The sequence below is a fragment of the Hemitrygon akajei genome, chromosome 5 (assembly GCF_048418815.1).
Source record: "Hemitrygon akajei chromosome 5, sHemAka1.3, whole genome shotgun sequence".
Classification (NCBI taxonomy): Eukaryota; Metazoa; Chordata; class Chondrichthyes; order Myliobatiformes; family Dasyatidae; genus Hemitrygon; species Hemitrygon akajei.
In genome coordinates, this window is record NC_133128.1 from 91,263,258 (window position 1) to 91,533,017 (window position 269,760).

At 43.0% G+C, this 269,760-nt stretch overlaps 4 protein-coding genes across 8 annotated transcripts; 2 read left to right on the top strand and 2 right to left on the bottom strand.

Moving 5' to 3' along the window:
* Positions 1–28,478: 28,478 nt before the first annotated feature.
* rgcc (regulator of cell cycle) lies at positions 28,479–33,042 on the bottom strand. 2 transcript variants are annotated; one of them, XM_073046018.1, is made up of 5 exons: positions 32,906–33,042; positions 32,101–32,271; positions 31,090–31,167; positions 30,011–30,073; positions 28,479–29,185 (listed from the first exon to the last, which is right to left on the bottom strand). In XM_073046018.1, exons 1-5 carry the CDS (start codon positions 32,937–32,939, stop codon positions 29,178–29,180), a joined length of 354 nt encoding a protein of 117 aa, XP_072902119.1. In that variant the 5' UTR covers positions 32,940–33,042; the 3' UTR covers positions 28,479–29,177. The 2 variants fall into 2 exon arrangements, with proteins under 2 accessions (XP_072902119.1, XP_072902120.1); XM_073046019.1 differs by lacking the exon at positions 31,090–31,167.
* A 46,253-nt stretch (positions 33,043–79,295) lies between these two features.
* On the top strand, positions 79,296–105,897 carry prdx4 (peroxiredoxin 4). The gene is made up of 7 exons (XM_073046024.1): positions 79,296–79,518; positions 92,241–92,358; positions 93,343–93,459; positions 97,326–97,448; positions 101,044–101,174; positions 101,322–101,356; positions 105,786–105,897. Exons 1-7 carry the CDS (start codon positions 79,314–79,316, stop codon positions 105,834–105,836), a joined length of 780 nt encoding a protein of 259 aa, XP_072902125.1. The 5' UTR covers positions 79,296–79,313; the 3' UTR covers positions 105,837–105,897.
* LOC140727973 (acyl-coenzyme A thioesterase 9, mitochondrial-like) lies at positions 105,894–186,268 on the bottom strand. Of its 4 annotated transcripts, none has more exons than XM_073046021.1 (17): positions 186,151–186,268; positions 178,413–178,513; positions 177,067–177,093; positions 165,864–165,909; positions 161,582–161,752; positions 161,449–161,486; positions 157,183–157,263; positions 152,573–152,676; positions 150,819–150,892; positions 148,083–148,150; positions 138,656–138,767; positions 128,409–128,499; positions 117,069–117,154; positions 115,988–116,075; positions 114,317–114,467; positions 107,821–107,906; positions 105,894–105,986 (listed from the first exon to the last, which is right to left on the bottom strand). In XM_073046021.1, the coding sequence occupies exons 1-16, from the start codon at positions 186,165–186,167 to the stop codon at positions 107,845–107,847; spliced, it is 1,317 nt and encodes a 438-aa protein (XP_072902122.1). In that variant the 5' UTR covers positions 186,168–186,268; the 3' UTR covers positions 105,894–105,986; positions 107,821–107,844. The 4 variants fall into 4 exon arrangements, with proteins under 4 accessions (XP_072902122.1, XP_072902123.1, XP_072902121.1 ...); XM_073046022.1 differs by adding an exon at positions 182,814–182,996 and having other exon boundaries at positions 105,894–107,906; positions 186,151–186,250; XM_073046020.1 differs by having other exon boundaries at positions 105,894–107,906.
* A 16,757-nt stretch (positions 186,269–203,025) lies between these two features.
* On the top strand, positions 203,026–235,222 carry LOC140727975 (diamine acetyltransferase 1-like). The gene is made up of 6 exons (XM_073046025.1): positions 203,026–203,259; positions 209,419–209,470; positions 209,564–209,647; positions 214,250–214,351; positions 215,053–215,093; positions 234,657–235,222. The coding sequence occupies exons 1-6, from the start codon at positions 203,194–203,196 to the stop codon at positions 234,825–234,827; spliced, it is 516 nt and encodes a 171-aa protein (XP_072902126.1). The 5' UTR covers positions 203,026–203,193; the 3' UTR covers positions 234,828–235,222.
* The last annotated feature ends 34,538 nt before the right edge of the window (positions 235,223–269,760 follow it).

The window sequence follows — 269,760 nt, forward strand, 5'->3', positions numbered from 1 at the left end:
TTCCCTCTCCGCCACTGGCTCACCTTCACTTTCTCCATTACTGACCCTCTCCAGCACTGAGCCACGACTCCCTCCCATTCACTCGCCACCATTCACCCCAACACTGGCCTACCACTACCTCCAAATGCCCATGCTTAAGGGTCCCAGATCTGAAACGTCACCTGTTTCTTGCTCAACGGATGCTGCCTGTCCTGCTGAGTATTTTACATCAATTGTGTAAACGGAGTTAGGTTTTCTGCCCATAAATAGGTAGAACAAACTGAGGGATATCTGGACCTGCTTACAACTGTTTTGTAGGAGCTTTGTTTTCAGTCATACTTCTAGAGTGGAAGTCTGGCCAATGGATTTTTATCCACTGTTGACATTATATCTACCAGAGAGTCTGTTTCAAGGCAAGGAAGCGATGTATTCAGCACTGTATTGATACTGTTCCTACAGCATGTGAGGAGAGGTTAGTCCTTGATGGGATCATGCTTTCTATCCTCCTAATCAGGATTTAGCCTGCCTTGGTAACATCTTGGAGAACCTCTGAAGGTGAATCCTTCTGCACTTGAAGCAGGTGCTTCTCGTGAGATGGAGCACTTGCACAGTGATACCTTGTCAATATAATAATCAGAATCAGGTTTGTTATCACTGGCATGTGTCATGAAATTTATTAACTTAGCAGCAGTTGAATGCAATACATAATATAGAAAATAATAATAATAAATAAATTACAGTATACATATATTGAATACATTTAAAATTGTGTAAAAAACAGAAATAAACATATATTTAAAAAGTGAGATAGTGTCCAAGGGTTCAATGTCCATTTAGGAATCAAATGGCAGAGGGAAAAAGCTGTTCCTGAATCACTGAGGAAGCTGGTGCCAGTTGACTAGTCATTATCATCTTGTGCTTTACAAAGTCTTGCAGAGTTCATAAATTTGGTGTCACGTTATGAGTTGAACAGCCAGTAGTACCTCTGCCTCACCATTTTAGTGACCTATGCTCAATCCTGAACTCAAGTGCTGTCTGTGCAGAGTCTGCAAGCTCTTCCTGTGACTACATAGGTTTTCTCTGGGTGCTCTGGTTTCCTCCCTCATCCCAAAGGTTAGGTGGATATTCTAAACTGCCCAAGGTGGGTGCCAGGAGAATAGTGGGGAGATTGGAAGGAGAAGTGAGAGGTAGAATAGGAGAGTGTAGACTCCTGATGTTGGGGTGATCTTTGTCCAACAGCGGCCACGTAGGTTGAACAGTTTCTCTTTAGTTCTGCAAATCTGTGGACTATGTGAGAAACGATCATGGTTTTCAGGACACCATGAAGCAGACATCAAATAGAAACAAATGTTATTGGGAAGCCAAGTTTGAAAAGAGTGTTCCAGACCCTTGCTGGAGCCAAAGGCAGAAAGAGCATGAGTATGTGTTGGTGCTAAATTCCTCCTGGAGCTGCTAGATAGTGAAGAACAAGTCCAGGTGTACAAGATGCACTCTGCAATTCAGGGAACTGCTCTTTACTGGTATTTCATTATTATCCTCACCTACTGAAATACAGTGAAAAGCTGCTGCTTTGTGTGTCATCTAGGCAAATCATTCCATGCATAAGTCATTGAGGTAGTAAAAAGAAAACAAAATGCAGAATATTGTGTTATAGTCACAGAGAAAGCACAGTACAAGTAGGCTGAAGCTGTGAGGGCCCGATAGACTGGGAGATGCAGAGTTCATCTTTTAGTGTTTGAGAAGTCTGTTCAAGAGTCTAATAACAGAATAGAAGTTGTCCTTGAGCCTGCTCACAAGTTTTTGTATATTCTATTCAGCGGGAGGGGGAGAAGATCTCTCTTCTAGCGTGACTAGTGTGGGAGGGGACTTCGATTGTGCTGGCGTCTTTCCACTGGAGGGGGCATTTGGCCATGCCTATCACTTAGTCAGACAGTCTGGAGAGCCCTCTGTATTTATCACAAGCCACTGGAGGGGGCATTTGGCCATGCCTATCACTCAGTCAGACAGTCTGGAGAGCCCTCTGTATTTATCACAAGCCACTGGAGGGGGCATTTGGCCATGCCTATCACTCAGTCAGACAGTCTGGAGAGCCCTCTGTATTTATCACAAGCCACTGGAGGGGGCATTTGGCCATGCCTATCACTCAGTCAGACAGTCTGGAGAGCCCTCTGTATTTATCACAAGCCACTGGAGGGGGCATTTGGCCATGCCTATCACTCAGTCAGACAGTCTGGAGAGCCCTCTGTATTTATCACAAGCCACTGGAGGGGGCATTTGGCCATGCCTATCACTCAGTCAGACAGTCTGGAGAGCCCTCTGTATTTATCACAAGCCAAATCTTCTCTGTTCTTGAAAGATGTTACTAATAATGGCATCTCAAAGTAATCAAGTGTAGTCAGCCATTCTCTGATATCAAAGTCAAGTTTATTGTCATTTGCACAAGTGCATGCCTCCACAAGTGCAGCAGCACCACAGGCATATAGCACTAGAGACATAACATTTGCAAGAAAAACATACCGGTACATTAAATATAAATTATACAAGAATGAACACAATTAGAGCAAAAAATTTTAAAAGTGCAAAAAGTCCCAACAAGCTACACCTCCACTCTCATCTCATTGATTGGAGTCCAAACAGCTTTTGTAGAAGGCATCACCCCAAAGGTTCACGTACTTTTTCCAACAAATACATGTAATGTTGGATCATTTTTCTCAATAAATAAATGATCAAGTATAATGTTTTTATGTTATTTATTTAATTGGGTCCTCTTTATCTAGTTTTAGAACCTGTGTAAAGATCTGATCCCATGTTAGGTCATATTTATGCAGAAATAGAGAAAATTCTCCAAGGTTCACAAGCTTTCTAGCACCACTGGAGATTATTGGTCACATTCGACATTGTGTCCTCATTTAAGCTGGAAAGGCCTGTTACCAACTAAATTTAAAAACAACTCCTTTTTAGAATAACATAAGAACTTGCATTAAAGTGTAAAATGCCACAGGACAATTCAGAGCAGTGTTGAAATGGGAGATTTCACAAAGGTGACCAAGAGTGGTTGGAGAGGTAGATCTTAATGTATGTTTTAAAAGAGAGGAGTGAGATTGTCAGAGTATCTGAGGCAGCTGAATGCATGGATGCCAATGATTGTCACATGTATCAAGACGTACTGAAAATACTTTGTTTGCATGACATCCACACAGATCATCCCAAAGCCAAGTGTATGAATGTAGCTCAAAGGGGAAAGCAAAAACTGAAGTTCTAGCTGCAGAGCAAGTGCAATGTAGGTAGACAAATAAGGTGAAAGAGCCATGACATGGTTCTTTGACAGATCGAGAGTTCATCTTTAGCGTACAAGAAGTCAGTTCAAGAGTCCGATAACAATGGGGTAGAAGTTGTCCATGAGCTTGTTGGTACATGTTTTCAAACTTTGGTATCTTCTGCCTGATGGAAGTGGGGGAGAAGACAATATCCAGACTGGGGAGGGGTCTTGGATGATTTTCAGCCAGTGGGAATTGTAGATAGTCAATGGACCCTATCTAGGAATGAAATGTAGATTGCTTCTCAAGATGGACAGAGCTGTGTCCCCAGCTCTCTAAAATTTCTTGTGGTCTTGTGTAGAGCAATTGCCAAACCAAGGTGTATTTCATCTAGATAGGATGCTTTCTATGGTGCACTTGTAAAATTTGGGAAGAATTAATAGGGACATGCTGAGTTTTTTTCAGCTTTTCAGGAAGTTGAGGCACAGAAGTGAAGGTGTAACCTCTGGAAATTCAAAGGTGATTCTTATGGGCTAGATGTTATTTTATTTGGCCGTTGATCAGAGAAAATCAGGGAGACTTATGAGGAAGAGAGAATTTGTATTTGTATGGTGCCTTAAATGACCTCTTGACTTTTCAAGGCACTTTGCATCCAGTGAAAAGTTTGTAACATAGTAACTGTAGTTTGATGCTGCTTCTGCACAATTGCGTGTTCCTATCTTGGAGCTCACCGATCAGCCATGTTTCACCACGTCCAGCCTGAAGTTGGGCGCCTTCGGGGCCTGCATGACCCTGTGGACATGAATTCTCACCGCTGTTGTGTACTGAAGCATAGTGGGAGCCAGAACATCGAAGACAGCAAGAAAGGATGTTGGAGAGCTCTGCACTCGGTGATCAATTTGTTGATTCTCGAGTTAGGAAACTCGAAATGAAAAAGCAACTCTTCAGACTTACTGTAGCATCAAAACAGTGACTGTTGTCTCCTGTGTCACTGTGGAAAGAGCAATATCTGTCTCTTCCTTGTCAGTGAGAGAGAGAGAGAGAGAGAGAGAGAGCGCCTGTGGAATGTCAAAATGTCAGAGTGAACAGTTAGTTTTTTTTGATAGACTGTAGATAGGACTTTGGTGGCTTTGCATGTGGGTGGTGGGATTGCTGATGTTCTGCTGGAATAAGTGTGGGGAGGGTTGATTCTGCTTGTGTGTGGGAGGGGGCAGGGACTTTGGGGTTTTTAATGTTTTTTCTATCATTCATTCTTAGGTGTTTTTCTTGTTTCGAGGATGTCTGCAGAGAGTACAAATTTCAGGTTGTATATTGTATGAATTCTCTGATATTAAATGGAACTATTGAACTATGTAGAGGAACACAGTAGCTAGTGGGAGCCTCATAAATGAAGTAATCAAACAGAGTATTTATTTTAATGGATCTCAGTTGAGAGATTACATAGATTGTTCCTTTCTCACTCTATTTTGTTTTAGCTAATGCCATAGAATCCACCTATCTGAGCAGAGTTTGACCATTTATCCCAGGCATAGCAAACCTCTTTACTACAATGGAACATCAGTGTTTCCTTCCTAGGAATGTGGAAGTGCACAGCACTGAGCGTGCACTTTCGTGCTGTAATGTGGGCAGGGTATTAATTTCCACTCAGATGTTGCCGTGTATTCTGTTTCCAATTAGCTATTTATCCAAGTGATGCATGGCCAACATCTCTTGACTCACTAACAAGTTGGCTGGTGTCTGATGATCCGGGATGTCACTGATACACTTGTAAACAAGTTATGATCCATGCACAGGGAGAAATAATTGTGGTATGTAGAAAGTAAGTTGTTGTGGTGCACAGAACTGAGCTGGGGAAACTTAAACCAACATGTGCACTTTGCCTATCTCCCAACAACAGCAATTCAAATAGTGAATTCGAGACATTTAGATGGGTAAATTGGTTGATTTTCATCACATAAGGTCATAGAGTTATAGAGCACGACAGCACAGAAATAGGCCCTTTGGCCCATCTAGACTGTTCCAACCTGTTATTCTGCCTAATCCCATCAACCCCCTGCTGGACTGTATCCCTTCACACTCATCTCATGCATGTACTTTTTCAAATTTCTCCTAAATGTTACATCAAACCCACATCCCAACACTTCAGCTGGCAGCTCATTCCACACTCACACCACCCTCTAAATTTAAAAAAAAGATCCTCCTCAGCTTCTTCTTAAATATTTCACCTTTTAGCTTTAACCTTTGCCCTCTAGTTTGAGTCTCACTAAAACTCAGAGGAAAAAGCCTGCTGGTATTTACCCTATCTGTCAAATCTCCCCTAATTCTGCTATAAAGTCCTAACCAATTCAACCTTTCTCTATATATCTCAGGTCCTCAAGTCCCAGCAACATCCTTGTTAATTTTTTATGCATTCTTTCAATCTCATTGATCTTTTCATTAGGTAGGTGGCCAATACTACAAAGTATGTCTCACCAACATCTTATACAACTTCAAAATAACATTCCAACTCCCGTACTCCAAAAGCTCTCTTTAAACCCTTTCCGCCTGTGGAGCCATTCTACACCTCAGTACCCTGCTGTTCACTGTGTATGTCCTACCCTGGTTTGTGCGACACCTCACATTCGTCTGCATTAAATTCTGTCTGCTAATATTCAGCACATTTTTCCAGCTGGCACAGATCCCACTGCCAAATTTGATAGCCTTCACTGTCCACTAGGCCCCCAGTCTTGGTGTCATCTGCAAATTTGCTGACCTAGTTTACTACATTATCATCATGATTGTTGATATAGGAAACAAACAACAATAGACCTTTCAGTCAGAGAGGTAATCAACTACTACCACTTTCTGGACTCTCCCACAAAGCCAATTTCGAATCCAGTCTATACCCTGTTGACTGCAATACTGAAAAACTTTGTTTTGTGTGCCATCTATACAGGTTATTTCATCAAACTAGTGTGCTGAGCTTGAACAGGGGAAAAGTGATAACAGAATGCAGAATAAAGTGTTGCAGTTACAGAGAAAGTGCAGTGCAGGCAGACACCAAGGTACAAGACCGTGAGAAGGTAGATTACAAGGTTAAGCATCATCTTATTATATTAGGCATCCATTTAATAATTTTACAACATACTAGGGAGCTATTCAATAGTCTTATAGCTTGAATGGATAGGAAAGGTTCAGAGGGTTGCAGGATGAAATGGGATGAGCTAAGGAAGGCATCTTGGTCAGTATCGATGATTTGGGCAGAAGGGCCTGTTTCTATACTACATTCCTCTATGACTCAACTGGGAGAAGAGATTCTGCTGTTTTAGAGTCTTTTAAAATCATTTCCGGTTTTCATTAAAAACAAGAGAAAATCTGCAGATGCTGGAAATCCAAGCAACACACACAAAGTGCTGGAGGAACTCAGCAGGCCAGGCAGCATCTATGGAAAAGAGTAAACAGTTGACGTCTCGGCCCGAAACATCGATTGTTTACTCTTTTCCATAGATGCTGCCTGGCCTGCTGAGTTCCTCCAGCATTTTGTGTTTGTTGCTTAGTTTTTATTGTGCTGTTTAACTGCATGTATTGTGATTAATTTTAAAAGGGCCAGTGATGGCCATGTGGGTTGTATCTAGTTCTGATACAATACTTTGTTAATGGTTATGGGCTTTATTGGGTCATGAGTTTGCTGTCTTTCTACAGTAAACAGAAACACATAATTATGTTGTTTGAGTCTCAGCAGGGCAGCTGTGGGTTATCATTCAGGGCTACCAAGGCACTGAGTTTTCCCACACTACCAATCATGTGTCACTAATGTAAACACACAATAAAAGGCAAAGGCATTGGGTCTTTTCAACACCAACACGAGTCAGTGACTGATGAAAATTAGCTTCTCACACTCATTGTTGAGAAGGGCAGCAATGCATTGCTGGTTATGTCACACTGTGCAGGAAAGAAAGCATTAACATTTGAATATCCTGATAAACAGGTTTTCCAGAGTGCCCCAAAAAATGACCCCACCGTGGCAAGTCCAGAATCCCAGACCCCCTCTCCTTTCTCCTCCTCTGCCGTAATAGGCAGTAAGCAGCAACAGCATCAGGGATTCTTGTGATCACAGAGTGCTATTGATGGAGAACTTTGTCCCAAGGCTTCACTTGGAACTTGGTATGAGTTACGTGGACAACCAAAAGATGAAAGGTGAGACAAGAGCCTCTCAAAGGATGAGGCGGACTGGAAAAGTGGTGAGGTTATGGAGGGAATTTTTAAGTGTGTCTAATAGTGACATTCAAAGGTGAAGTCGAGTTTATTGTCATATGCCCAATACATGTATGCACAGGTGCAATGAAAAGCTTACTTGAAGCAGCATCATAGCACACAGCATTGGAGAACAACATTCACAAGGAAAAGAACTTAAACATAAATGATACACACTTTTTTTACAAGAAATAACACAATTAAAACAAGAAAAAGGTCCACTTTAGTGCAAAGTGATCAAAGTGACTATACCCAAGTGGTTAGGGTTGTGTCAGTTGGTTTAAGAACCAAGTGATTGAACCAATAGGTATTTGAGGGGCAACTGAAAGGAACAGCGAGCTGTGAGGTGAGGTGGTCTGGAAGATATTACAGAAGTGGCAAGGCGAAGTTGCAAAGAAATGAATATAATGTGCTTTAATGTAAGGACCCTAAATTCTCCTCCAGACCTGGACGTGGACTTTTGGACTCTGCAGAACAGTACCTCCCCTAAACTTGCCTTTAGGCACCTTAAAGTTGTGTCCTCTCGTTGCCACCCTGGGAAATGAGAAGCACTGGCTCTCCGCTCTATCGTCTTAAACACCTCTATCACGTCACCTTTCATCCTCCTTTGTTCCAAAGAGAAAAACCCTAACTTGTTCAACCTATTCTCATTAGACGTTCTCTCCAGACCAGGCAGTATATCATACACCTTCGTAACAACCCAATCAACTTGCACGGCAGCTGTTAAGGACCTATGGGTGTGGAGCCTCCAAGATCACTCCTTGTCCGCCACACTGTTAAAACTCCTGCCATTAGCAGTGTATTCTGTCTTCAAGTACAACATTCCAAAGCGAATCTATTTAGAACACTTTTCCAATTGAACTCCATCTGTCACTTCTCACGCCAGCACTGTGTCCTATCATTGAAACCTGTGTCCTATCACAAACCTGTGTCCACTGTGTCCTATCATTGAAACCTGTGTCCTATCACAAACCTGTGAAACCTGTGTCCACTGTGTCCTATCATTGAAACCTTTGACAACCTTCTGCTCAACCACAACACTGTCAACCTTCATGACATCTGCAAGTTTATTAACCCACCCTTCCACTTCCTCATGCAAGTTATTTATAAAAATCACAAAGAGCAGGGGTCCCAGAACAGATCCCCACAGAACGCCACCAGTCAGGCACCTCCAGACAAAAATAATGTGAACAATTTGTAGTCATAGAGCCTTACAGCGGCGAAACAGGTCCTTTGGCTGACTGATCCACACATACACAGAAATATCCCTCAGATCTTGCAACTCACCTACACGCTGTGCGTGACTTACTGTAGCCAATTAATCTACCAAGTTCTGAGAGTCAGCCAGTCTTGTTTGTTTTACTTGTCCTAGTTATCTGAAGGTCACTAGTTCGAGCCTTGGCTGGGGCTGCGTGTTGTGTCCTTGAGCAAGGCACTTAACCACACATTGCTCTGCGATGACACTGGTGCCAAGCTGTATGGGTCCTAATGCCCTTCCCTTGGACAACATTGGTGGTATGGAGAGGGGAGACTTGCAGCTTGGGCAACTGCCGGTCTTCCATAAAAAAAAACCTTGCCCAGGCTTGCACCCTGGAAACTTTTCAAGGTGCAAATCCATGGTCTATCGAGACTAACAGAGGCCTACACACACACTTGTCCTAGTGCATTAGATTCATGTAACAAGAAATACGCTCTTCAGCCCATTGTGTCCATGTTGACCACTAATTTCCTATCTACATTAATCCCATCTCTCACCAGCTAGTCTACAACCTTCCACACCTCACCAACTCAGATGCTCATCCAAATCAGATTCAGATTTAACATCACCGGCATATGTCGTGAAAATTGTTGTCTTTGCGGCAGCAGTCCAATGCAATACATAATAAAAAAAATAAACCGTGAATTACAGAAAATATATAGATTAAATAGTAAAATAAGTAGTGCAAAAATAGAAATAAAAAAGTAATGAGGTAGTGTTCATGGGTTCAATGTCCATTCAGAAATCGGATGGCAGAGGGGAAGAAGCAGTTCCTCAATCACTGAGTGTGTGCCTTCAGGCTTCTGTACCTTCTTCACGATGGTAGCAATGAGAAGAGAGCATGAAATGGGTGATGGGGGCTCTTAATGATGGATGCCGCCTTTTTGATTGTCCTGGATATCATAGAGGCTCGTGCCCATGATGGAGCTGCAGTAGCAACCCCACACCCCCCATACCAGACTGTGTATAATTCCCTAGTTAAGATTTCTACCGTTATGCTGTGAGGCATTTTATTTTAGCATTTTTCTGTAAAGGCAGTGTGCCCTGCCAATAAGAGTGTTTTGGCTTCGGCTAAAGATAAGGAGCCATGTTGTTCAACTTAGGAATGTTGTGTCAGCCAGTGAGGATTGTGGGATATGAGAGAAGGTTCTAGAGAGTTGTGTGGGAAGAGATTTCTGAAGGACAATAGTCTGGTTTGTGGGTCTTTTGGTGGGAGGTGTGGGGAGAAGAGCACCAGGGAAGACGCCTGGAGGATCCCCTCCGAAGGGGAGACCCTATTTCAAGGAGTGCTTCGTGAGGTGGAGGATCCCCTCCGAAGGGGAGACCCTATTTCAAGGAGTACTTCGTGAGGTGGAGGATTCCAAGAAGGGTAGCTCTACCTGTGGTTGGTGATGAGAAATCAGCGCTGTGAGTAAAGTGATACACCCAGCTACTGCAGAAACGAGCTCCAATGTTTATGTGCACATTTAGACTGGTTTCATTGTAACGGGCCTTTTGACCGTTCTTTCTCTTTTCCTGTTAATCGTTTGAGAAAGTTGAAAATTGGTAAATGTATTTTCTTTATAATTTTATGCTGGTGTATGATCTCTCATTTCTGGGCTACCAATGACTGTACATGGGCAGTGTTTACACAGCATTCACTCAAATCGAAGTTCCTGTAATTGGTACATTCTGATGTTCCTGTTTGGTTGAAGCCCCAAATCATACCGACCCTAGACATATTTTGCTTATGGAAGGTGACCTTCTCACCACAGGTGTCACATGGCAGTTAGCAGAGTTGGCTGCCCAGCCGTTGGTGCATGAGCTCCAGCAAGAGGGTTGCATGGATACTTCCTGAATATTGTGAGGGTCTCTGCCTTTACAACCTCCTCAGGCAGAGTAATCCAGTTACCAGCCTCTCAAATATTGTCTAAATCCCCTTAGCACATAACCATGTTCTTTAGCTTTTGACACCTCTATTCTCATGCCTAGCTTATCCAAATTGATGCCAGTCATCAGGTGCACAGTTACGCTGGTCATATGAGAATCCATTGAATCTTTCTCCCCACATTCACATCAACTCTCCCCAGTTTCTACCACTCTAATATCTACATAATAATCATTAGGGAGAGTCACCTGGTCTGTGTCTGTCTGTCTGTCTCTCCCTCTCTCTCTCTTCCTCTCCCCCCTCTCCCCCTCTCTCCCCTACCCTCTCTCTCCTCCCCTCTCCCTTTACCCTCTCTACCCCCTCCCCTCCTCCCCCTTCTCTCTCTCTCAAGCTGTTCACTGCCCTGTTTCCACTTGTGTCATTCTGTGACCTTCAACCAATTCATACCATGTCTTCCCCTGGATATTTGTATAGAGGCAAAGAGCACAGAAACAGGCCCTTCAGGCCACCAAGTCAATGCCAGCCATCAAGTTCACAGTTCCACTGGTCATACGATTAACTCTCCCCACATTCTACTACTTATCTACATAATAGCAGCAACTTACAATTAACTATCCAACCCGTCATCATGGGATGGGAGAAAACTGGAGCATCTGGTGGAAAATGCACAGGGAGAACATGCAAACTCCACAGAAACAGCACCCAATTCTGGGATCGAACCTGGGTCGGAGGAGCTGTGAAGCAGCAGCCATACCACACAGGAATATTTATGCATGTGGTTGTTCAGTCCTTCCTAATGTAGACCAAACACACATGTGACAGGAATCCTCGGGAAAGGCAATGGTAAGACTTGTTCAATTCAATGAATATGGCCCTTTCACAGAATAATCCCCTTCAGAACAAGGAAGCTGCCAGACTTCCGATGTTAATAAATCTCATTTCTGGACATACATTTTAACTATTCCTCCGTTAATTTTAAATCTCCCTTCCTCATCAGAAGCCCTCTACCCTCTGCAATAAACAAAATCGATTTTTCTGGCATTTGTGACTCAGGTCAGTTTAATTCTCCAGTACAATCAAAGCAGAGGATTTCCAGTCTGTCGGGGAAATGAGGTGCTGTGATTGTTAAAAAGAGACATGGCTGCTTACTACCAGAGCTGAATTATTTTCCGTTTTTATTTTTGGTTCAGTCGGAAGTATTTGCTGGATTTTTATTGCTATTTGGCAAGAGATCCACAAACTTTCCATGTCTTTCAATCCCTGTACAGGCAAAACGTTGAGAATTTTCGAACAGCACTGAGACGTGAAATTTTATACTTTGTACAATTTCACAGCATTATCACTTCCTTCATTCTTAATGTAAACAGGATACTTGGAGCCACACTACCAAACAGCTCTGCCTTTCATCACGGGTAACGGTTGTGTGTGTTTCACCATTCCTGCAATGCACCGTCAATAACCCTCACAAACCTTTGCCAAATTCTTGCAGTGAAGCTGGAGTTCTCATCAAACAGATGATTTGTTTGCTTCACTTAGGTCCCTGTTTGTACCATTGCCTGAACACCTTTTCATTTTAGTTACGCAGAACTGAAACTTTTCTAATACAAAAGCTTAGAGTGGGTCTTACATCTGAAGTCCAATTGACAGTAATCAAACAAATAACAATTCTGCTGACTTTACAGACTAGCTCAGACTACTCCTCAAATGTTAATCTGCTTCACTTGCACAACTAGTAGAGCCACTGCGTCACCCAACTCTGACTTCGGGTGCTGTCTGCGTGGAGCTTACACGTTCTCCCTGTGGCCTGTGGGTTCCCCAGATTCTTCATCATCCCGAAGGTGTCGGTGAATTGGCCCTGATGTGTAGGTCAGTGGGTCGGTGCTAGATTCTAGGGGGAGTTGATGGGAAAAAAGTGGAAAAGTGGGATAAGTGTAGGATTAATGTAAATGGGTGCCAGATGGTTGACGTAGACTCAATAGTCTAGCCTAGTCAAGTCGCTTTATTGTCATTTCAACTATAACTGCTGGTACAGGTCACAGTAAAAACGAGAACGTTTTTCAGGACCATGGTGCTACCTGAAACACCACAAAACTACACTAGACTTCAGACCTACACAGGACTACATAAAGTGCACAAAACAGTGCAAGACAGTACAATAATTAATAAACAAGACAATAGGCACGGTAAAGGGCAAATAGGCAGAAAGATCTATTTCCATGTTGATTCTCTTTGATTGTCAAATATCCATAAAATTCATATAATCCTGCAGACCTTTGGTTTTTCACCCCATTTCCACAGGCTTTTACTCTTCTGACTTTCCTAAAGCCACCAACTAGCACACACTCAGTTCAAGGGCAAGTAGGGATGGACAATAAATGCTGATGTTACCAGTGGAGCCAACGTCCCACAAAAGCATAACAACAGTAGTGCTTATTCATGATTTGAAAGTGAGGTTTCAAAGCGAAGTTTAGTATTGACCACCGTGCAGACTTTTAAAAGCAAAATGTGAACTCTCCATGGTGGTCACGTATTGTCAGTTTCCTTGGTAACAAGGATGCTTTCTTATTATTTATTATTTAAAATTAAAACAAAATTCAAAAGCTTTGGGAATCTATGGGTAACCAAAACCAAAGCCAGATCATGAGCATTTGAAGTAATAATCATCTTTCCAATTATTACTGCAGAACACAGGAATTGACAATGCAAATAAATATCAGCTGGAGAATATTTTCCCAGAGCATTTCATGGAAACATATGGTCAAGGCATTGGAGGGAGGAAAGATGTGAAAATAAGAATAAAGGGGAGAGGCAGGAAGAAGAGAGAGTGAGCGAAAGAGGGATGGAATGGAAAGCAGAGGGAGCAATACAAGAAAACACGAGAGCCAGTGGATAGATGGAAGAGAGAATGAAGAGCAGAAAGGCTGGAAGGAAGAAGGGAGAAAAGCAAACAGATAAAATTAGCAAAAGAAACAAAACATCTTTGATGAAAGGGGTAACATCCCATTGCTAACTGTCAAGGATATAATGACTTCTTTATTCAAGAGCAAATGGATAAGCTGATTCACACACGAGTGGACAGTGGAGTATTACACCAGAACAAAAGAAGAATCCTGCAGCAATGTGTGAGTTTCAGGTGAGTGATTGACAGCTTCAGAGGCCGGAGTTGTCAGTAACGTTACACTCAAAGGCAGTCTCTTAAGAGATAATAATGCTCAGACAATAATTCTCGTAGCTATAAGCTGGCTCTGACCTGCACTAGCAAGGGCCTGGCCCTGGAGCTGGCAAACACAGCCAGTTGCACAGGCTGGTTAAAATTGTGCAGGAGGTGATGTGAGGAAGCAAAATTCAATCCATAACCAATGTTTCTCATAATGGAATAGCTGAATTTCACCTCACCTCTGTTCAGCAACAAATTATAACACCTTTAACATTGTACAACCATCCAATAATCACTGAAGCATTATCAAAGAAAATTTGACTGCAAAACCCAGGAAGATATCTTCAGACAGGTGACCAGAAGCAGTCGGAATTTTTTTAGGAGTTAGTTTAAATGAGAAGTGATAACGATGAGAGATTAAGGAGGGGATTAGAGAATTTAGGACCACTGCATCCGAACTGACAGCTCAGGAGCTGGGGGTGCACAATGTGGTTGCAAGAATTGTAAATGTATAAAGAACTCAGGATGGGGGGGTGGTTATAGGACTGGAAGAGATAAACCAACAAAAGAACTGTCAGGATTAGAGGAAATATTTCAGTAATACCTCAAATCATCCTTTCAGTAATAACAGCTCCTGACCATAGTGTCTGTGTTAAAAACAATTGTTTGCCCTGGTGATGTGATAATGCAGCTTGGAGATTTGACACAAGCCCTTGAGCCAGGGGTAAGGACTAATTAGCAGGGATAAATGAGAATAAGGTGAGACAAGATAATTGTAGGGAGAGAATTGGATAGAGAGAAAAAAGCTATGAAGGATAATGTTGGGCGAGCTTTCCTTCTCGAACTCTGAAAGGTAATTTAACTCAATGACAAGAGAGGATGTAAACCTGAATTGCATCACTTTAGAATAAGTCTTAAGCTAACAGCTGTCATTCTCACAGGAAGACAAGGGGTAATACACTCTGATTAAGCTGTGATCTATACAGTAATACCTTGTTGAAAAACCACTGTGTATGCAAAGTGCTATAGGCCTACTGAAACAAAAACCACAGCATTTTAAAAGTTTATTTTCCCAAACAGTTAATCTGATTGACCATTCTAGTTAGCCACCCATCCCCCTCCCCCTCCCCACCTCTATCTATTACACCTGAAACTGCACTACACTGTAAACACTTCAAACCACGTTTTATAATGCTGTTTACATTGTAAATACATGTTGCCGTTTATCTGTGTACATTTTATTCCATATCAGTACTTTAACCTCTAACTTTATTTTTATATAATTCTTTATTCTTTATTTGTTGAGTGTTATTTTTTGTTGCACGTTGTACCAACACACCACAACAAATCCCTAATACATCTGGCAAATAAGGTTGTGACTTGAGTAGTTCAGACACGGAGGATAGAACGGTGTAACCAAGGAACAGACCCTTCAGACCACAATGTCTACACCAAACACTCTGCAAAATTAAACAAGTTATCTTACACATGAATATGGTGCACATCTCTCCACATGTTCATCTGCCTATCTAAGAGCCTCATCATATCTGCTTCTACTTCTACCCTTGTCAGCACTACCACCCTGTGCAAAAACATCTCTGTTAAACTCACTTTAAATGCGTGAGGTGTAATATACTCTGATTAAGCTGTGATCAATATCGCCGGCATATGTTGTGCAAAAAATAGGAAATAAAATGTAGTGAGGTAGTATTTGTGGATTCAATGTCTGTTCAGAAATTGGATGGCAGAGGGGAAGAAGCTGTTCCTGAATCGCTGAGTGTGTGCCTTCAGATTTCTGTACCTCCTTCCTGATGGTAGCAATGAGAAGGGGGCATGTCCTGGGTGCTGGGGGTCCTTAATGATTTGACATTTCTACCCTTAGAAATAGATCCTGACTGTCTGAAGACATTGTGGGTTGAAGGGTTTGTTCCTGTGCTATAGCTGTGTTGTTAAAGTAGGGCAAGAAGCAGGGTCCAAATGGACAAAGGTCCTCGCATTGACTTGTAGAAAGGAATCTGGATGAGTATGGAAAGCATGAAGAATCGGGCTGCATTTAATATCAGAGAATGTATACAATATACAACCTGAAACTCTTACTCCTCGCAGACATCCTCAAAACAGAAGAAAAAGCCTCCCGAAGAATGAATGACAGAAAAAAAGAACCCCAAAACCCCTTGCCCCTCCCGCACACAAGCAGCATCAACCCTCCCCCTCCCCCAAATATTCTAGCTTAAAGCTTCAGCATTCCCACCACCCACCATGCAAACAACAGCAAAGCTTCCAAAGAGAGACCATGGTCTACAGTCCATCACAAATTCTCTGTTCACTCCAACATTTCAACATCCCACAGGCTCGCTCTCTCACTAACAACCAAGAGACAGGTATCATTCCTTCTGCAGCAAGAGGGGAGAGAAGGGTCACAATTTCAATGTTACAGTCCATCTGAAGTATTGTTTTTTTATTTCGAGTTCTCCGACTCGAGAATCAGCAAATGGATCACAGAATGCAGAGCCCTCCAACAACCACTCTCGCTGTCTTCGATGTTCCAGCTCCCGCTACGCTTCAGCTGACTAAATAGCTTTCTTCGTCTAGTCTGCCAGGGCTGGGATTCCTGAGCAACACACAGAATTATTAGAAACTCTGCACATAAGAAGGGAAATGGATAGTTTCAGGTCGGGTATTTCCCTCCATCGATGAGTTCCTCCAGCATCTTGTGTGTGGTGCTTCCACACGAATGTCCAGTTCTGAGGAGATCTCAGAGCAGACATTACCACGAGGGTTTAAGCTGAATATCTTTGTAGAGGAGAAATCTTTCAGCAAGATTAAAAAAATCGCGCCAATGTTTTTCTATTTAATAAGACCCTATCTCCTATCTAGCAAGGGTATCTGGTTTACATTGCTAGACAGTTGTGGTTCCACTTTATATACACTCACACACACACACATACTCATTCATACACACACACACACACACACACACACACACACACACACACACACACACACACACACACACACACACACACACACACACACACACACACACACACACACACACACACACACACACACACACACACACACACACCTGTCAATCTGCACCATCTCAGTCTCATCTTACCAGTAACTCTAGCAGGTTGTCTCTAAGAAACTGATTTAAGTATATTGTATAAATAAGTATTGCATAAGTCACCAGTTAGGACACCGTCTCCTCTATTAAGTATTTGTCCTCTGTGACTGGTGTATTTGCAGTGCCACTGGTCTCCACCAAGTCTCAGCTCATATGATCTCACGTTATAAGACGATAAGACATAAGATCAGAATTAGGTCATGTGCCCCATCGAGTCTGCTCCACCATCTCATCATGGCTGATTTGTTATTATCCCTCTCAACCCCTTTTTCCCCATAACCTTTTACACCCTGACTAAACAAGAACCTATCAACCTCTGCCTTAAATGCACCCAATGATTTGACCTCCACAGCACTGTGGCAATGAATTCCACAAATTTACCACCCTCTGGCTAAAGAATTTCCTCCTCATTTCCTTTCTAAATAGATGTCTCTCTATTCTGAGGCTGTGCCCTGTGGTCCAGGACTCCCCCACCACAGCAAACATCATCTCCATATTCACTCTGTCTAGGTCTTTCAACATTTGATAGGTTTGAATGAGGAAACACTCAATCTCCTAAATTCCAGTGAGTACGGGCCTAGTGCCATCAATTGCTCCTCATACAATAATCCAGAATCATTCTTGTGAACTTCCTCTGTACTCACTCCAATGTCAGCATATCCCTTCTTAAAATACGATCCCAAAACTGCTCACAATACTCCGAGAGAGGTCTCATCAGTGTCTTATAAAGCCTAAGCATTACATCTTTGTTTTTATATTCTAGTCACCCCAAAATGAATGCTAACACTGCATATGCCTTCCTCACCACCAACTGAACTTTCAAACTAACCTTTAGGGAATTGTGCACGAGGACTCCCAAATCCCTTTGCACCTTGGATTTATGAATTTTCTCCCCATTTAGAAAATAGTCTAGACTTTTATTCCTTCTACCAATGTGCATGACCATACACTTCCCAACACTATATTCCATTTACCATTTCTTTGCCCATACTCCTAATTTGTCTTAAGTCCTTCTTAATCTGTTTTAAGAAACAATGTCTTAAGTATTGTTTCCTCAACACTACCTGCCCCTCCACCTATCTTCATATCATCCACAAACTTGGCCTCAAAGCCATCAATTCCATCATCCAAATCATTGACATACAATGTCAATGTCAAAACACGGACCCCTGTGGAACACCACTAGTCACGGGCAATCAACCAGAAAAGGCTCTCTTTACTCCCACTCTTTGCCTCCAGCCAATCAGCCAATGCTCTACCCACACTGGTATCTTACCTCGTTAACCATATAACAATCACAGCACGGAAACAGGCCATTCCGGCCCTCCTAGTCCGTGCCGAACTCTTAATCTCACCTAGTCCCACCTCCCCGCACTCAGCCCATAACCCTCCACTCCTTTCCTGTCCATATACCTATCCAATTTTACCTTAAATGACACAACTGAACTGGCCTCTACTACTTCTACAGGAAGCTCATTCCACACAGCTATCACTCTCTGAGTAAAGAAATACCCCCTCGTGTTTCCCTTAAACTTTTGCCCCCTAACTCTCAAATCATGTCCTCTCATTTGAATCTCCCCTACTCTCAATGGAAACAGCCTATTCACGTCAACTCTATCTATCCCTCTCAACATTTTAAATACCTCGATCAAATCCCCCCTCAACCTTCTACGCTCCAATGAATAGAGACCTAACTTGTTCAACCTTTCTCTGTAACTTAAGTGCTGAAACCCAGGTAACAGTCTAGTAAATCGTCTCTGCACTCTCTCTAATTTATTGATATCTTTCCTATAATTCGGTGACCAGAACTGTACACAATATTCCAAATTTGGCCTTACCAATGCCTTGTACAATTTTAACATTACATCCCAACTTCTGTACTCAATGCTCTGATTTATAAAGGCCAGCGTTCCAAAAGCCTTCTTCACTACCCTATCTACATGAGACTCCACCTTCAGGGAACTATGCACTGTTATTCCTAGATCTCTCTGTTCCACTGCATTCCTCAATGCCCTACCATTTACCCTGTATGTTCTATTTGGATTATTCCTGCCAAAATGTAGAACCTCACACTTCTCAGCATTAAACTCCATCTGCCAACGTTCAGCCCATTCTTCTAACTGGCATAAATCTCCCTGCAAGCTTTGAAAACCCACCTCATTATCCACAACACCTCCTACCTTAGTATCATCAGCATACTTACTAATCCAATTTACCACCCCATCATCCAGATCATTTATGTATATTACAAACAACATTGGGCCCAAAGCAGATCCCTGAGGCACCCCGCTAGTCACCGGCCTCCATCCCGATAAACAATTATCCACCACTACTCTCTGGCATCTCCCATCTAGCCACTGTTGAATCCATTTTATTACTCCAGCATTAACACCTAATGACTGAACCTTCTTAACTAACCTTCCATGTGGAACTTTGTCAAAGGCCTTGCTGAAGTCCATATAGACTACATCCACTGCCTTACCCTCGTCAACATTCCTCGTAACTACTTCAAAAAATTCAATAAGGTTTGTCAAACATGACCTTACATGCACAAATCCATGCTGGCTACTCCTAATCAGATCCTGTCTATCCAGATAATTATAAATACTATCTCTAAGAATACTTTCCATTAATTTACCCACCACTGATGTCAAACTGACAGGTCTATAATTGCCAGGCTTACTTCTAGAACCCTTTTTAAACAATGGAACCACATGAGCAATACGCCAATCCTCCGGCACAATCCCCGTTTCTAATGACATCTGAAAGATCTCCGTCAGAGCTCCTACTATCTCTACACAAACTTCCCCAAGGTCCTGGGGAATATCCTGTCAGGACCCGGAGATTTATCCACTTTTAAATTTCTTAAAAGTGCCAGTACTTCCACCTCTTTAATTGTCATAGGTTCCATAACTTCCTTACTTGTTTCCCACACCTTACACCATTCAATATCCTTCTCCTTAGTGAATACCGAAGAGAAGAAATCGTTCAAAATCTCTCCCATCTCCCTCGGCTCCACACATAGCTGACCACCCGGATTCTCTAAGGGACCAATTTTATCCCTCACTATCCTCTTGCTTTTAATACAACTGTAGAAGCCTTTCGGATTTACTTCCACCTTATTTGCCAAACCAAACTCGTATCTTCTTTTGGCTTTTCTAATCTCTTTCTTAAGATTCCTTTTACATTCTTTATATTCCTCGAGCAATTCCTTTACTCCATGCTGCCTATATCTATTGTAGACATCCCTCTTTTTTCGAACCAAGTTTCTAATATCCCTTGAAAACCATGGCGCTTTCAAACCTTTAACCTTTCCTTTCAACCGAACAGGAACATAAAGATTCTGTACTCTCATAATTTCACCCTTAAATGACCTCCATTTTTCTATTACATCCTTCCCATAAAACAACTTGACCCAATCCACTTTCTCTAAATCCCTGCACATCTCCTCAAAGTTAGCCTTTCTCCAATCACAAATCTCAACTCTAGGTCCAGTCCTGTCCTTCTCCATAATTATATTGAAGCTAATGCTATTGTGATCACTGGACCCGAAGTGCTCCCTAACACATACATCTGTCAGCTGACCTATCACATTCCCTAACAGGAGATCCAACACTGCCCCATCTCTAGTTGGTACTTCTATGTATTGTTGCAAAAAACTATCCTGCACACATTTCACAAACTCTAAACCATCCAGCCCTTTTACAGAATGAGCTTCCCAATCTATGTGTGGAAAATTAAAATCTCCCACAATCACCACCTTGTGTTTACTACAAATATCTGCTATCTCCTTACACATTTGCTCTTCCAACTCATGCTTCCCATTAGGTGGCCTATAATACACTCCTATCAGTGTTACTACACCTTTCCCATTCCTCAATTCCACCCAAATAGCCTCCCTAGAGGAGCTCTCTAATCTATCCTTCCAAAGCACCGCCATAAGATTTTCTCAGACAAGCAATGCAACACCTCCTTCTCTGGCCCCTCCTACTCTATCACACCAGGAATCCAGGAATATTTAGTAGCCAATCACACCCTTCCTGCAACCATGTTTCACTAATAGCTACAACATCATAATTCCAGGTATCAATCCACGCTTTAAGCTCATCCACCTTTCTTACAATGCTCCTAGCATTAAAATAGATACATTTAAGATACTCTCCACCTCCTCCTCCCTTTTCATCCCTAGCAATGCATTCAAATTTATTATCCTTTTCTTTCTTCTCCCCTACATCTTCGGGCTAAGCGCATCCCTTCTCCATCACCTGCCTTTCCTCCCTCACACACTGTCTACTTACTAGCTCTACTGGTGAACTAACCTCCTCTCCCATAGTTTCCTCAAATTGATTTCCGCCCCCCCATCTTACTAGTTTAAAGTCTGCCCTATAGCCCTAGCAAACCTCCCCGCTAGGATATTGGTCCCCCCAGGATTCAAGTGTAACCCGTCCTTCTTGAACAGGCCACGCCTGCCCCAGAAGAGGTCCCAATGATCCAGAAACTTGAATCCCTGCCCCCTGCTCCAATCCCTCAGCCACGCATTCATCCTCCACCTAATTCCATTCCTACTCTCACTGTCGCGTGGCACAGGCAGTAATCCCGAGATTACTACCTTTGCGGTCCTTCTTCTTAACTGCCTTCCTAACTCCCTATACTCTCGTTTCAGGACCTCTTCCCCTTTCCTGCCTATGTCATTGGTACCTACATGTACCACGACCTCTGGCTCCTCACCCTCCCACTTCAGGATATCTTGGACGCGATCAGAAACGTCCCGGACCCTGGCACCAGGGAGGCAAACTACCATCCAGGACTCCCAATCACCTCCACAGAACCGCCTGTCTGAACCCCTGACTATCGAGTCCCCTATTACTATGGTCCTCTTTCTTCTATCCCTACCCTTCTGAGCTACAGGGCCGCCCTCTGTGCCGGAGGCCCGGCCACTGTCACTTCCTCCAGGTAGGCTGTCCCCCCCAACAGTACTTAAACATGAGTACTTATTGTCAAGGGGTACAGCCACTGGGGTACTCTCTAGTACTTGCCTCTTCCCCTTCCTGACCGTGACCCACCTATCTGCCTCCCGTGGCCCCGGAGTGACCACCTGCCTGTAACTCCTCTCTATCACCTCCTCACTCTCCCTGACCAGGCGAAGGTCATCGAGCTGCAGCTCCAGTTCCCTAACTCGGTCCCTCAGGAGCTGCAGTTTGACGCACCCGGCGCAGATGTGGACGTCCGGGAGGCTCGGAGACTCCAGGATCTCCCACCTCCGACACTGAGAACAACAAGCTGCCCTCACACTCATACTTCCCGAATAACTGAAAATAACAAGAACTAAAAGATAAGCCTACTGTGCCCTCTTCCGCCTAAGCCCTCTGAGCCCAAGCCCTACACTCTGCTCCCGGCTCACTCCGCTGTCCGCAAACGAAGCTGCCCGCTGCTTAAGGCTGCGTTCTTTTTATATCTTCCCTCCTTCCCAGGCCTCCTTCACGCTCCTGCGCAGTCCCGCCTCTCAGAACTCCGATCTGAGAAGCAATTTGAAAATGGCCGCCGCCGCACTTCTTCTCAAAGCCTCGCTGTCCTCTTCCAAAATAAGCAGCCTCATGGGCAGCTCCTTGTCAAAGACCTTCTGAAAACCCAAGTACAAACATCCATCGATTCTCCTTTGTCTATCCTGCTTGTTATTTCTTCAAAGAATTCCAACAGATTTGTTAGGCAAGATTTTCCCTGAAGGAAACCATGCTGACTTTCACCTATTTTATCACGTGCTTCCAAGTACCCCGAAACCACATCCTAAACAATCGACTCCAGCATTTTCCCGACCATTGAGGTCAGACTAACTGGCCTATAGTTTCCTTTCTTTTGCCTCCCTCCCTTCTTGAAGAGTCAAATGACATTTGCAATTTTCCATTCATCTGGAACCATGCCATACTTTATTAATTCTTGAAAGATTGCTACTAATGCCTCCACAATTTCTCCAGCTACCTCTGTCAGAACCTTGGGGTGTGGTCCATCTGGTCAGGTGACTTATCTACCTTCAGACCTTTCAGCTTCCCAAGCCCTTTTTTCCTAGTAATAGCAACTGCCCCCGGCACTCTTGAACTTCCGACATACTGCTAGTGTCTTCCACAGTGAAGACTGATGCAAAATACTTATTCAGATCATCTGTCATTTCCTTGTCCCATTACTATCTCTCCAGCGTCATTTTCCAGTGGTTTAATATCTACACTCACCTCTCTTTAACTCTTTATACAGCTGAAAAAACCTCTGGTATTCTGCTTGATATTCTTGGCTAGTTTACCTTCATATTTAATCTTTTCCCCCCTTATGCCTTTTTAGCTGCCTCCTGTTGGTTTTTAAAAGCTTGCCAATCCTCTAACTTCCCACTAATTTTTGCTCTATTACATGCCCTCTCTTTTGCTTTAAGTTTGCTTTGACTTCCCTTGTCAGCCACAGTGCATCATCCTTCCTTTAGAATACTTCTTCTTCAGGATGTAACTATCCTGCGTCTTTCAAATTGCTCCCAGATAGTCCAGCTCTTGCTGCTCTGCTGTCAACCCTGCTTGTGTCCCCTTCCAATCAATTTGGCCAGTTCCTCTCTCGTGCCTTTGTAATCCCTTTTATTCCACTGTAATTCTGATATATCTGGCTTTAGCTTCTTCCTCCCAAACTGCCGAGTGAATTCTTTCATATTATGATCACTGTCTTCTGAGGGTTCATTTACCTCAAGCTCCCAATCAGATCCACTTCATTACACAACACCCAATCTAGAATAACTAATCCCTAGTGGGCTCTACCACAAGCTGTTCTAAAAATCCATCTTGTAGGCACTCCCTTGGGATCCAGCACCAACATGATTTTCCGGTCTACCTGCATATTGAACATCCCATGACTTTTGACATGCCTTTTCTCCCATTGTAACTTGAAGCCCACATCCTGGCTACTGTTTGGATGCCCGTATCTAACTCCCGTCAAGGTCTTTTTACCCTTGCAGTTCCTTAACTCTATCCACAAGGATTCTACATCTTTCAATCCTATGTCTCTTCTTTTTAAGGATTTGATTTTATTTTTTTACCAATAGAACCACACCACCCCCCTCTGCCTATCTGCCTGTCCTTTTGATACAATGCATATCCTTGGATGTTAAGCTCCCAACTGTAATCTTCTTTGAGCCACGACTCAGTGATGCTCCACAACATCATACCTGGCAATCTCTAACTATGCTACAGGATCATGTACCCTATCCCGTATATTGCATATATTCAGATATAACACCCTCAGTGCTATATTCGTCACCCTTTTTGATTTTGTTCCCCTTTTATACTGCAACTCACCCCATTGCAAATTTTCCCTATCATCTACTTGTCCTTCCTGACAGTCCCACTACACACCGCCTCTGCCAGAAAACCAACAGCTCCTTCACTTCAGTTCCCATTCCCCTGCCTGAATAGTTTAAACTCTCCCCAACAGCTCCAGCTAACCTGCCCACAGGGATATCAGTCCCCCTTGGGTTCAGGGGTAACCCATTCCTTTTCTACAGGTCATAACTTCCTCAGAAGAGATCCCAATGATCCAGAAATCTGAACCCCTGCGCCCTGCACCAGTTCCTCATCTGCCAAATCATTCCCCTCTTACCCTCACTGGCATTCCAGCAACATAATCAGTTACGGTGCCAGTTTAGAACTGCCATGGCAGTTTTACCATGGCTTCAGGGGGTTTTCAGATGTATCAATCCCAATTAAAAGGACAAGGAAACATTGGCCTCTGAACAAACTTCAGAAAACTAACTTAACGTGGTTTGGAAACAAATAATTGTTCTCATGACTGTACCATGACTCATCAAAAATAATCCAGGGAAATACAGCATCAGCGTTGACAATTTAAGGTTCCTGCACTTAAAAGTTGTGGAACTCCCTCCCCCCCATTCTTGCTCTCCCCAGACTCCACCTCATTTCTGCTTGAAACCCAAGTCTTTAAGCACATCTCCCAGATTCTCATCTCCATCTCCCTTCTGCCATTAACCTCTCCCATAATGCCTAATATATGAGGAGCAGTTGATGTCTCTGGACCTGTATGCCATGGATTTCTGGATACTGAAAGGCCTGGATAGAATGGACGTGGAGAGGATATTTCAATTAGCAGGAGGCCTAGGATCCAAGGGGAAGGCCTCAAAATAAAGGGACATCCCTTTAGGAGTGAGTTGATTAAGGATTTCTTCAGCCAGAGGGTGAGGAATCTGCGGAACTTGTTGCGACAGAGGGCTTTAGAGCCCAAGTCATTGTATCTATTTATGGCAGAGATTGATATGCTTTTGATTGGTTAGGGGATTACAGGGAGAAGGCAGAAGGGCAGAGTTGAAAAACGATCTGCCATATTCGAATGAAGCAGGTTTGATGGGCTGAATGACCTATATCTGCCCACACGTCTTATAGTCTTATGTCAATGGTTTCCATTTTCACCCATTTTACTTAACAGATTCCAGCACTGGAAACCCCTTATGTTTCTGCTTATCTCATTACATCAGTTTCTCAACTTTCACACTTCCCTCTTCCCCACCCACATCTCGCTCCACCTGCCTGTCATCTTGGTTTTACCTATTTATCTGCCTCCGTCTATCATTTACACTTTCAACTCCACACCCTCCTATTCCCTACCTGCCCACTTCCTGCTTAATATTAATCACCTCAGACTCCTGTCTTATCAGAATCAGGTTTATTATCACCGGCATGTGTTGTGAAATTTGTTAACTTAGCAGCAGCAGTTCAATGCATTTCATAATAGAGAAGAAAATAATAATAATAATAATAATAATAAATCAGTCAATTATAGTATATGTATATTGAATAGATTAAAAAATTGTGCAAAAAAGCAGAAATAATATATATTTTTTAAAAGTGAGGTAGTGTTCACGTGTTCAATGTCCATTTAGGAATCAGATGACAGAGGGAAAGAAGCTGTTCCTGAATCGCTGAGTGTGTGCCTTCAGGCTTCTGTACCCCCTACCTGATGGTAACAGTGAGAAAAGGGCATGCCCTGGGTGCTGGGGTAACTTAATAATAGATGCTGCCTTTCTGAGACACCACTCCTTGAAAATGTCCTGGGTACTTTGTAGGCTAGTGCCCAAGACATAGAAACATAGAAAATGTACAGCACAATATAGGCCCTTCGGCCCACAATACTATGTCGAACATGTACTTACTTCAGAAGGTACCTAGGGTTACCTATAGCCCTCTGTTTTTCTAAGCTCTATGTACCTATCCAGGAGTCTCTTAAAAGACCCTATCGTATCCAACTCCACCACTGTCGCCGGCAGCCCATTCCACGCACTCACCACTCTCTGCGTAAAAAACTTACCCCTGACATCTCCTCTGTACCTACTTCCAAACACCTTAACATCTTGGCCATTTCCCCTCTCAGGATTTTGTCTCAAAGGTTGGCAATTCTGAAATACTGCTTAGCCCGAGGTTCCTCCAGCAGATTTTGCACTGCTCCGAATTCCAGCACCTCAGTCTCTGTGTCTCTCCTTCGCCATGCTGTCTAAACTGGCTCAGTAGTGGGCTCCCTCGGCTAACATTCCTATTGAGTACTTTGGTTACATAAACTCAACAAACTGCATTTAAATGCTATCGTTAATAATGAAACTTGTTCAACATTGTTTTGAAACTAAAACCTAGAGTCATAGTTAGAAAATGTTAGCTATTTTACCTCAGAGCTTTGCTTAAGCAACAGGTTTTTAAAATACAATTTCAACTTTGATTACTGAGGGTTAATTCAAAACAATCCCTTCAAATACTGTATCTCACATTCTCAAAAGGACCAATAAGAGATAAGAAATCACTTTTAGTGTTATCTCACTTTCCTAGTAGGAATCCACTGTTAAGAGAATGAATACCCTGGCCAACAAACAAGGTAGAAACTGTTTTCCCACACCTCCAACTGGTTTCAGTGCTTCAAAATTAGGAAGTAGAATCCTTGCTATGCCAAACCCTCCAGTATCCAAAGCTTTGCTGATGAAAATGATGAAAAATAGCTCATGAAGCAGGCTACCCCAGCAGCCATAATCCAATTGAGTGCAGTCGCTTAGGAAGTGCAGCAAGCTTCTGCAAACACCAAAAAGTCCAGGTAGCAACAAGCAAGCTGCTAGAGGAGCTCAGCGGGTTCAGTACCATCTGTAGCAGGAAAAGAATTGTCAACATTGTAGTTTGAAACCCTCCATTAGGACCAACAGATCTGATGCAGAGTTTCAACCAATAATTTGGAAATTCTTTCTCAGCTCCCTCATGCTGCTCGTGCCACCCTTCCAGCAGATTGTCCGTTGCCCCAAATTCCAACACTTGAGAACACTACCTCATTACTCTTTTTGTGCATGACTTATTTTGTAACTTACAGTAATTTTATATCTTTGCACTGCACCACTGCCATAAAAATTTCACATTTTATGCAATTTGGACATATTGGTTGAGAGATAACAAAAGTTTATACACAAAGTACACTGCAGATGCTGGGGTCAAAGCACATGCACAACACGCTGGAGGAACTCAGCAGGTTGGGCAGCATCCGTGGAAACAATCAACATTTCGGACCAAAACCCTTCATCAGGAAATTTATACACATTGTTTATAAAACATCGTTGTCCAAGATAGTAACCTGAGCTTTTATGGTCAACAGAAGGGACAGACGTATTTCAGTTAAAAAGGCAGACTCCATATCATGTTTGGAGTGCTAATCAACGTTTATCAGTTCAAACAATATTAGAGCATTTCATTTGTGATACTTATTTTCAAGGGCAGTTAAAAGAAAAATAATTCAGTTGTGATTGAAAGATAGATGACAAACAAAGTCATGAGTCTGGCCCTGTTTCAAAAGACTAGGTACAAACTGTGGCTGGTAGGCTAGTTCATGTGAGTGTTTGTTTTTGAGTCGATGTTGTATTGCCCAAGGTGAAGGTAGCAAGTGTATGTCAGTCCATCTGACAGATGCACCAGGTCAATTAAGACATTAGGAAAGGACCTTCTGCTCTCAGTGAAAGCAGGTTGGCGAGTACCTGCAGGTTTGTCTCCAAATCATAAATCCCAATTTAGAAATACAAAATTGTTTTCTTTTGTTGTGACTGGATCTGAAAACCCAGAACTGCCTTCCCAAAATGACTGTGGCAATACCTCCATCAAAAGGGGACGCAAACGTTTGAGGCACAGATTGTCACTACTAGAGCAACAGCTGACAAGGAAGCCCACATCCTGTAAATGAATAATGTAGTACCATAGAAAATCTGCATTGGGGCCTAGGTGTTCATTTCTTATTTAAATGTTGACTTGGAGGATAAATTCAAATGCTAGTCTGAAAGACCTGAATGTTATGTGGGGTTCTAAGTTTGGCATAAAAGTTAGAAATATGCTTACCAGTGCATTTAAGGAAACATGGCAGCAACATCCCATGTTACATCAAGTATGTTGGAATTTAAAAATAGTTTTAAGGAAGCTGTTATTCAATCTTTATTTGTTACACAAGGCAGGCACAGTTCTGCCTGTTTGGAATGCTAATAACTGGCAGGAAAATTTTAGCTTTCGATCTCAAATATTGAAAATAAGTCAGGCAGCAACACTTGATAGCATTCATAAATTGGAACTCATTCCAAAAGTAATTATTTAATATTCAGTACAGGAAAAAGGTAACAGATGAAGTCTTGTAAAAAGTTTCATTTTGCAGTACCATGCGTTAAACTAGTTTAACCAAGCAAAATTTACTCCAATGTTTTAATTTACAAAATATTTCAATATGAAATGATTATTAGTAATAAAAATGATTGAAGACCCAATGGGAAGAATGTGCAGATCGTTTCTAAATGGAGGCCTTGTACTTTGCCTCCTCTCCCAAGACAGATTGGCCACAAGGCAGCCAGCACCATTGTGACCTAAAATCATAGAAATAAGGCCAAGAGAATCACTGAAATGGAAACATTTCTGTTTCAACTGGCCTCATTTAATCCCTTCCCAATTACCTTTTCCTCAAATCCTCTGAAACAGCACAGCACTATTTCAAGTCCAAAAATCAACCATCTCCACCCAAACCTCATTATACAAATACATACTTTACTTGTTTTATACGAATCTGATCTAACTACCGTAGATTTTTAAGAACAGCACAATTATATCTAGAGTCTTGAGATGCATTAACTGTTGCAAGAGCTGGCAACTATTTCAAGGTGCAAACATCATTGAGAAATGTTGGTAGATTGAACATGTTTTTCTTGCTGATGTTTTTCAAGTGTTCAAACGAGGCCCAGGACCAAGCTCATCATTTCCCCGTCACATGCCTGTGAAACATCCAACACAACACAATTAGATTTATTTACCAATATTTAGTGATAACATGATCAGCCTATTCAAGCACCTTCAAGCTGTTTCTATACCATTCCATTAGCTGATGAATACTGTTCGCATACTTTGTTTTCAAAGATGACTATCTTGCCCTGCCCACTCATGCGCAATGGCTTAACGACATTATGGCCTGCTTGGACCTCGAAAAAATTCATTATTCAGTTCTCAATTCGGATTTAAAGTTCCATAAGATCTGGGGGCCTTTTATCGAGTACTTTCATAACCTTCCTCTTGACTAGGGTTTTTTTTTTCTTTTCGGTCCCTTGCTTTCAGCTCCTTTTTTTTTCTGGTAGTAGGCATTATTATCCTCTGTTGCTAAGTGTATTCACAGTCTGGGAGTTTGACTGTCCGGACTTATACTCTCTATATTGTGTGGTGGTTGGTCTGGAATTGTTGTTTTTTTCTTGTGTTGTGGGGTTTGGGGAGGACACTAAGCTCACTTGTCTTTAATTTAGGTGCTTTTTTGTTAAATTCTCTTCCTTTGTAGCATATTGTTATTGTATGCGTAATCTTGCACTGTATTAATGCCCCCCACTGGGATTTGGGGTTTTTAATTTTGTAAAATGTTTTGAAAAACTAATAAAAAAATTAAAAAAAAAGATAACTATCTTTCCATTTGGCAGTCTGATTGGGAAGTGTGGTAAAGAATTATGTGATTTGGGTTAACAAAACTACATACTGCTTTATATTGTCAGCATACAAGCTGGAAAATGTTGCAGCAAGTGTTGAGAAATGTTCCAAGTACAAGGGATAATACTCACTTTCTAATGTTCTGTTCAAATCTGCAATGTAGTCTTCCAGTTCCTTTGTATCTCCAAGTTTTGCTGTTATGAAAAAGAGCCAGTTTTAGCTTAATTGCTCATCTCCCATTTATAAAAATGTGGAACTGTGAGCACCTATTTATTGTATTATAGAATAACCATTTTAAATATTGGTATATTTTACAGGTATTCTCCACCAACACCTATCCACTTGTCATAACGAAATCATTCAAGTTCCACAATGGACTTGAGTATGGAGTTAACTGGCATCTGAAGTAGTTTGAAGTATCTACACACCATAAATCCATGTACATCAATGAATCAGTATCATGTTGATGGCTCAGAGGTACCTGCACCTGTACTGCATCTTTTGTAGCCCCCAAAGCAGTTCTGGGACAAGACACCAACTGCAAACAGCTTTGCAGGGTCAGAGAATTACTGCACTACACTTTGTGCAAGGGTCCGCTCCCTCAACATCTCCCACCCATATAGCTCTTCTCCACATGGCATTTTCTGAGAGAAGATTTGGAGAACCTGCTGCTCTTGGAGACAGCTGGAACCAAGAACAAGTGACCTTCAGTGGTGAAAGCCAGTTCAAACTCCACACCAAGCCCCACAATCTAATCCTGCTTGGACTTTGAACAAAATTAAAAATAACTTGCAGGTAAGGTCGTGGGGGTGGGGGTGGGAAATACAGCAATCTCACCATTTATACCCACACGGGACACTTCCATTGTGTGAGAGACGCCCCAGTCACTCAGCAAGAGACAAGATTAATTAAAAAGAGTGGAATGACATTTTAATGACTGTGTACAGCAAATACATTAAATATAGCTGCAAGGTATTTTCCCACTATCTGATAATCCCAAGTTCAGTGATATACTATGTACAATGTTAATTTATTATCTGCTGCTGAAAGCCAATGTTATGGCATCTGTACCCTGGTATTATGACAACAAACTTGAACTATTGCATTTTTCCTGGCATGTACAGGCAACAGGCAAAACTCAAACTGCTAAAAGAGGATCAAGCTCTCTGATTAGGGTTAATCAGTCAGGAAACAAGTCAAAGCAAAATACCTCTGGAACAGGGAACGGTAGGACTCTTGAGCTGCTCGTCACTGAAGGCGAAACTGTTTCTCTGAAGTGAACCTGGACCTGTCAGTTTAAAAGAAAAGCAACTACTGTACTGCGCTGGAACCACGGGGGCATGTGTGCAGCATGTGTGCGGAGGGCAGGCAGGACTCACTCTGCCACATTAGTGGCTCGAACTTAGACAATCAATAAAAGGCTCATATTTCACTTCGAACACAAGTTCGCCCAGCGTGTAGTGTAACCAGCTGATAACGAGACAGAAAGGAAGCTGATAATTTTAGCCAACGGAGCAAAAGTTAAGGATATTAATAGAGCATGGAACCTGGGCTCCTTGGCTCTATGAGATTAGACCAACCATCAGTCAGCAAAGTTTCCAGGCACCAGCTCGCTAAGGCAGTGTGAGGACTGTACTGTTCTTTGCAGCAAGGTCGGTCTTTGGTAAACTTAGTGTCCAAACTAGAAAAGTTACATGGGGAGAACTGCTTTCCCAGGAGGGGTGCAGAGGAGAAAGGGCGGACTCGGCTCATTTCGGATGTACAATGCAGGATCGAGTAACTAAACTTCGGAATATCGCATGAAATGTCCTTCAGAAGCAACGGTGAGGACAAATCCCAAGATAATTGAAGAAACAATAGGTTCTTGCAAGGGAACAGGATATAGACGTTACAGGATTTGTCTGGGTCGACCCACTCCTGAATAACTTTGCATTACCACATTTATCGTCTGAGCTGGGGCGCCTCGGACTTCGAAGTTCAATTCTCGCGCCTTTAGTAAAGAGTTTGTACGTTTCCCCGTAACTGCGTGGGTTTCCTCCCACAATCCAAAGATGGGCCAGTCGGTAGGTTAATTGGACATTGTAAATTGTCCTGTTAAATGGGCGTGTTGCCGGGCTCGTTGGGATGGAAGGGCCCGGTCCGTATTGTGACTCAAAATAAAATAAACTGTGCACGTTTAACAGGGGCAGGTGTCGGTATGGTTGAAGTTTTGAATACTCACTGCCCGAATCATTCACACCAGAGTCGCTGACGCTTGCGCTGCTGCGCCTTTTCATACACCTCAGGTGCTCCTCATACCGAAAGTGTCTCTTGCTGAGCGGGGAAGCGAAGTCTTCGATCACCGCATCAAATTCACACAGCACGGCGCTCAGATCTTCGACCTCGGTCGGCGCTGAAACACATTGGCTATTGGTTTTAATCTGCCCCCGCTACAGACGCGCGGCTTGGAGAATGAGCACTTAATTCAGGATACCGAGAACCGACAATACAGCAAGCCCGAAGTAACCGCAAAACTTGCTGCAGATGCTCGATAGCAAGGAAGAATCCGTCAGTACAACTGATCGACTAGGGGCTGTGTGGATTTTCTTCAAAGGAACTACAAGTTTTAGTTTAAAATAAAGTTCAGTCTGAACAGTAACAGTTAGGACGGTATGTAAATACCAAACTAGTGTCTACAGGTGCTGCATCGGGAGCAACGAATCTGGGAACTCTGAGTCAAGCAGTATGGGGAGGGGGGAGAGAACTGCCATCGTTTCGGTCAGACCCAAAATGGCGACACCCCCCCCCCAAAAAAAAAACACCCGTTGCTGCTCGACCCACCAGGTTCCTTGGATAATAATTCATATCGGATCACCCTGCTTCACCATTAAGAAAACACATCCTTTCCAACAAGCATTCGCCCACCTTTGCATCTATTCCCAGTGCAACCTGACTTGTTTCAGAAGAACATTACTAGAGTCTACTCCCCTGTCCTCCCACCTACTCCGCGCTCTGGTGAACGGAGCAACTCCCGCCCCAATGCTTACAGCTCTCTGCCCTTCTGCCGTTGTGCGACTTCATTCCGGAGGCTCTCCAAACAGCTGAAGCTCTGCAGCGTGGCGGCCGCCTCGGTCCCTTTTATAGCGCGGCGTCCGCCTGCTAACCTACGTCAGTCGGGGGATGCTCTTTCCCTGTAACGTCACGGGGTTTCCTATCGCTGCGGGTGGCACCGCTCGCCCATATGCGGCTGCTGAGGGTGGGGGCAGGGAAAACCGGCATCTGATTACCTCCTGAGTGGGTGCCACGCCAACATTGCCCACCTGAGAAATGAGGGGATCTGTCATTTCCTGTTACAAGTTTGATAACTCGTAGACGCGAGAGACGGCAGAACAAACTATCTACAGGAGGGTCGTGCAGCATCAGTCTGGGATGTGGGGGTGGGGGTGAAGGGAGAGAAAGATTTATTGGGAAATCGACAAACCCCCTGCCCCCACCACAGATGCTGAGTTTATTCAGCAGATTCCATCTTTAAAATAATGGCTGCTGGAAAACTGTTAGAAACAAACTTAGTAAGTTTTGAACGATTGTTCAAACTAAATATATGCACTACGGTTGCCAATTGATTCAATAAGAAATTCAGATTAGTTTATTGTTTTCTACATCAAGGTGGAATAAGATTCCCTGTTGGTAATCATTGTACATGGTCTTAATAAATCCAACCACGAACGCAAGATAGCAGCATGTGTAAACTGGAGTATTGCAGAAAGACATACCAAAGGGACATACATCCAAGAACGGTAGTTAAAATTCTGAGAACTCGACAGCGCCATCCGGAAGGGAACATGAGAAGAGGTGACTGGTTCAGAAGTTGGATGGCAGTGTGGAAAAAAGTGGATCCTTAAGTCTGGGCTTTCAAACTCATCTATCTTCTCTCAGAAGGCAGAATAGAGAAAAGGGAATGGGCGCTCGGTAGGTGTTGTTGACAATTAACCCTTCTGAAGTAACGCACTGCGAGGATGACCTGGAAGGACGGAAGCGTTGAGCCCGTGCTGGAACGGGCAGTGTTTACCACTCAGTCCAGACCACAGCGCTTGCCTTACCAGCCGCGACACTGTCTAGCGTACATCTGTAAAAGCTGAGAAAATCCTTGTGGATAAACGGAATCTTCTCAGATGCCCATCAAAGTACACACACTACGCTAACGCAATAATCGCGTGAGTGTCATAGGTTGCTGGTGATATGGATGTCTAGTTACCTGAAGCTGTCGACCATCTCAATGGCAACTCCCTACTGATGAGCAGAGTGTGGTATTCACACCGACACCTGCACCCCAGGAGTGGCAAGCCTTTCTGAGACTGCGTGCCCAAACTGGCAATCGTTTCATGAAATAAAACCTCCAGCGTTACACAGTAATTTTGAGCAGCGATGATCATTGATTAATACATTAGTAACAGTAATTATGGACATTTTTACGGAAGAAGGATGATTCTGTTTTATTAATAGATATATAACAAAGACAGATTAAAATAAATGAAGCATTTTAGAAAAACTATTCAAAAATAAAACTTGAATAATAATCTTTTTAAAAGACAACTGAAAGTAATTTCCAGAGAGTATTGTATTACAGTATCCTATTCTGACTTGCAAGGGAGAAAAAATAGTGCAGGCTCTTACAATGGTTTTCCAGTCTTCAATGACTATAGGCATTTGGGCACGAAAATTATTAAAGAAAAAAAATCTGAGGACAGCTTTGATAGGACAGCGGAGTTCTATATATCAAGAACAGTCAGCATGGATTTATTAAGGGAAAGTTCTGTCTGACATATAATCACCCTCTTTAAAGCAGCATTGTGGTTCTGCTGTCTGTAAGGGTTTGTACGTCCTCCCCATGACCACAGGACTTTCTTCCAGCTTCTCAGCTTTCCTTGCACGTTCCAAAGATGTCCGGGTAATCACTAGGGCTCGAAGGGCCGAATGGTCTACTTCTGCACCTATTGTCTATAAATGGTGGCCGTGCTATATCGGCGCCGGAAGCACGGCGACATTTGCGGGCGGCTCCCAGTACAATTCTCGAAACTGTGTTGGTCACTGTTGCGAATGACATATTTCACTTTATGTTTCGATTGGTTGCTGTATTTGTGACAAATAAAGCTAATATTTCGTTTTGGGCTTCACAGTGGCATAGGTGTTAGCGTAACGCCATTACAGCTGCAGCGACTCGGGTTCAGTTCTCGCTGCTGTCTGTGAGGAGTTTCGACGTTCCCCCCAGGTTTGTTCTGAGTGCTCCGGCTTCCTCCCACATCCCACAGGCATACGTGTTAGTGCGTTAATTGATCGCATGTGTGCGATTGCGTGGCGCAGGATCGTGGACCAGAGGATCTGTTATCGTGCTGTACCTCCAAATTAAAAAATAAATACAATTAACAAAATAAGTAACGGCTGCTCTGAACAAGATGCCATTTTAAACTAATTATCTTTTGTCTGGACATTGCCTGCACGTTCATGTGTCAATCTAACAGTCTGATAAAGGCCACTGTGGCATCTGCTTCCAGGCTCCTATCCAGCAGCCCATCTACCACTCTGTAAAATATTTGCCCTGCTTATCCCCTTTAAACTTCCTCCATCTCACCTTAGATACATATCCTCCAGAATTTGGCATTTCTACCCTGAGAAAAAGATTCTAACCATCTTCTCTATCCTTGCCTCTCATTCTCATTGTCTCCCTTGAACCTCCAAAGCTCCAGAGAACATAAGTTTATCCAGCCTCTCCTTATGGCTCCTCCTTTCCATTCCAGTCGGCATCCTGATAAACCTCATCTCAGAGTTCAAAGCAATTTCTTAAAACACGCCACCACTTACAACTCTGAGATTCTTTTTCCTGCGGGCAAATCTAGAGAACAGTAACTGTAAACAGGATCGCTGAACAACAAACTGCGCAAATGCAAATATAAATAAATAGCAATAAATAACAAGAGCATGAAATAACAGGATAACGAGTCCCTAAAGTGAGACCATGGATTGTGGGAACACCAGAAATAGAATGAGTATGTTTATCCCCTTTTGTTCAAGAACCTGAGGATATAACTATTCTTGAACACGGTGGTGCGAATCCTGAGGCACTTGCACCTTCTACCTGATGGCAGCAGTGAGAAAGGACCATGGTCTGGGTAGTGACGGTCTTTGATGACGATGCTGCTTTTCTACGGCAAGTTTTCATGTAGATGTGCTCAATGGTTGGGAGGGCTTTACCCATGATGTACTGAGCTGAATCCACTACCTTTTGTAGGATTTTCCATTCAAAGGTATTGGTGTTCCCATAACAGGCTGGAATGCAGCCAGTCAGCACACTTTCCACCACACGTATAAAGAAGTTTGCCAAGGTTTTTGATGACATGCCAAATCTCCACAGACTCCTAAGGAAGTAAAGGCACTGTCGTGCTTTCTTTGCAAATGTATTTACCTGATGGTCCAGGACAGGTCCTCTGAGATAGTGACACCCAGGAATTTAAAGTTATTGACCCTCTCCAGCTCTGAATTCTCCGATGAGTACTGGCTTATGGAACTCTGGTTCCCCCTCCTGAAGTCTACAACCAGTCCCTTGGTCTTATCGACATTGAGTGAGAGATTGTTATTACACCACTCAGCCAAATTTTCAATCTCCCTCCTGAATGCTGATTCATCGCTATCTTTGATACGGCCCACATCAGCAAACTTGTATGTGGCATTGGAGCTGTACTTAGCCACACAGTCATAGGTGCAAAGCTAGCACAGCAGAGGGCTAAGCACACAGCCCTGTGGTGCTCCTGTGCTGATGGAGAATGGGGAAGTGATGTTTTTGCCGATCCCAACTGACTGGGGTCCTGCAAGTGAGGAAATCCAGGATCAACTGCACAAGGGGATATTGAGACGCAGGGCTTGCAAGTTTACTGATTAGTTTTGAAGGGATGATGGTCTATTAAAATGGCGCCAGCATACACCAGTGACTCTTTACGCTGCAGCTCTTCTGCAAACAGCACAGTGCTGATTGTGGAGGATGCTTCACCAGAGAGTGCAGGTGAGAGCTGGTTTTAGGGTACATTCAATCAGAGTATGTCATTATCAACCTCTGATTTGAAGGTTATATATATTCCATCTAGGGAATCCAATTGTACATGTGCCCTATCAAGTCCTAAGAATCTGTGTATGTTTCAATGAGATCTCATTTTGTATGTTTGTATGTTGCAATAAGAGTACACCGTTTAATTACTTATCATGCTACAAATCTTTCATATCCCAAGGCAATATAGTTAATTTTCATTGCACTCCTTCAATTACAAGCATAACCTTCATTAGATAGAGCAACTGGACTGGTATAATATTCCAGATGCAGTCCAGCAGAATTCTACATAAATGGGTCAAAATGTATCCACTGGCTAATACTTACCATTTATCTTCTTAGGAAGCTAGACTGGCAAAGTGAAGGTAACTGATGCACCATCAATAACTCTTGGAGACGTGAGGCGAGAGATAGGCTTTAATTAGCTGGAAGAGAGAGCACTATCAGCAGCAAGAGACCATCACACAACATCCTGGAGACTGAGGGAGGAGCAGTGCCTCCAATCACCTTTATACAGGGGTCTGTGGTAGGAGCTGTCAGCAGGGGGGGGCGTGTCCAGACAGGTATATGTAGTTCACCACAGTAACTGACAGGCTCCAGGTGCCCAGGCTGAGGCACAAACTCACATTGTGATATTTCAACTCCCCACCCTTCTTACACCCTCAGTTTTCATGCACCATTTTGGAGAAGATGAGGGGCTTCACTGCCCGAGTTCTCCTGTTTTCAATGAAGAACTGGCATAAAGTGTTGTGTTTTGTTCCTCTAGACACTAATCGAAAGAAAAACATAGGAGCCTGGGATTTAGTTTATTTAGTTTTTATTTTGGTGAGGCACTCACATATGATATGCTGCTGTAATGACATATGCTATTCACATACTCTTACATATAACCCATTGCGAAGTATGTAAACAAACAATATATTCACAATATTAGTCAAATGTCACTGGAATATTTAATACACTACATAAAGAGCATTGCATGAACCATTTCCTGAGAAGGTTGTTAATTAAATTCATGGCCTTCCAGACAGTAACCTAAAGATTTCCGTGTTTCATTTCTACATGGAATGAGAACAGCTGAAGGGAATGCTCCTCACGTTTTGACTACCCTGGTGGAAAGTGACTGGGTAGATAAGTCTACTCCTGACCCTGGCTGCAGTGCACACTTCACAGGACCTGAAGCCTTGACGTTCTTCTGCAACTTTGTTCCTGTGGTGGGATTAAGCTTGAGTGTTGGCACAGCCATTGGACACAGGAGGAACAGGACTGCCCAGATGATCAAGTTTATATTTAAAAGGTGTAGTTTATAGTTTATAGATTACCCAATTTAAAGAACAGGGTACATGATACCTTTAAAGCCATCAGTCAATAACCACTATATTTAACATTATCTTCTCTTTGGACATTTAATTTCTCGTCTTCCATTCTCTTAGAGAACTTCTCTCTAGCTTTTCCCCTTTCCTTCCAATTACCATTTCCGTCCTTCTCTGCCTACTTAAAACTATTACAGCTCTAGCTCTAACTTTTAAAAATTATCAACTTTTTGAATAAACTGATTCTGTTTATCTCTCCATAAGCAGGTTATCTCATGTTACCAGGAGTTAAGTTGAGTTTATTCTCACATGCACACTACTGTGAGGAACTGATACAATGAAAATCCAGCTTGCAGCACTATTAGGGGCGTGTAGCTTCAGAAAACAAACAAAGCATAAATATCCAAGTCAGTGACAGGGAAAAACTGGACTTTAGTGCAAAAGAAAACCCACAAGCAGTGGTCTGTAGTGTTCCTTTCCTGAGATAAGCCTAAGGTTGTGCAGTTTGGTTCAGGAACTTGATGGTTGAAGGAAAGTAGTTGTTCCTGACCTGATGGATTTCATGCTTCAGCACTTTATTCACAAAGTGAACTTATACAGCAACATGTTTCAGAACAAAAAAAAGGATTTGCCATGTTAGATTTTGTAATGAATAATGAATCAAATTTAGTTGCCAGCCCAATATTCATCTAATATTGGTTTAGGAAGAGCAGGAAAGTTGAATCAAGACTAAACTCCAGATAACTCTAACGTTACTGAATGGTGAAGCAGGCCCAAGCTGCTACATGGTTTTCTTCTGACCCCTTTGCCTTAGCTCTTATGGACTGGCTAGCCTTTCTCTAGTTCTAATCACCTCTGGAACATTGAATTCAGAGTTGATCAAAAATAGAAGTGCATCAATCAATCCATCATTAACTACTCAGCTTTGGCTATTAAAGCCCCAAACTTTAATTCTCTTGCCAACCTCCCCACTATCATTCCTCCTTTAAGATACTCCTTAAAATTGGTCTTTTTTTTGTTCATCTTCTTAATATGTAGGTTTTAAGTTATTTAATTGCAATCCTGTGAAGCATTTTTTGATTTACCACACTGCTGTGTTTGAAGTACTGAGGATATTTCGCCTGATGGGTGAGTCTAGAACTAAAGACAAAACCTCAGCATAGGAGTCAGCTGTTTGATATTGAAATGAGGAGCAACTTCAAGATATGTTGTGAATCTTTGACATCTCTGAGCATCATTGATGCTGGGCCACACAGTATTTTTAAAAGGCTGATCCTGACAAAATTTTAAGAATGTGCAGAATCATTGGGAGTGGCAGCAAAGAGGACTTGATCAGCATAATCTTACTGAATGGAAGGGAGAGATAAATGTTCTTATTTTTCAAAAGAAAAGTCAAGAAACGGTTACCAAGTTCAAAAGAATTTGTCTTTCATGAAATGAGACAGAATTACTCCAGGGAAAACCAAGTAAATTTGTTCATGAGTAAAATGATAGTTCAAGACAAAATACATAAAGAATTTATAATCCTCATGGAAAGAACCATTGATTCCCATCAGATAAAGAGCAGCACAAAACAGAAGGAAAAGATGTAAAAAAAAGCAGAACTTAGTACAGTTGCTGACCTGAAGAGATAAGAGTAACAAATAATGAGAAAACATGCTAAAGGCTTCAGTTAAGGGTTACAAATGAAACTTGCAAAATGTTAAAATAAAGATCAAAAATGTTTTTGTAAAAAAAGTTGGTCAAAACTAACATGCAACCATTGAAAACTGATAACAAAACTGCAAATGAAGATAAGGAAACCGTTGACATGGTGAATGATTACATCTGTACTTACAGTAAAGCTTGGCAGATATCTGTGTCAACCAACGGACTGGAGAGTTCAAGGACATCTTCAACCTTTCACTGCTGCAGTCTGAGGTTCCTACTTGCAGCAAAAGGGCAGCAATCATACCTATGCCCAAGAAGAGCAGGGTGAGTTGCCTCAGTGACTATTAACTGTAGCACTCACATCTACTATGATGAAATGTTTGAAGAAGCTGGAAATGTTTAGAATTGATTCCTGTCTGACCATGAACCCTGAGCCACTGCAATTTGCATAATGCCACAAGAAGTCTACAACAGACACAATCTCACTGAATCTCCATTCTGGTTTGGAGAACTTAAACAACAGCAAAACAAACTTCAGATTTCTGTTCATCAATTATAGCTCAATATCATTATTGATCTATATTTTTGATCATTCCTATATTATTGATATTGGTGTTGATCACCAAGCTTCTAAATCTGGACTTCTACACTTCCCACTGCAACTGGATCTTTGATTCCTCCGTTTGGAGACCACATTAGTTCCACGTTGACATTCAACGCAGGCATACCTCAAGAATGCATGCTTAGCCCACTGCTCTACTCTACATTCATGACTGTGTAGCTAAGCACAGTTTAATGCCATCCATTAAATGATGATGGTGAGGACAATATGAGTGAGGTTGATGTTCTGGAGCATGTTGATATTAAGGGAGAGGAGGTGCTGGAGTTGTTAAAATACATTAGGACGGATAAGTCCCCAGGGCCTGATGGAATATTCCCCAGGCTGCTCCACGAGATGAGGGAAGAGATTGCTGAGCCTCTGGGTAGGACCTTTATGTCCTCGTTGTCCATGGGAATGGTACCGGAGGATTGGAGGGAGGCGAATGTTGTCCCCTTGTTCAAAAAAGGTAGTAGGGATAGTCCGGGTAATTATAGACTAGTGAGCCTTACGTCTGCGGTGGGAAAGCTGTTGGAAAAGATTCTTAGAAATAGAATCTATTGGCATTTAGAGAATCATGGTCTGATCAGGGACAGTCAGCATGGCTTTTTGAAGGGTAGATCGTGTCTAACAAGCCTGATAGAGTTCTTTGAGAAGGTGACCAGGCATATAGATGAGGGTAGTGCAGTGGATGTGATCTACATGGATTTTAGTAAGGCATCTGACAAGGAACCACACGGTAGGATTATTCAGAAAGTCAGAAGGCATGGGATCCAGGGAAGTTTGGCCAGCTGGATTCAGAATTGGCTTGCTTGCAGAAAGCAGAGGGTCGTGGTGGAGGGAGTACATTCGGATTGGAGAGTTGTGACTAGTGGTGTCCCACAAGGATCGGTTCTACTTTTTGTGATTTTTATTAACGACCTGGATGTGGGGGTGGAAGGGTGGGTTGGCAAGTTTGCAGATGACACAAAGGTTGGTGGTGTTGTGGATAGTGTAGAGGATTGTCGAAGATTGCAGAGGGACATTGATAGGATGCAGAAGTGGGCTGAGAAGTGACAGATGGAGTTCAACCCAGAGAAGTGTGAGGTGCTACACTTTGGAAGGACAAACTCTAAGGCAGAGTACAAAGTAAATGGCAGGATACTTGGAAGTGTGGAGGAACAGAGGGATCTGGAGGTACATGTCCACAGATCCCTGAAAGTTGCCTCACAGGTGGATAGGGTAGTTAAGAAAGCTTATGGAGTTTTAGCTTTCATAAGTCGAGGGATAGAGTTTAAGAGTCATGGGGTAATGATGCAGCTCTATAAAACTCTGGTTAGGCCACACTTGGAGTACTGTGTCCAGTTCTGGTCACCTCACTATAGAAAGAATGTGGAAACGTTGGAAAGGGTACAGAGGAGATTTACCAGGATGCTACCTGGTTTAGAGAGTATGGATTATGATCAGAGATTAAGGGAGCTAGGGCTTTACTCTTTGGAGAGAAGGAGGATGAAAGGAGACATGATAGAGGTATAAAAGATATTAAGAGGAATAGATAGAGTGGACAGCCAGCGCCTCTTCCCCAGGGCACCACTACTCAATACAAGAGGACATGGCTTTAAGGTAGGGGTGGAAAGTTCAAGGGGGATATTAGGGGAAGATTTTTTATTCAGAGAGTGGTTGGTGCGTGGAATGCACTGCCTGAGTCAGTGTTGGAGGCAGATACACTAGTGAAATTTAAGAGACTACTAGACAGGTAAATGGAGGAACTTAAGATGGAGGGTTATATGGGAGGCACAACATTGTGGGCCAAAGGACTTGTACTGTGCTGTATTGTTCTATGTTCTATAAACTTGCAGATGGCACCACTGTTGTTGGTGAAATTTCAGATGGTGACGAGGTGGCGTACAAAAGTGAGATATATTGACCAGTTGAGCAGTGTTGAAACAGCAACTTTTCACTCAACTTTAGTAAGACCAAGGAAGTGATTGTGGGCTTCAGGAAGGGGAATTTGGAAGAACACATGCCAGTCCTTATTGAGTAGTCAGCTGTGGAAAGGGCGAGCAGCTTTTAAGTTTCTGGGTGTCAGCATTTTGGAGGATCTATCCTGGCCAAACACATTGATGCAATCATGAAGGCACCACTCCTTTAGGAGTTTGAGGAGATTTGTTACACTGTAGCGATGTGCTACACGCAGCGCTGAAATAACGACACGGAGTGGGTAAACTGCAGTTTAAAAAAGATTTTATTTGAACTTCGTGGCCTCGCTTTGAAGCCTCCCTGATCCCGCCCTCCCAGGGCGTGGCTACTTCAGGGGGCATGTATTCACAGTCCTGTCCTGCGCGCGGATGCTGTAGGGGGCACGTATTCACAGTCCTGTCCCGCGCGCGGATGCTGTAGGGGGCACGTATTCACAGTCCTGTCCCGCGCGCGGATGCTGTAGGGGGCACGTATTCAAAGTCCCGCGTGGGCTTTTCCCTTTGTTGGTGAAGCAGACCTGGCGCCCTTTTGGGACTGGCCTTTATGCCGGTGATGCACCATCAATAACTCACGCTGAGACTTAGGAAGCGAGATATTGGCTTTTATTGACTGGAAGAATAAACAGCACTACACCCTGGGGAAAATGAGGGAGAGCAGCAGGCCACAGTCGCCTTTATACAGGGGTCTGTGGGAGGAGCCACAGGAGCAGTCAGCAGGGTCTGTGGGAGGAGCCACAGGAGCAGTCAGACAGGTATATCTAGTTCACCACAGCCGGCGCGCTGGCTATTTGTGAGCTGGTTCGAGTGCGCTAGGAAGTGGGTCGCCACATAACCCCCCCCCCCAGAACCGGTGATACACCCCCCAATGTCCGCAGTCTGGATCAGCCTCTGTTTGGGAGGTCTGCCTCTGCGCCGCGGTGCCGGAAACTCGACCGGCTGCGCCAAGTCCACATGGGCCGGTTTGAGTCGGTCCACCGTGAAAACCTCCTCTTTCCCCCCAATGTCCAGCACGAACGTGGACCCGTTGTTCCTGAGCACCGTAAACGGCCCCTCGTAGGGCCGTTGCAGCGGTGGGCGATGCCCGCCCCGTCGTACAAACACAAACTTACAGTTCTGTAGGTCTTTGGGTACGCAGGTCGGGTTCTGCCCATGCTGCGAAGTGGGTATGGGAGCCAGGTTGCCGAGCCTCTCGCGTAGTCTGCCCAGGACTGCTGTGGGTTCTTCCTCGTGCCCCCTTGGGGCTGGTATGAACTCCCCGGGGACGACCAGGGGTGCACCATACACCAACTTGGCCGACGAGGTGTGCAGATAGTCTTTGGGCGCCGTGCGGATGCCGAGTAGGACCCAGGGAAGCTCGTCCGCCCAGTTAGCTCCTCGCAGGCGGGCCATGAGAGCCGAATTCAGGTGATGGTGGAAACGCTCCACCAGTCCGTTCGACTGTGGGTGGTAGGCAGTTGTGTGGTGCAGCTGAGTCCCCAACAGGCTGGCCATAGCTGACCACAGGCCAGAGGTGAACTGGGCGCCTCTGTCGGAGGTATTGTGGGCTGGTACACCAAAGCGAGACACCCAGCTGGCAATCAGTGCCCGGGCGCAAGATTCGGAGGTGGTGTCGGTCAGCGGGATCGCCTCTGGCCATCTTCTGAACCGGTCCATGATATCAGGAGGTGCCGCGCTCCTCGTGACACTGGCAGGGGGCCCACGATATCCACATGAATGTGGTCGAAATGCCAGTGGGTGGGGTGGAACTGCTGCGGCAGAGCTTTGGTGTACTGCTGCACCTTGGCACCTAGGCAGTGCATGCACGTTCTGGCCCATTCACTGACCTGCTTGCGGAGTCCGTGCCAAATGAACCAGTTGGCTACCAGCCGGACAGTTGTCCTGATGGAGGGGTGCGCTAAGTTGTGAATGGAGTTGAAAACGCGCCGCTGCCAGGTTGCCGGGACGACGGGACGGGGTTGGCCGGTGGTGACGTCACAGAGTAGGGTCCTCTCACCTGGGCCTATGGGGAGGTCATGGAGCTGCAAACCGGAGACTGCAGTTCTGTAACTAGGGATCTCCTTGTCTGCCTGCTGCGCCTCCGCCAGCGCCTCAAAGTCTACCCCTTGGGAAGGGGCATGAATGGTAGGGCGAGAGAGAGCGTCCGCCATGACATTGTCCTTACCCGAGACGTGCCGGACGTCCGTCGTGTGTTCAGAGATGTAGGACAGATGTCGCTGCTGGTGGGACGACCAGGGATCGGACACCTTTGTGAATGTAAAGGTAAGCGGTTTGTGGTCCGTGAACGCGGTGAAGGGCCTACCTTCTAAGAAGTATCTGAAATGCCGGATTGCCAGGTATAGCGCCAACAGTTCCCAGTCAAAAGCACTGTATTTGAGCTCAGGTGGTCGTAGGTGTTTGCTGAAAAACGCCAGGGGTTGCCAGCGCCCCTCGATGAGTTGTTCCAGCACCCCACCGACTGCCGTGTTAGATGCGTCCACTGTGAGGGCGGTAGGGACGTCCGTTCTGGGGTTTACTAGCATCACGGTGTTTGTCAAGGCTTCTTTCGTTTTAATGAAAGCGGTGGCAGACTCCTCATCCCAGGTAATGTACTTGCCCTTACCCGACATCAGGGCAAACAGGAGGCGCATGATTCGGGCAGCTGAAGGGAGGAAGCGGTGGTAGAAATTTACCATACCCACGAATTCCTGAAGGCCTTTGATTGTGGTGGGTCGGGGAAAATGGCGGACCACGTCTACCTTAGCGGGCAGAGGGGTTGCCCCGTCTGTAGTGATCCTGTGGCCCAGGAAGTCGATGGAGTCGAGCCCAAACTGGCATTTGGCCGGGTTGATTGTCAGGCCGTATTCACTCAGTCGGATGTAGAGTTGACGGAGGTGGGACAGATGCTCCTGACGACTGCTGCTGGCTATGAGGATGTCATCCAAATAGATGAATGCGAAGTCCAGGTCGCGTCCCACCGCGTCCATTAACCGCTGAAATGTCTGTGCGGCATTCTTCAGGCCGAACGGCATGCGGAGGAACTCGAAAAGGCCGAACGGGGTGATGAGTGCCGTTTTGGGGACGTCGTCCGGATGCATTGGGATTTGATGGTATCCCCGGACGAGGTCCACCTTGGAGAAGATCCGTGCGCCGTGCCTGGGCATGGCTGCCATGAACTGCGGTGCCAGAACTGATGGGAAATCCGCCAGGACTCTGGTGTAGTCGTTGTCGGACAGCGTGATGGAGTCTAGGTGTGGGGCCGGAAACTGGGCTTCACCCAGGGAGAACGTTTGAAAGGTCTCGGCGTGGACCAGTCTCTGCCTCGGTAGGTCGACCGGCTGGAGCAGAACTGTAGCCGCATCATACGGGTGCTGTAGGTCCTTACTGTGCTGCCGTTCGTGGCCCTCAGGGTGGGACCCGGTGCCCCGTTGCGGGTGTCGTAACTCGTCAGAGGTAAGACGCTGATCTCTGCTCCGATGTCGACCAAAAAACGGCGTCCCGACTGCTTGTCCCAGACATACAGGAGGCTATCCCGACGGCCAGCCGCCGTAGCCATCAGCGGCGGCTGGCCCTGGCGTTTCCCGGGAACTTGCAGGGCGGGCGACAGCGGCGGGCTTCTGCGCCCCACCGCTGGTGGTAGAAGCACCATTGTTCATTGGTCTCCTCACCCCTGCCTCTGGGGTTAGCGGGCTCTGTGGCCGGGCCTGGTCTGGTTTGCTGCCAGGAGCGTGGCCTGGTGATCTGTGCGACGGACACCCCACTCTCCTTCTTGGCTTTGCACAGCATGTCTGCCCGGGCCGCCACCTTCCGAGGGTCGCTGAAATCCGTGTCGGACAGCAGCAGGCGTATGTCCTCGGGCAGCTGCTCCAGGAATGCCTACTCAAACATGAGGCAGGGCTTGTGTCCTCCGGCCAGAGACAACATCTCATTCATCAAAGCCAACGGTGGTCTGTCTCCCAAACCATCCAGGTGCAGTAAGCGGGCAGCTGGCTCGCGCTGTGAGAGTCCGAAAGTCCTTATGAGCAGGGCTTTGAATTCCGTGTATTTGCCGTCCTCCAGGGGTGACTGTATGAACCCCTCAACCTGGGTGGCTGTCTCCTGGTCGAGGGAGCTCACCACGTAGTAGTAACATGTGGCATCCGAGGTTATCTGCCGAATGTGGAATTGGGCTTCTGCTTGCTGGAACCATTGGTGAGGTCGCAGCGTCCAGAAGCTTGGCAGTTTCAATGAAACCGCATGAACAGATGCGGCGTCGGTCATCTTCAGCCCAAATATCGTTTGGGCCGTCGGGGTCACCAATTGTAGCGGTGTGCTACACGCAGCGCTAAAATAACGACATGGAGTCGGTAAACTGCAGTTAAAAAAAGATTTTATTCGAACTTCGTGGCCTCGCTTTAAAGCCTCCCTGATCCCACCCTCCCTGGGCGCGGATGCTGTAGGGGGCACGTATTCACAGTCCCGCGTGGGCTTTTCCCTTTGTTGGTGAAGCAGACCTGGCGCCCTTTTGGGACTGGCCTTTGTGCCGGCGCGCTGGCTATTTGTGAGCCGGTTCGAGTGCGCTAGGAAGTGGGTCGTCACAACATTACCAAAAACTCTTGCAAATTTCTATAAATATACAGTGGAGAGCATATGCATTGGTTGCATCACAGCCTGGTGTCGAGACTCCAATGGACAAAAATCAGAAGGGACTGCAGAGGGTTGTGGACTCAGCCATCTCCATCCCAGGTACAATCCTCTCCACCAAAGATATCTTCAAGAGGTGCCACCTCAAGAAGGTGGCATCCATCATTAAGGAATTACTCCATTGGGTCATGCCCTCTTGTTACTATCAGGGAGGAAGCACAGGAAGGAGCCTGAAGACCCAGAATCAGAAATTCAGAAACTGCTTCTTCCCCTCTGAGTGGTCCATGAACACTGCCTCTTTGATGTATTTGCACTATTTTTAAATACAATTATTTTATGTCTTTGCCCTAGACTGTTGGCATAGAACAACAAATTTCATGTCATACAAGATACCAATCCCAAACCTGATTGCGATTCTGATATAGGTGCACAGGTAGTTAAAAAAACATTTGGCATGCTTGTCTTCAGTTTGTGGTGTTCAGTGTAAGAGCTGGGAAGTCCTGGTGCAGCTATATTGGTTGGACCATACTTGTAGTACTGCGTACAGTTCCAATCACCGCACTACAGAACGTGGTAGCATGAAAGAGATTCACCAGGATGTTGCCAGACATACAGGGCTTTGGTTACATGAGACTGGGCAGGTTAGGTTTGTTCTCACCAGAACATCAGTGGCCAAGGAGTAACCTTACAGAAGATGACAAGATTGAGGGACATTGGGTAGATAGGCACACAGTCCCCTTCCAAGAGTAGGGGTGTCTACAAGTGGAGGACACAAGTTAAGGTGAGGAGGGATGAAATTTATAGGAGATCTAAGGGGCACTTATCATAGCCCCAAAGCTGCCAGACATCAGGAAAAACATGTGATTAAGTGTTCTAGTGTTGGATGACATGGGATCTAGGGTTCACGTTTAGTATTATGGCCAATTATTGTAACAATCTTCAGATGGGTGGACACAGGTGCAGAGTAAACTCAGGACTAGATGGCATAAATTAATGATGAAAATTTATTTAGAGAATAACACAAGGAATAATCAATCTAAGAGCTCAGTTACTCAGGCCTTGAGCACACAGAACAGTAATTCACACAGAACTCAAATCCAGTACTTAGCTGAGAGCTGGTCCAGAATAATCTTAAATAGAACACCAGAATCAAGTTTATTATCGCTGACATGTATCATGAAATTTGTTGGCTTTGTGGCAGCAGTACAATGCAATACATGAGAGAAAAAGCGTGAATTGAACTATATTAAATTAAATAAGTTTTGCAAAAATAGAAATAACTATGAGGTAGTGTTCACAGGTTCAATGTCCATTCAGAAATCAGATGGCAGAGGGAAGAATCTGTTCTGAATCATTGAGCGTGTACCTTCATACTTCTGTACTTCCTTCCTGGCTGTAGCAATGAGAACAATGCATGAGCTGGGTGACGGGGTCCTAAATGATGGACACCTTTGAGGTCTCACTCCTTGAAAATGTCCTGGGTGTGACAGAGTCCAGTGTTTATGATGGAGCTGACTAAGTTCACTTACTTCAATCCTGTGCAGTAGCCGCCTCCCAGCCAGTCCCCCAATACCAGGGATGCTCTCCCTGGTACATTGTGGAAATGTGAGTGTTTTTGAAAATCTTTTCAAACCTCTAATGAAATATAGCCACTGTCACGCCTTCTTTGTAGCTACATCAATATATTGGATCCTCAGACATATCAGCACCCAAGAATTTGAAATTGCTCCCCTTTCCACTTCTGATCCCTGAGAGGACTGGTGTGTGTTCCCTTGTCTTACCCTTTTTGAGTCCACAATCAGTTCTTTGGTCTTACTATGTCCAGTGCAAGTCTGTTGCTACCACACTACTCAACTAGGTGATATATCGCACTCCTACACACCCTCCTGTCACCATCTGAAATTCTGCCAACAGTTGTGGTATCATCAGCAAACTTAAAGATGGCATTTGAGCTACACCTGGCCACACAGTCATGGGTGTAGAGAGGGTAGAGCAGGGGTCTAAGCACACACCCTTGAGGTGTGCCAGTGTTGTTTGTCGGCGAGTGGAAGTGGTTAGGAGGTAGAGGATTCAGCTGCAGAGGGAGGTACAGAGGCCAAAGTTCTGGAGTTTTTTTGATCCAAACTGTAGGAATGACAGTGTTAAATGTTGATTATAGTTAATAAACAGCATTCTGATATGGGTATTTATTTTGTCCAGGTGAACTGAGGCCTCGTGCGAGGCAATGAGATCACACCTGCTGTAGGCCTATTGTGGCAATTAGTGCATTGCAGTGGGTCCTTGCTGAGATAGGAGTTAATTCTAGCCCTAAGCAAACTTTCAAAGCACTTCACCACTGTAGATGCAAGTGTGACTAGTTGATAGTCATTATAGTTGAATGTTAACACAAAATATAGGAAACCCGTGTGGGTCAAAATTAAAAACTAATCACTTAAGAATGAGAAGCACAAGGAAACAGTATTCACATAGTGAGCATCATAAAAAATGACAGCTTAATGATAGTAGTCATTAAACTCTAAAGCAGCACACAAAATGCTGGAGGAACTTGTCAGGCAGCATCTATGGAAAAGAATAAACAGTCAATTTTTTAAAAAAAAATTTAATTGAATTTTCAAATAGGTTACAGAAAGAAAAAAAATTATCAACCCTTCCCCCCTCCCCCCTAACATATCCCTATAGAAAAAAAAAGAGAAGAAAAAAGAAAGAAAGAAAGAAAGAAAGAATGCCTGGATATCGGAAGATCCCCACATGCTCCATGGAGTTCATAATAGCTTTAATATGTATATATTTATTTCTTTCCCCAGATAACCAATAATTTTATCTTTGGAGCACCTATATATTTAATCCTATTTTTTGTAAATAAGGGTGCCAAATTTTCAGAAATATTTCATATTTTTCTCTTAAATTATGTTATTTTTTCAAGTGGAATGCAGCTAAAAATTTCATTCTTCCAACGGTCAATACTTAAATATGAATCCAATTTCCAAGTAACTGCAATAGCCTTTTTAGCTACTGCCAATGCAATTTTTATGAATTCTTTCTGATATTTATTCAGTTTGGATTTCGATTTTATCCCTTCAATATCGCCTAGTAAAAATAATGTTGGATTATGTGGAAGTTGTATTCCAATAATTTGTTCCAGTATAACTCTTAAATTTGTCCAAAAAGGTTGAATTTTAAAACAAGATCAAGTAGAGTGTAAAAAAGTACCAATTTCTTGATTACATCAAAAACATTGATCAAATAAATTTGAGTATAATCTATTTATTTTTTGTGGTGTAATATATATTTGATGTAAAAAGTTATATTGTACTAATCTTAGTCGAACACTTATTGTATTTGTCATACTGTCAAGACATAATCTTGACCAACTTGTTTCATCAATTTTAATATTCAAATCAGTTTCCCATTTTTGTCTTGACTTATGAATTCCTTGTTTAATTGCCTGTTTTTGAATAAACAGTCAATGTTGAGCCAAGACCCTTCTTCAGGGCTGGTCTTGGCCTGAAACATTGACTGTTACTCTTTCCCCATGGATGCTGCCTGACCTGCTGAGTTCCTGCAACGTTTTGTGTGTGATGCTTTGGATTGCCAGCATCTGCAGACTTTCCTCGGGTTTATGGTTAAGCAACTCAAATGACATTAAGGTGTATCAAGACCTGCTGCTCCCTGGCATGCACCCCCACCCCCCACCCAGCAGGTCCGAAGGGTTCATAACAGCCCCACCCCAGAGTAGGCACCTGGCAGCCCAGGGTGATCAGGATACCTGATGTGAAAGTCCATGATTAATTGAGGGTCCAGAATGTTCTGAGGGGGATCCCAGCATCTTTACTCCAGCAATAGCCCTCTCAGTTTACGAAATACTGTCATGTAGTCACCTAGAACACTAGGATACTACAGCACAGTACAGGCCCTTCAGCCCTCAATGTTGTGCTGACCCATATATTCCTTTAAAAAAAAGTACTAAACCCACACACGGTACCCCATAACCCTCTATTTTTCTTTCATCCATGTGCCTGTCCAAGAAGCTCTTAAATACCTCTAATGTTTTAGCCTCCACCACCATCCCTGGAAAGTCATTCCAGGCACCCACGACCCTCTGTGTAAAAAAAACTTACCCCTGATGTCTCCCCTAAGCTTCCCTCCCTTAATTTTGTACATATGCCTTCTGATGTTTGCTATTGGTGCCCTAGGAATCAGGTACTGACTATCCACCCCATCTATGCCTCTCATAATCTTGTAGACTTCTATCAAGTCCCCTCTCATTCTTCTACACTCCAAAGAGAAAAGTCCCAGCTCTGCTAACCTTGCCTCATAAGACTTGTTTTCCAATCCAGGCAACATCCTGGTAAATCTCCTCTGCACCCTCTCCATAGCTTCCACATCCTTCCTATAATGAGGTGACCGGAACTGAACACATTATTCTAAGTGTGGTCTCACCAGAGATTTGTAGAGTTGCAACATGACCTCTCTACTCTTGAACTCAATCCCCCTATTAATGAAGCCTAGCATCCCATAGACCTTATTAACTACCCTATCAACCTGTGCAGCGACCTTGAGGGATGTATGGATTTGAAACCCAAGGTCCCTCTGTTCATCCACACTCTTAAGTAACCGACCATTAACCCTGTACTCAGCCTTCTGGTTTGTCCTTCCAAAATGCATCACCTCACACTTGTTCGGATTGAACTCCATCTGCCACTTTTTTGGCCAACTCTGCATCCTGTCTATATCCTCTTGTAACCTTTGACAACCTACAGCTCCATCCACATCCAGCCCTGGGGTCCTATCAATCTTGGTGTTTTTAAGAAGATCCAGCACTTCTTCTTCCTCCTTTAATCGCCACATTGTCCAGCACACAGTCCTGCTCTATTTCGACCTCACCCTGATCAAGGTCCTTTTCACTTGTGAATATTGAAGAAAAGTATTCATTTAGGACCTCTCCAACCTCCTCCACTTCCAGGCACATGTTGCCTTCTTTATCCTTTAGCGGCCCCACCTTCATTCTTGTCATCCTTCTGTTCTTCACATACACATAGAACGCCTTGGGGTTCTCTTTAATCCTACATGCCAAGGCCTTTTCATGCCCCCTTTGAGCTCTCCTAGGTCCTTTCTTAAGCATCTTCCTGGCTACCCTATATTTCTCATGAGCCCCTCTTGCTTCCTGCTTCTTATATCTAACATATGCTTCCTTCTTCCTCTTGACGAGTTGCTTCACATGTTTCATCAGTCACGGCTCCCTTTTCCTACCATTTTTTCCTTGTCTCAGTGGGACAAACCCATCTTGAACTCAGCATGTGGTCCCCAAACTTTCTCCACATTACTTCTGTGCTTTCACCGTTGAACATCTGTTTCCAATTTACTCTCGCTAGTTCCTGCCTCATTCCTTCATAGTTAGCCCTTCCCCAGTTAAGCACTTTCCCATTTTGCCTGCTTTTATCCTTTTCCATAGCTATGCTGAAGTTAAGGGAGTTGTGATCACTCTCACCAAAATGTTCCCCCACCAAGAGGTCTGCCACCTGACCAGGTTCGGTTCATTACCCAGAACTAGATCCAGTGTAGCCTCTCCTCTCGTCAGCCAGTCCACATACTGTGTCAGGAATCCTTCTTGAACACACCTAACAAATTCATCCCCATCTTTCCCCTTGCAGTCAGGAGGTGCCATTCAATATGAGGGAAATTGAAATCACCCATAACTACAACCCTGGATTTCCTGCACCATTCTAAAATCTGCCTGCTTATCTGCTCCTCGGTGTCCCGAGGGCTATTTGGGGGCCTATAGACTAGTCCCAGCACAGTGATTGATCCCTTCCTATTTCTGATTCCACCCAGACCAACTCAGTGGACACTCTCTCTGCAGCATCCTCCCTTTCAGTAGCCGTGATACTATCCCTGACCAGTAATGATACTCCCCCCCCCCCCCTTCTACCTCTCATCCTATTCCTTTTAAAACACCTGAACCCTGATACCTGCATCAACCAATCCTGCCCTTCCTCCAGCCAAGTTTCAGTAACGGCCACAACATCGTAGTTCCACGTACTGATCCATGCTCTAAGTTCCTCCCCTTTATTCCTAATACTCCTAGCACTGAAATAGACACATTTCAACCCCTCTAACTGGCTACATTTATGTTTTGTCCCCTGCCTGTCCTTCCTCACCAACTCAGAACACATAGCATCATGCCCTTGTCCTTCTACCCTAATCTCTGCACTCACATTCTGATTCCCACCCCCCGCCAAACTAGTTTAAACCATCCCCAACAGCTCTAGCAAACCTGCCCGTCAGGATATTGGTCCCTTTCCAGTTGCTTTATATCTCACTCTATTTTTTCATACATCTTTATTGTTTTCCTTTATAGCAGGTTGTGTAAAAACTGTTGCCTGTCGACAAAATAAAGAGGAGGAGGAGCCTTGGGAGTAGGGGGCCAAAGGACTGAAAAATACAGGCGTGAGGTGAGAGACAAAAGATGGGATGGATGCACAAGATGCCGAATAATTGTAAGCAATATGCCACGCCATTGCTTTTTTGGAGAACCTTTAAAGGGCTGATGTATTTGGAAGTCAATTTTGAGGTTCCACCCAGGTGAAAAGCTAAACCTGTTGGTCTAGACAGAACAAAGGACCTGCTTGCCTTTGACAGTTGGTCTTTTGCTGCTGATGTTGAAAGTTGGTCATTAAAGTTGATCTTGCCTTAGATCTTAACCAATTTAAGAGCAGCAGGGATACCCACTCCAGGAATAACAGTAGACTAGCTAAACTGACATTAGGGAAAAGGACATCCCAATGGACAGAAAAATGTTAGAGTGCGAATTTTGCCCAAATAAGATGTAGTCATATTCCTGAGACCAGACATCTTGGGATCTCTCCAAATCCTGATTCATTGCTTGCCCATTAGTTTGCAAGTGAAACCCTGAGTATCAATTAACAGTTGTCCTAATAAAACCAGAGACCCTCCAGAACTTGGACCATGGCCTGAGACAAATCACAGGAGAAGTAGTGAATCTGGAAGACATTTTGCAAGATCAGCTTGGCTGTTGCCTTTGTGTGGGTAGTTTGGGCAGAGATGCAAGTGACAGGCCTTTGAGAACCAGCCCACAACCTTAATGACAGCATTACCTCAGGACTGAGGAAGACCAGGGATAAATTTCATTGAAATACGTGACCAGAACCGAGTGGGAACAGGTAGGGGCTATAAAAGCCTTTGGGGGCAGTGCACAGTTCTGTATTCTGGGCACACGCATTTCATACCAACACATTGTCTTCGACATCTCTGGTCATGCCTGGCCACCAGAACCACCTCTTTATAAAGTCCAGAGTACACAAAATTCCCAGGTGACCAACCATGTGGGAAGCCCATCCTCAATTCCACACCTTAGTGCAGACCACCTCAGGGTGGAAAATAAGACCGGGTAGCCCATTGCCAGCCTCATGGTATTCCTGAGCCCTCCACATCAGGGAATCTACCCCCATCTAATGGGAGTCACCAGCCTTGAACTGGGGAGAATGGCCTCCAGGACTTCCTTATCTGGCATTTCAAACTACACAGAAAGAGCATCTGGTTTCTGATTCTCTGAACCAGATTTGTATGTAACAATAAAATTGAATCCATTGAAAAATAATTACCAGCATGCCAGCTGAGAGTTTGATCTCTTGGCATCCTGAATCCAAGCTTGATTCTTCTGACTGGTTCAAGCACAAAAAAAAACAAAAGGTGTTTCACTCCCTCCAGCCAATGCCTCCATTCTCCAAGTACCAACTTGACAGCAAGCAATATCATTTCATCTCGGCAGCAGAGAGACATCTGGAGAAGGCACGTGGGTGTAGCTTCTGGTCTGAGATGGTTCATTGAGGCTCCAACCTCTGCTACAAAAGATTCGAGTCAGGGGAAACAAGTACAGATGCCACAGTAGATATGTTCAAGATTAAATATACCCAGTAGATCTTTTAGTGAGGTTGGTAACTGGAGCTGCAATTGCACTGAAATTGCAAATGAAGCACGAATAGAAATCGGAGAATGTCAGCTGTTTGACTGATGCAGGTTATGGCCAATTTCGTACAGCTTGGGTCTTCTCAGGGTCCGACTGCAAATTCTCATTGGGAATTGAGATGTGAAATTTTCTCCAAGTTTAACAAAAAGTTGGTTCTCTCGTAGGCATTGAAGAACACTCAGTACATGGTGAACATGTTCCTGAAAAGACAGAAAAAAAAATCATCCAAATAAATGAAAACAAAGGGGTTAAGCACCTCCTGGAGTGCACCATTGATTAAGTTCTGAAAGACTGCTGGAGTATTAACTAAACTGAATGGCATCACCAGATACTCATATCTGATGGTCACATTAAAGCAGTCTTCCTTTCATCTCCCTCAGATCCTCAGGTTGTAGGCATTCCATTGGTCTTGTTTAAGTACAGGCTGTGCTCCTTGTAACAACTCTATAACCATGGAGGAAGTGGGTAGCAGTTCATAATTGTAATTCTATTTAGACCTCTGGAATCACAGTGTCAGTCCACCATCCTTCTCGGATACAAAGAACCCTGCTCTGGGAGGCCAAGTGGATGGTTGGATAAACCCAGATATCAAAGCTTCCTTAATCTAATTCTCCAAAGCTTGCCTCCCAGGAGCAGACAAGACAAAGCCTTCCCAGGAGAGGACATGTTCCAGGTAGTAAGTTGATGGTGCAGTCATTCCTCTGAGGGAGAAGCATAGAGACTCTCCTCTTCATGAGCATCTCCAACAAATCCAATTACTCTGAAGGCACCCTAGACACTTCCGCTGAGTTAAAGTCCAGTCTTCAGGAGTCAGGAAGCAACTCACAGATGACATTGTTTACAGCAAGCCTCTCAAAACCTCTGGGAAGGCCCTTTACATGGCACAGGATCGACCAACCCTGAATGGTGCCAGAAGACCAGTTAATCCAAGGGTCAAGATGTAACCATGGATAACCAAGGATTAGGAGAGTGTCTAGAGAAGGAACAAGAAAACCAATCATCTCCTTGTGCCTTCCAATAGTCAAATAGAGATCAATGGAAAGAAAGATTTGTCCAGGTTCCAGCAGCCTACCATTCAGGGCCATAGCAGAGTTAGGCTGATTGAGATGCACCTCGGGAATTTAGATTTTCTCTGCCAGTCTTATGTCCAAAATATTCCTGGCAGAACCAGAGTCTACCAAGACTTTCACAGAACATTGATGTCTCCCCCAAGATAATAGACATGGTAAAACCATTCTGGGACTAGATAAAACAGAAGAGCTTAGAGATCGTTACAGTTCTCCTCTCCTGACAACTCAGGGCAGGTGACTCAGAAGTGGCCAGCCCTACCACGATATAAGCAATACCTCTGCCTCATTCATGTCCCTCGCTCCACTGAGGAGAGCCGGTCTTCCAAGTGAGATCACAAGATATAGGAGCAAAATTAAGCCATTTGGCCCATCACATCTGCTCCAACATTTCATGACTGATCCAACTTTCCCCTCAGCCCCAATCTCCTGCCTTCTCCCTGTATCTCTTCATGCCTTGACCACTCAAGAATCCATTGTTATGATACCAGCCCCCTCCTTTGTGAGAATTGCAAGAGCCCTAGTGAAAGGGGGTCAATGACCCGAGAGAGAGAGCAAGAGAGAGAGAGAGACAGGCTGAATGGACACAGGAAATGGAAAGACAGCGACGTGCTGGATACCGCATTCCACTGGGACAAAAGCTGGCGACTGTGGCATTGTTCTCAGGAGACACCTGGGAACTGCAGACGTGCCAACTCGCAGGGACATTGTAAAGCCCTCGGGCAAAGTGGGCTGGTTGAGAGAGAGATTGCATCACCTGCAACCTGATTGACACCTGAGATCCCGTGAGGCAGTATAAAGAAGGGTCTGAAAGAGGACGACCCTCAGACGCACCAAGGAGACACCAAGAAGCACGATAACGCTTCCCGTGGGAACGGGAAGCCATTTTGAAATAAGCCACGTGCGTTAAATTCCGAATGCGGGGTTTGTGGCTAGAACCAACGGAAGATCGCTTTTAACTAACAACGGGGAAGATCGCTCCCCTGATTCCATGGATGCTTTGGGCAAGTTTTTCCGTTTATCTCTCTCTCTCTCCAACACGTGAAACCAAAAGGGAAAAGCCTGCAGACTTCAGAGTGACTCTTTATATTTCCAATTGGACTCAGTATTATACCCTAGACAACGAAAGAGCTTATTTCTGAGTGATTATTAATGTACCTGCGTTTTAGATTGAGTATTGACGCATGTTATCTGAATGTTTGTATTAACCTTAATTTTTGTGCCCCTTTATTAATAAAACTTTTGAAAATAGTACCATTGGACTTCAACTGACATATCTATCTTTGCTGGTAAGTGAAACCAGTTACTGGTTTCATAACACCATCAACTTCTGCCCTAAATATTTATAAAGACTTAGCTTCCACAGCTACAACAAATTCCACAGATTCACAACTCTCCGGCTAAAAAAAATCTTCCTTATTTCCATCCTAAAAGGCCACTCCTCTATTCCGAGGCTAGGTTCTCTGGCCTTAGACTCTCCCACGGGGGGAAACATCCTCTCTAATATACATTTTCTTTCCTTTCTGAGTGAAACCTCGACGATATAAAGCCACTCGCTGACTATGCCCACTCCAACTATGACTGCTGTACTTGACCCTACCTTCCTTTAAGTTGCTCTCGCTAATCACTCTCAAACGCCGATTGGCCGTTGGTCAAGGGTCTGTAACGCTGCCTTTTACCCCCGGGCAGTGGCCTGTTTGAAGTACCCTCCTCTCTAAATTTCTGATGTCCAGATTGGCCGCTGGTTAAACTTGCATGGGTTCTTCCGGAGAAGACTGCGGGGATCTGCCTTGGTCATCTGATTGAGGAGCCGGGGTCGACATTGGGCAGTGCTGGTTCCCACCCCCCCAGGTGAACTCGCCACGTTTCTCCCTTCTTTCAGAAATACTTGTCGATTGCTATGGCCGTGTCCTCAACTTTCTCCAAATCCTCCATATGGTCCCCAAGAACGACTTCAAACTGATCATTCAGTCTCTGGCGAAACAACAGCTCGTTGCTCCACCCACTTTCTACCGCCAGGACATGAGAATGAAGTCAGCCGCTCTCCCAGGCGCAGCTGGAGGAGTCTGCTGGATGCCTCCGAGCCCCAGCGGGATGAAAAAATACCCTCATCATTCATAGAAATAAATTTCTATCACTACACAATGGAGTGTCCTTCTCCCACAAAGCCGTTGCCTATGGAAGGGCTCTCTCTGCCCGAGAGGAGGGGAAGTATATAGGCCATTTTACTCCAGTCCCAAGGGAACATTTCAGGTTGTAATCAGACATCGATTTAAAACCCGTGATCAGTCTCATTCCAGGGCCGGCGGGTTTATTGACTCTCCACGATAGTTCTTGAAACACACAGCAGGACTCACAGGTGACTGCGCGAAATGAGAGTTTATTCCCCGAGGACCGAGAGTGCAGTTCACCAGGATCCTCCTGCAGAAACTACTCATACCGCCTAACGGTCTGTCCTTAGCAGGCCAATGCCATGCGAAGCGGATCAATCTCTGCGGGTCCCTGACTGGCTGTCCTGTCGTACCGATCTTCGGAGTCAGCAGTAGAAATTAAAGACGGAGAATGATACAAGAAATAATCAAGGTAAAAGCTCATTTACTCGGGACTTGAGTACTCAGCGCGGGTCAGAATAAACTTAAATAGAACAGGAAACCCGTGCGGACGAAATCAAAAACTAATCACTTAAGAACGAGAAGCACAAGGAAAACATACTCACATAACGAGCGTCACGGAAAACGCAGCGACAGCTTATTGATAAAAGCAGTCATAAACAACTCTAATAGATAAATGATTTTCAGGTGTCGAGACCAGCCGCTGGGTGGCGCCCCTCGCTGGTCCGAAGGGTTCGTGACATTTATACCAATGGTAAAAATGCTATGAAAATGAGCTTTTTGTAGCAGCAGCAGCACCACCACCACAGTTCAAAGGGACACCATACAACAGAACACAGTGAGCATGCCAATTGTATACAAAATTGGTTTGGTTCGAGGAGACAGACAGTAACAGTGGACGGTTCGTCAGACTGGGAACCTGTGACTAGTGGTGTGCTAAGGACATTGGTACTGTTGTCAGGGGCGTATCTACGGAAAATAGCGCCTACGGCAAGCACTGAAATTGTGCTCCTGTCCAAACGTCTGACAGCCATCTTTTAAATAACTTTACCATAAATAGTAGCTCAAAAATACAAGTCAAGCTCGTTAATTTTTAATTAACTAATTATGGCACTACATGAAAATTATAACTGCACCTTCCTTGCTTTCATTGATGCAACTTGGTCTATGATGTGATCAAAGTCAGTTTTTTTTTCAGTTTCTTCTCTTTCTACACTCAACAGAGCAAGATCACAGAGTCTTGACCCATGGAGGCTCTCAAATACGAAAGTATTAGTTTAAACTTGCTGAATGATCTCTCACAGCTGGCGATGGAAACTGCGATGGTTAGCATTATCTGAATAGTAATGCGAAGATTGGGGAAAATGCTCTCATCTCCATACTGAACAATAAATTCAAGAAGCTCTTCAAGTCTTGATATTTTCATGATGACCCGCCTTGATAGCAACATTCTGCAATCCAGAATTTCTTCATTTAGCTGCTGTCCAACAACATCAGAGCTGTACAATTCGCCCAAATTTTAGCACTTTTTAGGTCGTTACTGTCGGCGCCTTAGCAGTCCCCTCGACATCGAGAAGGAACCCAAACTTGGCGTCAGTGTCGTGCAAACGAGCGAACCTTTCGTCCATTTCTCTGTGAAGACCGTCGAGTGTTCCCTTCATGACTCTTTCCATTTCCTCCTCAATGTGAACCCAGCGTCTCTCGAGTTCTCATCGGCCATTCGTTTCTTTCGTTTCTGACATCTTTCAACTTCAATATTCCATTCTTGACAGAGACTGATTCCTTCTTCGAGTGACTCACTTCTCTTTCGTCTAAAAAAGATCTCGGCGGGCTTCCGAATCCAGGGCAGCATCGTGGAAGTTCATGCTAGGATTCTGCAGCCTCTTCTGAATACGGTCAATGTGAATGAGTACTTTGTTCCAAAATCCTATCAAAATCAGAAAATCGTAACTCAGCATGTGGTTGTACAGCTGCCTTGCGTCACTTCTTGTTTCACTGGTCTCGTTTTCATTGTCTATCATGTCCTGGAGAACTTGAAGTATCTCCTCAAGGTACTTGTTGACGGGCTTCACTGCTTCTGTCCTTGCACTCCACCTGGTTTCAGACTCCGACTTCACAACCACAGGCACGACGTTTTTGAGTTTTTCCCAGCGCTGTGTTGAACGAGAGAAAAACATGTAGAGAGCTTCGACAGTTCCAAAAAACGTGACCATCACTGTATCCTGCTTGGCTGCATGTACACCCACCAAGCTGAGTGGGTGATTGTCACAATTCACAAACACTGCCAGGTTGTTTTTCTCACTTATCCTTTGATGAACACCACTTCTGTGTCCAGCCATCACACCAGCGTTGTCATAGCACTGTGACCGACAACCTTGTAGCTCCACTTCGTCCTTCTCTAGCTGTTTCAAGATGTCTTCAACCAAGCTCTCAGCATCCTTCTGGCTTACCTGGATAAAACCAAGGAAGGACTCTCTAACACGGACTGTTTTTCTCTCAAAATCAACTTCCACATACCTCACTACTTCTGACATCTGCTCATGGTGTGCCTGATCAGGAGTCGAGTCGAACATGAGACCATAGTACTTGGCTTTACGAATGCTTCTCAGTAACCTCTGGTGAACAGTGGATGCCATCACGTGGATGAATTCGTTCTGGACACCCGGTGAAAGATGAGACGTGGATCCAAGATGACTTTCCACATGAGTGAGGTGTTCTTTTATTGCAGGGTCAAAGATGGCCAGTAGTTTCAGTAAGCCAAGGAAATTTCCCACATTGGAGTCATTATCTAGCTGAAGTGACTCCCTGTGTACTCTCAAAGCCAGGTTCTGAGTCGCAAGGTATTTTCTGCAGTGAAGGATTCTCATGCCACTTCTGCTTTTCCTTCTCAATCTATGACTGAAATACTGTGTTAGTAACTCCTGTTTCCAGCTAAATTTCTTTCCATTTCTTTCCACTGTGTGAAGCATTCCCGATGATTCTTGGCATTTTCATGAACACTAATCCTTTCAGATGCTTTCTACTGGTTGAATCCACTTTCCTGCTCCAATGAGGATTGATGGTCTGATCGGGAATAGAGAAGACAACAGATACAAAATGCAGACTTTTTAGAAGGGGAATAGACCAGCCATGAGCGAGTCACTTCCTCACCACAACCATTTCCCAATTTCCTCTTGAACCAAGTTTTGTTCATTGAGCGGTTATTTGTTGGTAGGAAAGGCCCCTCGCTGTTCTGGAAATACTTTGATCCCAGCTTTATTATTTCTGTTTTCAATGCATCAGGCAGAATTGCTTTTCCAGTATCCTTGTCGAACTTTAGAAGTCCAATGTCATGCTGTTCAATCATTTCTGGTATGACAGTTCGAGGCTCTCTGACATCATCCAGTTCACTAGGTTCAGTGTTGTCAGGTTCAATCTCATCAGGTAAAATCTCGTCAATAAACTCAACATCACCACCACCACCACCATCATCTTCCCCTCCTGTCATGTCCACGTTCTCTGGGGCAGCCTCACTCTTAATCTCGTCATTCTCGGATTTATCTGACTTGACTTCCTCCTCGGCTTGTGACGCATTTCTACTTGATCCACCTTCGCATTCTAACAAACTTGTAGCAGGTGCAGGCAACTCCATGGAACATGTCGAACTACTTGTTCCGGGCTCCGTGGAACGTGTCGAACTCCTTGTTCCGGGCTCCGTGGAACGTGTCGAACTCCTTGTTCCGGGCTCCGTGGAACGTGTCGAACTCCTTGTTCCGGGCTCCGTGGAACGTGTCGAACTCCTTGTTCCGGGCTCCGTGGAACGTGTCGAACTCCTTGTTCCGGGCTCCGTGGAACGTGTCGAACTCCTTGTTCCGGGCTCCGTGGAACCTGTCGAACTCCTTGTTCCGGGCTCCGTGGAACCTGTCGAACTCCTTGTTCCGGGCTCCGTGGAACCTGTCGAACTCCTTGTTCCGGGCTCCGTGGAACCTGTCGAACTCCTTGTTCCGGGCTCCGTGGAACCTGTCGAACTCCTTGTTCCGGGCTCCGTGGAACCTGTCGAACTCCTTGTTCCGGGCTCCGTGGAACCTGTCGAACTCCTTGTTCCGGGCTCCGTGGAACCTGTCGAACTCCTTGTTCCGGGCTCCGTGGAACCTGTCGAACTACTTGTTCCGGGCTCCGTGGAACCTGTCGAACTACTTGTTCCGGGCTCCGTGGAACGTGTCGAACTCCTTGTTCCGGGCTTTTCCAAGAATGGCATGAAGAACTTGCTCGACTTCTTAGCTTCCTCCGCCTCCAACTTTTGTCTCTTTCGTCCTTCAGCTCCACTTTTCTTCTTCTTCATGAAGAAGCGTTTCATGGTCTTCTTACACAATGCTCTAAAATAAAGCCATCCTAGTGCTTCTCACCCATGATAATCAAAGACAGATCATACATCTGAGGAAAATTCTTTTTTCACTACCCAATGATGGCTTGTCTGACTTTAATAGAAACTGCTCGGTGGCGCCCCCTCCCTTCAAGTGGCGCCCAGAGCACGTGCCATACCTGACGTGCCTTAGATATGCCACTGACTGTTGTATGTCAATTATATTAATGATTTGGATGGGAATGTTGTTAATATGGTAAGAGACGAAGGGTCTCGGCCCGAAACGTCGACAGTGCTTCTCCCTATAGATGCTGTCTGGCCTGCTGTGTCCCACCAGCATTTTGTGTGTGTAATATGGTAAGTTTGTGGATAACTCCGAGACTAGTAGTGCAGTGAACGGTGAAGAAGGTTACCTAAAATTACAACAGGATCTAGATGAAGTTGGGAAATGGACGAAGGAATAGCAGGTGGAATTTAACTCAGATAAATGGCAGGTGTTAAATTTTGGTCAGTTAAAGCAGGGCAGGATTTACGCAGTGTATGATAGGGCTCTCAAGAGTGTTGTTGAACAGCAAAAACCTAGAAAGTCATATCACAAACAAGAGAAAATCTGCAGATTCTGGAAATCCAAGCAACACACACAAAATGCTGGAGGAACTCAGCAGGCCAGGCAGCATCTATGGAAAAGAGTACAGCTGACGTTTTGGGTCGAGTCTCAGCCCAAAACATTGGCCATAGGTGCTGCCTGGCCTGCTGAGTTCCTCCAGCATTTTGTACGTGTTGCTGGAAAGTCATATATAGCTCTGTGACACAGATAAAGAGGGTGGCAAAGTAGGTGCTTGGCACACTTGCCTTCAGTGTCCAGGTTACTGAGTGTAGGTGTTGCAATTGTGCAAGTTGTTGCTGAAACCAAAATGGCAGTATTGTGTACAATTCTGGTCACCCAGAGCAAGGAAAGATGTCATTAAGATGGAAAGGATGCAAAATGTATGCTTCATGATCAACTCCTCGTGGTGTACTACTGTGTCGGTGATGTGTCAATATTGCTCGCAAGACCTGGAATACCTTGCTATTAAGTGCCGGCCATTTTACCCGCTGTGGGAGATTTTGGTTGTGGTGTACATTCCACCTCAGGCCAGTGTGAAACAGGCTCGAGATGATCTGAGCGATGTAATCAACAGGCAGGATACAGCACATCCTGATGCCTTCCCCGTCATTTTGGGGAATTTTAACCAGGTCAGTTTGAAAAAGTCACCAAATAATTAGCATCAACAAATCACCTGTAATACCAGAGGAAACAACAAACTGAACCACAGTTACACCACCTTCAAGAGTGCCCACCGTGCTGTTCCACACCCACACTTCAGAAAGTTTGATCACCTGGCTGTACTTCTACTCCCTGAGTATAGGCAGAGACTGAAGACTGCAGCACCAGCAGTGATGACCAAGAAGGTTTGGACAAGGGAAGCACAGGAGTGCTTACAGGACTGCTTTGAATCAGTGGACTGGACTGTATTCAGGGATTCATCTTCAAGTGTGGATGGGTATGCCTCAGTTGTCACTGACTGCATTAAAATCTGTGTGGATGAGTATGTGCCTACAAGAACTTGCACTATACATTCCCAAACCAAACCAAGAGGTTTGTCGTCTGCTGAGGGCTTCAATCTGTGGCATTTAAGTCTGATGACCCAGACCCAGGGTTAGGGTGGGTTAGGGTCCATATAAGAAACCCAGGACTTGCAGAGAACTATTTCAAGAACCAAGAAACAATTCCGAGAGAGGTCGGAGGTGACATCGGATGCATGTCAACATTACTTCTGACAAAGTGAAACCCAACATTGTGAATGGCAGTGATGCTTCTCGACCAGACGATCCCAATGCCTTTATGCTTGCTTTGAAGCGGAGAGTAAAACCACAGCTATGAGGATCCTGCAGCATCCAATAACCCTGTGATCTCTGTCTCGGAGGCTGATGTCAGGCTGCCTTTCAAGAGGGTGAACCCTCACATGGTGGCACAGCCCAATGGAGTAGCTGGTAGGGCTCTGAAAACCTGTGCCAACAAACTAGCGGGGGCATTCAGACATTTTTAATCTTTCATTGCTATGGTTAGAAGTTCCCACCTGCTTCAAAAGGGCAACAATACCAGTGCCCAAGAAGAGCAGTGTAAGCTGCCCTAATGACTATCGTCCAGTGGCACTCACCTCTACAGTGATGAATTGCTTTGAGGGGTTGGTCATGGCTAGAATGAAAACCTGTCTCAGGAAGGACCTGGACTCACTGCAATTTGCCTATTGTCCCAATAGGTCTACAGGAGATGCAATCTCAGTGGCTCTCCATGCAGCCTTGGACCACCTGGAGAATGCAGATACTGTACCTATGTCAGGATGCTATGCTGTTTATTGAATAAGGCTCAGCATTTAACATCATCATCCCTACAGCCCTGATTGAAAAGCTACAGAGCCCAAGCCTCTGTGCTTCCTTCTGCAACTAGATCTTCGACTTCCTAACCACAAGACCACAATCTGTGTGGATTGGAAACAACATCTCCACCTCGCTGACAAACAACACTGACACATCACAGGGATGTGTGCTTACCCCACTGCTCTACTCTCTCTGCACCCATGACTGTGTGGCTAAGCATAACTCAAATGCCATCTATAAATTTGTTGATGATACAACCATTTCAGCTGGTGACGAGAGGGCGTACAGGAGTGAGATATACCAGTTAGTTGAGTGGTGTTGCAGCAACGTCCTTGCACAATATCAACAATATTGAAGAGCTGATTGTGGACTTTAGAAAGAGTAAGATGAGGGAACACATACCAATCCTCACAGAGGGATCACAAGTGGAGAGAATGATCAACTTCAAGTTCCCGGGTGTCAATATTTCTGAGGACCTAACTGGGACGCAGCATATTGATGAAGGCAACACTCTGGCTATATTTCATTAGAAGTTTGAGGAGACTGGTTTGTCGGCAAAAACAGTCAAACTTCTACAAGTATTCCGTGGAGAACATTCTGACTGCTGCATCACCAACTTGTATGGGGAGGCGCTATTGCATAAGATCAAAATAAGTTGCAGAAACTTGTAAAATTAGTCATGGGTACCAGCCTCTGTAGTGTCCAAGACACCTTCAAGGAAAAGTAGTGTCTATCATTAAGGATCCCCACCACCCAGGACATGCTCTCTTCTCCTTACCATCGAGAAGGAGGTATAGAACCCTGAAGACATACACACAGTGTTTCAGAAACCGCTTCTTCCCATCTACTATCTGATTTCTAAATGGCCATTGACCCCTGTTGTGATGGAAAATAACTGGTTCTTTGAGTCTCAGCAGTAGAGGCTTGGACACACACAGTTTTAATAATGAGGAATTTATTTACAAGGGGAAGTCGGGTCAACACAAGCAACTACAATATTCTAACAAAAAACGCTTAGGGTTAACACGTGTGGGGAAGGTCGGGTCGGCTGTACAATACACAGAAAGCCGTGTGGGGACAGGGTACAGTTACACATACAAAGAACAAGGGAAAAGCACTACGACAGCTATCCCCCTTGACCTTGGATAGCTGCGGCTCCCTTACCAGGACCAACGATAAACCTTCCCAAACATAAATCAATGCACTTACCTTCAGTGAGGTGGTCTGTAAGAGAGAGCGAGCCAGGCACATGTCTCACCTTTTATAGCATGGGGCTGGGCGAGATAATCCAATTAAGGTGACCAATAATTTAGGTGTGCATTGATTAGTTGGGAGGGACCAAATGTTGATTGGCATGTGGTGTGTCCTCCGACCAGCCAGGTGGCAGTGCGTCTGTCACGTGGCTGGTATCTCTGGATACACTCCACCCCTCGGAAGACGCACCACATAGCCAACACACATAAGAGGGTGAAACAATATCACCTATACCAGAAATAACTATTTTTAAGCAGCTAAATAAATGCAGAGACACTCTTAATCATCTGACATGCACAACATAGTATAAAAATGGCTATGATTACAGTGAATGACAGTTGCCCACCACCCCTCTAGAGACCCAAACGGCCACCAATTGCCCCATGAGATGTTGTGCTGGAGGAGCTGGTCCCTTGATTTTTGAATTTTAGCCACCGAGTCCCGAATGTGAGCGGCCAAGTGAGTGATGTTGCTGGACTCATCAGGGATAAAGGTAGAGCATTCCTTACTGCACACGTTCCACCATCAGCAGCGAGTAGGTAGTCCAGTGCCATTCGGTTCTGCAGGGCGACCATCCTGACAGCCGTCAGTTCTGCTGCCGTTCGGGTGAGGGCATCCTCCGTGTGTTGCAGTGCCACTGCCGTCTCGTTGGCCAGAGTCTCGAGCACACTGGTCATCTGGATCACCTCCCGGGACAGCCGGGCTGAACCATAACTGGGAAAGGCTATCATCCAGAACCTCTCCACCTCTGTAATGGCCCTCTTGTCTCAGTGGCCGCTGTACGCCGGATGCTCCCCAAGGTCATTCAGGGGGTGGATGAGGAGCACCACATATGCTGGAAAGCAGCAGCCCTACCAGCTGGTGGGGAGCCACGGGTAGGCGCGGTGGCCGCAGATCCAGTGGGTCCCGTTTAGAGTCCAGGGAGCTCCCAGCTTAGCGGCATTGTTGGCAGTGGTCACTGGGGCACCCGGGTACCAGTTTCGCTGGCAGTTGCTGTGACCAACGGAAAAGTTAGAAGTGTGCGCATTGCGGAGTCTGCACCAGCATTCGTTAGGTCTACCCAGTGGCTGTGGAATAACTCTGAGGGTGGGGACTCGGGTGGAGGTCAAATTATAGGGAGGGAAATACCAGTTCCTGAAGCCCCCACCCCATCGGGGGTCAAGGGAAGAGATGTTGTGTAGTGGGGAGGAGAGTGGTGGGGGGCTGCCAGCAGGGCCCCCCCAAACAGATATTCCAAAACCAGCAGGAGCAAACAGTCTGTGTAAACAGTTCATCTCAATGTCATCCAGCGGGATCGGCGTGAGTGGCAGCGCATCATCGGTGTGTGCTGGGGCCCGCAAGCAGATCCAGCAGTCCGATCTGTTGGTGTTGCTGGCAAACTCGTAAGCGACCCTGGGGAAGGTGTTGGCAGCTGTCACGGACCCGAGCATCGCAGCGACCAGGAGGGATGACTGGAGTCGCACCATTGTCCTGTAGAGGGAGACGGGGGTAGGGGGGTGGGGGTAGGTGTAGGAGGAAACTCATTCCCATCTGGTTAAATGCCGGGTATGTAAACAGGACAAATCAGATTTGCCCGGAATGCCAACCCAGCGGGTGTCCCCTGGACCGCGCGTAACAATTTCTCCCTTTCTGGGGAGGCTCTGCGGCTGTCTGATCCACACTCTGCCCGAGTTCCCGGTCTCGGGGGGTTCGGTGGTTTCCCAGTCGGGAGATGGGGACTGTGCCAGGTGGCGGGCCAGTGGGGATCCCCCTTGGCTAGTGGGCCGTGTGTTTAACTGGTCGAAGAACACTTAGCCACCCCTGCAGCGTGCGAGAGGGTATCAGTGTGCGGATTTTTTCCTTGAGCAGGCCGTTCATTCTTTCAATTAAGCCCGATGCCTGGGGGTGGTGGGGTAGATGGAACAGCCACGAGATCCCCGCCTCAGCCGCCCAGGTCTGGGCTTTGGTCCCAGCAAAGTGTGAGCCCTGATCGGATTGTACCTCCCATGGGACCCCATAGAGAGAGGAGAGGTGCTGTAATCCTCTGATGATGCCGTTCTGGTCGGCCCTCTCACAGGGCACCGCCACCAGGACACCCGAGTATGTGTCCACCATCGTGAGGACATACTGCTTCTTATTCTGTCGCGGGAGCAGTCCAATATAGTCGATTTGCCATACCTGACCCGCTCCCGTGCCGTGACGAATGTGGCCCGGCGGCCCTATCGGCCAGTCCTGTGGCTTGACTTGCTGGCAGATGGGGCAGTTATCTACAGAGGTTTTACATTGATCGAGGGTCAAGGCGACACCGAATTGTTCAGCCCAGCGCCGCGTGCCATCGGCCCCTCAGTGGCCACCTTTGCGGTGTGCCCACGCAGCTCGTGCACTGGGGTCTGTGTGCCCACGCAGCTCGTGCACTGGGGTCTGTGTGCTCACGCAGCTAGTGCACTGGGGTCGGTGTGCCCACGCAGCTCGTGCACTGGGGTCGGTGTGCTCACGCAGCTAGTGCACTGGGGTCGGTGTGCCCACGCAGTTAGTGCACTGGGGTCTGTGTGCTCACGCAGCTCGTGCACTGGGGTCGGTGTGCTCACGCAGCTAGTGCACTGGGGTCTGTGTGCCCACGCAGTTAGTGCACTGGGGTCTGTGTGCTCACGCAGTTAGTGCACTGGGGTCGGTGTGCCCACGCAGTTAGTGCACTGGGGTCTGTGTGCTCACGCAGCTAGTGCACTGGGGTCTGTGTGCCCACGCAGTTAGTGCACTGGGGTCGGTGTGCCCACGCAGTTAGTGCACTGGGGTCTGTGTGCTCACGCAGCTAGTGCACTGGGGTCGGTGTGCTCACGCAGCTAGTGCACTGGGGTCTGTGTGCCCACGCAGCTAGTGCACTGGGGTCTGTGTGCTCACGCAGTTAGTGCACTGGGGTCGGTGTGCCCACGCAGTTAGTGCACTGGGGTCTGTGTGCTCACGCAGCTAGTGCACTGGGGTCGGTGTGCCCACGCAGTTAGTGCACTGGGGTCTGTGTGCTCACGCACCTCGTGCACTGGGGTCTGTGTGCCCACGCAGCTAGTGCACTGGGGTCTGTGTGCCCACGCAGTTAGTGCACTGGGGTCAGTGTGCTCACGCAGCTAGTGCACTGGGGTCGGTGTGCCCACGCAGTTAGTGCACTGGGGTCTGTGTGCTCACGCAGCTCGTGCACTGGGGTCGGTGTGCTCACGCAGCTAGTGCACTGGGGTCTGTGTGCCCACGCAGTTAGTGCACTGGGGTCTGTGTGCTCACGCAGCTAGTGCACTGGGGTCGGTGTGCCCACGCAGTTAGTGCACTGGGGTCTGTGTGCTCACGCACCTCGTGCACTGGGGTCTGTGTGCCCACGCAGCTAGTGCACTGGGGTCTGTGTGCCCACGCAGTTAGTGCACTGGGGTCAGTGTGCTCACGCAGCTAGTGCACTGGGGTCTGTGTGCCCACGCAGTTAGTGCACTGGGGTCGGTGTGCCCACGCAGCTAGTGCACTGGGGTCGGTGTGCCCACGCAGTTAGTGCACTGGGGTCTGTGTGCCCACGCAGTTAGTGCACTGGGGTCGGTGTGCCCACACAGTTAGTGCACTGGGGTCTGTGTGCTCACGCAGCTCGTGCACTGGGGTCTGTGTGCTCACGCAGCTAGTGCACTGGGGTCTGTGTGCCCACGCAGTTAGTGCACTGGGGTCAGTGTGCTCACGCAGCTAGTGCACTGGGGTCTGTGTGCCCACGCAGTTAGTGCACTGGGGTCGGTGTGCCCACGCAGCTAGTGCACTGGGGTCGGTGTGCCCACGCAGTTAGTGCACTGGGGTCTGTGTGCCCACGCAGTTAGTGCACTGGGGTCGGTGTGCCCACGCAGCTAGTGCACTGGGGTCTGTGTGCCCACGCAGTTAGTGCACTGGGGTCTGTGTGCTCACGCAGCTCGTGCACTGGGGTCGGTGTGCCCACGCAGCTAGTGCACTGGGGTCGGTGTGCCCACGCAGCTCGTGCACTGGGGTCGGTGTGCCCACGCAGCTAGTGCACTGGGGTCTGTGTGCCCACACAGTTAGTGCACTGGGGTCTGTGTGCCCACGCAGTTAGTGCACTGGGGTCTGTGTGCCCACGCAGCTAGTGCACTGGGGTCTGTGTGCCCACGCAGTTAGTGCACTGGGGTCTGTGTGCCCACGCAGCTCGTGCACTGGGGTCTGTGTGCCCACGCAGTTAGTGCACTGGGGTCTGTGTGCCCACGCAGCTCGTGCACTGGGGTCGGTGTTCCCACACAGCTCGTGCACTGGGGTCTGTGTGCCCACACAGCTAGTGCACTGGGGTCTGTGTGCCCACGCAGCTAGTGCACTGGGGTCTGTGTGCCCACGCAGTTAGTGCACTGGGGTCGGTGTGCCCACGCAGCTAGTGCACTGGGGTCGGTGTGCCCACGCAGTTAGTGCACTGGGGTCTGTGTGCCCACGCAGTTAGTGCACTGGGGTCGGTGTGCCCACGCAGCTAGTGCACTGGGGTCTGTGTGCCCACGCAGTTAGTGCACTGGGGTCGGTGTGCCCACGCAGCTAGTGCACTGGGGTCGGTGTGCCCACGCAGTTAGTGCACTGGGGTCTGTGTGCCCACGCAGTTAGTGCACTGGGGTCGGTGTGCCCACGCAGCTAGTGCACTGGGGTCTGTGTGCCCACGCAGTTAGTGCACTGGGGTCTGTGTGCTCACGCAGCTCGTGCACTGGGGTCGGTGTGCCCACGCAGCTAGTGCACTGGGGTCGGTGTGCCCACGCAGCTCGTGCACTGGGGTCGGTGTGCCCACGCAGCTAGTGCACTGGGGTCTGTGTGCCCACGCAGTTAGTGCACTGGGGTCTGTGTGCCCACGCAGCTCGTGCACTGGGGTCTGTGTGCCCACGCAGTTAGTGCACTGGGGTCTGTGTGCCCACGCAGCTAGTGCACTGGGGTCTGTGTGCCCACGCAGTTAGTGCACTGGGGTCTGTGTGCCCACGCAGCTCGTGCACTGGGGTCTGTGTGCCCACGCAGTTAGTGCACTGGGGTCTGTGTGCCCACGCAGCTCGTGCACTGGGGTCGGTGTGCCCACACAGCTCGTGCACTGGGGTCTGTGTGCCCACGCAGCTAGTGCACTGGGGTCTGTGTGCCCACGCAGTTAGTGCACTGGGGTCGGTGTGCCCACGCAGCTAGTGCACTGGGGTCGGTGTGCCCACGCAGTTAGTGCACTGGGGTCTGTGTGCCCACGCAGTTAGTGCACTGGGGTCGGTGTGCCCACGCAGATAGTGCACTGGGGTCTGTGTGCCCACACAGTTAGTGCACTGGGGTCTGTGTGCCCACGCAGTTAGTGCACTGGGGTCTGTGTGCCCACGCAGCTAGTGCACTGGGGTCTGTGTGCCCACGCAGCTCGTGCACTGGGGTCTGTGTGCCCACGCAGTTAGTGCACTGGGGTCTGTGTGCCCACGCAGCTCGTGCACTGGGGTCGGTGTGCCCACACAGCTCGTGCACTGGGGTCTGTGTGCCCACGCAGCTAGTGCACTGGGGTCTGTGTGCCCACGCAGCTCGTGCACTGGGGTCTGTGTGCCCACGCAGTTAGTGCACTGGGGTCGGTGTGCCCACGCAGCTCGTGCACTGGGGTCGGTGTGCCCACGCAGCTCGTGCACTGGGGTCGGTGTGCCCACGCAGCAAGTGCACTGGGGTCGGTGTGCCCACGCAGCTAGTGCACTGGGGTCTGTGTGCCCACGCAGCTAGTGCACTGGGGTCGGTGTGCCCACGCAGCTCGTGCACTGGGGTCTGTGTGCCCACGCAGCTAGTGCACCGGGGTCTGTGTGCCCACGCAGCTAGTGCAGTGGGGTCGGTGTGCCCACACAGCTAGTGCACTGGGGTCGGTGTGCTCACGCAGCTAGTGCACCGGGGTCTGTGTGCCCATGCAGTTAGTGCACTGGGGTCGGTGTGCCCACGCAGCTAGTGCACCGGGGTCTGTGTGCCCACGCAGTTAATGCACTGGGGTCTGTGTGCCCACGCAGTTAGTGCACTGGGGTCGGTGTGCCCACGCAGTTAGTGCACTGGGGTCTGTGTGCCCACGCAGCTCGTGCACTGGGGTCGGTGTGCCCACGCAGTTAGTGCACTGGGGTCTGTGTGCCCACGCAGTTAGTGCACTGGGGTCTGTGTGCCCACGCAGCTCGTGCACTGGGGTCGGTGTGCCCACGCAGCTAGTGCACTGGGGTCGATGTGCCCACGCAGCTAGTGCACTGGGGTCTGTGTGCCCACGCAGCTAGTGCACTGGGGTCGGTGTGCCCACGCAGCTAGTGCACTGGGGTCTGTGTGCCCACGCAGCTAGTGCACTGGGGTCGGTGTGCCCACGCAGCTAGTGCACCGGGGTCTGTGTGCCCACGCAGCTAGTGCACCGGGGTCGGTGTGCCCACGCAGCTCGTGCACCGGGGTCGGTGTGCCCACACAGCTAGTGCACTGGGGTCTGTGTGCCCACACAGCTCGTGCACCGGGGTCGGTGTGCCCACGCAGCTAGTGCACCGGGGTCGGTGTGCCCACACAGCTAGTGCACTGGGGTCTGTGTGCCCACGCAGCTAGTGCACTGGGGTCGGTGTGCCCACACAGCTAGTGCACTGGGGTCTGTGTGCCCACGCAGTTAGTGCACTGGGGTCGGTGTGCCCACGCAGCTAGTGCACTGGGGTCTGTGTGCCCACGCAGCTAGTGCACTGGGGTCTGTGTCAGGGGTGGAAGTGGTGGCAGATGATATTTAGGCAGCCTGGTCCACAGCAGTGTTAAACGTTGCCTCTTCATTATCTTTCTGGGTATGGACATCCACATGGTGGACAGAAATTTTCCTGTGGGTAGCCTGGTCCCAAATGAAACGCCAGTGGTGCTGTCCCCAGAGGGGACGTCCGTGTATTTCCCACCCCATGTCTTGCCACCGGGCCATCCACACTGCAATGCCGTTAGCTACTGCCCAGGAGTCAGTATAGGTGTGGACTGGTCCGGTAGTGTTTTGGAGGGTGAGGGCTACTGCCGCCAGCTCGGCAAGTTGACTGGAACCCCCCTCCCCCTCCCTCGGTGGTTAAAATTTTACCCGTGGCGGGATGAAGTGCTGCCGCTTTCCAAAATTGTTTACCCCCTTTCCAGCGGCTGGAGCCGTCTGTGAACCAGGCGCGCAGTTTGCTGTCGGGGTCGAGGGAATCGAAGGGTTGATGCCAACATGCTGGGGAGGGTTGTACCTCGGGGATGTCCGGGGCAGGGTCCTGGGACTGGGGGAAAGCCATGACTTGTTCATGGAGGCGGCTGACCCCTTCAGGACCGGGCTCAGCCTGGTCCTCAATGTACCACTTCCACTTGACAATGGAGGACCTCTGGGCTCAGCCCGGTCCGCAATGTACCACTTCCACTTGACAATGGAGGACCTCTGGGCTCAGCCCGGTCCGCAATGTACCACTTCCACTTGACAATGGAGGACCTCTGGGCACGGGCCCTCCTTGTGGGTAGAATCGGGGGACTTGACCCATCGCATTATGGGGAGATGGGGGCGAAGGACGACAGGGTCGGTGCCTGTTTGGTGTTCTGTGGCGAGGAGCGCCAGGTAGCAGGCTGGCAGCTGGCACTCGAAGGGGCTGTAGCGCACTGCCACTTCAGGTAGGGACTTAGTCCAGAAACCGAGGGGGACTCTACGCCCTGGGGTCTTCTGCCAGAGGCTCCACTCGGCGACCGTCTCGCTGGCTGAGACCTGTAACTCAAAAGGCCGACCCGCCTGTCGGGAAGAAAGTGGCATGGCTTGTTCCACCGCTAGTTTCGCCGTATCAAAGGCAGCCTGTTCCGCTGGCCCCCAGAGAAATGTGGAGTTTTCCCTGGAGATCCTATAGAGTGGCCGGAGAAGCATGGTCAAGTGGGGTATATGCTGCCGCCAGTAGCCCAGGAGCCCCACGAATCTCTGTGTGTCAGTTTTATGTGCGGGGACGGCAAAATTTAAAATTTTATTTTTAGCGGCATCGGGCATGTTCCATTGTACTCCGAGGAAAATGACACCTTGGCTGGGGCCCTGTATTTTTTCCATATTAATGGCCCAGCCCCGTCCCCTGAGGGATTCGATTAGCATGTGAAGGGCCTTTGACACAATGGTCTCAGAAGGGCCTTGGAGAAGGATATCGTCTATATAATGTACAATCGAAATCTCCGGCGGGAATTGGATGTTGTGTAAATCGCGGGAGACAAGGCCATGGCAGATAGTGGGGCTGTGAATGTAGCCTGGGGTAGGCAACAAAATGTGTATTGTCTGCTATCCCAAGTAAAGGCAAACTGGTCTTGGCTATCTGGTCTTGTACACCAAACTGGTCGTGACCAATAATTTAGGTGTGCATTGATTAGTTAGGAGGGACCAAATGTTGATTGGTGTGTGGTGTGTCCTCCGACCAGCCAGGTGGCAGTGCGTCTGTCACGTGGCCGGTAACTCTGGATACAACCCCATAAACAGTACCTCACTACGGTACTTATTTCTGTTTTTTTGCACTACTTATTTTAACTATTTAATAGACGTACATACAGTATACTTAATGTAATCCAGTTTTTATTCTCTATTTATCATATACTTCATTGTACTACTGCCATAAAGTTAATAAATTTCACAACATTTGCCGGTGCTATTAAACCTGATTCTGATCATGAATAGACCAGGACTCTTTCCTGGAATGTAGGAGACAGAGGGGTGGCCTTACAGACATATATAAAGTCATGAGGGTGTAGATCAGGTGCATGGTCACAGTCTTTTTCCAAGGGTAGGGGAGTCTAAAACCATAGGCATAAATTTAAGGTGAGAAGGGAAAGATTAAAAGGTACTTGAAGGGGAACTTTTCATATCGAAGGTGCTCCCCTCCTCCAGCCAGCAGAAGATACAAATGTCTGAAATCACATACCACCAGGCTGAAGGACAGCTTTTAATTCACCGTTACAAAACTATTAAATGGTTCTCTAATATGATAAGATGGACTCTTGATCTCACAATCAATCTTGTTAAGATCTTGCATCTTATTATTAAGATTATTATTATTATTATCATCTTATTATTGCACTGCTCATTCTCTTTCATTCACATTCTGTCACCTTGTACAACCTGTGTAATGATTTCATCTGTATGTACAGCATGCAAGACAAGCTTGTCACTATACAGTATCTCAATACAGTTGACAATAATAAACCAGTTCCAATTCCAACATGGAATGAACTACCCAACGAAGCAGTAAGATGCAGACACAGTAACAATGTTTATGAGTTTTAGACAGTTCAATGAATAGAAAAGGCTTTGGGCAAGCAAGGGCCAAACACAGGCAGATGGGAATAGGTTAGACAGAGATCTCAGTTGGCATGAATGAGTCGGGCTGAAGGGCTTGTTTTCTGTGCTGTATAACTCTATGAATCATCTCACATCTGCTTCATGCTGGTGTGTAAGCTCATTGTCTTTGTCGGAAGCACATAGAAGCAAAGAGTCATTGTGTCATAAAACATAGAATCAGCCCTAGCGACAGAACTCATCCATGCCGACCAAATTGCCTGACTGAACTAGTGTCACTTGCCCCCATTTAGCCCATATAAGAAGCACTGGTTCCGGCTCAAGATGGATCAAGTCTGTCATGTCTATTGACGTAATTGTTTTTGGAGATGGTGGGGGGGGGGGGGATGTTTTGGGGTTTAAGGACAGGGATGAGGGGGAGTTAGAGGTTGGGGCAGGGTGGTTGGAGCACATTGCAGTTGAAGGTCTGTGATCCCTGGGGTCAGATTGGCAGGCACTGAGGATGAAGACCAACAATTCCTGTGGTCAGCAGGCCCTGAAGCTGAAGGCTAGTGACCACCCCTCCCCCAACATTCCCCCACCAAGTCAGCAAGTCCTGTGATCAAAGGTCGATCTGAGACTGGAGATTGAGGCCTGGAGTTCAAAGTTCCATGATTGGTAGGATCCTAGGGTTGATACCGGAGGATGAAGCCAGAGATCGAAGACCAATTCTGTGGTGCGTCCAAGCTTTGGAGTCTTGACCAGGGACTGGAGATTGGAGGCCTGGTGTGCGTGAGTCTGTGAGTCCAGGGCCAAGAACTCCAGAGGCAGCCTGTCCTGGGGTTTGGAGGTCTGTCAGTTTGTCTGTGCGAGTTGGTGAGATTGTGGGAAAGGGGCTTGTTGTACAGTTGTTTTGTTTTATTGCTGTTGGCGTTATTGTTGTTTTACCATTGTTGGTGCTGGAATGTGTGGCAATGCTTTTGGGCTGTCCCCAGCACAACATTAGGTTGTGTTGGTTGTCAACGCCAATGTCGCATTTTACTGTATGTTTCAATGTATGTACATATGATAAATAAATGAATCTGAATCTAAATATCCCTTAAAGCCTTTCTTATCCACATTACTGTCCAAATGTCTTTTATATGTCATAATTGTACCCACCTTTACCATTTCTGGCAGTTCGTTCCATATACAGTACTCACCACCCTCTCTGTGGAAAAAGTTCCCCATTTTTAAATACTTCCTCTCTCACTTTATACCTCTGAGGCATCTATCAGTCAAAGATGACCATGGATGCTGCATCCGAGCTGTCTAGATACACAAGCCTGCCCAGTACATATGGAGAGAAAGCTGTTGCCCATGTAGCAAGCTTGCCCTCTTCATACATCTGATGAACCCAAAGGAACAGCAGAGACTGATATCGTTGGGTACCAGCAGCATCGCAGGAGTTGCCAGTCAGCATGGAACTCAATGTAGGACTGCCTTAGGGACTCTGGCTCCAGTTTTCCCTCAGGGTTTATTCCTGAGGCCTTCCCTATTAGTGGATCCAGCTGCAAGACAGTGGACGTTTGAGGTCAGAGTTTTCCTTCTTCTAGATGAGCTGCCAACTGTGGCTGACAAGCCCCATCTACCTGAAGTGACTGATTGTAAGGTGCCAGTAATCCACCTTTGCTCCTTCTCCTGTCAGTAGAAATGGTTCCACCGGGCATTGTAACTAAGCCACACGTGAAGGCCAGGAGCTGGACTTGAGGCTATTTGAGGCACACACCATTGGAAGCATTTAATAGGTAGTGGGAACTTTACACCTACACCCTGTAATTTTGGACTTTCCAGCTCTGGGAAAAAGACAATGGCTATTCACCTTGAGTGTGCCCCTTATGATACTGTATTGGCTGGTAGAAGTTGCATGGAGGAAGATGAATGGCAGTTTTCTGGGAAACAGAAAACTAATCACTAAATTGAGGAATGCAGTGGCTTGGCATCCACAGATGAAGGCAGTAGGCAGGATTTAAATACATGAAGGAAGGAAGAGTTTAAGATATTGCTGAGTTTTGAATATGGGCCTGTTTTAGATATCAATGTGATTTGATTAACTAAGGATTTCAAGAAGCATTAGGAGCTATTGTGGGTGCAAGACCTTGAAGAGATGGGGCACTCTTAGTGTTTTATAAGGTTGGTAAGCAATGTGAAAAAGCTTTAAAGTTAAAAGCTGTGGGAGGAAGAAAAATAATACCAGGGAATTATATTAAACAATAGTGGCTTTGGGCATAACCACCAGAGTGCCTTTAGATATATTCATGGGCCTAGTTAAAAATAATTTAGTTGGGGAAAAAGTTGTAGACTTTAAAGATTTAAAAGGGTTTTGTGGTGGAGTAAGAATAAACAGGTGTGTATTAAATTTGATGGAAAGAACTTGGCAGACAGGGTTATAAGAGTTATATGTGCTGCCCGCTCTGAAATGTTTTCAGTGCCAGAGGTTTGGTCATGTAACAGCTGTGTGTAGGAGTATAAAGTGGTGTTGTAGATATGCTGGAGAATTACCATGATTATGGTAATTGTGGAGGAGACATTGGGCCAAAAAGTTTCAATTGTAGAGGGGAACATAGCTCTGCTAACGCAAGGTGCCCTGATGTAAGACAGCTGTGGATGTGCAACGTGCTTGGGTGGAAATGAGCAGAGGCTCTTCAGAAAGCAATGAGACCTATTATATCCAGAATACAGATAGATTAAAGTTGGTGTGTAAGGAGCATGATTTTATAACAAAGGATTTGTTGAGTATTGATAAACTAAAATTGGTTACTTTCATATTGGATGTGGTCAACTGTACAGCACAAACAAAAGGACAGAAAAAATAAAATTAAAAGCTGCAGAAGAAATCTATAGATAAAATAAGCTATTAAGAATGAATAAATAATATTCATACTTCAAAGAAGAGTTGTTAATGCCGTTTTCTTTTTACTTTTTTACAATTGAATGCTATAAGTTTGTTAGCTGATGATCAGAGAAGGGTTGCTAACTTTGTTTTCTTTTGCTTTTGACTTTTTAAAATCTTACAATGAAATGCTAATAGTTAGGGGACTTTAGCTCGTACTACGTATACAGGGTTTTAATGACACCACTGTGAAAGGGACGGTGGGAGAAAGAAGTCTTTCTGGAAGAAAAGTATTTAGTGTGCCGAATGATGCTCAGTAGATGGCGGTAATGTACCTTGTGTTGGTCTGCCTACCACCGTTAATGTGATCGAAATGTCATTGACCGTGGAATGATTGTTGGTGTCAGACTGGATGATTTGATATCTCAGAAACTCCTTGAGATCTCCTGAGAGTTTCTTGAGTTTACAGAGAATTGTGCAAAACAAAAATAAATCCTGTAGCGGCATTTCAGTGGGCGAAAACACCGTGTTAAAAAGCAAGCTCAGAGGAGAATGGCCAGACAGTTTCAAGCTGACAGGAAGGCAACAGTAGCTCAAAACGTTACAACAGTGGTGTGCAGAAGAACACCTCTGAGTGCGCAACACATCGAAATTTGCTTTGAACACATCCACGCCGGATGGGCTACGGCAGTAGGAGACCACGAACATACATTAAGTGGCCACTTTGAGATACCTCACAAAGAGGCCACTGAGTTTCATATAGTTACACAGGAAACCCATTTGATGTGTAGCTATGAAGTAGTGAGAGATGAAATGCAGACAGCTGAATTTTGGACGAGCTGACAATTTGCAGCAAGGGTTTTAACCCCTATTCTCATGAACGGAGGCAGCCAAGAGGGTTAATCGGCCTCCCTGTGCCCCGCCTTCCCGTGGGGGGTGGAGGGGGTGAAAGGTTTGGCGCATGCGTGGCAGTTGTGTTATGGAGCCCGCGAATCTTCTCCGTGGTCGTGCCGCCCTTTGTTTGCTGTTTGCCGTGGTCCTGACCCACGGCGTTACCTCGGAAAGCCAGCAGAGCTGCCACCACTACGCCGGGGGCCATGTATATCCAGGGGAGGCTTTCCGGGTGCCCGGCTCCGACCATTCGCTGCATCTCAGTAAAGCCAAGAGTGAGTAAGAGCGGCGCCCCTCCTGGCGCTTGTTAACGGTCATGTGGTGGGGGAAGCCCGCGGGGCTGCCCCCTTCTTCAGAGGAAGGGGTTGCGATCAGAATCGTGTGGGATGGGATTGGGGGGGGGAGCGGATAGTGGTGTACCCTGTCGTGGCCGAGCACCCGTTACCTTTATTAGCGAGGACGGGGTTTATTTGGGTAACGGCAATGCTTAGGGACACGTTGCAGACTTGGCCCGGGAGACGCCCTCTTTCCTTCCAACATTTCTTTTTCGCAGCCGAGTGTATTTGCCTTTCCAGTTACTGCAATGCCCGCCCCCGCTACCGTTTACTAGCGCCGATTGTATCCCTTTTTATTCTTTCTAACACCTCTTCCCACCCCACCCCCATCCGCCCAGGTCGACGTTAAAGTTCTGCTAGAACCTGCGGTTTATTTTTCAGCAAATTGTGTGCCTCTCAGATCTGCGGTATTCTTGCAAACTATAGCACCGTGTCCAACTTGATTTATTTCTCGATCGTTTTCTTGAGCAGGCTGTTCGTGCCCACCTTTCCTGCAACTCTCAGATCGGAATTAATCCAGTTTCGCTTCCCACTTTATCACAGCTCTGAACTGACTTTTACTAAGTTAGAAGTAAATTTATTATCAAAGTACGTGTACGTTACCACATACTGATAGTCATTTTCTTGCGTGCATGCTCAGTAAGTCCAATAATCATAACAGAAGCTATGAAAGACCACACCAAAAGGGCGGACCACCAGGGTGCAAAAGACAACAAATTGTACAAATACAAAAAAAATTAAAAGAATCGATAAGCAATCGATGGATGCTGCTTTCCAGTAACATGATTCGTGTAGATCTGCTCAATCGCGGGAGGGTTTTTATCCATGACAGACTGGGACTTGTACACTACTTTCTGTAGGATTTTGTGTTCAAAGGCATTGTGTTTCCGTACCAGGCTGTGATGCACTCTCCACCACACCTATAGAAGTTTGTCAAAGTTTTAGATGTATTGCTGAATCTTCATAAACTTCTAAGGAAGTAGAGGGGCTACCACGCTTTCTTCGTAAATGCACTTACAGGTGGAATTATGAAGAAAGTGTGACCCAGGGGCAGGTCCTTTGAACTGATAACACTGAAGAATTTTAAATTGCTGACCCTCTCCACCTCTGATTCCCCCAATGAGGACTTGCTCCGGGACCTCTAGTTTCCTCCTCCTGGTTAATAATCAGCTCCTTGGTCTTGCTGACCTAAGTAAGAGGTTGTTGTTGTTGTGGCACCACTCAGCAAGAATTTCAAACTCCCTCCTATAAGCTGATTCGTCTCCACCTTTAATATGGGGAAAAAGAGGAGGTGATGGATAGGAGCTACAAGGAGGTAGCTACCATAAGGTGTAGGACACTGGTACCAAGATGACTGTCAGGAGAGGGAAAGGAAATGGGCAGCCAGTGCAGAAATACCTCTGCGGCTGTTCCATCAGAATATCACTTTGGATACTGTGAGGGGCGGGGAATGATCTACTGGGGGAAGCTGCAGCGAATGGGTCTGTGGGACTGAGTCTAGCACTGTGGCTCAAGAAGGGAAGGGGGTGAGGAAGAAGAGAACTGCTGTGATGATAATGATTCCATGGTTGAAGGAGCAGACACAGGATTCTGCAGATGCGATAGAGACATCTGGATTGTATGTTGCCTCCCAAGTGCCAGTGCTGGAGACATCTTGGATCAGGTCCATGATATTCTATAGGGTGAGAGTGAGCAGTCAATAGTCTTGGTAGATATTGGTATCACTGACATAGGTAGGAAAAAGGAGGAGGTCCTGAAGAGACAATTAAGGGAGCTAGATAGAAAGCTGAGAAACAGAACCTTCAGGGTAGTCACCTGGATTGCTGCCTGTGCCACGTGCCAGTGAGGTAAGAATAGGATGATTTAGCAGATGAATTTGTGGCTGAGGAACTGGTGCAGGAGGCAGGGTTTCAGATTTCTGAATCATTGGGATCTCTTCTGGGTAAGGTATGACCTGTACAACAGGGATGGGTTACACCTGAACCCAAGGAGAACCAATATCCTTGCAGGCAGGTTTGCTGAAACTTGGGGAGAGTTTAAATGTTTTTGGCAGGGATGGGCTGAGGATGGGGCAGTAGGTATAAAAGCAGAGGCAGTGTGCAGTGAGACTGTCAGTAAGTGACAGGCAGATGATAAGGCAAAATTGCAATCAGTGGGAGGAGTTGCAGTTAATGGTGACAAACTCAAAGGTGTTATATTTGAATGCATGCAGTACATGAAATAAGGTAGATGGTCATCACTGAGTTGTGCCTATGTGAAGATTATGGGAGCTTGGGAGCTTAACATCTAAGGCATATATGTCAAACTCAAGGCCCGCGGGCCAAATCCGGCCCGCGGTGGAATTATCTTTGGCCCGCGAGATAATATCTAATTACTATTAAAGCTGGCCCCAGTAATCGAAGCGCCTATGGCGTATGATATGGCTAATGCTGAGTTTATTCAGGTACCAGGTTTTCAGGGTTTTTAGTGTTTATTCGGCAGTCTTGCTCGGCAGTCTTCTTCATAAGAAACGGAATTTGTAAAGTGAAACACTTTGTAGTTATAGCAGAGACTGAGACACATGAGAGCAGGCTGAAAAAACGGAGGCAACGAAAGCTGCGTTCGCACGCGTCCGACTGATCCGGCCCGCATGAAGCTGCATTTTGCTCAATCCGGCCCGTGACCTAAAATGAGTTTGACACCCCTGATCTAAGGATACACATTTTATCATATGGACAGGCAAGGTGGTGTGGCTGTATTGGTTTAAAAAAAAATGAAATCAAATCCTTGGAGGTGACATAGGATTGGAAGATGTAGAATCCTTGTGGGTAGAGTTAAGGAACTGGAAGGTTTAAAAGACCATGGTGTGAGTTATATACAGGCCATTGAATGTTAGTCAGTATGAGGGCTTCAAATTATAACAGGAGATAGAAAATGGCGTGTCAAAAAGCCAAAGTTAGGATAGTAATGAATGATTTCAATTAGGCAGGTAGATTGGGAAAATCAGGTTGGTGCTGATTTTAGATCCCAAGAAAGAGAATTGATAGAATGCATATGAGATGGCTTTTTACGGCAGCTTGTGTTTGAGCCCACTAGGGGATCAACTATTCTGGATTGAGGGTTGTGTAATGAATCTAATTTGATTAAGGAGCTTAAGATAAAGAAACCCTTAGGAGGCAGTGATCATAATATGATAAGAATTCACCCTGCAATTTGAGAGGGAGAAGCTAAAGTTACATGTATCAATATTACAGTAAAGTAAAGGGAATTACAGAGGCATGAGAGAGGAGTTTGCCAAAATTGATTGGAAAAGAGCACTGGCTGGGATGGCAGCAGAACAGCAATGGCTGGAGTTTCTGGGATCAATTCGGAAGGTGCAGGATAGATGCATTCTAAAGGCAGGATGATGTAGCTGTGGCTGACAAGCAAAAGAGAGGGCACAAATAGAGCAAAATTAGTGGAAATTAAGAGGATTGGGAAGCTTCTAAAAAGCAACATAAGGCAACTAAAAAAACCATAAGGAGGAAACAGATGAAATATGAAGATAAGCCAGCCAGTAATATCAGAGGAGATATCAAAGGTTTTTTTTCCAGATGTATTAAGAGTATAAGACTGCTGGAAAATGACATTGGAAAGGTAGTAATGGGGCAACAAGGAAGTGGTGGATGGACTGAATAAGTATCTTGTATCTTGTCCAAAGTCAGCATGTTTTCCTTGAGTGAAAATCTTGTCTGACAAATCTGTTGGAATTCTTTGAGGAAATAAGCAGGATAGACAAAGGAGAATCGGTGGATGTTGTGTTCTTGGATTTTCAGTAGGTTCTTGACGAGGTGTCACACGTGAGGCTGCTTAGAGCCCATTGTATTACAGGAAAGGTACCAGCATGACTGATTGCAGGAGGCAAAGAGTGGAAATAAAAGGGGCTTTTTCTGATTGGCTGCCAGTGACTAGTGGTATTCCACAAGGATTGGTGATTGGACTGATTCTTTTTACATTGTATGACAATTATTTGTATGACGAAATTGATGGTTTTGTGGCCAAGTTTGTGGATGATAGATGGAAGGGGCAAGTAGTGTTGAGAGGCTGCAGGAGGACTTGGACAGATTAGGAGAATGGGCAAAGAAGTAGCAGATGGAATACAGTATCAGGAAGTGCATGGTCATGCACTTTGGTCATGCACTTTGGTAGAAGGAACAAAAGCATAGAGTATTTTCTAAATGGAGAGAAAGTTCAAACAATCAAGGTGCAAGGGGACTTGGGAGTCCTCGTGCAGGATTCCCTGAAGGTTAATTTGCAGGTTGAGTCAATGGTGAGGAAGGCAAATGCAATGCTAGCATTCATTTCGAGAGGATCAGAATATAAAAACAAGGATGTAATGCTGAGACTGTATAAGACACTAGTATCACCTGGAGTATTGTGAATAGTTTTGGGCCCATTTTTAAGAAAGGATGTGCTAACATTGGAGCGTGTTCATTGGAGGTTCACAGAAATGATTTCAGGAATAAACGGCTTATCATATGAAGAGCATTTGATGACTCTGAGCCTGTACTCACTGAAATTTAGAAAAAAGGTGGGGGGGTCTCAGTGAAACCTATTGAATGTTGAAAAGCCTAGGTAGGGTGGATGTGGAGAGAATGTTTCCTATTCTGGGGGATTCTTGGACCAGAGGGCACAACCTCAGAATAGAGGGATGTTCATTTAGAACAGGGATGAGGAGGAATTTCTTTAGCCAGAGAGTACTGAATCTGTGGAATTCATTGCCACAGGTGGCTGTGAAGGCCAGGTCATTGGGTGGAGGTTGATAGATTCTGATTCTTGATAAGTCAGCAAGTGAAAGGTTATGAGCAGAAGGCAGAAGAATGGGGTAGAGAGAGAAATGGATCAGCTGTGATCAGATGGCAGGAGCAGACTCGATGGACCAAATGGCCTAATTCTGTCCCTTTGTCTTAGGCCTTAAGATGTTGTCAGCAAACTCAAATATGGCACTGGAGCCATGCTTAGCTTCATAGTCATATGTAAAAAGTGAATAGAGCAGGATGAACCTCTGGTGATGGAGTTTGTGGAGGAGATGTTGCCAATCCAAACTGACTGGGGTGTGCAAATGAGGAAATCGAGGATGTTGTTGATTAACTTTGAGGGGATGATGGTATTGAATGTGGAGCTGTAGTCAATAAAGAGCATCTTGATGCATGCGTGTTTGCTGTCCAGATGTTCCAGGGTTGAATGAGGAGCCAGTGAGATGGCATCTGCTGTGGACCTGTTGCACCATTAGGCAAATTGGAGTGGATCCGTGTGTGTGTCTTTCTCTGTCTCTCCCCCTCATATAATATATACCCATCCAGGAAAGTAGATGAAGGCAATGCAGTGGATATTGTGAGGCGTTTGACAAGGTCCCCCATGGGTGGTTCGTCAAGAAGGTTCAGTCGCTCGGCATTCAAGATGAGGTAGTAAATTGGATTAGACATTGGCTTTGTGGGAGAAGCCAGAGGGTGGTAGTAGATGGTTGCCCCTCTGACTGGAGGCCTGTGACTAGTGGAGTGCTGCAGGGATTGGTGACATGGGTCTGTTGCTGTTTATCATCCACAGATCATTCATATAGATGACAATATGCTTAACTGGATCAGCAAATTTGCAGATGACACTTAAGATTGGGGGTGTAGTGGACAGGGAGAAAAGCTATCATGACTTAGAGTGGGATCTGGATCAGCTGGAAAAGTGACAGATGGAATTTAATGCAGACAAGTATGAGGTGTTGCCCTTCGGTATGGCCAACCAGGGTAGGTCATACACAGCGAGCAGTCAGGCACTGAGGAGTGCAGTAAAGCAAAGGGATCTGGGAATACAGGTCTATAATTCATTGAAAGTGGGCTCACAGGTTGATAGGGTCGTAAAGAAAGCTTTTGGCACATTGGCCGTAAATGAAAGTATTGAGTACGGGTTGTAATGTTGTAATTCTATAAGGCATCGGTGAGACCTAACTTGGAGAATTGTGTGCAGTTTTGGTCTTCTTCCTACAGGAAAGATGTAAATAAGGTAAATTTTCGCTACTGTTCCAACAAGGATGTTGCTGGGACTGGAGGAGTTGAGTTACAAAGGAAGGTTGAACAGGCTAGGACTTTATTCCTTGGAATGTAAAAGATTGAGAGGGATTTGATAGGGGGTACAAAATTATGATGGAGTAATTGCTTGAAATGTGCTGTCAGGGGAGGTAATAGAAGCAGATAAAATAGTAATGTTTAAGAGGAATATAACGTTCTCAGAGTAGAATATGAATCTTACAGGTATATGGGATTATGTCAGCAGCATCGTAGTTGGTACAGGTGTGGGGAGGCTGAAGCTCCTGTTTCTGTACAGGTGGCCCCCGCTTTTCGAACGTTCACTTTACAACAACTTGCTGTTACGAAAGACTTGTATTAGTACCTGTTTTCGCTAACCAAAGAGGATTTTCGCTTTTACGAAGAAAAGACGCCCGCTTTATATGTGTGTTTACCCCGAGAAAGACTACAATGACCGTGAAGCTTTGTGCTGGCAGTTGTTTGCGCATGCATGTACGTGCCAATTTTTTTTTCTCCAAATCGATTTTGGCCCGCTGCCTTCCTGAGTTTGATAAGTGAAACTACACCGTACCGACAATATTTCTACTTTATATAGGGTGTATATTTATCATATCATTCCTGCTTTTACTATATGTTAGTGTTATTTTAGGTTTTATGTGTTATTTGCTTTGATTTGGTAGGTTATTTTTTTGGGTCTGGGAACGCTCAATTTTTCCCGTATAAATTAATGGTAATTGCTTCTTCGCTTTACGACATTTCGGATTACAAACGGTTTCATAGGAACGCTCTACCTTCGGATTGCAGGGGAAACCTGTACTGTTTGATGTTTTAGGTTATGAACCTTTCAGAGTCTTTACCCAAAGAAGTAGTCTGAATCGCACATACTCAAGGCTGAGGCAGATGTTTTGACTAAGGGGGAGTTAAAGGTTATGAAGAACAAGTGGGGAACGTGAATTCGGGATCAGATATGATCTTACAGAATGGTGGAGCAGGCTTGAAGGGGCAAATGAATGACTAGTCATAGATTGTACCTTGTTATCTGACTGCAAGATGAGCTTCAAGCTATCTATACATGTTGTCACAATCTCATGGCTTTCATCTCCACTATATCACCCAATGTTCCCCTTCCTCAACTTGATTGACAATAGGTCAGCAAGAAATAGTGAATGAATGTGAATGTTGTATTCTTTCAAAGAGCCATGTGTAATAGCTGGTCAGCCCCAGACTTGACAAGTTGTAGAGGTCCAGCCATTGGAACATGATTAACAACTTAACGTTCAAAACTAAATTCTATGTGAGCTCATCAGTCAAAGTTAAACTACTCTGGAAAAACAAATTAAATTGCACGTGCTGTAATCTGAAAGAAAAGAAGAAAAGATGGATGAACCCAACCAGTCACTCAGCCAAGCTACTCTGGAATTGGTTGGTGAGGTTGGATGGTCACTTAACAATTTTAAAAATCTGCATGATGGGAAGGAGTGGAATACTGGAGATTTTTTTTTAACATTGCCACAATTACATGTATGTTGCTGCAAATATTTAATGTACTTATACTTCTCAGCTCTGTAGTTTGTGTTGAAACAAACATTGAAATGTGGTGGCTATATATCCTTTGACTAGAAAGTGTGGTAGGTTTCCTCTTAGCTTCATGACAAGCTTATCCACATCAACTAGAAAAATATTAGTTTTATTTGGGTCAGTGTGAGGGAATATGCTTATTGCTTACAGTGTAACTGTCCTCCCTTCTGATTTGAAGATGGAGAAAACTGATAATTTCTTCTTGTGGTTTTTGTGTTCAGACAGATTTGAATCCTGGATTACCTATTCAATTCAGAATTTGATTATGTAGCAAAATCTTTTAAACTTTACTGAAACTAGAAGGTAAACAGCGAACCTAAAAAGCTGTAGCATAATTGATATTCCTTTAGATTGTTAATAACTAATTACTGTAAAAGATTTCTTGTCGCTTTGGAGGGAAGACCAAGGTCACAAATAAAATAACCCATGGCAGCAGTAGCAGTTTTCTCAGGGTGTGAGAAAAAACAAACTCTTTATTTCACAGCAGCAAAATGTATAGGTGTAGCCATTTTGTTCTGATTCTTAATAGACAAAATATAAAGATGTTTAAAGAAAGCATTTGAAAAAAAAAATCCTCAGTGTGAGGAAGATAGAATTTACTGAATTGTGCAACTACAGAAGTTAGGATGTCATGAAGAGCCAGAAGGCCAGTTTCTGTGCTCTAATGTTCTATGTTGCATTTGTACAGGACAGTGGCCTGGAGTATTGCAGAAAGCTGTGGTTACCCAGTTAGTCATGACCCAATGTCAACAAATCTAACTACTTTGCAAATATGAATACCTGATTGTTCTATGATTCATAGCACCTGTGCTCTTAATCAAAAGGACAAGCAGTAAGGCATAGGTGGTGGTGTGGCTTTGTTGGTAAGAGATGGAATTACATGTTTAGACAGGGTCAGGGAATGTTGAATCTTTGTGGGTGGAGTTAATAAACTGCAAGGGTAAAAAAAAACCATTATGGGAATCCTATACAGGCCTCCAGATAGTAGCCAATATGTGGGGTTGAGGTTGCAAAGGGAGCTGGAAACATTATTTAATAAAGGTAATGACACAATTGCAATGGGAGACTTCAATATGCAAGGGGATAGCGAAAACCAGGTTGGTGTCGGATCACAGAGGGAATTTGTTGAATGCCTATGAGATGGCTTTTTAGAGTTGCTTGTGCTTGAGCCTACTTGGGGAAAGGTTGTATAATAACCCAGACCTCATTAGGGAGCTTAATGTAAAAGAACCCTTAGGAGACAGTGATCAGAATATGATTGAATTCATACTGCAATTTGAGAGGGAGAAGTACAAGTCAGATGCATCAATATCACAATGGACTCAAGGGGAATTACAGAGGCATGAGAGAGGATCTTACCCAGGTGGATTGGTGGGGGATACTGGCAGGGATGACAGCAGAGCAGAGATGGCTGAAGTTTCTGGGAATAGTTCACAAGGTGCAGGATAGATATGTCCCACAGAGGAAGAAGTTCTCAAATGGCTGGGATAGGCAACTGGCTGACTAGGGAAGATAAGAATTGCATAAAAGGGCATACAAGGTAGCAAAAGTGAGTGGGAAGTTGGATGATTGGGAAGCTTTTAAAATCCAATAAAAGGCAACTAAAAAAGCTATAAGAAAGGATGAAATATGATGGCAAACTAGCCAATAATATAAAGCAGGATACTTAAAGTTTTTTCAGTTATATAGAGTAAAGGGGAGGTGAGAGTTGCTATTGGCCCATTGAAAAATGATGCAGTGAGGCAGTAACTGGGGACAAAGAAATGGCAGATGAACTTAATAAGTACTTTGCATCAGTCTTCACTGTGGAAGCAGTGTGCCAGAGAGCAGGAGTGAGTGCCATTGCTGTTACAAAGGGAAAAGTGCTAGTCAAACTCAAAGGTTTTAAGGTGGATAAGTCAGCTGGTGGCGCAGTGGCATCAGCGCCAGACTCCGGAGTGAAGGTTCCGGAGTTCAAACCCAGTTGGGCCGTTCCCAGACATGCTTTCCATCCATGCCGGGTTGAGTGTTGAGCTTGGCCTTGTAAAAAAAAACACACACACACCGCTGTGAGAAGGACGTGGGGTACCACTCACAGAATCAATCCTCCAAGACAACCACTTGCAAAAGGTGGCTGCTGAGGCTCTAGCAGAGTATGGCGCACAAAAAAAAGTCACCTGGACCAGATGGACTACGTTCCAGAGTCCTGACAGAGGTTGCTGAAGAGATGACGGATGCATTGGCCATGATCTTTCAAGAATCACTTGATTCCAGCATGGTCCCAGAGGACTGGAAGATTGCAAATGTCACTCTAATCTTTAAGAGGGGAGGAAGGCAAAAGAAAGAAATTATAGGCCAGTTAGCCTAACCTCAGAGGTTGGGAAAGTGTTGGAGCCTATTGTTAAGGAGGAGGTTTTGGATACCTGGAAACTAATGATACAATAAGTTAAAGTCAGCGTGGTTCCTGTAAAAGGGAAGTCTTGCCTGATAAATTGCCTGGGACCGCTACTCTTGCGAGGCATTGATCGTGTGGATGGTCAGAGGCTTTTTCCCAGGGCTGAAGTGGTTGCCACAAGAGGACACAGGTTCAAGGTGCTGGGGAGTAGGTACAGAGGAGACGTCAGGGGTAAGTTTTTTTTTTACTCAAAGTGGTGAGTGTGTGGAATGGGCTGCCGGAAAGGGTGGTTGAGGCAAATACGATTTTAGGAGGCTTTTAGATAGATACATGGAGCTTAGTAAAATAGAGGGCTATAGGTAAGCCTAGTAATTTCTGAGGTAGGGACATGTTCGGCACAACTTTGTGGGCAAAGGGCCTGTATTGTGCTGTAGGTTTTCTATGTTTTCACATTGCCAATGACTTGGATAATGGAATTGATGGCTTTGTGGCAAAGTTTGCAGATGCTACAAAGATAGATAGAGGTGTAGCTAGTGCTGAGGAAGCAATGCGATTGTAGAAGGACTTAGTCAAATTAGACAAATGGGCAAAAAAGTGGCAGATGGAATACAGTGTTGGGAAATGTATGATACGTTTTGGTAAAAAGGAACAAAAGTGCAGACTATTATCTAAATGGGGAGAAAATTCAAACATCAGAGGTGCCAAGGGACTTGGGAGTCCTCATGCAAGACTCCCAGAAGGTTATTTACAGATTGAGTCTGAGGTAAAGACGGTGAATGTAATGTTGGCGTTAATTTCAAGGGGAATAGAATATTAAAAACAAGGGGATGCTAAGGCTTTATAAGATGCTGGTCAGGCTGCACTTGGAGTCTTGTCAACAGTTTTGGGCCCCATATCTCAGAAAGGATGTGTTACCATTGAAGAGAATTCAAATGAGGTTCACGGGGAGGATTCCAGGAATGAAGCGCTTAACATATGAGGAGCATTTGGCAGCTTTGGGCCTGTACTCAGTTGAATTTAGAAGAATGCAGGGAGATCTCATTGACACCTATCGAATAGTGAGAGGACTAGATGGGATGGATGTGGAGCAGATGTTTCCTTTGATGGGGGGTATCCAGAACTAGAGGGCACAGCCTCAAACTTTAGTGGTGACTCTTAGAACAGAAGTAAGGAGGAATTTTTTTAGCCAGAGAGCAATGAACCTGTGGAATGCTGTACCAGAGTGGAGGCCAAGACAGTGGGTATATTTAAAGTGAAAATTGATAGTTTCCTGATTGGTCAGGGCATCAAATGATATGGCGAGAAGGCAGGTGTATGGGGTTGAGTGGAATTAGGGATCAGCCATGATGGAATGGCAGAGCAGGCTTGATGGGCTGAATAGCCTTCTGCTGTTAATGAGAGAGGTCAGAGGAGAATGGCCAGACTGGTTCAAGCTGACAGAAAGGTACCAGTAACTGACATAACCACATACTGCCTCCCATACCAAATAAAGTGGCCGCTAAGTACATTTAGCGCAGCATCCAGATATGAAGGTTAAGATATTCTGTGTACAGGTTCCCCCCCCCAATCCAAAGGTAGAGCATTCCTATGAAACCGTTTGTAAACTGAAATGTCATAAAGCGAAGAAGCAATTAAAAATATTTGAGCGTTCCCAGACCCAAAAAAAACCTACCAAATCAAACCAAATAACATACAAAACCTAAAATAACATGAACATATAGTAAAAGCAGGAATGATATGATAAATATACACCCTATATAAAGTAGAAATATTGTACGTACGGTGTAGTTTCACTTACCAAAATCGGGAAGACAGCGAGCCAAAATGGATTTGGAGAAAAAAAATTGACACGTACACGCATGCGCAAACAACTGCCCACACAAGGTTTCATGGTCATTGTAGTATTTCTCGGGGTAAACACACATATAAAGCGGGTGTCTTTTTTTCATAAAAGCGGAAATCCTCTTTGGTTAGCGAAAACAGGTACTAATGTAGTTCTTCCGTAACAGCAAGTTGTCGTAAAGCGAACGTTCGAAAAACACGGGACACCTGTACATTGTATTATAGATCATAGACATTTACAGCACATTACAGGCCCTGCAGTCCACAATGTTGTGTTAACCATGTAACCTACTCTAGAGATTGCCTAGAATTTCCCTAGCACATAGCCCTCTACTTTTCTAAGCTCCATGTATCTATCTAAAGAGGCTCTTAAAAGACTCTATTGTATCCACTTTCACCATCGCTGCCAGCATTGCATTCCAAGCACCCACCACTCTGTGGAAAATCTTAACCCTGACACCCCCTCGGTACCTATTTCCAAGCACCTTAAAACTATGCCCCCTGGGAAAAAGCCTCTGGCTATCCACACAATCAATGCCACTCATCTTGTACACCTCTATCAGGTCACTTCTCATCCTCCATTGCTCCAAGGAGAAAAGGCCAAGTACTCTCAACCTATTCTCATAAGATACCCCTTCCAATCCAGGCAACATCCTTGTAAATCTCCTGCACTCTCTCTATACTATCCACATGCTGTTGGATATTAGATCCTGTAAATTCATGGTTGTGAAACAAAGGGTGCAACATGCTATATGTTAATTTATTGTGGTGGGTGAGATTTCTACTACAAGATTTAACTAAAGTGTGCTTAATTATGTCTTCAAAATCTTTAGTTTCAAAACCTGCACCAGATTGGGAAGGCACAGCAGTAATAAATGGAGAGTTCAAAGAACTTAAACTTGCAGATTTTCGAGGCAAATACCTTGTCTTCTTTTTTTACCCACTTGACTTGTAAGTATCAAATATTTAACGTGACTGTGACAGCTTTGGTTTTGGGAAATGCACTGTCCGACCACAAGTCATTTTCAGATATGGGCATTGGTTAAGTGCAGCTGAGAATTCAGTGTCCACCCTCTTAATCAAAGGGTATTATCACTTTATCCTTTCCAGTTAGTAATAATCTCAAGTTAGTGTTTGGGTATTTAACTCAAGTTCCCCAGATATTCACACAGAAGATTTAAGCTAAGAGCTCAAAAGTTGATTGGTAAAAGGGATACACAGCTGGAGAAGGGGGAGTATCATGGGAGTATGGGGGAGTCCCTCTCACAATCACTCCTTGTCTGCTCTCCATCTCCCTCTGGTGCTCCCCTCCCCCTTTCTTTCTTCCTAGGCCTCCAGTCCCATGATCCTTTCCCTTCTCCAGCTGTGTATCCCTTTTGTCAAAAAACATGTGTGTGTGTGTGTGTGTGTGTGTGTGTGTGTGTGTGTATGTGTGTATATCTCTCTCTCACATTTCTGTTCTATCCATTATCAGCCTCCATTCTGGAGCTTTTCAGTTTTCTCATGAATATATTTTTTTCAATGTGGGAAGATCTTTTGTGAACTTTTACCTAAAGAACCAATCACAGCTAGAGAATGAGTTATTCCGTAATGCAAGGCTGTTGTACTTGTTGGCAGAAAGAGGTATAGTTTTGTTTTACTGAGTTACCAGTGGGGTCTCATCTTGTTTGAAACATTTCTTTATTCTCATTGTGTCGCCAAGCTAATAGAAATTCATTTTGCTGGTTTTCAATTTAATCAAAAATAATGTTTTTCATTTAGCACTTTTCAATGTTTTATTTGTATTTTTAAAAAGATAGCTGTAAGTATGCTATGCACTTATGTGCTGTTAAGTTCTTAACTGTAACCCTTGACTTTCAGGCATGTTCACTAAATAATATTTTTAACTTATAAATGATCCATTATTTATTATTGCTTTGTTTCCTTAATTTGCAGCACATTTGTTTGTCCCACTGAGATAATAGCCTTCAGTGACAGAATAAATGAGTTCAGATCAATTAATACTGAAGTGGTGGCATGCTCTGTTGATTCTCAATTTACACATTTGGCATGGTAAGTCGGCAAGGTGACCTGAGTTGGTTTGATATCAACTTCATATTTTTACAATAGTCTTAATTGATTCATTGGCTAACTATATTGCTATGATAATAAGCTGTACACTTCATTCAATAATAGATCTCATCAAGAGTAATTACCCTCATTTAATCCAGATAGATATGAGGTAATGCATTTTGGTTTGTCTGGCAGGATATATATAATAAATGGCAGGGATCTTAGAAATGTTGATGTACAGAGGGACCTCTGGGTACAAGTTCAGTTCCTGAAAATGGTTACACAGTTGGATAGAGTAGTGAAGGATGTGATTTGCTTCTTTGCCTTCATATGCAGGATAATTGAGGTAGTTACATCTGTACAAGACATTAGTCAGGCCACATTTGGAATATTGTGTCATCACACTACAGAAAGGGCATGGTAATGCTAGAAAGATGCAGAAGAACAGTATGTAGTCTGTAGTGGAGAAATTTAGTTACAAGGAGAGATTTCATAGGTTGGAATTGTTCTCATAGTGCTGGTAGGAGACTGAGGGGTAAACTTACGAGGTTTATAAAATTGGGATATGGAAAGACACACTTTGGGTATATGGTCAGAGACTCCTAAGGGCATTGGAGTCTTAAAACTTAGGTTTAAGGTGAGAGGGGAAATGATTGTTCCAGTGCTCTTTATGTTGTGGGCATCACTGAGTTGTAGTTGAAAGCAGGTCGTAGTTGGGAGCTTAATATCAAAGGATGTACTTTATATCGAAAGGACAGCAGGAAGATATAATCAGTGGTGTGGTTCTAGTAAGAGATAGAATTTCATCTTTAGAAGGAGTTGACATGAGGTTGGAGAATGTTGAATCTTTGTGAGTGGGGTTCAGAAACTGCAAGGGTAAAATAATAGATATGAGAATCATATATGCATCCAAATAGCTAAGATGTGGGACTGAGATTGCAAAGGGAGCCGGAAAGGGCATGTAATAAGGGTAATGACACAATGACACAATTGTAATAGAGAACTTCAATATGCAAGGGGATTTGGAAAATCAGGTTGGTGTTGGATCGCAAGAGAAGGAATTTGTTGAATGCTTATGAGATGGCTTTTTTAGAGCAGCTTTTACTTGAGCCTATTTGGGGAAAGTCTGTCTTAGGTTGGGTATTGTGTAATAATCCAGATTTCATTAGGTAACTTAATGTAAAGGAACCATTAGAAAACAGTCATCAGAATATGATTGAATTCATACTGCAATTTAAGAGGGAGAAGCACAAGTCAGATGTATCAATATTACAGTGGAATAAAGGGAATTACAGAGGCACGGGAGAGGAGCTTGCCCAGGTGGATTGGAGGGGGATACCGGTGGAGATGATAGCAGAAGTGATAGCAGAGATAGAAGTTTCTGGGAATACTTCAGACGTGCAGGATAGATGTGTTCCGAAGAATTTCTCAAATGACAGGGGTAGGTAAGCTTGGCTGACAAAGGAAGTTAAGGACTGCATAAAAGCAAGGACAGGGCATATAACGTAGCAAAAGTGAGTGGAAAGGTGAATAATTGGTAAGTTTTTAAAATCCAACAAAAGGATGTGACTAAACATACTGATGAAGGAAGAGCCGTAAATGTAGTGTATATGGATTTCAGCAAGGCATTTGATAAGGTACCCCATGCAAGGCTTATTGAGAAAGTAAGTACCGTAGATTTCGCACTACAGAGCGCACCTGATTAAAAGCCGCTGGCTCTCATTTTAGAAAGAAAATCAATTTTGTACTTGTACAGGCCGCACCGGATTTTCGGCCGCAGGTGTCCCACGTAGTAATATGAGATATTTACACAGAAAGATATTACACGTGAGGATTTTTTAACTTTTAATTAAATCCATATGGTAACAAAAACAAATACATATTGCAAATGCTTTTTTTCGAACCGTGCCTGTAACGCGGCTACTTTTAAATATACGTTGCGTATACTTTTTTACTGAACAACATTCCAATATCTCCTAACGACTGGTAAAAAATATATATACTGCAGCCTACCAGGAAAAGTTATTGATCGCCTTTAACTTAAAAGCAGCGTTCGCTCAGATCTAATGCCGCTCGCGTAATGCGCTCGCCCCCTCCTTCCCGTTTATCGCAAACCGGTATCCCACAAGACGCGGTGAAACCGGGTGTGACGTCATAGCATCCCGCGATGTAGTACAGAAAACAAATATAGTTAAAACACTTCTAACTTTAACTAGAAAATGAATTACTAAGCGAAAATATTATAAACTAAATAACTGCCATAAAGGCAGCACAATGCTTTTCTTCGAGTGTTTTCCATGTTGATGAGGGTGAGTACAAATGACTGATTTACAATAATTTAATTGTGAAAGTGCGCTTGATTTATCGTACAATTTCATTGGACCTCTGTGAACTACTCCTCAATTTTATTGGTCTACTGTTACGAGGCAAAATGTTTTTGGCGGCATGAAAAAAAATCATGCATTAGCCGCACCGTAGTAAAGGCCGCAGTGTTCAAAGCTGTTCAAAATGTGGGAAAAAAGTAGCGGCTTATAATCCGACATCTACAGTAGGCATAAGATCCAAGGGGACATTGCTTTGTGGATCCAGAACTGGCTTGCCCACAGAAGGCAAAGAGTGGTTGTAGACGGATCATATTCTGCATGGAGGTCGGTGACCAGTGGTGTGCCTCAGGGATCTGGGATTACTACTCTTCGTGATTTTTATAAATGACCTGGATGAGGAAGTGGAGGGATAGGTTAGTAAATGTGCTGATGACACAAAGGTTGGGAGTGTTGTGGATAGTGTGGAGGGCTGTCAGAGGTTACAGCAGGACACTGATAGGATGCAAAACTGGGCTGAAAAGTGGCAGATGGAGTTCAACCCAGATAAGTGTGAAGTGGTTCATTTTGGTAGGTCAAATATGATGGCAGAATATAGTATTAATGGTAAGACTCTTGATAGTGTGGAAGATCAGAGGGATCTTGGGGTCTGAGTCTATAGAACACTCAAAGCTGCTACACAGGTTGACTCTGTGGTTAAGAAGGTATACGGTGCATTGGCCTTCATCAACCGTGGGATTGAGTTTAAGAGCCGAGAGGTAATGTTGCAGCTATATAGGACCCTGGTCAGACCCACTTGGAGTATTGTGCTCAATTCTGGTCACCTCACTACAGGAAGGATGTGGAAGCCATAGAAAGGGTGCAGAGGAGATTTACAAGGATGTTGCCTGGATGGGGGAGCATGCCTTATGAGGATAGGTTGCGTGGACTTGGCCTTTTCTCCTTGGAGCGACAGAGGATGAGGTATACAAGGTAATGAGAGGCATCGATCGTGTGGACAGTCAGGGGCTTTTCTCCAGGGCTGAAACGGCTAGCATGAGAGGGCATAGTTTTAAGGTGCTTGGAGGTCGGTATGGAGGAGATGCCAGGGGTTAGTTTTTCACGCAGTGGTGAGTGCGTGGAATGGGCTGCCGGTGGTGGAGGTGGATACAATAGGGTCTTTTAAGAGACTCCTGGATAGGTACACGGAGCTTAAAAAAATAGAGGGCTATGCGTAAGCCTAGGTAGTTCTAGAGTAAGGACATGATCAGCACAGCTTTGTGGGCCGAAGGGCCTGTATCGCGCTGTAGGTTTTCTATGTTCTCTCCTACAAATAGTGTAAAAATGTCAATTTAGTTCTCCATCCGTACTAGAATCTCTCTTTTATTGTCAATACTTATTTAATGAATTGCGATTAAATATAGGTTGGGCAGGGTTTCCCAACACGAGGCCTGTGGACCCCTCAGTTAATGGTAGGGGTCCATAGCATAAAAAAGATTGGGAATCCCTGTAATAAAGGAACACTTCTTCAGTATGTAACTCAAGAAATACTTTTGCTGTGTACAGGATAAATACACCAAGAAAACAAGGTGGACTAGGACCAATGAAGATCCCACTCCTCTCCGATCTTACACACCAGATTGCAAAGGATTATGGTGTGTATTTGGAGGACCAAGGGCATACACTTAGGTAATCATTCTTGGAGGAATATACTTTTTACCAGTTCATCATAGTGAAATTTGAAAATGAAAGTATCTGTAAAGCTTTAAATATTTAATCATTTCATAGTGTAGGTTAATTTGATTGTTTTGCAGTAAGTTTTTTAAACTTTCAAATCTGTAAATTTTAAGTTGGGTCAGTATTTTGTGATTTTTATTTTGTTTTAAAATCAGCATGTCTCAAAAATACCTATAGGTAATGTGGACAAAATCTTGTTTGGAGAAATTGATAATATTATTGAAGGGGGGAAGAAGTTTGAAATTGTTTAGAAATCAGTTTCAAGAAAGTAGCTAATGTATCTAAAAGCTGAACTGGCATCATTGATAAGATGATTGATTTGGCAGTAATTAGAAGTCAACATGTAGAGATGACTGGAAGAGGTGGGTTGTGTTAAGATAATGGACTAAAATGGGGAATTTTAGTTAAATGCTTGAGGGTAGGGCACCAGCCTAACTCAGTGTAGGGTGCATTACAGGATATGTGTAGCAGGCTTAAATGTGTTTTTTCTTGTGTCTAATGTATTCGAATGTGCCATTGGTGGCATTTGTTCTTTACAAAATTCTTGAGGAATAGAAAGTTTTTGACTGGAACTGGTCATTCGGCCGGACAAAGTTTGCCTAATTCCTATTCACATAATGTGTTGAAATAACTGTTGAGTTTGGATTTGAAAGTCTCTAAGGTACTACTCTTAACTTCACAATGGTAGTTTGTTCCATGTGTCCACAACTCGCTGTGTAAAGAAATGCTTCCTGATGTTAATTTGAAACCTCCCTTTTAACCAGTCTCCACCCATGGCCCCGTGTCCTTGATGTTGGATTAATTTTGAAGTAGCAGCTGGAATCCATCTTACTTATACCCTTGATGATTTTGAATACTTCTGTCCTGTCTCTCCATTCTACATCTGCTTAGGCTAAAATATTTAATTCTTTCAATCTTTCTTCATAGCTCATCCCTGCAGAAGTGGAATGAGTCTAGTCTTCTTGACTGGACTCTCTCCAGTGCCTTCACATCCCTCACACAATATGGAGACCACAGATGTACACAGTATTCAAATTGTGGCCTTACAAGCGGATTATACAGCTTAAGAAGAACATGTTTTAACTTGAACTCCACTGAGTGCATTACATAGCCTAACATTCTATTAGCCGTCTTGATCCTTCTATGCATGGTTTGGATATTGATAGTGATGAGTCTACCAGAATGCCCAAATCCTTCTCATACAGTGCGTTTTTTTAAATCTCAAGACCCCTTGTTGCATATTTTGATCTAAAATTGGGGGGTGGGGGAGGCTGATAACATTCAGGCAGCAGAATCAATACAGTTAGATCTAAACAATCCAGATGTGGGCAGATGTAAATGTGAAGCATTACATATAGGAAGATGTTAAAAGTGGCGCTCTGCAGGGATCGGTTTTGAGGGCTGCTGCTGTTTTTATTTACACTGTGTAGTGCGGGGGAGCTATATGCACGCGCACTGGGCAGAAAGAACGGAACTAAAACCCCACAACCCGGAAACAATCTCTCAACAGTATTTGTGTATTTATTTTTCTTTTTTTTTTCCGGGATCTACTGGGAAAGTCTCAAAGATCGACCAGTCGATCGCAATCGACAGGTTGGCAACCACTACTTTAGCATTTTGTGTATGTTGCTTTGAATTTCCAGCATCTGCAGATTTTCTTGTGTTTGTACAAAATTTTATTTACATTTCTTACTACTTCAAACTTCCAGTTTTGAGAAAGGGATGTTTTACTTTGGACTACAAATATATTATAAATTCATATTGCAATTTATTCAAGTTCTATTAACTTTTTCCTTGTGTAACTCTAAATATAAATTTTTAAATATGCTGTTTTTCGGGGGGGGGGGTCACTTATGTCGAAAATATTCCACAAGTCACAAAACTATTTGTTTTCCCTCATTTTACTGCAGATTAGATTTTCTTCCACACCTACTTTACAAGGATGGATTGTCAATTAGAACCTCACACTGCATTATAAGTTGGAGAAAAAATATAGTTGTATTTTCAAACCCAAACATTTGTAGAGGAAAATATTTTGTCCCTTGAATTTTCTATCTTTCTAATGGACATGTATAAGGATTTGAGATGGAGTGTCTACAAGTGACCTGAGTTGCAATCATTTGGGCAGCAGCAATTTGCCCTTGCAAAATTCATAAATCACAACCCAAAAATTTGAGATATGTAATGAAACCTATTTTCATGGAATTTATATGGGGATGGGGGGGGGGGGAAGTAATGACTAAACTTACTTTAACTTACATTTCTTGATAAATGCACAGATGACAAGGCTTCACATTATAGAAAATTCCAAAGCCGACCATGTTCTAGGAATACAACTCCTCCTCCAAAATGCAGTGGTCATCTATATTAATCTTTGGATTGAATACTCAAATATAATATCAAATCATCTGTTTGCTTCTCAGCATGTTCAGATTTCCATGCCTATATTTCATTATTTTTTAAATGTCTGGCTATCAATGTCTCAGAAGCAGAGCTTTACTGAGGCCTATTAATCACTTTGCAGAAGTGGTGAAGAGGAATAGGATATTTGGCCCTCTGCATCCTTTAAACTCAAGTTCAGGTCTGGATAGTAGACCATGGCTTGCACAGTTCAATCCATGATCTCACTTGTCCTTCTAATCTGTATCAACAAAAGTGATCACAGAAAATTGGATTTAACTATAGTTTTGCACTTCTGTTTGCTCACTCATATCATGTGTTTGTCTTGGAGAGGGGAAGAGAAATGTTCAAAAGGTACATTTTGTTTCATGCAACACACACAAAATGCTGGTGGAACACAGCAGGCAAGGCAGCATCTATAGGGAGAAGCACTGTCGACGTTTCGGGCCGAGACCCTTCGTCAGGACTCGTTTCATGAATCTTTTGTTGGCAGAAGAGTTAAGTCCAGCTGAGCTCCATGACAGAATATAGTGTTACTATTTGGTTACAGTGTTCTTTGCCTTTTTTATTTCCAGGATTCATTCTGAAAAATGGATTAAATTCATTTTTACTGTAAAGTGGACACTGAGCAGGATCCAAATATAGCTGCTGTTAGAATACCTTAACTATAAACCACAAGAAGCAAACCTAATAGCATAGTTTCTTCAGAAAGGGCATTAAAATAGTGACTTGTATGGCCTTAGAGAATTGTAGTATCAAAATTCCTGATTGATACCAGAGACTTTTAACCCGTATTTGAAATCTTTGTATTTATTTCTGATCAAACCTCAATTGTTTTGATATTTTGAGAATGCATTCTCCTAAAGCTTACATATTCTCCACAACAATGTTTTGAGTAATTGTTTGTCTTTGTTAGCAGAAGCAGCCACAGTTCCTGTTTTCTATGTTGTTTACATGTTTTAATGAGTAAACTGACTTAATAGAAGAGGAAGGCAGATAGGTAAATCTTGTCTTGCTCTACCTCCAACTCACAGGCTGGCATGGTATTGCCAATAACTACATAGTTATAAGCAGTTTGTCATTGCTTTTATTATGGAAATTAGCATGGAGAACAAAGTAAACCCCCAATACCTTGTTCCTCTTCCAGAGGCCTTTTTATTATTGATGACAAAGGACTACTGAGGCAAATAACAATGAATGATCTTCCAGTGGGTCGGTCAGTGGATGAAACACTTCGATTAGTTCAAGCATTTCAGTATACCGATACACATGGTGAAGGTATGCAATAATGATTTTGAGCTGAATGCATGAAACCTATTTAAATGTCATTTCAATTAAATGGTAAAAATAATGTAATAAATGTAAATAAGCAAAGAACTGGCTGTGCAGCTACCTGAATTAATGCTTTTATGATTGATTTTTTAGTTTGTCCAGCTGGTTGGAAACCTGGAAGTGATACGGTAAGATTGTCACTTGACCCAATGTTTCCTAACCTTGGTTTTAAAAATAAATATTATGTTAACATTTAGTGTAATCATTGTTACAGGTTAATATTAACATTCTTTTATTGGTTTTATATCTACAATATAAATACAGCCACCTTTGAATCTTTAAATCCTCAATCTATAATGAGACTGCTGATATTTTACTTAGATCAAACTAGATCATGGAAAAGTGGAAGCCACAAGAAGAATTGCACGATTATGATTCGATGTAAATTGCTGCTCACACTGAAATACATCGTGCTGCTCATGTAGCTAATCCTCTTAATCTTTCTATTGTCACCTCAGTTGTTCTTGCACTTTCAGTAATTCTCTCCACACTAAACTAAGCAATGCTGCTAACTTAAAATACATTGTACATTAAAGCAGGTAGATCCTGGTCCATCAGCGCTGCAATTTGATCACTGGAATTAATGTTAAAATTAGGAATGATTTGTATTGGACAAATTAAGGCATTAAATTAATGGAATGCTTAGAATGCCATGGAAAATGTATCAAAATACTCTTGATATCAGACTTCTAGTAGTTCAGCTAGTTGTGTCACTGCATTCTGGGAAATACCTCTATACCCCCCCCCCCCCCCAAAAAAAAAAATTTGGACCTTGAATGCATTCCCTACATAATACCCCAACTTGTTTTAATCCCTGATCCTCTGCTTGGTGCATTCAATGATAGTCACTTCAAAGTTTACTTTAATAACTAATAGAATAAAAGAATTTCCCCCCAAATGTGTTAGGTTGCATTTTGTGTTGCTTTTAAAATTTCAAGCTTTGCTAAATGAACACTGCAAAACTGTACAGTTGAAACATAGAAAACCTACACCCCACACAGGCACTTCTGCCCACAATGCTGTGATGAACATATACTTTAGAAATTACCTAGGATTGCCCATAGTCCTCTGTTTTTCTAAGCTCCATGTACCTGTCCAAGGGTCTCTTTAAAGACCCAATCGTATCTGCCTCCACTGTTGCTGGAAGTCCGTTCCATGCACTCACCACTCTGTGTAAAACAACTTACCCCTGACATCTCCTCTGTACCTACTTCCAAGCACCTTACAACTGTGCCCTCTCTGTTAGCCATTTCAGCTCTGGGAAAAAGCCTCTGACTATCCACACGATGAATGCCTCCCATCATCTTATATACCTCTATCAGGTCACCTCTCGTTTTCTGCCGCTCTAAGGAGTAAAGGCCGAGGTCACTCAACCTATTCTCATAAGGCATGCTCCCCAATCCAGGCAACATCCTTGTAAATCTCCTCTGCACCCTTTCTATAGTTTCCACATCCTTCCTATAGTGAGGTGACAAGAATTGAGCACTGTACTCCAAGTGAGGCCTCACCAGGGTTCTATATAGCTGCAACATTACCTCTTGAACTAAATCCCACGGTTGATGAAGGCCCATACACCATACGCCTTCTTAACCAGAGTCAACCTGCGCAGCAGCTTTGAGTGTCCTGTGGACTCAGACCCCAAGATCCCTCTGATCCTCCACACTGCCAAGAGTCTTACCATTAATTCTATATTCTGCCATCATATTTTGACCTACCAAAATGAACCACCTCACAATTATCTGGGTTGAACTCCATCTGCCACTTCTCAGCCCAGTTTTGCATCCTATCAATGTCTCGTAACCTGACAGCCCTCCACACTATCCACAACACCCCCAACCTTTGTATCATCAGCAAATGTACTAACCCATCCCTCCACTTCCTCATCCAGGTCATTTATAAAAATCACTAAGTAGTAATCCCAGAACAGATCCCTGAGGCACACCACTGGTGACTGACCTCCATGCAGAATATGACCTGTCTACAACCACTCTTTGCCTTCTGTGGGCAAGCCAGTTCTGAATCCACAAAGCAATGTCCCCTTGGATCCCATGCCTCCTTACTTTCTCAATAAGCCTTTCATGGGGTAACATGTCAAATGCCTTGCTGAAATCCATATACACTACATCTACTGCTCTACCTTCATCAATGTGTATAGTCACATAGTCAAAAAATTCAATTGGGCTCATAAGGCATGACCTGCCTTTGACAAAGCCATGCTGACTATTCCTAATCATATTATGCCTCTCCAAATGTTAATAAATCCTGCCTCTCAGGATCTTTTCCACCAATTTACCAACCACTGAAGTAAGCCTCACTGGTTTAATTTCCTGGGCACTCTCCACTCCCTTTCTTGAATAAGGGAACATCATCTGCAACCCTCCAATCCTCCAGAACCTCTCCCATCTCCATTGATGATGCAAAAGATTATTGCCAGAGGTTCAGCAATCTCCACCCTCGCCTCCCACAGTACCCTGGGGTAATCTCGTTCAGTCTTGGAGACTTACCCAACTTGATGCTTTCCAAAAGCTCCAGCACATCCTGAGGTAAATCACAAGACACAAGGTATGCATGTCATTTGGTACAGTTGAGGTCTCTGTTCCAAAATGATAGGACAACACTCACAACAAAGACAACTTTATAGATACGATTTTATTTTCTAATTCATATCCTCCCATTTTTTTTAATGCTTTGTTATATCTCCTGCAATCTAAAGTTTTAATTTACCCTTTTAAGCTGTGGCCATTGCTTCTCTTGTATCAACAGGAATATGGGAACTACTTATTTCATAACTTTCCTGATTGAAAGAACAGAAGAAAAGCCCTTGGTTTATCACTGACTCTAGCACCTCTAGGAAAAAGTGTAAATAGGCTGAAGAACTTTTTTAAAAAAAATAAACTGTCCAGTCATTTAGTATGTTAACTATCCCAATTTTATTATATCTAGAAATTAAATTTCTGCTGTTTGACACTTTCGTCATGTGCTACAAGAACAGGACCTTTGGCCATACCACCCATTGTGTACCCATTTTTACTAATACCATTTTCCAGCATGAGCCCTATCATCTTATGGCCTCACAGTTTAAGCACTCCTCTAACTAACCTGTTAAGAGATTCGACCTTCCATCCCTCAGACAACGCATTCCAGATTCTCACTATTGTATAATGTTTATTTCTTACATGTACATGGAAATACAGTGAACTGCATTGTTTTGCACCAGATCAAATCAGTGAGGATTGTGCTAGGGTAGTCTGTCAGCACACTTCTGGTGGCAATTTACTACCTTGAGGAAATTCAAACAGTTGCAGGGAGAATGTACAAACTCTGTATAGACAGCAGTGGGAATTGAACCCCCATCGCTGCCAGTTTAAGTGATTGCACTAACTGTGCCATCATCTTGGTGAAAAAATTCCTCCTGATCTTCTCTTGTCCTCTTATTTAGTACATTTCTGCCATGGAGAACAGTTTGTTACCCTATATACTTACTTTCATATTCTTCAATCAAATTCTGCTCCTCCCTCCCAAGGAAAATAGACAACTTCATCCATTTTTTTCCCTCTCCCACTCCTTTCCAGTCAATATCTTAATGAATTTTCTCTGCACCCTCGTGCAGTCACATCCTTTCCAGTAACTAGAATTACACACACTACACCAACTGTAGCCTAATCATTGTATTATAAAGTTGGTATTGCCTTGCCGCACTTGGATTCATTAGTCAGGGCACAGAATGTAAATCAGAAATGCTGTCTGCTGTGCCACCTTCAGGCATCCCTGGATTTCTACAGGAAAAAAATCTCCCTTTTCCAAGATACTCCATGAAACCTTGCCATTCATCATGTCCTGGCCTTACTAGTCTTCATAAAATGTATCTTATTTCTCAGAATTAAATTCCATCAATTATTTCTCCACCCACTTCCTGTCACACTGCCAATTTTTGTACCAGCAAATTTACAAATCATACCTCCTACCATAATGTTGAAATCATTAATTATGTAAAGGTTGTAATCAGGCTGTATTGCAATTTTTTTGGTACCATAAAGCCAGGTCATCTGTATGTGTCAAGTAATGTGTTGTTAGTTTTCTACTTTCCCATCGTCAGATTCAGAGAGGATGAAACTTACTCCACATTTCCAAATTTTGGGTAGTTATTTATGAATTCTGCAATAGTGAATTATGATTTTTCTTGGGTGGGGGGAGAAGAATCCAACATGCCATCATGATTGGGGCTGGAATCCTTCCTCCGAGGTACACCACTGGTCATAGGCTTCCAGTCACAAACTAACCCACTGCTGTTATCTGTTATGGCCATGCCCATTTTGGATCGAATTTTCAGCTTTCCCTGGATCACATGGACTCTAAGCTTTTTGGACCAGTCTCCAACTTCGGATTTTGTCAAAGTACTTACTAGAGTTAATTAGACTGTATTAATAACTCATTTTCATCAATACACTGGTACTACTTTGAATTACACTACCCCCAAAAGTAAGCAGCTAACCTGAAATAGTCTTAACCAAAAGTAACCACTGAGATTGACCTGCTATCGTGTCCTTTTTCTTTCAGATAATTCCAGATCCAGCTGGAAAACTGAAGTATTTTGAAAGAGAACGTTAAATCTATTCTCAAATCTGTTTTTAATCAACTGACCTGAAACAATAAACGAGTCTGTAATCTGCTTGTCTGTATTTATTATAATGGTTCGCAGTAACAAAGAAAAATGTAATATTCCCCATTGCTTTCCACACTGCAGCTGTTTACAGTAAACTGGAAGAAACATTTATTCATTTCTATCGATTCTACCACAGAAACTTCCCCAAGTTAAAAGGTAAACATTTAAGTTTAGAAAGTGTGCATGTTCTCTTAGCAGACAACAGGTTTATGTAAACATTCTGAATTTGCAGAGTATACCAAACACAACAAGGAGGGGTGGCTCCATGGACAAAGGCCAAATCACCCTCACATTAAAATATCCCATTGATTAGATTAAACGCCAAATGAAATGCAGTTAGCATCTAACCAGAAATGTAAAGTATAGTGTTATTTACAAAATAACTGTTAATAAAAAGTAAGGTCTACAGCACACAAATATAAAAGTATTGAGACAGTACAATATGGGAGCAATACTGCTTAGTGCTGTGATGGGAGATTCAGCAGGGTCACAGCCTCAGGGAAGAAGCTCTTCCTGTGCCTGCTGGTGCAAGAGCAGAGGTTCCTGTAAGTGCCTACCGGATGGGAGGAGAATAAAAAGTCCATGGTTAGGGATGGATTTGTGCCTTGGGAAGTCCTGGGCAGGGTTGTATGGCAGACCGGCAGTTGCCCATGCTGCAAGTCTCCCCTCTCCATAAACACCGATGTTGTCCAAGGGAAGGGCAAGGACCCATACAGCTTGGCACCGGTGTCATCACAGAGCAATGTGTGGTTAAGTGCCTTGCTCCAGAACACAACACGCTGCCTTAGCTGAGGCTCAAACTAGTGACCTTCAGATCACTAGACCAACACCTTAACCACGTGAAGGAACCAACCGAGGGACAATAATTAACTTTACTACAGAGCAATCTTAGGGTACTTAAGCTGTTCCGACTGAAATACTTAATCTAACTAAACTTTGCAACATACAAAATTAAACTAGTGAAAGGTAGTTATAAGCAATAAACAGTTAACCCTACATCTTATCACTATTAAAAATATACTAATAAACCAACCTCAGCATATGCACATGTGCAAAAAAGCTTTTCCCCCCACACCAGTACAAAAAATGCAAGTATATTTGGATATACATTTCCTATGTTTTAAGTCAGTTTGGCTAAACTTAAACTGAAGTGTTTGTTACACATATAAATGGATAGTTAACTTTTCATACATCTTAATGGCAATTAGAGTTATGCAACAGGTTTTCTTACACCAAAGAGTAATTCTTGAGTTTAATAGTTATTAGCAGGTCTAGATCATACTATTGCTGAATAACAAATAAATATCTTAAATATTCATACCCACTCCTGGGTTCATGTGTGCATTACATGAGCGTAGAAGAATGAGAGGGGACTTGATCTCAGAGGTCTACAAGATTATGAGAGGCATAGATAGGGTGGATAGTCAGTTCCTGTTTCCCAGGGCACCAATAGCAAACACCAGAGGGCATATGTACAAAATTAAGGGAGGGAAGTTTTTTTTTCACACAGGGTTGTGAGTGCCTGGAATGACTTACCAGGGATGGTGGTGAAGGTTAAAACATTAGCGGTATTTAAGAGTCTCTTGGACAGGTACATGGATGAAAGAAAAATGGAGGGTTATGGGGTAGTGTGGGTTTAGTACTTTTTCAAAGGATTATATGGGTCAGCACAACATGGAGGGCTGAAGGGCCTGTGCTGTAATGTTCTATGGTACGTTAGCAAGGAAAAGTTATAAGGCTGCTTGCTTATGCATTGTGACACAACCTATTAGATGCACCTATGAGGAAATGTGCAAAAACATTAGATATTAAAGGTTGATTGTTAAAGCTAGCAAGAAATTCAGATCTAAATATTTTAGAAAAGTTCAAAGTACATTATTATTCAACAAAAGCACAAACATATATTTAGATAAGGCTTTTCAGAATGACCTTTGTCAAATGATAGTAAATTGATCAATTGCAGTTGTTCAATCGTGCTTTAAAGTGACGTTTTCCATCCAAATATAGCATTGATTCTGCAAGTAAACCCAGAATGAGATTAGATAGATAGATACTTTATTCATCCCCATGGGGAAATTCAACATTTTTTCCAATGTCCCATACACTTGTTGTAGCAAAACTAATTACATACAATACTTAACTCAGTAAAAATATGATATGCATCTAAATCACTCTCTCAAAAAGCATTAATAATAGCTTTTAAAAAGTTCTTAAGTAGTTTACTTAAATACAATCAACCCCGGCACTTTAACATATCTTACTCCTGGCGGTTGAATTGTAAAGCCTAATGGCATTGGGGAGTATTGACCTCTTCATCCTGTCTGAGGAGCATTGCATCAATAGCAACCTGTTGCTGAAACTGCTTCTCTGTCTCTGGATGGTGCTATGTAGAGGATGTTCAGAGTTTTCCATAATTGACCGTAGCCTACTCAGCGCCCTTTGCTCTGCTACCGATGTTATACTCTCCAGTACTTTGCCCACGACAGAGCCCGCCTTCCTTACCAGCTTATTAAGATGTGAGGCGTCCCTCTTCTTAATGCCGCCTCCCCAACACGCCACCACAAAGAAGAGGGCGCTCTCCACAACTGACCTATAGAACATCTTCAGCATCTCACTACAGACATTGAATGACGCCAACCTTCTAAGGAAGTACAGTCGACTCTGTGCCTTTCTGCACAAGGCATCTGTGTTGGCAGTCCAGTCTAGCTTCTCGTCTAACTGTACTCCCAGATACTTGTAGGTCTTAACCTGCTCCACACATTCTCCATTAATGATCACTGGCTCCATATGAGGCCTAGATCTCCTAAAGTCCACCACCATCTCCTTGGTCTTGGTGATATTGAGACACAGGTAGTTTGAGTTGCACCATATCACAAAGTCCTGTATCAGTTTCCTATACTCCTCCTCCTGTCCATTCCTGACACACCCCGGTATGAGGTATTATGAGGTACATCAACAAAAAATGCAACTAAACAAAAAGTTAGAGTTACAGGAATCTTTACATTGAGAGCTGAATGTCATTAAAGATAAACACTTTTTCAGAATACAGTCTTTGCATTTTTCCTGTCTGGTCGTAGAGCCAAATACTGAGTGTAATTGTATTGAACACTCTTCTGACATCCATGCACACAAGCTCAAGATTGTTCTGATTTCCAAGGAAGATTTTTGTTCTATTCACCTTTATTAACATGGTGAAATTCCTAAGCAACACACAAAATGCTGGAGGAACTCAGCAAGTCAGGCAACGTCTATGGAGGGGAATGAACAGTCACCATTTCGGGCCAAGGCCCTTAAGCAGGGAGAGAAAAGAAGGGGGTAGAAGCTAGAATGGAAAGGGGGACGTACACAGACTGGTGAGTGAATCACAAGTCCAAATGAGGGGAAAGGTGGGTGGGGAAGGGGCCATAAGTGGAAGAGGTAAAGGGCTGAAGAATGAACCCAATAAGAGAGAACAGTAGGCTGTGGAATAAAGTGGTGGTGGGGAACTGGAGGTGACTGGCAGGTCATGAGGGTGCAGGAGGGAAAGAGAAGGGGTGAGAGGACTAAAGAATGTGGGAAATCAAAAAGGAGTAGTCACCCCATTCCACCACCCCCAGACATAACAGGAATAGGGTTCCTCTTGCCCTCACCTTGAGCCTTTGCATCCAGCACCTCCACAACTTCTGCTAACTCCTATGTGATCCTACCACAGTCACATCTTTCCCCCTATTGCACCCACCCCCATTCACTCTGTTACTCCCTTGTTCACATGACTCCTCCCACAGGTATCCCTCCTGACATTTACCCTACAACCATGCTATGTGCTACTTGCAAGTCTCTTGGGGTCATTCGTGGCCTCCTGTACATTGGTGAGACCTTACACAGATTGGGGGAAGCCACATTGTCCAGCATCTTGCTCCACCCATTGCAACAGCTAGGATTTCGCTGGGGTTACCCATTTCACTTCTACTTCCCATTTCCACACCAACATGTCTGGACAGGCCTCCTCTGCTGCAATGATAAGGCCAAACACAGGTAGGAAGGATCCACACATACTCGGCTTTGGTCGTCTCCAACCTGATGGCATGAACATTAATTTCTCTAATCTCCAGGAACCACTCAACTCTGTTCCCTCCTAACTTTGTTTTCCCACATTCTGGTGGCTCTCTCAGTCTGCTTCTTTCCGTCCCCCACCCTCATGACCTGTCTGTAGTTGCCCATCTCATTTATTCCACTGTCTACTGTCTTCGCACATCAGATTCCTCCTCCTTTACCTCTTCCACCTAACATCTCCTGGCTTTTCACATTACTCCCTTTCATTCCCCACCCCCACCCTCTAACTTTCCCCTGGTCTCACCTATCACCTGCTAGTTTGTACTCTTCCCCCATGCCTTTCTTTCAAGTCCTAGTAAAGGGTCTCAGACTGAAACATCAACTGTTCTTTTCCTTCCAGTGACACTTCCTGACATGCCAAGTGTCTCTGGCATTTTGTTTGCTTAAGATTTCCACAGAACCTCTTCCATCATGGTGAAATTCCTGGTTTGTATACTGCATAATCTCCCCATTTTATGCTCCTAAAGCCCTCTGAGTTACAGAAACATCGTACTCTGCTGCATAATGGCAGGAGCACAATGGTAGATTTTACTCAGCAAACAACAGAAAAATGTTCGAGTCTTCAGCTCAGAGCACAAAGGTTGTGTCAAACAGCTGCACCACAAGGCTGTGTGTACTTAGCCCCCTGCTCTACTCACTTAATGCCTATGACTGAGATTAAGCATAGCTCCAATGCCATATTTAAGAATGCTGACACCTCTACTGTGGGCTAAATCAAAAGTGGTGATGAATCAGCATACAAGTGGGAAATTAAAAATATGGCTGAGTGACGTCATAACAACAACCTTTCACTCAATGTCAACAAGACCAAGGAACTGATGAAAGACTTCAGGAGAGGGAAACCAGAGGTCTATGAGCCAGTCCTTATTAGAGAATCAGAGGTGAAGAGGATTAGTAATTTAAATTTTTTGAGTGTTACTATTTCAGAGGACCAGTCCTGGACCCAGCACATAAGTGCAATTGCAAGAAAGTACAGCAGCACCTCTACTTCCTTAAGAATCTGCAGAGATTTGGCATGACATCTAAAACTTTGACAAACTTGTATAGATGTGTTGTGGACAGTATACTGACTGGCTACATCACAGCCTGGTATGGAAAATCCTACAAAAGGTAGCGGATTTGGCCCACCATGGGTATAGACCTCCCACATGAAACGCAGTCATAGGAAAGCAGCATCAATCATCAGAGATACCCACCACCCAGGTCAGGGTCTCTTCTCTCTGTTGCCATCAGGTAGAAGGTACAGGAGCCTCAGGACTCACACTTCCAGGTTCAAGAACAGTTACTTCCCCTTAACTAACAGTCTCTTGAATAAAAGGGGATAACTGCACTCACTTGCCACATCATTGAAATGTTCCTGCAACCAATTATCTCACTTTAAGAACGCTTTAATTTCATTGTTTCTCTTTAATTCAGCGAATAACAATTCATCAGGCAACATCATCCAGATAGCAAATCTCTCCAATTACTTCACTTTTTCTATGCCTTCTGCTTGTTCTTTTTGTCTTGTTTGTTATGGAAACTGTTGTGAGCCTGTGACGTAGTTTGGAACTCCATCAAAGGATCCAGCGCTATGCTGGGGTCAGGAGAGCTGCCTCGTGGAGAGCAGAGATGGGTGGGGGAGGGGGCAGAAAGGACTGAGAACACGAGCTGACTCATGGAAAAGACCGGAGACGAGGCACAGGGTCATGAATGGCTCCATCTCAAAGCAGCGAGGAAGACTGAAGCATTGAGTTGAATGCGGAGACGGTCAGTGATGGCTTCCAACAAAGACAGTCAGTAGCCGGGTCAGTGGTAACTCTTTACGGAAGGACTTAATCTGTGCAGATGAAAAGATGTTTCCAATATTTTGAGATTTGGACTGTACTTCATATTGGTTTCCTTCAGTCTTTTGGTGTTTTCTTTCTTGTGGCAGATTGGTGGGTGGCGATCTGTTAATTTGTTTGTGGGGGGGTGGGAGTTTGGTGCTACTGTCATTGTTCCTTTCTGTGGGTGAGGGGTTTGGGGATTATTATTGTTGCTTTTTTTCTGTGGGTGAGGGGTTTGGGGATTATTATTGTTGCTTTTTTTCTGTGGGGGAGGGGGGATTTTGGGGTCTACGAGGTTTGTTTCTTTTCTTTTCTGTGCCAGGGGGTGGGTGGAGTCTACGTCTTTCCTTTCAACAACACACAGGGTCTTTCTGTATTTCATGGCTATCGGAGAAGATAAATTTCAGAGCTGTAGTGTACATGCATACTTTGACAATAAAATGAACCGTTGATCTCATGTTCTCATTATTTATTTTTATTAACTCAGACATGACCAGATGGTGTGAACCCCAGGGTTCTGAAGGAGTTTGCTGAACAGCTGTGTGAAGTTCTCCAAAAGCCTGGAAAGGGTACCGACTGTGTGGAAAACATCATGTGTGGCCCCAGTACCCACAAAGGGCCAAATGAAAGTCTTGAATGACTATAGTCTAGTGTCCCTCCCTGGCCTCACACATCTTGAAGACCCTACAGAGGCTGGTCCAGCCTCACCTCCGACCCCTGGTCAGATCAATCCTCGATCCCCTGCAGTTTATCAGGGGCACATTGGAGCCGACCATCCTGTCATCTACCTGCTGAACAGAGCCTACTCCCGTTTGAGTAAGCAGGGCAGCACTGTGAGGGTTGTGATTTTTGATTTCTCAAGTGTGTTCAATTCCATACAGCCCTCATTGCTGGGGGAAAAGCTCCGTTCAGTGCAGGTTGGCTCTTCCATTGTATCCTGGGTAATGGACTACCTGACTGGCAGACCACAGTTTGTGCAGCTTCACAGCTGTGTGTCAGACATGGCTATAAGCAGCACAGGGGACTGTATCGGCTCCCTTCTTGTTTATCCTGTATACCTTGGACTTTAGATACATCACTAAGTCATGTCATCTGCAGAAATTCTCTGATAACTCAGCAATAGTTGTGTGTATAAAGAGGACGTGAGGATGAATACAGGGCTCTGGTGAAGGACTTTGTCAAGTGGTGCAAGCTAAATCATCTGCAGTTCAACATCAGTAAGACAAACGACATGGTGATGGACTTTAGGAAGACTAAGCCCGCACTGCTCCCTGTTACTATTGATGGTGAAGACCAACAAGTACCTGGGGGCGCACCTGGATGACAGACTTGAGTGAAGCACCAACACAGAAGCTGTGTACAAGAAGGGCCAGATTCACCTCTACTTCCAGAGGAGACTGACGTCCTTTGGAGTATGCAGGCCTCTTCTTCACATGTTCTACCAGTCTCTTGTCGCCAGTACTATCTTCTATGCAGTGGTGTGCTGGGGCAATGGCATCAACATGGGTGATGTCAACAGGCTCAATGAACTGATTAGAAAGGCTGGCTCTGTTATTGGGTCAAACTGGACACACTGGAGGCTGTGGTAGAACAAAGGACCCTACAGAAAATCCTGGCAATTCTGGACAATGTTTCTCACCCTCTGCATGCCACCTTGGCTGAACAGAGGAGCAGTTTTAGTAATAGACTGAGACAACTGCACTGCTCCAAAGAGCGCCCTTGGCCATGAGTCAAACCTATAGCCGGGGAAGTGATGATCCCCTCCTGTTACACTATTTAAGCTAACTTCTTTTTTAATTCTTTCTTATTTCTCTGCTAATATTTGTATATCTATACACTTCTAATGCTACTAATTTCCTTTGGGAACAGTATCTTTCCATCTGCATTTGCATATTTTTTGCCTTCTGCACTCTGATTGATCTTTCATTGATCCTGTTATAGTTACTATTCCATAGATATTCTGAGTATATCCATAGAAAAATTAATCTCATGGTGACATATATGTACTTTGTAATAAAATTTAAAATAAATATTTTATTTATAAAATATCATTGATGAAATGCTCTCTGAAGTGCCTAAATGCAAAGTTAAGAATGGAGAATAAATGAGTTACCAGTTTCATCAATGATCACTGTGCAATTAAAATGGTTCCAGTCACTTAGAATCATATTTTAATGTGATTGCTACAAGTCATTACTCATCCAACTAATTATACTAATCCAACTCTTTGAAGGAATGAAAGCTAACAACATACTCTGCTGCAGATAGCATAATAATATAGTTTAAGTTAATTATTCACCTGCATGCAGATTCTACAATTTATAATGTATATCAATCTTAGTAATCTGTTTCCTTAGGTGCTGACTGAAAAAATTCAGATAGATAACCAACATTTAATGAATGTAATTCTTACTTAACAGTCTTTGTTATCAACTTAACCACAAAATTAACAGCAATTTAACTTAAGTGAATAGCTGTGAAACTGCTTCTTGGCCAGATCTAAGCACTCCTCAAAAATGTATTACCTCCATAGGTCTTTGGGAAAACCTGCATCACTTCATTCTCAGAGCCAAAGGTGAAATGGAAGGTATTGGTGGTATGGTGCTCCCGGGAAACTGGATCAACCACTGTGCTGTGGACTCTGACCTGAATATAGTTGCCTTCGGTGTAACAAACCTGAATAGTGAACAAAGGAAAGCTGTTACGTTAAACAATTTTGCCAGCTCCCCTTGCAGAGACTGAAATTATTTGAACTGCTTATGCAAAACTTATAGTAATTGACTGTGGCTAGGCACAGTTAAAATGCCATCTATAAACTTGCTGGCGACACCAACTATTGTTGGCAGAATTTCAGACGGTGACGAAAAGGCATATAGGAGTGAAATAAATCTAGCTGAGTTGTGTCGCAGTAACAACCTTGCATCTACTTGATGTTAGTAAGACTAAAAAAATTTGACGATACAAAGATTGGGGGTGTTGTGGACAGTGTGGAGGGCTGTCAGAGGTTACAGTGGGACAATAATAGGATGCAAAATTGGACTGAGAAGTGGCAGATGGAGTTCAACCCAGATAAATGTGAAGTGGTTCATTTTGATAGGTCAAATATGATGGCAGAATATAGTATTAATGGTAAGACTCTTGACAGTGTGGAAGATCAGAGGGATCTTGGGGTCCGAGTCCATAGGACACTCAAAGCTGCTGTGCAGGTTGACTCTGTGGTTAAGGCAGCATACAGTGTATTGGCCTTCATCAACTGTGGGACTGAGTTCAAGAGCCAAGAGGTAATGTTACGGCTATATAGGACCCTGGTCAGACCTCACTTGGAGTACTGTGCTCAGTTCTGGTCACCTCACTACAGGAAGGATGTGGAAACTATAGAAAGGGTGCAGAGGAGATTTACAAGGATGTTGCCTGGATGGGGGAGCATGCCTTATGAGGATAGGTTGTGTGAACTTGGCCTTTTCTCCTTAGAGCGACGGAGGATGAGAGGTGACCTGATAGAGGGGTATAAGATGATGAGAGGCATTGATCGTGTGGATAGTCAGAGGCTTTTCCCCAGGGCTGAAATGGCTAACATGAGAGGGCACAGTTTTAAGGTGCTTGGAATTAGGTACAGAGGAGATGTCAGGGGTAAGTTTGTTTTACTCAGAGAGTGGTGAGTGCGTGGAATGGGCTGCCGGTGGAGGCAGATACAATAGGGTCTTTTAAGAGGCTTCTGGATAGAGACAAGGAGCTTAGAAAAATAGAGGGCTATGGGTAACCCTAAGTAATTGATTGTCCCATATAAGCAGCTGCCCTAATTAACCGATGGCAAAATTAACTAAAATTGTTTGTGTTACTCTTTTGAAGTCATAAAACATTTGCAATTTGTGTATATACTTACAATGTAAGAAATAGTAATCAAACTTTATGTAATGTGCCACAAATGACAATCAAGTAATCTTCGATGCTAAATTATTGCAAAATAGGGTTAAATACTGTTTTACAATAAAAGGAACAACACTCCATTGTTTTGAATGTGAAAGATTTAAACTAAATCTAAAAATTCTATTGGAGTAGGGGAAGAGGAGGTGGGTGGTGACAGAATATTTAGTGAGGGATCAGTGCCTGATCTCTGGTTGGACTAACTTAATTCAGCCAAGCTATCGTGAATCAGCAAAGCACACAAAGTTTCAATTTTGTTAAACATACATTACCTGTGATGAAAGGTACAGCAGGGAGCCAATCTCAACTGGTTTTTGAAACAGAATATCATCTACAGCAACTGGATAAGGTCTGGAACTCCTGAAGACAATGATTTGGGAAAATTCCAGATAAAAACAACAAGAACTTCAGCAACAAGGATATATAAAGCATGCTTCGTCACATAACAGCAATCCTCTCATTTTTACCTTCTGGTACCTTCAAAACTATATAGAATGAGAAAGAAGAAACAATTCTCTAAATAAACAAACAAAATGCTGGAGGAACTCAGCAGGCCAGGCAGCATCCAGGAAAAGAGTACAGTTGACATTTTGAGCCAAAACCTGCCGAAGGGTTTTGACCCAAAATGTCGACTGTACTCTTCCTAGATGTTGCCTAGCCTGCTGAGTTCCTCCAGCATTTTGTGTATGTTGCTCGGATTTCCAGCATCTGTAGATTTTCTCCTTTTCTCTAAATAAACTGGAAAAATACACAAGCAGAGTTCGGGAACATGAGTAGCTGAAACATCAGACACCAAGAGGTTCCCCTGACAGCAGCAACAGATCTTCATTGACTACAGAACATTAAATAGGAGCAGAAGGGCACTTGGCCCTTGAGATTGCTCCAACATTAAGTATGACCACAGCTGATCTGCCCAAAGCCTCATCTCTTCTGTGGTAGTTCCCTAGAGCCCTCAATTCCCTCATTATTAAAAGCATGTACTTACTTCCTCTTTAATTACCTCCAGTGCTCTGGCCTCCACAACCAGCCAGGGTAGAGAATTACAATTTTAAAACCTTTTGAAGCAATTAAGTACATACAGGGGGAAGAATGCTGTCCAGAATATTAAAAAACCTAACAATACAGGATCTTGGTTACAGAAGTGGAATCAAAATAAGCATACTGTATCTGTGTTGTGTTAAAACAGCCCATTTAATTACCTGGAGGAAGGAGATCAAATGAAAGATTAAATACAACACAACGGCAACATAACTGATGGGATGGGGAATACAATTAAGACTATGATGTCTAACTGGAGAAGTCATAATGGTACCATTATGTACATACACTATATGAAATAATTAAGTTTCTTACCCATAAACGCAAGCATTTGCCCATGCCAATTCAAAGGCTTTCCTCATTAGAAATCCACCAAAGATTTTGTTGAAAATATTGCGTTCCTGGTAAAAACAAAAAATAATTTTCCTGGAATCATGTCATATGGCATAGTAATGGCTTCAGATTATTCTGCATTCGAATTTTGTATAAGCTGCTGCTACAAAGCTTTGAGGGCTCCTTCAGTTTTAAAGTAGATTTAGAAGTTCAGGCTTCAGTTACAATATCAACCAATCTCATGGCTTTTCAACCTAACCAGTAGCATTTGAAGCTTTAATCTGTGGCTCAGGATGTGAGGTTTAAGCATTAGAAAGCTTGAGAGAGAAAGGCAGCAACAGACAATGTCATCTGAGTGGAGGATCATGATGTGAGTAAATATAATGCCAATGAGGCCCATTAGTGGTGGTGGAGAAAGACATTACTTAAATGGGGAACAAGGTGTTATGTTTGTAACTTCAAAACATAAAACTAATTGAAAGAAAAACCACGGCATCAGGGATAACTCATGTACATTTAGCTTAGAGAGGTGTGCACATACGATGTGTATAATGACGTATGCCATTCACGTAATATTACATATAACCTTATTGCTTTTATTTATATATCTATACACACACACACACACACACACACACACACACACACACTCACTCTCTTCGGTTGTCCATCAGAATCCGATGATGACGTCCATTCCTTTAACGATGAGATCTTTGATGACTATACAGTCCTATCCTGGACCCACAATTTCTACTGCAGACACACACACACCACAGAGGATTCAATTTGCCTTTTTTTGATGCTTATCAACAGAAAAAAACTCTTTCATGTCGAAGTGAAAACAGATCTCTACAAAGTGATCTAAATTACTTACAAACATAGAACACAAAATAATTGATTACACAAGTATTCACCTCCCCTTAATACGACACACCAAATCATCACTGGTGCAACCAACTGGTTTTAGAGGTCATGTAGTTAGTTAAATGGAAGTTAAATGGAAAATTAGAGACCTGTGTGCAATCAAGGTGCTTCAATGATTGTAGTGTTATGACCTCAGCCCCCTCCTTTGTGAGAATCGCAAGAGAGAGAGAGAGAGAGAGCCTTACGGTTTGGAATGTGGGCTGGTCGCTCAACAAGACAAAAGCCTTGGACATAGCCATTGTCTTGGGAGACACCTTTGTGGAATAAGGAACTGGCCTACGTGCAGACCCTCAGGGCAAGGTGAGATGGGTGATGGGGGAAAGATTGCCTCGCCCCCCCACCCTGATAGACATCGACAACCCTGCCAGTCCAGATAAAAGGTGGGCTGCCGAGGCGGGGCCTCAGACGCACCAAGGAGACACCCGAAGAAGACACGATAGTGCTTCCCGTCGGAGCGGGAAGCCATTTTGAAGGAAGCCACGTGCGTTAGATTCCGGATCGGGAGTCTGTGGCTGGAACCAAAGGACAAACCTTTTTAACTAACAACAGGGATTTGCTTCGCAAAGACGACGGGCAAGTGTTCCTTCTCTCTCTATCCAACACGTGAAATGTCAGCGGTTCCCGAAACGGGGAAGCCTGCAGACTTTGAGTGACTCTTATACCCAATTGGACTCAGTATCCCCTAGACAACGATAGAGCTCATTTTTGATTGATTATTACTACACCTGTGCTTTAGATTGAGTTTTGACGATGTATATGATCTGAATGTTTTGTAGTAACCATACGTTTGTGCCCCTTTATAAATAAAAACGTTTGAAAATAGTAGCACCAGGCTTCAGCGGACCTATCTATCTTTGCTGGTAAGTCACCCGGTTACTGGGGAACGTAACAGTAGTAAAAATATACCTGTATCTGGAAGGTCCAACTGCTGGTGAGTCAGTGTCCTGGCAAAAATTACATCACGAAGACAAAGAAACACTCCAAGCAACTCCAAGAAAAGGTCATTGAAAAGCACAAGTCAGGAGATGGATACAAGAAAATTTCAAAGTCATTGAATATCCCTTGGAGTGCAGTTCAGTCAAACATCAAGAATTGCAGAGAATATGGCACAGCTGTAAATCTGCTTAGAACAGGCCGTCCTCAAAAACTGAGCGAAGATGCAATAAGGGAACTAGTGAGGGAGGTCATCAAGAGACCTATGACAACTCTGGAAGAGCTACAAGCTTGGGTGGCAGAAACTGCACATATAACAACTGTTGCCCGGGTGCTTCACCAGTCACAGCTTTATAGGAGAGTGGCAAAGAGAAAGCCACTGTTGAAAAATAACTCACATGAAATCTTGGCTAGAGTTTGCCAGAGGCATGCGGGAGACTCTGACTTCAGCTGGAAAACAGGTTCAATGGTCTGATGATATCAAAATTGAGCTTTTGGGCCATCAGACAAAATGCTATGTTTGGCATAAGCCAAACACCACACATTACAGTATCAAAAACATACCATTTCTACTGTGAAGCGTGGTGGTGGCTGCATCATGCTTTGGGGATGCTTCACTGCAGCAGACCCTGGAAGGCTTGTGAAGGCAGAGGGTAAAATGAATGCAGCAAAATACAGGGAAATCCTGGAGGAAAATCTGATGCAGTCTGCAAGAGAACTGCGACTTGGGAGAAGATTAATTTTCCAGCAAGACAATGACCCCAAGCATAAACCCAAAGCTACACAGCTTAAAAACAACTAAATTCATGTCCTGGAGAGGCCAAGTTAGAGTCCAGACCTCAATCCAATTGAGAATTTGTGGCTGGACTTGAAAAGGGCTGTTCATTCACGATCCCAATGCAATCTGTCAAAGCTTGATCAGTTCTGTAAAGAAGAATGGGGAAAATCTGCAGCATCCAGATGTGCAAAGCTGTTAGAGAGCTATCCACACAGACTCAAAGCTGCCAAAGGTACATCTACTAAATACTGACTTGAAGGGTGCGAATTCTTATGCAATCAATTATTTTGTGTTTAATAACTGTAATAGATTTACACCATTTTGTAGAAATTTTTCACTTTGACACAAGAGTATTATCTGTTGATCAGTCAAAAACCCAACTTAAATCCACGATGATTCAATGTTGTAAAACAATAAAACATGAAAACTTCCAAGGGGAGTGAATACTTCTCATAGGCACTGTATATACTGTACATATAACTATATTCATACATACGTACACACAGTATATTATACAACTACTACAGTCAGCCCTCCTTAACCACGGGTTCCGCATGCGCGGATTCAACCAACCGCGGAACAGGAAAACCCGGAAATTCTCTCTCCAGCACTTGTTGTTTGTGCATGTACAGACTTTTTTTTCTTGTCATTATTCCCTAAACAATAAGTATAACAACTATTTACATAGCATTTATATTGTATCAGGTATTATAAGTAATCTGGAGATGATTTAAAGTATATGGGAGGATGTGCATAGGTTACCGCAGATCAGGAATTGAAAAAAACATAAGTTCTCTAACAGGTACATCGGGTATTATTTAGAGTCAGTTGGTCAGTTTGTCTTAGTATATCATATATATTTTACCTTTCTATGCATATAAAACACTTAAGAAACATATGTATTTCAATAGTTAAACCACTGCATTGCTTAGTAATAATAGTAGCATTCATTGGGCAGGGCCTTCACATGCTCCATTATTCTCATTTTATCTCGACTGTAGCCAAACGCTTTTCCAATGACCGATGGTGTTTCACCTCTTTCCGATCGCTTTATTATTTCCACTTTATTTTCAATCGTGATCGTTTTCCGAAACAGAAACGCTGCAGGCGGCGGGTCCCTAGTTCCGTCTGGTCCTAAAGTCCACCACACGGAGAAAGGTTAAATAAGGTCCAGAGCTCCACCGGGTCCTAAAGTCCACAACTTGAGCATCCGCGTTTTTTGGTATCTGTGGGGGGGTCCCCGGACCAATCCCACACTGATGAGGAGGGCCGACTGTATATAGACATCCACAGCATTGTAAATGGTCCCATTCAGCCCTCAAGATTTAATTGCTTTAGAGGGTTTTTTCTTCTTGTGGGTTAATGTTTTTTCTGATCAATGGGAAGGGGGCTGTGGGGAGGTCACTCTGTTTGGCAGGAGAGACTTACGTATATGAAACAGTGTCATGTTCTGGTGTCTCCTCCATGGTGGTTGTAAGACTTGACTCTGGGACTGCAGGAGGTGGTTCTGACAACTCTGGACAACTTTCTTCTGGATGTGTTGGCATCCCGAACAGTGCACACCAAGCTGCACGATCTGCGGATCTATCCCAGGCCATCTGACAAAGCTCCTTGCCAACACTTTCATTTTGATCAACTCTACATGATCTGCATGACCTCTTTCGCTCTCAGTTTAGATGCTGCAACTCTCAATCCCCACATAAGGGAACCTCCATCATGAGCAAGTTCATCCAGGTGCTGGTAAAAGTGGGGAAACCAGAGTTTCTGCTCAGCATTCCAGCCATTTTGGGTGGCCATGTAGACCTGAGACAGTGTGAGGTCTTTTCTGGTTTCCCTTTGGATCACTTTTGCTGTAATAGGAAGACCTTTCATTTGCATTAGAGACAATACATTGAGAAATGTCCTTGTTTATAAATTTTTCAGGTATTTCCTTTGCCTGGGGTAAATGGGACAATCCATCAGCATTTCCATGATTATCTGTCCTCTTGACTTTATAATCTTGTAATTGTGTCCTCCAAGGAACAGAGTCCCCCATACTGCTGCTGTAGTGGATCACCTTGCTGTGGACTGAAGTTGGACACCAATGGTTGATGATAGTAATGAGGGTAAACTCTCTCCCATACAAGTACTGGTTGAAATATATTACACCACAAACTAGTTTCTAGGTCTTATTCTATCAGTCTTTGTGTATTTTTTCTCTGCTGCAGTAAAGGCTCATGGGCGTTCACTTCCATCACTCATAACATGTGACATGACCACTCCTATACTGTAAGGCAAGGTGTCACAGGCAAGTTCAACTGGACGATGTGGATCTTAATGTGTGAGTACAATGTCTGGCGCCATTTTGTCTTTTTGAAAGTTACTGCACACAGCTTTGTCCATTGACATTTCTTCCCGATTTATGGTAATACGTTCAAAGGGTCTAGCACAGTAGGCAGGTTTAGCAGCAGGCTGTTATTGTAATTGACAAATCCTTAAAAGGACTGCAACTGTGACATATCTTTTGGCCTTGGGGCATCCACCACTGTTTGAATTTTCTCAGCACACTTGTGTAATGATACTTTGTTTAAAAAAATTCACATTTGTTGCATCATGCTCTGAGCCTATTAACACTGGGCAAAAAAAATTTTCCGGAAGTGTTGCTCCCTCAGAATTTTTTTTGTTTACAATAGATCATTTGAAGCTGCACGCAAATACAATTTCAGACCTCTTATATCACATAGGAATTTGGAGAAACAAGAAATTAACCTTTACTGAATATAATGCGTTTAATTGCATAATGGTGCTGACGCTTTGCAATAGTTCAATTAAGCTAAAAATGTTTTGTTGATGATTTTCATTTGTACTTGGTGTCTGAGGCTTCTTGGTTAAGTGTCCAACAATGATCAGCCAGCACTGATGGATTCCAGTTGCCCTGATATCACTTCTCCAACACCACAATGCCCTGGAAGCCTTTCACCATGTTGCACTTCATGGTTTTGTATGCTTGAAGCATGATGTCAACCAGCTGTATGCAGTTTGGTGTTCTGCACTTGTCAAAAAAATTTTCAACAACATCCTTGAATGCCTTCCATGCAATTTTCTCCAGTCCCACTAGAAGTTCTTTGAATTGCTGGCCATTAATGACCTATTTGATTTCTGGACCAACAAAAATGTCTTCTTTAATCGTGGCATCAGTTATTCTGGGAAATATCCATCTCAAATATCGAAATCCTTCATGGAAATTTATAGTGTTTTTCAAACCTGTCCTGCCATGCAGCATCCATCCTGATCAAGCATGCCCAGGCATACCTGGACAAGGTAGAAAATTTTTCAACTTACATTCTGGGCAACATTTTAATCGACTTGAATTATGAATTTAAATGACAGATAAAGGCATTTTTTTAAATGGTGCATTACATGGACATTTCATGGTGATTTTCATGAACAGCAGCCCAAAATCCATAAGATATACCCAGAAATATTCAGGAAGCAAAATCTTTGTTGTCCAGTGTAATCTTTTTAACAGTCTCTTGAGATTTTGGAGATGTTCCTTCTTATGCTTACTGGTAAAAAATTATGTCATCCAGTAACACTGAATGACTGGGCAGCCTTGCAGCACCTGGTCCATAGCATTTTTGCCAGAGTACAAGTACAAATGAAAAATAAGTCAATTATGGCGATAAAGCCCTTTGTAAGTGTTTATGGTGAGAAACTCTATGGAGTCTTCTTCCTTCTCCACCTGTAGTTAGGTCTCAGCTACACAGCCTGTAGAAAGTATTTACCCACTTGAAGTCTTCATGTTTTATTGTTTTACAATATTGGATCACAGTGGATTTAATTTGGCTTTTTTGACACTGATCAACAGAAAAAGACTTGTGTCAGTCAAAGTGAAAACAGATCTCTACAAAGTGATCTAAATTAATTACAAATATAAAACACAAAATAATTGATTGCAAAAGTATTTACCCCCTTCAAGTCAGTATTTAGTAGATGCACCTTTGGCAGCAATTACAGCCTTGAGTCAGTGTGGATAGGTCTCTATCAGCTTTGCATATCTGGACACTGCAATTTTTCCCCATTCTTCTTTACAAAACTGCTCAAGCTCTGTCAGACTGCATGGGGATTGTGAATGAACAGCACTTTACAAGTCCAGACACAAATTCTCAATTGAGGTCTGGACTCTGACTTGGCCACTCCAGGACATTAACTTTGTTGTTTTTAAGCCATTCTTTTGTAGCACTGGCTTTATGCTTGGGGGTCATTGTCTTGCTGGAAAGCTAATCTTCTCCCAAGTTGCAGTTGTCTTCAACACTGCATCACGCTTTCCTCCAGGATTTGCTGCATTCATTTTACCCTCTACCTTCACAAGCCTTCCAGGGCCTGCTGTCCTGCAACTTCCCCAAAGCATGATGCAGCCACCACCATGCTTCATGGTAGGGATGGTGGTTTTGGATTACGTGTGGTATTTGGCTTATGCCAAACACAGTGTTTAGTCTGATGGTCAAAAAACTCATGGCATGGTCAGGTTGAACCAAAGGGCCCTTTAATTTTACCTTCCTAGAAGCACAGTAGTGAATATTCCTTTCTGAAAAAGCCTAGAATTAACACTAGCATTATGCTTGGAAAGAAACAACATTTACATTTTCCTATCTGTGGAAGGGTATATCCTCCAACCCTTCTTGTCCCAGCCTTGAGCTGTTATTGAATCATCAATTCTCAATTATAAATCTTTCTTGGACCAAGACTCACTGGATTACATCTACACGAAAATTACAAATGTCACTTGTCTTTTACAGAATCCCACACAGATCTAGAAGACTCCTCAAGCACTTTTTGAGTTTATTCTAAATGTATCAAGACAGTTCCAGATAATAGTAGTGAGAAAAGTACAGGTGAGGAAGGAGGGAAGGTCACTACCTTGGTGAGTTTTATACAAGTCCTCATATCACCATCTTGGTTAGTCTTGCTTAAGCAATTTAGCCAACCTGACACCACCAACCTTCCAGTGCACTCCTTTCACTTGCCACTTCCCAGCTGATTCGGACTTCAGGCACTGTGACATCAAAAATCACTGCTCCGCACCACAACTTTAGTCCCAGCCCCACTGACTAAGGCTTCACCTGTTAGTCTTCGGTACCTAATCAACACTAGGGACTGCTACAGTACAGGTGAGAAACAGAAGGCAGGAGCACTGAACAGACCAGTGAGTAGACAACTGTTCTATTCAAGTTCTGTGGTCCAGTTTTTAAAAGAGTTAACAGCTGCAGGTTTAGGCTTTCCAGAATTGCATGAACCCAGCTGCTCAAGCTGAACCCTGAGAACAAGATCTTTGTATAATATATGCAGGAGGACAACTTCCCCATCCTTCTCCCCTTCTCCTCTATACTAATCCCATTTGCCTGCATTATGACCATTTCCCTTCAGGCCTTGCCAATTTAAGTGCAGATCTAATTGCCTCAGGTTTAGTGGCTATATTCTATTCCTCCATTACCTCTAGCAACAGATGTATAAAAAGAACCTCGTCCCTCATATCTCCTTTATTCTCTCCTTAAACCTATGGCTTCTTGTTTGAGATATTCCTAACAACAAAGTTATTGTTAAAGTCAACAGGAATTCAAGGCTATCCACTTGATAAGTTACTTAACATCTAAAATTATTTACTATAATGCTGTGTGTAAATTAGTTACACAGAGATGAAGACCATCTCTTATCCCTGGTGGTCAACCTCACACAATCAGACAAGCTACGAGCAGCAGCAAAACGAACATCAAATACTTCTTTTAGAAAAATTGCCAAGATTGAAGCTTTTTTTAAACCAAGGTTGGAGTGTTTTTGCAAAAGAGAATTCAAGACAGAATCCTGGGATAATCAAAATAGGAAGCTCAGGTAAACTATATTGTTTTAGTTTATTATATAAATTATAAACTATATAGAATTATAGGATCATACAGCACAGAAAATGGTCCTTTTGGCCGAACTCACCTTCGCCAACTGTGGTGCTTATCTACATTAATTTAACCTGCCTGCTTCCCAAGTAGCTCTATACATTTCCTAACACTTTTCTGAATGTCTTTCAAACACAGTAATAGTATCTGCCTCCACCTCCTCTGACAGCTCATTCCAGAAACTCACCATTCTGTTTGAAAAACTCACCTCACAGATCTCCTTTGAATTTCTCTTCTCACCTTAAACTTGTGCCTCTAGTTTTAGACTCCTCTGCCTAGGGTAAAAGATTCTGTCTCTGCCTCTTATACATTTGTAAACCTCTAAGCTCACCCCTCAGCCTCCTACATTTCAAACTATCCAATCACTCTTTGTAACTACAGGCCTTCATTCCAGTCAATATCCTGGTGAACCTCTTCCCTATTCTCTCTATTGCAACCACATCCACCTAGTAGTGTGATGAAATGCACACAATAGACTAACTGGCCTAGTCAATTTTTCTTAAGGTTGTTAAGCTGGAGGTAGTAATGGGGACAAGCTCTCACAACCTATTAAATGCTCCCAATGGCAATCGCCTCAAATAGCCTCTGACAACCAAGTCCAGCTCCTAGCTTCACATGTGGCTCAGCTACTAAGCCCGATGGAACCATTTCTACTGATAGAAGGGGCAAAGGCAGGTTACTGGTGTCTTAAAACTAGTCACTTTGGGCAAATGGGACTCATCAGTCATGGTTGGCAGCTCATCTAAGAGAAGGAAAACTCTGGTCTCAAATCTCTGCTGCCTTGCAGCTATATCCACTCATGGAAAAGGCTTCGGGAGTAAACTCCGAGGGAAAAATCCAGAGCTGGAGTCCTTGAGGCAGTCCTACAATACATTCAATGCTGACTGGCAACTCCTGCGGATACTGCTGGTTACAAACTGTATCGGTCTCTGCTGTTCCTTTGGAGAGGGGGAGCTTGCTCTCCATATCGTACTGCCCAGGCTTGCATTATCTAGACAGCTAGAACACAATATCCATGATCAACTCTGATCGACGGAGGCCCTCAACTCGACTCAACTAATCGATGCCAACTACATGAAGTCCTAACTTTTACATTCAATGTCGCGGCCTACTAAACATACTAAATGTTTTTCACCACCTTGTCCACCCTATCCACTTTTATGCAGCTATGGATTTTCAGCCAGAGGTCTTTCTGTACATCACAATACCAAAAACAACCAGAATGGGGACATTCAACGTACTACTGGGAAAAATAGGTTTACTAAAAGAGCTCTGAAAATTCCAATAATATCCAGAAGGGGCAAAGAAATAAAAGCTATACATTCAAAATTAGATTGGAAATTATCATGGGACAACAGGGATATTGCATTCTCTGGAAAACAACACCTAGTGGGTGATACAGTTTTGCAGAGAGTCAAGTGTCATGTGTATTCCCTCACACCAGACACCAAGTGGTATTCTGCACTATCAAAGGATTTAATGGCATTCATTGCACCAGGTCACAGATTAACTACTACCCAATGCTGATTCACCTCAGAACCCACTGCACCAATCACCTTGACATCAACTGAATAATCACTACTACCATTAAGTAGGAGGTACAGAAGCCTCAAGCCCCACACAACCAGGTCCAGGAACAGCTATGTTTCTACAACCTTCAGGCTTTGGACCGATTTGCACAATCCTAAGTCAACCTCAGGAATGGAGCATGATGGAACACCTCCTGCATTACCATGGAGATCATATCTCTGGTTGAGAGATTTCTATGCAAGATATTAGTGTAGTCTTTTCTTCACCATTCTGTATAATTTCTGTTCTGTGTGTTGTCTGAACCTACGAGCCTGTGATGCTGCTGCAGGTTTTTCATTGTACCTGTACCTCATTGTATTTGCACACATGACAATGAACTTAACCTGACTTGAGGTCAGAGAATGTCAATCAAGATGATGAACTAATTATACTGTAGAATGTTTATATTTCATGTCATTCCAACCTTTAGCCAGGCTCCAGTTACCTTCACCCACTCTGCTTTAACAGCTTCCTTGGCTTGCCCCAGACTCCTCCCAGTCCTCTCCACCATGCCCCAGGCCCACCTGCCCCTTGCATTCTCTCAACCTAGAGCCTCCACCATTTAAAGTGAAACAAGTACTCTCAGCACTGTACTGCTGCTGCAAAACAACAAAGTTCATACCATATATGTCAATGGTAATAAGTCTGATTCTGAACATTGCAGTTCACAAAAATAATTCTCTGTACCGGAGACAAAGTGGCATATACAGTAGCTCGTGCACATCCAAGCTGTATTAAGATAATGAGAAGCATCTCCTCTATCATTAGCTCACCTTCAAGTACCTTCCATAGATACTGAGACACAGAAGGTACAGCAAATCAGTAGCAAGTACACTGACAATGAAAAGTCATCTTTGACTGTTGATGCTTATTGGCTAAGATTGTTAGGTGGTGTATATCTCCTTATGGTTGATGAAGACTGGATTTAATGATGATGGCCCTCTTGTTCACTGCCCACATACATACAAGACAGTAATTATCTAGGTGAAATGAAGGTTTGCTACTCTCCATTAAACTAAAGTGAACAGTTTAGAATGGGCAGACATACAAGAAGATGAGGATATTTGGATAGCTTCTATTATAAAAGATCATTTATTTCTCGCTATGCCTTTAGGCAGCACTTGATTTAGCACAAGAAATAAGTTTCAACATGTATAAAACAACAGCACCATATGTTCAATTTTCACATACCTGTGGATGGCATATTTCCAGACTCTTGAGCTTTGAATCCTCCATCCACACTGAATTCTTTGGTAAAACCCGACTGTGGAAACTTACTGTCCTAGAATGAAGAGAAACAACCAAATTTTGCTTATTCTAAATTTTGTGATGCATAAGCTCTTCTTGGGCTTCCAACCGGGTACCACTATTGATTTTAACTGACATTTCGATAACAAACTCTGCCATCTTCATCAAGCATGATGCCTAGGGATGTCTAGTCCAGTGGTATATATAACCACTGATTGGTTATATATCCATCCCTCCTGATTGGTTAGTCCTCACCTAATCATGTTTCCATTGTCCCACCTTCTTTACAGGCACTCCAACAGTTCCATGACCATCTGAACAGCATACATCCAAACATTCAATCGATGGAGATGGAGAAGAATGATTGCCTCCTGCTCTTGGACATTCTAATATGACTTGGGCATGGTATCAATCAGAAACCTTAATAACAGCCACCATCACACCTCCCAAAGTACAGTGGTTACTTCTATTTTGATTAAGTGTGTGAAAACTATTTCAGATCCAAAAGTTTCCAAGAAGAAGTAAGATGATTAAGCACAATGTTCCTACAGAATGCCTACATGGTGAAGGAAGTCAATTGAGCCCTTAAAAGGGCCTACAGAAAAATCGGGAAACCTAGCAATGAGAAGAAACCTGTCGCTACTGTCTGTCTTCCCTATATTTCCATGGTTTCCAGAAGGATCGCCAGGATCCTGAAGAAATACTGAATTAATATCATCCACAAACCCATAAGGAAGTTCAAATTGCAGCTTATGCAGATCAAAGATGACTTGGGACTCAAAAAGGCTGGCATTTACAGGATTTCCTGTGAATGTGGAGCAGCATATATTGGCCAGAGGGGAGGCACAATGGAAACCCACATCAAGGAGCACAGGAGGTGCCTCTGTTTGGGTTGCCTCGAGAAATCAGTGGTAGCAGAACATTGCATTTGCAATGGCCATAGGATTGACTTTGACGGCACAATACTACTATGCCACGCCAATAGGTTTTGGGACTGCCTGGTGAAAGAAGCCATTGAAAAAAAGCTAGAATTTTAACAAAGAGGAAAGTCTTACTCTAAGTAAGAACTGGAATTCGACTGTAAACAAGGTGGAACCGGCAACGTGATTGGATGAGGACTAACCAATCAGGAGGGATGGACCGCACGCACACATGCACACACAAAATGCCCAGGCATCACCCCTGATGAAGGTGGCAGAGTCTGTCATTGAAACGTTAGTTAAAATTGATACCTCTACCCAGCTCGAAGCACAAGAAGAGTTTCTTCGTCATATACATCGGGAAAGCACTAGATTAGATTTTCTCAACCTTTTTGCCCTGGAGGAGCCCTCGAAATAATTTTCAGGTCTCAAGGAACCCCTGCATAAAAATCTATCTACAGCTCATGGTATGTTAGCGTGAATAGTAAGTTGTAGATATAATAATACACAAATAATTGTCGATGTTCTTTTTAGTAGAGAATGAATTTTTAGCCAACTTTTTTTGGGAAAACACAGGCAGTTAAGCTTAGCTTACTTTTCTTGAAATCAATCTTTTTCCATTTTATAAATTTTAAAAACTCATAAGGCAACCATAATATGTTTCCATTAAATAACTGGCTTAAGCCAAAATGGGATTTAATTTTTCTAAAGGTAGGCTCGGTAGATTTAATTTAAATAATGATTGTATATTGATTTCTGGGTAATATGTTCTGTTACTAGGACAGAACCCTTTTACTGACCATGACTTTATTAACAAAAGCTTTACTCTGTTTTCAGATTCCAATAGCCATTTAAAATAATCAACACTTTTACATGCCATATGCTAGTGACATAGTGTATCCAGAAATACCAGCCACGTGACAAGATGCACTGCCACCTGGCTGGTCGGAGGACACGCCACACGCCAATCAACATTTGGTCCCTCCCAACTAATCAATGCACACCTAAATTTTTGGTCACCCTATTTGGATTATCTCGCCCAGCCCCATGCTATAAAAGGTGAGACATGTGCCTGGCTCTCTCTCTCTCCCTTACAGACCACCTCACTGAAGGTAAGTACATTGATTTATGTTTGGGAAGGTTTATTGTTTGTCCTGGTAAGGGAGCCGCAGCTATCCAAGGTCAAGGGGGATAGCTGTCGTAGTGCTTTTCCCTTGTTCTTTGTATGTGTAACTGTACCCTGTCCCCACACGGCTTTCTGTGTATTGTACAGCCGACCCAACCTTCCCCACACGTGTTAACCCTAAGCGTTTTTTGTTAGAATATTGTAGTTGCTTGTGCTGACCCAACTTCCCCTTGTAAATAAATTTCCCCAGTCCAGGCAACATCCTTGTAAATCTCCTCTGCACCCTTTCTATAGTTTCCACATCCTTCCTGTAGTGAGGTAACCAGAACTGAGCACAATACTCCAAGTGGGGTCTGACCAGTGTTCTATATAGCTGTAACATTACACCTCAGCTCTTAAACTCAATCCCACAACTGATAAAGGTCAATGCACCATAAGCCTTCTTAACCACAGAGTCAACCTGTGTAGGAGCTTTGAGTGTTAACAGCAAAGCAGCAGGCCAGCAGCTAAGTTGCAGCACATATAAATTCCTTTAGAATGAAACTCTCCTTCCAATTTTCTAATACACCAGTAGAGTCTGTTCGCTCCCATAAGTCAGTAAAGGGAAATTGGGAGAGGTAATTCGGGAGGGAGAGGCTGCCATCACACCCCAAGTTGGGCAAGTCCATTCAAATATCAGAAAACACATTTCACGTTCACCAGCGGCCTATTGTCCTCCCCTCTGTGCAATACAGAGCTCACCAATTATCAACAGCCTCCCCTATCTCAGTCAAAAACTGAGAATGGACCTAACCAAATAAACACAAGTCTACTGTGCACTGCTATACTAGACTGAGTGGCCTCTAATGAGATTGCCAATGGGGCTGCTCGGTCACTGCCCACCACTGTGAGCACTAGCAGCATCGTACGTTGCACAAAGTTCAAAAAACAATGTTTATTTTTTTAATCACGATCTCTCACGGAACCCCTAGTGAGACCTCTCAGGGTACCTCTGTTGAGAAACCCTGCACTAGATCCTATAAATTTTGTGGCATCCATTATTAAGGACTCACCATCTGGGACATGCATTATTACTACCATCTGGGAGGAGGGACAGGAACTTGAAGACTCCACACTCATTGATTTAAGAACACCTTCTTCCTCTCTGCCATCAGATTTCTGACCGGTCCACGAACACTACCTCACTATCCTATTTCACATTACTTATTTTAAATTTATATTAAGTTTTACTTTTGCACTGTATTCCTGTCACAAAACGAATTTTATGACAAATGTCAGTGATTTTAAATCTGATTCTGATTTTGCGTCACTTGACCTCTTCAGTCTATCGTGGTGAATTCAGTGGCACTCCAAACTCAGCAGACCATGCTGGGCTGGCTAGTTTCATTTCAAGGAAGATTTAACTGTCTTAGGAAAGGTACAGGAGCGAGTATGGTTACTGGAATCTGGAGCAAATACTTCTGGAGGCACTCAGTGGGTCAGGCAGCATCTGTGCAGACAAAGATGTTTAATTGCTTCAGATCAAAACCCCACATCAGAACTGATAGGAATAGGAGTGTTTAACTAAAAGGTTAGATGGATTTTCATTACAGTAAAAGATGTATCCGAGCTGAAGTATGTCCTTTCTGGTTTTCATTAAAAGCCACTTGTTGTCAATAAAATAATGTGGAAGGGATTTGGGGCAATATTTCTCTCCCACTCAGCTGTCAGGAAAGAGAAAGCTGTCCTTGAAAAGTGCTGGAACCCAATTCTAAAAAATAATTTTAAAAGCACTGTGACACGTGTGAAACATGAGAAATTTAACTAGGTTCATTTGTTCATTATGTGCCATGTCGTATGATGTGGGTGATCATAGTCTTTTCATAATTCCATGACCATGATCAACTGGATTATAAATTTTAAAATTTGAGGATTTGGAACCACTATGGACATAATGCCTTGTATCACATGGAAATATGACTTAAATTTTGAATGTGTATTGTTGCTAATGGAATACCAAAGGAAGATCATTTACAGCTGAATCAAAGGTTCAAAGAATCAAAGTTGCTGGCCAAATCAAAGGTGGTGACAAATCACCATATAGGAGGAAGATGATTGCTGTCTCAACATCAGCAAAATCAAAGAGCTGATTATCGTCTACAGGAGATTCATGAGCCTGTCTTCATTAGGGGAAAGGAGCTGGAGAGGATCTCTGAACTGATTCTAAGATGTACAGACTCACTTTCAAGGGCTCTTTACAACTCATGTTCTCAGTTTTATTTTCATTTGTACAGTTTGTCTTCTTTTGCACATTTGTTGCTTGTCAGTCTTTGTCAGTTTATGTATAGTTTTTCATAAAATTCTATTGCATATTTTTTCCTGTAAGTGCCTGTAAGAAAATCAATACTAAGGCTACGTCTACACTACACCGGATAAATCTGTAACTGAAGCTTTTTCTCTTTGTTTTTACCCTTCACCACACTAAAATGGCGTATTCGTCCCCTGAAAGCAGAGATTTTCAGAAACGCTCTCCAGGGTGTGTAACTTTGAAAATGCCTCTTTGGCAGATCAGTGTGGATTGGGTAACCGGAGAAATCTGAAAACGCTGTCATGACTTGCCGGAACAGATTGTGATGGCAGCGCGCCATTTCATTGTTTCCTTGAACGCAACCTAACAATTTCAGAACAGACGGCAACGAGACTGAAGCCAGAAGAGTTAGAAATGCACTGACCAAATACTTTGACCCATAACTTACTGAATAAATAAGTATACAGTACTCAGTATTTTGCCCTGTTTTCTGTCCTTACTCTTATGAAGGTGGTTTCCCTATTTATGCAAGTACTTCTCTGACAACAGATGTGTAACAGCGTAATGTAACATTATATGGAAATACAAGATAACACTGATGCAGACATGTTTTATACATTTAACAAGGGGCTTTATTAATGCAACAGAGTTCGTCATCAGCCGGGTCAATCTGTCCATGAACTCCCTGTCGGTTGCCTCCATACGCTCCAGTATTTGTTTTTTTTTTACTTTTAAGTCCTCCTGCGCGAGAGCCAACAGCTGTCCGTCTTTTAAGTTTTTCTAGTCTGTAACTGAACAAACATGCACCATCTTTCGCAGCGAGATTCGACACCAAACATGTCGTTTGTTTTCGGTGGATGTGTCCTGCGCATGCGCAGTAGGAGGATATTTGCCGAAATCTCCGTTTCAATGTGGACAGAGTTATTTTAAAAAAACGCATAGTGTGGACGCCTATCCTTTTTACGCAAAACCGGCATTTTCAAAATTATCTGGTCTAGTGTGGACGTAGCCTAAGTTAGTACAGTGGATTCCAAACTGTTTTGGACGTGTTGCTCAGAAATGTTTTGCTCACTGTAGTTTCAAGCATTCAGGCTTGGAGATGCAAGAAACATCTGGGACTGAAAATGAAACAACTTCACTAATTCAACATGTTAGGAACTCCAAAGAATTTGAAGGTATCGACAATCATCCTGAATGTTACAACGAAAATGAATATTTTTAGAGGATGCAATTGTTGAAAACATTGTTATGAAGGCAGTCCATTATCTACACCAGGTGTCTGTGCTGATTTTGACCATTTACAATCAAAAGAATGCAGCAGATGAATTCCTCTGTTGAAAATGATTATAAACTTGTATACAGGCAGTCCCTGGGTTATGAACGAGTTCCATTCCCGAGTCTGTCTTTAAGTCAAATTTGTACATAAGTTGGAACAGGTACACCCAGTATTATTTAGTGTCTGTTAGTCAAACGTTTGTCTTAGTATATAGTATATATTTTACCTTTCTATGCATATAAAACACTTACGAAATGTATGTATTTCAATAATTAAACCACTGCATTGTTTAGTAATAACTGTAGCTTTCATCAGGGCAGGGCCTTCACATGCTCCATTATTCTCACTTTATCCATTAAAATTGGTCCGATCACTGACCGACTGTAGCCTAACGCTTTTCCAATGACCGATGGTGTTTCACCTCTTTCCGATCGCTTTATTATTTCCACTTTATTTTCAATCATGATCGTTTTCTGTCAATGGAACAGAAACATTGCCGGCGGCGGGTCCCGAGCCCACCAGGTCCTAAAGTCCACCGCACTGAGACAGGTTAAATGGGACAAGTGGGTGCGGTGCTGACTGGAAAAGGGGGGAGGGACTCAGGGTGAATCTTGTTAAGAAAAATTTAAGCCAATTTCAAAGTTACACACACAATAGTGTCAACAGCAACGACTTAAAATGGCGGACAGCATTCTCCTTCCTCGGTTCGTAAGTACGAGTTGTTTGTAAGTCGAACATTTGTAACTCGGGGACTGCCTGTAGTTTTATTATACTGTATAAGTATTGATATTGTTCTAATTTGCTCTATACTCCATTTAAATAGATGATTTGTCTTTTTTATACCCTTTTCACTATTTTTCCATGAAACTTCAGATAATTGGGGCAGTCGCTTAACTGGGCCAAAATATACTGGTCCTAATGTGTTTCAAACAACTGGAATCCACTGTAAATGATAACATATACATAGTCTGATAATAAACTTACTTTTAACTTTGAAACAAGCCATTCAGCCCACTGAGTCCACATCAAGCTTTCCGTCCACGTTCAAAGATGCATACAGCAAGATGCTCTTTATTGACTACAGCTCGGTATTCAATACTATCATCCCTCAACTAATCAATAAGCTTCAAGACCTTAGCCTCAATACCTCCTTGTGCAATTGGATCCTTGATTTCCTCACCTGCAGATCACAGTCAGTTCAGATTGGCAAAAAACGTCTCCTCCACAATCTCCAGCAGCACAGGTGCACCACAAGGCTATATGCTTAGCTCCCTGTTCTAAACATTTTATACCTAGGACTGTTCCAACACAGCTCCAACACCATCTTCAAGTTTGCTGACAACACCACTGTCGTAGGCCAAATTAAAGGAGGTGACAAATCACCAGATAGGAGAGAGATTGAAAATCTGGCTGGGTCGTGTCACAACAACAACCTCTTACTCAATGTCAGCAAGACCAAGGAGCTGATTATTGACTTAATGCAGAGGAAACTGGAGATCCATGAGCCAGTCCTCATGAGAGGATCAGAGGTGGAGAGACTCAGCAACTTTAAATTCCTCAGTGTTATCATTCAGTGGGCCTGTCCTAGACCCAGCACATAAGTACAAAGAAAGCACAGCAGCACCTCTACTTCCATAGGAATTTGCAAAGATTCGATAATGATATTAAAACTTTGACAAACTTCTATAGATGTGTAGCAGAGACTATATTGACTAGCTACATCACAGCCTGGTACGGAAACATCAATGCCCTTGAGCGGAAAATCCTACAAAAATTAGTGGATATGGCCCAGTCCATCACAGGTAAAGCTCTCCCCATCATTGAGCACTTCTACATGGAGTGCTGTCACAGGAAAGCATCATCCATCATCAGGGTCCCACCACCTGGGTTATGCTCTCTACTCGTTGCTACCATCAGGAAGATGATACAGGAGCTTCAGGACTCACACCACCAGTTTCAGAAACAATTACCGGGTACTACCCTTCAAACATCAGGCTCTTGAACAAAGGGGATAACTTCACTCAACTTCACTTGCCCTATCATTGATATGTCAATAATCCTTCATCTCATGTTCTCAATATTATTTCTCATCTATTTATATTGTTTCTTCTTTTTGCATTTGTGCAGCTGGTCGACTTCTGCACTGCACTCTGGTTTAAAGCTCCAGTTTGGTGGTCATTCATTGATTCTGTTATAGTTACTATTCTATAGATTTGTTGAGTATCCCACAAAAAAAAAGAGAATCTCAGAATTGTATATGGTGACATATATGCACATTAATAATAAATTTATTCTGAATGTTGACCACTCGTTCCATTTGCCTGTACTTGTTCTGTATACTTTGCCTATCCTTTGCCTGTTTCAGCGTCTCCTAAAGTGAGTGCAGCTGACCCAAACACCTCCTCAAGCTGCAAACTCCAGATATCAAAAACACCAAAAGAAATAACCTTATCCCTCAAATTCTCTTTAAAACTCCTTAAACCTATGATCTGTTGTTTTTGATACCCCCGCCACGGGAAACAGATGTCCACTCTATTGATGCTTCTTATAATTTTACACAGTTCTATAAGGTCACCCTTCCTTCTAGGGAAAACAAACCCAGCTCATCCCATCTCTCCTTTCTAACCCATGCAACATCATGATAAATCTTCTCTGCATTCTCTCTAGCAGCACACCCCACCCCCTCCCACAGTGAGAGCAGAACTGTACACAATACTATAAATACATTAGAATTAGTATCAGGTTTAACATCACCGGCATATGTCACGAAATTTGTTGACTTTGCAACAGCAATACAATGCAATATATCATAATAGAGAAAAAAAGCATTAATTACAGTAAATATATATATTAAGTAGTTAAATTAAGTACGTACTGCAAAAATGAAAATAAAAAGTACTGAGGTAGTGTTCATGGGTTCAATGTCCATTCAGAAATCGGATGGCAGTGGGGTAAGAAACTGTTCCTGAATCACTGAGTGTGCCTTCACATTTCTGTACTTCCTTCCTAATGGTAGCAATGAGAACAAGGCATGACCTGGGTGATGGTGGTCCTTAATGATGGACACTGCCTTTTTGAGGTATCACTCCTTAAAGGTGTCCTGGCTACTACAGAGGCTACTACTTGACAGATAGACCTCAGTATGTGCGGTTGGGAGACTGTAGGTCTGACACGGTGGTCAGCAGCACAGGAGCGCCGCAGGGGACCGTGCTCTCTCCAGTCCTGTTCACCCTGTACACATCGGACTTCCAATATAACTCGGAGTCCTGCCATGTGCAGAAGTTCGCTGATGACACGGCCATAGTGGGGTGTGTCAGGAATGGACAGGAGGAGGAATATAGGAAACTGATACAGGACTTTGTAATATGGTGCAACTCAAACTACCTGCGTCTCAATATCACCAAGACCAAGGAGATGGTGGTGGACTTTAGGAGATCTAGGCCTCATATGGAGCCAGTGATCATTAATGGAGAATGTGTGGAGCAGGTTAAGACCTACAAGTATCTGGGAGTACAGTTAGACGAGAAGCTAGACTGGACTGCCAACACAGATGCCTTGTGCAGGAAGGCACAGAGTCGACTGTACTTCCTTAGAAGGTTGGCGTCATTCAATGTCTGTAGTGAGATGCTGAAGATGTTCTATAGGTCAGTTGTGGAGAGCGCCCTCTTCTTCGTGGTGGCGTGTTGGGGAGGAAGCATTAAGAAGAGGGACGCCTCACGTCTTAATAAGCTGGTAAGGAAGGTGGGCTCTGTCGTGGGCAAAGTACTGGAGAGTTTAACATCGGTAGCTGAGCGAAGGGCGCTGAGTAGGCTACAGTCAATTATGGAAAACTCTGAACATCCTCTACATAGCACCATCCAGAGACAGAGAAGCAGTTTCAGCGACAGGTTACTATCGATGCAATGCTCCTCAGACAGGATGAAGAGGTCAATACTCCCCAATGCCATTAGGCTTTACAATTCAACCGCCAGGACTTAAGAACTTTTTAAAAGCTATTATTAATGCTTTTTGAAATAGTGATTTAGATGCATATCATATTTTTTACTGAGTTAAGTATTGTATGTAATTAGTTTTGCTACAACAAGTGTATGGGACATTGGAAAAAAAGTTGAATTTCCCCATGGGGATGAATAAAGTATCTATCTATCTATCTACTGCTCATGGTGTTCACTAAGTTTACAGTTCTCTGCTAGCGTAGTAGCCCTCTGGTTTTGATAAAACCAGTGTTTTGATAAACTGCAACATAATCCTCCAATTTATATATTATATGACCCTGACTTATGAATGCAAGCATACCATGTGCCTTCTTCACCATCCTATGCACTTGTGTTGCCACTTACAGGAAACTACAGAGTTGAACCCTAAGGTCTCACTGTTCACCAATATTATTAGCACACTATTATTCCCCGTGATTGCCCTACCCCCATTTGACTTCAGATAATGCATCATATTACACAGCACTTGTGCATCTTCTGAAAGAAAACCCACGGGTCAAAAATTAGGCAAGTAAAATATGAGGCTACCAGACAATGGGAAGCTGAAGAGAACATTGTAATGTATCTAACTATAATCTCCACTTACCTGACATCCAGAGTCTCCAGGAACATTTCATGTATAATTTTCTGCTCATCTTCATTCGGTGCTGTTTTCAATAAAGAGGTTTCCTTTAGTGCTGTCCTTTTTGCTTTGTTCGCTAGGATTTTAAACAAGAAAAGGTTTGTTACAAGTTTACTCCCAACTTCAAAAGGTTTGACCATCAAAACAACCATTTCTATAAAATATCAGGACATCCTCTCAGATGTGGGAGAAAGCTTCCAAATGATAGGAACAGAAGTCAATATGAAAGGAGATATTAGAAAGATCAAAATGCCTATCTAACCTAATCTATTTCCTTGTGTTTGGCCCATATACCTTCTTTCCTATCTGTATCTTTTAAATGTAATATTACTCATCACTACAAGTTGCTCTGACAGTATGTTTCATAAACCCTGTGTGAAAAAACCTGCTCCTCAGATCTCCTTTAAATATTTCCCCTCATATTAAACCCACGCCGCCTAGTTTTGGACTCCCCATCCTTGGAAAAATAATATGACTATCTATATTGAGCCTCTCATAATATTATAAACATATTATAAACTCCTCAGTTACCTCTACTCCTGGGAAAACCATCCTGTCTCTCCTTATACAATCCCTCCAGTCCAGGCAACACATTTGTGAATCTTTGCTGCACCCTATCTAGCTTAATCACATCCTTACTATGGTATAACAACTAGTAATAATCCAGCATTTTGTACACTTGCGACTTCCAAACACTTATACTTTTTACTAATGATTATACTATAGTACTGTGCAAAAGTCTCAGGTACACTACATTTTTTAATATGATTTCTGATGGCATGTCTTGATCTCAACATCATTGAAGCTGTCTGGAACTAACTGGAGGCAAAAGCAAGTGAGACAGCCAAAGTCTGCAGAAGAACTGATGCAGTTTTAAAGGTAAAGGATAGCCACACCAGATATTAATCTGATCTTATTTTTACTGTCTACTGCTCTTTATAGATTTTATTTTATTTAGAAACTTTTTATTATTTTTGAAAGCATCTTCACTTAACAGATTTTTTAACATGTACCTAAGACTTTTGCACAGTACTGTACATCTTATACTAACTCTTGAACCCTGGCCACAAATGACAAGCATGTCATCACCCACCCAGTCTACTGGAGTTGATATTTTCACTGTACTATGTACTTTCACTCCTAGTTCTCCATGTTTAACAGCATTTTCCAAGGCTCTGCCATTCACTGTACATGTCCTACTCTTGTTCAACTTCCCAAAATACTGTACATCACTTTCTGTTTGTCTGACTTCCATCTGTCACCTCTTGGCCCAGTTTCCCCAGTTGATTAATATTCTGGTGTTATCTCAGATAAACTCTGTCACTGGCCACTATAACACCAATTCTGGCATCCTCTGTTTGACCCGCTGTCATCCAGCCAAAGGTTCAGGACACTAAAAGCCAGAACAAATAGACCGAGGAACAGCTTCTACCCCAGAACTGTGGCCTCCATCACACCACTCCCACAGAACAATGACTGAAACTGTGAGCACATACAAGGACTCAAATACTTGCACTAATGGCACTTTGTGCATTACTGTGACATTCTGGTTCTGCTGCAACTTATTTTCAGCTACTTATCTATTTAATACTGTTTTTTTTTTATTACTGTCTTGTTTTTATCTACTGCTTTAGGCTCAGTGCTGGGACTGCAACTATTTATTATACATTAATGATTTAGATGCAGGGATTAAAAGTAAAATCAGCAAATTTGCAGATGACACAAAGCTGGGTGGCTGGGCAGATGCATGGCAGATGCAGTTTAATGTGGATAAATGTGAGGTTATCCACTTTGATGGCAAGAACAGGAAGGCAGATTACTATCTGAATGGTGTCAAGTTAGGAAAAGGGGAAGTACAACGAGATCTAGGTGTCCTTGTTCATCAGTCACTGAAAGTAGGCATGCAGGTACAGCAGGCAGTGAAGAAAGCTAATGGCATGTTGGCCTTCATAACAAAAGGAGTTGAGTACAGGAGCAGAAAGGTCCTTCTGCAGTTGTACAGGGCCCTGGTGAGACCACACCTGGAATATTGTGTTCAGTTTTGGTCTCCAAATTTGAGGAAGGACATTCTTGCTATTGAGGGAGTGCAGCGTAGGTTCACGAGGTTGATTCCTGGGATGGCAGGACTGTCATATGTTGAAAGATTGGAGCAACTGGGCTTGTATACACTGGAATTTAGAAGGATGAGAGGGGATCTGATTGAAACATATAAGATTATTAAGGGATTGGACACGCTAGAGGCAGGAAACATGTTCCCTATGTTGGGGGAGTCCAGAACCAGAGGCCACAGTTTAAGAATAAGGCGTAGGCCTTTTAGAACAGAGTTGAGGAAAAACTTTTTCACCCAGAGAATTGTGGATCTACAGAATGCTCTGCCTCAGAAGGCAGTGGAGGCCAATTCTCTGGATGCTTTCAAGAAAGAGTTAGATAGAGCTCTTAAAGATAGCGTTGTACATCCTGGGATTTAATGCATGATGCAGATGGAACTAAATTTCTTTTCATTTTACTTGTATTGTTTACAAGGTTGTCAGGTTGATGGTTTAATTTGTGGAATTGAGCACTGGGGTTCTGTATTTCTTTGTACTTGGCATGCTTATGTTAAGAAATTTCATTTGTAGATCACATGGAATTTGTTTAAACTGATCCTTTTGTTGTACTTTGATATGCTGTCTACCCATATCAAAGGTTTTGCTGAGATTGTGAGAGGCATGACTAGTAATTGAATGATCTTTATTGTCATTATACATAGGTACAATGAAACTCAAGGATAGTCAAGAGATATGGGGAGAAGGCAGGAATGGGGTACTGATTGTGGATGATCAGCCATGATCACATTGAATGGCGGTGCTGGCTCGAAGGGCCGAATGGCCTATTCCTGCACCTATTGTCTATTGTCTTTATTTAATTGCCTGAGAGGAAGCTAAACAGAGTTTCATTGTACCTATGAATAATGACAATAAAGATCATTCAACTACTAGTCATGCCTCTCACAATCTCAGCAAAACCTTTGATATGGGTAGACAGCATATCAAAGTACAACAAAAGGATCAGTTTAAACAAATTTCATGTGATCTACAAATGAAATTTCTTAACATAAGCATGCCAAGTACAAAGAAATACAGAACCCCAGTGCTCAATTCCACAAATTAAACCATCAACCTGACAACCTTGTAAACAATACAAGTAAAATGAAAAGAAATCTAGTTCCATCTGCATCATGCATTAAATCCCAGGATGTACAACGCTCTCCCTGAGGGTTACAAACAATTAAGGGAGCAGTTAGATAAATTTTGAGCAAATTCATCCGGTACTGGGTCACATGTGTGCTGGAATTGTAACATGTTACAGAAACTATAGCTGCTCCAATATGCTACCATAGTGTAGCAGTAAGCATGACTCTACTACAGCTCAGGGTGTTGGAGTTTGGAATTCCAATGTCACCTGTAAGGAGCCTGTACATCCACCCTATGGAATATATAGGTTTACTCCAGGTCCACTGGTTTCATCCCACAGATTAGGCGAGGGTTAAATCAGGGGCTGCTGGGTAGTGTGACTCGAAGAGCTTATTCTGCGCTGTATCACAAAGTCCAAAATACATTTATTATCAAAGTATGCCTAAATTACACAACCTTGAGACTTAGATAGATAGATAGATACTTTATTCATCCCCATGGGGAAATTCAACTTTTTTTCCAATGTCCCATACACTTGTTGTAGCAAAACTAATTACATACAATACTTAACTCAGTAAAAATATGATATGCATCTAAATCACTATCTCAAAAAGCATTAATAATAGCTTTTAAAAAGTTCTTAAGTCCTGGCGGTTGAATTGTAAAGCCTAATGGCATTGGGGAGTATTGACCTCTTCATCCTGTCTGAGGAGCATTGCATCGATAGTAACCTGTCACTGAAACTGCTTCTCTGTCTCTGGATGGTGCTATGTAGAGGATGTTCAGAGTTTTCCATAATTGATCGTAGCCTACTCAGCGCCCTTCGCTCAGCTACTGATGTTAAACTCTCCAGTACTTTGCCCACGACAGAGCCCGCCTTCCTTACCAGCTTATTAAGACGTGAGGCGTCCCTCTTCTTAATGCTGCCTCCCCAACACGCCACCACGAAGAAGAGGGCGCTCTCCACAACTGACCTATAGAACATCTTCAGCATCTCACTACAGACATTGAATGACGCCAACCTTCTAAGGAAGTACAGTCGACTCTGTGCCTTCCTGCACAAGGCATCTGTGTTGGCAGTCCAGTCTAGCTTCTCATCTAACTGTACTCCCAGATACTTGTAGGTCTTAACCTGCTCCACACATTCTCCATTAATGATCACTGGCTCCATATGAGGCCTAGATCTCCTAAAGCCCACCACCATCTCCTTGGTCTTGGTGATATTGAGACGCAGGTAGTTTGAGTTGCACCATATCACAAAGTCCTGTATCAGTTTCCTATACTCCTCCTCCTGTCCATTCCTGACACACCCCACTATGGCCGTGTCCTTACTTGTCTCCTTACTGGCAGCCACAAAAATAAAGAAACCCAAAAGAACTAACATCGCCCAATGTGCAGAGAGAGAAAAGAAAATAATAAAAGTAAGCATTTAGAATGAAAGTGAGTCCTCAGACACGAGACCTGGAGCAGGCCCACAGCCTCAGTCTCACTTCAGCGTAGAGCAGAACCTGCCTGATCCTTGCCTCTGGTCCCGACACCTTGCCTTTTCAATCCACCTGGCCCAGCATTTAATTCATCCAAATATTAGGTCATTCCTTGCTCAAGGACCTGGGCCTTGTTGCATCGATACTCGCCGAAGATCTCGCCGCCACACTTCAACCCATACTCAACCTTTCCAGATCTGCCCAGTTCAAACCTTGCTCTTTGGTTAGGTAGATGGGCCTAGAATCTACCTTTTCTCCTGACAGAGCAGACTTTGCTCTGCTCGCCTCAACTTCACCTCGAACATGCCTCAACTTTGTATCGCACCCACACATTTCAACCCTCAACTCCACCTTGCCTCTTCATTCTTTGCGGTGATCACTTACCCTAATTTTCACAGAAAATGTGTTTTGTTAACCGTCAGTAGGTAGTCAATTGCTTTCAGCAGCGCCATTTTAAACCAGTAGGGGAAATGGGGTACTTATTTATCTCTAAATAAATAAATAAATCCAGTATTCCAACTTTAAATGGGGATAAATCATGTATAAATTACTAGGCTTGCTATTGTCAACTCCATCTGCTCATTTTATTTTGATCAATTCATTCTTCCAGGAAATACAATTTTGCATTCTACGCTAATGAAAATATTTGCACCAATCAGCTGTCTCCCTCCCCCATTTCAAAATTCATAACCACTGCCACTAACTTATTTCTCAGGAAGTATGCAGCACTGGCAAGACCCAAATTTCTTTGCCCATCCCAAATTCTCAAGATAATGGTGAGCTGCTTTCTTGAACTGCTGTTGGGTTGAGATTCAAGGATTTCGACCCTGCAATATACTACTAATTGGGTTCCTAACCTGGACAGGAATCTGCAGATAGTGGCAGTGTTCCCCTGTGCCTGATGCCCTTGTTTTTCTCAGTGGCAGAGGTCCGTTTGGGAGGTGCTGCTGCAGTATGGGCAAGTAACTGAAGTGCATTTTGCTGGAGGTGCAGGGAATGACTATTTAGGGAGGTTGCTGGGGTGCCAATCAAGCAGGTGTTTTGTGTTGATGCAGTTAAGCTCGTGAAGCGTTGCTGCAGTTACACTGATCAGTACAGCACAGGAACAGGCCCTCTGACCCACGATGTTGTGCCAAACTAATTAGGCATCTAACCAAACTTATTACTTCTGCTCACACCAAGTTCGTATCCATCCAATCTCTGCACATTCATATGCCAATATAAAAGCCTTTTAAATAACTTGATCATACTTGCCATCTGACAACACAATCTAGGCATCCACTATTTTGTGGGAAAAAACCATGCACTGCTCATCGCCTCGGAACTTACCCCTTTTGCATGCTGTCTGTTATTCAACACTTCAACCCCAGCAGAAAGATATGGGCTATCTACTCTATGCTTTTTGTAATCATAAGCTTCTTTCAAGTCCGTCTCCCCCCGCCCCCCAACAGACTCTGGAACTTCAGAGAAAAACCCAAGTTTATCCAGCCTCTTCTTGGATCACATGCACCCAATCCAGGCAGCATTCTGGTACACCTCTTCTGCACCCTCACCAAAGCCTCCTCATCTTTCCTATAATGGGATGACCAGAACTAAATGTAAAACTCTAAATGTCATCTAACCAGAGCTTTATAAAGCTGCCACATAACTTCCCAACTGAAAGCATGCCATACACCTTCTTTACCAATCCATCACCCTATGCAGCCAAGTAGAGGGCATCATGAGCTTTGCCCTGTAGATGATAGAAAGGCTTTAGAGTATCATGAGCTGACTCACTCACTTTAGAAAACCCAGCTTCTGACATGTTATATTCAGTTCAATTTCTGACCTACGGTGAACGTCAGAATATTAATAATGAGATACACAGTGACTGTAATGCTACTGAATTCCAAGGGGGGGGGGGCTCTTGTGCTTTGGAGAAGGTCACTTTTGTGGCGAGAGCAGTAGAGCCAACTCATCCATTCCAAATGTGGTGCAACTGCCCATGCTTGGTCCATAGCCCTCATAACCTCGCTAATCCATGTACTTATCTAGATGATTTTTAAATGTTTCTAATGTGCCTTCTTCAACCACTATTTCTAGCAGCCCATTCCAAATATGCACTACCCTTTGTGTGAAGAAGTTTCCCCTAATGTTCCTTATAAATCTCTTGCGTCTCATCTTAAAACACATGCCCTTTTGTTGTTAGCATCCCTCCTTGGAAAAAAAAGTTATACACCATGAACAGAGGCATGCTTTACCCTGTTTATGCCCCTCATCCTCTATTGGGTTACCCCTCAATCTCCTACATTGCAGGAAATAAAGTCCAAGTCTCTGCAACCTCTCCTTGTAACTCGGGCCTCCAAGTCCGAGCAACATCCTTGTAAATATTTTCTGCACTCTTTCCAATAACAGGATGCCCAAAACTGTACACAATACTCCAAGCGTATGACTGTAACATAGAAGTTATTCCAGCCCCTCCAGCAGTGAGTGCAAAACAAGAGATGAATATTACTTGCCATTCACCAGTCTATGCAGAAATGCAGTCTAGGTCTTGTTGTGTTTATGCACAGACTGCTTCATTTATCTCAACAAGTGTCTTTCGCAGTACTAACACTAGCTGATTAGCAGCTAGAATTCTACACCACTGATCCAGAGACGAGTTCAAATTTCACCACACAACCAGAAATTCAACTAATTAAACTTGTTAATTTTTTTCATTAAAGATACAGCACAGTTACAGGCCCTTCCGACTCTCCAATTGCATCCAAAGTGACCAATTAACCTGTTAGCCTGCACATCTTCAGAATGCTGTAGGAAACGGGGACACTTGGAAGAAACCCACGTGGTCACAGGGAGAACATACAAACTTATTACATTGAACCGAGCCCGATGGCACTGTAGTAGTGTTACACTAACTGCCATGCTACTGTGCCACCTCCGTCTGAAATGGAAAGAGCTGGTCTCAGTGACAATAACCTTAGAACTTCCGGGTGTTCTTAAAACACCACCTATTCAGTAACACTCTTCAGGGAAGGAAATATGCCATCCCTACCCAAGTCTGCAGATATGTATGTTACTCTGGGCTGCCTTCTCAGTCGGGGGCAAGAAGGGATGGACAATAAATGTTGGCATTGCCAGCAGCATTGATTTTTTTTTCAAGTGTGCATATAAGAGAAGTAATTTTAACATATTAAGTATTAAATCAGGAGACAAAAGAGACTGCAGATGGTGGAATATATAACAAGCAAGATGCTAGAGGAACTCAGCAAGTCAAGCAAAATCAGTGGAGGGAAATGGACAGACAAAGGGTCTCAACCCAAATGCTGACTGTCCATTTCCAACCACAGATGCTGCCTGACCCACTTAGTCCCTGCTGCAAAGTTTCTTGTTAAACCAGGACAATCTGCTCATCAAAAGAATTCAAAAGCTCACTGCTTTAATCAAAGTAGGGAGCTTTATCAAGCTCCAACAATTAAACATCAAGCAAAAATAATAACTGCCATCAAAGTTATCTTTTGAAACCTTGCTGAAGGGCAATTGGGTGTTGTAATTTAAATACAAAACCACTGAAATATACTTCAATGCAATGCACATCACTGAATATTTTGCTAACTCCAGTGTGTTGAAAGATGCCGTTTTAAGTGCATTCTCCCCAACTTTTGCCATCTCAACGGGATCCCACCACCAAGCACATCTTTCCTTCCCCCTCTCCCCCTCCCCATTTTCTGCTTTCCGCAGGGATTGCTCCTTACACGACTCCCTTGCCCATTTGTTCCTTCCCCACTCATCTCCCTCCTGGCATTTATCCTTGCAAGCAGAACAAGTGCTATGCCTGCACCTGTACCTCCTGCCTCACTACCATTCAGGGCCCCAAACAGTCCTTCCAGGAGAGGCAACACTTCAACTGTGAGTCTGTTGGGGTCATTTACTGTGTCCGGTGCTCCTGGTGTGGCCTCCTGTACACTGGTGAGACCCGACATAGATTGGGAGACCGCTTCGCTGAGCACCTACACTCTGTCTGCCAGAAAGAGTGGGATCACCCAGTGGCCACCAATTTTAATTCCACTTCCCAAACCGATATGTCTATCCATGGCCTCCTCCATTGCCGTGATGAGGCCACACTTAGGTTGGAAGAACAACACCTTATATTCAGTCTGGGTAGCCTCCAACCTGTTGGCATGAACATCGACTTCTCAAAATTCCAGTAATGTCCCCCAACAAACCCCCCCTTCTCCATTTTCCCATCACCTTGTCTCCTTGCTTGCCCATCGGCTCCCTCTGCTGCTCCTCCTCCATTTTCTTTCTTCTATGGCCTTCTGTCCTCTATCAGACTCCCCCTTCTCCAGCCCTGTGTCTCTTCCCAATCAACTTCTCAGCTCTTCAAGTCAAGTCACTTTTTATTGTCGTTTCGACCATAACTGCTGGTACAGTACACAGTAAAAACTAGACAATATTTTTCAGGACCATGGTGCTACATGAACAATACAAAAACTACACTGAACTACATAAACTCCCCTCCCTTCAGGTTTCTTCCATCAGCTTGTGTTTTCTCTCTCCCCACCTTTTAAATCTACTCCTCAGCTTTTTTTCTCCAGTCCTACTGGAGGGTCTCGGCTCAAAATGTTGACTGTACTCTTTTCCATAGATGCTGCCTGGCCTGCTGAGTTCCTCCAGAATTTTGAGTGCGTACTGCTTTAAGTGCAAAACATCTTTTTTCACTGAGATAGGGTGGAGTGCCTCATCATAACTTACAGTCTCCTTGTTGAAAGAGTTTCTCCTCTTCTGGACACTCGGGCTTCAATGGATTAATTAAAGCTCCCCTATGTGAAGAAACAAAAGGAAAAAAAAATCACAACTGTTTCTTCTAGCCAGTTCTCCTAAAGTGCAGAAATGGATTATTTGACATTCAGCCATGTACCACTCATTCTGCTATGTCTCCTTATTTTATCTAACTGCATATTAAAACATTCCAGGAGTGCTTGATAACAAATGGTCATCAATGAATGACATGCCAAGCTCCAGCATTAGATATACCTCTAGTTCAAGCTGCTCCAGTATAGTTAAAACTTTAGTATCTTGCCAGCGTCAGGAAACATCAGGAATTGAATTAGACCTTGATTAAACCTGACAAGTCTGGACGCAGCAACATCAATGGGACCTGATAGTATTTGTTCACTGAGAAAAGCAACAAGGAGTTAATATGGATCGAAAGGTAAATCCTTCACCAGCTGGAGTCATACCTCACATAGCTAAATAGTTGTGGATGTTGGATGTCAATCATCTCAGCTTGAACTACCTAGTTCCTCCTTTGCACACTCAAACTCTTCTTGCCACAGCTCACCCTGTTTCTTTCTCCTCCTCCACCCATTCCATCTATGCATCAGCCAGACACTTCTCCTGCTGGGTTCCCTCTAATGCCCACATCTGGCCACTCCATCTCCTTAATGTGGTTCCATGCTTCACTTTACTCTGCTAGCAGGTTCTACAATCTGTTGCCTCCACTTATCATGTGCCAGACTCTGGTGCTATTTCCACTCACTCTGCCTCTATCTGCTAATCAATCTTCCTCACCTGGATTGCCATCTCTTCCTCGCTCTTCTATATGCTGACGATCGCTCATGCTTCAGTCCCGATAAAGGGTTTCAACCTGAAACATCAACTGTCCATTTCCCCCCCACTGATGCAGAATTTATCCAGCAGTTCAAGATTTTCTTTTTGCTGGGTTTATTATTGGTGATAAGGTTTTAGATATGATAATCAAGGAAAAAAATTAAAACACAAGAAGTGAGAACTAACACATATATCAAGGGGCACAGTGGTGCAGGGAGTAGAGTTGCTGTCTTGCATATCCCACAACATGCATTCTATCTGGAGTTTACATGCTCTTCCTGTTACTGCAATGGTTTCCTTCCACGTTTCAAAGACATGTAGTAGGTAAGATTATTTGCCATCCTAAATTGTTCTTAGAGTCTGAGAGAATCTGAGTTGTTGGGAATATGAAAGAATGAAATGGGATGAGTGTAGGGTTAGAACAAATGGTTGCTTGATTGGTAGCAAGGACTCAGTGAGCCAATCGGCCAACTTCTGTGATCTATAACCCATGCTTGAATTTTGTGGAGTACCACGGTGGCTAATGACAGGGCGTTGTCTATATAGATTAAGAAAGTGCTTAACAGTGTGTTAGAGGCTTATTAACAAAACTGAACATCAGTGATTAGAATGGATAAAAAATGATTTTAAAAAAATCATCAGGAAGCTGGTGGATGATGGATTGTTTTCCACACAACTGGAAATGATTGGACTGTTACATTTTATAATTATGTATGAACGAATGACATGTATATTTGAACATAATAATAACTGCCATTGAACAAACTTGAAGATTTGGCAAATTGTAGATGATATCAATGAATGACATGATATCCAGGGCTCAATGGGATAACAGTGAAACACTCTCACTTGAATGTGTCTTCAAAGCATGAAGTTTCTGATGTTGCTCAGAAAGGACAGGCAGAAGAATTCTCCACTAGACAGATTAAGAGCAAGATGGCGCTAGTGAGCAATGGCAACATCCTGTGGACAGCTTATAAATCTACTGGACACTCCTTTGAAATATACTTCTCAACTGGAATCGATTACAGCCTGTAACTTCACTTTTACAGATGTATTTTTGAGCCAACTGAATGATCCGGCACTTCTGCAATTTCCTGGGGGACTCGGTGTGGAATGCAGCTATGGGCACACTGGTGGTGACTGCATCAATTCCTAATAGCAGAACACGAACCCATGGTCGGCTCCATTACACCACGCCAATTAAGATGTTGAGCAAGATTAAAATTGACAAAGTGTAACGCCCTGGGAAAGGTTTCACTGCTAACGTAATGGTTTTTCTGTAGAAGCAGTGCTTGGGTTCTGAGTAGATAGAGATAATGAGTGCTTTGGAACGTGAGCTGGGTCCTTTGTTCGGCGGGCGATGAAGAGGGAAAACTCTGGAGAGAACTGGTCACAGGATTCAACCAGGTGGGGGACTGTGATTCAATGGAGCAAGGCGTCGCAGTTGACAGGATCAGTGAATATGACTTCTGGAAGAATTGAGCTCCAACTTGTGCACACTTGACTGTTTAATTATAATAGGCCCTTTTTGTTTTTTCTTTCTTTTCTTTACTAACCATTTAGTTAAGATTCATAAATGTAATTCCTTTAATCATATGCAGTGCGCTGTCCGTTACTTCTTGGCGCTGAGTTGTAACAGGGTAGCAAATTACACAGCATCCACACAAACCAGGGTTTGGGGTGAGAGAGCCATCTCAATCTCATGAGTTTGGTAGGACCAGGGTGTATATTCCCTAGACTTACGTGGCCAGGGAAACCAGTGGGGTTTCAAAAGTTTTTCACTGTACCTCAGTACTACTAAGAGACAATAATAAACCAATTTACCACTAATCAAATTAAAAAACTTAGTGAGAATCCACATCCAACATTGATTACCTTTTATTTGAAGCATCACGTGCCACCATCACAAAAGTAGCCTCGAGGACTGGACTGAAGGCGCCATTTTGATACTTCAAAGAAAAAGAAATCATTAAATTATGTACACATTTAAAATCATACCATTTATTATCTATTTAATACACAGAAAATGCATAGGTGCTTACAGTCCTGTTTGAACTTGTGTAAATCACACAGAACAGAATAGGCCTTTCAGCCCACCATTCAATGCTGACTATCAAGTACCTATCTATACTAATCACCTTTACCAGCATTTGGTCCTTAGCCTTGTGTGCCTTAGCAATTCAAGTATTATATCCAGATACTATTTAAATATTGTGAAAATATCAGCCACTATCATTCCATTAGGGAAGCCAGTGAATGAGAACCTTCTGGCTGTAGTGTACTAAAAGTACAGTTTTGTTGGGAAGTTTCTCTCATTACCCATCAGTTGATAGAACGTATGAAAATATTAAAATTTGGGTCCACTTTAAGGCCCTGTGGTGAAGTTTTATATGGTTGAACACAACAGAAAATGGAACATGACCATAAACACAGTACAACTTAAAATGGATAGGAGACTGACCAGGATACGTTCGAGGTACCTTTAACTTAAAAACAGATGCTCCACAGGATGCTTCATCCTTGTATCCAAGCATTAAATGAGGTAAACTTTTCCTAATATCCAGTCAGAGTTAAGTTATTTTACCTTTCAAAACTCAATTGACGTAGTTGTTGCCCACAATACAGTGGATTTCAGTTAATTTGGACACATCCGGACCTGTACATTTTTGCCCAATTAAGCAGCTGCCCCAATTGGTCAAAGTTTAATGGAAATAATTTTTAAAGTATAAAAAAGACAATCTACCATTTAACTGAGCAACAAATTATGAATTAAATGAAACACTGAACAAATTAGAGCACTACCAATACTACTACGGTACTATAAAACTGTTTATGTAATGGTTACAAACACACACAACTGATGCTATTTTAAAACTATTCACTCCAAGCACAGCATAGCATCTAAAGGCCACACAAGTTCATGCGACTGACACTAGTTAGAAACCATTCAGGAAGTATCCTGTCCCAATTAAAAGGCATAGTGTCCCAAATAAACGAAGGAAATCCTGGCTATTTTCTTGATTAGTTTTTGTTCTCTAAGAGTTGTCCCACATAAGCAGTTGCCCTGATAACCAATGGACCAATTAACCAGAATTCACTGTATTGTGATTGTTAAAACATCAGCCTTAACCCAAAAATATTTCAACTACAGGTAACCTTACTTTAACTGTATTATTGGTTTGAATATTTACTTTATGGAAAATTTGCATTACATCAAAATAACCCTAAATCTTTGCATTACTAATAAACTAGTCACCAGTCAGTTTCACAAGAGATTCACCAGTAAATGCATCCACTTGTCAGCTCATGTAAAAAATGCAATTCATTAACGTGATCAGAAAGAACCTGGTGTCAAGTCAACCAGCTGATCCTACACCGAAAGCGGAAGAGTCACAGTTGCTGGGTCCAGTCCTCATCCAGTTGTTGGGTTCTAATGTACCTTGATCCCAACAGAGATGGAGGAAGAGTTTGCCACTTCTGGCACCGTAATGATTGCCAAATCATGAAGATCATTGAATACCACAACACTGGAACTTCTGTGTAATACTAAGTTACTAAATATTAATTAACTCTACAAAATTATTTTGTTAACTAAGAAAACTTGACCTACTTGCAAGTGGTAATCTAACCTGAGATACATGCATCTGGACTTCCATAGAACTTCTTCCCACCCAAGTGACGTGACCACTGAATTTCAAGTCACAATCTGGCAGGATAACTTTTTTGACCAGATCTGAAGAGAGAGAGAGAGAAAAGTATTTTTAGATAGACTTTATTGATCCCAAAAGAAATTACAGTGTCCCAGTAGCATACAGTGCACAGATATAAATAGTAGAAGAAAAGTAGAAAGAATAAAAAATAAGTTAACATCAAACAGTCTAACAGGAGGGGGCCATCACATCCCCGCTATAGACTCATTATAGAGCCGAATGGCTGAGGGTATGAATGACCTCATGTAGCGCTGTGGAGCAGCACAGTTTTTAAAAGACCACACAAGATCTTTGACAACTATCAGAGTCCCCCACGTGACCAGCACATTAATATTTTAACACAGTTTATTACCTTAATTTTGAAACAATTAATTCCTTAGAGAAGTGATGCAAACTGTGAGCAAATGGTGAGACTGAATAAGGAGCCACGTTTTGCACACTTTATTTGAATTGCTTTGAGGTTTATATCATATATTGCATAGATATTTGTAAATATAGCAACACTTCACTGAAAATTTACCCTCAGTCAGAACATTAGTGATGGTGTCACAGTGAGAATACATTAATTTTCCTTGAGAACCATCTTCTTGATCAATAGCAATACTCTTTCTGATAAAAAGTACCCTCAAAGCATTGTTGTAAATGGAATTTCAGGATTCAAATTCAGCAACCATGAAGGAGCAGTAATGTATTTCCAAGTGAGGATGATGTGTGATGTTGGGGAAATCTGCTGGTTTCCATGCATCTATTGCTGGTGTTCTTGGTGGTAGAAATGCTATTGAAGAGTGGCCTAGACAAGTACCTGAAAGGTATTTACGGATGGAGAACACTACAGTCATGGACTACAGAAAGTTCAGTGCTGGGATGAGTGCAGATCAAGCTGGATTTTTGTCTTGAATAACATTACAACTCTACTCGCATAGACAAGTGGAGAATGTTTTATCCTCCTCCAGCCTGTGCCTTGTTGACAGTGAAAGGGTTTGGGGATTCAGGCTATCCCACCTGTGACCTGTACTTGCAGCCACAGTACTTGCGTGACCGATCTGCTTGAAATTCTGGTCAATGTTCAGGGTAGGAGGTAATGACAATGACTAGTCAAGGATTTGCAGGGATTCAGACTCGTGTTGAAAATTATCATAACCTGACATTTTCACAGTGCAAATGTTAGTTGAGGCATCAGCAAAAAGACTTTCTCTCAGTTGCAGTTAGTTACTAGAATTGAACATTGTCCAATCACAGATCACCACTTGTGACTTTATAATGAAAGGAAGACTTTTAGATGAAGATGGAAAATTTGGGCCTGGGATCCTGCCTGTGGAACTCCTGAAGAATTGTTCTATGACAAGGATGAATAACCTCTAAACTCTATTATAATTTTATTTTGTGCAATGGATGAACTGTAACCACTGTCACAATACCCTTAATGCACATTCACTTCAATTTACCCAAATATGGTTTAAGAAAAACACCTTAAATAAATCAAGCTCAACATTGCCTGGCAGAAGTCAAGGCTCTACAGGAATAGAAACATACTGTTCTCTTGTGGTTAAATTTTATGAAATCTCAGCTTTTGCATACCATAGCATCCCATTTATGAAGTATTGCAACTTTCCACCTCAAGCCAGAACACATATTCTAATGTATATAATGAAACCATCTCCCCTTTACATGAGGGTAGTTACTTTCCTTCTAGATCAGGGCTTCCCAAACTGGGGTCCATGGACCCCTTGTTTAACAGCACTGGCCACTGCCATAAAAAAGCATTGGAACTTCTGTTCTAGATGAAACTAAGTAAGGTTCTAGCTTTCACCACCAATATAAACTGAATACTTGAGCTATAGAACTTCCTTTTCTGACAAGGTAGACTAGCAGTTGGCTTTAGATTTAAGCGTCACCTCTGGTTCCACTCCAAAGACTTCATTACAATATAATTTATATCTTATCTGCTGGAGGTGCTATTTTTGAAATGGTACATTAAACTGAGACGGTTCTGCTCTCAAATGAATGCAACAAACTGAAGAACAATCATCCTTAGCCGCTGTTTATTCTTCAACCAACAACACTAAGGGGTAGAATATTTGATCACTATCACCAAATTGCTGTCCATGAAAAATCGCCCACATCTTTTCTCACATCACAGAAGTACAACACCTCAAGGTACTTCATTTGCTGCCAGGTAACATACATACATATATTATATATATAAAACATATATATAACAATCACAGCACGGAAACACGCCATCTCGGCCCTCCTAGTCCGTGCCGAACTCTTAATCTCACCTAGTCCCACCTACCCGCACTCAGCCCATAACCCTCCACTCCTTTCCTGTCCATATACCTATCCAATTTTACCTTAAATGACACAACTGAACTGGCCTCTACTACTTCTACAGGAAGCTCATTCCACACAGCTATCACTCTCTGAGTAAAGAAATACCCCCTCGTGTTTCCCTTAAACTTTTGCCCCCTAACTCTCAAATCATGTCCTCTCGTTTGAATCTCCCCTACTCTCAATGGAAACAGCCTATTCACGTCAATTCTATCTATCCCTCTCAAAATTTTAAATACCTCGATCAAATCCCCCCTCAACCTTCTACGCTCCAATGAATAGAGACCTAACTTGTTCAACCTTTCTCTGTAACTTAAGTGCTGAAACCCAGGTAACATCCTAGTAAATCGTCTCTGCACTCTCTCTAATTTATTGATATCTTTCCTATAATTCGGTGACCAGAACTGTACACAATATTCCAAATTTGGCCTTACCAATGCCTTGTACAATTTTAACATTACATCCCAACTTCTGTACTCAATGCTCTGATTTATAAAGGCCAGCGTTCCAAAAGCCTTCTTCACCACCCTATCTACATGAGACTCCACCTTCAGGGAACTATGCACTGTTATTCCTAGATCTCTCTGTTCCACTGCATTCCTCAATGCCCTACCATTTACCCTGTATGTTCTATTTGGATTATTCCTGCCAAAATGTAGAACCTCACACTTCTCAGCATTAAACTCCATCTGCCAATGTTCAGTCCATTCTTCTAACCGGCATAAATCTCCCTGCAAGCTTTGAAAACCCACCTCATTATTCACAACACCTCCTACCTTAGTATCATCGGCATACTTACTAATCCAATTTACCACCCCATCATCCAGATCATTTATGTATATTACAAACAACATTGGGCCCAAAACAGATCCCTGAGGCACCCCGCTAGTCACCGGCCTCCATCCCGATAAACAATTATCCACCACTACTCTCTGGCATCTCCCATCTAGCCACTGTTGAATCCATTTTATTACTCCAGCATTAATACCTAACGACTGAACCTTCTTAACTAACCTTCCATGTGGAACTTTGTCAAAGGCCTTGCTGAAGTCCATATAGACTACATCCACTGCCTTACCCTTGTCAACATTCCTCGTAACTTCTTCAAAAAATTCAATAAGGTTTGTCAAACATGACCTTCCACGCACAAATCCATGCTGGCTACTCCTAATCAGATCCTGTCTATCCAGATAATTATAAATACTATCTCTAAGAATACTTTCCATTAATTTACCCACCACTGATGTCAAACTGACAGGTCTATAATTGCTAGGCTTACTTCTAGAACCCTTTTTATACAATGGAACCACATGAGCAATACGCCAATCCTCCGGCACAATCCCCGTTTCTAATGACATCTGAAAGATCTCCGTCAGAGCTCCTGCTATCTCTACACAAACTTCCCTCAAGGTCCTGGGGAATATCCTGTCAGGACCCAGAGATTTATCCACTTTTAAATTTCTTAAAAGCGCCAGTAGTTCCACCTCTTTAATTGTCATAGGTTCCATAACTTCCTTACTTGTTTCCCACACCTTACACAATTCAATATCCTTCTCCTTAGTGAATACCGAAGAGAAGAAATCGTTCAAAATCTCTCCCATCTCCCTCGGCTCCACACATAGCTGACCACCCTGATTCTCTAAGGGACCAATTTTATCCCTCACTATCCTCTTGCTTTTAATATAACTGTAGAAACCTTTCGGATTTACTTCCACCTTATTTGCCAAACCAAACTCGTATCTTCTTTTAGCTTTTCTAATCGCTTTCTTAAGATTCCTTTTACATTCTTTATATTCCTCGAGCAATTCCTTTACTCCATGCTGCCTATATCTATTGTAGACATCCCTCTTTTTCCGAACCAAGTTTCTTGGTACTTGGAGATGTACTGAGGTGGAACCTTAAAATTTTTAACTCCTGTTGGAGATTTATAATACAAGGTCAGATTCCCAGCATAATTCTTTAGTTGGACTAAAACCATTAATCAAACCCTTGCAAAAAATGTAAAACAAGGAGGATACTATAACCCTACAATGATTACTTTTCACATTGCATTTTGATTATTGATTTACAAAGTTGAGAAATGAATGCCATTCACAATACATACTGCAGAAAGTGTACTGGAATAAAAAGATTATTGTGTACCCCAGATGACTTTACACAATGTTCATACTTCTACATTGAGAAAAATGTAAATATACCTATTTCATCAACAAGTGCCGTCACAATTGAAAAAGGGCTTCGTGGAGTATCGGTTTTGACATGAGTATAACTAATTAAAACTGCAAAACAAGGAAGAATAAGTTATTTACACCAAACTGATGACTTTTCAATAATTAGTTATATCAAGCTAAACTGAAATGATAGCTTGTAACAAGACTTGTTTTTTTATCATTTGCAATTGATCTTCTGCAGCTTTCTTTTATCTTCCACACTTCCTTCAAAGACCCAGCTCTCCCCCGTCTCCAATATGTTTCTCATCCCATATCCACACTGAATCCATTCTCCCAGGTTTCCCGTCTTCCAAACTACAACCTGCAGGAATATATCATATTTTACTGAAGCTGCAGAGAGTAGTAAACTCATTCCAATATGTCAGAGGTGTACCCCTGGTTGTATCAACAAGAGGCACTGCCTCAAAAATGCAAGATTTATCTTCAAAGATCTCCACCATCTGGTCTGCGCTATCTTCTCGCAGCCTCCAGGTAGGAAGTGCAGAAGCCTGAAGTCCCACACCACCAGGTTCAAGAACAGCTACTTCACTTCACTATTCAGTTCTTCAACCAACTAGCATAACCCTAAATCACTACCTCAGTGTAATAACACTAGGAGCACTTTGAACCCTTTGCACTAAAATTAATATATTTTTGTTCTAATTGTCCATTTTCTTATAAAAATTGTGTTTAAGATGTGCTTTGTGAATACTGTTTATATGAGGCTATGTCTCTGTGATGCTGCTGCACATTGTTCATTGCACCCGTGCATTAATGTACTGGTGTTAGAAAGTGAGTGAACCCTGTAGAATTTTCTCTATTTTTGCATAAATATGACCTAAAATATGATCAGATCTTCACGCCTCCTAAAACTAGATAAAGAGAACCCAATTAAAACATACTTGTTCATTTATTTGAGAAAAATGATCCAATATTACATGTTTTTGTTGGGAAAAGTATGTGAACTTCTGGACTAATGCCTTCTGCAAAAGCTATTTGGAGGCAGGTGTCCCAAACAATGAGATAGAGGTGTGGGTTGTAGAGGTGCCCTGCCTTATAAAAAAGACACACAAAGTCAGGCTACTGACAGAGCCTGCTCCTCTCAAGAAAGATCTGTTTACGTGCACCATGACTTGATCTAAACAACTTCCAGAGAATTTTAGAGGAATTGTAGAGATGTGTGAAGCTGGACAAGGCTACAAAAGCATTTCTAAAATCCCAAGTGTTCATCAGCCCACAGCAAGAGAAACTATCTACAACTAGAGGAAATTCAGTACTGTTGCTACTCACCCTAGGAGTGGGCATCCTGCAAAGATCACACCAAGAACACAATGTGCAGTGATAAAGGAGGTGAAAAAGAAACCAAGAGGAACAGCAAAAGACCTGCGAAAATTTCTAAAACTTGCTAAAATCTCTGAAGAAAAACACTGAACAAGACTGGTGTTCACTGAAGGACAACACGTTGGAAATCGCAGCTCTCAAAAAAAAATTCTGCATGTCTCAAGTTTGCAAAAGACCACCTGGATATTCCACAACACTTCTGGGACAATGTTCTGTGTACAGATGAGACAAAAGTTGAAATTTTTGGCAGGAATGCACATTGTGATGTTTGGAGGAAAAAGGACACTACACATCAACACAAAAACCTCATCCTAACTGTGAAGCATGGTGGAAGGAGCAGCATGGTTTGGGGCTGCTTTGCTGTCTCAGGGCCTGGACAGCTGCAGTCGTTGAGCGAACAAGGAATTAAAAATTGTATCAAGACATTTTACAGGCAAATGTCAGGGTAGCAGTCCATCACATGAAGCTTAATAGAAGTTGGATAATGCAACAAGACAATGATCTGAAAGACAGGAGTAAATCAGCAACAGAATGGTTTAAAAAGAAGAAAATTAGTGTTTTGAAATTGCCAAGTCAAAGCCCTAACTTTAATCCTATAGAAAAGTTGTGGAAGGACCAGAAGCAAGCAGATCATGCAAGGAAGCCCACCAGCATCCCAGAGTTAAAGTAGTTTTGTAAGGAGAAAGGCCCTAAAATTCCTCCAAGCCGATGTGAAGAACTGATCAACAGTTACAGTACTGGAAATGTTTGGTTGAAGTGATTGCTGGTACAACGGGGTCACACTACTAAAAGCAAAGGTTCACATACTTTTTCCAACAAATACATGCAATATTCTATAATTTTCTCAATAAATAAATGAACAAGTAGTTTTAGGACTGACTTGAAGATCTGATAACATTTTAGGTCATATTTATGCAGAAATAAAGAAAATTCTACAGGGTTCACAAACTTTCTAGCACCATTGTATATTCTATAACAGGATACAATCTGATAGCTCTCCAACAAATAACACATTTAATCATAACTCTTCTCCCCCTCTCAAAAATTCAACTATCAGTATTTTTCCCTTCTGTACTACTACTTACGGAATGATCTGTCTGGACAGCATGCAAACAAAAAGCTTTTTACTGCATCTCATTACCAAAGATTATAAGATATAGGAGCAGAATTAGGCCATTTGGCCCACCGAGTCTGCTCCACATGTGACAATAATAAACCAATTACCAATTAACAGGACCAAGATATCATGGCTAACCTTTAAAACATTTTTTGCTCTTTTCTACTCAATTTTCCCCTTGGATCACAAAAATTCCATCATTGTTTCTCTCCTTCCATGACAATCCCAGACTGTCATTACTCAGTCATTGGTTCATCCCAGAACTGGCACCTTTACATGTTTATAATGACCAAATTGTGGTGCTTATTCCAAACTAGCATCCCCTAACACATTGTTCAGTCCATTTCTAAGCTTAAGAATTTAAAAAATGACTACAATGGACAGGAAAGCAAGCTTATAATAGCACTGTGGCATATGAAGACAGAAATTCATGTACAGTTCAGCACAGTGCCCCCTCTCTATCACTTTTTATTTATGACTTAGTGGCTGAGTACAGCTCCAATGCCATATTTACATTTGCTGATGACACCAATGTTGTTAGCCAACTCTCTTAAGAAGTTTGTGCAGATTGAGCATACATTCTAAAGCTGTAACAAACGTCTATAGATGCGCAGTGTAGAGTATCCTGACTGGTTGTACCATGATCTGCTATAAAAATACCAATGCCCAGTAAAAGAAAAGCCAACAAAAAAGTGGTGAACACAGCCCAGACCATTGAACACATATACAAAGTGTACTGCCACAAAAAGGCAGGTCCGTGATCAAGGACCCCAACCATGCAGGTCATGCTCTCTTCTAGCTGCTGCCAACATGGAGCCTCAAGTCCCACATCAGCAGGTTCAGGAATCATTAGTATACTACAACCATCGGACTCCCGAACCAACGTGATAACTTCTTTCACCTCAACCTCAACTCTGAACTAATTCAATAATCTATGGGTTCATTTTTAAGGACTCTACAACACGTTTTCAGTAGTATTCATTTACTTTTATTTTATTCTGCACAGTTTGACTTCTTTTACACATTGGTTATTTGTCAGTCTCCATATGTAGTTTTACATTGATTCTGTTGTATTTCTCTATTCTACCATGAATGCCTGAAAGAAAATGAATCCCCAGGTAGTATTCACAGATATATGTGCACTTTGATAATAAATTTACTTTGAACTATGTTATCTTCATTATACACCTCAGTACTTGCTTGAAAATGCCATCAGTTTCATGCTCTGTATTTCCAAGCAAATTCATGGCCAATGAGATACTGCATATTGTTCATCCAAGCTCTGATAATGATTTTCCAACTGCACTCTGATATCAGGTTCCTCATGGAGTCTAGCAGCAATCCAACAATCCTTTCATCAATTTGGGTCCGGAAGTACGACTTAATTTACATTGCTCTGAGGGGTTGGTTTTGAGTTTTCAAGTGTCCAAGTGACTTCTTTTAATTAAAACACATTTATAATTGTTTTATTTATATCTAACGATCTTTGGATATTTTTAACCATTTTTGAATGGCAGCAGGTAGGTTCTTAGCTGTCAATTACTTTATCCAGCAGTTTTATGACTGAAGCATGTTTTAGATTTACGATATGCAAGGACCTTGCCATTTTGCATCCAGACAAGTTCAACATATGTAATGCCTCTTCTTGAATGCACATCACTGGTAAACTTGATCTACCTGTCCTGCCCCATCAACTTCACCACACTTAGACATTTCACTCAAATCTTTTCATTTCACTACTTGGTTAAGCAAAGCAAAGCCTGATCTAAAAAAATAATCAAAAGTCTGAGCTTTACCTCCAAATGAATCAAGGTCCTCAAGGATCCTGCCAAATCTATTGAGGAAAAATTAAATATGTAATTTGCCAAGTTTGATTTCAGTACTGAAAGGCAAATATAAAGTAAAAGTATTATTAGTGGATTGCTGTACCTTACTAAGTTATGTACATTTAAGTACTGTTCTCTTAAGAGAGGACGGCTTCCCAATGGTAGGTAAGCCTCCAGATAACTGTCCTTCATGCGGCGACATGGTAAGCTGTCCTGGCTTTCAACTAGTAAAGAATTTAATGAAGCTCTTTCCTTTGCTGACTTGAGATGTTCACTGGAAGAGAAAAATAGAACTGTAAACTGTAAACAGGGTAATGTAGCTACAAGAACAGTGCAAGAATCCAGACATCATAGAACATAGATAAGCACATGAAACGATCCTTTAGTGCATTAAGGCTGGCCGACAATGATGCTAACCTAACAAATCCCATCTGCCTGAACACAGCCCATATCCTTTGACTCCCTGCCTGTTCAGTTGCATGACTAAATACCCCTTAAACATTACACTCATTCCAGGCACCTACTATCCTCTGTGTAAAAACAAAAGTCAAACTTGCCATGCACATCTCCTTAAACTTTCCACTTCTTACTTTAATATTGCCTCTAATTTGACATTTCCAGCCTGGGAAAAAGACCATCTGCCTTATCTATACCTCTCATATTTTATACACTTCTATCAGATTGCTCCTTAGCCAGCAGTGTTCCAGAGAAGAGTCCAAGCTTATCCAACTCTTACAATATCCTGGTATACCTTTTTTCACCCTCTCCAAAAGCTCCCACTCCTTCCTCTATTGTGACAACCAGAACTAGACAGTTTTCCACCAGTAAATGCAAAGAAAAATAAATAAAATGAGTTAAGGGACGGTGGAAGAAGCATAGCTGTTGAGATATGACAGGGAGGTGAGGATGAAGTCCCAGAAGGGTGGAAAAAAGAGACAAGACAGGCAGTGGGGTTTAAATGAACATGGGTGGCTAAGAGGGGGATAGCAGCACAAGCAACAAGCAAGATGGAACTGGAGATTTAGAATTCTGGGGCAAATTTCAGGGATAAAGAAAAGGAACTATTCAAGCTGTACTGCCTTTCATTTCTGCCCTTTTAAGTATTACCCACCAAATTTTCAAAACTGCGAACTGAATTACAATCCTGATCACTTCTTCACCCCTAATTTTTTAAAAAATGAAGAATAACACAAGGACGATAAGATAAAGGAGCAGAAATATGCCACTTGGCCCATCAAGTCTGCTCTGCCACATCATCATGGCTGATGCAATTTTCCTCTAAACTCCAATCTCACTCCACTCTCTCTCCATATCTCTCCATTTCCTGACCAATCAAGAATCTATCAACCTTCGCCACAAAGACTTGGTCTTTGCAGCTGTCTGTGGCAACAAATTCCACAGATTCACCACTCTCTGGCTAAAGAAATTCCTCATCTCCTCATCTGTTATAAAAGGACGACTCTCTATTTTGAGGCTGTATCCTCTGGTCCGAGGCTCTCCCACCATAGGAAACACCCTCTCCACATGCACTCTATCAAAGCCTTTCACCATTTGAAACGGTTTCAATGAGATCACCCCTCATTCTTCTGAATTCTAGTGAATACAGGCTCAGAGCCATCAAACGGTCTTCATATGACAAGCCTTTCAAAGATAAGGGGACCAAAACTGCTCACAATGCTCTAAGTGAAGCCTAACCAGTACTTTATAAAGCCCCAATGTAACATCCTTGCTTTCATATCCTAGTCCTCTTAAAATGAATACTATCATCGCTTTTGTCTTCCTCACCACAGACTCAACCTGCAAATTAAACATTAGGGAATCCTGCACGAGGACTCACAAGTCCCTTTGCACAACAGATTTTTGAATTTTCTCGCCATTTAGAAAATTAGTCTACCCTTTTATTTCTTCTGCCAAAGTGCATGACCTTACACTTCCTGACACTGTATTCCATCTGTCACTTCTGTCCATTCTCCTATTGTGCCTTTCCACAGCCTCTCTACTTGCTCAAAAGCCCCTCCACCTATCTTTGTATTGTCTGCAAACTCTACAACAAAGCTATCAGATCTGTCAAAGTCATTGACACATAACGTAAAAAAGAAATAGGTCCCAATACAGACTGCTATGGAACACCACTAGTTAACAGCAGCCAACCCTTTATTCCCACTCTTTGCCTCCTGCCAATCAGCTATTGCTTTATCTATGTTAATATCTTCCCTATAATACCACGGGCTTGTAACTTGTTAAGCATCTTCACGTATGGCATTTTGTCAGAGCCCTTCTGAAAATCCACATACACAATATCAACCGATTATCCTTTGTCGAACCTGAATGTTATTTCTTCAAAAAATTCCAATGGATTTGACAGGTGAGATTTTCCCTTGATAAGCCATGCACTCTGCAGCCTATTTTATCACGCGCTTTCAAGTGCCCCAAAACCATATCCTTAACAATTGACTCCAACACCTTCCTAACCACTGAGGTCAGACTAACTGGCCTATAGTTTCCTTTCTTCTGCCTCTCTCTCTTCTTGAAGGGTGGAGTGATATTTGCAATTTTCACTCTTCTGTAACCATTCCAGAATCTAGTGGTTCTTCAAAGGTAAGTACTAATGCCTCCACAATCTCTTCAGCCACCTCTTTCAGAAACCTGGGGTACACACCAACTGGTCCAAGTCACTTATCTACCTTCAGACCTTTCAGTTTCCTAAGAACCTTCCCCCCCAGTAATGGCAATTTCACACACTTCTGACCCCTGACACTCTGGAACTTCCACCATACTGCTAGTGTCTTCCACAGTGAAGACTGATGCAAAATATTTTATCAGTTCATCTGCCATTTCTTTGTTCCCTATTACTACCTCTCCATCATTGTTTTCCAGCGGTCCGATATCCATTCCTGCCTCTCTTTTACACTTTATGTATCTGAAGAAACTTTATGAGTATCCTCTTTAATATTATTGGCTAGCTTACTTTCGTATTCAATTTTTACCTTCTTAATGACTTCTTTGCTTGCCTTCTGTTGATTTTTAAAAGTTTCCCAATCCACTAACTTCCCACTAAATTTTGGTGGGTGAGGTCCAAGCTGGTTCAGGAGCCTGATGGTTGAAGGGTATTTGCTCCTGATCCAAGTGGTATGGGAATTGAGTCTCTTGTACCTCCTTCCTGATGTCAGCACTTAGAAAGTGTCTGTGTACATCCAGTTGATAAACAAAGGACGAATCCAGTAGCAATAGAATGAATCTCTGAAAGAAGATTCACCAGGAGGATGCAACCTTTCAAGAAGGTAGTTACTTGAATAATTACTGATGAACAGTCAATGCTGGCAGTGGTATTCATTTCACAAAAAATAAAATCGGTAAAAATCCTCCTGAGTAGAAGTGAGGAGTTGAAAAAAGTTGCACCCACTTGAACCCAAAGCACATTAACATCTGCTTCCCCAATACAGATACTTGACAATTCAAATGCGGTGCTACCAGGAATAGTTGCTTGCTCATCCACAGGCAAAAAGTTAATACTGGCTTGCATTTAGTTTTCAGCTGAAGTATGACTTGATCAAACATAACAAGCTCATTAAATAAAACTGCCAGTTCACTAGAAATGATCTAGTTTCTTGGATCGGGTCTCAGAAGTTCCACTGGATAAGTGAGGAGGGACAGATGGGTCATGTATTTGGTTGGGTCTTCAGAAAAAGTGCAACACATTACAGATTACTTTGAAGATGTCCTTCATTGGCACGTTCAGTTCTGAACTGACTTTCCCCTGGAGAGCATCATGAAAAATTTGCAAACTAATTATGAGGCAGCAAGGTAGCTTTAGTGGTTAGTGTAATGCTATTACATTGTCACCGACCTGGGTTCAATTCCGGTTCATTGCACAACACCCAATCCAGAATAGCTGAATCCCCTAGTGGGCTTAACCACGAGCTGCTCTAAAAAGCTATCTTGTTGACATACTAGAAATTTCCCCTCTTGGGATCCAGCACCAACCTGATTTTCCCAATCTCTTGCACACTGAAATCATCTATGACTACTGCAACATTTTCTATCTCCTGTTGTAATTTGTAGTACACATTATTTCTACTGTTTGGGAGTCTGTATACAACTCCCATCAGGGTCTTTTTACCCTTGGAGATCCTTAGCTCTACCCACAGTGATTCAACATCTTCCAACCCTATGTCACCTCTTTCTAATGATTTGATTTTTTTTTAACCAACAGAACAACTCTGCCTACCTGCCTGTCCTTTTGATACAATGTGTATCCTTGGACATTAAGATCCCATCTATAATCTTCTTTCAATCATGTTTCAGTGATGCCTACATCATACATGATAATCCGATATTCACTTGACAAGCACCAACCCACCCTCTCCCAAATAACTGAGATGTACCTCCAGTTTTTGGATGCACCAACAATATTATGCAGTTCCTTACGTACTGAAACAAGAGAAGATAATTAATGACAAAATATATTTTCATTTATATTGTGAAATTACTCTTGAAAGATACATTTTGCTAATGCTAAATAGATAACAGAAAAAAATAGGTACAATAGCCAAACTCATGACACAAATCCAGAATATCAAAAATTACGTCAAATCTTGAAAATGTATGTGATCAGAGAATTTAACAAAACTCAAGGTCAATTGAGAAATTCAATCACACTTTTCACTATTATATAACTGAATATATTTATACACATAGACATACACAAAATGAAACATAACACCATCCATTTTTGACATTTTTTTTTAGTAATGAAACAATTATGATGGAGGACTTTAGTATGCAAGGGGATTGGGAAAATCAGGTTGGTGTCGGATTGCAAGAGAGACAATTTGTTGAATACCCACAAGATGGTGCTTTAGAGCAGCTTATGCTTGAACCTGGGAAAAGCTGTCATAGGTTGGGTGTTGAGTAACAACTCAGATCTTATTATCAGATCTAACGCAAAGGAAGCTTTAGGAGGCAGTGATCATAAAATGGTTGAATTCATACTACAATTTGAGAGGGAGAACCACAAGACATATATATGGGCATCACAATGGAATAAAGGGAATTACAGAGGCATGAGAAAGGAGCTTGCCCGGGTGGATTGGAGAAGGATACTGGCAGGGATGATGGCAGAACAGAGAGGGCTGAAGTTTCTGGGAATAGTTCACAAGGCTAAGGATAGATACAGTGGCATGCAAAAGTTTGGGCACCCCAGTCAAACTTTCTGTTACTATGAATAGTTAAGTGAGTCAATGATGAACTAATCTCCAGAAGTCATAAAGTTAAAGATGAACTTTTTTTCAACATTTTAAGCAAGATTAGTGTATTATTTTTGTTTTGTACAATTTTAGAGTGGAAAAAAAAGGAAAAGAGCACCATGCAAAAGTTTGGGCACCTCAAGAGATTTGAGCTCTCAGATAACTTTTACCAAGGTCTCAGACCTTAATTAGCTTGTTAGGGCTACGGCCTGTTCACAGTCATCGTTAGGAAACCCCAGATGATGTAAATTTCAAAGCTTTATAAATACCCTGACTCCTCAAACGTCCCAACAATCAGCAGCCATGGGCTCCTCTAAGCAGCTGCCTAGCACTCTGAAAATTAAAATAAAAGATCGCCACAAAGCAGGAGAAGGCTATAAGATAGCAAATCATTTTCAGGTAGCTATTTCCTCAGTTCGTAATGTAATTAAGAAATGGCAGCTAACAGGAACGATGGAGGTCAAGTTGATATCTGGAAGACCAAGAAAACTTTCCGAGAGAACTGCTCGTAGGATTGCTAGAAAGGCAAATCAAAACCCCCGTTTGACTACAAAAGACCTTCAGGAAGATCTAGCAGACTCTGGAGTGGTGGTGCACTGTTCTACTGTGCAGTGACACCTGCACAAATATGACCTTCATGGAAGAGTCATCAGAAGGAAACCTTTCCTGCGTCCTCACAAAATTTAGCGTCAGAAGTTTGCAAATGAACATTTAAACAAGCCTGATACATTTTGGAAACAAGTCCTGTGGACTGATGAAGTTAAAATAGAACTTTTTGGCCACAATGAGCAAAGGTATGTTTGGAGAAAAAAGGGTGCAGAATTTCATGAAAAGAATACCTCTCCAACTGTTAAGAATGGGGGTGGATCGATCATGCTTTGGGCTTGTGTTGCAGCCAGTGGCACAATAAACATTTCATCGGTAGAGGGAAGAATGAATTCAATTAAACACCAGTAAATTCTGGAAGCAAACATCACACCGTCTGTAAAAAAGCTGAAGGTGAAAAGAAGATGGCTTCTACAACAGGATAATGATCCTAAACACACCTCAAAATCTACAATGGACTACCTCAAGAGGCGCAAGCTGAAGGTTTTTCCATGGCCCTCACAGTCCCCCAACCTAAACATCAAAAATCTGTGGATAGACCTCCAAAGAGCAGTGCATGCAAGACGGCCCAAGAATCTCACAGAACTAGAAGCCCTTTGCAAGGAAGAATGGGCAAAAATCACCCAAACAAGAATTGAAAGACTCTTAGCTGGCTACAGAAAGTGTTTACAAGCTGTGATACTTGCCAAAGGGGGTGTTACTAAGTACTGAGCATGCAGGGTGCCCAAACTTTTGCTTTGGGCCTTTTTCCTTTTTTGTTATTTTGAAACTGTAAAAGATGAAAATAAAAAAGTAATCTTGCTTAAAATATTAAAGAAATGTGTCATCTTTAGCTTTATGCCTTTTGGAAATCAGGTCATCTTTTACTTGCTTAGCTATTCACAGTAACAGAAATTTTGACCAGGGGTGCCCAAACTTTTGCATGCCACTTTATGTCCCATAGAAGAAGTTGTCTCAAATGGCAGGGGTAGGTAACCATAGCTGAGAATGGAAGTTAAGTCTGCATAAAAGCCAAGAAAAGGGCATATAAGGTAGCAAAAGTGAGTGGGAAGTTGGATGATTGGGAAGCTTTTAAAATCAAACAAAAGGCAACTAAAAAAGATATAAGAAGGGAAAAGATGAAATACTAGGGCAAACTAGTCAATAATATAAAGCAAGATGCCAAAAGTTTTTTCAGTTATATAAAGAGTAAAAGGGAGGTGAGAGTTGATATTGAACCACTGGAAAATGATGCTGGTGAGATAGTAACGGGGACAGGGGAATGACACATGAACTTAATGGGTACTTTGCATCTGTCATCACTGTGGAAGACACTAGCCGTATGCAAGAGTTCCAAGTGACAGGGAGCAGGAGTGCGTGTTATTGCTATTACAAAGAAAAAGGTGTCAGACGAACTCAAAAGTCTCAAGGTGGATAAGTCACCTGGACCAGATGGACTACATCCCAGAGTCCTGAGAGGTTGCTGAAGAGATAATGGATGTATTGGTCATGATCTTTCAAGAATCACTTGACTCTGGCATGGTCCTGGAGGACTGGAAGATTGCAAAGGTCACTCCACTCTTTAAGAAGACAGGAAGGCAAAACAAAGTAAATTATAGGCCAGTTAGCCTAACCTCAGTGGTTAGGAAAGTGTTGGGAGTCTATTACTAAGGATGAGGTTTCAAGGTATTTGGAGACCAATGACAAACTAAGTCAGCATTGTTTCTATAAAAGGGAAATCTTGCCTGACAATTCTGTTAGGAGTTCTTCAAGGAAGTAACAAGCAGGGTGGACAAAGGAGAGGTAGTGGATGTCATTTATTTGGATTTTCAGAAGGCATTTGATAAGGTGCCATACGAGGCCGTTTAACAAGATAAAGTCCTATGCCATTACAGAAAAGATACTGGCATGGACAGAGAAATGGTTGACAGGCAGGAGGCAGCGAGTAGGAATAAAAGTGGCCTTTTCTGGTTGGCTGCCAGTGAGTAGTGGTGTTCCTTAGGTATCAGTATTGGCATCGCTACTTTTTACATTATTTGTCAATGGTTTGGATAATGAAATTGAAGGCTTTGTGGAAAAGTTTGAGAATAATGCAAAGATAGATGGAAGGGTAGGTACTACTGAGGAAGCAATATGATCGCAGAAGGACTTAAATTAGAAGAATAGGCAAAGAAATGGCAGATGGAATACAGTGTCAGGAAATGTATAATAATACGTTTTGGTAAAAGGAACAATATCTAAATGGGTAGACGGTTCAAACATCAGAGGGTGCAAAGGGACTTAGGAGTCCTTGTGCAAGACTACCAGAAGGTTAACTTGTGGTAAAGAAAGTAAATGCAATGTTGGCATTTATTTCAAGGGGAAAAGAATACAAAAGCAAGAAGACTTTATAAGACACTAGTCAGGCTGTACTTCGAGTATTGTTAACAGTTTTGGGCCCCATATCTTAGAAAGGATGTGTTGTCATTGGAGAGGGTCCAGAGAAGGCTCACGAGGATGACTCCAGGAATGAAAAGGTTAACATATGAGGAGTGTCTGGCAGCTTTGGGCCTTTACTCACCGGAATTTAGAAGATTGCATTGGGATCTCATTGAAACCTACCAATTGCTGAAGGGACTAGACAGAGTGGATTGTGGAGAGGACATTCTCTATGCTGGAGGTATCTAGAACTAAAGAGCACAGCCTCAAAATTGAAGAGCGACCTTTTAGAACAAAGGTATGGAAGAATTTTTTTTTTAGCCAGAGAGTGATGAATCTGTGTAATGCTCTGCCACAGACTGCAGTGGAGACCAAGTCCATGGGTATATTTAAAACCGAAGTTAATTATTTCCTGATCGGTCAGGGCTCCAAAGGATATGGGGAGAAGGCAAGTGAATGGGGTTGAGTGGTATCCAGAATCAGCCATGGTGGAATGGCACAGCAAACTTGATGGGCTGAATGGCCTAATTCTGCTCCTAAATCTTATGGTCTTGTTCTGGAAATTCAACTGGCCAATTTTACATCAATGTTCAATGCTCTTTTTGGAGCATTGAAGACAAGCTTGGACCACAATGTCCTAGGGACAATCAGTATATCTGGATTAAAGCTGCTACAAGGCAAGGTACTCATCTTTAAAAATTCTGGACCCTTTTTTCCAACTCCATGATGAATGACTGCCCCCCCCAAACACCCCAAAGAGTTACTGATAACTCTTCTTTTAGACCACCTTCTGATCCCAACAGCTGACCAAACCTCCAAGATACAAGTCCTAATCCTCCAAACCGAGCCTTATGCCCAGACCAAATACTTTGATGGCCTCCTTGACAGCCAGGCAACCACCTTTACCTTTTACAATGTTGCCTGGCCAATCATTGGTCCAATCCTGGCCTCTCCCTTTTCTGTCGCCAGTTTGAGCTCCTCCCCAAACCTTGGTAGTAATCCAGAGCTCAACAACAAGGTACAGGGCCAACCTACAGCTCTAATCCATGACTCACCAGCCTGATCCATATTATTTAACAAATTCCTCATGAGATGCAGATCTGATATCTTTCCCCACCAAACCATTGACTTAGAATATCTCATATCACAATCAGTTATACTGCATCTTTTTTCTTCGGCAGTTTAACGGGGACACGACTACGCAAGCGCATGTAAGCCGGACCGTGAGGCAGCGGGAGTATTTAAAGAGAATAGTTTGTGGAAGTAGGTCATTTTCTGCGGCAGTTTAACGGGGACACGACTGCGCAAGCGCATATAAGTCGGACTGTGAGGCAGCGGGAGTATTTAAAGAGAATAGTTTGTGGAAGTAGGTCATTTTCTGCGGCAGTTTAACGGGGACACGACTGCGCAAGCGCATATAAGTCGGACTGTGAGGCAGCGGGAGTATTTAAGGAGAACAGTTAGACGGAGCGGGCAACAGAGTAGAGGGGGACAGAGTAGAAAGGCTTTGTCTCGAGAGGCTTTGGCGAGCAGAGGCTGAGGACGAGCTTCACTCCAAGTGAGGTAAGGCCGGGTAAGTTCCTTTCAAAGGAGAAAGTTTCAAAAGTTGAGGCAAGTATTGGGTAGGTCATGGCAGCTGAGATCAGCCCCGTGGTTTGTTCATCCTGCAGCATGTGGGAAATCAGGGATACTTCCAGTGTCCCTGATGACTATGTGTGCAGGTAGTGTGTCCAGCTGCAGCTTCTGGCAGACCGCATTGTGCGTCCGGAGCTGCAATTGGATTCATACTGGAGCATCCGCGATGCTGAGAAAGTCGTGAATAGCACATTTAGTGAGTTGGCCACACCACAGGTAAAGGCTACACAGGCAGAAAGGGAAGGGGTGGCCACTAGACAGCGTAGCAGTAGGCAGGTAGTGCAGGAGTCCCCTGAGGTCATCTCCCTCCTAAACAGATATACAGTTTTGGATACTGTTGGGGGAGATGTCTGATCAGGGGAAGGCAGCAGCAGCCGAGTTCACTGCACCATGGGTGGCTCTGCAGCACAGGAGGGAAGGAGTGGGAGAGCTATAGTGATAGGGGATTTGATTGTAAATAGGCGTTTCTGCGGCCGCAAACAAGACTCCAGGATGGTATGTTGCCTCCCTGGTGCAAGGGTCAAGGATGTCTCTGAGCAGCTGCAGGACATTCTGGAATGGGAGGGTGAACAGCCAGTGGTCGTGGTGCACATAGGTACCAACGATATAGGTAAACAATGGGATGAGGTCCTACAAGGTGAATTTAGGGAGTTAGGAGATAAACTAAAAAGTAGGACCACAAAGGTAAAAATCTCTGGATTACTACCAGTGCCACGTGCTAGTCAGAGTAGAAATAGGAGGATATTTCAGATGAATACGTGGCTTGAAAAATGGTGCAAGGGGGAGGGATTCAAATTTCTGGGGCATTGGAACCAGTTCTGGGGGAGGTGGGACTGGTATAAACAGGACGGTCTGCACCTGGGCTGGACTGGAACCAATGTCCTAGGGGGAGTGTTTGCTACTGCTGTTCAGGAGGATTTAAACTAATGTGGCGGGGGGATGGGAACAAGTGCAGAGAGACAGAGGGGTGTAAAATGAGGGTAGAAGCAAAAAGTAGTAAGGTGAAAAATAAAAGTGGCAGGCAGGCAAATCCAGGGCAAAAAGCAAAAAGAGCCACTTTTCAACATAATTGTATAAGGGCTGTTATGATTGTACCACAGCTCTGAGGGGCCGAAGGGTGCGGGGGTAGCCCCCTCCTTTGTGAGAATCGCAAGATCACTATTGAGTCAATTCAGGAGACACAAGAAATGAGAGAAAGACATGCAGAATCCACAAAAGGGTTAGAATGTGTCCTGGCCTCCGAAAGGCGGACCCATTGATACCGGCTATTGTCTCTTGGAGACGGACTTGTGTATTGCATCCTGGACGATGCAATCAAAGCCCCAGGCAATGAACCAAGGAGGAGGTTGTTGGAGGGATTGTATCATCCCCAACCTGATTGACACCTGAGACCCTGTGAGTCAGGATAAAAAGAGGGTCTGTGGGAACAGCCCCTCAGACGCACCAGAAGAAACACTAGCGATCCCGTAATAGCGAAAGCCGGTGGAAGGCCACATGCATCCGCTTCCATTTGCCCGGAATCGGTGACCTTTGCCATGGAAAAACGGTTTTTAGCTAACAACGGGGAACTCATCTCTCAACGACTCTCGAAGGATTGACATCATAAACAGAATGGGCAAGTTTTAACCCGTCTCTCTCTCTCCAACAATTGCCACACAGGGTCCCCAACGGCGGCAGCCTGTATGAACTGAATGAACTATATATTTCCATCGGACAATTCATTATCCCCTAGACAACGATACAGCTTATTTCTTATTGATGATTATTATTATACCCACGCTTTTAGATTTAGTATTGACGACGTATATTATCTGTGTGTTTGCATTGATATTATTTTTGTGTATTTCTACCAATAAATACTGTTAAAAATAGTACCATCAGACTTCAACGGACCTCTCTATCTTTGCTGGTAAGTGACCCAGTTACGGGGTACGTAACAGGGCTAAGAGTGTTCTGAAAACAAGCCTGAAGGGTTTGTGTGTCAATGCGAGGAGCATTCGTAACAAGGTGGATGAATTGAATGTGTAGATAGTTATGAATGAATATGATATAGTTGGGATCACAGAGACATGGCTCCAGGGTGACCAAGGATGGGAGCTCTACATTCAGGGATATTCAATATTCAGGAGGGATAGACAGGAAAGAAAAGGAGGTGGGGTAGCACTGCTGGTTAGAGAGGAGATTAACACAATAGAAAGGAAGGACATTTGCCTGGAGGATGTGGAATCGATATGGGTAGAGCTGCATAACACTAAGGGGCAGAAAACGCTGGTGGAAGTTGTGTACAGGCCACCTAACAGTAGTAGTGAGGTTGGGGATGGGATTAAACAGGAAATTAGAAATACGTGCAATAAAGGAACAGTAGTTATAATGGGTGACTTCAATCTACATATAGATTGGGTGAACCAAATTGGTAAGGGTGCTGAGGAAGAAGATTTCTTGGAATGTATGCGGGATGGTTTTCAGAACCAACATGTCGAGGAACCAACTAGAGAGCAGGCCATTCTAGATGGGGTATTGAGCAATGAGGAAGGGTTAGTTAGCAATCTTGTCGTACGAGGCCCCTTGGGTAAGAGTGACCATAATATGGTGGAATTCTTCATTAAGATGGAGAGTGACATAGTTAATTCAGAAATAAAGGTTCTGAACTTAAAGAAGGGTAACTTTGAAGGTATGAGACGTGAATTAGCTAAGATAGACTGGCAAATGATACTTCAAGAGTTGACGGTGGATATGCAATGGCAAGCATTTAAAGATTGCATGGATGAACTACAACAATTGTTCATCCCAGTTTGGCAAAAGAATAAACCAGGGAAGGTAGTGCACCCGTGGCTAACAAGGGAAATTAGGGATAGTATCAAGTCCAAAGAAGAAACATAAATTAGCAAAAAAAAGCGGCACACCTGAGGACTGGGAGAAATTCAGAGACCAGCAGAGGGGGACAAAGGACTTAATTTGGAAAGGGAAAAAAAATTATGAGAGAAAGCTGGCAGGGAACATAAAAAGTGACTGTAAAAGCTTTTATAAATATGTGAAAAGAAAAAGATTGGTCAAGACAAATGTAGGTCCCTTACAGACAGAAACAGGTGAATTGATCACAGGGAACAAAGACATGGCAGACCAATTGAATAACTACTTTGGTTCTGTCTTCACTAAAGAGGACATAAATAATCTTCCGGAAATAGTAAGGGACCAAGGGTCTAGTGAGATGGAAGAACTGAGGGAAATACATGTTAGTAGGGAAGTGGTGTTAGGTAAATTGAAGGGATTAAAGGCAGATAGATCCCCAGGGCCAGATGGTCTGCATCCCAGAGTGCTTAAGGAAGTAGCCCAAGAAATAGTGGATGCATTAGCGATAATTTTTCAAAACTCCTTAGATTCTGGATTAGTTCCTGAGGATTGGAGGGTGGCTAATGTAACCCCACTTTTTAAAAAAGAAGGGAGAGAGAAACTGGGGAATTATAGACCGGTGAGTCTGACATTGGTGGTGGGGAAAATGCTAGAGTCGGTTATCAAAGATGTGATAACAGCACATTTGGAAAGAGGTGAAATCATCGGACAAAGTCAGCATGGATTTGTGAAAGGAAAATCATGTCTGACAAATCCTATAGAATTTTTTGAAGATGTAACTAGTAGAGTGGATAGGGGAGAGCCAGTGGATGTGGTATATTTAGATTTTCAAAAGGCTTTTGACAAGGTCCCACACAGGAGATTAGTGTGCAAACTTAAAGCACACGGTATTGGGGGTGTGGTATTGATGTGGATAGAGAATTGGTTGGCAGACAGGAAGCAAAGAGTGGGAGTAAACGGGACCTTTTCAGAATGGCAGGCAGTGACTAGTGGGGTACCGCAAGGCTCAGTGCTGGGACCCCAGTTGTTTACAATATATATTAATGATTTAGACGAGAGAATTAAATGCAGCATCTCCAAGTTTGCGGATGACACGAAGCTGGGCGGCGGTGTTAGCTGTGAGGAGGATGCTAAGAGGATGCAGGGTGACTTGGATAGGTTAGGTGAGTGGGCAAATTCATGGCAGATGCAATTTAATGTGGATAAATGTGAGGTTATCCACTTTGGTTGCAAGAACAGGAAAACAGATTATTATCTGAATGGTGGCTGATTAGGAAAACGGGAGGTGCAACGAGACCTGGGTGTCATTGTACACCAGTCATTGAAGGTGGGCATGCAGGCACAGTAGGCGGTGAAAAAGGCAAATGGTATGTTGGCATTCATAGCAAAAGGATTTGAGTACAGGAGCAGGGAGGTTCTACTGCAGTTGTATAAGGCCTTGGTGAGACTGCACCTAGAGTATCGTGTGCAGTTTTGGTCCTCTAATCTGAGGAAAGACATTCTTGCCATAGAGGGAGTACAAAGAAGGTTCACCAGATTGATTCCTGGGATGGCAGGACTTCCATATGAAGAAAGACTGGATCAACTAAGCTTATACTCTCTAGAATTTAGAAGATTGAGGGGGGATCTTATTGAAACGTATAAACTTCTAAAGGGATTGGACAGGCTAGATGCAGGAAGATTGTTTCCGATGTTGGTGAAGTCCAGAATGAGGGGTCACAGTTTAAGGATAAAGGGGAAACCTTTTAGGACCGAGATGAGGAAAAACTTCTTCACACAGAGAGTGGTGAATCTGTGGAATTCTCTGCCACAGGAAACAGTTGAGGCCGGTTCATTGGCTATATTTAAGAGGAAGTTAGATATGGCCCTTGTGGCTAAAGGGATCAGGGGGTATGGAGAGAAAGCAGGTACAGGGTTTTGAGTTGGATGATCAGCCATGATCATACTGAATGGCGGTGCAGGCTCAAAGGGCCGAATGGCCTACTCCTGCACCTATTTTCTATGTTTCTATCTCATTCAAAAGATGCAGTTCTCCACCTCTTTCTTCCCCAACCCAGCCATAATGCTGGACTCTCCTGGTTTTCAGCCACAATTTCCTCAAAATATGAACAGTTGCCTTCAGTTTACAATTTAACATCCTCCAAAGATCCCCACCATCTGGGCTCTGCCATCTTCTCCCAGCTATCACTGGGCAAGAGATACAGAAACCCAAAGTCCCACATCACCAGGTTCAAGATGAGCTAATTCCCTTCAACCATTCAGTTCTTGAACCAACCTGCACAACCTTAATCACTACCTCAGTAGTAGTAACACTATGATCACTTTGCATCACAGTGGGTTGTTTTTAATCTAATTGTATTTTTTCTTGTAAAATGGTGTATTATCTTTATGCTTTCTGTGGAAGTTTTTATGATGCTGTGTGTGCATGTAATGCTGCTGCACCTGTTCCTACAATAATAAGTTCTATCTTGACTTTGGAAACTGGCCTGATACACAGGTAGTATATTTTCAATCCCATGAACATTCCTCCAATGCAGCTGAGGTTTGTAATAATGACCCTGAGAGAATTATTCTTTGGCATCCTGCTGCAATACATAACAGCCTTTGGGGAGCTCCGGAATTTTTAAGAACAGGGTATTCTTATTAATGGACAGTGAGTTATCATGTGTAATCAATCCAAAACATTTACAGTTTCTCTCTCAAAGTCCGAAGAGTATTTTTCTGTTTCTTACTTCTAAACAGCTCATAGGTCAAATGGATTTAGTTAGTGTTCAGAACCAGCCTTATACTAAAATAATGCCATTGGTAATTTAAAATAATTATATTTTATTTATCTGTAAGCTGTAATACTCACCATCATTCATTAACAGTTTGGTTTCTCCTATGGAGATAAAATACAAGCAAGAATTTAGTCACAGAGCAAGATTTTCATCATCCCAGATCTGTGAAGGCAGCAACACAATTGATGTAGTATTCATATTTTATATTAAAAATATGCTAATGGATGATATTAGATGTTGGTATTCAGAGGGATTTGGGAACATCCAAATTAGCCACAAAAAGCAAGTGGGCTATAGAAATATTAGTCTTCTTTGCAAGAAAATTTGGCAGAAAACTAAGGAAGTGCTACAAACACAAAATACTTTTCTGAGACTACACCTACAGTGCTAAGTACAGTTTTGGTCTCCTTACCAAGTTTATACCTCTCTAAAAAGGAGCAAACATGTATTGCCTGGAAAGATTCCAAGGTGCTTCTGTAATACAAATGAAAAATCGAGAATGTGCCCAAGTTCCCTGGGATTTAAGAGAATAAACATCCATCTGTTTAAGACCGCACGCAGGCCTGAAGGCTGGGTGGTGAGCTAATGTTTTTTTTCAGATTGAGAGTTTAATTTCAATAAAAAGAATGGTCATATTAAGACTGAGTCATGGAGAAACTTCTCCACTCAGAGGGTAGTAAATAGTTGGAAGTTTCTTCCCCAGAGGGCTACAGATATTAGTCAAAGAATATATTCATGGCAATGCTGATTTTACTGAATGCATGAACAGGCACAATGGCCTTCATAATTTTATATTCTATTGGGCAGCAATCTCATATGGAGATAAATACAACTCAGATGTTCTCGTAAACTCAAATGGATCTTGAATGAAGTCATTTGTGGAAAAATATTCTGATGTGCAAGGAGTCACCAATAGCAGTATTTCTCAACACCTTAAGGGCAAAAAGTGACAAAGTCAAGACCTGCAAGAGTTTCAGAAATTGTTTCAGTACTTTCAATGCAAAATTGTACAATTTCTTAAAGCAATGAGGTCAATGGGAAAAGGGAAAAGCTACGTAACTAAATGGAACACTTTCTATAATAGCCTGCAGAGGCAAGGACATAAAGGAGGTTCTAAATAACGATGCTATATAGCTATAACTAAATCTTGCGTGATCACTCATGATGCAAGATAAAGCTCTAATGGCTCAGGATGGATTATTTTAAAATAATGTTATTGCATTCAGAAATTCAAAATATGCCAACCCTACTTTCAATTTTACCTTTCAGTGTTTCATTACCAGGATTGTCTATAGATTCAGAACAATCAAAATAAGATCAGGTTGGTCAGTTCTTTGGCAGTAACCAGCAATATAGACTTCTTTCATTTTGTCATCACAAGACTATATTTACGGTAGACACAAATCAACTATTTCAATACCTTCATTCAGCTCTGGACAACATCCCTCTGTATGTAAACGTGCATATAAAGGATTATGTGGCTTGTTGAGAACAGAAGAAATATTTCGAAGCAGCCAAACCCTTTAAAAAAAAAAGAGGTATTTTACTTAGGTTTCAAAATCTCCCTTCTCAATGTGCTTCTTAAATGCACCACTTGTAGTTACTCATTGCTCCCTCCTTCAGTCTTCTTCTATTTCTTTGAGGCTCCTTACAGTGGACTGAACAGTCCAAAATTAAATGTGCAATTCCCCTCCTTGTCTTCAAAGATCAATATTATTAAAATGCCCTTACTTCTGTTGCAACTTTCACAATCCTGAAAAAACCCCAATCAAGTCCTTCTGAAGAAGTCACTTTAATTGGAATACAAGAAATATCGTAGGGATTTAATTACATCAAGTATCCTTGCACTGCAATGAGATAAACCACCAGAGCAGTCACTTTATTAAGAATGTCATTAGTGAAGAAATAAAGTTCAAAGTTGAAAGTAAATTTATTATCAAAGTACATAAATGTCACCATATACAACCCTGAGGTTCATTTTCCTGCAGGCGTTCACTGTAGACCAAAGAAATACAATAGAATCAATAAAAACTACAAAAGATGGACAACCAATGTGCAAAAGAACATAAACTGTGCAAATACAAAAAGAAAACAAAATAATGAGTAAGTAAATAATACTGAAAACATTGACTAATTATTGACTAGATCAACAAGACGACTTCTTGGGGGGGCTATGAGATAATAACCCATCCAGACAAGATTACTCCATTACACTCTGGCTTGTGCCTTGTAGGTCACCGCAGGCTTTGAGGAGTTTGGAAGAAAGTCAAAATCTCTGAACACTAACTCTGATCTTTGTTCTGACAACTATCAGGGTGCCACAGTAGCAAAGTGGTTAGTGTGACACTGTTGGAGTTCAGAGTTCAACTCCAGCGCCTTCCTCCCACAGTCCAAAGACATACCAGTCAGGAGGTCAATTGGTCATTGTAACTTGTCCTGTGATTAGGCTAGGGTTGAATATGTGGGTAGCTGGGCAGTAAACTCACTGAGCCTGTTCCACGCTGTATCTCTAAATAAACAAATCGATAAATAGAGAGGTAAATAGACAGATAGATGGATAAATAAATCTGAGTGTTTTCTTTTCCACAAGATGGGTTTGGTTACTATTTTCACATTTATCCTAATATAATCTCTCATCTACTGCTACAACAGAGTAAAGACATTATAAAAATAGTTGTGCATTGTGTTGCACAAAGAAAGTGGCTATGCATCCTTGCTTTTCAGCCCAGAATCCGTGTTGACCACCCATTTATACAAACCTCATTTTATTTGTTCACTTTCTCACCAACTCCCCCCAGATTCCACCACCTACCTACACGTTAGAGGGTTTTTACACCAAACATGTCTAGTTTCTGGCTCGGGTGCTGAAAAAGATGTCTGGTATTAGAAGCAACCTGCTGGAAAAACTTAGCAGATGGAGCACTATCTGTGGAAGAACTCCAACAGTTCCTCCAGCAGTTTGCTGTTTTATATTCCAGCATCTGCAGTCTTTTGCATTTGCAAGCATTTTCTATGCTTAACTTCATAGATTAAGAGATGGGATATCATATTGCAGCTATACAAAATGTTGGTTAGACAACACCTAGAAAATTGTGTATTGTTCTGGTTGCCACACTGAAACAATAGAGAAAGTGCAGAATAGTTTCACTAACACCCACACCACCAGATTCAGGAAGCTATAAACACAAGAAATTCTGCAGATGCTGGAAATCCAAAGCAACACACACAAAATGCTGGGGGAACTCAGCATGGATGTTGACTTCCTATACACTTCTATCTCCTGTCAAGAAGGCCTTAAAGCTCTCTGCTTTCTCAATAAAAGACCCAACCAGTTTCCCTCCACCACCACACTCAGAACTGGTCCTCACCCTCAACAATTTCTCCTTTGGCACCTCCCATTTTCTCCAAACACAAGATGTGGCCGTGGGCATCTGTATGGGCCCCAGCTATACTTCCCTTTTCATCGGCTAGGTGAAACAGTGCATGTTCCAAGCCTTCTCTGGTAATGCTCCCCAACTCACTCTGTGCTACATTGGTGACTGCATTGGTGCTGCTTCATGCACCCATGCTGAGCTCGTCAATATCATCAACTTTGCCTCCAACTTCCACCCCGCCCTTAAATTCACTTGGACACCTTTCTCCCCTTTCTAATCTCAGTCTGGAGACAAACTGACTACTGACATCTTTTATAAACCTACCAATTCCTACAGCTATCTTGATTATACCTCTTCCTACCTTGTCTCCTGTAAATATGCCATCACCTTTTCTCAGAACCTTTGTCTCCGCTGCATCTATTCTTAGGATGAGGCTTTCCCTTCCAGGACATAAGAGGTGTCCTCCTCCTTCAAAGAAAGGGGTTTCCAGTTTTCCACCACTGATGCTGCCCTCAATCACATCTCCTCCATTTCCTGGAGGTTGGAGCTTTAATAGAATCCCTCGTCCTCACCTACTACCCCATGAGTTTCCATATCCAACACATCAGCCTCCTTAACATCCACTACTTTCAACAGGATCCTACTATCAAACACATCTTTATTTCCATTTTCCACAGGGATCGCTCTCTCCATGATTCCCTAATCCATTTGACCATCCCCACTAATCTCCCTCCTGGCACATGTCCCTGGAAGCAGAAATGCTGTACCTGCCCATTCACCCCCACCTTCAGCTCCATTCAGGGCTTCAAACAGTCCCATAAGGCAAGGAAACACTTCACCTGCAAACCTGCTGGGGTTGTCTACTGCATCTGGTGCTCCCTCCTCTACAATGGTGAGACCCAACATAAACTGGGGGACTGCTTCATCAAGCACTTCCACACTATCAGCAAAAAGCATTATTTCCCATGGCCAACCATTTTAATTCCTTTCCTGTTCCGACATGTCGGTCCTTCTCTTCTGCACAGTAAGCCCACTCTCAGGGTAGAGGAGCAACACCTGACATTCAGTCTGGATAGCCTCAACCCGATGGCATGAACATCATTTTGTTCTTGTGTTAATTTTTTTTCTATTTTCTTTTCCCCACTCTGGCCTCTTAACTCTTCTCCTCACCTCCACCAGTGTCCCTCCTTCTTCCTCTTCTCCCACGGTCCACTCTCCTTTCAGATCCCTTCTTCTCCAGCTCTTTACCTTTTTCCACCCACCTATCACCTCTAATTTGTCCTCCTTCTCCTCCCCCCTCACCTTTGTATTCTGGCATTTCCCTCTTTCTTTCCGGTCCTGATGAAGAGTCTAGGCCTGAAATGTTGAGTTATTCTTTTTCATAGATGCTACCTGACCTGAGTTCTTCCAGAACTAGAGGGGATAACTTCACTTGCCCCATCACTGAACTGTTCCCACAATTTATGGACTCACTGCAAAGACTTCATCTCATATTCTCAAAATTTATTATTATTATTTCCCTCTTTTTGTATATGCACAGTTTACATTGTTTGTCCATCCTATTGAGGGTTGTCTTTCATTGATTCTACTGTATTTCCTGTATTTATTGTAAATGCCCACAAGAAAACGAATTTCAGGGTTGTATACCCTGTACTTTGTATATGTACTTTGATAATAAAATTACTTCAAACTTTATTAAAGTTTGAACTTACAGAGAATTGAGGACTGCAGTGCTAGGAGACATTGGATAGGTTATATTAATACTTACAGAAATGTAGGAATCTCAGGGGTGACAGATTTACAAAACTATGAGGGGCATAGATAGTCAGTCCTTTGAATAGTAAAGTCCAAAACTGGTGGGCATTGATTTAAGGTGAGAAGGGAGAAATTTAAAGGAGATCTGAGGGATACGTTTTTTCCACAAGGTGGTGGTGAATAATTGAATCGAGCTGCCAGAGCAATTGAAAACTCCTCTGGGTAGAGAAATCCAAATGTTTACTGCATGAGTCTTGGCCTACCCCTCATTCCCACGGTAAGAAGAAACAACTGAATTTTATTTTAATGCTTTAATTTTACATTTCCCTTTTATTTTTCTACGCCCCACCACTCCACCAAATTCAAACTTTCTTTCTGCTTAACTTCCTATACTCAATTTGACATTAAGATTATTCAGTTCATGATCTTCATACTTCAATTTAACATTGAAGGCCATTTTGGCACATCAAATCTATGCTGGTACAATAACACTATTCTTCCTACACTCTCATTAACCTGCCCACCAAATTTTACCACTCAGGGCAACTTACAGTGGCCAATTAAACTAACAAACCTCACATCTTTGGGACATGAGAGTAAATCAGAGCCCACAGAGGAAACCCACATGGCCATAGGGAAAATGTGCAGACTCCACACAGACAGCACCCGAGGGTCAGGTGTAAATCTCATACCTGGAACAGAGTAGCTCCGCCTGCCGATATTGTTCCTCTCTCAATGGTGTGCACTCTCAAGATTTGAGCACAAAAATCTGGGCCCCGGCATCAAAGGGAAAGGGTGCTGCACTGCTGTATGCCACCTGAAGCATTAAGAGTCTTCCGGCTTCTCACATAGACTAGAAAGATCCCTTGGAGTTTCTTAGAATAGAGAATTATCCCTCACAACTCGTTTCTTTTTAAATTAGTTGACTTTGCTAGGAAAACCAATCACATTGCCATCTGTGTGAGCCTGCAGTTTGCAAACTGGCTGCTACTACATCGTAGTTCTAATTGTTTCTGGCTGCAGCTGGTCTAAGGACACAAGCCACTATTTAACCACTAGTATCCTTAATTCAATCTGGGTTTTTTTGCCCAAAACATATAAAAATAGCTTGGTTGGAAGGACATATACCAAGGGTTCTATTGATCATAAGAACTCTGCCCTGCCATCTTTACATCACAGAGGAGAGTCATTTATACTGTTGAGTCCAGCAAAGCAATCCTTTCAGACCCATCACATCTCCTTATTTCTTTGTACCACCACAACTGAGTTGCTTTCTCATGTCCAACAACACCCCATTGATTCTTCTACCACCGGATTATTAAACTAACAAATTTTTTTGCTGGAAGCCCAAATGGTCAGAGAGAGAGGTGCAGCAAATTCCACTCTAGATGAAGGGTCCTGACCTGAAACATCCAGTATCCATTTCCATTTATAGATGCTGCCCAAACTGCTGAGTTTTCCCAGCATCACTGGTATTGTTCAAGATGTGATGAATGGTTTGAGCTAGCCTGAGAAAATTAAATCCACTCTTCAATTTCAATAGAAGCTCAGAACTTGAATGAAAATGAACCAAAGTTTCTGTGTCTTCGTATCAAATATGACACCTAGCTGGATCTTCTAAAAGATGGCCTATTTTTACCTCCTCCCTCACTCTTATTCTATTCGTGAGGTTACCCAAAGCTCTGCTCCTCCCAGTAAGCATCATTCACCTATGCTGTCTATTTGCAGAAGTACAGTAAATTAAGCACCACATTGATTTTAAAACTCTCATCCTCTAAATCCCTCTATAGGCTCCCCTTTCTCATCTTTACCCTACAGAGGGGAATAAGTAGTTGACTTTTCAAGTGGAGGCATTTCATCAGGTCTGGAAAGGAAGGAGGCAAAGGTCATAATAAGAATCGAGGGAGGGAAAGGAGTACAAACTGGCAGGTGATAAGTGAGGGGGAAGGTAGATAGGGTGGAGAAGTGGGATGAAGCAAGAAGCTGGAAAGGGATATGTGGAAGTGATAAAGGACTGAAGAAGGAATCTGATAGGAGAGGATGGTGCACTATGGAAGAAAGAAAGGGGGGGACCAGAGAGAGGGTGATGGGCAGGTGAGAACAGAATGGGTGAAAGGGTAACCAGAATGAGGAGTGGAAAAAGAGAGAAAGAGGGAGAGAAGTTAGAAAAATCAATATTTATGTCATGAGGTAGGAGGAGGCTATCCAGATGGAATATGACGTGTTGCTCCTCCAACCTGCCTCATCGTGGCAGTAGAGGCAGCCATCGACAAAAACGTCAGCGAGGGAGTGGGAAATTGAATTGAAATGAATAGCCACAGGAAGATCCTGCCTTTTGCAGTGGACAGAGCGAAGGTGCTCAACAAACCAGTGACCTAATCTGAATAGGGTCTCGTCAATATAGAGGAGGGGGCACTGGAAACAGATGACCACGACAGGCTCATGGGTGAAGTGTCACCATACCAGGAAGGACTGTTCCCTAAGCCTGTTATAATGGCAGGAGGATGGGGTGAGGCTGATGTGCATGAAATGGAGACATGGATGAGAACATTAGGGTTGGTGTCTCAGATGTTCTGGAATGGAAAGCCATATCTTGAGAACAGATGCAGCAGAGATAGAGGAACTGAGAGAAAAGAATAGCATGACAGAGTGGGAAGAGGTATAGTCAAGATAATTGTGAAAGACACCAGTATATATCTGATAAAAGGTACCATCTCTGATTCCAGAGATGGAGACAAAGAAATCAAGAAAGGGGAGAGAGATGTCAGGAGATGGACCAAGTGACTCTGAGGGAAGATTAGAAGTTGAAGGTGAAGTTGATAAAATGGACCAGTTCAGCATTGGGTGTAGGAAAGAGTACTAACGTAGTCACATGGCCAACAAAAAGGCAGGCATAGTTAGGGCTCATGTGGTTACACCCTTACCGTGGAGAAACCAAAGAGAAATTGTTGAGGGCAAGGACCAATTCAGCCAGACGGTCGAGTGCAGTGTTAAACGGGATTGGTTAGCTCTGTTACCCAGAAAGAAGCATAGTTTTATGGTTTCCTGATGGGATATGGAAGTGATTGTACTCCCATAATGAAAGTAAGTTGATCCAGACCAGTTGTTGATGCTAAGTGCCACAGATGTAGGTAGGAAGTGATTGAACCAAGGGGACAAAATGGAGTTGAGGTGTACATACACAAATTCAGTGGGATAGGAGCAGAGAGAAAACTGTAGGGACAGAGAGGTTCGTGGATCTTTAGTAACAGGTAGAAACAAGCAGTGCAGGGTTTGGATAGGAGGTAGAAACGAGCGGTGCAAGCTATCCATGGTCTCCTCTACTGTCATGAAGATGCAAAACTCAGGTTGGAGAAGCAACACCTTATATTCGTCTGGATTACTTCCCACCTGATGGCGTAAACCTCTGTTCCTCCAGTTTCCAAATTCCCCACCCCTCCCCCGCATTTTTCAATCTGGTCACCCACTCACCCCTTCTGTATTCATTTGCCCATCACTTCCCTCATCCTTCCCTGCCCCCTATGGAGCATTGCTCTTTCCTACCTGATTCCTTCTTTGGCCCTTTATTTTTTCCACTTATCCCGAACAGCTTCCCTCACCCACCTTCCCCACACCAGCATGTACTTCTGCCCCCTTCCTTTCTAGTCCTAATGAAGGTTTATTCCCCACCCACAGATGTGCCTAACCTGCTGAGTTTCCCCAGAATGTTCCAATAATTGCACGTTTTCAATATTCAATTTCTAGGCTTACAGACTTTTGTAGGTCGAACATACACAGATTAAGGAGATGCCACCACGCCATGACAGGGCTGTCTGGCCGGTTAATGATCGAACAACAGCCGCTTGGCGAGCTGAGAGTTGACCATCCATCAACTCATCTCACCTCAAGGCCCCATTTCACACACTCCCCATTATCTGGAAACGACCAGCTCGAACGAACTCTCCTTTTCCATTCCCACAGCGGAGAACAGCTCAGTCTGCAGCCCATGGAACCTCCAGCCACCATCAGAGGCAGCGACACTCCACCCACCTAGCCCTCAGATACATGATCCTCCTCGTTTCAGCCCGGACGCTTTCACTCAGTCCTCCAGCTTTCCACAATAGTAACACTCCCTCCTTGCGTACGTCCCCGAGCCGGGCGGTGACGATTTCCGGAGACGTCATCGCGTAGCAAGACGTACACAGCTGTCAATCACTCCAGTGAGCTGACAGACAGGCAAAGGGAGATCGCCAGCCAGTTTGCACCGTATATGTCGCCTTCTGTATAGAGTTAATAGTGCTAGTTGCATTAGAGAAGGTTTATTGGCTGAATTTCATATCTGTATTTGGACTTTTCATTTTCTCACTTAGTTATACTCTTTAAAATCTTATCTTAAAAAGTGAGTTGTATTTCTGAGAGTGAGGCAACTAAGTGTATTTAAGCAATATATGGATTTTGTCGCAAGAACATAACAAAACAAAGTGAAATTAAGCCAGGTCAGATGCCAGATGGATTTGTAAATGATAAATCTTGGAACAAGCTTGGGAAAATGAACTCCTGAGAAGGGCCAAGGCAGAAAGACTAAATTCAGGTTCTCAAAAGACCCAAATTGGAGCAGGGTATCCAAGAAAAAAGACTGGAAAAGATTACAGAGATCAGGAAAGGTTTTTTTTAAACATTATGATTGTTTTAATATTCTAGTGTTGATAAACTGTGAGTTGGTGTCAGTCAGGGGGTGTGTTTTGGGTGAATAGGATTTACTAAGCTGTTGGAACACAGGTAGCAGAATGGTGACAAGGAAAGTCTATGTGGGATATGTTTTAACTGTATCAGGTGCATGTTAGTGTCGAACCAAACGAAGATGATGAAATTGGACAGGAAAAGTATCAAGGAGGATGGTGTAATCAGTTGTAGGTCAAAAACATCAGAAGTTACATTGTAGATAGTCTCGAACAAAAGATTGGAAATATTTTAACTACATTTCAGATGAATGGATTTGGAAAGTTTTATTTTAAATAATTATTTCAGTCTTGTATTTTTAAGTAAAATTCAAAATCTAACAAATTTAGTAAAATGAAGTTATAATGATATATAATAATGTTTCTCAACATTGGCGTCATTTTTTCCAAAGAGGAGAACTTGAACTACCATTTTATTTGTTTCAATAATTGGTAAATACCTCAATCATATGTTAGGAAGGCTCCAATCCTGAAGTAATCAGATCCAACATATTTGACTATGGAAATAGGGGTAAGAATTCAGTTAAAATTTAAAAGTAATGAGGTTTAGAGGAGGCTACAAGGAGAGCAATTTGTAATGATTTTAAGTCAAGCTAACCCACGAGTTCATGGAATTATGGCATATTTTTAAAATTTGCATTATTGGTCTAGACAATAGTGATGGGCCAGTGGGTAGAATGCTGAAATATAACTGTTAATCAGAAGTGCAAACAATGATTAATTCTTGAGGTAAATCTTTATGCATTATATTTAGCTTGGAAAACAAACCACAGGTGTCACATTTTAGACGCCATGGCCAAGAAATCTCACCAATGCCTCTACTTCCTCAGGAGGCTAAAGAAATTTCACACATCCCCATTGATTCTTACCGATTATTAATGCAACGTAGAAACTATCCTATCTCTTTTCTAAAGATAAAAATAAAGATGACCCTTATTTGTCACATGGACATCGAAACATTGGAACATACAGTGAGAGATGTCGATTTACATCAATAACCAGCACAGTCCAGGGACATGCTGGGTGCAACCCACAAGTGTTGCTATGCTTCTGGCAACAACAGACCATGGCCCCACCTCACTGACCCTCACCAATATGGTCCTGAAACATGGGAGGAGACTGGAGCAGCCAAATAGAACCTCATGGGGACAGGGAGAACTTAGAGACAGCGGCAGGAATCAAGCCCTGATTGGCGATCGCTGGTGCTGTAAAGCCAGCCCCGGATGCATCACGCCTTCGTATAGAAACTGTTCAGCCCTGTCTGCGGCATTGCAGACTCATCACAGGAACCAACCTCCCCCCCCCCACCATGGACTCCGTCTACACCTCCCATTGCTTCAGTAAAGCAGTCAGTGTAATCAGAGCCCCACCCACCTCAGACATTTTCTCTTCTCCCCTCTCCCGTTAGGCAGAAGATAGAAAAGCCTGAAAGTAGCACAAGAAGCATAGCTTCTGCCTCATTGAATGTTCCCAAGTGTGATGCGATGGACTCTTGACCTTACAGTCTACCTCACTATGACCTTGTATCCCGCTGATAAGGGGGGAGCTGTTGTTGTCTGGCGTACTGACCTCTACCTGGCCGAGGCACAGCGACAACTCTCTGATACTCCCTGATGAAGGGTTTCGGCCCGAAACGTCGTCACTACCTCCTCCCATAGATGCTGTCTGGCCTGCTGAGTTCTGCCAGCATTTTGTGTTTTTTATCTCTGATACTTCCTCTTATTTACCCCTTGATCATGACCCCACTAAGGAGCACCAGGCCACTGTCTCCTATACCATCACCAACCTTATCAGCTCTGGGGATCTCCCATCCACTGCCACCAACCTCATAGTTCCCACACCCCGCACTTCCCGTTTCTACCTCCTACCCAAGATCCACAAACCTGCCTGTCCATGTAGACCTATTGTCTCAGCTTGCTCCTGCCCCACTGAACTCATTTCTGCATACCTTGACACTGTCTTATCCCCCCTTGTTCAATCTCTTCCCACCTATGTTTGTGACACTTCTCACCCTTTGAATTTTTTCAATGATTTTAAGTTCCCTGGCCCCCACGGCCTTATTTTCACCATGGACGACCAGTCCCTATATACCTCCATCCCCCACCCGGATGGTCTCAAAGCTCTCCGCTTCTTTTTGGATTCCAGACCTAACCAATTCTCCTCTACCACCACTCTCCTCCGTCTAGCGGAATTAGTTCTTACTCTCAATAATTTCTCCTTTGGCTCCTCCCACTTCCTCCAAACCAAAGGTGTAGCCATGGGCACCCGTATGGGTCCCAGTTATGCCTGCCTTTTTGTTGGCTTTGTGGAACAGTCCATGTTCCAAGTCTATATGGGTATCTGTCCCCCTCCTTTCCTTCACTACATCGACGACTGCATTGGTGCTGCCTCCTGCACGCATGCTGAGCTCGTCGACTTCATTAACTTTCCCTCCAACTTTCACCCTGCCCTCAAATTTACCTGGTCCATTTCTGTCACCTCCCTCCCCTTTCTTGATCTTTCTGTCTCCATCTCTGGGGATGGCTTATCTACTGATATCTACTATAAGCCTACAGACTCTCACAGCTACCTGGACTATTCCTCTTCCCACTCTATCTCTTGCAAAAATGCTATCCCCTTCTCACAATTCCTCCGTCTCCGCCGCATCTGCTCTCAGGATAAGGCTTTTCATTTCAGGATGAAGGAGATGTCTTTCGTTTTTAAACAAAGGTGATTCCCTTCTTCCACCATCAACTCTGCTCTCAAACGCATCTCTCCCATTTCCCGCACATCTGCCCTCACCCCATCTGCCCACCACCCCACTCGGGATAGGGTTCCCCTTGTCCTCACCTACCACCCCACCAGCCTCCGGATCCAACGTATTATTCTCTGCAACTTCCACCACTTCCAACGGGATCCCACTACGAAGCACATCTTTCCCTCCCCCCCCTTTCTGCTTTCCCCAGGGATCGCTCCCTACGTGACTCCCTTGTCCATTCATCTCCCCCCCATCCCTTCCCACCGATCTCCCTCCTGGCACTTATCCTTGCAAGCAGAACAGTGCTACACCTGCCCTTACACTTCCTCCCTCACCACCATTCAGGGCCCCAGACAGTCCTTCCAGGTGAGGCGACACTTCAACTGTGAGTCGGCTGGTGTGGTATACTGCGTCTGGTGCTCCCGGTGTGGCCTTTTATATATTGGTGAGACCCAACGCAGACTGGGAGACCGTTTCGCTGAACACCTACGCTCTGTCCGCCAGAGAAAGCGGGATCTCCCAGTGGCCATACTTTTTAATTCCACGTCCCATTCCCATTCTGATATGTCTATCCATGACTTCCTCTACTGTCAAAATGAATCCAAACTCAGGTTGGAGGAACAACACCTTATATACCGGCTGGGTAGCCTCCAACCTGATGGCATGAACATTGACTTCTCTAACTTCCGATAATGCCCCTCCTCCCCTTCTTACCCCATCCCTGACATATTTAGGTTTTCCCCCCTCCTTTTTTTTCTCTCTCTCTGCCCATCACTCTTTGTCTGTTTTCCATCTCCCTCTGGTTCTCCCCTCCCCCTTTCTTTCTCCCTAGGCCTCCCGTCCCATGATCCTTTCCCTTCTCCACCTCTGTATCCCTTTTGCCAATCACCTGTCTGGCTCGCTGCTTCACCCCACCCCCTCCGGTCTTCTCCTATCATTTCGCATTTCCCCCTCCCCCCACTACTTTCAAATCTCTTAGTATCTTTCCTTTCAGTTAGTCCAGACGAAGGGTCTCGGCCTGAAACATCGACAGTGCTTCTCCCTAGAGATGCTGCCTGGCCTGCTGTGTTCCACCAGCATTTTGTGTGTGTTGCTTGGATCCTGTATCTTATTATTTACCTGCACTTCATTTTCTCTGTAGCTGCTAACCTCATTTTGCACTCTGTTATTGTTTTACCTTGTTCTACCTCAATGCACCGCGCAATGAATTGATCTGCATGAACAGTATGCAAAACAAGCTTTTCACTGTGTCTCGATGCATATTACAATAATAAACCAATAAAACAGTGGAACAGGCATTACAAGGAAGGGAAATGGACTATTAAAGTTATTGACATAAAAATAAAAAATGCTGGAAATTCTTATCAGGGTACACAGTGTCAGTGCATAAAAAAAGAACAAAGTCAACATTTCAGGATGGTGATGCAGTATTACGAAAGAAACAGGTCATTTGACCTTCACAGTTGCTATTTGATTTGAGTATTTCCAGCATTTTCTTTTGTTGTTTCAGTTGTCCAGCAACAACAGACTTTCAGCCCCTTTGATTACTGTTCAAGTTTAGCAACAGCTTATTTTTAAATTTTTCCTGAGTTTTAAAAGTGCTTAATATTCCATTCAATTTTACCTAATTGTTTTACAGTATAAAATAAAACCAGTGCTTGCTAAATTGTTTGGGGAAGTTGCTAGTTTCTTAATACTCAGCTTTTTTTCTTTCACAAGATGAATGTTCGAGTACATATTGTTCCATTAAAATGAGAAGAACTGCCAAGTGTACTGGTTAGAACCAGCTTACCTTCTGCAGTTCCAACATGCAAGTACATGGAAATAAAGAGTCATCAACATCCCAGAAGATCTATCCTGGGCCCAGCACAAAGGAGGCACATCAACAACTCTACTATAGACAATAGACAATAGGTGCAGAAGTAGACCATTCGGCCCTTCGAGCCTGCACCACCATTTTGAGATCATGGCTGATCATCTATTATCAATACCCAGTTCCTGCCTTGTCCCCATATCCCTTGATTCCCCTATCCATAAGATACCTATCTAGCTCCTTCTTGAAAGAATCCAGAGAATTGGCATCCACTGCCTTCCGAGGCAGTGCATTCCAGACCCCCACAACTCTCTGGGAGAAGAAGTTTTTCCTTAACTCTGTCCTAAATGACCTACCCCTTATTCTCAAACCATGCCCTCTGGTACTGGACTCTCCCAGCATCTGGAACATATTTCCTGCCTCCATCTTGTCCAATCCCTTAATAATCTTATATGTTTCAATCAGATCCCCTCTCAATCTCCTTAATTCCAGCGTGTACAAGCCCAGTCTCTCTAACCTTTCTGCGTAAGACAGTCCAGACATCCCAGGAATTAACCTCGTGAATCTACGCTGCACTTCCTCTACAGCCAGGATGTCCTTCCTTAACCCTGGAGACCAAAACTGTACACAATACTCCAGGTGTGGTCTCACCAGGACCCTGTACAAATGCAAGAGGATTTCCTTGCTCTTGTACTCAATTCCCTTTGTAATAAAGGCCAACATTCCATTAGCCTTCTTCACTGCCTGCTGCACTTGCTCATTCACCTTCAGTGACTGATGAACAAGGACTCCTAGATCTCTTTGTATTTCTCCCTTACCTAACTTTACACTGTTCAGATAATAATCTGCCTTCCTGTTCTTACTCCCAAAGTGGATAACCTCACACTTATTCACATTAAACGTCATCTGCCAAGTATCTGCCCACTCACCCAGCCTATCCAAGTCACCCTGAATTCTCCTAACATCCTCGTCACATGTCACACTGCCACCCAGCTTAGTATCATCAGCAAACTTGCTGATGTTATTCTCAATGCCTTCATCTAAATCGTTTATGTAAATCATAAACAGCTGTGGTCCCAATACGGAGCCCTGTGGCACCCCACTAGTCACCACCTGCCATTCCGAGAAACACCCATTCACTGCTACCCTTTGCTTTCTATCTGCCAACCAGTTTTCTATCCATGTCAATGTCTTCCCCCCGATGCCATGAGCTTTGATTTTACCCACCAATCTCCTATGTGGGACCTTATCAAATGCCTTCTGAAAATCGAGGTATACTACATCCACTGGATCTCCCTTGTCTAACTTCCTGGTTACATCCTCGAAAAACTCCAATAGATTAGTCAAGCATGATTTACCCTTGGTAAATCCATGCTGGCTCGGCCCAATCCTATCACTGCTATCTAGATATGCCACTATTTCATCTTTAATAATGGACTCTAGCATCTTCCCCACTACTGATGTTAGGCTGACAGGTCGATAGTTCTCTGGTTTCTCCCTCCCTCCTTTCTTAAAAGGTGGGATAACATTAGCCATTCTCCAATCCTCAGGAACTGATCCTGAATCTAAGGAACATTGGAAAATGATTACCAATGCATCCACAATTTCCAGGGCCACCTCCTTTAGTACCCTAGGATGCAGACCATGTGGACCTGGGGATTTGTCAGCCTTCAGTCCCATCAGTCTACTCATCACCGTTTCCTTCCTAATGTCAATCTGTTTCATTTCCTCTGTTACCCTATGTCCTTGGCCCATCCATACATCTGGGAGATTGCTTGTGTCTTCCTTAGTGAAGACAGATCTAAAGTACATATTAAATTCTTCTGCCATTTCTCTGTTTCCCATAACAATTTCACCCAATTCATTCTTCAAGGGCCCAACATTGTTCTTAACTATCTTCTTTCTCTTCACATACCTAAAAAAGCTTTTGCTATCCTCCTTTATATTCCTGGCCAGCTTGCGTTCATACCTCATTTTTTCTCCCCGTATTGCCTTTTTAGTTAAGTTCTGTTGTTCCTTAAAAATTTCCCAATCATCTGTCCTCCCACTCACCTTAGCTCTGTCATACTTCCTTTTTTTTAATGCTATGCAATCTCTGGCTTCCTTTGTCAACCACTGTGGCCCCTTTCCCCCCTTTGAATCCTTCCTTCTCTGGGGGATGAACTGATTTTGCACCTTGTGCATTATTCCCAAGAATACCTGCCATTGCTGTTCCACTGTCTTTTCTGCTAGGCTATCCATCCAGTCAACTTTGGCCAGCTCCTCCCTCATGGCTCCATAGTTTCCCCTGTTCAACTGCAACACTGACACCTCCGAGCTGCCCTTATCCTTCTCAAATTGCAGATAAAAACATCATATTATGATCACTACCTCTTAATGGCTCCTTTACTTCAAGATCACTTATCAAATCCTGTTCATTACATAACACTAAATCCAGAATAGCCTTGTCCCTGGTCGGCTCTCGTACAAGCTGTTCCAAGAATGCATCCCGTAGGCACTCTACAAACTCCCTATCCTGTGGTCCAGCACCAACCTGATTCTCCCAGTTCACCTGCATGTTGAAATCCCCCATAACTACTGCAACATTATCTTTGCCACATGCCGATGATAACTCCCTATTCAACTTGCACCCAATATCCATGCTACTGTTTGGTGGCCTGTAGACAACACCCATTAGGGTCCTTTTGCCCTTACTGTTCCTCAAATCTATCCACACAGACTCCACTTCTCTTGATCCTATGTCCCCCCTTGCAAAGGACTGAATCTCATTCCTCACTAACAGGGCCACCCCACCCCCTCTGCCCACATTTCTGTCCCTACGATAGCATGTATACCCTTGTACATTCATTTCCCAGGTCTGATCTCCCTGCAGCCATGTCTCCGTCATCCCAACATCATAGTTACCCATTCACACCTGGGCTTCAAGCTCATCCGCCTTATTTCTGACACTTCGTGCATTCAGATATAGAATTTGTAGCCCATTTCTCCTCTCTCTGTTTGAATCTCTGCCTATTGTGCTTAACCCAGCTCCCCGAACTCCCATCGGGCTATACGCCCCTAGAATTTTGTTGTCCTTCCTAAATTTACTTATTCTTTCTGCACATTTTCATCATTTCCATGTTCCGTCAGACCATCCCTCTCTACACGAGTCCTCCTTATCACTTGTTCCGCCTCACCTTTCTCTATTACACACTTAATATTCCAGAACCGTGTAGTCCCCACCTGTCCTTTATTCTACTCCATTAGGAGCACAAGGAGATTTGGTAAAAAGACTCCTGTAACTTTCTGTAAATGTACAGTGGAGAGCAATCTGACTGGTTGCATCACCACCCGGTATGGAGCCTCCAATGTACAGGAGGCTGTCGCAAGAGACTATAGAGGGTTGTAGACTCAGGCTGCTCCATCAGGGACAGAACCCTCCTCCCCATCAAGCAGTGCCTCAATGAGGTGATGTCAATCAATAAAGACCCTCACTATATAGGTCATACCCTTCTCATGCTTCCACATTTGAGGAGGAAGTACAGGACCCACACTAAAAGTTTTAGAACAGCTTCCTCCCTTCCACTAACAGATTTCTGAATGGTCCATGAAGTCATTGCACATTATTACTCTTCAGAACCGTTTATTTATTTTGTAACTTATAGCATTGCACTGTACTGCTTCCACAGAACACACACTGCATGAAAACGTCAGTGATAATGAACCTGATTCTGATTCACCTTCAGAATTACATTAGCACTGGTGCACAGTGCTGTGAAAGTGTAAGAGACACTGTATATAAGTCTGACCAAATGAACTATTTTATAAGCCTTTAACATTTCTAGTTTGCATGGGAGATGTTGCCCAATATCCATTTTCTTAATAAAGAGCACACAGAGACCCAGAACAATCCAGCATGGATATATGTCTAACCATGTTGTCCACCCAGCTAGCTCCGATTTCCTGCATTCAACCTATGTGCCTGTGCAGGTACCTAAGTGATACTATTTTATCTACCTCAACCACATCTCCTGGCAGCTCATTCCGTATACACACCACCCTCTGTGTGAAAATGTTGCTACTCTGGTCCTTTTCTATCTTTCTCCACTCACCTTAAACCTACTGTATGCCGCATTTATTTTTGAACTGATTTTAAAAATGCAACTGGCACTAGGTAAAGTGAGCATTCTGTGCAATTTGCTGTCCATTATGAAGAGTTGACATCTCTAAATTACATTGAACACAGAGTCCTTATCTAAACTCAGACTAGTGTATGAACTAATCCTTAAGTTGTGAAATATGAGGAAAGGAGAGTAATTGTCTGAAAAGAAGATACGAACAACAAAAAAGTCTATTCTCTGAACTCTTTTTGATCACACAGTTACCTAATTAAAATGGCATTTGATAAGAGCAAGAACTTGCAAGGATAAACTGGCAAGAATTTGAAGGGTCAATCAAGCTGGGGCTTTTCTTTCATGGCTAATATCAGAGGAAATAATTAAGGTGATCGGAAGAAAGTATTGGTGGGATGTCGGAGGTAGATGTTTTACACAGAGAGTAGTGAGTGTGTGGAATGTGTTGCTAAGGATGGTGGTAAAGGCAGATCCAATGTTCAAAGTTCAGAGTAAATTTATTAATAAAGTATATATATGTCACCATTTACAACCTGAAGATTCATATGGGCATACTTAATAAATCCATGATAGAATAACCACCATAATAGAATCAATGAAAGGCCACACCAATGTGGCAAATGTGTGCAAAAGACAATAAACTGCAAATACAAAAATTAATAAATAAACAATAAATATTGAGAACGTGAGATGAGGAGCCCTTGAAAGTGACTGTTCCATCTGTTATAGGAACACCTCAACGATGGGGCAAGTGAAGTTGAGTGAGGTTATCCCCTTTGGTTCAAGAACCTGGTGGTGTGAGTCCTGAGGTTCCTGTACTTTCTTCCTGATGGCAGAGGCAAGAAAAGAGGGTCCATGATGATGGATGCTGCTTTTCCATGACAACGTTTCACGTAGATGTGCTCAATGACTGGAAGAGCTTTACCCATGATGGACTGGGCCCATATCCACTACATTTTGTAGGATTTTCTGTTCAAGGCATTAGTGTTTCCATACCAGGCTGTGATGCAGCCAGTCAATATACTCTCCACCCCACATAGAAACATAGAAAACCCACAGCACAGTACAGGCCCTTTGGCCCACAATGCAGTGCCAAACATGTCCTTACCTTAGAAATTACCTAGGGTTACCCATAGCTCTCTATTTTTCTAAGCTCCGTGTATCTGTCCAGGAGTCTCTTAAAAGACCCTATCGTGCCTGCCTCCACCACTGTCATCAGCAGCCCATTCCATGCACTCATCACTCCCTGAACATACCCCTGACATCTCCTCTGTACCTACTTCCAAGCACCTTAAAACTGTGCCCTCTTGTGTTAGCCATTTCAGCCCTGGGAAAAAGCCTTTGATTATCCACATGATCAATGCCTATAAAAGTTTCTCAAAGTTTTAGATGTGACGCCGAATCTTTGTAAATTTCTAAGCAGAGACGCTGCAATGCTTTCCTCATAATTGCACTTACGTGCTGGGCCCAGGACAGGTCTTCCAAAATAACACCACCAAGGAATTTAAATGTGCTGACCCTCTCCACCTCTGATCCTCTGATAAGGACTGGCTCATGGACCTTTGTTTTCCTCCTCCTGAAATCAATAATGAGGTCAAATAGATTTTCAATTTCCGTCCTATATGCTGATTCCTCACTACCTTTGATTCAGCCAATGAATATGGCATTGGAGCTGTGCTGAATCACACAGTCAGAAGTGTAAAGCGAGTAGAGCAGGGGGCCAAGCACACAGACTTGTGGTGTGAAAGTGAAAATAGTGAAATATATTAGGGACATTAAAGAGACTCTTAGATAGGAACACGGATGAAAGAAAACTGGAAGGCGGTGCAGGGGGGGAAGCATTAGATTATCTTGGAGTAAGTTAAAAAGTCTGGCACAACGTCACGGGCCAAAGGACTGACACAGTGCAGTACTCTTTTCTATGTTCTAATAAAGCCATTCTTTCACCTTTGAGATAAGGCTCGAAAGGAAAGACTACAATGTGGGATCAACCATTACACATGCCAGTGCTCATGTGATGTACATTGTGTTTTCTACGGAAAGAGGCAAAACTAAAGCATGTCTTTGCCTTGTAGTTCAGTGGCATCACCATCACTGAATCCCCTACTACTAACATCCTGGGGGGTTACCATTGACAGGAAACTGAACTGCTCTAGCCATATAAACACCATGGCTACCAGAGCAGGTCAAAGGCTAGGAATCTTGTGGCGTGTAGCTCACCTCCTGACTCCCCAAAGCCTATCCACCATCTACAAGCTTCAGGTCAGGAGTGTAATGGAATACTCACCACTTGCCTGGACGAGTGCAGCTCTATCAACACTCAAGAAGCTTGACATTATCCAGTGCAAGACAGCCAACTTGATTGGTACCCCTTCCACAAACATCCAGTCCCCCACCACCGATCAGCAGTTGCATCTACCTACACGATGCACTGCAACAACACACCAAAGTTCCTGAAGCAGCACCTTCCAGACCCGTGACCACTACCATCTAGAAGGACGAGAACAGCAGATACCTGGGAACACCACCCCTTGGAAATTCCCCTCCAAGTCACTCACTATCCTGACTCAGAAACATAGCGCCATTCCTCATTGGTCGCTGGGTCAAAATCATGGAAGTCCCTCCCTAACAGCACTTCAGGGACTGCAGTGGTTCAAGAAGACACCACCCCCTCAAGTGCAACTAGAGAGCAGGGGCTACCAAATATTTCCTATCATGGATCCCTACCATTAACCGAAGGATTAATGAGAACCCATATTGTGGAGAGATGCAGTTTGGGAAAACATCGGTAACTCCATGGTGGATGACAGGACTGATTTGATTAAAGGCTGCTATACATTATCCACACTTTTTGATGAAGACTATGCCCATGAGGATGGTGCATAGGAATTACTAGATGAGGAAAGACCAAGGTCCATCTAGTTCTCCTTGTACCACCCTGCTGGTTGCATAAACAACGGTAATGGCATTTTTGACTAAATATGGCAATTACTCCGTCTACAAATGAGGTAAGGAAGACACAAGTGTAACATTTAGCAAATGAAGTCACCTGGTAGCTAGATGTGACATTCTGATAACAGTTCCCTCCATTAAGAACAGAATTCTGCTTCAAAGGAAGCATGTTGCTTAGAGTATTGCTCAATGACATGAGTTTCTGCTGATTTGCTTTGGTGGTATGCTAGTTCTGCCTGCTTGTTGTCTACTTTGTCACTTAGTTTGAAAGGCTCTATCATAACATCGCCAGGACATCTTTTCCAGAAAGCTTGCAATGTTATTTGTTTTTCATGATGTGTTCAATGTTTATTCTCCATTTTGTACTATTCGTATTATTTAAATTTTATCATTTGCTTGTTTGATCTACTTTGACCACCAAACCCTGTTAGCCATGCACTTCAGATTGCCTTGGGCACTTTGAATCACATGTCATCTTTGCATACTTTGAGTGTCAATTGATGGATGTCCCCTACCTTGGAGACACCCGCACTAGGTTCTGAAGAAGGGTCTTGGCCTGAAACATCGACTGTTTATTCATTTTCATCAATGCTCCCTGACCTGTTGAGTTCCTCCAGCATTTTGTGTGTGTTCCAACACCAGGTGAGATTATATCATTGGAATTAGATGGATAGGACTCCAGTTATTCCTTGCAATCATGGTGACTTACCCAGTTTCATGTGGGGACACAAATGCATCCAGTATGGATGAAAAGGAGAATGTGAAGATAGCCCCGGTGTTGCCACATATTAATAAAAGCAACAGGATAAGCACTAATTGTTAATTGTTCTCCAAATGCCTACAATCATTGTTAAACACAATTATTCTGAAGCTGCTGCTTGAAGTATTCCCAGAAATATCTCATACCAAGAAAGGATGGAATAGAGGAAAGGAAAACAGAAAAGAGAAGGGAAAACACTAGATAGGGAGAATGAGGGAAGGGGTAAAATGGAGAAGGGCTGAAAGATGAAGAAAGGGAGTCTAAAAGTGAGAAGGAAGCAGATGGTGAAGCAGAGTCACAGAGCACTGGTCCAAACCAGCCTGGTCTTCTGCCTCATCCCATTTACCTGCACCTGGGCCATACACCTCCACACCTCTCACATCCAGGTACCTATCCAAACTTCTTGTAAATGTTACAATTGAACTCGCTTCTACCACTTCCACTGGCAGCTTGTTCCACATTCTCACCACTCTCTGAGTGAAGACGTTCCTTCAGATTCCCCTTAAATATTTCACCTTTCATCCTTAACCTGTAATTTATAGTTCTAGTCTCACCCAACCTGAGGGGAAAAATCCCACAAGCATTCACCCTATCTACGTTCCCCATAATTTTGCAAAGCTCTATATTTTGCACTTCAGTGAATTAAGTCCTAATGAGGAACTGAGGATATTTAAAAAAAAAGCATTTTGAACCTATGTAACCTCTGGCTAAAAGAATAATTGGGACTGAATAGGAATTTTTGAACTACAGTAAACTCTGTCTTCAGCAGTTAGCTAAAACTGGCTTATTCTAGTTCTCCCTTGGTTTGCAGAGAGACATTGAGAGTTTGATAACATTGTACATTGTACCCTGGTTTGAGTAGGTGAAGGAGGACTCACCAATGAGGACAGGAATGAACATCCATCTGTAATTAAGTCAGAGCCTAGCAAAGGGAATAACTGATAAGGACTGGACTGTCATAATGCGGGTGTTGGGAGCGGACCCAAAAGCAAGACACAGACACTGAGCTACCAGGAACAGGACTAGGCATGAGAAGGAAGCAAGGAAAGTGAGGAAGAAAGGACACTGGACATGACAAAGGCCCCAGACGAGACATGGATTCTGGGCCTGGCCTAGGACTTGACAAGGACAGCGGAACCAGGACATGGAACTGGGAACTAGGAGCCTGGGCTTGGACTCCGAGCCAGAGACTGGACAAGGACCCAAAACCTGGGTCTTGACTTGGGCTCGGACTCTAGAAACAGGCAAGGACAAGACGTGGCTACAGGACGAGGAGAGGCACAGGACTGGACATGAGACTCCTGGACTGGACAGGAATCCCAGCACCGGGCTGGGCGAGGCACATGGACAAGACGAGAACACAGAGCCCTGGACGAGGGAGAACAGGAATGCAGAACACAGAGTCAAGGGAGAGGCAGGAACATGGAACACCGAGCCAGGACCCCTCCTGGGTACAGGACGTAGGGCCAGGACTCATTACACAAAACACAGAAGCGGGACCCCTCCTGGGTACAGGACGTAGGGCCAGGACTCATTACACCAAACACAGAAGCGGGACCCCTCCTGGGTACAGGACGTAGGGCCAGGACTCATTACACAAAACACAGAAGCGGGACCCCTCCTTGGATACAGGACGTAGGGCCAGGACTCATTACACAAAACACAGAAGCGGGACCCCTCCTGGGTACAGGACGTAGGGCCAGGACTCATTACACAAAACACAGAAGCGGGACCCCTCCTGGGTACAGGACGTAGGGCCAGGACTCATTACACAAAACACAGAAGCGGGACCCCTCCTGGGTACAGGACGTAGGGCCAGGACTCATTACACAAAACACAGAAGCGGGACCCCTCCTGGGTACAGGACGTAGGGCCAGGACTCATTACACAAAACACAGAAGCGGGACCCCTCCTGGGTACAGGACGTAGGGCCAGGACTCATTACACAAAACACAGAAGCGGGACCCCTCCTGGGTACAGGACGTAGGGCCAGGACTCATTACACAAAACACAGAAGCGGGACCCCTCCTGGGTACAGGACGTAGGGCCAGGACTCATTACACAAAACACAGAAGCGGGACCCCTCCTGGGTACAGGACGTAGGGCCAGGACTCATTACACAAAACACAGAAGCGGGACCCCTCCTGGGTACAGGACGTAGGGCCAGGACTCATTACACAAAACACAGAAGCAGGACCCCTCCTGGGTACAGGACGTAGGGCCAGGACTCATTACACAAAACACAGAAGCGGGACCCCTCCTGGGTACAGGACGTAGGGCCAGGACTCATTACACAAAACACAGAAGCGGGACCCCTCCTGGGTACAGGACGTAGGGCCAGGACTCATTACACAAAACACAGAAGCGGGACCCCTCCTGGGTACAGGACGTAGGGCCGAGACTCATAACACAAAACACAGAAGCGGGACCCCTCCTGGGTACAGGACGTAGGGCCGAGACTCATAACACAGAACGCTGAACACAATGAGACAGTTCCCAATGCTAGGAAGCGGCAAAGCGGCTGGACCTACCTAGCGAAGGCGTGGACACGGACAGAGAGTTCCAAACAGGGCAAGGCTCCAGGCAGAGGCAGGGCGAGGCAAGACAAGGCTCCAGGTACAGGTTGCAGGCAGGGCTTCAGAGGGAAGGAAGGGAACAGTTCAGCCTCAGGGTAACAGCAATCACAGCCTGACTTACCCAATGGAGGCAAGGACCGGGAGGGACAGATTCCACAGTAGGGTAATGGCAAGGACAGCCTGACTTACCCCAGACACAAGGACAGGATACCGACAGGACAAACCCACACAGAGACAAGGACAGGATACTGACAAGACAAACCCACACAGAGACAAGGACAGGATACTGACAAGACGAACCAACAACCAGCCTCGAACCCAGGCCCCAAGATGAGAATCAGGTGCCTACAATTAAGCCCAAATGAGACAAGGGAATGCCGGAAGACATGGAGTCTGGAGTCCATAGACCGGACAGTGAGCCGGAACGTGGACTTCACGGACCGGATCATGACATGGACAGCACATCCATCTGTAATTAAGCCTTGATCTTGCAGACTCTCTTATCTGTAACTAAGTTTCTCACCAACAGACTTGGTGGGTGTACCAGTTCAAATGACATCTTGCAAAAGTAATACATGGGGCTTACTATGTATAAATATACGGCTGTAATCAGAGAGAGTGGGCCCACTCGTGGTGGCAGTACTTCTGACAACTGGGTCTCAAACTCCTGCAGGAGGGTGTGCAATAAACTGATGTAACTATAAGAAGCTGGTCTCCCGAGGTTTATTCAGATTCGACTTTAACACTAACTTATTCAACCTTGCCCTGTAACTCAGGTCCTCAAGGCCTTGCAACATCCTTGTACATTTTCTCTGCACTCTTTCAAGCTTTCTTGTAGGTTGGTGACCAGAACTGTACACAATCATCAACATTCAGCCTCAATAACATCTTTTGCAACTTATTCATGACATCCCAACTCCAATACTCTGTACCCTGATTTATGAAGACCAATGTGCTAAAAGCTCTCTTTACAACCCTATCCATCCATGATGCCACTTTCAAGGAATTATAGTTCTGTATTCCCACGTCCCTTTGTTCTACTGTGCAGGTTAGCGCTCTACCATTCACTGTATAAATCTCACCCTGGTTAATCATTCTGATTAACGAGAATGTGGGGAGAATAATTTAGGGTGAACATTGGATTTTGGTGGTGAAGGAGTAGGAGAGGGTCACGGATGGGTTTGGTTGGGGTGACAGGCAGCGGCGTGCGGTAGGCGGGGCGAGTCAGGAGGCGTGAGGGGAAGAGGTGGGAGTGTTGTTCTGGGCTTGGTTCGCAGCAGGCGAGGGATTGCGGCTGTCGGCCAAAGCTGGCTGTTTAGAGGCGGCGGTTCGGATGAAGAAAAGCTTCCTCCTGCTCTTGCGGTACCAAGGACTCAGGAGGCGGTCGAAGAGCAAACGGCGGAAATGGCTAGCTTCATCGTGCGGACGGCGACTGCCCGCGACTGCACCGACATCCTCCGCCTGATCAAGGTGCCTCTCGGACCCCTCGGCCTCTCCCCCAACCCACTCTCGCCCTTCTCCCCCGATCCTTCTTGCGTTCTTCCGTTCCCCGCTCGTCCTCTTGGCATCCTTTCCCCGATCCCCCCACCCTCGGCTGCACCCCTCCCGATCCTGCCACCCTCGGCTGCACCCACCGTCTCCCGATCCTGCCACCCTCGGCTTCACCCCCCGTCTCCCGATCCTGCCACCCTCGGCTTCACCCCCCGTCTCCGGATCCCCCCACCCTCGGTTTCACCCCTCCCGATCCTGCCACCCTCGGCTGCACCCCCCCGTCTCCCGATCCTGCCACCCTCGGCTTCACCCCCCGTCTCCCGATCCTGCCACCCTCGGCTTCACCCCCCGTCTCCGGATCCCCCCACCCTCGGTTTCACCCCTCCCGATCCTGCCATCCTCGGTTCTGATACCGCTACCCTCAGCTTCACCCCCCCCCCCCTCCGCCCGATCTTGCCACCTTCGGCTTCACCCCCACCCCTCCGCCCGATCTTGCCACCTTCGGCTTCACCCCCGCCCCTCCACCCGATCTTGCCACCTTCGGCTTCACAACCCCCCCCCCCCCCATCTTGTCACCGTCTGCTGCCCCACCACCCCCGAAATCGCCACCCTCGGCTCCCCCTCCTCCCCCGATCCTGCCACCCTCGGCTTTTTCCCCCGGACCCCCAAACTTGCCCCCCCCCCATTTCGGTTTCCTCTCTCTAACCCAGTCGAGCAGCGCCGTGGGGAATGGGGTCTGTTGGTTCAGAGCGACGCGTGTTTGTTTTGAAAAGTCGTTGGCCTGTCACCTTTTGGCATCTGACAGGCACTGGCTTAATTCGTCATGTTGTTGCGAAACTTGTGAAATTGTTTTGGTAACTCCCCTCTGTGGTTTGATGTTGCCTTTTCAGAGGTGTAGGGTCGTGTCTAGATTGGGGCCAGTTTAACCGATGGCCGAGAAGTTACGTGTTGTCTCATGGCTCCAACAACCCTTGATCCTGGCTTCCAGTCAGGACTTGTTTGTCTGAACATTTTCTCCACAACCGATGTTCCATTTTCCTCCCACATTTCAAATACAGTGGATTCTGGTTTATTGGGACGCATCAAGACCAATTAAGCATCTGCCCCAATTATCCAAAGTTCCATGGAAATAGTTAAAAAGGGATTTTTAAAAAAGGCAAACTACTGTTTAACTGAGTAACAAGTTGTACATTTAACTGAAATACAGAATGAATTAGAAAACTATCAATATTACTACATTACTACAAAACCGTGTATTAGTTTGTATACACTGGCTGGTATTTTCTTTTGATTGTAAATTAACAAAATCATTGCAGGTAATAGACTGACTTCATTGCTTTTCTGCATGAATTAGTTTCATAATCCAACAATAAATTCCCTGTGTAGTCACTAGCTCAAGTGTAGTTGTTTCATTTTTATCAGTTTTCTTGTTTTCATGTTCCCTGCCTTGCTTTCTACAGTTGCAACCTCCAAATCTTCATGTTCATTGTAACATTCAAAGTTATTGTCAATACTTCACATTTTGTGTAGTACTTACTGAATTAGTGAAATTGTTTAAATTTTACTCCCTTCCTGTTTCTGGCACCTCCAAGCCTGAATACTTGAAACCACAGAGAGTAAAACAGTTCCGAATTATCTTGCTGTTTATTTCTCACCATCTATCACTGACAAACTGCAAAAGGTTAACCCTTGCACTCACTTCCTTGGCTGTTGAAAATGATGTCAGTTGACTTTTCTTCAATTGTTTCAAGAATGTGGTTCAACAACTTTCTGCAATACAATGTCTTTAAACGTTTTATGATTCCCTTATACATTGGCTTCACCAAGGATATTGGCAGGAAGAAGTTCCAGCTGGATGTCTCAAACATTCTACATCAGGGTGTGCTGCACAATTGTCAACAAGCAGAAGAATTTTGTTTGATTTCTGCTGTAGCTCCATATCCTAACCCTAAGTCATCTGCGCATTTTTATTAGCACAGTATTCAATTGGTAAACTATCCATTCCTAACCCTTGAAAGCGTTGAGGTTTAATGCTTTTCCCAATAACCAACAATTTCTTTTTTAAATCAGTTCCTGATGTATTTGAACAACACAACAGTTAAAACGATCCATTGCTTTTTTGGGAACCTGATAGTGTGTGTTTGTAGCAAAGGGAACAGTCCGGAGTGGCACAATTTTTTTTTAAAAAGGCCTATTTCGTCAGCATTGTAGTTATCATCTGCACAAGATTTTTGAAGCACATCGGGGAGTTTTGTAGAATTCCATGTTTCTGCACTTACAGCATTAGCACTATCTTTCTTGCCATGTATTTTCTTGAATTTAATCTGCCTACATTTCCAACCAAGATAACCACCTGTTGCTTTAAAAGCTTCATGACTCAGCTAGGCATCTCTTCTGACTTGTTTTTCAACATTGGTCCACACTTCAGCCAGTCACAATGGTTAAACCATTTGATTGAGGGCCTCTTCAACATCTGCGTTCTTGCCTTCATGCTTTTATCTTCTCCCAGTTTATCTTGCAAGTGTACCTAGGCATACAATTGTAGATTTTGGCACTCCCAGCTGACAATGAGTGGTGTTAGGCAGATGGCTTTTAACTTGGTACAGTAAGGAAATTTTGTTGGCTAATGTCAAATCTTTTCATAGCATCTGGGCAATGGTCTCAAAAACTTTTTTGTAAGTCAAAATTTGTGGTAAACTATGTATACCTGTCTGGACACGCCCCTCTGCTGACTGCTCCTGTGGCTCCTCCCACAGACCCCTGTATAAAGGCGATTGGGGCAATGCTCCTCCCTCAGTCTCCGAGATGTCGTGCTCCCTTTTGCTGCTAATAAAAGCCTATCATTCACTTCCTGTCTCCGAGAGTTATTGATGGTGCATCAAAATTTTAAAAAAATACATTAAAAATCAGATCAGTCAGCTGAAATGGATAACATAGCACAAGCACATGCAACTGTTCGCTACAAGCACAGCATCGTGTCTAATGACCTCACAAGTGCACGTGACTGACCATCTCCAGCCTCAGTTAAGTGGCACAGTGTCTCAAATAAGCAAACGGAATCCTGGCTATTTTCTCAATTAGTTTTTGTTATTGTTCTACATAAGCGGCTGCCCCAATTAACTGGAATCCACTGTATTACTGCACTCTAGCAAAAGAATCAAAGTGGAGTTCATGGCCTTGGTGAGAGAAAAGGTTTTGGAATGGAGAAAGAAGTTGTGCTATGGGATTGCTCTGCTCAGAGTAGGTAGGCATGGACTGATGGGCCAAATGGAGGCCTCTGAGATCATAGTAAGTTACAGTATCTCCACACCACTTGCCCTTTACTTCAGCAGTGTCCTAACTCTATCCATGCTATTTTTCGCAAGACTTAATTTTTGAACTAGCTTTTGAGAAGGATATGGACGATGTAAATTTAATCTTGGGTATGGTTACTTGAACCTTGCTAATTCCATTCCCCTTGTACCGCTGCCACCACACCTGAACTAGTCTATGCTGCTGCTTGAACTTCTCAGCATCATTTTATTTTGTCATTAACTAAAAATTATATAGATTAAATTATTCTTCTCTAGAAGAGATGCATCGTGAAGATAAAGGTCCTGAGAAAAAATATTTCCTCCATGTTGTTTTCTTGGAGTCACAGTGAAGATGCTGGCTGAGTTGCTGCCACGGCTTCAGTGACCAAGGTTCAGTCCTGATCTCTGGTGCTGTTGGTTGTGGAGTTTGCTGTGAGTGTGGAATTTACATATTTTTCCCTTTGGTTCCTGGTATTCTCCCACATGTCAAAGGCCTGCAGGTTGGGTGGGTTAATTGTCTGCTCTTAGTTGCCCCTAGTGTGCAGGTGAATATAGAATCTGAGCAGAGTTGATGAGAATAGTGGGATTAATAAAAGTGGATGGCTAGTAGACCGTGAGGACTCTACAGTTTAAAGAGCCTGTTTCTGTGCTGTACGTCTCTTTGGAGACACAAACCAGTGAAACACTTCAATGCAGCCCTATCACAAACACGAAATCCAAAGCAACGCACACAAAATGCTGGAGGAACTCAGCAGGCCAGGCAGCATCTATGGAAAAGAGTAAACAGTTGACTTTTCGGGGCGAGACTCTTCATTGAACTTGCATTTATCATCTGCTTTAACTCTCCTGGCACTTGTTAAAAGTGCTGCTAAGTCAGTTGTAGCCTGTTTCATAGGCAAGTGCAGTGGGCAGTTTGAGCAGTGCCATTAATGACTGAATGCCTGCCTTTACTCCACTTTGAATGTTGTTCTGGGGTTTTGGTGCTCATTTGAGTGTACCCCCTGGGCATCTCTGGCAGTGAGATGTGCTCTTTGGTAAATGTAGTTTGTGCAAGATGAGGAAACCACAATACAACAGTAGTGTGAATATTGTGAAACCACAATACAACAATGATGCACTTGTTGTTGCAGATGGGGGTGGATTTGATATAATCTTCAAAAAGTCACATCAAGGGCTGTGAATCAGACAGCTCTTGGAAGAGCTAGCACAGAAATACTGAGCTCAGAATTCTGCCTGTATCCTTTAGTCCTGGTGCTTGGGCTAGATGACAGCCTGGATATTGCAGAAGGAATAACTGTGATGATTAGAATATGTTTTCTTTTTATAGAATAGATTGGACTTCAGCTTTAAGTAGAGTTAAACACATTAGGATGTTTCCTGATGGGCTTTGAGGTAACGTCTCATCCAAAGATATCAAATATTGTCACTTTTAGGCATAATTATTACCAAACACCTTTCTTAGCCCAAAGAAGTTTTATATTGTACATTTCATGAGATACTTCCATCCACCCATGCATCTTTTTCCGCTCTCGCTTTTGCACTGAATTAATGTGCTTTTGCTAGCTGAAACCCTCTGCTCCAGTGCACTATTTTCAGACTGTGAAAACATCCTGTTGCTAGCAGGAACGTGATTTACCATACACTGCTACATAGGCCACCGATTACAAAATCTGGGGCTCTTTATGCTAAAAGAGCAACATCGTGACAGAAGAAATTCAAAACATAACTGAAAAGTGGAAGTCTGAAAATGAGAAATAATCTTAGTGGTATTTATTTTGGGGGTTTTATTGAATATCACTGTTCAGCAATTATTAATCATCATGTGCCTTGTCATATAACGTGGGCAATCATGGTCTTAACCATGTCCATGATTATTCTTGGCAAATTTCTCTACTGAAGTGACTTGCTATTGCCTTCTTCTGGGCAGTGTCTTTACAAGATGGTGACTCCAGCCATTATCAGTACTCTTCAGAAGTTGTCTGCCTGGGGTCAGCGGTTGCATAACCAGGATTTGTGATACGCACCAGCTGCTCATATGACCATCCACCACCTGCTCCCATGGCTTCAGGTGACCCTGGTCGGGGGGCTATACAAGTGCTCCACTTTGCCCAAGGGTGATTTGTGAAGGGGAGAAGCACCTTACACCTCCTTTGGAAGAGATGTATCTCCATCCTGCCACCTATTAATAGTATTCACTTTTATCTGTTTATCAACTATCAATCATGAAGCAGTAACCTGTATTATGTTACATTTCTGAAATGTTTTCGCTATAAGTACAAACGCATGGGCAAGACATCACATAGTGTCAATTGTGCACTTTGGCTCACTGCTATCCAATTGTTTCTGCTTGCAAAGAAAAAAAGTTTGCATAGAAAAGCTGCCAGAAGATGTTGGCATAATATTCATTCAACTGTCTTGGAAACAACATCCTGCTTTTCAATTTGCCATTAATGTTGGAAAAATAACTCCAAAAAACACTGGAAAAGGTGTTTAAAAATCAAAGCCAAAAACATGACACATTTCATGGAAAGTGCGTTGTTGGAAGTGGAGGGGGAATGGCTCGTTCATACTGGCAAAAAAACAAACTCCTGGAGGAACTCAGTGCAAAACCATATGGCATATGAAACCCATCTGCAAAACCAACAGGCAATCCTGAAAGGAATTGAAACTGCTTTAAACGGAGGCCAGAGAGGGAGATTTGCTGTGCTTTTTTTCCTCAATCGTTTGCAGGTTATTCCCTAAAATTGATATACTAAATATAATTTCAATGTTTAGAATTTTGAAATAAAGTAACTTCAATATTTGGAGTTAAATGTTCAATGTTTCTTTTGTGGTTGCTATCCAGGAACTTGCAAGATATGAAGAGATGGAACATCGTGTGAAATTAACTGAAAAAGGTACTGTCTGTAACCTTGCATAAACTATCTTGTCATTTTTCCTCCATGAAATCATTGTATCTTAGTAAATATTGCCAACAATTCATGCTGCAGACCTACTTGAAGATGGCTTTGGGGAACATCCATATTATCACTGCCTTGTTGCAGAAGTGCCAGCAGAATATGCAACTTGTGAAGGTAAAATTTACTTTTCAGCTGAAAGTATTTTGAAGTTTTCTGATTTTGACATGCTATATATTTGTTAATCTATCTGAGTCAACGCATTGAGATGTTTAAATACACTTTAATAAAACTGCATATAGAGATTCGTTTTGTTAAGATTGTTTTTTCTGAACACAGTAAAACACCCTGCAAAAGTTTTTATTATAACAAAGGTGTTCAAGTGATTTGCTCAGGAATTTATGTAGACTTCCTTTGTTAAAAAAACATTCAGCATTATAATGGAAATTATTTACAAAGTACCAAACAAATGCCAGTGATAGAAATCTGAAATAAAATTAGCAAATGCTGGAGATATTCAGAGCTCAGACAGTGCCTGTGGAGAGAAAAACTTTTCATCTGAATTGAAATGGGTACCATTTCAATGGAGTTCGGTGTTTAGTTCCGATGTCATCTGTAAGGAATCTGTACATCCTCCCCATGGAGTGCGTGCGTTTTCTCCAGGGTCATTGGTTTCCTCCCACAGTCCAAAGATGTACTGGTTAGTAGGTTAATTGGTCATTATAAAGTTTCCCGTCATTAGGCTAGGGCTAAATTGGTGAGTTGCTGGCGGTGTGCTCGAAAGGCCAGAATGGACTAGATAAATTGATCGATTTGCTAGTAGAGGGGCTGCTGATATTTTGTAGCATTAGTTAACCAGACAAGATGAATGGTGTACTGTATTCTGCTTGTTATAGTAACCGGTGTTAATGTTACATTGTGAACATGTTGGGGCTTCTGATATTTGTCTTCTTTCACTTTTACTTTTGGATCCTGGTTCCAAAGCAGCCTTGAAGATCTAGTCTGAGCTGGGTCTGCTAGTCTGTTATTGTATGAAGGGACCCAGATTTAATACTATATATCCAGAGTGCTGGCTTCCAACTCTAGATTGCGGTAGCAGCAGAAGATCCATTTCGAGGTCTGAGAGCTTGCCATGTAAGTAATTGAAAGTGTTATGGAGGCACAACTGGTAGAACCATTGTTTCACTGCTCCAGCGACCCAGTTGCAATTCTAATTCTGGTGCTCTCTGTGTGGAGTTTGCATGTTCTCCCTATGACTGCATGGGTTTTCCCCTGATACTTGGATTTCCTCCTCATCCCCAAAACATGTAGGTTGGTAAGTTAATTGCCGATTTTAACTTATTTTAACTGTTGTACCAGTGAGTGGCAAAATTTGCTGGGGGGAGGGAGATGTTGATGGGTACAGTGGGATTAATGTAGATGATTTCTTCATGGTCAACACAGACTCAGTGGGCCAAAAGGCCTATTTCTGTCCTGTATGACTATATGTTTGAAATGAAATTACTTGAATGTGACATTTTTACCTTTTTTGAATATCTGGTACATGTTTTCAATAATGTTGAATGTATTCTCTCAATTTATCCCCAATCTTCAGGTTACAGTCTGTAGCTTCGCCATGTACATGGTCCTAGACGTGTACATGGGTGGGCGGGCTGGTAACTGAAAGATCCATTAACATTAGATGATCTTGATAAGAGGTAAGGCCTAAAGGGATGTGCTACTTGAAATATTTATTGAAAGAGAGAAGAGGAAAGGCAGTGACAGCATTGTAGATCAGAAGTACTGGATGATTGACCGTCTTGGACTCCAGTTTTTAAAAAGTTAGTAATAATTACCATTGTGGTGGCTTTTTGGAAATTTAAGCCAAAGCGTGACAGGCTCTGAAAATTTGGAACTGATTGGGGTTTGACTTGAGGTTATCCTTCTGATCTGCTATGTTAAAACCAAAACAGTAAACACTAGTTCAAGTGCAGATGAATACTGGACTAATTTAATCTGTGGCTCAACATCAGCAATTCTTATACCACTACCGTAGATTCCGGACTACAGAGCGCACCTGATTAAAAACCGCTGGCTCTAATTTTAGAAATAAAATCAATTTTTTAATTGTAAAGGCCGCATCGGATTTTAGGCCGCACCGGATTTTCGGCCGCAGGTGTCCCACGTTGTAATATGAGATATTTACACAGAAAGATATTACACGTGAGGATTTTTTTAACTTTTAATTAAATCCATATGGTAACAAAAACAAATACATATTGCAAATACTTTTTTTCGAACCGTGCCCGTACGCGGCTACTTTTAAATATACGTTGCGTATACTTCTTTACTGAACAACATTCCAATATCTCCTAACGACTGGTAAAAAAATATATATATTGCAGCCTACCAGGAAAAGTTATTGATCACCTTTAACTTAAAAGCAGCGTTCGCTCAGATCCAAAGCCGCTCGCGTAATGCGCTCCCTCCCTCCGTCCCGTTTCATCGCAAACCGGCATTTAAAAGCAGCGTTCGCTCAGATCCAAAGCCACTCGCGTAATGCGCTCCCTCCCTCCGTCCCGTTTCATCGCAAACCGGCATTTTCCCACAAGACACCGCGAAACCGGGTGTGACGTCATAGCATCCCGCGATGTAGTACAGAAAACAAATATAGTTAAAACTCTTCTAACTTTAACTAGAAAATGAATTACTAAGCGAAAATATTATAAACTAAGTAACTGCCATAAGGCAGCACAATGCTTCGAGTGTTTTCCATGTTGATGAGGGTGAGTACAAATGACTGATTTACAATAATTTAATTGTGAAAGTGCGCTTGATTTATCGTACAATTTCATTGGACCTCTGTGAACTACTCATCAATTTTATTGGTCTACTGTTATGAGGCAAAATGTTTACGAGGCGGCATGAAAAAAAACCATGCATTAGCCGCTCCGGATTATAGGCCGCAAAGTTCAAAGCTGTTCAAAATGTGGGAAAAAAGTAGCGGCTTAAAATCCGGAATCTACGGTATTTTAATATAATAAAACACTCAAGATGCTTCAAAGACAATACCAAACAATATATGACAATAAAATAATCAAAGTAGTTGACCAAAGGGTGCAGGAATTTAAGGAAATGGGTGCATCCAGAGGCTCGGTTTCAATCCTGACGTCTGCTGCTCTCAGTGTGGAGTTTGCATGCTCTGTTTGTGATGGTTTTGGTTTTGCCTGAGTGTTGGTTGGTAGGTTCTTTGACTGCTAGAAATGATCCCTTTTGAAGATGGGTGGGGGGAGGAGAGCAAATCACAGAAGGGGTATGGAGTTGATGAGCATATGGGGAGAGAAAATTAAAGTGGGGTAGTTGTATTAACTGGAACTCTCTGAGAGCTGCCACAGGCATAGATTTGATGGCTGAATAGCCTCCTTGGCATAAGGAATGATAAAAACATGGGGAACACAAGACATAGAGATTTGTGAGGAAGTTTTAGATTTTGAGGTATTAGAAGATGAAGGCATATGCTCTAGATGTGGGGGTGGGGGGGATAAACTGAGCAATGATGATGCATCCTGAAGTGGAGAAGAACAGACATGCTGGAAGATGGTAGGACTGGGGAAGGGTACAGAGCTGGGTGGTTATAATTGACTGAAAGCCCAGACTTTGCATGAAGTAAGGCATAGAAAGTGAGTCTATAGATGTTAGAATAAGTAAGGCATTTCAAAATGATTCGCTATAGGCAAGTTAGGGAAAGTGGTGATGAACGTGTCAGGAGGTGTGCCAGGTTAATACCGAGGAAAAGATTGATGACACAGGGATTTTTGGTCCAAAGTTCATTCCAGGATTATATATGATGTCAAAACAGTAAATGTTTTGGTTCAGTTTCAGTGGAGTTAATGGTGAGAGCACAAAATTTGTAAAGGCCATTGAAGAAAGTGAGCTCTGTCCGCCCAATATGTAATGGAAAAAATTCCTATCACTCGCCTATAATGTTGGAACAAAAAGATGATTGGTTGAATGAGCTTGTGAAAGTGCTCAAGAGATTCTAAATGCCTTCATATTTCAACTCTATCCATGCCTTTCCTCAACATTTTAGGCAATGACTCTTTGCTTTTTATACTGTATGTCTGTGAAGCTGCTTGGGGTTTTTAAAAATGTGCTTAAAGTGCTATGTAAATGAAGTTATCATTGACAATTAACCATGGTTACTGTTTCAGATTGTGCTTTGCTTTGTTTAGTTGCTAAAGTTTTACTAAAGTGATGAAAGTTGGCATTTGTGTACATGTAAAATATTGAAGAGGACTTGTAAACAATGCTAAGTCATGCAGTGGTAAAGTTTACTAAATCAGTGTACAGTGTCGTTAACAAGAATACAGCTTCATTGGAATAAGCAAACGGATTAAACCCTCGACTCTGTGGAAGAATCTTTTTCCCCAAGCTGCCGGTCTATTTGGCATTTCGACGCCTCATGGAATGGCATTTCAGTGGATTGCTGCACTGAAACTCTGTTGAATGTGCAATCTGCAGTATTTCTGGTGTCTTAGTTGACTTTCAGTACTTGATCAATACTGGTAAAATAAACTGATGTTTATCATTTGCTGCTTATGAGAATTGTATGTTTATATTTTGTCTACATCAGTGACTATGTTTCTAAACTTAAGAAGTGGTGAGACTATGAACTTTTATATTTCTGAAGTTCTGTGCTCACTTGACTAAGTGTTTGCAAACGCTGTGTGATGCATTGTTTGAGTTTTGGGAATGGATTATTCAAAGCCTGAAACTTGTGAATCTTGTGTCCCCTTTTAGGACACAGTGTAGTAGGATATGTTATGTACTACTACACATATGATGCTTGGATTGGAAAAATACTATATCTGGAAGATTTCTATGTCATGGAAAAGTTCAGAGGTAATTGAACTTATATCACTTTATTGAAAGATTTCCTGGGGTAACACATGATTGCAGCTGAAATATTTAATCAGTACTTTTCATTTACATTGTTTGCAATTAAATCATCCATTAATATCAGTAGTATTTTATTTTAGAATAAAGTGAAAGTTCTTGTCTTTTCTCTAGTTCCAGTTCAGGGTGGCCTGTTTGGCTACTCTTACTTGAGACACAATGCTGGGATTAGGTGCTGCTTTAGAACACCAGCATGTAATCTGAAGAACTGTGACACTTACAGATGTCTTCTCTTTCAGATATGGTGCCAGATAGTGGTACTGCTGGCTGCTCAGTCCAAAGAGCTGGAAGATCTGGACTGTACTAGCAGTCCAGATTAACTGCTCACTACGGTTGTCCTGTTTGTATTGACAGTACATGTGGTGGTTGCAGCTTGTCCTAAGTAATGCTGGCTCTAATAATAGGTTAATCCTTTGAGGATCAGCCTGTGTATGTCCAATTGAAAAGAACAACTTCAGTTTTTCTTTTTAATATTGTGATTTCTGAATCTTGGAATTTGGAAGTTTGAAAGAGTGCCTTTTTGTTAAACTTTGGCATCTGAAAGTTGACTTTAAATTCAAAAAGTAAGGTTTACACAGGACCTTATTATGCTTGGTGAATGTTGTTTGGATACTGAACAGCTTCTAATATTGAGGATTCTCTTGCAGGGATTGGAATTGGCTCGGAAATAATGAAGAAGATCAGTCAGGTAAAAAAAAATTGGGAAAAATACTAGGATAATGTGCACTCTTTCTTCAATGCACTTACAGCTTGTATTTCATATCATTTACAGCACAGAAATATGTCAAAATGAAAAGATAAACTGCAGATGCTAGAAGCCTAAATTAAAAAAAGCCAAGTTGTAAATACTCAGCAGGTGAGGCTGCATCTGTGGGAAGAGAAACAGCGTTAAAAGTTTCAGGTCAGGGATGTTCATAGGACACTTGACCTGGCTGGTCCACATATAATACAAACCTCCTCTCATTATGCTTCATCACAATCTATTATCTTACAGTTTCTTTCTCTCCTTTCAGCTTCTTTTTCACAACATGTAATACTCTCTAAGCAATAATCCTTATCATTAGCTAAGATAACCAGTTAGATTTGAAGACCTAATGTGGACCAACTAGACACATTTAACTTAGATGCAAGTGATTCAGCAGATACTGGAAATCCAAGGCAACACACACAGAATGCGGTAGGAATTTAGCAGTTCAGGCAGCATCTATAAAAATGAATAAACAGTTGACGCTTTGGGCTGAAACACTTCTTCAGGACTGGAAAGGAAGGAGGAAGATGCTAGAATTAATAGACGGTGGTAGGGGAAGGAGGACTAACTAGAAGATGATAGATGAAGACAGGTGGCTGAGAAAGGTAAAGGGATGGAAGAGGAAGGCATCTAATAGGAGAGGAGAGTGGACTGTGACAGAAAGGGAGGAAGGAAGGACGCTGGGAGAGCTGATAGACAGGTGAGGAGAAGAGATGAGAGGCTAGAGTGGGGAATAGAAGAAGATGGAAGGGGAACATTTACCAGAAGGAGAAATCAATATTCATGCCATCAGGTTGGAGGGTACCCAGATGGAATATGAGGTGCTGTTCCTCCACCATTAAAGTGGCCTCATCATGGCGAAAGCGGAGCCTATGGACTGACATAACGGAAAGGGAATGGGGATAGGAATTAAAATGGTTGCGCACTGGGAAACTCCGCTCTTGATGGATGGAGCGGAGGTGCTTGACAAAGTGGTCTCCCAATTTACATGGGTTTCACCAGTGCAGAGGAGGATATAGTAAATGATCCCAACAGATTCACAGGTGAAGTGTTGTCTCACCTAGAAGGACTGTTTGGGGCCTGAATGGAGGTGATGGATTTCAGTCTTTTGCAGGGGCATGTGCCTGGTGGGGGGGGGGGGGGGGAAGGAGTGGACAAGGGAATCACAGGGAGTGATCCCTATGGAGAGTGAAGCATGGGGGGAAGTAAAGGTATGTTTGGTGGTACAATCCTGTTGAAGATGGTGGAAACTGTGGAGAATGATGTGTGGAATCAGAGGCTCATTGGGTGTAAGTGAGTTTAAAGCTCCTTTGGCAGAGGTGCATCTGTCTCAGATTTTCAGAACTAATCATTTAATCTTCAAATTATGGATCACTTGGTTTAGGGGAGGGCATGGGTGAGGAAGATACAGTCGGCCCTCCCTATCCGCGGGTTCTGCATGCGCGGATTCAACCAACCGCGAATCAGGAAAACCCAGAAGTTCTCTCTCCTGCACTCATTGTTTGAGCATGTACAGACTATTTTTTCTTGTCATTTTTCCCTAAATAATACAGTATAACAACTATTTACATAGCATTTACATTGTATTAGGTATTATGGGTAATCTAGAGATGATTTAAAAGTACAGGCAGTCCCCGGGTTGTGAATGAGTTCCGTTCCAGAGTCCGTCTTTAAGTTGGATTTGAAGTCGGAACAGGTACATCCGTATTATGTAGCCTCAGTTAGTAAAACGTTTGTCTTAGTATATAGTATATATTTACCGTTCTATGCATATAAACCACTCAAGAAACATATGTATTTCAATAACTAAACCACTGCATAGTTTAGTAATAATTATAGCTTTCATCGGGGCAGGGCCTTTCAAATACTTCATTAAAATTGTTCGGATTGTTGACCGACTGTAGTCTAACGCTTTTCCAATGACCGATGGCGTTTCACCTCTTTCCAATTGCTTTATTATTTCCACTTTATTTTCAATCGTGATCGTGATTATTTTTGTGAACAGAAACCCAGCGGATTCAGAGCTGCATCAGGTCCTAAAGTTCACCGCACTGATGCATGTTAAACAAGATCCAGTGTTCCGCTGGGTCTTAAAGTCCACCGCATTGAGGCAGGTTAAATAAGGGACTTGAGCATCCACGTTTTTTGGTATCTGTGGGGGGTCCTAGAACCAATCCCCCACAAATAAGGAGGGCTGACTGTATTAGCAAGAATAGGAGAATTAAGAGAGGCAAAATATTCAGAAATAATGCAAAACAGAGTGGGAAAAGACCTGAGCAAAAGAGATTTGGCTGATGCTGGAAATCCAGAGCAACACATACAAACGCTGGAGGAACTCAGCAGGTCAGGCAGCATCCATGGAAATGAATAAACTGTCAACATATCAGGCCAAGACCCTTTATCAGAAAGATGATGCAAGGGTTCTGAATTGAGGCATAAAGCGTAGACAAGGGAATACCATTAGAAGTTTTTGCATGAACTGGATTGGCGTGTTTTAGGATTGTGAGTTTTGCTGAGAAAGGAGAAGGACATTGGATGCATGAGCAGATGTGCAGTTGAGATGGTGTACCTTCTGAACAGAAGAATAGCGAAGAAGATATTTAAATAAGCTCTCAAAATGATCAGGGGTTTGGGAGAAACTGTTGCCAGGAGGGTAAAGGTTGGAAACTGGAAGATGGTCTTTTTTATTATCATTCTCTGATTGCACAATGTTCAACTCCATTTGTGACTTCTCAGATAATGAGGTAGTCCACGGCCAAAGCAGTAGGACTAGGACAATATCCAGGCCTGGCTAAAGAGTGGAAAGTAACATTCAGTCATACTGCATAGAAACAATCTGTTCAGCCCAACTAACCCATCCCACAGCCCTCAAAATATCTCCTTCACATACTTATCTAGATGGCTTTTAAATCAAAGTCAAAGTCTGTTAAACTTATTGTCTAAATATCTATATGTCATCATATACAACTTTGAGATTCATTTACTTGCAGGCATTTGCAGGAAACCAAAGAAATTCAATATAAGTTGTGAAAAACTATACATAAATAGTGACTGACAAACAACCAAAAAAAGGTTCAAAGGTCCAAAGGTTCATTTATTATCAAAGCACGTATGCAGTATGCAACTCTGAGAATCTTCTTCTCCAGGTAGCCACAAAGAGACTCATGAAAGCCAGTTCAAAGAGAAACAGCAAACCCTCCCCCTGCACAAAAAAAATGGCAAGATGATCATCAACCCCTCAAACTGTAACAAGAATATTGATCCCCAAATCCCCCTCCCTGCACAAAACACTAACAAACGTAACATGAGCATTGACCACCAAACCTCCCCCCGCACCAAAAAACAATGAGAAAGAAAAGGCGACAACACAGAATATAAAAATCATAGGACTGGAAAGGTGCACAGTCCGTAGTCCAAATCCATAAACGTAGAACCTTAGTAACATCCTCCAACATCATTGAAAGCGAAAGATACCACTCAAACACAGAGGCCTATGCAGCGACGGACTACACAGGCTCCTTCTCTGGCATCCCATCAGCCCGTAGTCAGCTCTGAACCCTCATCTGCTTTCTGCATTTGCCTCAATGTTTCAATCTTCCCTGTTGCTTTAATCGGTGAATAAGGGAAGCTTTGATCAGCAAAATGGAGTCAATCGATGACAGGGTTCATGCCCTGTCTTGTAGTTTCTTTGCCTCAAGGCTTGCGCTTGCCCCCTGGAATCTTCTTGGAGACAGCGAAGTGATGGATCACTCAATCAATCTCCAAACTAAATCATGGGCTCTAACAGTTCCAGGAATACATTTAAGATGAAAAACATACATAAAAGAAGTGAAATAAACAGTCTCATAGTCTATCCGGAAGATGTCAACCAAGGGAACATTGTACACAGGTGCCGTCTTGACCAGAAAAGTCTAATGTCCAAAAGAAGACACATTATGCATAATATATAATATACAGCTAATGGTTACTTAATAAGTACAGGAGTGGAACCTGGTGTGGCCATCTGTGGCTGTGATCCATCCAGTTCAAAGTTTGGCATGTTGTGCATTCAGAAATGCCCTTCTGTATGCCATGGTTGTAACTCATGGTTATTTGAGTTACTGTCACCTTCCTGTCAGCTTAAACCAATCTGGCCATTCTTCTCTAAAGCTTTCTTATTAAAGAGTTTTCGTCCACAGAACTGCTTATCGTACCATTCTCTGTAAACTCTAGAGACTGATCTGCTTGAAAATCCCAGAAGGTCAGTTTCTGAGACACCCAGACCACCCATCTAGCTCCAACAATCATTCCACGGTCAAAGTCACCGTAATCACATTCCTTCCCCATTCTAATGTTTGGTCTGAACAACAACTGATCCTCTTGGTCATCTCTCCATGCTTTAGTGCATAGAGTTGCTGCCACATGGTAGGCTGATTAGATATTTACATTAACAAAAAGGTGTATAAATTTACCTAATAAAGTGGCCACAGAGTGTATGTGTATATATGGCTGTAGAATCAGGGTTGTGATGAGTGAAGTTATCCATGCTGGTTGAGGAGCCTGATGGTTGTAGGGTAATTATTAACTGTTCCTGAATCTGCTAGAGTGGGACCTAAAGTTTCTGTACCTCCTGCTCGATGGCAGTAACAGGAAGAGAGCATGACCTGGGTGGTGGGGATCCTTTATGGATGCTGCTTTCTTGGGGAGCACTCCCTGTAAATATTATCCATGTGCTTGCCTCAAACACTGTTTCTGTAACTCAGTCCAAATATACAACATTCTTTGAAGAAGTTACCCCTGTTGCCCGTTTAAATCGTTCACCTGTGATATTTGACCTGTGGTCTCTTGTTTTCAGTTCCTTCTTCCTTGGAGAAAGAATGTTCTTTCACCCTGTCTGTGTCCCTCTTGATCTTGTATACCTCCATTGGGTCACCCTTTAATCTCCTACATTCCAGCAAATAAGGTCCTAGTCTACTTGACCTCTCCTTGTAAAGCTCAAACCGAAAATTCTAGGCAACATTCTGGTAAATCTTTTCTACACTCTTTCTATTTAATAAAACCTATAACAGTGCAACCAAAGCTGTACACAATACTCCCAAGTGTGGCCTCACCAATATCTTCTCAACTTCACAACCAATATCACATAACTTCTATACTCAAGGCATCTTTAAAACTCTCTGCACATTGAGACTCAGAACTTCTTCCACTTCGTTTTGAATTATTTTTGTATATTTTGCCTCTCTTCATTCTCCTCACTGTTGTTATTATCTTGCTCACCATCCACTCCCCTAAACCACGTGATTCCTTTTTTTTGTAATTTATTTTTTTATTGAAGTTCATCATCAAACAAACGTTTCTGTGAGATGTATTTCAGACATTGTACATATATATCATATAATCATATATATCACAAATCTCCACAAAGTATTTATCCTGCCGTCTGGGAAAAGGCTCCGAAGCATTCGGGCTCTCACGACCAGACTATATAACAGTTTCTTCCCCCAAGCTATCAGACTCCTCAATACCCAAAGCCTGGACTAACACCTTGCTCTACTGTCCTGTTTATTATTTATTGTAATGTCTGCACTGTTTTTGTGCACTTTATGCAGTCCAGTGTAGGTCTGTAGTCTAGTATAGCTTTCTCTGTGTTTTGTTACGTAGTTCAGTCTAGTTTTTTGTACTGTGTCATGTAAACCATGGTCCTGAAAAACATTGTCTCATTTTTACTATGCACTGTACCAGCAGTTATGGTCAAAATGACAATAAAAGTTGACTTGACTTGACTTGACTTGATCTGAGGTATACACTTATAGAAAAGAGTGGAAAGAAAAAACAAGCAAAAGGAAAGAACTATGTACAAGTAGGGAGTGATCTTTTTTTTTACAACAGATTCATTGATTTGTGAGAATAAAATCAAGCCTATGAGGCATTATGTAGTTATGATTAACAAATGCTGTTATCTTCTCCATTTTGTAAATGTCCATTGTAATTTCCACCCATGTATTTAAAGTTGGGCTCTCCTGTGATAACCATTTCCTAGTAAGAGTCTTTTTACCAGCCACCAACAGTATATTCATTAAATATTTATCTCTTTTCAACCATTCTTGAGGTATATATCCAAAATATATGGTCTTACTCTCCAAGGGTATTTCACATTTAAAGATGTCTTGTAGGGCATTCTGTATCCCCCTCCAATAGTTTTTGATAACAGGGCAGTCCCAAAAAATATGATAATGATTTGCATTTTGATTTCCACAATTTCTCCAGCAAACCGGGAGGTTACTATCATAATGGGATTTCTGAGAGGGTGTAATAAAATATCTTATCAAGTTTTTCCATCCAAACTCTCTCCATTTCTGCTTGTATGTGGATGGGAAGTACCCGCTCCTCAATGTTTTTCCATTGAGCGTCATATGATGGGTTGCACCAACATATCACAGCTCTCAACTGTGCTGCAAAATAATAATCTCTAAGAGAAGGAAAGCCCCATCCCCTCTTTTCCTTTGCTAATTGCAAAGTTTTGAGGCGAACTCTAGGCCTTTTACCCTGTCAAATATACCTTGATAGCATCTTGTTCCATTCATTGAATTGATTTTGATTAATCTCTATTGGTAGGGTCTGAAAGAGATATAACAGTCTGGGCAGTATATTCATTTTAATAGACTCAATCCTTGAACTGAGACTGAAAAAGGGATTCAGGTTCCATCTTGCCACATCTTCCTCAATTTTTTTATATAAAGGCTGATAATTACATTCTGATAATTTTGCCAAATCTTTTGGCATAATGATGCCCAAATATTTGAAAGACTCTGTGTGCCATGCCCAGGAGTATCGACTTTCAATTTCTCTTGGTGGGCTATAGTAATATGAAAGTAATCGGGTTTTATCTATGTTGATCTTGTATCCTGATAATTGACCATATTGTTCAAAGGATTGCATCAATTTATGCAAAGAGTATGTTGGTTGCCCTAGATAGATCAAAATATCATCCGCATAACAAGCCAATTTATGCTCTGTCCCTTTAATAGTAATTCCCCTGATATCTTAATTTTGTCTGATGTATTGAGCTAATAGTTCCAGATATAACGCGAAGAGTAGTGGTGACCATGCACAACCCTGTCTCGTGCCCCTTTCTAGGGTAAGACTATTTGATAAATATCCATTGATTTTAATCCTAGCAGTAGGATTGTAATATAGTGTCAGTATAGTTTTAATAAATGTGTCTTGGAAACCAAATCTATGTAAAACTCTGTAAAGAAAATTCCAATTAACCGAATCAAATGCTTTTTCAGCGTCCACGCTTATCACTATTGCTTCGATTTTATTTTTTTGTATATGATCCATAATGTGTAGTGTCCTTCGTATATTGTCTTGTGTCTGGCATTATCGTATAAAACCTGTCTGATCATTATGTATCAGTATGGGTAGAAACTCCTCTAATCGTTTGGCCATGATGGAGGTAAATAACCTATAATCTACATTAAGAACGGATATTGGTCTAAATGACCCGCATTCCATTTTATCCTTGCCTTCTTTCGGTATAGCTGAGATTATCGCTTCCTTCCAACTGGGTGGCATTTGTGCCTTTTTTAGAGCCCAGTTCAGTGTGGGGAGTAAAACAGGAATTAACTCATTTTTAAATTCTTTGTACCACTCTGCCGTATACCCATCTGATCCTGGTGACTTGCTTAAATTAAGCCTACTAATTGCAGCTTTTAATTCAACTTCAGTTATGTCAGCAGTCATCGTTCTATTTTGTTCTTCGCTTAATGTGGGTAACTCTAGAGAACTCAAGAAGGTGTCAATTTGGGTTATGCTTCCCCCTGGAACTTTGGAATATAGAGTTTTGTAAAACACTTCAAAAGCTTCTTGAATTTCACTTAGCTTATTTTTTATCATTTTCGTTCTTGGGTTCCTAATTCTATGAATCATATTTTCTGCTATCTTTTTTTTTTTCAGTTTCCACGCCAGTATTTTCATAGATTTCGATCCACTTTCATAATGTCTCTGTTTCAGAAACATTAAGTTTTTCCTGATTTCTTGCCTAGCCAAATTATTTATTTCATTCCTAATTCTTTTAATTTCCCCTAATGTATCCTGTGCCAAATTCAATTAGTGTTTTTTCTCTAGTTCCTTCAGCCTATTTTGTAATTCCTCTAATGTTTTATTCCTTATTTTCTTCTTATATGAAGATATCGCTATAAATTTCCCTCTTAAGACCGCCTTCAGACTATCCCATAAAATGGGAGGTGAAACCTCTCCATTATCATTAAATTCTAAGTAGAGACCAATTTCTTTTTTAATTTGTTCCTTAAAGTATGGATCATTGAGTAGACTTGAATTTAGTTTCCAAATAGTATTCTTTGGTTGTAGGTCAAAATCAACAGATAAATATATAGGTGCATGGTCACTTACATCTATTGTCCCAATTCCACAGGTGTTTATTTTGTCTTTGTCTTTTCCAAATGTTACGAAATAGTCTATTCTTGTATATACAGAATGGGGACCAGAATAATGAGTGTAATCCCTTCTGTCAGGGAAAAGGTCCCTCCATATATCAATTAAACCAACATCCTGAAAAAGTGTATTAACTTTCTTATGTAAAGATTTTGTTTCATAGGTTTTTCTATTGGAAGAGTCTAAGTTTGGTTGTAATTGGAAATTTAATCACCCACGTATCAGGAGACCTTCTGTTTCCGTTACCATAATATCAGTGATTTTCTGAAAGAAACCAATATCACTTCCCAGGGGTGCGTATATATTCAATAGAGTAACTGAATTGCCTTCTTTATCTCCCATTTCGAATACTTTTTCAAAATTTAGCTTACTTGAGATAAGAATAGCAACTCCTCTCCTATGTCCTGATTTATATGAGGAGAAAAACAGATTAGTGAAGCCCATTCTCTTTAGTTTTTTATGCTCATTATCACTTAAATGAGTTTCCTGTAAATATACTACATGGGCTTGTTCTTTTTTCATTTTGGATAAAATTCTCTTACGTTTGATTGGATTTAATAGCCCATTGACATTAAAAGAAATGAATTTTACCTTGTCCGTAGCCATCTGTATTTATCTGTCAATGTATCATTGAAATTAGAACAAAACTTAATCTATCTACTCCCTAAACAAATAAGAACCAAGGAATGCAAATAATAACAAAAATGGCAATGAACGTGTGATTCCAAGGCTGAGGTCTCTGGTAGATGACCCTGCGTTGAGCTAGAGGAAATGTCTAGCTGTGGGGGATAACTCCTTCTACTTGTGAGTTGAGGGCCCCCATTGCAGTATTCATAAAAGTCAGTGAACAAATCCATTACACAGAAAAGATTTCCCTGTGTACTCCTATATATATATATATACACATACACACACACACAAATATTTTATTTTTATATATACACATACATACACACACATATATTACATACATACACATATATGCACACATATATATTCTCATTTTGGTGGGGAAAAAGGAGTAAGTGAGTGAATAAAGAATTACAACTAAGTAATATAAAATCCACATTATAACCATATAACCATATAACCATATAACAATCACAGCACGGAAACAGGCCATTCCGGCCCTCCTAGTCCGTGCCGAACTCTTAATCTCACCTAGTCCCACCTACCCGCACTCAGCCCATAACCCTCCACTCCTTTCCTATCCATATACCTATCCAATTTTACCTTAAATGACACAACTGATCTGGCCTCTACTACTTCTACAGGAAGCTCATTCCACACAGCTATCACTCTCTGAGTAAAGAAATACCCCCTCGTGTTTCCCTTAAACTTTTGCCCCCTAACTCTCAAATCATGTCCTCTCGTTTGAATCTCCCCTACTCTCAATGGAAACAGCCTATTCACGTCAACTCTATCTATCCCTCTCAACATTTTAAATACCTCGATCAAATCCCCCCTCAACCTTCTACGCTCCAATGAATAGAGACCTAACTTGTTCAACCTTTCTCTGTAACTTAAGTGCTGAAACCCTGGTAACATCCTAGTAAATCGTCTCTGCACTCTCTCTAATTTATTGATATCTTTCCTATAATTCGGTGACCAGAACTGTACACAATATTCCAAATTTGGCCTTACCAATGCCTTGTACAATTTTAACATTACATCCCAACTTCTGTACTCAATGCTCTGATTTATAAAGGCCAGCGTTCCAAAAGCCTTCTTCACCACCCTATCAACATGAGACTCCACCTTCAGGGAACTATGCACTGTTATTCCTAGATCTCTCTGTTCCACTGCATTCCTCAATGCCCTACCATTTACCCTGTATGTTCTATTTGGATTATTCCTGCCAAAATGTAGAACCTCACACTTCTCAGCATTAAACTCCATCTGCCAACGTTCAGCCCATTCTTCTAACCGGCATAAATCTCCCTGCAAGCTTTGAAAACCCACCTCATTATCCACAACACCTCCTACCTTAGTATCATCAGCATACTTACTAATCCAATTTACCACCCCATCATCCAGATCATTTATGTATATTACAAACAACATTGGGCCCAAAACAGATCCCTGAGGCACCCCGCTAGTCACCGGCCTCCATCCCGATAAACAATTATCCACCACTACTCTCTGGCATCTCCCATCTAGCCACTGTTGAATCCATTTTATTACTCCAGCACTAATACCTAACGACTGAACCTTCTTAACTAACCTTCCATGTGGAACTTTGTCAAAGGCCTTGCTGAAGTCCATATAGACTACATCCACTGCCTTACCCTCGTCAACATTCCTCGTAACTACTTCAAAAAATTCAATAAGGTTTGTCAAACATGACCTTCCACGCACAAATCCATGCTGGCTACTCCTAATCAGATCCTGTCTATCCAGATAATTATAAATACTATCTCTAAGAATACTTTCCATTAATTTACCCACCACTGATGTCAAACTGACAGGTCTATAATTGCCAGGCTTACTTCTAGAACCCTTTTTAAACAATGGAACCACATGAGCAATACGCCAATCCTCCGGCACAATCCCTGTTTCTAATGACATCTGAAAGATCTCCGTCAGAGCTCCTGCTATCTCTACACAAACTTCCCTCAAGGTCCTGGGGAATATCCGGTCAGGACCCGGAGATTTATCCACTTTTAAATTTCTTAAAAGCGCCAGTACTTCCACCTCTTTAATTGTCATAGGTTCCATAACTTCCTTACTTGTTTCCCACACCTTACACCATTCGATATCCTTCTCCTTAGTGAATACCGAAGAGAAGAAATCGTTCAAAATCTCTCCCATCTCCCTCGGCTCCACACATAGCTGACCACCCTGATTCTCTAAGGGACCAATTTTATCCCTCACTATCCTCTTGCTTTTAATATAACTGTAGAAGCCTTTCGGATTTACTTCCACCTTATTTGCCAAACCAAACTCGTAACTTCTTTTAGCTTTTCTAATCTCTTTCTTAAGTTTCCTTTTACATTCTTTATATTCCTCGAGCAATTCCTTTACTCCATGCTGCCTATATCTATTGTAGACATCCCTCTTTTTTCGAACCAAGTTTCTAATATCCCTTGAAAACCATGGCGCTTTCAAACCTTTAATCTTTCCTTTCAACCGAACAGGAACATAAAGATTCTGTACCCTCATAATTTCACCCTTAAATGACCTCCATTTCTCTATTACATCCTTCCCATAAAACAACTTGACCCATTCCACTCTCTCTAAATCCCTGCGCATCTCCTCAAAGTTAGCCTTTCTCCAATCAAAAATCTCAACTCTAGGTCCAGTCCTGTCCTTCTCCATAATTATATTGAAGCTAATGCTATTGTGATCACTGGACCCGAAGTGCTCCCCAACACATACATCTGTCAGCTGACCTATCGCATTCCCTAACAGGAGATCCAACACTGCCCCATCTCTAGTCGGTACTTCTATGTATTGTTGCAAAAAGCTATCCTGCACACATTTCACAAACTCTAAACCATCCAGCCCTTTTACAGAATGATCTTCCCAATCTATGTGTGGAAAATTAAAATCTCCCACAATCACCACCTTGTGTTTACTACAAATATCTGCTATCTCCTTACACATTTGCTCTTCCAACTCACGCTCCCCATTAGGTGGCCTATAATACACTCCTATCAGTGTTACTACACCTTTCCCATTCCTCAATTCCACCCAAATAGCCTCCCTAGAGGAGCTCTGTAATCTATCCTTCCAAAGCACCGCCATAAGATTTTCTCGGACAAGCAATGCAACACCTCCTCCTCTGGCCCCTCCTACTCTATCACACCTGAAGCAACTAAATCCAGGAATATTTAGTTGCCAATCACACCCTTCCTGCAACCATGTTTCACTAATAGCTACAACATCATAATTCCATGTATCAATCCACACTTTAAGCTCATCCACCTTTCTTACAATGCTCCTAGCATTAAAATAGATACATTTAAGATACTCTCCACCTCCTCCTCTCTTTTCATCCCTAGCAATGCATTCAAATTTATTATCCTTTTCTTTCTTCTCCCCTACAACTTCGGGCTGTAGGGGAGAATATAATAAGTATTTCTCGAGATAGGTATATCACCATGTACTTTTGCTTCTGTTTAGCTTCTCAACATTTTTAAAGTTAGCCAAACCTTATGGCTCTTCTGAAGGGGTGAGGACTATCTTTGAGAAACTCCCAGTCTCTTCCTGACATATTTCTCTCGGCCTCCTCCCATCTCCTGCCTTCTCGATTCTTGCACTATTTCCCAAGCGGAGCGGGATAATTCCTCAGCCAGGCTTTTCCTCGTTTTGGTCATGCTGACGGGCAACCTCATGTCTGTAGTCGCCTCTTCCACTGTCTGGTACAACTGCGTCCCGTTGTCATAAAACACTCAAAGTTTAGCAGGGTACGGAGTTTGAAATCTAATCTTATTTTGCTTTAGTACTCGCTTCACTTCAGAGTATTCTTTGCATTTCTGGAGGACCGCGGAGGGGGGGGGGTAATCTTGGTCAAAATATATTAATTTATCCTCTAAAAACACTCTCTTCTTACCCCAGGCCCTTCGTAGAATCTCCGCCTTGGTGCTGTACCGAAGGAATTTAATTATTATTGAGTGTGGCTTTCTATCCTGGGTAGGTTTCGGGACTAACACACTGTGGGCTCTTTCGATTTCCAGCTTCATAGCCGGGGGAAGATCCAGCGCATCCTGCAGTAACTTTCTGACAAACTCCGTCATAGACGAGCCCTCCGCTCCTTCGGGAACGTTATAGATTCTGATATTTTTCTGCTGTGATCTTCCCTCCAGGTCAAGCAGTTTACCTTCTTGGTGATTTAATATCTTTATTGTCTTACTCAGTATCCGTTCCACATTTTGAATGTGATCTTCCACCTTCTCAATTCGAGTCTCTGCCACTGCTATTTTTTGATTGACGCTGGCGAGCTCTGACTTAATATCACGGAGCTGCTGCTTTATATCCTTCTGGACCTCCATTATTTCTTTCAGGATTTTGAAGATATTCGCCGCTTTGCCTGAACGAGGCCCAGCGTCCGCCTTGCTAGCACGCGGTCGGGTAGGAGAGCCGCTTGCTGCACTCCTCTGGGACGCAGGTTCCGCAAAGTCGCTTTTTTAATTTCCATTCCTTTTCCCCAGTCTTGCCCCTCTTTTCAGTTCAAATATTTTTCGAAAAATACTATATTTGATGTGTTAACGGGGCTTAAAACGCATTTTTCTGGAGGAGCGAGTGACTTAAGCTGCCATTCTCGATGATGATGTCGCCGGAAACCCCAAACTGTGTGATTTCTGATTGGAAGGTTAAGTGATGAGTCCTGAATGAGGGCCAGTGTTCCTGACATTGCTTTCATCATACTATCAACCTGGCATGCTGTTTTCAGTAAACTGCACTTGCACTCTGTTCCACAACACTCTCCAGGGCCCTACATAGATGTGTGTTGTGGAAGTCCTGCCCTGGTTTGATCTCCTAGAATGTAATACCTCACATTTATCGGGATTGAAAGCCATTTGCCACACCTTCATTCACATAATGGGTGATAAAAATTAATCTAATTTTTTAGAACCTACAATTGCTGCAACACCACAACACCACCTTTTTAAAAAATATATATTTTATTATTTTATGTGAACAGACTTGGATTAAACTAACAAAAACAAACGAAAAAAAAGCACATCCACAAAAACCACAATCATAGCAAAATCTATTAAATATATAATATTTATTTAATACCTAAATATATTGAGCAGCAAAAGAGAAAAAAAATAAAAGGCAAAAAGTAAACATACACAACAGAGGTGCACCGCACCAAAAAACTTCAGTCCTCACCCTGTAAGATAGTCCAATACAGGGCCCCATATCCTTTCAAAGATGTCCCCTCTGTCCTCATTACATAGTCTCAGGCTCTCCAAATGTAAAGTGTTTGCCATTTCTCTCAGCCACAGATCGTATGTAGGCAAACACCGCCTATTTTAATATAATCTACAGGCTTACTAAACATGTCTTGCACATTTACTTTCCAGATTGTTTATATAAATTACATGCAACAAAGTTCCCAGCACAGACCCCTGTGGCATACCACTGGACACAGGCCTCCAGTCTGAGAAACGGACCTTGACCATGACCCTCTGCTTCCTACCTCCTGAGCCAGTTATGAATCCAATCCACTACCTCCCTCATGAGTCCTGTGCAATCTAAACTTAAAACCATAAGACATACTGTAGGAGCAGAGTCAGGCCATTGAGCCCATCAGATTTGCTTCACTATTCCATCATGGCTGATTTATTTTCCCTTTCAAGCCCATTTTCCTTCCCTGTCCCTTGATGCATTTACTAATCAAGACACTATCAGCCCCCATTTAAATATACCCAATGACTTAGCTTCCACAGCTGAATGTGGCAGTGAATTCCACAGTTTAGCTACTCTCTAGCCGAAGAAATTCCTCCTTATTTCTCTAAACGGGTGTCCTATTCTGAGTTTGTACTCTCCCACTATTGGAAACATGGACTCCACATCCATTCTATCTAACTTTTTAATATTGGATAGGTTTCAAAACGATCCCACCTTCATTCTTCTAAACTCCAGACTTAGAACCATCAAACACTCATAATCTTAACCCTTTCATTCCCAGCATCATTCTAGAAAACCACCTCTGGATCCTCTCCAGTACCATTGCATCCTTTCTTAGAAATGGTGTCCAAAACCACTCATAATACTGCAAATGTGGTCTGACTAAACCGCAGCAAAACATCTTAGCTTTTATGTCCTAGTTCTCTTAAAACAAATGCTAACATTATATTTGACTTCCTTAATACTGACTCAATCTGCAAGTTAATCCTGCATTAGGACTTTGAAGTCCCTTTGCACCTCAGATTTCTGAATTTGCTCTGTTTAAAAAATAGTCTGCACCTTTATTCCTCTAATAACATGCAGTTCACTACACTATATTCCATCTGCCACTTTGCCCATTCTCCTTATCTGTCCAAGTCCTTCTTCAAACTCCCTGCTTCCTCAACACTACCTGCCCTTCCACCCATCTATGTATTACCCACAAACCTGGCCACAAAGCCATTAATTCCATCAACTGGATCATTAACATATAATATGAAAAGGAGTGGGCCCCACACTGACTCCTATGGAAACACCACTAGACACCAGCAGCCAAACAACCTTTATTTTGCCTCCTGCCTGCCAGATAGCTAATCTTCTATCCATGCTAGTTTATTTCTTGTAGAACTCATAGACTCGTATCTTCCTTAGCAGCCTCATGTGTGGCATATTGTCAAAGATATTCTGAACCTTCCTAAATAGCCTGCCCTGAGCAACCTTGTCAAAGGCCTTGCTGAAATCCATGTAGACAACATTCACTGCCTGACCCAACACTACCTTCTTGATTGCCTCCTTGAAGAACTCCAAGAGATTTGGCAGGCATGGCTAGTGACACACAAAGCATCGATTGCCCCAATTCAGACCCTGTTTCCCCAAATGTTGGTAGAACCTGTCCCTCAGAATCCCCTCCAGCGATTTGCCCACAGTCTGCGGTGCCCTGGCTTGTTTTTAAACAGTGGTACCACATTATTCACTCCCCAGTCCTCTGGAGCCTGACCTCGGGCCAGGTATAAAGGAAAAATCTCTGCAATTTCTTCTCTAGCTTCCCACAAGGCCCGAGACTGCACAAGGTCAGACCCTTGGGATTTATCCACCTTAATGCACGTTAAGACCTCCAATAATTCCTCCCTGCTAATTTTATGTGGTCCAAGTCAACACCACTCAATTGTTTTCATTTTCCTTAGCTTCCATTATTTACTCAATAAAAAATTTGAAGAGAAACATTCATTAAAAATGTTATCCTTTTCCTTTGGTTCTACTTAGAGACAGTCATGTTGATCTCTAAAGGGGACCTATTCTGTCCATTTTACTCTCAATATACCCATAGAATCTTCTGTGATTTTTGCTGCACCTTGCCTGCCAGGTCCTTTCCCTATCCTTGTTTTACCCTCCTAACTTCTGTGAGTGCACGCTGATACTTCTTTGTGTCACATGAGTGCCAGGCAATGACAATAACCAATAAGAGAAAACCCAGTTATGATGTTATCATCATTGAAGGCCCCAGTTTCAATATCCTGGGGGATTACCATTGACCAGAATCTGAACTAGAATGTTACCTGGGTTTCAGCACCTAAGTTACTGGGAAAGGTTGAACAAGTTAGGTCTTTATTCTTTGGAGCATAGAAGGTTGAGGGGGGACTTGATAGAGGTATTTAAAATTATGAGGGGGATAGATAGAATTGACGTGGATATGCTTTTTCCATTGAGAGTAGAGGAAATTCAAACAAGAGGACATGATTTGAGAGTTAGGGGGCAAAAGTTTAAGGGTAACATGAGGGGGTATTTCTTTACTCAGAGAGTGGTAGCTGTGTGGAATGAGCTTCCAGTAGAAGTGGTAGAGGCAGGTTCAGTATTGTCATTTAAAGTAAAATTGGATAGTATATGGATAGGAAAGGAATGGAGGGTTATGGGCTGAGTGTGGGCCAGTGGGACTAGGTGAGTGTAAGCGTTTGGCACAGACTAGAAGGGCCGAGATGGCCTGTTTCCGTGCTGTAATTGTTATATGGTTATATGAACTGGAGTTGTACACACAATGTGGCTGCATGAGCAGGTCAGAGGCTCGGAATCCTGAAGACTCACCTCCCAATATGCTAAACACTGTCTACCATCTATGAGGCTCAGGTCAGGAGTATGATTGAATATTCTTCACTTCCTTTATCTTCAACGATACACAAGAAGTTCAACATTATACAGGGTATCCCATCCAAAATCATTCACTCACTCTCTCACCAATGCACATTGACACCAGTTTGTACCATCCACAGAATATACTGCAGTATTTGCCAAGACTACTTAGACCTTCCAAACCTACAGATGGAAGGAGAAGGGCAGCAAAAGTATAAGAACACCACCAACTGGAAGTTTCCCTCTGAGTCACACACCATCCTGACTTTGAAATATATCACTGTTCCTTCACCATTGTTGGGTCAAAATCCTGGAGTCCCACCCATAACAGCATTGTAGGTATATCTTCATCTCTAGGACTGCAGCAGTTTGAGACAGCTCAACACAATCTTCTTGTGGGTCACTTGGAATGGGCATTTACATGGCCTTGGAAACGGTATTCAGCCTCTCCAACTATTTTCACATTCTGCTATCTCATTTTCTAAATTTAAAACATGGATTTTTGAGCTAATCCACAAAACATTGAGCATCATGTCAAATCAAAATAAAAATTCAAAAACCTTTCAACAATTGATGAAAAATTAAAAACCAAAATCAGGTGGCTAAAGAAGTATTCACCCCCTTTTGTAATTACTACACTAACTTTCCTCAGGTGCAATACTGTGTATTACCTTACTAACTAACCAAATTTGTTGATGTAGTAAATTGGAGGATCACCTTTTTTCAATGAATTCATAAGAATAAATACCCCTCTCTCTGTAAGATCCAACGGTGTGATAGATTTTCAACAGACCAAACCAAACTGAAGGCAAAAGAGCATTCAAGACAAGTTGGGGATGGGTACAAGGCCATCTTAAAGGCTCTGAACGTACCTTGGAACTCAGTGCAGTCCATCGTGAAAGACTGGAAAAAATGTTAAATTACAGCCAAACTGCCAAGGTCAGGCTGCCCTTCTAGCCCTTTTTAACTTAGTTGCTGGAGAGGAATGGCTCTTGTAAGTGACTATTGTCATGCCAACAGTCACTCTGAGTGAGCTGCTAAAATCAGTGGCTGAAAGTGGAGATGAAGTTCATGGCTCCACAATCTTTAAGGCCTTGCACAAAAAGAGGTCTTTATGGAAGAGTGGCAAGAAAGAAGCCCTAGCCTAAAAATAAATCCTTGCTGTAAAGACTTTTGCAAAGTATCACTTTGAAGATACTGTAAGGATGTGAAAGAAGGTCTAGTGGTTGGATGAGACTTAAGTGGAACTTTTTAGCCTCAACACTAAGCAGTATTTGTGGCATAAATCTAATACTACACATCAGCCAGTAACACCATCTCTACTGTATGGTGGAGGTAACATGTGCTCTGGGGACGCTTTTCAGCAGCAAGGACTGGAAATCTGGTCATGATTGATGGGAAGATGAATGGTGCTAAATACAGAGAGTTCCTGGATTAAAAACTTGCTAGTCTCTGCCGGAAAGTTTAAACTGGGAAGGAAGTTCTTTTGGCAGGACAACAATCCAAAGCACACTACCAGAGCAACTGTGGAGTAGCTTCAAATGAAGAAAACTGACGTCCTTTAGCGGCCCAGTCAGAGTCCTGACCTTAACCTGATCGACCATCTCTGGCAAGACCTCAAGATTGCTACCCGCAACAGCTTGAGCAATTTTGTACGGAGGAATGAGTAAAATTTTCTCCATCATGTTGTGCAAAGCTATTAGAGACCTATCCAAAAAGGCTACAGACTGTAATAACTGGGAGAGGTGGTTCAACTAAATATTGAGCAAAGGGGAATAAATACTTTTGAACTGCTGACATTTCTGTTTTTGAGGTTTTACTTTATCATACTTTACAATTTTCTTTGTTTGTGGGCTCTACTGCGAAAAATGGAGCATGTGATTCACAAATAAAAATTCCCAGTTAAATTGATTAAAATCCCAAGTTGTAATACTCATTTATGTGAACAAAGGGTTGAGGACTGAATACTCTTACAAGGCACTGTAAATCGTTTGCTCAGCTTGTGAAGCGCACACTTCTTAATTGAAAATCTCTGTGATTTGGAATGCAGTTCCTGAAAGCGTGGCAGGGTGGGGGCGGGGGAGATGATCATTACTTTCAAATGAAATGATAAGATAATGGGAAGGAGATGAGGAGGTGGTAGGGGTTGCAATCAACTTGAACAGCTCCTTCCATGAGTTGACAAAGGATCGACAAGCAGAATGATTTCGTGCTCTGATTCTATGAAATGCTTCTAAACTGATTTCAATGAAGCCCTTGATTAACTGGTTACATGATTCTGCTTCAGTAAGAAAGCTAACAATTATAGTACTTTGATTTCAGACTGCTGTTCAGGACCACTGTAGCAGTATGCACTTCGTTGTGGCGGATTGGAACCAGAAATCAATAGACTTCTACAAGAAGCATGGTGCCGCAGATCTGTCCAAAAAGGAGGGATGGAGTCTGTTTGAAATTCAAAAGAAGCACCTGATTAAAATTGCTAATGAGGAATAAAATCCTGTCCGAAGCATGGATTTCAAATTTATTCTCAGATTACATAAATCAGAAGCTTTCTTTTGTCTTCGTAAATTTTAAACCTCAATTTTAATTGCTAAGTAGAGACAGTTGAACAAATTTTAGCAATATTATTAGAAACATATCTTCTCAATTCAGATATTAGTCTGATCTGATACATTGTCAATAGATCCTGTAATGATGATTGTCGAGTGGGTTAATTCTGCTTAAGCCAACCAAATGTTTTGCTGCCTACACTCTTAGGAAATGGCCTACTACAATTTCGGCCTCATTTTATTGTATGGCTTTATTTTGGATACAGCATCAGTGTGGAGTATTGCTGTCTATTTCTGTGTGTACATAAATAAAATTATAGCTTTATTTGACCAACCTGATATGTACTGTAGTTGTCTTTGTTTCAAGGCTCCTCAGACTCACATTATCTTCAATAATAGTTAAATTCCTTCCAAGAAAATTTAAATACATTTACACTAAGACCCTGTTATATGCAAGTGATAGGAGCACCAACTTTGTGGACAACAAAACAGCAGATTCCATCAAGCCCATGGTACAGACACTAAGGGTGCAAAGACATACAGTAGCCAAACTCATCATGGATATAACTTCTATGGGGTTTTAGTTTAAATTTGTTTGCTTGTTTATTTCAAAGTGTTCATAAACCTACCTTCCTCCCTACCCTGTGTATTACCTCACTCTAATCCTACCTCTGGCTCCAGCTACCTACCTGCTTCATCCTCCAGGACTTGGCTCTGGCCACAAACCTCCTGTGGTCTTGACTCCCAACGTTCCTGACCGTGAACTTGTGAGTATGGAATGAATGGATAACTAGGCCTTTATGCACTTAATTTTTGTGACATGAAGGCTTCTAAAGAAAAATTAGTGTAAAATTTCAGCATTTCAATTGCATTCATGACTCTAACTCAGGTAGATGTGTCAAACAACAGCCTTAGATTTAAGCACAAAGTTCAAGCTGTCATATGTTGCTGGTGAAAAAAGCAATTGAAAAGCAGTTCTTTCCAAAGGTTTTTACAGTGAACAATCAATGAAGTGTAACTCACGGTTTGGCTAGCGGCTTAATATAGGGGATGAGAGCCTCCAGCCCAGCCAAACTTAAGAAATCTTGTTTGGGTGGATGCTGCGCGATGTGTCCCTGTTACAAATCAGTACCACGAAATAACAAACAGTACACAATATGCGACTGAGCTTTATAATTCTTAATTTGACTATATGGTTAGTAAAGAAAACAAAAAAAAAGAAAAAGGGCCCATTCTCATGAAATAGTCTAATGTGCAAACGTTGGAACTCACTGATAAGCCATTCGTCCACCATCGACCTCCTCTGATTGTCGCTGACCTTCGGACCCTCGCTCCAAGTCCAGGTCCGCTGGACCAACTCTCTCCATTTGCATTTTCTTTCCTCAGCTCACCCCGGCAAAAGATCCACAAATTCCTGGCTCCCAGACACACAAGAAAGAACAACATCCCACTCATTGGCTAATATCCCCCATTATCTCCAGTCATAACCCGAACATTGCTGCTACAGAGAAGCCATTACCTTAGCAGTGGAACATTGCAGAGAAGCCATGACATTAGCAGAGAAACCTTATAGTGCGTTACACTCTTCCCCCACCAAATTTAGTCATGTCCTCATGAGGTTGAGATAATTCGCTAACCCTTCCTGCAAAGCACAAAGCCCAATCCAGGTGACACTCCCCAAAACGGTAGGGGTCACACTCTGTTCCCCTGGTGCTATGTAGGTCAGCCTATCCAATGGTCTCCTAATTCTCTGAGACCTCCGCACCCACTCATCTAACTCTTCAGGTTCAGACACTACTGGGGATACTCACTGTCTACCTGGCGAGGCCTCCCCCTGCCTATCATTCAGGCCCACCTGCAACTCGGAGCCCTCTGTCCTGTGGCCAAACCCCACTTCCTCCCCTGCAGAGTCCTGCTGCAACCCAGGCTTCCCAAGATAGCCCACCCACCCCCACTTCACCTGACTCAATGGGAGAAGGGCTGGGAGTCTCTTCCTCAGTCAATGGGGAGTTAGCGAAAGGCAACATTTACCACACATCCAGATCCTCATCCTCCAAATCAGTATCCCTCTCAGGGGTGCGGGCCAGCCTAATCTTGCTTGCTGTGGGCCCTGCAGTCACCCCGCATTTCTGCCGAGTCGTCTTACTAGGTGTAGGCTCCAAGTTGGGCTCTGGGTCTACCTGCACCTCTTATCCCAGGGGCAGTAGATGGTTCCGATGGAGAATCTTAACAGGCCCATTCCCATCCTCTGGTTTCACCGGGAAAACTGGTCAGTTTGGCATTTGACTCTCCACCACATAGTGCGTAACTGCCCAGCAGTTAGCCAACTTATACTTTCCAGGTAGCCCCAAATTCCTTATGAGGACTCAGTCTCCTGGCAGGAGTTGCGAGAACCTCACCTTTTGATTGTACCTCCTCTTATTTCCTTGATTCTGCTTGTCAGCTGTGACCCCAGCTAATTCATAAGCTCTTTTCAGCTCTCTTCTCATATCAGGCACGTACCTCAGATAAGTCTTTGGGGGTAAGTCACCCTCGTCAGTCCCAAAACAAAGGTCAGTGGGCAACCTTGCCTCACGCTCAATCATCAGATAGTATGGCGAGTACCCGGTAGCTTCATTTTGGGTACAGTTGTAACCATGAACTAGACGCCCAATATGTTGACTCCATTTGCTCTTCTTGCTGATCTCCAGGGTGCTGAGCATGTCTAGCAAGTTCCAATTAAACCCCACTGGCTGGGGATCACCCTGCAGATGATGAGGTGTGGTCCTCAACTTCTCGACTCTAAGCATGCCCAGTAACTCATAGATGAACCTGTTCTCGGAAACACATCACTGATCACTATGTATTCGCCTGGGAAGGCCATAATAGATTAAATATTTTTCCCATAACACTTTTGCCACCATAGGCACCCTCTGGTCCTTGGTAGGAAAAGTCTGAGGATATCTGGTGTAGTGGTCCGTGATGACTAAGACATTCACCGTGTTGCTGGTATTGGGTTCTATGGACAGGAGATCCATACACACCAGGTCCAGGGGCCCTGCACTCTTCAAGTGGGACAAAGGAGCTGCCCACGTAGGTAGTGTCTTCCGCCGTATGCATTGAATGCACGACTTGCAGTATTCTTCGATCTCTGATTTCATCTGGGGCCAGTAATACTGGTCTCTGAGAAACTCATAAGTCTTTTCAACCCCCAAATGTCCAGAATCATCATGAAGTGACTTCAACACAATCCTCCAAGACTTCTCAGGCAGAACCAGCTGGCAATGCTGAGGTTGGTCTGGGGGTGACGTGACCCAGTATAAGATTTGGTTCTTCAGCTCCGAGGCCATTCTCATAGTAATGGAGGCACTGAAGCATGTTTGGTCTTCTCTGTCTGAGCCATGTCTCCCTTTTCAATTGCCGCCCAAATGGTACCAATGCCCAGATCGTCGCCCTGAGCAGCTGCCACTTCCCCAGAACTCAATTCTGGCAGCTGTTTGTCTTCAGAGCAGTCAGGTTACAGTAAACTTGGGGAATGGCATCATCAGAAGCTCCCAATTGATCCACTGCTCGATCCTGACCCTCCTTTCCTTCTGCCTTCATGGTGATGGCAAACTGACATGTGACCTTTACCCCTGGGGCAGGAACACTCTCTCACTCCTCGTCCCTATACAGTCCCTCATGCGCCCGTCGGGACAAAGCATCGGCATCAATGTTCCTGATTCCTGGCCGGTACTTCAGGCTGAACTCATAGGCAGACAACATCGCCAACCACCGATGGCCTGTGGCATCCAGTTTTGCCAAAGTCAGGATATAAGTTAAGGCATTGTTGTCTGTCCTCACCTCAAACTTGGCCTCGTACAGGCAGTCACTTAGCTTATCCACCACTGCCCATCTAAATGCCAGAAACTCCAACTTGTGCGTGGGATAGTTTTTCTCAGGGGGCGACAGACTCCGGCTGACAAACACAACGGGCCTCAACCTGGAGCCCTGATCCGGATACAGGATGCCCCCTAAGCCCTCTTGGCTGGTATCCGTGTGCAGTACATATGGTAATCGGGGGTCTGCAAAAGCCAACACCAGCGCCAGGGTTAGCAGCTCCTTCAGCGACTGCAAGGCCTCCTCACATTTTGTATCCCACCTCTGTCCGAAGGGCTCTGACAGGCTAAGATACTCTCAACCCTCCCTTTCTTCTGCAAGGGAGGGTAACCATATAGAAGCTGATTCAATGGGTGACTCACTTTAGTGTAGCCCTTCACGAACCTCCGATAGAAACCACAGAATCTGAGGAATGAGCGCAGGATGCTCACAGTCTGGGGTCTTGGCCAGGTGGTAACCACCTCGATCTTAGCCGGATCTGTAGCTACCCCATCCCATGAGACTATGTGCCCATCATAGCTAACAGACATTTGGCAGAACTGCCACTTGTCCAGGGAAAGTTTTAACCCTTCAGCTTTCAGGCGGCCCATCACCTTCAGCAGGCTCGCTTCATGTTTTTCCAAGGTGGATCCAAACAATATGAGGTCTTCCAGATACACCACTCCCTCAATCAAGTTCATATCCCTCAACATCTTCTCCATGACCTGCTGGAAGGTTGCAGGAGCTCCCGAGATGCCCTGGGGCATCCTTTCGAACTGGAAAAATCCCAGGGGACGTATCAATGCTGTCTTCTCTTTGTCAGCCTCACTCATGGGGATCTGGTAATATCCACTCTTCAAGTCCAGCACACTGAACCACTTCACACCACTCAGGCAGGCCAGTGCATCTTCAATCATCGGGACAGTATACAATCAGTGCCTGTTCAGAGTCCTATAGTCACACACATCTGTACCTTCCCATTCTTCTTTTGGGCCACTACTATTGGGGACGCATAGGAGCTTTGGGACTCGGTGATGATCCCAGCATCCTTCAACTTACACAGACGCTGCCAAATGTCCTTCACTTCTGCAGGGGCCAGTCTCCATGAGCTCTCTTTTTTTTTAATTAGTTTTTTTATACATTTTCTACATAGCTACAGATTTTAAAAAACCCAGATCAAAATGAACATTGATACAGTGCAAAAATAAACATACAATAATAATATAATACAAAGAAAGATAATTGAGAAAGCACCCAAATTGAAGACATGTAAAATTAGTATCCTCCCCAAGCCCCGCAACAAAAAAAACTCCAGACCAACCACAACACAATATAGAGAATATAAATCAGGACAATCAAACCCCCAAAACTGTAAATACACTTAGCAACAGAAGATATTAATGCCTACTACCAACAAAAAAAGGAGCTGAAAGCAAGGGACCAAAAAAAAACCTTAGTCAAGAGGAAGGTTATGAAAGTACTCAATAAAAGGTCCCCAGACCTTATGGAACTTTAAATCCGAATTAAGAACTGAATAATGAATTTTTTCAAGGCCTAAGCAGGCCATAATATCGTTAAGCCATTGAGCATGCGTGGGCGGGGCAACATCTCTCCATCTAAGGAGGATTAAACGTCTAGCCAGGAGAGAGGCAAAAGATCATATTCGACACTTAGTCGAACTCAGACGTAAATCTGTCTCACCCCAGAAACCGAACAAAGCAATTAAAGGGTTAGGTTCTAGGTGGTGATTTAGAATATGCGATAATGTTATGAAGACATCTTTCCAAAATGTCTCCAAGCTAGGACAAAGCCAGTACATATGAATGAGAGAGGCCTCGCCCCTTTTGCATTTATCACAAAGCGGACTAATGTTAGGGTAAAATTGAGATAATTTAGATTTAGACATATGGGCTCTATGAACAATCTTAAGCTGTAAAAGGCAATGGCGAGCACAAAGAGAGGTTGAATTAACCGATTTGAGAATCGAGTCCCAAGTCTCATCAGATAAGGAGGTATTTAAATCATGCTCCCATGCCATTTTAATTTTATCCACAGGGGCACGTCGTAAGGCTGCTAATTTATCACGAATAAATGATATTAAACCTTTACCTAGTGGATTAATAGAAAGAAATAAGTCCATAACATTTTTCTCAGGCATTTCAGGGAAGTTAGGAATTAAAGGAGTAATAAAGTGTCTAATTTGGAGATATCTAAAAAAATGAGCATTGGGCAGATTGAACTTAGCAGAGAGCTGTTGAAAAGAAGCGAAGCGATTATCAATAAAAAGATCTTCAAAATGTCTAATGCCCTTCCTATACCAATCATGGAATGCTGAGTCATACGTAGTAGGTAAAAAAAGGTGATTATGTAAGATGGGGCTAGAAAAGGAAAAACCATGGAAACCATAAAATTTCCTAAACTGAGCCCATATACGCAGAGTGTGTCTAACAAGAGGATTAACTATTAATCTGGACAAACTACTAGGGAGTACAGAGCCAAGAAGTGCAGAGATAGATAATTCTTTAGTGGAGCTCAACTCCATTGCCACCCAATTAGGGCACTCGTGTTGGCCATGAAAAAAAGACCAAAAGGTAGCACAACGTATATTGGCTGCCCAATAATATAAACGAAAGTTAGGTAAAGCCATGCCACCCTCCTTTTTAGATTTTTGGAGATAACCTTTATTCATTCTAGAGCGCTTATTCTTCCACAGATATGACAAAATAATAGAGTCTAAGGAATCAGAAAAAGATTTAGGAATAAAAATTGGGATTGATTGAAATAAATATAAAAGTTTAGGGAGAACATACATTTTAACAACATTAATACGACTTACCAAAGACATAGAAAGAGGTGACCATTGTAACAGACTCTGTTTAATAGTATATGAGAGATTGGCAAAATTTTCATGAAAGAGATCTTTAAACTTCCTTGTGACTGTAATCCCAAGATAAGTAAATTGATTATGAACTACTTTAAAAGGGAGATCACGAAATGTTAATTCTTGTGCTTCTTTATTAATTGGGAAAAGTTCGCTTTTATGTAAATTAAGTTTATATCCAGAGAGCTGGCTAACCTGGTCAAGAAGTGAAAATATTGGAGGTAAGGATGTAGACGGATTTGAAAGAAAAAGTAATAAGTCATCGGCATAAAGAGAAACTTTATGCTCAACACCCCCTCTCCAAATCCCGGTCAGTTCAGGACAATTTCAAAATGCTATCGCCAAGGGTTCTATAGCCAAATCAAAGAGAAAGGGACTTAAAGGGCATGAGCTCTCTCTAAACAGGGTATCCTCCATCACCTGGATAGTGTGACATGTGCTTTTGGAACAATCCACATCAAACTCGTCAGTGGAAAAGACACCTTCCAGCTTCAACATCTTCTCTACCAACTTCCTCTTCCAACCCACAGGAACTGGGGGGACCTTTCAGTTGTGAGATGAGTGGCAGTGTTCTAATGATGTAAAGCGACAGAGATTGGTTGAAAGTTTGAATGGGCAGGCTACTGATGTTGTGAGAGCTGTCATGTTAAAATATCCCTGATGAGCCCCCACTATTGTAACTCTTGGTTTGGCTAACAGCTTATTATATGGAATGAGAGCCTCCAGCCCAGCCAAACTTAAGAAACCTCATTTGGGTGGATGCTGCATGATGTGACACTGTTACAAATCAGTACCACGAAATAACAAACAGTACACAATATGTGATTAAACGATTGAGCTTTATAATTATTAATTTGACTATATGGTTAGTAAAATAACAAAAAAAAAGAACAAGGGCCCATTCTCATGAAACAGTCTAATGCGCAAACATTGGAACTCACTGTTAAGCTGTTTGGCCACTATTGCCCTCCTCCAATCGTCACTGCCTTTCGGACCCTCACTCCAAGTCCACTCCGTCTGGAGGTCTACCAACTCTTTCCATTTGCATCTTCTCTCCTCATCTCTCCCTGGCAAAAGCCCGTGAATTCCTGGCTCCCAGATACACAAGAAAGAACAACATCCTGCTCATTGGCTAATATCCCCTGTTATCTCCAGTCATAACCCAAACATTGCTGCTACAGACAAGCCATTACATTAGCAGTGAAACCTTACAGCATGTTACAAAAGCAAGTCAAACAGTACATATAACCAATCAAACCTTTTTGATGCTAATTCTAGAGCAACAATACCATCTGACCAAAGTATGTAATTACCCCACAAGGTTCAACAATTGACAGATAGTTTAATTGTTGGTTCTTCCACCCACCACAAAGAACTGCCCACAAACACTCTGTTGTGTTTTCTACACCTCCCTTAGTCAGGGTATAGGTTAGGATTAATGTACCTTACCAGCCCACTGAGTTCTACAACTATCTCCACTACATCTCATCCTTTGCAGCGTCTGCAGGAAGGATTCCATTTTCCCAGTTTCTGGGATCAGAAACTCTGATGTACCATTGCATCTGTTCTGATCATGAGATTTACTACACCAGTGGCTCTGAGATGTTTTCCTTCTGCCTTAATTTCTTCTCCCGTTAACACTGCTGGAGTCTGAACCCCGTCTCTATTTCCAACACTTGTGCTCTTGCCTCTTCCCCCAGCCAGAGCACAGCTGAAGCATCGATTAGCCTCACCTCACACCCCACCAGCTTCAGCATTCAATGATCATCCTCTGCCTCCAAATTCCACCATTTTCAGTAAGATTTCTCCATCAGATTTATCTTTTCCTTCCTCTTTTAGCATTCAGAAGGGACTGTGAGTTAATAGGTTGTTCTTCCACCTTCACCAACCACTGCCCTATCCAAGGCACTTTTCCATGCTTAGAATTCAAGATCTATCCACTCGTCTTTTCGCTGCCTGGGACCCAAAAAGTCCTCCCAGAAAAGCAGCACTTCAATTGCCATTTTTCTCAATCAATGGCACTGCACACAGCGCTGGCAATATGGTCTTCAAGCATTGAAGAAGGCAAATATTCCCTCAGTGGCCACTTTATTAGGTACAGGACTGAAAACTGGTGTTGTCTTCTGCTGTTGTAGCCCATCCACTTCAAGGTTTGATACATTATGTATTCAGAGATCCTCTTCTACACACCACTGCTGTAACGCGTGATTATTTGAGTTACTCTTTGCTTCCTGTCAACTTGAACCTGTCTGGCCATTCTCCTCTGACATTGCTCAATAACAAGGCATTTCACTCACACAGCTGCAGATTTTTTTTTCTGTTTTGGTTTTTGCACCTACCTCTGTAAACTCTAGAGATTGTTGTATGTGAAAATCCCAGGAGATCAGTAGTTTCTGAGATACTCAAACTATCCCATTTGGCACCATTTCTCAGTAAATTTAGATCACATTTCTCCCCCATTCTGATGTTTGGTCTGAACAACAGCTGAACCTCTTGACCGTGCTGCATGCTTTGATGCATTTAATTGCAGCCACATGATTGGATGATATTTCTATTAAGGAGCAAGTCTACAGATGTATCTAATAAAGTGGCCACTGAGTGTAATGGGTGATGATTTCAGAAGGCATATGTTCAGACTGAACTTCAGTCACCTGTCTCTTTAATTGTCCATTCCACTCCCACTCTGTTCTTTCTGTCTTCCACTGTTCTGTAGATCGTTCCCTGCTTTTTTTCAGATTTGGCCTCACCTAATGAAAGGTCACCCATCTTTAGCATTAACTGAATTATCTTCTCCCCATAGACACTGCCTTGGTCTGCTGGGTAATTCAATAATCTCCACAGATATTGCCTGACCCGCTGAGGATTTCAGCATTTTCTGTTTTCATTTCACATTTCCAGCATCTATAGTTATCTGATTTGCAATGTTTAATTAATATTAATTGAGGGGAAAATGCCAACAAAACCACTGAGGAAGAACATCCCTCCACAGCTTCTCCAATGGTGTCAAAGGATATTTTGCAACCATCCCAAAGGACAGGTGAGATCTCTGTTTACCATTTCATTAGGAGTCTCCATCACTGAAAGAGCCCTGCTCCCTGGTGAATTGTAAATGCATTGATGTTGAAGACTTCTTGTCCGGTATTGAGGGTATATGAGGATTATATGTGTAACCCTCTCACTGTGGCTCATAATAAACCAGCCTCATTAGCTAACTCTGGCTAACAGCCACATGACTCAGCATTGCACGGGTAACAGTGAGAAGGCCACTTTCAATAAGCAACACACATCTAGTGTCGTTGTGATTCAGGTTCAACCAAACAGGAAAGGTGGAATGTTCCAATGAGGGAACGGAAGTTATGGTGAAGGCTGTATAAATACTGACTATAGAAGGTTAATGTTGGCCAGGAAATAAAGGACCTTGCATGGATAACATTAAATGGCTAACATTAAAGTGGAAGTATATTTACAGATATTTCAACTTTAAGAATAGTTAATAATAAAAAAAAAGGGCCCATTAAAGTTAAATAAGTCTAAATGTGCACATAACCATTGGAGCTCACTTCTGGATAGTTGGGTGCTTCGCTTTAATTACTCATGTGCTGAACCCACATTCTGGGTGAAAGACTCCAGCCAACAGTTTGAACTTCCCTCGACAATCAGTATTGTACTGGCACTTCCTGCTTGGAACCATTCGTCTGCACAAAGCACTTCTTACAACAGGGTCTCTCCTTTAGGCGGTGTTCTGCCAACATCTCCCCTTGTGCTCTTTTCCACAGCTCCTTTTTCTTCCAAACCCCAGCAACAACAAGCCCAAAACCATCCCACTGTCCCTTAGAAATCCGATGTCACCCAGCTCTCACGAATGTCCCATGGCATCCCATTGGACAGAATGTCATCAAGACAAACCCGATTGGCTGACACATGCTGATCAAATGGATCCTTACCTCAGCTGAAGCCAAAATACTAGACCATGAGGCTTAATTAACAGAACACACTGCATTTTGCATAAAAGCTGCAGAAATAAAATACCTAACAGCATAGCAGTAGGAATACAGTAAACATGTTCTTAACCAGGTCATTATATATCTTTACAGATAAGATACAGTAACCATTGCTTCAGTCAGTGATCCTTGAAGTATCTGTCTATTTAAGACTGAGATTTGGCAATAGAGACAACATCATCCAAATTCACACCTCTACCAGTTAGAAGGACAAGAATAGCAAAAACATCACTTCAAAGCTGCCTTCCAAGCAACACACCATCCTCACTTGGAAATAATATGTCACCATGCCTTCACTATCAAGTTCAAGTTTAATTGTCATGCAATCATACACGTGTATTCTGCTGAATGAAACAGCGTTCCTTTGGGGCTAAGATACAAAACACAGTACATACAGTCACACAGAGTACCCAGCGCATACTTCTTCTTTTTCTTCCTCCTCAGCTGTCCATCGATTTTCGATGATGACTGAGGCCTGGGCAAGGTTTTTTTCATGGAAGACCTGCAGTTGCCCAAGCTGCAAGTCACGATGTCGTCCAAGGGAAGGGCATTAGGACCCATACGGCTTGGCACTGGTGGTGTCGCAGAGCAATGTGTGGTTAAGTGCCTTGCTCAAGGACACAACACACTGCCTCAGCTAAGGCTCGAACTAGTGACCTTCAAATCACTAGACCGACGCCTTAACCACTTGGCCAGCACATACAGTTACAATAACACATACAGTCACAATTAGCACGTCCCTGAGTGCCATAGCCTGAAGATTGATGGTGCATGATGGGATGTTGTCCTGGGGCCACGTTTCTGCTAGAACAAATACACAGCAGTTCCTCCTCCCACACTGGGTCAGCTGCAGACAACGGCAATCCAACTTATCTTCTAGAGAGCAAACACGGGAGATGCAGCACTGTTGGGACATTGCCCAGCAGGGATCAGCCTCCAACCCAGCACAGGTTCCAGTGTACTCTCTGCTTCTTTGTTCTCTTCCACACCACCTTCGACACCTCCTTTTCTAGGTGGCTGTAACAGGCAATGCTATGGCATGAGGGCCCGGTCCATACAACAACTAAGCTGTTCCCCCATCATCGGTCTCACTAATGAACCAATGAACCAGACTTGGAATCCTGAAACTCTCTTCTGAACACCATTATGGGTATATCTGCACCTCAGTGGTTGAAGAAAACAACTCATCACCACCTTCTCAAGGATGGGCAACTAAATGCTGGCTCTGCCTGTGAAGTCCACATCTCCTGAATGGATACAATAAACATATGCTTTTTCACAGAGTCACAAGTCTTTGGAAATCTCTTTCCCAAAGGAAAATGGAAGCATAATAACTTCAAGGCAGAGACGTACATGTTCTTGATAAGCAACGGGGTGAAAGATTGCTGGACTTAGCTGAGAATGTGGAATCAAGGTTATAGTCATAAAATGACTGAGCAGTCTCAAGATTATCTGGATTGTGGAGAGGTTGCTGAGCATGTAGAGAATTGCTGAAACCGCTTGAATCTGCTGAAAGTAACAATTCCTCCGGCATCAGGAGGAAAACAGGAGATCTGTGTGCATCGTATTCCAGTGGCACTAGGTCCATCTGGACAAACAAGAAATTCAAAAGAGTTTACAGAGAATCCACCCTATGGAGGCCTCATTCATGATTTCTCCCTGTCTATTTCCTCTTGTGATTATTCTCTATTTGCATGTGAGATAGTCTCTGATTTAGGCTGTTTCCGAATTACAATTCCGAATTGTAATTGTTCTATCATTGTCAACAGTGCCTTCATCTGCAGATGAAGCATCTTGGCCTGAAATGATAACTGTCCATTTCCCTCCACATATGTTGCCTGCCCTGTTGAGTTCCACCAGTAGTTTTTTTTTGCTCCAGATTCCAGTGTCTGCAGTCTCTTGTTTATGTCTTCATCTGTGCTATTCCTAAATTCTGTGAGTTTCTCTCCAATTCTTTGCACCTTTCTGGTTTCCTCTTCTTTTAAAGACAGTTCTTAAAACCTACGAACTTTTTAACCAAGCATCCAATCATTTGCAATGAATTCTACTTCTGGAAGTGATTATCATTGATGTTATCAAACATGCCAAGAATTTCCAGCATTTTTCGGCCTTTAGAGCAAATATTAGTTGCAGGTTAAATTGTGTTGGACTGCACTGCTGTGATGTGCCTTGGAATGTTGCACTGTCGTTGTGCCGTGCTCCCAAGAACAGAATTGAGCCCTGGTGTGAACAGACAAGAACAAAGAGAATGAAGGAAAACAATTATCGTTGTCATCTCAGAAGCAGACTGAAACATCTAAGAGCAACAAGACACAACAAAGTCTGCTTCACTGACTCAAGGTTGCAACAGAGTACTATCCTGCTATTTACATTGTCTTAGCCTGTTGTTTCCCTGCAGAATCAATTCCTTCTTGACTTTATTCTTCCTCTCCTTGCCCTGTACCTTCCTACCTATACCCACAAATCTTCTGATCCCCTATGAGTTTCCAGTTTCTTGTCTCCACTGGATGATTTTCATGGCAGGTATCCGATGTCTCTGTACCTCGTGGCCACATGTGGGTGGCCTGAGCATCCTTCATCTCTTCTTGGGTTAAGGGTGCAATTAGTCTCCTTCCACCAACACTGTCCTATCCTTCTAACAGCTAAATGCTCTCGCCTTCAACAACTTCTCCATTAGCCACACTCTCCATTGAACTAGAAGGAATTACAGTAGAACCTGTATGTATTTTAACTGTACCTGTCACTCTGTGAGAGACATAGAACATACTTAGTTCAGTCCCATATGGACCTCCCCACTCCCCCACCCCCCATATCCTGTTCACATTTTTGGAATGTTGGAGGATGTTTAGGTCCCACCTGTTGTTCTTCCTGAACTGGATGTCTCAGCAACATTCCTGCCAATATCTACCTGCTCTCAACTTCACAGAGTAGATCTTCAATTTTTCTCATTCTCATTTTCTCTATTTCTATCTTGGTGAGAGGCTAGTATTTAGAACTCTATACAAGCCCACCGACTCCCAACACTAACATCTACATTTTTTTCACTTTGCTTCCTGTTCCATCCCCCTATTTTCTCAATATCTTTCATACATGTTGTGACCCTCAGGCTCGGCCAGCATGTGTTCATCTAGGGGAAGACAACTTCTGGCCCTGCCAAACTGAGAAATCTCGCTCGTATGGATGCTGTGTGATGTGTTGCCCGGTTATGAATCCGCACTGCAAAATATCAGACAGTACACTATATGCAATTAACTGATTGAACTCTATAAATCTTAAACTGAATATAGGATTAATAAAGACAATAAAAAAGAAAAAGGACCCATTTTAAGAGAAAAGTCAAAAATGCACATTGGAGGTCACAAATACAGCCATTCTTCAACAATCGACCTCCCCTGAGTGTCACCGACCTTTGGACCCTCGCTCCCAGTCCACTTGTCCAGTGGTCTGCCAGCTCTCTCCACACGTGTCTTCCTTCTTCTTCCCTCGCCAACCAAAAGCCCCACGAAAATCTCTCTTCCAGACTCACAAGAGACAACAACGTGTCTCTCTTTGGATAGGCCCCTCCACATTCCAAGCCTTTATATCTCCAGTCATAACCCAAACATTGCTGCTACAGAGAGGCCATTACATTAGCAGCGAAACCTTATAGCGCGTTACAATGTTTATTCTATGCTTTGAATGTGTCTTCCCTGCCTCTTTACAGTTCTTGACAGAGCCTTCAACCACGTCCGTTCCAAAACCTGCTATTCTCATTGATTCAGAAACAGGATCAGGTAACTCCTGTCCTCAGCTTCCACTTTGCCACTCTCTAAATGCAACAGGTTCCAGTAACGGTATGCCACTATCAGACACGTACAACTTCTCACTCCACTTTAATTAACCATTTGTTCTCCCAGTATAATCTGGATACCCTTCCAAAAACTTGCCAACATTCATTCTGCTTCCCATGGCAACTTAATGTGCAACAAAAGAGCTGTTATTCATGCCATTTTAACTCACCTCCCCAACCTCCCATGTAATGCAAGCCATGATTCACTTTCATTTCTTCCAAATTAGTGCCCACAATATGGCCTTTGCTATACCTGGGAAATTAAATGCAAACTGGGCAACCGTTTTGCCAAGAATAACTCAGATTCCTATTTTCTCTAATTCTCCATTATACTTCCACTCTGACATTGGGCTCCCATACTGTTGTAATAAACCTTGAACAACACCTTACCTTCTGACTGGGCACATCACAGCCTTCCAGACTGAAGAGTGAGTGTAACATTTTCAAACAATGAAACATTTCTAGGAATGCAGATTTTATCTTATGATAATTTTGAATGAATATTGTGGTTCTCCCTTAGACATCTCCTGAATACCAGTCTATGGTTTTAGTTACAAACAATCTGCTGAGGGAACTAGTAGCATCTATAGGTGGGGTGGGGGTGGGGAGGTGGGAAGGAATTGTCAAACTTTCTCTTTGAGACCCTGCATCGTTTATTGCTCCACATTACTGTACCTGCAGTCTCTGGTATCTCCTTATGTTTTCAGCAAATCCTACTGTCACCCCTCCAGCCCTTCCTCCTATCATAGATCTTGTTGCATGTTTTCTCCTTCCTTTACCTTTTCTTAGCAACTCAGTCTATCTACAGAAGCTGCCTGACCTGCTAATTATATCCACTACTTCCTATTTTTATCTCAGGAGAGTTTTATTAGAATTGGAAACCTTTGTTAAAATTGTGAACAAAATTAACTACACCTCCAAAATATTCAGAACAGATTGTCTAATTAGGCTGAACAAATTATTATTTATTAAGTCACCTCTGAAGATAATACAACATCACCTTTTGCTGATTATTACCCAACTGATACTGTTCAATTTGTTATTGGAGAGATGCTACCTCATGATTTTATGCTCTGATTATTGTTTTGTAACTTTGGTAAGGTTTTTATTCATTCACTGAAGAACTTGTATGTACAATATCAAAAAAAGGAATCAGAAATGTAATGTTCATGTAATTCGAACTAGTTGAAGTAATTCAGTTTCGGTAAATATCAATTTCTAATACAAGAAATTGGCACTTACTCAGAAACAGATACTCTTTCTGAGACAATTCTTTGATGAACAAGAATTTTTATGGTATGCTTTATTAATATTTAACAAAGTTAACGTAACAACATCTTGACTGTGGTAGCAATTCCTGAGGGCATAAATTTATATTGGTAAAATAAAGGAAATTAGGTATAGGTAGCCAACAGCTTGGTCAAAGGGACCTTTCTTCTAGGGTCTACTGTCCTCTCCTAATAGATTCCTTTTACTTCAGCCCATTACCTCTTCCACCTACCACCTCGCAGCTTCTAATATCATCCCCCCCCCCCCCCCAAACACAGCTTTCTCCTCACCTGTTCTCAACTATCACCTGCCGGTTTGTACTCCTTTCCTTCCCCCCACCTTCTTATTCTGACTTCTATCCCCTTCCTTTCTGGTCTTAATAAAGGTTCTCAGCCTGAAAGGTTGACAGTTTATTCCCTTCCGTAAATGCTGCCTGACTTGCTGAGTTCCTCCAGCCTTTTATGCAGGTAGCTCAGTCAAAAAGGTAGGTTTTACGGTATGAGTGAGTGGAGAAATAAGATGTGGAGATTCTGACAGGTTTGGGGACAAAACTCCAGAGAGAGTCCTGACAAAGTTATTAATTGTGAGGCAAAGGAAATGAATGTTGCACAAGAGAAGAGATATCACTACAACTACCCTACTAGGCATGATTGAGGGCATAGAGGAATTTGAGCATTCTCATCTACTTTCAAACTGAAATCTTGACAGACCAGGGATCTATGTAGTAAGCACAAGGGTCTGGTTGGTGTGAGCAACATTGAAATAGTCTGTTTTAGCAACAAGAGTGTTACTGTCATGCAGCAATCCACTGTAGATTTTCACCATTGTTCCTTCCCCACCACTGAAATTGTCATTATTTATTTACTGAGATACAGTGCAGGATAGACCCTGTCCTTTCAGCCCTTCAAGCCACGACACCCAGCAGTCCCAATTTACCCCTAGCCTAATCACGGGGCAATTTACAATGACCAATTAACCTACCAACTGATACGTCTTTGGACCGTGGGAGGAAACCGGAGCACCCGGAGGAAACCCACAAGGTCACAGGGAGAACGTACAAACTTCTTACAGACAGTGGCGGGAATTGAACCCATGATGCTGGAACTGTATAGTGTTGTGCTAACCACTATGCTACTGTGCCGCCCCAATTCTTGACAAAACTATACGAGGGGTGATTCATAAGTTCATGGCCTAAGGTAGAAGGAGATGTTATTAACTTCAAACTTTCTGCAAAATCACTCAAAGAGTTGAACTGCACGTGATTGTAACGAGAGCTGTATAACTCATCTCTTTCTACCTTAGGCCATGAACTTATCAATCACCCCTGCTGTCAACCACTTCTGGGGGTCCAAGATGCCAACTTCTACAAAGAATGGATCCGTATGCTCCACGATCGCTGGACTAAGTGTGTAAATGTAGGAGAGGACTATGTTGAAAAATAAATGTGCTAGGTCATGACTCCTGTTACCCTAGGTCATGAACTTATCAATCACCCCTTGTATGCTGGGAGCAGTTTCACTGCAGAAACTGTATTGGTTCCAGGAGAGGGATCTGCCCTCTCTCCCCAACCTTCCCATTTGCACATTCTCAGGGCAACCAGGTATTTAATGGCAATATGCTTAATCGGTGAGATTTCTGTCTGACTGTCGTGTCTTGTTAACCTTCAATGATGTCTCTTTCCCTTCTTGTCTTTGGAGTGGGTACAAACCCACTCCCACAGCCACACCCTTTTGCTTAGCAAAAAGCCAACAGGATTTAATCTAGACCACATTGTAAGAGGGAGTACATTGTCTGTGCAGTGCTGGAGTTTGCCAATGATCAAATTTTTTCATTAATAAAGAAAATATTTCACTAAAATGTGAAAAGTTGAGCTTCTACTTTTGGTTGGGACATAGCGTTAAAGCAATTGTCTAACAGATGGGAAGGTGTCAACTTAAGCTTGTTCCGTTGCGCCTGGTAGAATGGCAGTTAGCACAATTGCTTCACAGCATCAGTGAACACTGACCAGGGTTCAATTCCTGCCACTCTCTGTAAGGAGTTTATATGTTCTCCTTGTGCGTTTTTCCGGGTACTTTGATTTCCTCACTGGTTCCAAAGACATACGTGTTAGTGAGTTGTGGGCATGCTACGTTGGTACTGGAAGCATGGTGATATTTGTGAGCTGCTCTCAGCACAATCCTCGGACTGTGTTGGTGGTCAATACAAAATGGTGCATTTCACTGTATGTTTTGATGTTTTAATATATACGTGACAAATAAAGCTAATCTTTACAAAAATGGCAATCCTTGGCATCCACGTGTAGTTTCTTACACTGAGTGCCTCGGATACACTCTTGCTGTTGTGAAAGGCTTTACTGCTTGTGGCTTCTTGCATTGAGTTTAACTGCCATTCTGGTTCCCAGAACACTTGGTAGGTAATTAGTCCCTTGGCACAGATTTAAATGCCGCTAAATCTCCCTGTGATATGGGATTGAGGAAAAGCAGAGGATGCAGGAAAGGAGTGGACGTTTTATTGGGAAGGAGGAAATGGAAATGAAAATCTGGAAGAAACTTTCAAACTTTTAAACTTAATGCATTCTTTCTGATGCATCTTTCAGAGAGCTATGAACTTGCATCCCAATATCCCACTTTATATTAATGCTTGTAAGGGTCCTGTCATTTACCATATAATTTCTCCTTGCATTTGACTTCCCAAAATGAAAAGTCTCACACTCATCTGGTTTAAACTCTATCTGCCATTTTCCATCCGATTTTCCAATTGATCTGTAACTTGTTGTATCCTTTGACTATCTTCCTCACTATTATGTCACCTGAAAACTTCAAAATCAGGCCATCTACATTTTCATCTACATTTTCTCATTAATCCTTTTTTTTGCACTATTTGCTTTTGTAATTTTGGTAATTTCATGCCTGTACTGTTTGGTTGCTGAAAAACAACACTTCTCTCATTATCTATGTTATTGATAGTAATTCTAATTCTTATCATGTGTGCGTATATATCAGAGACAACAGAGGTCCCAGCATCAGTCCTTGTGAAACACCATGGGTTATTGAACTACATTCAGAATAGCACTTTCCACCACAACCTTCAAACTTCTATGGCCAAAACAATTTTGTATCCCATGATTCCATGTGACTTAAACTTTCACTATATAGCATTCACTATTTCATGGTGAATTTTATGTCATTTAAACTTCTGGAGCAGTCTAGCATGAAAGACCTTGTCAAATGTTTAATTAAAGTCCATGTAGACAACATTTATTGCTTTATCCTCAAAACTTTTTTGGCACTTCTTTCAAAAACTGTCAAATTAATGAACCAGGACCTCTCCCGCATGCTGACTAGCCCCGTTAAGTCCATGTATTTCCAAATACAAGTGAATCCTGTCTTAGGAATTTTCTCCAGTAATTTCCTATCATTGATGTAAACCATAGTTGTCTGGAGTTTGTCCCTGTTACCTTACTTGAACAAAGAAACATTGGCTATTCTCTAGTCTTCTATTACCCTTGCCTGCAGTTAAAAAAAATCTCATTTAAGGTCACAGCCTGGGAATTTATCCCTCTCAATATTTTTCAAATCACCTAGTGCCACTTCCTCTTTAAAATTGAAATGGCCTAAAATATCATCAGCATCAGATGCAAACTTCTCATTTAGTACCAGACTCTCTTCCTCCAGCTTCAGGCAAAAATTCCTTCCTTTGTCAAAGAAAAACATTGAAACAGAAAACCTACAGCACAATACAGGCCTTTCAGCCCACAAAGTTGTGCCAAACATGTCCCCACCTTAGAAATTACTAAGGTTACCCACAGCCCTCCTTGAACCGTTTCCAGAGCTACTTTTTTTATTTTTAATAATATATATAATTCATTGGAATTCTCCTTAATTCTACTTGCCAAAGACTTTTTATGGCCCCTTTTAGCCCTAATTCATTGTTTAAGTTATAAAGGATCTAGTGCTTTCCCAGTGTATATAAGACCATAAAATATAGGAGCAGAAGTAGGCCAATCGGCCCATCAAGTGTTCTCTGCCATTCAATCATGGGCTGATCCAATTCTTCCAGTCATCCCCACTCCCCTTCCTTATTTCAATACCCTTTGATGCCCTGGGTAATCAAGGACCTATCTATCTCTGCCTTAAATGCACCCAATGACTTGGCCTTCACAACTGCTCGTGGCAACAAATTCCACAGATTTACCACCCTCTGACTAAAGTAATTACTCCGCATCTCTGTTCTAAATGGACATCCTTCAATCCTGAAGTCCTGCCCTTTTGTCCTAGCCATGGGAAATAACTTTGCCATATCTATATCTGTTCAGGCCTTTTAACTCTGCTGCGGCTTCTAGCCAGGTACAGGTGTCAATTTTAACCAACTTTTCAATGATAAACTTGCCATCTTCATCAGGGATGATGCCTAGGGTCGCCTAGTCCAGTGGCCTCGTTGTCTGTCCCTCTTGATATTCAGTCCTCAACTAATCAGGTTTTCACTGTCCCACTTTGTTTAAAATCATATTCCAGTTCTTACTTAGAGCAAGACCTTCATCTTTTTTTAAATTCTTATTCCCTAGTCTTATTTCAATGGCTTCTTTCACCAGGCGACCCAAAATCCATTGGTGCAGCACAGTAGTTTTGTGCTGTTGAAGTCAATCCTGTAGTCATATCATATGCAATGTTCTGCTACCGCTGATTTCACTGGGTAACCCAAACAGATACACCTCCTGTGCTCCTCGATGCGGGTTTCCACTGTGTCCCCAATCTGAAGGATATACGGTGCTCTGTACACGCTAGCTGTGATAAGTCCCAGGTTATCTTTGACTCACATAAACTGGGATTTGAGCTTTCTTACAGGTTTGAGTAAGGTATTAATCAGGTATTTCTTCAGGATCCTAGTTATCCTTCAGGAGGACCGACCTAGTCATTCTGTCAATGCTTTGCCCAGTTTGATCTATGACAATCCTTTCTGGGTCCACTAGTGGGATGGCTACATATTGTTGGGATAGCTTGTTGTATTTTGTGACCTGCCTTGCAGTGTTCCTTCGTGTAATTAGTTCACCTTGGGCAGCAGTGGACCTGTCGATGCACTCCCAATCACTAGGAGAGAAGATGGCTGACAATTCCAGGTGAAGAGATAGTACACTGTTCGTGTTGATGTCCAGAGTGGATTTAATGTAATGGAATACATTTCCTAATCAATGCTTGGCTAGCTCATTGTAGAATGTGGTTAGCTGCCAGAGAAACCATCGCAGAACATCATAAACTTAGGGAAGATGTCCTTGTCCTGGCATCTCAGAGTCCACTCACACAAACTTATACATCTTCATGCCTCTCAATGTAGAGCGGTTCTTTCTACTTTGATTAACCGTGCAAACTATTTCAGACCTGGAGAGCCCCCACGAAGAATTAAGACGATTATTCACAAGGTTCCTACAGAATGGCTACAAGGCAAAGGAAATCAATTGAGTTCTTAAAAGTCCCGATGGAAAAACCAGGAAACCTAACACTGAGGAGGAACCTGTCGCTACCGCCTGTCTTCTTTACGTTTTCACGGTTTCTGGTTATACTATTCATAAACCCGTAAGGAAGCTCAAATCTCAGTTTATGTGGGTCAAAGGTGACTTGGGACTCATCACAGCTAGCGTTTACAGGGTTCTCTGTGAATGTGGAGCAGTGTGTGTCAGCCAGATGGGGCACATGGTGAAAACCTGCATCAAGGAGCACAGGAATTGTATCCGTTTGGGTTACCTGGAGAAATCAGCGGTGGCAGAACATTGCATACAAATGACTACGGGATTGACTTTGGTGGCAAAAACCATTGGGTCTCGGCCCAAAACATTGACGATACTCATTGTCATAGATGCTGCCTGGCCTGCTGAGTTCCTCCAGCATTTTGGGACAACATGATGAAGGAAGCCAATGAAATAAGACTAAAGAGTTGAGTATATACCACCAGACTTGATGTGTCTAAGCATCATCCCTAATGAAGATGGTGAAATTTGTCATCAAATTGGTTAAAATTGACACCTGTACCTGGCTGGAAGCCAGAGAAGAGTTTGTTGTTTAAATTCTTTCCTGCTTCCTTTATATTTCTTAAGGGGCTTCTCCAATTTCAACTTTTCTTACTGACTAAACTTACTAAACTTAAATATCTCTTATTATTCAAGATCCCAAACCTTGCCTCACAGGAACATACTGATCCTAAATTCCAGTAAACTGACCTTGAAAGAACTTCCACATGTCAAGCTACTTCCAATTGACTCTCCTCATTTTCTGTCTAATCCTGTTGTGACTAACCTTCTCTCAATTTACCAATTCCTCCAAGGATCAGTGATATCCTTATCCATAATTATCTTAAAACTTATATAGAAACATAGAAAACCTACAGCATAATACAGGCCCTTTGGCCCACAATGCTGTGCCAAACATGTACTTACTTTAGAAATTACATCAGGTTACCCATAGCCCTCTATTTTTCTAAGCTCCATGTACCTATCCAGGAGTCTCTTAAAAGACCCTATCATACCCACAGTCCCATAAAGCTTCCTTCCCCCTGAAACTTTGCTCATCTGGTTAGGCTTATTTCACAGTACAAGATCACTCCTGAATGCTCTTCACAAATTCTGCCCAGTCTAAAATCCTGACACTAAGGAAGTGTCAGTCAATAGTAGAGCAGTTAATAACACCCACTAAAATAACACTGTTCTCTTTACATCTTTGCGTGATCTGCCTGCATATGTGTTCCTCCATTTCCCCCTGGATATTAGGAGGCCTTTAGCATAATCCCATTATAGTGGTTGCACCTTTCTTATTTCTGGATGAGCCCTCCAAGATATCCTCACTGGTGAAGATGTGACATTCTCCCTAATCAACTCCCCCACCACTACCATGACTGAAACATGGGCCAGTCCTGCTCTTCGCTCAGCCAAATCCACACCATTGTAGTTCCATGTATTCATTCAGACTCTGAACTCTTGCCTTACCCTTTACACTTTTTGCACTAAGATAAATTCAGAATTCCAGATTGTTTAATGTCATTTCCTGTATACAAGTGTAAAGGAGAAATAATTGTTACCCCAGATCCAATGTAGCTCAAAAAAATGACAGAAGTTAAAGTACACAATAACAATTAAAAAGACAATAAATATAACTACATAATATAGCGTCGGTACATAGGTTAATTGTATGTCCATAATAGACAATAGGTGCAGAAGTAGACCATTTGGCCCTTCGAGCCTGCACCGCCATTCTGAGATCATGGCTGATCATCTACTATCAATACCTGGTTCCTGCCTTGTCCCCATATCCCTTGATTCCCCTATCCATAAGATACCTATCTAGCTCCTTCTTGAAAGCATCCAGGGAATTGGCCTCCACTGCCTTCCGAGGCAGTGCATTCCAGACCCCCACAATTCTCTGGGAGAAGAAGTTTTTCCTTAACTCTGTCCTAAATGACTTACCCCTTATTCTCAAACCATGCCCTCTGGTACTGGACTCTCCCAGCATCTGGAACATATTTCCTGCCTCTATCTTGTCCAATCCCTTAATAATCTTATATGTTGCAATCAGATCCCCTCTCAATCTCCTTAATTCCAGCGTGTACAAGCCCAGTCTCTCTAACCTCTCTGCGTAAGACAGTCCAGACATCCCAGGAATTAACCTCGTGAATCTACGCTGCACTTCCTCTATAGCCAGGATGTCCTTCCTTAACCCTGGAGACCAAAACTGTACACAATACTCCAGGTGTGGTCTCACCAGGGCCCTGTGCAAATGCAAAAGAATTTCCTTGCTCTTGTACTCAATTCCCTTTGTAATAAAGGCCAACATTCCATTAGCCTTCTTCACTGCCTGCTGCACTTGCTCATTCACCTTCAGTGACTGATGAACAAGTACTCCTAGATCTCTTTGTATTTCTCCCTTACCTAACTCTACACCGTTCAGATAATAATCTGCCTTCCTGTTCTTACTCCCAAAGTGGATAACCTCACACTTATTCACATTAAACATCATCTGCCAAGTATCTGCCCACTCACTCAGCCTATCCAAGTCACCCTGAATTCTCCTAACATCCTCATCACATGTCACACTGCCACCCAGCTTAGTATCATCAGCAAACTTGCTGATGTTATTCTCAATGCCTTCATCTAAATCGTAAACAGCTGTGGTCCCAATACCGAGCCCTGTGGCACCCCACTAGTCACCACCTGCCATTCCGAGAAACACCCATTCACCATTACCCTTTGCTTTCTATCTGCCAACCAGTTTTCTATCCATGTCAATATCTTCCCCCCAATGCCATGAGCTCTGATTTTACCCACCAATCTCCTATGTGGGACTTTATCAAATGCCTTCTGAAAATCGAGGTACACTACATCCACTGGATCTCCCTTGTCTAACTTCCTGGTTACATCCTCGAAAAACTCCAATGTGATGTGATGCTAGGCTGTATATAAGGTGACTGACAGGAAATAATAAAGTAGTGCTGGAGTTATTGGGCGGAGGTGTGGATCGGCCTTGCTGTTTGGGGAATCTGCTGGTCCTGGTGTGGATACTACGTTCCTACTCCCAGATGGGAGTGGGATTAACAGTTCATCAGCAGGATGGGTGGTATCCTTCATGATGCTACTGGCCCTTTTCTGGCACCTTTCAGAAAATATGTTCTTGATAGAGTGTAGGCTGGTGATGCACTGGGCAGTTTTGAGTACCCATTGCAGAACTTTCCTGTCTGCCACAGTGAAGTTTCTGTACCAAGCAGTGATTGTCAGGATAGTCTCTTTGGCACATCTGTTGAATGACTTGAGTTTGGGTGTGCAAAGTCCACCTCTTTTGAGCCTCTTCAGAAAGCAAAGGCACTGGTGAGCTTTTCTGACTCTGTGGAATGTGTTCAGAGACCATGAGAGGTTGAAATTAACTTCAGATTATCAGTCCCACCATGTCCATTAACCTCTAGCCCTATCTGTTCTTCTCATTAAATTTATATGAGTTAACTACCTTCTCATTAACCTCCCCACATGATGACCTACTGTTCCGGTTGCTACCCCGCAGTTCAGTATAAATCTTTCTGAGCAGCATTGGGAAACACCCTGCAAGTATATTGGTGACCCCTCCAGGTTAGGTACAACTTGTGCTTCTTGCATAGACTCACCTGCACTGGAATAGATCACAATAATCCATACTGGTGTCCACACCTGCACCAGTTCTTGGGTCTTGCATTCAACTGTGGTATCATCCCATTTTTGCCCTGTTACGAAGGTGAAGCAACTCGAAGGGGCCGAAGGGTACAAAGTCGCCCCCTCCTTTTTGAGAATCGCAAGATCGCTATTATTTCGGGTCTGAGACCCAGGAAATGAGAGAGAGAGACGCAGAATACACAAGGTTTGGAATGTCTCCTGACATAAGCGGAACGGAACCACTGACTACTGCTATTGTCTCTTGGAGAAGGAATTGTGTATTGAGTACTGTACTATTCATTGAAACCCCTCAGGGGACAACCAGAGTGGTCTCGTTGAGGGATTGCATCATCCCAACCTGATTGACATCTGAGACCCCGTGAGTAAGGATAAAAGAGGGGTCTGGGGAACACCCCTTTAGACGCACCAGGAGAAACGCTAGAGATTCAGGGACAGCGTTTTATAGCGAACGCCGGTGAGAGCTCACGTGAGAGCTCGCGTGCGTCCTCCCTTGCCTGGGTGGCGGGCTCATCACGGAAGAACGGTTTAGCTAAAGGAGAGGTCACACTTGAACGGCCAGACCAACGAGACACCGACGGACCGAAATCATAAAGGAAGGTTGGAAAAACCCGTAGCGGTAACTGTTCCCATTCTTCTAATCTCTCTCTCTCTCCAACAATTGCAACACAGTGGTCCCCAACGGCTGCAGCCTGTATGAACTGAATGAACTTTATATTTCCACCGGACAATACATTATCCCCTAGATAACGATAGAGCTTATTTCTTATTGATTATTATTATACCCGCACTTTTAGGTTTAGTATTGACAACGTATATTATCTGTATATTTGCATTGATATGATTTTTGTGTATTTTTACTAATAAATACTGTTAAAAATAGTATCATCAGACTTCAACGGACGTCCCTATCTTTGCTGGTAAGTCACCCAGTTACGGGGTTTGTAACAGCCCCACTTAGCACATGGCATAGGGTGTAATCCAAAATTACAACCTGAAAGTCAGAGAGTTATACAGGTAGAGGAAAATGTAGACATGAACTGTCAGAATTGGTGGGCTTGTATAGAGTTCTAGATACTAGCCTCTCACCAAAATAGAAATAGAGAAAATGAGAATGAGAAAAATTGAAGATCTACTCTGTGAAGTTGAGAGCAGGTAGATATTGGCAGGAATGTTGCTGAGACATCCAGTTCAGGAAGAACAACAGGTGGGACCTAAACATCCTCCAACATTCCAAAAATGTGAACAGGATATGGGGGGTGGGGGAGTGGGGAGGTCCATATGGGACTGAACTAAGTATGTTCTATGTCTCTCACAGAGTGACAGGTACAGTTAAAATACATACAGGTTCTACTGTAATTCCTTCTAGTTCAATGGAGAGTGTGGCTAATGGAGAAGTTGTTGAAGGCGAGAGCATTTAGCTGTTAGAAGGATAGGACAGTGTTGGTGGAAGGAGACTAATTGCACCCTTAACCCAAGAAGAGATGAAGGATGCTCAGGCCACCCACATGTGGCCACGAGGTACAGAGACATCGGATACCTGCCATGAAAATCATCCAGTGGAGACAAGAAACTGGAAACTCATAGGGGATCAGAAGATTTGTGGGTATAGGTAGGAAGGTACAGGGCAAGGAGAGGAAGAATAAAGTCAAGAAGGAATTGATTCTGCAGGGAAACAACAGGCTAAGACAATGTAAATAGCAGGATAGTACTCTGTTGCAACCTTGAGTCAGTGAAGCAGACTTTGTTGTGTCTTGTTGCTCTTAGATGTTTCAGTCTGTTTCTGAGATGACAACGATAATTGTTTTCCTTCATTCTCTTTGTTCTTGTCTGTTCACCAGGGCTCAATTCTGTTCTTGGGAACACGGCACAACGACAGTGCAACATTCCAAGGCACATCACAGCAGTGCAGTCCAACACAATTTAACCTGCAACTAATATTTGCTCTAAAGGCCGAAAAATGCTGGAAATTCTTGGCATGTTTGATAACATCAATGATAATCACTTCCAGAAGTAGAATTCATTGCAAATGATTGGATGCTTGGTTAAAAAGTTCGTAGGTTTTAAGAACTGTCTTTAAAAGAAGAGGAAACCAGAAAGGTGCAAAGAATTGGAGAGAAACTCACAGAATTTAGGAATAGCACAGATGAAGACATAAACAAGAGACTGCAGACACTGGAATCTGGAGCAAAAAAAAACTACTGGTGGAACTCAACAGGGCAGGCAACATATGTGGAGGGAAATGGACAGTTATCATTTCAGGCCAAGATGCTTCATTTGCAGATGAAGGCACTGTTGACAATGATAGAACAATTACAATTAGGAATAGGGTAACAGCCTGAATCAGAGACTATCTCACATGCAAATATATGTAACCCTTTAGCCCCAAAGTGTTTTCATTTCCTCTGTTCTTCCCAAGTTGTTGTCTTGTCTGCTCAAATGCAAAGACACAGGGCATTGGTCACTAAAAGAAATGTAAATCAAGTTGATTAAAACAGCTTTTTCTCATCCATTCTAGGAAAACTTGGATGTATCTGAATGTGAACTAAGTACTAGTTGTGAAAGAAATGGATAGAGGCATTTTGCATTTGCACAACATCGGAATAGAATACAGAAATCTTGAAGAAACAAGTCAAAACATAGAACACAGGGCAAGACCGCACAAAGGACAATGGGATAATATGACAATGAGATCATTTCATCATCAGGACATTCGAACTGCCTGCATAGATCTACAGAATTCAGTTGTCCTAACCTTCCTGAGATGCTGTCCTATTGACCAGGCTCTGATGATGAACCTAGTCTCAGAGTATCAGTGGTGGAGCAATAGCTACACTGAGAAATCTGACAAGAGAATCTGTGCCAGATTAGACCTGGCACAAGCTGGGTTTGCTAACTCTGCTTAACACTCTATAGATCCTGCTTGACCTGATACTATCTGAGGCGTTTCCTGTTTCTGCTTTACACCTGACACCAGTTCAACATGATGCATTCCTTTGGATTAATATACATGTACGCAGCAACATTCAAAAACATTCACTTTTGATATCAGGTTTATTCCGGGACTATGGCTTAGTCAGTAATCAAAGTGTTTCTGAGTGGGTAGTGATTAAAGGACACTGCACTCAGGGCCTCACAGGTCAGGGAGCAGCTTTCTTGAGGAAGGTTCTGCTCAACATACAGCAGGTTCGATATGTAAACCAGCATAGGGTGTTGTTGGCTGAAGAAGCACAAGACAAATATTTTAGTGATCTTCATATAGATGTGCAGTATATGCATGAACACCAGAGATAACTTCTCTGCTTTTAATTAAAAAAAAATGCAATGTACATCAACCTAAGCTGATAAACAGGGTAAGGGCACAAGAAAGCAGGAGTAGGGCATTCTGCCCCCCCAGGTCTGCCCCATCAGTCAATATGAAAGTGGCCGATCTGCCCCAGGCTTTAACTCTTCTGTGCCAGTTCACCACAGCCCTCAATCTCCAAATCTTTCAAAAATACTGTATATCGACCTACAACTTAATTACTTCTAATGATCTAGCGTCTTCATCCTCAGGGCAGAAAATTACAGAGATTCACCACTCTTCGCAAGAAGAAATCTCTCCAAATTTTATTTTAAATAGCTATCCCTTGTCATGAAACTATGTCCCTTTGTTTGAGATGCTCCTACCTGTGAAAACATCCTGTCACTCTCCCTTAGGATACAATATGTAAGTCACAGCAACATTCTTCTAAACTCCAAAGAATACTAACCCACCCTGCTTGCCCTCTCATGATAGGGCAATCCTCTCATCCCAGGGAACAGTCTGGTGAGTCTGCCCGCAATGCTATTATATGTTTTCTTAGGAAAGGGAACCAAAACTGTGCACAGTATGCATTGGGTGACCTCACCAACATTCTGTATGATCACCTCAATTTAACATTTGATCATAGAGATCTCCTTGGCTAAGGAGCTTCAGTTCTCAATGGTATGTCATTAAGCAAGTGGGATGACCCATGAGCACTGATTCATCTTCTCACACTTCTATACCTACACAGTTCAAGTACTCATCTTGGCTCCTCTTCAAAGCTGTCAGAACTCTACTTCCACCAATCTCTCCCGCGGTTTATTCCAAGTACTTGCCAGCATCTGAGTGAAAATCCTTTCTAAGTTTCTTACCCCTCACCTTAAGTCCATGTCCTCTAGCTTCATTCACCTCTGACAAGGGAAAAAGATTCCCACAGTCTACCTTATCTATACCCTCCACAATTATATATACCTTAATCATATCTCCTTTTAATCTCCTCTGCTAAGTTCTTCACTGCCCACCTGAAGATTTCAAATGCACCTCAGAAATCAATCTTGATGTATTTTTAAATGGAGAAATGGGAAGGGTAATTGGATTGAAAGGATTGCTCTGCTAGGAGACAGCAGGAACAGCACAGACTGAATGGCCTTTGCTTAATAATAAGTAGCATCTTTGATAGCACTACCGGAGTAACAAAGCACCTTTTTATGGTGCCAAATTCTTGTTTTCTTTCTGTCAATGATTAACTCTCCCTGATGCCCAAGGTTGTCTGCACCACATAGATGGTATCTTGCATTGCCTCTTATAAGACAGCATGAGTTAAACTTTGTCATCTGACCAGTAATCCAATTCAAAGCCACGCTGTTGTAGTACCATTTGACATAGTCTGTTTGATGGCAGCTCTTAGCTGTAGTAATTTAAGAATAATCTCACAGCCCTGTTCTCAGCTAATAGGCAAACAAGTTCAAGTTCTTCAAATCTTAATCATTTTTTTTAAAGTTCCAGACTTCCTGCTGTAACCTGGGGCAAAGCATTCCATGACTCAGCAGCTTGCAGTGGGAAAGCTTTCTCTTCCAATACCCTGGCCTGGGCTAATAGGTGGCAATAACATGACAGCATAGTGGTAGCGATAATGCTTTGCAGCACCAGTGATCAACCACTGCCTGTTTGTTCTCTCTGTGACCGCGTGGGTTTCCTCTAGGTGTTCTGGTGTCCCCCCACAGTCCAAAGAATGGGTCATTGTAAATTGTCCCATGGTAAGGCTAGGATTAAATCGGGGGACTGCTGGGTGAAGCAGCTCAAAGGGCCGGAAGGGCCTACTCTGTGCTGTATCTCAATAAGTAAATAATAAACAGACATGAACACAAATGCCCAGTTATGACAGTTATTCAAAGGATAACTGTCTGATGATTACTCCCTGACATTCAGTGATATTCCCATCACTGAATACCTACTATCAACATTCTGAGGTTTGCTAATGACCAGAAACCATATACTTAATGTGGCTCCCAAGATCAAGTCAGAAGCTAAGAATTCTGTGGTAAGTAATTCATCTCCTAACTCCCCAAAGCCTGCCCATATTTAAAAGGCTCAAGTCAAGAGTGTGGTAGAATACTCTCTTCCTATAGATGCTGCCTGGCTTGCTGTGTTCCACCAGCATTTTGTGTTGTTTGAATTTCCAGCATCTGCAGATTTCCTCCAGATATACTCTGCACTTGCCTGGGTGAGTGCAACTTCAACAGCTCATGAAGTTCGACACCATACAGGACATAGCAGGCTACACAATAGGCACCCCACCCACCACCATTCACTCACTCCACCACTGATGCACAATTATGGTAGTCTGTATCATCTACAGGATACACTGCTGCAACTTCGACTGCATTTTCCAGACTCTGTCAGCTGGGAGAATAAGGGCAGCAAAAGCATGGAAAGACCACTGCCTGGAAGTTGCCTTCCAAGCCACACACCATGCTCAGTTGGAAATATGTCACTGTTCCTTCACTGTCACTAGGTCAAAATCCTGGAATTCTTTCCCAAACAGTGCTGAGACTATACCCACTCCTCTCAGACTGCAGTGATTCAAGAAGGCAGTTCACCACCTGATACTCAAGGTTAACTAGGGAGGGGCAATTAAATGCTGGTTCGGTCTGCAAAGCCCACGTCTCTTGAATTAATAGAATAAAGTTATAATCCAACTTTTTCCAGGTTTTCCATGAAACTTCTACCTACTTTATGAAGGATGAGTGGAAAAACAATTCCACACATCAAGTGAATCTGCAGATGCTGGAAATAAATAAAAACACAAAATGCTGGCAGAACTCAGCAGGCCAGACAGCATCTATGGGAGGAGGTAGTGACGACGTTTTGGGCCGAAACCCTTCATCAGGAGGATTGATGAAGGGTTTCGGCCCGAAACGTCGTCACTATCTCCTCCCATAGATGCTGTCTGGCCTGCTGAGTTCTGCCAGCATTTTGTGTTTCCACACATCAACTCTCTGTTCTGAGGAATCCAATCAAATAGATTCTATTGCACTTTTCTATGCTTTTCCGGAATCTTGGCACATATCCTCTTGTTCTTTCCTCCCTGTACTATGGAACAAGGTCTGAAATTTGTTCCTGGATAAAAGGACAGGATCCATATCTTTCACTGAGGAGAACTTCCTCCCTTCCACCACCCCACCAATTTGTAACCTCTCGACTTGGGTACCAATCCCTTCTCCACCACAATAAGGCAAGAGGAGTCAGCACCTTTTCAATAAAAATAGTTGAAAGGAAACCAAAATTATAGGGCCGATAGTGTGACAGTTAAATATGGCTAAATAAAGGGTGGCCGAATAACTCCTGAATATGATAATTTTCATGGATAATATAGGAAAGCAACATTGGGGCAAGGATGATCTGCAGCAAAAAATAAACTGACAAGCAGAATGTACCACACATGGCTACATGTACACCAAAACAAAGAAGCAGCGTCTGGTAATCCCTCAATCACCACTCCAGTCTCCCTGATTTGTGAATGACATTGCACAGTTCCACAATGAACGGTGGGAAAAGACTTCATAGAGTCACAGTCATGGGGCAATGCAGCACAGATACGAGCCCTTCAGTGTAACGTGTCTATGCCAACTACAGTGCCCACCCAGATCATGGCAATTTTCTGTGTTGGGCCCATCTGCTTCTAAGCCTTATTCCCTCTGTGTATCTTAAATGATACCATTATACCGGCCTCAACCACTTCCTCTGGCAGCTCGTTCCATACGCCTACCCCACTCCAGATGAAAAAGTTGCCCCTTAGGACTCTTCTAAATCTCTCCTCTGTCACTCTAAATCTATGTCCTTAGTTCTGGTCTCCTCTACCCTGGGGAAAAAGCTGTTACCATCCACCATATCTTGGCCTCTCACAATTTTAAATATTTCTTTAAGGTTGTCCTTCATTCTCTTATGTTCCAAGGAATAAAGACCTATCCTGGCCAACCTCACCCTATAACTCACGTTTTCTAGTCCTGCAACATCCTTGTAAATCTTTTCTGTAGACTTTCCAGTGTAACTACAGTACATCTGTCTTATAACAGGATGACCAAAATTGTGCAGAGTACTCCAAGTGCAGCCTCGTCAATGCAATATAATGTCCCAACTCCTAAACTCCTAAATCAGTCCCTGACTGATAAAGGCCAGCATGCCAAGTACATTTTTGTCTCCTTGTCTACCTGTAATACTGCTTTAAACAAACTATGGATTGGACTCCTAAGTTCCTCTGTTCCATTACGCTCCCCAGTGCCTACCATTCATACTATAAGTCCTATGCTGGTTTGACTTTCCAAAATGCATCATCCTACACTTATCTGTATTGAAATCCATTCTCTACTCATGAGGCCACTTTCTCCATTGATCTAGCTCCCCTGCAATCCAGAATAACCTTCTTCACTTATCAACAAAATCTCCTAATTTCATGTAATCTGTAAATGTACAGAGCAAGCTTCATGCATTTGCGTCAAATCATTTTCATAAATAATCAATATTACGTTCCCAAACTCAGTTGGCTTGATGACAATGATAAAGACCAGAAGCTGAACACAAGGTGATGCTGTTACAACCACCCTTGGCCAGAATTGGCATTTCATTGATACACCTTCACTTCCTCCTGCATTAAACAGGCACCAAACACCTTCAGTTACCTGATTTTGAATCATTTTGATATAGATCAATGAAGGTTCCAGACCAGACTGATTTTGTTGTGTACCACATAATCACCTGGGCATCGAGGCAGATGTTTTCTTTCTTCGACGACTTGTCGATGAGTAGGGACCCATCACTCCACATGGACAGTGAGTTACATAGAATATTGTTATTGGAGGAGTGGGGCACAGATAAAAAAGTAAAGAGTAAACTAAGGGGAGACACAAGACTGCAGATGCTGGTATCTGGAGCAACACACAAAATGCTAGAGGAACTCAATGGGTCAAGCAGCATCTGTGGAGGGAAATGGATGATTGATGTTTCAGTTATGGTCAATGTGACTCTACCCTTGACTCCACGTTCTCATCTAACCCTGGTAATTTTTCACCCCCTTAATTGTTTAATTCAGGACCTGTCTACCTCTGTCTTAAAATTATTCTGCTTCCACAACCCTTTGAGTAAGAGACCCAAAATATTGATTGTCCGTTTCCCTCCACAGATGCTGCCAGATCAGCAGAATTCTTCCAGCATTTTGTGTGTCGCCGACTGAATTGCAGGGTTGGTTACCTTCTCATTCTAAAATTATATTCCTGTGCAGGAGTTGTTGAACACAGCCTGCCTTCTCTCCCAGTGAAGACTGAATACTGCCTGACGGTGCATGGATTTGCACCAAACATGTCCAGCTGTTTGCTGCAGATCCGTGCAGCAATAATCACAAAGGAAAAAGACAGGGAGAAGTCATAAATGAGGCCTCCATGGGGTAGATTGTCTTTAAACTCTTTTGAATTTCTTGTTTGTCCAGATGGACTTAGTGGTGCAGGAATACAATACACATGGATGTCCTGTTTTCCTCCTGATTCCAGAAAATGCTAACCAAGGTATCTATTGGAGCTCAACCTTCAAAAAGGGATCTAGTGCTTTCCCGGTGTATATGATGAATAAACACTTCTTGGGCTTCTAGCTGGGTACCGGCATCAATGTTAACCGATGTTTCCATGACAGACTCTGCCATCTTCATCAGGAATGATGCTTGGGCATGTCTAGTTTGTTGGTATTTATACCCCCGTTGTCTGTCCTTCCTGATTGGTTAGTCCTCATCCAATCAGGTTTCCGATGGTTTGTTAAAATTCCCTGTGTATGTGGAGTGGTGTATATCATCCTAACGGGATGGACAGTGGGTACCTACATTGAGCTCGGGAGGTGTATCCATCTGGGTAAATTGGAAAAATTGGTGAAAGCAGAACATTGCATTCACCATGTCCATCGGATTGACTTAGACAGCACAAATCTACTGTGCTACGCCAGTGGCTTTTGGGACCGACTGGTGAAGGAAGCCATTGAAATGAAATGAGAGGGAGAGAACTTTAACAAAGACGAAGATCTCACACTAAGTAAGAACTGAAATTTGATTGTAAAAAAGGTGGGTCAGTGGAAATGTAATTGGATGAGGACTAACCAGTCAGGAGGGACAGATGACGGTAGTATAAATACCACTGGACTAGACATGCCCAGGCATCATCCCTGATGAAGATGGCAGAGTTTGTCATGAAAATGTCGGTTAATATTGATACCTGTACCCATCTGGAAGCCCAAGAAGAGTTTGCCATTTGCCGGCATTTGGCCTATATGCTTCTAAACATTTTTTATACATGTATCACTCTAAATGTCTTTTAAACATTGTAACTATACCCATGTGTACAGGTTCCTCTGGTAGCTTTTCCAAATACCACCACTGACTTTCTGAAAATGTATTTCCTCAAGTCCCTTTCCCTTCTCAGCTTAACTAACACCCTCCTACCCTGGGAAAACCTCCAAGAGGACCACAACCTTGTCATTGGGTTTGGAGGCTTGGTGCCTCAATGACCCAGAGAGTTACATTGACTGGAGTCAGGGCTCTTGGTAGGATCACCCATGCC

Excerpts from the sequence above, each read along its gene's own strand:
- rgcc (XM_073046018.1), bottom strand. The coding sequence starts at position 32,939 with ATGAAGTCGCACAACGGCAGAAGGGCAGAGAGCT. Across the intron at positions 32,272-32,905 it reads CGGCAGAAGGGCAGAGAGCT|CGCCGACCGAGGTCGAAGAT; the intron begins GTAAGCATTGGG and ends AATGTGTTTCAG. Across the intron at positions 31,168-32,100 it reads TGGTGTGAATGATTCGGGCA|GTCCAGGTTCACTTCAGAGA; the intron begins GTGAGTATTCAA and ends TTAAACTGACAG.
- prdx4 (XM_073046024.1), top strand. The coding sequence starts at position 79,314 with ATGCGTGGCAGTTGTGTTATGGAGCCCGCGAATCTTCTCCGTGGTCGT. Across the intron at positions 93,460-97,325 it reads CAATTTACACATTTGGCATG|GATAAATACACCAAGAAAAC; the intron begins GTAAGTCGGCAA and ends TGCTGTGTACAG. Across the intron at positions 97,449-101,043 it reads GACCAAGGGCATACACTTAG|AGGCCTTTTTATTATTGATG; the intron begins GTAATCATTCTT and ends TTCCTCTTCCAG.
- LOC140727973 (XM_073046021.1), bottom strand. Across the intron at positions 161,487-161,581 it reads AATGTACATAACTTAGTAAG|ATTTGGCAGGATCCTTGAGG; the intron begins GTACAGCAATCC and ends TTTCCTCAATAG. Across the intron at positions 116,076-117,068 it reads GCAAATGCTTGCGTTTATGG|GAGTTCCAGACCTTATCCAG; the intron begins GTAAGAAACTTA and ends CATTGTCTTCAG.
- LOC140727975 (XM_073046025.1), top strand. The coding sequence starts at position 203,194 with ATGGCTAGCTTCATCGTGCGGACGGCGACTGCCCGCGACTGCACCGAC. Across the intron at positions 209,648-214,249 it reads AGAATATGCAACTTGTGAAG|GACACAGTGTAGTAGGATAT; the intron begins GTAAAATTTACT and ends GTCCCCTTTTAG. Across the intron at positions 215,094-234,656 it reads TAATGAAGAAGATCAGTCAG|ACTGCTGTTCAGGACCACTG; the intron begins GTAAAAAAAAAT and ends CTTTGATTTCAG.